The 231,109-nt window shown below is 44.5% G+C and overlaps 2 protein-coding genes across 5 annotated transcripts; one reads left to right on the top strand and one right to left on the bottom strand.

Moving 5' to 3' along the window:
* The first annotated feature begins 7,442 nt into the window (after positions 1-7,442).
* CWC15 (CWC15 spliceosome associated protein homolog) lies at positions 7,443-39,500 on the top strand. The gene is made up of 7 exons (XM_056561508.1): positions 7,443-7,593; positions 9,011-9,152; positions 12,398-12,510; positions 14,325-14,407; positions 20,183-20,290; positions 37,212-37,330; positions 39,156-39,500. Exons 2-7 carry the CDS (start codon positions 9,022-9,024, stop codon positions 39,283-39,285), a joined length of 684 nt encoding a protein of 227 aa, XP_056417483.1. The 5' UTR covers positions 7,443-7,593; positions 9,011-9,021; the 3' UTR covers positions 39,286-39,500.
* A 25,166-nt stretch (positions 39,501-64,666) lies between these two features.
* AMOTL1 (angiomotin like 1) lies at positions 64,667-228,828 on the bottom strand. Of its 4 annotated transcripts, XR_008889487.1 has the most exons (16): positions 228,598-228,826; positions 200,863-200,974; positions 181,602-181,652; positions 124,690-124,839; positions 123,225-124,119; positions 115,274-115,562; positions 96,297-96,441; positions 94,996-95,085; positions 83,837-83,982; positions 79,772-79,921; positions 75,459-75,649; positions 75,009-75,134; positions 73,816-74,054; positions 72,937-73,224; positions 70,568-70,923; positions 64,667-64,998 (listed from the first exon to the last, which is right to left on the bottom strand). XR_008889487.1 is itself a non-coding variant. In XM_056561506.1 (15 exons), exons 2-15 carry the CDS (start codon positions 200,939-200,941, stop codon positions 70,805-70,807), a joined length of 2,955 nt encoding a protein of 984 aa, XP_056417481.1. In that variant the 5' UTR covers positions 200,942-200,974; positions 228,598-228,828; the 3' UTR covers positions 70,362-70,804. The 4 variants fall into 4 exon arrangements, 3 of the variants coding, with proteins under 3 accessions (XP_056417481.1, XP_056417480.1, XP_056417482.1); XM_056561506.1 differs by lacking the exon at positions 64,667-64,998 and having other exon boundaries at positions 70,362-70,923; positions 123,225-124,116; positions 228,598-228,828; XM_056561505.1 differs by lacking the exon at positions 64,667-64,998 and having other exon boundaries at positions 70,362-70,923.
* Positions 228,829-231,109: the final 2,281 nt, after the last annotated feature.

Here is a 231,109-nt window from a genome sequence, read left to right as displayed (position 1 = left end):
CAGAATAAAGGTAAGGTGTTATTTTTACCGAAAAATGCACTGCGTAGAAACGGAAGCCCCAAAAGTTACAAAATGACATTTTTTCTTCAATTTTGTCGCACAATGAATTTTTTTTCCGTTTCGCCGTGGATTTTTGGGTAAAATGACAAATGTCACTGCAAAGTAGAATTGGTGGCGCAAAAAATAAGCCACAATATGGAATTTTATGTGCAAAATTTAAAGCGTTATGATTTTTAGAAGGTGATGAGGAAAAAATGAAAATGCAAAAACAAAAAAACTCTGAGTCCTTAAGGGGTTAAGACACATTAGGCAGGCAGTGTTCCCCCACACATTAGGCGCAGGCAGTGTTCCCCCACATTAGGCAGTCAGTGTTCCCCCACATTAGGCAGGCAGTGTTCCCCCACATTAGGCAGGCAGTGTTCCCTCACATTAGGCAGGCAGTGTTCCCTCACATTAGGCAGGCAGTGAGTGTTCCCCCACATTAGGCAGGCAGTGTTCCCCCACATTAGGCAGGCAGTGTTCCCCCACATTAGGCAGGCAGTGTTCCCCCACATTAGGCAGGCAGTGTTCCCCCCACATTAGGCAGGCAGTGTTCCTCCACATTAGGCAGGCAGTGTTCCCCCACATTAGGCAGGCAGTGTTCCCCCCACATTATGTAGGCAGTGTTCCCCCACAGACATACAGCCTCCAGCCATATACAGTGTATGGCTGGAGGCTGTATGCCTGTGTACTGCTCACTTCAGTGCTCCGACCACCGCTCCGGCTATAGTAGTAGATCCTGAGACCGGTGGTCGGAGCACCGAAGATGACGTGCCACTGGTCACTTACCAAGTCTTCCTCCTTCTCGGTCCTCCGGTCCTCGGCGCCTTAGTTTCTATGGGCGCACGCACGGGATGTCAGTGACGTCCCGGCGTGCGCTATCTCCCGGCAGCCCCTGCGTTTTTAAACTTAACGCGGGGCCGCAGGGAGTTAATAGTGATGGGGGGAATTGCCCCGTCACTACAGGACGGGCAAACACCGGCTCTGCTCGGGGCCCCAAGCAATTGCTTGGTTTACCTGTCCTGTTGAGAATGGAGTGAAAACCAGGCGCTCCCGTATACCAGCCGGACCCGGCCCCCCTCTCATTCATTGACCAGAGTCAAACAGTGAAATTCGTATCCGGTTTTCATGACAGACTGAAAACCGCAGCATACCATGGTTTTCAGCCCGGACAGAAAACCGGATATGGGGCAAAAATGAGCCGATCCTAGTCACTGTTTGACTCCGGTCAGCTCATTCAAATGAATGAGAGGGGGCCGGGTCCGGCAAGGATACATGAGTGCCTGGTTAAAACATGTTGTGAATGCACTCTTACTCTATGAGTCCAAATGGCAAGTCACAAGTAACAAATGGACTCTCTCCTTAATAGTAGCTTGGGTTCATGCGTATCACCCCTGAAGTGGGACCTGCTGTCCATCAGTGCTTGAACTGGTATCCACAGCGGGAACCTGAAGAAAGAAAATGCACTGGATATGGCGCTGGTTCGGCTGGAGTTCCCAAAAGAAAATTCTGAAGACTTGTATATTGGCAAAAGTATCAATTTGGTTAATTGGCACTAAACATAAATGCTTATGCTTAGTGTCAATAAACCAAATTGATACTTTTACCAATATCGTAAGTAACCCTTCTGTTTCTGGTTGCTATATGTGAAGGTAGCCATTTTTGCAGTTAGGAAATGAATACATACAATATAATATATTATACACAAATTTTACCTAAACAAAAAACCTAGGAAAGGATGTGCACACCCAAAATAATGAACATACAAATAATTTATTAAATAATTCTATAAACTGACAAAGTTAAAAACAAACACACAATCCTAGTATAATAAACTATGGGCAACACCATCCGTACCTATTCCCCTAATAGAATCGAATAATCTAATAATGAACATATAATGATGTCTCTTGAGCACTTTGTTAGTAGTACGGTACCAAATACATTCACAATACTGATAACAATAAAGTGCATCAATCCAAAACACAGATTATAAAAAAGTGCGGTTCCATCTAAACACTGAGGTTTAGTTTGGGAACGGAACAGGTGCCTTAGTTTGGAATGGAAGAGCTGATTCAGATTTATACAGGAGCAGAGACTCCTGTCAAACACGAGTTCCTGCTCCTGCATACTGAGTGGCGAGGCATATACTGTAGTGCAGTGTTCTCCAACCAGGGTGCCTCCAGCTGTGGCAAAACTACAACTCTAAGCATGCAGCAACACCAAATATCAAGGACCAGAGTATAGATTTGAAACAACATATTCATCTTTATTGAGAATATCATTTAAAAACAAGTAAAAACCATATAGAGGAAGGCAAGATGGTAGCAGAGAAAAAGATAGAAGGATGAGAGGAACTGATATAAACAATGAAGAGGCATATAAGTGCATACATAAGGTATACAGGGTGCATGTGTTACATACCGTGTTTCTCTGAAAATAAGACCGGGTCTTATATGAATTTTAGTCACAAAAAAACACACTAGGGCTTATTTTCAGGGTAGGGCTTATTTATTTACGGTATGTACATTGAACAACATTTAACGGTATTTACCCCCCAATATCATCATGTGATGGGCGCAGCGCTGCCCCCCAACGTCCCCCTCCCAACCGCCCCCCGCCGCCAGTTTATCAGCCCAGCACTGCACCCCACATCGGGAGACTAATCGTATGTCACCCACGTGCGCAGCTTCTCTCCCCCCCCCTGCAAAATAATTATCACTACTTGTACTTTGTATTCCTGTGCCCGGGCTGCAAATATTAAAAAATAAACTTTAACTTACCGTACCTTCGTCCTCCGTTCCCCCGTTGCTAAGGAACCGTCCTCATGGTCCCTGCGCTGTTCTTGCTGCTTCCTGGGGATGGGAACGTCACAGAGCCTTCAGCCTATCACCGGCCGCAGCGATGTCCCGCCTCGGCCAATAATAGGCTGAGCCCACTGTCATGTAAGAAGTCGGCCGGCTCCTCACATGACAATGCACTCAGCCTATCATCGGCCGAGGCGCGGCCGGTGATAGGCTGAAGGCTCTGAGACGTCCCAACACCAGGAAGCAGCAAGAACAGCGCAGGGACCATGAGGACGGTTCCTTAGCAACAGGGGAACAGAGGACGAAGGTACGGTAAGTTAAAGTTTGTTTTTTAATATTTGCAGCCCGGGCATTGCCTAGGTCAGTGGTCTTCAACCTGTGGACCTCCAGATGTCGCGAAACTACAACTCCCAGCATGCCCGGACAGCCAACGGCTGTCCGGGCATGCTGGGAGTTGTAGTTTTGCAACATCTGGAGGTCCGCAGGTTGAAGACCACCGGCCTAGGTCTTATTTTTGGGGTAGGACTTATATTGCAGCCCACCCCGATAATCCAGCTAGGGCTTATTTTCGGGGTAGGGTGTATTTTCGGGGAAACATGGTAGTTGTAAACACTGCCATTCAAAATACAGAATTAGATAATACAAAGTATAGGAGAGGCTCTATATCACCTAGTTCCCAATGACCCGAGCCGCCCAAATGGCACCTGATACCCACGGTGTCAATTGAAAATAAATAATGGAAATGAGAAATTGAGGCTCAGGGTCTTGAATATTTGGTTAAAATAATGTATTGAATATATATAGTGTATGCCAATCTCAGTATCTGTTTCTACAAAGGATACTTATTACCATTGTACTATCACCCTTTGGATTACAAAGTGCGGTCCTCTCATTCATTTATGACATTTGTCTGGATTACAGATGCGAAGTCACTGATTAAATGCACCTTATTTGAATGCAAAGTATATACCACTATTATATAATAACTATACTTATTTTATTTATTTTATTTGATCTTGTCTACTATTTTTTACCTTCTGCAATATTTATGCTATTACAGTGATCCCTCAACTTACAATGGCCTCAACATACAATAGTTTCAACATACAATGGTCTTTTCTGGACCATTGTAACTTGAAACCAGACTCAACATACAATACTACAGACAGTCCAGATCTGTGCAACATGTCACAACTGGAGGAACCGACTAATCAGAATGGGCATTCACTGGTAAATCAGCTCTATTACTGAAGTGCATGCACTGACAGGTGTCTGGTAGCGCCCCCTACAGTACAGGGAGGAACTACAAGTTCTGTACTTCTCCTTACCTGTGCCAGGGTTAGCTGCTCCTTTCGGACACCAAGTAAGGGCGGCTCCATTTGGGACACTGGGTGTACTGTATATGACCCTGAAGAAGCTCCTGTCCTCTATATAAACCATTGTTTCCCAACCAGGGTGCCTCCAGCTGTTGCAAAACTACAACTCCCAGCATGCCCGGACAGCCGTTGGCTGTCCGGGCATGCTGGGAGTTGTAGTTTTGCAACAGTTGGAGGCATCCTGGTTGGAAAACAATGACATAGACAGAGATTTACAGCTCCCAGCAGATCTTTATTACTTTTATATGGAAGGATTTGCTTTATCTATATTAGTTATCTACTTATTTTTCTTTAATCCTCACTTTTTCCTATTTTTGGATGACATTTTGGTAGCTTCAGAACCAATTACCAGGTTTCCATAGAGTTCTGGTCTCAACATACAATGGTCGTCCTGGAACCAATTAATATTGTAACTTGAGGGACCACTGTACCTTGATTTTATTGTATAATTGCTAACTCACAAGGGCCCTGTGAGATTGGCATACACTATATATATTTAATCAATTATTTTAACAAAATATTCAAGACCCTGAGCCTCAATATCTATTTCCAAAATACAGAATTATAAACCTAATGAGGGAATACGTGAACGCATGGCAGTTAGGTAAATATATACAAGTACATGTCATACACTAAAAAAAAGAGAGAAATCAATATAATGGCCATGCACCCTGCCTGGATATCTCTCACCTCCACCCCAAACGCGCATTTTCGCACACTGCTTCGTCAGGGTCTTCGGCTGTCCGGCCTTGCTGGGAGTTGTAGTTTTGCCACAGCTGGAGGCACCCTGGTTGGGAAATACTGCTGTAGATCATCATTTTCTGGGCCTGGTGGTCTATGACCAGCCAAGTGATTGTTAACAGATTCAGTGTATGACTTGCCACTCAGTATCTATCTACCGGAGCAGGGACTTCTGCCTTTGACAAAAGTCCCTGCTCCTATACTTCTATGATGGTCTATGCTACTGGGGTTGGGTGCTACATACACTATGTACAGGAACAGGGACTCATGTCAAAAGCAGGACTCCCAGCTCCAGAACACTGGGCGGGGAGTATACGTCACTATTCATGTGCTTGGACGTGTGCGGAGCACCCAGTTCAGGAAATGTGGTGATGGCATACAACATGGTCACTAACCTCTGGGGTCCCTAATGCATTTGCTGGGCCCAGCACCTCCGTAAAGCATATAGAAAAGCAGGGATTTCTGCCACTGACAGGAGTCCCTGCTCCTGTAGAATTTGCGATTTGTCCAAAATGAATCCCCCAAAAATACAACTTGTGCAAATCTGATTTTGTTTAAAAGAATTTTTAGTCAAACACGAGACCCTGCTCCTGCATACTGAGGCATACACTGTACTGCTGCAGTGTTTCCCCACCAGGGTGCCTCCAGCTGTGGCAAAACTACAACTCTTAGCATGCTGGGAGTTGTAGTATTGAAACAGCTGGAGGAACCCTTTTTGGGAAACACTGCTGTAGAGCATCACCACCTGCCTCCAGCCAACCCAACACATTAGGCTGGGTTCACACTACAATTTTACTATACAGGAATCGGATATGGCTGGGGGGAGAAAAAAACGGGCGCTCCTGTATCCCATCCAGACCCGGCCCGTCTCTAATTCATTTCAATGAGCTGACCGGAGTCAAATGGTGACTCTGGTTGGCTCATTTTTGCCCACGTATCCGGTTATCTGACCGGACCTAAAACCGTGGTAGGCTGGCTTCACACCACGTTTTCTTAAATACGGCTCCCGTATACGGTTGGGAGGAGGGGGGCGGGGCTTAATTGCGGCGCCCATACTCAGCCGTATTCGGGAACCGTATTTAATGTATGTCTATGAGCCGACCGGAGTGAACCGCAGCCTCCGGTCGGCTTCGTTTTCGGCCGTATGCGATTTCCCGACCGTAGGCAAAAACGTGATCGACCACGTTTTTGCCTACGGTCGGGAAACCGCATACGGCCGAAAACGAAGCCGACCGGAGGCTGCGGTTCACTCCGGTCGGCTCATAGACATAGATTAAATACGGTTCCCGAATACTGCTGAGTGCGGGCGCCGCGATTAAGCCCCGCCCCCCTCCTCCCAACCGTATACGGGAGCCGTATTTAAGAAAATGTGGTGTGAACCCAGCCGTATGCTGTGGTTTTACGTCCAGTCATAAAACCAGATACGGGACAAAAATGAGCCAACCAGAGTCACTGTTTGACACCAGTCGGATCATTGAAATGAATTAGATATGGGCCGGGATACGGGAGCGCCCGGTTTTTGCTCCTCCCAGACGTATCCGGTTCCCGTATTGTAAAATCGTAGTGTGAACCCAGCCAGTGGGTTGGTCTATCACTGGCCAAGTGAATGTTACAGCGTACGACTTACCAGAGCAGGGACTTCTGCTTTTGACAGAAGTCTCTGCTCATATACATATTTTCCATGGCAGTCTAAGATACTGGGGTAGTGTGCTACATAAACTATGTAAAGGAGCAGGGACACATATCAAAGGCAGGAGTCCCCGCTACTGTACATTGAGCAGTGAAGCATATACTGTATACTTTACTACTCATGTTCTCTTTCTGGTGCTGAGTGCCCAGCCTAGGGAATGTAGTGATGCACATAACATGCTCAATAACCTCTGGGGGCCCTAATGCATTTGCTGGGACCGGCACCTCCATACAGCATATAGAAAAGCAGGGACTTCTGCCACTGACAGGACTCCCTGCTCCTGTACAATTTGCAATTTGTCCAAAATGAATCGCCCAAAAATACGACTTGAGCGAATCTGATTTATTTATTTATTTTTTAATTCAGCGAAAATATTCTCCCCATAAGAATTGAATTGCTCCTAAAATCTGCAGCAGATCCCATTGAGATCAATGTAATCTGCGCCAAATTCCACTGCGGAACACCTGTGAAACTTGAAGGTAACCCGCATGTGTGAACGTATCCTTAGATGTTTTTTGTCTGTTTTTTTTTTTTTTTTTACTTTTTGTTTAGTGACAAAAAAAAGTACTTTGATAGGTTGCTATGGGCAATTTCAACAACTGTCTTTTGTCGCCCATAGCAACCAATGTCAACAACAGCTTTCATTTTGCATTCAGCTGAGCTGTGATTGGCTGCTATGCGCATCAAAGACAGTTGTTTTTCCTTTTATAAACCTGCCCTTGTATTAATAAATAGACCCCCCCCGTCTCCTGACGCGCTTCCGCACTGAGGGAACACTGCCAGCATTAAAGATGGCAGCGCGAACGGCCGGATGTGACGTCAACAACAAGCACCGGATGTGTTGATCTAAAGGTTTCTGGTCGCTCCTTATTGACGTGCCCAGGCGGATTGCGGTTGTTTTAGTGCGGTGTTCCGAGCCGGAGGGACGGGAGCCTGCGGGGTATGTATGTGTATGTGTATGTATATGTATGTATGTATATATGTATATATATATATATATATATATATATATATATATATATGTGTGTGTATGTCCTCTAGGTGGTTGTTGGGATCCTTACATGAGGCTGTCTGGGTGGGGAATACATTCCCAAGGCAAACTTGTGTATGGTCACCAATGAATACTATTAGGGGTGGTCTATAATAGCAGTAGGTTAGAGGGTGCCCCCTAGAATCTAGTCAGAGTCCTGCAGGTAAGTACATGTAGGTCAGTGGTTTCCAACCTGTGGCTATCCAGCTGATGCAAAACTACTACTACCAGCATGCTGGGGGGGGGGGGGGGTTATAGTTTTGCAACATCTGGAGGTCCACAGTTTAGAGACCACTGTTTCATGGAAAGCTTCAACTGCTGCCTGGGAATGCTGAGAGTTGTAGTTTTGCATCAGCTGGAGGGCCACAGGTTGGAAATCTAGGGTCCACAGCAAAGTTTCCCAACCTGGCTCCCTCCAGCCATTGTAAAACTACAACTCTCAGCATGCCCAGATAGCCAACGGCTGTCCGGGCATGCTGGGAGTTGTAGTTTTACAACAGCTGGAGGCGCCATGGTTAGGAAACGCTGATCTAGAGTGTAAGTGTCAAAACTGCGACCCTCCAGGTGTTGCAAAGCTACTACTCCCAACATGCCCGGACACCCAATGGCTGTCCATGCATGCTGAGAGTTGTAGTTTTGCATCAGCTGAAGGGCCACAGGCTGGGCATTTAGGGTCTAGAATAGTGTTTCCCAACCAGGGTGCCTCCAGCTGTTGCGAAACTACAATGCTGGAAGTTGTAGTTTTGCAACAGCTGGAGGCACTCTAATTATGAAACGCTACTCTAGAGCTCAGGTGTGAAACCTGCAACCCTCCGGCTAATGCAAAACTACAACTCCCGGCGTGCGCGGACAGCCAACAGTTGTCTGGGCATGTTTGGAGGCTGTCTGGGCATGCTGATAGTTGTAGTTTTGTAACAGCTGGAGGCACATTGGTTGTGAAACACTGCTTGAATGTGTCTGGGGAGCTGTTCCCCTTCCTATAAGGGTGCATTCACATCATGCTTGAGCCAGACGTGGCATACCACGGTTTTTAGTGTGACCACAAAATCGGATATGGTGGAAAAATATGCTGACAGTATCTGATGTCACTGTCTCCCGTCGGCACATTTTAAATGAATGAGATACAGCACGGGTCCGGCGGGGATACAGACGCGGCTGGTTTTGAAATTTCCCTGCCGAATCCGGCTACCGTCTAGCTGGTACATGGTGTCAATGCACCTACCACTTTAGATTCTGTACAGACAAGTCTTGCACATGGGTTGGTTTGAGGTTTGTCGGCACTGTAAATGCACATAATGACCACTGCTGTCTCCTGTTTATGGCACAGCCGCTTAGAGAATGACAACCGCAGCAAGGCCAACGTTTGAGCCAGCCAGAGGCGGCAGAGGCAAAGGAGAAGGAGACCTTAGTCAGCTTTCCAAACAGTATTCCAGTAGAGACCTTCCATCACACACAAAGATCAAATACAGGTAATTATATATACACTATGGAGTGGCACCCGGTGTGGTCTGCTGCTGTAGCCCATCTGCTTCACGATTGGACGTCTTGTGTGTTCAGTGATGGTATGCTGCAGACCTTTGTTGTAATTAGTGGTTATTTGAGTTCCTGTTGCCTTTCTGTCGTGGGTTGGAGCTGGTAGGTTGGCAGCACACATGGCAGGATGTCTTACAGAGTTTCAGTTGTTCTTTTGTGTAGCTCTCGCCTCTTTTATATGATTTTTCCGTTGTTCTATACACTTGTATACATGTCTCTATGCTGGTTGTTATAATACTTTGTCTTACAAGTGATTTCTCTGAATGAAGTTGTCAAGGATGGCTGCTGGTCAGGCTTTAAAATATGAGTGACTGCCGCTGTATATTGCTGAGTGTCGACACAAGAAATAAACACCAGACAAAATGTTGGTATATATCTTATTCTCAGCATACTGGCTAAGGAGCTGTTTATTATACCGAAGTACATTGGTTTTTACATTTGACATAAAGGGGAGGTTAGTTATCACATCAAAATCATCATGGTTTTTGATTGGTAATTTGAGTATTGCGTCTGTATATATTAGCATATTAAGAATTAATTTTTCTTGGCCATAGTTCACTTATGTTGTCATCCCCCTATTCTACCAGAAAATTCCGGATATATCTGTCCTCTGCACAGTCTATATTTCTTCAAATATTTTTGTCCTCCAACCTCTTCTTCTTATCTTGCTTCTTCTGGCCTCATCCCAAGGTCCTCATCTTCGTTACAAGCAAATAGCAAGCTGATATGTCTCATAAGGAAAATAATGTTTTTCTGCATAATATTAGCATATATATCTAATATATATATTAGGGATCGACTGATATCGTTTTTTTAGGGCCGATAATTGGTGGAGGTTAGGGCCGATAGTCGATAACTTATACCGATATTCCGGTATAAGTTATCGGCTATTTATCCCCCCTCGACACCGCTGCAGGTTATTGATTTAAAGCGGGCGCTTTAAATCAATGCACTGCAGTGGCTTTTGCGGTGCCATAGGCCGCCGCCACCACCCGCTTCTCTCCCCCTACCTGTCAGGGTGGTCCGGGCCATCCATCCTTCCTTCCTGTAGTGTCCGGCGGCATTCCGGGTGGAGGGTGAACCGGTCCGGGCTATCCTTCTTTTCCGGCGGTCATCTTCTCCACTCTCGGCAGGCTCCGGCCTAGTAGCGTAGCATAGACGCCACTGCACAGTGACACCCGTGCGCAGCGACGCACCTGATGTCACGGCGTAGCGGCGTCTATGCAGCGTACTAGGCCAGAGCCTGCCCGGAGTGGAGAAGAGGACCCCCGGAGAAGGACAGCCTGTACCGGTGCACCCTCCACCCGGAATGGCGCCGGACACTACAGGAAGGAAGGATGGATGGATGGATGGCCCGGACCACTCCCATTACGGGTAAGTTTATTTTCTTTTTTTTTTTTCTATTGACTCGGAGGGTGGGGGAGGGGCCCGACCGGTATAGCGGTATGGGCAAAAATCCATACCGGTATACCGCCCAGCACTACAGTGGGGGTGCGACGCGGTGGGTCGGGGGGGGGGGGTGGTGGCGGTGCGTGGGGCGGGGCATTATCTGCTTATCGTCAAGGTAATTGCCGATACCGATAATGCCCAAAATCTTTATTATCGGCCATACCGATAATCGGTCGATCCCTAATAAATATATATATATATATAATATAATTAATTATTTATTGATCAGTAATCAGAATCATAATGGTCTTCCTTATCAGTGATGTGCCTGCTGGGTTTCCTCCAAGATCTGTCTTTCCCTGTATTCCATGTGTGTGCGCTTATCCTGCTACCTCCACTTTTCTATATTGTCATGTCAGTGCCTTATTTTAAAAAAAAGTCATTCTTTATTTTAAATGTGTCTTTCAATTTTTGCAGCGGGACCGCAGCGATCTGACATCTTATCCGCTATCCTTTGGATAGGGGATAAGATGTCTAGGGGCGGAGTACCCCTTTAAGGTACGGCAAAGGTACCCTTTGGTTTCCCCATCCTGTTTTCGTGGTTGTGAGACTAGAGGTACGATGTACCATACATGGTTGAGCTGTCCTGTTGTTGTGACTCTTTGGCGGCAAGTACTGATTATACTGGTTAGCATTTTGCCCTGCACTGTCCCAGTGACGCCAGCGTTTTGTCTTTTGGGACATAGACCCAGTCAGATGCCATTTCGTATGTTCCGACCGGCCCATCAAATTCTACTAGCCACCCGCATTTATATTGCATCTCAATGGAAGCAACTACTCTCTCCCTGCCAACTGTCGTTACCCGTATTAATAAAATAATTCTTAACGAGGTCTGGGGTCCTTGGATCTCATCCCCTTTTTGCCCCCCGATGTCTCATTTTCTATCACTTTATTGATAAGGGGATGTGTCTCACCACTGAACCATTTTATTTATTGATTACAGCCTGTCATACCACTGCTGTTAAAGGGGTAATCCGTCCCTAGACATCTTATCCCCTATCCAAAGGATTAGGGGACCCCCGCGATATCTGTGCAGTACCTGACATTTGTTTAGAATGCTTGGAGCATGGCGGCGGGGGTTGTGAAGTCCCTGTCACGCCCCTTGTGACCTCACGCCACACCCCCTCAATGCAAGTCTATGGGAGGGGGCGTGGCACGCCCCCTCCCATAGACGTGATGTGAAGTCACGAGGGGCGTGACAGGGACTTCACAACCCCCCCCCCCCCCCCCCCCCCCCGCCGCCTGCTCCAAGCGTCCGGAACAAAATGTTCCGAATGCTGGGGCAGCGGAGTTCCCCTTTAAAATGTTCACCCTATGTACTCCTTATTGCAATTGTATTAATACTTCAGGTCCTGTGTGAACCCAGCCTGATGGTGATCTAATTTTAATAGAATCTCTAAACTTATAAAAACAGTTTTTTAATTCACTGACAGCAAGCAGAGCCCTTGAAAATTCTGAAAAGAGAAAAAAAATCTGTAACTTTTCATATACAGTTGACAAAAGCTTTCCTTATGTAGAAGGGGTACATCCCAATAAGCATATGCTTCCGTCTAGAGCAGTGGTGTCCAAACTGCGGCCCTCCAGATGTTGCAAAACTACAACTCCCAGCATGCCCGGACAGCCAACGGCTGTCCGGGAATGCTGAGAGTTGAAGTTTTGCAACATCTGGAGGGCCGCAGTTTGGACACCACTGATCTAGAGGGATACGTAATGTTGTGTGTGTGTTTTGTAGACAGACCACCCAGGATGCCCCCGAGGAGGTGAGAAGCCGCGACTTCAGGAGGGAACTTGAAGAAAGGGAACGCGTTGTGGTCAGAGAGAAGAGCCGAGACCGGCCGCCAAGAGGTACACACTCAATCTTTATATGGGTTTTTTCATACCTGTAAAAAAAAAAAAAATATGATTTTTTTTTTCTCCTTTAGGAAGTGTTCACACAACGAAATGTTCCGAATTTTCATTATCTGCGCGGAACAATTTCAATGGCGGAATTTTACCGCCACTGAAATTGCTCAGTGTGGACGTGTCTCGCGGAAACCCATTCACACTGATGTAAAAGTTCACCGCGAAAGGGGCGAAATTCCACGGGAATTGCATAGTGTGAACGCACCCTTAGGATGAGTAATATAAATATCCCTACATGCTCTGATGCAGTCTATAGGGGGCGCTAACACCTGGAATACATTGTCGGTGAATGAGTTTCTACACCTTTTAGAATATTCATAACTGCATGGAGAGTTTTGCTTTTAAAGGGGTACTCCATTGGAAAACATTTTTTCTTTTAAATCAACTTGTGCCAGAAAGTTAAACAGTTGTAAATTACTTCTGTTAAAAAAAATCCCAATCCTTCCAGTACTTATCAGCTGCTGTATGCTTCACATGAAGTTCTTTTCTTTTGGAATTTCCTTTCTGCCTGACCACAAGTGCTCTCTGCTGACACCTCTGTCCACGTCAGGAACTGTCCAGAGCAAGAGAGGATTTCTATGGGGATTTGCTCCTACTCTGGACAGTTCCTAAAATGGACAGAGGTGTCAGCAGAGAGCACTGTGGTCAGGCAGAAAGGAAATCCAAAAAGAAAAGAACTTCCTCTGTATTATACAGCAGCTGATAAGTACTAGAAGGATTGGGATTTTTTAATAGAAGTAATTTACAAATCTGTTTTAACTTTCTGGCACCAGTTGATTTAAAAGAAAATGTTTTCCAGTGGAGTACCCCTTTTATTCTGGGTGTATTTTTATTTTACCGTATTTTTCGCCCTATAGGATGCACCGGCATATAAGACGCACCCAATTTTAAAGGTGCAAAACCTAGAAAAAAAAGATTCTGAACCCAGCAGTGATCTTCAACCTGCGGACCTCCAGATGTTGCAAAACTACAACTCCCAGCATGCCCAGACAGCCGTTGGCTGTCCGGGCATGCTGGGAGTTGTAGTTTTGCAACATCTGGAGGTCCGCAGGTTGAAGACCACTGGATAGGAGGTAATACGTGTCCCCACCGCTCCAGACCCGTCACCGCTGCCCTGGATGTCGCTCCATCGCTGTCGCCGCGTCCCCGTGGTGTCCCCGTCGCTCCGGACGTCTTCTTCCCCGGGATCCACGCTCTCCGTCGCCGTCATCACGTCGCTACACACGCCGCTCCTATGGGATGTTGGGACGGCGTGCGCGACAACGTGATGACGTCGAAGGAGAGCGCCGCCATGCAGGGGATCCCGGCACGGAGCAGACACCGAGGGGGCAGGTAAGGTCCCTCCCTGTGTCCTGTAAGCTGTTCGGGACGCCGCGATTTCACCGCTCGGTCTTGAACAGCCGGGTTAGTGTCACTTTCGCTTCAGATGCGGCGGTCAGCTTTGATCGCCGCGTCTGAAGGGTTAATACAGGACATCACCGCGATCGGTGATGTCCTGTATTAGCTGCGGGTCCTGGCCGCAGGGACCGCTGCGATAGGTGTGTATTCGCCGTATAAGACGCAAAAACTTCCCCCCCCCCCCCCCCCCAGTGTGGGGAAGAAAAAGTGCGTCTTGTACGGCGAAAAATACGTTTTTTTTTTTTGTTTTTTTTTGTGTGTCAATGAGCATATATTTGGTTTTAGATGTCTCAATATTTTTGTATTAATCTCCAGTGTCTCTATTCTGTTATTAAACCTAATATTTTCCCACCTTTTAGAACACACATCATCTGTGTCCAAGAAGCCCCGTTTAGATCAGATTCCAGCAGCCAATCTGGATGCAGACGACCCGCTGACAGATGTATGTATTTCTCCTTTCCATCCTTACATTTAGTCTGGGGGGCTTCAAATCAACTTCAGGTTATTGACTGGTCCATATGAAATCACAGTTTAGGCCCCATTCACACTACAGGTATCCTCCTGTAAAAACCTCTGTTATTACTCCTGGCAAAAAAGTCCTGAAAATGGCCGTCAAAAAATCCCATTCATGTCAATGGGATTTTTTTTTTTTTTTTACCATCCTTTTTCATTAGGTATGTCCGTTTTTACTAATGGGAGTCACGTGACTATTTTGGGGGATTTGGCTGGATATATAAGACTGTTACAGTTTAACACTCATTGCCATGACTAAGACTTTCTGAAAGTCGAAACGCGTTGGTGCGTTTCGTTTGCGTGTTTTTACCTTTTTGTTGTGCACTATTTTGGATTTAAAAATGTTTCAATAAAGCCTGGATTTTTTTTTTTTACCTGACTGGGAGCCGGATCACCTTTCTCCCGTTTTTGTACTAATGTCCGTTATTTTTGCCGACACAAAAGATGGTGCATGCACAAATTTTTGGTCCGACAAAAATAATGGTCAAAAAACGGCCGTTAAATTTTAACATTGAAGTCTACAGTAAACGGATGTTATTGTCAGCTTTTTTTTTTTTTGTTGTTGTTGTTTTAATCCTTTTTTAACCTGATGTTGTTCATTCGTTATCATTAGAGATGAGCGAACTTACAGTAAAATTCGATTCGTCACAAACTTCTCGGCTCAGCAGTTGATGACTTTTCCTGCATAAATTAGTTCAGCTTTCCGGTGCTCCGGGGGCTGGAAAAGGTGGATACAGTCCTAGGAGACTGTTTCCTAGGACTGTATCCACCTTTTCCAGCCCACCGGAAAGCTGAACTAATTTATGCAGGAAAAGTCAGCAACCGCCGAGCCGAGAAGTTCGTGACGAATCGTACTTACTGTAAGTTCGCTCATCTCTAGTTATGTCACTTCATAAGGGGGTTCCCCTATCTCGTAATATGATGGAAGATATTAAGAGTGGAGCGGTGGAGGTTTGACATCTGGGACCCCCAATAAGTGATGTTGTAGGGCTGTTTCCCCTTCAGGTTACGTTCACACTTAACGCAGATTTGATGCGCAGGATTTTCTGCTGCAGATTTCAATGTAAACTAAAAGACTGAGCACAACTTCTAATCTGCAGTTGCAAATCCTGCGCATAAAATCTGCCCAGGATCCTGTACGTGTGAACTTACCCTTACTGTTGTTCCCTGTAAAGTTTCCCCCTGATCACCCACTGTGCAGGGAATTGTATCTATCTTGCACCTTTTTAGTCTCAGGATCTGGGGGTCTGTCCCCTGCGCAGCTTCAGGTGACCGCATCTGCAGGGATAAAACTTCTTAGTCAGCCCTCCACCTATTATCATGGGGCACAGGGCTGGTAACTCAGAACAAATAGAAAAATGCCCAGAACCCCCTTTTCTTTGGGAAAAAAAAAATATTTTTTATTAACCCCTTAACGACGAGCGCCGTAAATGTACGTCCTGGTGATGCGGTACTTAACGCACCAGGACGTATATTTATGTCCTAAGCATAACCGCGAGCATCGGAGCAATGCCCGGATCATGCGTGGCAGGTCCCGGCTGCTGATCGCAGCCAGGGACCCGCCCGTAATGGCGGACACCCGCGATCCCGCAGATGTCCGCCATTAACCCCTCAGATGCCGTGATCAATACAGATCACGGCATCTGCGGCATCGCGGTCACTAAAATGGATGATCGGATCGCCCGCAGTGCTGCCACGGCGATCCGATCATCCAGCACAGCAGACGGAGGTCCCCTCACCTGCTCCGCTTCCTTCCCGGCATCTTCTGCTCTGATCTGCCGTCCCGCAGACCAGAGCAGAAGATGACCGATAACCCTGATCAGTACTATGTCCTATACATAGCACTGAACAGGATTAGCAATCGAGTGATTGCTATAAATAGTCCCCTATGGAGACTATTAAAGTGTAAAAATAAGTTAAAAAATTAAGTAAAAAAAATGTGAAAAACCCCCTCCCCCAATAAAAACGTAAATTGCCCCATTTTCCCTATTTCACCCCCAAAAAGTGTTAAAAAAATATTTTATATACATATTTGGTATCGCCTCGTGCATAAATATCTGGACTATTAAAATAAAATGTTAATGATACCGCACGGTGAACGGCGTGAACGTAAAAATAAAGTCCAAAATAAATGCTTTTTTTATAACATTTTATTCCCCAAAAAATTTATAAAAAATGGATTATAAGTTCTATATAACCAAATATGGTATCAATAAAAAGTACAGGTCACGGCGCAAAAAATAAGCCCTCATACCGCCACTTATACTGAAAAATTAAAAAGTTATAGGTCTTCAAATTAGGGGGATTTTAAACAAACTAATTTGGTTAAAAAGTTTGCGATAATTTTTTTTATTTTTTTTTTTGCGCAACAGTAATAGAAAAGTATGTTATCATGGGTATCATTTTAATCGTATTGACCCAAAGAATAAATAACACATGTCATTTTTACCATAAATTGTACGGCGTGAAAACAAAACCTTCCAAAATTAGCAAAATTGCGGTTTTCTTTTTAATTTCACCACACAAATAGTATTGTTTTGGTTGCGCCATACATTTTATGGTAAAGTGAGTGATGGCATTACAACGGACAACTGGTCACACAAAAAACAAGCCCTCATACTAGTCTGTGGATGAAAATATAAAAGAGTTATGATTTGTTTTGAAGGCGAGGAGGAAAAAACGAAAACGTAAAAATAAAATTGTCTGCATCCTTAAGCCCCAAATGGGCTGAGTCCTTAAGGGGTTAAAGGGGTATTCCAGGAAAAAACTTTTAATTTTTTAATTTTTTTTTTTTTTTTTATCAACTGGCTCCAGAAAGTTAAACAGACTTGTAAATTACTTCTATAAAAAAATCTTAATCCTTTCAATAATTCTCAGCTGCTGAAGTTGAGTTGTTGTTGTTTTCTGTCTGGCAACAGTGCTCTCTGCTGACATCTCTGTCTCGGGAACTTGAGAGTAGAAGAGGTTTGCTATGGGAGTTTGCTTCTAAACTGGGCGGTTCCCGAGACACGTGTCATCAGAGAGCACTTAGACAGAAAAGAACAACTCAACTTCAGCAGCTCATAAGTACTGAAAGGATTAAGATTTTTTAATAGAAGTAACTTACAAATCTGTTTAATTTTCTGGAGCCGGTTGATATATAAAAAATATTTTTTTTCCTGGATAACCCCTTTAACATGTTGTGAACAATCACTGGACACAGCGTTGAAGCCCTTAGGCTGCTTTCACAATGTAAAGTTCTTCCGTGTTAAAGAGCCGTCCTAATATTCCGTTATGTAAAGCCTTAAAAACGGCCGTTACAAAATCCCATTAAAGTCTATGGGCTTTTTACATTATCCGTTTTTTAACCTGTCGTAGCCCGTGTGGGATTTTGTAACGGCCGTTTTTAAGGGTTTTCATAACGGAACAATATAACAGCTCTTTAAAACAGAAGTTTATAGTGTGAAAGCAGCCTTATACAGAGATTTTTATATTCTTATTTTAACAGCTCTGGAAGGGCCACAATGCTGCGTATTGTTCACGATATGTGAATAAAAGACCTTTAGAATGTGTCAGCTGATAAGAACCATTCGGCCCATCTAGTCTACCCAGTAATTAGAATACTTTGAATAGTCCCTGGCCCTATCTTATATGAAGGATAGCCTTATTCCTATTCCTATCCCTATCTTATATGAAGGATAGCCTTATACCTATCCCTATCTTATATGAAGGATATCCTTATCCCTATCCCTATCTTATATGAAGTATAGCCTTATGCCTATCCCTATCTTATATGAAGGATAGCCTAATACCTATCCCTATCTTATATGAAGGATAGCATTATACTTATCTCTATCTTATATGAAGGATAGCCTTATGCCTATCCCTATCTTATATGAAGGATTGCCTTATACCTATCCCTATCTTATATGAAGGATAGCCTTATACCTATCCCTATCTTATATGAAGGATAATCTTATGCTTATCCCTATTTTATATGAAGGATAGACTTATGCCTATACCTATCTTATATGAAGGATCGCCTTATGCCTATCCCTATCTTATATGAAGGATAGCCTTATGCCTATCCCTATCTTATATCAAGGATAGCCTTATGCCTATCCCTATCTTATATGAAGGATAGCCTTATGCTTATCCCTATCTTATATGAAGGATAACCTTATGCCTATCCCTATCTTATATGAAGGATAGCCTTATACCTATTCCCTATCTTATATGAAGGATAACCTTATGCTTATCCCTATCTTATATGAAGGATAGCCTTATGCTTATCCCTATTTTATATGAAGGATAGCCTTATAACTATCCCTATCTTATATGAAGGATAGCCTTATACCTATCCCTATCTTATATGAAGGATAGCCTTATACTTATCCCTATCTTATATGAAGGATAGTGTTATCCCTATCTTATATGAAGGATAGTGTTATCCCTATCTTATATGAAGGATAGCCTTATACCTATCCCTATCTTATATGAAGGATAGCCTTTTATCTGTCCCTATCTTATATGAAGGATAGCCTTTTATCTGTCCCTATCTTATATGAAGGATAGCCTTTTGCCTATCCCATGCATGCTTAAACTCCTTCACTGTATTTGCAGCGACCACTTCTGCAGGAAGACTATTCCATGCATCCACTACTCTCTCAGTAAAGTAATACTTCCTGATATTGCTCTAAAAACCTTTGACGCTGTAACTTGTATTATATTCGTTTCTTTAAAAAAAAAGGGAGTAGTGGACATTGATCAGAATGTACTGATGTTCAATTAGCAATGTACTATAGTAGAACATGGCGTTTGGCATTTACCATGTTTGCCTGCATTATATGGTAGCAGCTCCACCTCACAAAAAAACAAAAAAGGAGGCATAAAAAAAAAAAGTGTTTCTCTTCCAAAAGCTGCTGGTTTATGCCATTCCACTCAGTTCATTATATAGCGGTAGTAGGAAAAATAGGGAGAACTAAATGCATAATTAATCAGATTACCTATAATGTCAAATGGTAAATAGAATCTCAAGTTTTTTTTTTTTGTATTTAAATATTTATTTATTAAAAAAATTTTATTTAAATTTTTTTTTTATTTTGTGATACTTTGATCGTATCTAGAGATGAGCGAACTTACAGTAAATTCGATTCGTCACGAACTTCTCGGCTCGGCAGTTGATGTGTTATCCTGCGTAAATTAGTTCAGCTTTCCGGTGCTCCCGTGGGCTGGAAAAGGTGGATACAGTCCTAGGAGACTCTTTCCTAGGACTGTATCCACCTTTTCCAGCCCACTGGAACTCCGGAAAGCTGAACTAATTTATGCAGGAAAAGTCATCAACTGCCGAGCCGAGAAGTTCGTGACGAATGCGAATGTACTGTAAGTTCGCTCATCTCTAATCGTAACCTTCTGGTCCAGACTCTGCAGTTGTTATTTTGTCTCCCTGCAGACCTATGCCACTATGTAGAGCAGTGATTTCCAACCAGAGTACCTCCAGCTGCTGCAAAACTACAACTCCCAGCATGCCCGGACAGCCGAAGGCTGTCCGGGCATGCTGGGAGTTGTAGTTTTGCAGCAGCTGGAGGCACACTAGTTGGCAAACCCTGATGTAGAGAGCCGGGGATTGTGGAGGGTTTCTATAGGACTCCAGGGAAGGTCACATGTAGAGATTATTTTGCAGCGTCTTGAACTCTGTTGTTGGCTTTTTTTTCTCCCCTCTCAGGAAGATGAAGACAACGATTCAGATGAAGACAGTGACGATGACACCGCAGCCCTCCTGGCAGAACTGGAGAAGATTAAGAAGGAACGGGCAGAGGAGCAGGCCCGCAAGGTGAGACGCAGAAACTGCTATCTAATTCGGTTTCTCTCTTTTATTTATTTTTATTTTTTTAAATTTTTTTTTCAATTTTCAGAACATTTTAATTTTATTGGCTTCCAAAAGGCCCAAAAAATACAATATATATACAAGAATATTATACAAAAGAACGAGACAATCAGAAACCAAAAAAAAAATGCGAACTGGCAACAAGTATAGTGAATTTCCACACAAAAAATGATGACAGCGACAAGGGTGCAGAGGCTAAATGAATGTGCGTTGCGGCAAATTTGCATAGTCTGTGTAAACGGTGACTATTGTAGCTGATGGTTCTTATGGTAACAATTAGAGATGAGCAAACTTACAGTAAGTTTAATTCGTCACGAACTTCTCGGCTCGGCAGTTGATGACTTTTCCTGCATAAATTAGTTTAGCTTTCCGGTGCTCCTGTGGGCTGGAAAAGGTGGATACATTCCTAGGAAAGAGTCTCCTAGGACTGTATCCACCTTTTCCAGCCCACGTGAGCACCTGAAAGCTGAACTAATTTATGCAGGATAAGCCATCAACTGCCGAGCCGAGAAGTTCGTGACGAATCGAATTTACTGTGAGTTCGCTCATCTCTAGTCATGAACTTCTCGGCTCGGCAGTTGATGACTTTTCCTGCATAAATTAGTTTAGCTTTCCGGTGCTCCTGTGGGCTGGAAAAGGTGGATACATTCCTAGGAAAGAGTCTCCTAGGACTGTATCCACCTTTTCCAGCCCACGGGAGCACCTGAAAGCTGAACTAATTTATGCAGGATAAGTCATCAACTGCCGAGCCGAGAAGTTTGTGACGAATCGAACTTACTGTAAGTTCGCTCATTTCTAGTAACAATAAATGCGGCGGTACGGAAACGACTGTGTCACAGTCACTGTGGTTCGCGGTCATATTGTGTGGAAAAATAGTTACGCCTGTGACATCTTAAAGGGGTACTCGGGTGGAAAACTTTTTTTTTTTTTTTTTTTCTTTCTGGTGCTAGGTGTAAACTAGGGATCATCCAGCTGTTGCGAAACTACAACTTCCAGCATGTCCGGACAGCCAGAGGCTGTCCGGGCATGCTGGGAATTGTAGTTTTGCAACAGCTGGAGGCACCCTAGTTTGAAAACACTGCTGTACAGAAAGAAAGTGGGATATGGGATGCACATGATGAGTCAGGAGCGTAGTAGGGAATGGACTAGGAGTCGCACTACAGATACCAGGTGTAGTTTCGAGAGGTGAATTTGGGAATGTAAACGTGATCAGGAATAATGGCACGATAAGGGCCCATGCACTCTATGGAAATTTAGGGTGCGCTCACACGTGCAGATTTTCAGCGTATTTTATGCTGCGGATCCGCTGGTGAAGGCCCACACTATGCTGGCTTTACATGTGCTTGCTGGTAGTGGCAATACGCCGCGACGAGCAGACACACTGCGATGTGCGAGTCGCTGTATACTCGCACATCGCGGGAGCTCTCTGCCTAGCTCAGAGCAGGGAGAGCGGCCGCGATGTGAGAGTACGCCGTGCACATCGCTGCAGTGTGTCTGCTCGTCGCGGCGTTTTGCTGCTACCAGCAGGCACATGTAAAGCCACCATAGAGCGGGGCCTTCACCAGCGGATCCGCAGCTAAATACGCTGCGAAAATCCTCGCGTGTGAACGTACCCTCAGCAAGGAATTTCCTTGCTAACTCCATTCCGCCCCGGAATAGGGGTTTATTTTACACTGAATTTGCTGCGGAAATGAAAGGGTTACTCCGCTGGAAAACATTTTGGTTTTTTTTTAGATCAACTGGTGCCAGAAAGTTAAACAGATTTGTTATTCACTTCTATTTAAAAAAAAAAAAAAATCTTAATCCTTCCAGTACTTATCAGCTGTTTTATGCTCCACAGGAAGTTCTTTTCTTTTTGAATTTCTTTTATGTCTGAACACACTGCTCTCTGCTGACACTTCTGTCCATGTCAGGAACTGTTCAGAGCGGGAGAGGTTTGCTATGGGGATTTTCTCCTGGTCTGGACAATTCCTGACACGGACAGAGGTGTCAGCAGAGAGCACTGTGGTCAGACAGAAAAGAAATTAAAAAAAGAAAAGAATTTCCTCCTGTAGTATACAGCAGCTGATAAGTACTGGAAGGATTAAGATTTTTTAAATAGAAGTCATTTACAAATTTTATTAAAAATATATAAAATGTCAATTAATGTAACTTGGCCTCGTTGTACAGGGCCCTTGTGCCGAGGAAAAGAAATAGATTTACTTAATCATACACTTGTAATATATAATAAACACCGATATTTAGTATTTCTACAAAAATATAAAAAAGATATAGTAAAATATGTCACTTTCAATAGTCCAGTAACTGAAAACCGGACTATTGAAAGTGACATATTTTACTATATCTTTTTTATATTTTTGTAGAAATACTAAATATCGGTGTTTATTATATATTACAAGTGTATGGTTAAGTAAATCTATTTCTTCTCCTCAGCACAAGGGCCCTGTACAACGAAGCCAAGTTACATTAATTGACATTTTATATATTTTAATAAAATTGTATCCTATATTTGAAGCACGATCCAGCTATTTATTTATATTATTTCTCATCCATGTACAGTGATCCCTCAACTTACAATGGCCTCAACATACAATAGTTTCAACATACAATGGTCTTTTCTGGACCATTGTAAGTTGAAACCAGACTCAACATACAATGTACAGACAGTCCAGATCTGTGAAACGTGTCAATGGCTGGAAGAACCGACCAATCAGAATGGGTAATTTACCGGTAAAACACCTGTATTATTGAAGTGCATGCACTGATTGGTGTCTGGTAGCGCCCCCTACAGTACAGGGAGGTATTACATGTTCTGTACTACTCTTTACCTGTGCCAGGGTTATAGGACACTGCATGTCTGAAGAAGCGCCTGTCCTCTACATAGACCAGTGTTTCCCTCTTGTCCTGGTAAATTATTCAACCTTCTACATCATTGTTTCCCAATCAGGGTGCCCCCAACTGTTGCAAAACTACAACTTCCAGCATGCCCGAACAGCCTTTGGCTGTCTGGGCATGCTGGGAGTTGTAATTTTGCTACAGCTGGAGGCTCCCTGCTTGGGAAACACTGACCTAGACAGTAAGGATTTGCTTTATCTGTATTAGTTATCTACTTATTTTTCTTTAATCCTCACTTTTTTCCTAATTTTTGGATAACTTTTTGGTGCCTTTAGAACCGATTACCAGGTTTCCATAGAGTTCTGGTCTCAACATACAATGGTTTCAACATACAATGGTTGTCCTGGAGCCAATTAATACTGTAACTTGAGGGACCACTGTATCAGGTAACTGGTACTAGTCTTGAGGGGTTGGTTATTGTTTGAAAATATTGTTTTAAATTTCCAGCACCTGGTGTAGGTGCACAACCTCCTTACCTCGGCTAGTTAATTGTGAACTGCACAACCTCTTTGTTTTTTTTCTAATTTACAATTCTGTTTAACTTTCTGGCACCAGTTGATTTAAAAAAAAAAAATAAATAAATAAAAAATATGTTTTCCACCGGAGTACCCCTTTAACCTGAGGTCATCAGGAGGGACTGGTGGCCATGGCAGGCTGAAGCGGATGAAGTGGAGACCTGTGTCTGGGATGTGGTGCCCTCCTGTGATCGAGGCAGCCTGGAGCCAAAGGAAAGAAGTTTTTAGGTTAGGGCGCATTCACACCACGTTTTTGCAGTACAGTTCCCGTATACGTTTTCGATGTGAAAACCGTACGGAACTGTATTGAAAACCGTATGTATTGACTCTCCATTGAAAACCGTACGCCAAAAGATGCATCAGGTTGTCTGTTTTTTGCATCTTGTACGGTTTTGTAAAATATTTTTTTTATTTTTTTTTGTCCCCTGTACCCAAAACTGTAGCCTACGGTTGCCTGCACACCACATTTTTGCTATACAGTTCCCTTATACTGTTTCAAGCTAAAAACCGTATAGAAAACCGTATGCATTGACTTAATATTGTAAACCGTGTGTCAAACGCATCATCCGGTTTAGTCCGTTTTGCATACAGTCTTGCCCGTTTTTTTTTTTTTTTTCTCCCCATACCCAAAACCGTAGTCTACCACGTTTTTTGTTCCAGGTGAAAAACAGTATTCGTATTTTTTTATTTTTTTTTAACATGGGAGTCAATGGGAACCGTACAGAACTGTATGTGCGTACGGTTCCATCTGGTTTTCCCCATACGGTTTTTGACTTTGCTGTTTTTTTTTTTTATTGGAATTTCAATCAAACAAGTAAAACTTTATTCAAAATGGAGTGAAAAGTTAAAAACGTATACGTTTTTTTTTCCCTTAAAAAACAGATGCAACCGGACACCATTTTTCAAACCGTATCCGGATTAAAATTTGTTCACACGTCTTGATACAGTTTAGTCCGGTTTTGATAAATCAGTTTTTCATCAAAAACCTGATACGGGAACCGTATTGCAAAAACGTGGTGTGAACCCGGCCTTAGAATTAGTGATCTCACACAACCGATGACCAGTAGAGATCCAGCGCTGGATACTGTAAGTAACAAACTGTATAGGAAATGTCATCCGTTTATAACTCTGTACTGACAATACAACATCCATCATGTGGACTAGGAGTCGGGTTTTCTCAGTAGTTTCCCTGTAGAAAGTGACAATAGAAATGTGGATGACATGAATAAGTTCTGTATGTTGTGTGGTTACCTATATATGAGGGGGCTTGGTGTGATATTGGGAAAATACATAGGACCTCTAGTGATCATCGCAGAAGAGAATAGATCCCGACACTGTGCTACAAGCTCACAATATTTCTGCTATAGGTTCAATTTTATACAATACAGAATAGCAAGAAAGATGCAAGTAATTCTGCCCAAATGGTGTAGGCAATAGACATGTGCAGAACCAAAAATTTCGTTTTTTTTCGTTCGTTTTCGTTTTTTAAAAATGTTCGGTTCTGTGAATATTCGGAATGTCGTGCATTCGTCATATTCGGTTTTCGGATGCATAGGCTAAAATTTTGTTGCATTTGTTAATAACATTGAATGCATTTGTCAATTCGGATCTTTCGTTTATATCTGTAAAATTTGTTAAATTTAGCATTCGTTACTAAACGAAATGCACATTAGTTTCGCTTGCTGAGCCTCTTTTGTAATAAATAGCAGTTGTTACCTTAGGATTCTGGTTGTTTTCACCTTTTTTTGCAGTTTTCTCTGTGTAGGAAGGAAAGTTTTCCTCAGATAAACCCAATGAAAAGAATCTAATTCATTCCTTACATTCGGTTTACTGATAACGAGTGCATTCCTTATTCGTTAACATGCATTATTCGTTATACGTTATTGAACGAATGCATTAGTTAACTGTATATTCTTATTCTTTTTCGGAAATATTCAAAAAAATTTTTTTCGTGCATTTGGATTGTAACGAACACCCGAAAACGGGAAAATTCGTTAAGTTTAGTATTCGTTCCGAAACGAATTGCACATGTCTAGTAGGCAATAGAAAGCCAAATACTGTGAAAAAAAAACAGATCCTCCAATAAGTCAGTGACATTGTATTTTTATTTTTTGTTTATTTTTTTTATTATTATTTTTCCTTCCTTCCATCAGGGGGCACTGTTTTTTCCAGCTTAAAGGGGTTCTCCGGTGGAAAACATGTTGTGTTTTTTTTGTTTGTTTTTGTTTTTTTTTCTCCATCAACTGGTGCCAGAAAGTTAAACAGATTTGTAAATTACCTCTATTAAAAAATCCTAATCCTTCCAGTACTTATCAGCTGCTATATGCTCCACAGGAAGTTCTTTTTCTTTTTGAATTTCCTTTGTCTGACCACAGTGCTCTCTGCTGACACCTCTGTCCATTTTAGGAACTGTCCAGAGTAAGAGCAATTCCCCATAAAAAAACCTCTCCTGCTCTGGACAGTTCCTAAAATGGACAGAGGTGTAAGCAGAGAGCACTGTGGTCAGGCAGAAAGGGGAAAAAAAAAAAAAAAAAACTTCCTGTGGAGCATACAGCAGCTAAGTACTTGAAGGATTAATATTTTTTAACAGATCAGCTGCTGTATGCTCCACAGTAAGTAATTTTTTTTTTTTTTTCTCCCTTTCTGCCTGACCACAGTGCTCTCTGCTTACACCTCTGTCCATTTTAGGAACTGTCCAGAGCAGGAGAGGTTTTTTTTATGGGGATTTGCTCTTACTCTGGACAGTTCCTAAAATGGACAGAGGTGTCAGCAGAGAGCACTGTGGTCAGACAGAAAGGAAATTCAAAAAGAAAATAACTTCCTGTGGAGCATATAGCAGCTGATAAGTACTGGAAGGATTAGGATTGTTAATAGAAGTAATTTACAAATCTGTTTAACTTTCTGGCACCAATTTATTTAAAAAAAAAAAAAAAATTGTATCAAAAGTATTCTATACACCAGTGTTTCCCAACCAGGGTGCCTTCAGCTGTTGCAAAACTACAACTCCCAGCATGCCCGGACAGCCGAAAGCTGTCCGGGCATGCTGGGAGTTGTAGTTCTGCAACAGCTGTAGGCACCCTGGTTGGGAAACAACGCTATACACTGATAAGCCATAACAAAACCCGATGATGGGTGAAGAGGATTAGAGTGATTTTTCTGGAGACAATGGCGCCTGTCAGGGGTGGGATGTTTTAGGCAGGAAGTGACCTGTCAGTTCTTGAAGTTGATGTTGGAAGCAAAGAAATGGAGCATATGTAACGATATGGGTGACTGTGCATCTCCACAATGTCCTTTAAAGGGGTATTCCAGGGAAAAACTTTTTTTTATATATCAGCTGGCTCCAGAAAGTTAAACAGATTTGTAAATTACTTCTATTAAAAAAATCTTAATCCTTTCAGTACTTATGAGCTTCTGAAGTTAAGGTTGTTCTTTTCTGTCTAAGTGCTCTCTGATGACACGCGTCTCGGGAAACGCCCAGTTTAGAAGCAAATCCCCATAGCAAACCTCTTCTAAACTGGGCGTTTCCCGAGACACGTGTCATCAGAGAGCACTTAGACAGAAAAGAACAACCTTAACTTCAGAAGCTCATAAGTACTGAAAGGATTAAGATTTTTTAATAGAAGTAATTTACAAATCTGTTTAACTTTCTGGAGCCAGTTGATATATATATATATATATATATATATATATATATATATATAAGTTGTTCTCTGGAATACCCCTTTTATTTATCAGATTTTGGTAGTGGTAATGCCACTGTAAACTAACCCTTGGTGGCCTACTTACCCTAAACCCAGGGCCCTGGCATATGTAACCATTCACATTCTATTAGCCTTTATATTTACTATGGCATTGTTTCTCTGTATAATGTGTAATACCTGTAGACTTATTTGCACAAATAATAAGGTCCTCTACATGACCCGATATCAACTCCTCTTTGCTTAAATAATGAATATAACACCAGGTGACCAATATCAGTGTAAAGAGGTGCCTAAACTTTACCTTTTTATTGGTTATATAAAAAATATGAAGCAAACTCAGTGTTTCAAGTGCTGTATATACGGTACTGCTTACAATTATAAGAGCTGTTAAGAAAAAAGTAGTATTACTGCTCCGGGGTGCTGGTGTTAAATTAAAAGCACATCATAGTCTCATAAAGACGATCTCTAAAAATCACTCCATTTCCAGGTGACTGGTTCTCCCAACGCGTTTCTATAGCCTTTTTCTGCAACGTCATCAGGGGAGTTTTTTTGAGCATAAGGAGTGTCAAATGCGCTATCAGGGTCTGTTAAAGGGGTACTCCGGTGGAAAACTTTATTTATTTATTTATTTTTTATGAACTGGTGCCAGAAAGTTACAGATTTGTAAATGACTTCTATTAAAATAAAAAATCTTAATCCTTTTTAGTACTTTTTAGCAGCTGTATGCTACAGAGGAAATTCTTTACTTTTTGAATTTCTTTTGTCTTGTCCCCAGTGCTCTCTGCTGACACCTCTATCCGTGTCAGGAACTGTTCAGAGCAGGATAGGTTTGCTATGGGGATTTTCTCCTGCTCTGGACAGTTCCTGACATGGACAGAGGTGTCAGCAGAGAGCACTGTTGACAAGGCAAAAAATTTTTGTCTGAGCATACAGCTTCTAAAAGGTACTGAAAGGATTAAGATTTTTTAATAGAAGTCATTTACAAATCGGTTTAACTTTCTGGCACCAGTTCATAAAAAAAAAAAAATAATAATAAATAAATAAATAAATATATATATATATAATATTAAATATAATATATATTAAATATAATATATATATATATTAAATATAATATATATATATATATATATATATATATATATATAAATATAATATATATATATATATATTCCACCGGAGTACCCCTTTAAACCCCTAAAATGAAGATACACCAGACATGATAAATTACAGGGTATGCATTAATGTCCAGTTAGCTCTTAATCATGATATAGACAAAGTAAAGAGAAAATAAACCGTATGGGCATATTTCTTGAAGTCATCTGCCAGCGAGGGTCCGTCTCAAGCCCTCTAGCTGGTAACCAGTTCCGTGACTCCTATCTAGAGTAACCGGTGGGGCGCACTCTCGCAGTGGCGAAGAGACCGGCTGACTTCCAGCCCAGCGCTGTGGGGTTCATAGAAGAGAGACAGCTCCTTAGCAAATATCAGAATCGGCCACTGTTTCACAGTGTTTTCCAACCAAGGTGCCTCCAGCTGTTGCAACAATACCCCTCGCAGCATGCGCGGACAGTCTTCGGCTCTCCGGGTATGCAGGGAGTTGAAGTTTTGAAACAGCTGAAGGCACCCTGGTTGGGAAACACTGTCATAAACACTGTCCAGTGACTCTATAGTAAAGATCAAAAGGCCACTATGATGGGGGACGGGTTGGTCTCATTCCCTGTAGAGTCCTGCACAGGTTCTAGGCACTCAAGAAACGTGATGTGACCAACCTAGACCGGTCATCTTCTTTCCAAGGGTTCCATAGCGTCATGGTCTTCCCTTGTGGCACTGTTTTCTACCCTGTGGCCACTAAGCTGTCAGAGCACGATGGGAGTTGTAGTTCTGCAACAAGTTGTTCTCCAGTGCCTGGGTTAGGCTGGGTTGACATCACGTTTTTTCCCATACGGGAGCGCATACGGCAGGGGGGAGCTAAAACCTTGCGCTCCCGTATGCCTTTCTATGCGCTCCCGTATGTCATTCATTTCAATGAGCCGGCCGCAGTGAAACGTTCGGTCGGCTCATTTTTGCGCCGTATGCGCTTTTTCCCCGCAAAACTGTGGTCAACCACGGTTTTAGGTCCGGCTGTAAAAGCGCATACGGCGCAAAAATGAGCCGACCGGACCGAACGTTTCACTCCAGCCGGCTCATTGAAATGAATGACATACGGGAGCGCATAGAAAGGCATACGGGAGCGCAAGGTTTTAGCTCCCGCCTGCCGTATGGGAAATAACGTGATGTGAACCCAGCCTTACACAGTAACATGAGATCCATGATGGTGATCACCACTCACCCCCTGCACAGAATCTTAGGATTTCCTAATTAAATTCCTCGGTTTAGACCAGTGGTCTCTAATCTGTAGCCCTCCTAGATGTTGCAAAACTACAACTCCCAGCATGCCTGGAGTTTTGCTTTTGCAACATCTGGAGGGCTGCAGTTTGGAGACCACTGGTTTAGACCTTGATCGCTTGACGTTTGTTTCCTCTATTTATTTAACTCTGATGATTTCCACTTTCATTAACATTCCCATCACTTGACACAAGCAGATGGAAACACTTTCTCCTTCCAAGATAATCTAATCTCACAGCGACACATTCTGCACATTATGTGTGGATGACAGAAGTGGATGGCGCGGTAGCTGCGGCTCGGTCGACCGGTGTCCTGTAATTAGATAGGCCGTCTGAGTAATCAGCGCTAATGTGCAGGGTCTCCGGAGCAGCCCGGCAGGGCTCTGACTCTGAATACAAATGCTTGCTGAGGCTTTAATAACCTTCTTACAGTAATAGCGGGCACTGCCAAGTGTTCCCCAAACCTGTAGCTTTTCAGCCGAAGGGGCATGCTGGGAGTTGTAGTTTTGCAACAGCTGGAGGCACCATGGTTGGGAAACACTGGGTTGGTGTAACAACCAATCTTTAAGTTTTTCCAGTAATTTAAAAGCCATATGCCATATAAGATGTTCTGCAGCAGCCATCGAATGTATTGGCTTTTGATTATGCTTTTAGCGCCCCCTGTGGCAGAGTTGTGCCTGGAAAAGGAAAGTGAAACACTACAGTTATGCAAAACTTATCCTCTGTCCTCAGGATTAAGAATAAGTGTCTGATTTCTGGGACCCCCGCGATCTCCAGAATGGGGCCAGTCTCTTGCTTCTGAATGCTCCTGCCTTCACCGTTTCGAGTGAGGCAGGACATCACTGTGGCCGGTGACTGATGGGCCAGAGCCATAGCTCCCAAGACCAGACTTTAAAGGGGTATTCCAGGGAAAAACTTTTTTTTATATATCAACTTGCTCCAGAAAGATAAACAGATTTGTAAATTACTTCTATTAAAAAATCTTAATCCTTTCAGTACTTATGAGCTTCTGAAGTTAAGGTTGTTCTTTTCTGTCGCAGTGCTCTCTGATGACACCTGTCTCGGGAACCACCCAGTTTAGAAGCAAATCCCCATAGCAAACCTCTTCTAAACTGGGCGGTTCCCGAGACACGTGTCATCAGAGAGCACTTAGACAGAAAAGAACAACCTTAACTTCAGAAGCTCATAAGTACTGAAAGGATTAAGATTTTTTAATAGAAGTAATTTACAAATCTAAAAAATACAGTGTAGCCCGGACCTTCTAGGTGAGTATAAAATGGATATACGTGGATCGTGCTTCAATAATAATTATCATTTATTTATAAAAATAAGATTTCAACACTTCTCACAGGGCCCTTGTGAGAAGAACATACATATTAAAAGGCAACCTAACAATGTATTAGGCAATAGTATTAAAATTATACACTTGGCATAGAGTAATAGAATAAAATAGCAGAGTAAGTAATCTGTACCATGCAAATATATTAGAAAGTTGCTCTTCTAGATGTTTAGGGTAAATATGTCCCTTTTAGATACAGTAGCAAACACTCTGTGTTATTAGAAATTGTTACCGGTCTGTAAATTGTAGCTCAGGCGATGGATATTGCTCCCGCAATAGCTGAATGTCCGTGGTGTGTACAGTTCACTGTGCGGTGCTTCCAATTGTAAGCCTGGTCCAGTAGGGTCTGAGTGTGGTGGCAGTCGCTGTCGGATAAGGCGCTGGCAGGCACCGAAGATCGTAGTGGTGTCCGGGGACTGCTGGCGCTGGCGTGCGCTGGAGTTGGTATTCCTCACCGCTTTGTTAGTTGGTAGACAGGACCATATACTGGAGGGCTGGAAGTTCACCTCGTGGTGCCGGCGTCTGACGTCAGAGCCGGGATGGCTACACCAGGATAGTTGCACCGGGATGGATCTGAACTGCTGAACCGGGTAGGTAGCAGAGTGAGAGCGCTAATGATGGTACAGTTCATGAAGTGTAACTGGCCATAAAATTTGGGCACAGTTCAAGTACTACTATGCCAGTAGATAATGACTAGACGCGTTTCAGGGTTGTATAATATAACCCTTTCCTCAGTAGTCATGATAGTTGCCATAGATCATCAGTTGTTTTATATGGGCACAAATCCCACCCCTTAACACATTGATAGATAATAATAAAAAGCATAAATGGATTCAATGGATTATCAACCGATCCATTGAATCCATTTATGCTTTTTATTATTATCTATCAATGTGTTAAGGGGTGGGATTTGTGCCCATATAAAACAACTGATGATCTATGGCAACTATCATGACTACTGAGGAAAGGGTTATATTATACAACCCTGAAACGCGTCTAGTCGTTATCTACTGGCATAGTAGTACTTGAACTGTGCCCAAATTTTATGGCCAGTTACACTTCATGAACTGTACCATCATTAGCGCTCTCACTCTGCTACCTACCCGGTTCAGCAGTTCAGATCCATCCCGGTGCAACTATCCTGGTGTAGCCATCCCGGCTCTGACGTCAGACGCCGGCACCACGAGGTGAACTTCCAGCCCTCCAGTATATGGTCCTGTCTACCAACTAACAAAGCGGTGAGGAATACCAACTCCAGCGCACGCCAGCGCCAGCAGTCCCCGGACACCACCACGATCTTCGGTGCCTGCCAGCGCCTTATCCGACAGCGACTGCCACCACACTCAGACCCTACTGGACCAGGCTTACAATTGGAAGCACCGCACAGTGAACTGTACACACCACGGACACTCAGCTATTGCGGGAGCAATATCCATCGCCTGAGCTACAATTTACAGACCGGTAACAATTTCTAATAACACAGAGTGTTTGCTACTGTATCTAAAAGGGACATATTTACCCTAAACATCTAGAAGAGCAACTTTCTAATATATTTGTATGGTACAGATCTTACTCTGCTATTTTATTCTATTACTCTATGCCAAGTGTATAATTTTAATACTATTGCCTAATACATTGTTAGGTTGCCTTTTAATATGTATGTTCTTCTCACAAGGGCCCTGTGAGAAGTGTTGAAATCTTATTTTTATAAATAAATGATAATTATTATTGAAGCACGATCCACGTATATCCATTTTATACTCACCTAGAAGGTCCGGGCTACACTGTATTTTTTGGTTTTCCTTTTCTAGCAATTAAGGTATAGTTGCTTGTCCCGTTTGACCTCGGTGCGTAATAGTTGTGAGCTGCACACACCTACATAGTTTTTTAATTTACAAATCTGTTTAACTTTCTGAAGCCTGTTGATATTTATAAAAAAAAATATATATTTTTTTTCCTGGATAACCCCATTAATCCCCTATACCAATGGTCTTCAACCTGCGGACCTCCAGATGTTGCAAAACTACAACTCCCAGCATGCCCAGACAGCCGTTGGCTGTCCGGGCATGCTGGGAGTTGTAGTTTTGCAACATCAGGAGGTCCGCAGGTTGAAGACCACTGCCCTATACTCTAGATAGGGTATAAGTTTTTGCAGGTATGTATGTATGCCCTCCCCTTTTCCGGTGCTAGTTTAGCACTGTATGCTGTTTTTTTTTGCTAGTACAAAACTGCTGACAGAAGTGGATAGGGCTGAGCTGCAATACCAGACACAGCCACTGGATAAAAGTGGTGCAGTTTCTGGGGGGGTAAGAGCATTACTGCTCCTCAGCTCTGCTTCCTCTGCACAGCTATGATGTCCGTGTCTCTTTATAGCCATTAATACGTTGCTCTGCCGGCTGTTATGGCTCATCGAGCAGTAATTACATCTCCGCACAGCGTTGTCTTCCCGAAGGCACAGAATTTGGGTCAGGCCAAGCGACGTGCAGAGTGCCACCCTTTTCACTGAAGTCAGAAGAAAGCGTCTCCAACAAAAAGCCGGGGGGCCTTTTGTTTAATTATGTGCGGAGCGAAGAAACCACAGTCCAAGAATGTAACCTCTTTCCATTTCACGAATCTTCCAGGAAACTGAGACGTCCTTTTTTTTTTTTTTTTGGCCAGAGTTAGTTTACTTCTGACCGACATGAGCAGTGGTCGTATTGAGTTGTGTTTGGGGTCATTATTATGTGTGAATACTGTATCTCCCCAGTGCCAGCAGCATTCATAGAGGCTGAGACCATGACCACCATGGTGACTGTAGACACGCTTGTCTTTGTGCTCCTCACCTGGTTGTCACCACACGCTTGTCTTTGTACTCCTCACCTGGTTGTCACCACACACTTGTCTTTGTGCTCCTCACCTGGTTGTCACCACACACTTGTCTTTGTGCTCCTCACCTGGTTGTCACCACACACTTGTCTTTGTGCTCCTCACCTGGTTGTCACCAGACACTTGTCTTTGTGCTCCTCACCTGGTTGTCACCACACACTTGTCTTTGTGCTCCTCACCTGGTTGTCACCACACACTTGTCTATGTACTCCTCACCTGGTTGTCACCACACACTTGTCTTTGTGCTCCTCACCTGGTTGTCACCACACACTTGTCTTTGTGCTCCTCACCTGGTTGTCACCACACACTTGTCTTTGTGCTCCTCACCTGGTTGTCACCACACACTTGTCTTTGTGCTCCTCACCTGGTTGTCACCACACACTTGTCTTTGTGCTCCTCACCTGGTTGTCACCAGACACTTGTCTTTGTGCTCCTCACCTGGTTGTCACCACACACTTGTCTTTGTGCTCCTCACCTGGTTGTCACCACACACTTGTCTTTGTGCTCCTCACCTGGTTGTCACCAGACACTTGTCTTTGTGCTCCTCACCTGGTTGTCACCACACACTTGTCTTTGCTCCTCACCTGGTTGTCACCAGACACTTGTCTTTGTGCTCCTCACCTGGTTGTCACCACACACTTGTCTTTGCTCCTCACCTGGTTGTTGCCACACACTTGTCTTTGTGCTCCTCACCTGGTTGTCGCCACACACTTGACGCCATCTGAACCAAATAAGTTTATCTTGATCTCATCGGACCACAGGACATCATTCCAGTAATCCATGTCCTTAGTCTTCTTGTCTGTCTGTGGTCTTTCTTGGGCTTCATCTTTAGAACAGGCTTCGTTCTGGGACGACAGCCATGCAGACCAATTTGATGCAATGTGCGGCCTATGGTCTGAGCACTGACGGGCTGATTTGCCCCCCCCCCCCCCACCACCCGTTCAACCTCTGCAGCAATGTTAGAAGCACTCATACATCTATATTGCAAAGACAACCTCTGGATATGATGCTGAGCGCGTGCACTCAGCTCCGTTTGGTCGACCATGGCAAGGCCTGTTCTATGTGAAAGAGCTTTATGATCTTGCCCACCGTGCTGCAGCTCAGTTTCTTGTAGCCTAGGTCATCTTTATTTCAGCTCCTCACAGAGTTCTTAAGGAGCCATGTTGAGCTTCCGGTGACCTGTTTTAGAGTATGAGAGCAATAACACCAAATTTGACACCTGCTATACATTTACTTATTAGAAGAGTGGACTGGCTTATAGGAGATACTGTACATTGTTTACCCAACTTTTCACGGTTGTATATACATTCTAAAATGCAGTTCAGATCTGATATGCGCCATTAGGTGCCCTACAGCCTGCCATCCTGTTGGGGGTGTAAGGCACGCCTGTAAACTTAAATATACACTGCTTAAAAAATAAAGGGAACACTAAGATAACACATCCTAGATCTGAATGAACTAATCGTATGAAATACTTTCGTCTTTACATAGTTGAATGCGCGGACAACAAAATCACACAGAAATTATCAATGGAAATCAAATGTATCAACCCATGGAGGTCTGGATATGGAGTCACACTCAAAATCACAGTGGAAAACCCCACTACAGGCTGATCTAACTTTATGTAATGTCCTTAAAACAAGTCACAATGAGGCTCAGTAGTGTGTGTGGCCTCCACGTGCCCGTATGACCTCCTTACAATGCCTGGGCATGATCCTGATGAGGTGGTGGATGGTCTCCTGAGGGATGTCCTCCCAGACCTGGACTAAAGCATCTGCCACCAACATATGCACAGTCTGGGGTGGATGGAGCGAGACATAATGTCCCAGATGTGCTCAATCGGATTCAGGTCTGGGGAACGGGCGACCAGTCCATAGCATCAATGCCTTCCTCTTGCAGGAACTGCTGACACACTCCAGCCACATGAGGTCTAGCATTGTCTTGCATTAGGAGGAACCCAGGGCCAACTGCACCAGTATATGGTCTCACAAGGGGTCTGAGGATCTCATCTCTGTACCTAATGGCAGTCAGGCTACCTCTGGCAAGCACATGGAGGACTGTGCAGCCCCCAAAGAAATGCCACCCCACACCATTACTGACCCACCGCCAAACTGGTCATGCTGGAGGATGTTGCAGGCAGCAGAATGTTCTTCACGGCGTCTCCAGACTCTGTCATGTCTGTCACGTGCTCAGTGTGAACCTGCTTTCATCTGTGAGGAGCACAGGGCACCAGTGGCGAATTTGCCAATCTTGGTGTTCTCTGGCAAACACCTTCATGGAGTCTGTTTCTGACCGTTTGAGTGGACACATGCACATTCGTGGTCTGCTTGAGGTCATTTTGCAGGGCTCTGGCAGTGCTCCTCCTGATCCTCCTGATCCTCCTTGCACAAAGGTGGAGGTAGTGGCCCTGCTGCTGGGTTGTTGCCCTCCTACGGCCTCCTCCACGTCTCCTGATGTACTGGCCTGTCTCCTGGTAGCGCCTCCATGCTCTGGACACTACGCTGACAGACACAGCAAACCTTCTTGCCACAGCTCGCATTGATGTGCCATCCCAGATGTGCTGCACTACCTGAGCCACTTGTGTGGGTTTTAGACTCCATCTTATGCTACCACTAGAGTGAAAGCACCGCCAGCATTCAAAAGTGATCAAAGCATCAGCCAGGAAGCATAGGAACTGAGAAGTGGTCTGTGGTCACCACCTGCAGAACCACTCCTTTATTGGGGGGTGTCTTGCTAATTGCCTATAATTTCCACCTGTTGTCTGTTTCATTTGCACAACAGCATGTGAAATTGATTGTCAATCAGTGTTCTTCCTGAGTGGACAGTGGGATTTCACAGAAGTGTCATTGACTTGGAGGTACATTGTGTTGTTTGTGTTCCCTTTATTTTTTTGAGCAGTGTGTGGTTTTTAGAAAATGCTGGCTTTATTTTATAACCTTAAGTAATGTAGTAATTCTGTTTTTTGCTGATTAAAGAACCTGTTCTGCTATTTCATTGTAACCACCAGGTGGCGCTGTCATTGAAAGCACTGAATAGTCCATGACATTCCCCCTAATAGTAACATGCAGGAAATAGTTAATACTCCAGGCTATTTACCAATCTGTATTCTCTGATCTAAATATTTCCAACCCCCGAGGTGAACCCTAATGCATATATGTTTAATAAAAGGAACTAGAGCAGAAAGCCGAAGAGGAGAGGATTCGTATGGAGAACATTCTAAGCGGCAATCCCCTCCTGAACCTCACTACTCCCATCGTGGCTCAAGCAAGCTTTAAGGTGAAACGGAGGTAAGTTTCTGTACTGATCTACATTATTAACCACTTAATGCAGTATGGTTGGTTAACCCTGTAAATGCTGCAGTCAATAATGACAGTGTCACCATTTGGCTTCACAATCAGCAGTATATATATCAAGGTTTTCGCTGAGATTGAATTACCCCCCCCCCCCCCCCGGGGCGCCCCAATGATTGTGCCTTTTGGTAACATCATCATCATTTCACAATTATACTATGCTCAGCACTAGAGTCGAGCAGATCTACCGTAAGATTTGGTAAGATTTCCACAACTTCCTGTGGAGTATACAGCAGCTGATAAGTACTGGAAGGATTAAGATTTTTAAATAGGAGTAATTTACAAATCTGTTTTAGGCTGGGTTCACACCACGTTTTTGCAATACAGTTCCCATATACGTTTTCAATTTGAAAACCGTATGGAACCATATTAAAAACCGTATGCATTGACTCTCCATTAAAACCGTACGCCAAAAGATGCATCAGGTTGTGTTCGTTTTGCATCCTGGACAGTTTTATCAGTTTTTTTTTCCCGTACCCCAAACCGCAGCCTGCCACTGCTTTTGGTCCGGGTGAAAAACTGTATTGAAACCGTATACGGTTTCTTTAACATGGGAGTCAATGGAACCGTAGAGAACCGTATGAGCGAACGGTTCCATTCGGTTTGTGCCATACGGTTTTTGACTTTGCATAGTTTTTTTTCAAAGAAGTGAAACTTTATTCATAATGTATGCGTTTTTTCTTTAATAAAAAAATGCAACCGGACATCATTTTTCAAACGGTATACGGGTAAAATTTGGACACTTGTTTTGATACAGTTTAGTCCGGTTTTAAGGAATCCGTCCATCAAAAACCTGATACGGGAACTGTATTGCAAAAATGTGGTGTGAATGCAACCTAACTTTCTGGCACCAGTTGATATGAAAAAAATTAATTTTCCACTGGAATATATATATATATATATATCAACTGGCTCCAGAAAGTTAAACAGATTTGTAAATTACTTCTATTAAAAAATCTTAATCCTTTCAATAATTATCAGCTGCTGAAGTTGAGTTGTTGTTTTCTGTCTGGCAACAGTGCTCTCTGCTGACATCTCTGCTTGTCTCGGGAACTGCACAGAGTAGAAGAGGTTTGCTATGGGGATTTACTTCTAAACTGGGCGGTTCCCGAGACAGGTGTCATCAGAGAGCACTTAGACAGGAAAGAACAACTCAACTTCATCAGCTCATAAGTACTGAAAGGATTAAGATTTTTTTTTTAATTGAAGTAATTTACAAATCTGTTTTAACCTTCTAGCACCAGTTGAGAGATAGAAAAAAAAAAAATAATAATAATAATATAATATAATCAAGTTTTTTTTTTTTCCTGGATAACCCCTTTTTAAGCCTAAAGATCTATGTGCAGGTGAAAGCTGGCAGCATTGACTCGATTTGTTAGCACAGTTCCTTGGGTGTTGTATTAAGTACCCGTAGACATCCTATGGCAGTGTTTTCCAATCAGGGTGCCTCCAGCTGTTGCAAAACTACAGCTACCAGCATGCCCGGACAGCCTTCGGCTGTCCGGGCATGCTGGAAGTTGTAGTTTTGCAACAGCTGGAGGCACCCTGGTTGGAAAACACTGCCGCATGCCTCAGTGTTGCTTCCATATGACACGTAATTCTCCCTTTTAGGGGAAAATACCTTTTTTGCCATATTGTGACATATGTTGGAATATAATAGTTTGTCCCAAAGTAACTACGGACACGATTACTGTAATATGAGCAGAACATATTGATCCTGTATTCATCATTTACCCCCCCATATTGTGTCTTTCCACTCCAGGTGGGACGACGACGTGGTGTTCAAGAACTGCGCCAAGGGAGTGGACGAGATGAAAAAGGAGAAGAGATTCGTGAACGACACGCTGCGCTCCGAGTTCCACAAGAAATTCATGGAGAAGTATATCAAGTAGTACAGTTTTATGTGCTCCGGGAAGAAGACGAGGAGATTTTCATTTTAACCTGGAATACTTGCGGACATCATTCAGTAGTCATCACATCATCAATACCATGTGATGGAGAACTTGTCATGTGTCGCCCCCTGTCTTGTATCTGCACGTTCTATGTGAATAAAAGGCTTGTTTTTTTTTTCTCTTTTTAATAATTTTTTTGTGTTTTTTTTTTTTATTTTTTTTTTTTTTTTTTTTTGCGAATCCCGCACACGTGTGTGTCTGATATTAAACCAATGGTCCCGCTGTCATCTAGTGTACTAGAGTGTTATTTAGTGCCGTAAAGGGAACAGGTCACATCCCAAAAAAATGTTATCTGCCAGCAGCTTGTTATAGAGCAGGAGGAGCTGAGCAGATTTTGCATTAAGTTTCAGGATAATTTGTCAATAGGTAATATAATAAAGTTCCTCAGTCCTCAATTTACATATTGGGACAGATGGTAAATTGAGGACTGAGGAACTTTATTATATTACTTTTTTTTCTACCACTCTCTGGGTGTAAGGGTACGTTGACACGCGCGGATTTTTTTAGCGGATTTTCCCGCTGCGTATTTGAAAGTGGGCGGGCTCTTCTCGGCTGTCCGCAGCAGATTTTTCGCGGCAGAATTTACGCTGCGTAAAATCTGCCACAGTCCCTACTGACTTCAATGGGGCTTGCGGCGGATTTTCCGCAGTGTACATTCCGCCGCGGAAAATCTGCGGACAGCCGAGAAGAGCCCGCCCACTTTCAAATACGCAGCGGAAAACACGCTAAAAAATCCGCGCGTGTGAGTGTACCCTTAGAGTATCTCAGTTGAAGCGCAACTGTCATGACCTTGGGGCTATATAACCTCCACACAGCCTTTGTACTGTCTGCAGATTGTGTCTACATTAGTGTTTTTACCTTAGTTTTCTCTGCTTTTATCACCCCCAAAAAAAGTTTTTGATAGCAGCCACACACAGTTGGATAGGCGTGGCGCAAGGTTCACCATGCCCCGCCGCCGACACTCCTATCCCCTGTACGTCAGTGCGCTCTCTGCTCTAGCACTGCGCACAAACAACAACAAATCCCCCAGGGATTCCAGGGCAAAACTAGGGAGCAACAACTTTTAGGGGTGTTCCCCCAAAGGGGTTAGCTCTAAAACTAGAAATCCCCCCCCCCCCCTTTATAGTTTTAAAAACTTTAATGCTTTATTATATCACTTAAAACAAAACAAAATAGGACAAAGTGGGGGTTTGGTGCTTTAAAAACACGACCTCTGCTCAGCTAAACTAATATGTGCATCAGACTTTTGTTATGTTTATATAGCTATTAGCTGTGGATTCACGGTCGCTATTTAATATTTATATGCTAGCCATCTGCCCCCCAACGTTTCGTCAGACCGGCCGGCCGGACTCCCTTGATAAAGTCAGCGTGGTCTGACTTCCCTGTATATTGTTGTGCAGGGACATCTATCAATCATGAAGAGGGACCGCCCTGTGGACTTCTAAATGGAATGGAGTACATTAGCCCAAATAATTATAAAAAAAGTGGAGTTTTTTAGTTGAGTAAATTGGCTGGACTCCTTTTGATAAAGTCAGCGTGGTCTGACGAAACATTGGGGGGCGGATGGCTAGCATATAATTTTAAATAGCGACTGTGAATCCACACAAATCCACAGCTAATAGCTATATAAACATAACAAAAGTCTGATGCACATATTAGTTTAGCTGAGCAGAGGTCGTGTTTTTAAAGCACCAAACACCCACTTTGTCCTATTTTGTTTTAAGTGATATAATAAAGCATTAAAGTTTTTAAAACTCTAAGGGGGGATTTCTAGTTTTAGGGCTAACCCCTTTGGGGGGGAACACCCCTAAAAGTTGTTGCTCTCTATCACTGAGGAGGTAGGTGGCGGGAGCCAGCGCTTGCCAGGATAACACGCTGCGGGGCGCAGGGGGGGGATAAGTGAAGATGAGCATGCGCTGGGACCTGTGTGTCAATCACACAGCGGTTCCAGCGCTGACGTACAGGCGTGTCAGCGGCGAGGCATAGCGAACCTTGGGCCACGCCTATCTGACTGTGTGCGGCTGCTTTTTTGGGGTGATAAAAGCAGAGAAAACTAAGGTAAAACACTACTATAGACCTGTAGACACAATCTGCACAGTACAAAGGCTGGGTGTAGCTTATATAGCCCCAAGTTCATGGCAGCTGCGCTTTAACCTCATTTATTTTATTGTGAGCTGCACATACACATTTTTTTATAATTTGTCAATTTTTTTATCCTCTGCTTATTGTGAACTTGGGAGTCTAGTGGGCGGTCCTACTGGGTGATTGGCAGCCTTCCCTGTATATTGTTGTGCAGGGACATCTATCAATCATGAAGAGGGACCTCCCTGTGGACTTCTAAATGGAATGGATGGAGTACATTAGCCCAAATAACTATAAAAAAAAAATTGGAGTTTTTTTAGTTGAGTAAATTGTCAGCTGTTCAGGGGGCAGTACAGAGATCACCTGGGACTGTGTGTATGTATATGTGCATATTGATTGAGACACAGATAAATGATTGATATATATATATATATATATATATATTAAATAATATATAAGTACATTTAAATTGAATAAAATAATATATGTATATGCATTTTCTATAGATAAAGAAAAGAGGCTTTCCTCACCATCATTGGAGGAGATTCTTTACTGTAAGAGCAGTGTCACTGTGGCCCTCTGTGTAGTGTAATCATATTATTGGTTAAAGTTACTAGGTTTTGGAGAATTGTCCTTGGATTTATTGGTTTTCTCTCATTCCTATCCATTAACCAAACAGCTTTTCAGCGGTGCTCGGCTTATAAACACACTGGGGGAGATTTCACAAAACGTGTTTAAAAGGAAAAGTTGCCCATAGCAACCAATCAGATTGCTGCTTTCATTTTACAGAGGCCTTTTCAGAAACAAAACAAGTGATCTGATTGGTTGCTATGGGCGACTTTTCCTTTGGACAGGTTTTGATAACTTTCCTCCACAGTGGGCGAGATTTATCAAAACCAGAGGAAAAGTTACTGAGTTGCCCATAGCAACCAATCAGATCGCTTGTTTTGTTTCTGAAAAGGCCTCTGTAAAATGAAAGCAGCGATCTGATTGGTTGCTATGGGCAACTCGGCAACGTTTCCTCTGGTTTTGATAACTCTCCCCCTACATGTACAGTTTGCAGTGTAGCCCAATCCACATTAGGAAGAGTCACTCATCATCTTGCTGAACATCTTTCTTTTATTAATAGGTACAAAGTGGAGGGTGTAAAAACACAGCAGGGGGCGTCAGAGGTAACGGCCATTTTATATGTGTGTTGTTAAAGGGGTACTCCGCCCCCCAGACATCTCATCGTGGGGGTCCTGCCGCTGGGACCCCCGCAATCTCTGTAGCACCCGACGTTCCTTTAGGACGCTGGGTACAGGCGGCCGGGGTCGTGATGCCATAACCACGCCCCCTCAATGCAAGTCTATGGGAGGGGGTGTGACATCACAAGGGGGCGTGGTCGTGACGTCACGACCCTGCTGTTCCGCTTCCAGCGTTCAGTACAAAATGTTGGGGCAGCAGAGTACCCCTTTAAGCACGTGGGCAGAAGTTTACAGCTGTGATATGGAGTCTACACGGTCTTGTGTCTGTGCACCGTCTTGGAAATGTATTTGTTTCCTTGTTTTTTTTTTTTTTTTTCTGTTGTTTTATGTGTTTATGTTTGTTTTGTTTTGTTTGTTTTTTTTTTTTTTTGCATCATAACTTGGAATTAAAATGGAATTTTTGGGGGTTTTGCACAATTTTGAATATTCTAATTTTTTATAAAAAAAATTTATTTAAATGTTTTACTCTGAAGCAAACAAAAATAAGACAAAATTACTTTAATGTCCACAAGTATTTCCCCCCCTTGAAACATTGAGTACATTGTGGAGCCACATTTTACTACAGATTCCAGTCTTTTTTTTTTTCGGGGGGTGTCTCTATTGACAGCACTACACACTGGGCCATTTTTGCCCATTACGGGTCTATTCACACGTACAGGATCGTGCGCAGATTTGATGCGCAGGATTTGTAGCTGCCGATTAGAGGCTGTGTTCAGTCATTTAGTTTACATTGAAATCTGCAGCATCAAATCTGCTCAGGATCCTGTACGTGTGAATAGCCCTTAAATCCGGCAACTACTCTGTGTCATACACAGCCCAATCCCTGCCCTATTTGACTACCAGTGATTGATGGGCGCTTGTTTACCAAGTCGATCACATGGCTTGGTATGGGCCAGTGCGGCACAATTCATTGTTCATGTGGGCATTTACTTTTATCATTTGAACAATGATTTTTGAACCGGTTAAACCCATTTGAGCAGCTGAATGAGTGATTTCTTGTTTGTTGGCTGAGCGGTGGCCATTATTATAAAGGGGAATTATCAGTCTAATCAGACAATATTTGCTCTGTAATCGGGCCCTTAGGGTTACGTTGTTGCAACCTCTACTATAAAAATGTTAAACCCTGCATGCTCCTGTTAGAACAACCCTTCAGAGTGGTGTAAGGGTGCGTTCCCACAGGGCGTATACGCAGCGTATTTGACGCTGCGCAAATTTTCACGGCAGCAGCGGGAAATACGCTGCGTATTCCTTGCTCACTATACACAGGGCTTTCCGGTGGCAGTCCTATCCGTGTAGTGAGTTTTGGAGGTGGAGCCGCGCGTCACAGTCACGCCGGCACATGGCCCCGCCTCCAAAACTCACTGCACACATAGGGCTGCCGCCGGAAAGCCCTGTGTGTATAGTGAGCAAGGAATACGCAGCGCATTTCCCACTGCTGCCGTAAAATTTGCGCAGCGTCAAATACGCTGCGTATACGCCCTGTGGGAACGCACCCTCAAGGTGAGTTTAGTGCCCTTACTGCTGTTACTGAGCCCCTGAGAGTCCCCTTCATTGTGTACAGCTATTTCATATTCTCTCCATTCCTGAAAGGGTTATCCAGGAAAAAAAACTTTTTTTCTTATATCAACTGGCTCCAGAAAGTAAAACAGATTTGTTAATTATTTCTATTAAAAAATCTTAATCCTTTCAATAATTCATCAGCTGCTGAAGTTGAGTTGTTGTTTTCTGTCTGCAAACAGTGCTCTCTGCTGACATCTCTGCTTGTCTCGGGAACTGCACAGAGAAGAAGAGGTTTGCTATGGGGATAATTTGCTTCTAAATTGGGCAGTTCCCGAGACACGTGTCATCAGAGAGCACTTAGACAGAAAAGAACAACTCAACTTCAGCAGCTCATAGGTATTGAAAGGATTAAGATTTTCTAATAGAAGTAATTTACTAATCTGTTTAACTTTCTGGAGCCAGTTGATAGGGGATAAGTTGTCTAGGGGCGGAGTACCTCTTTAATCTTTACCTCCCTAAAGGGGTACTCCGCTGATAAACATTTTTTTTTTTTATCAACTGGTGCCAGAAAGTTAAACAGATTTGTAAATTACTTCTTTTAAAAAAAATATTAATTCTTCCCGTACTTATCAGCTGCTATAATGATCCACAGGAAGTTTTTCTTATTTTGAATTTCCTTTCTGTCTGACCACAGTGCTCTCTGATGACATCTCTGTCCATTTTAGGAACTGTCCAGAGCAGGATAGGTTTTCTATGGGGATTTGCCCCTACTCTGGACAGTTCCTGACATGGACAGAGGTGTCAGCAGAGAGCACTGTGGTCAGGCAGAAAGGAAATTCAAAATGAAAATAACTTCCTGTGGATCAACCAGCATCTGATAAGTACTGGAAGGATTAAGATTTTTTTTATAGAAGTAATTTACAAATCTGTTTAACTTTCTGGCACCAGTTGATTTGGAAAAATAAAAAAAATGTTTCCAGTGGAGTACCCCTTTAGGGAGGTGAAGATTAAAGAGGTACACCGCTCCTAGAGAACTTATCCCCTATCCTATCCCCATCCGAAAACCAGCTTTATAAATGTTCAGAATGCAGGGGTGCCGACCCAGAGAACACAAGGGATCCCAGCAGTGAGACCCCCCGCCATCAGACATTTTATCCTCTATGCTTAGGATAGGGGGATAATATGTCTAGGAGCAGAGTACCCCTTTAAGATCAAGCATAATTAGCAGCAAAAGTACTTTCACAAAGAGAAGCTGCCCAGAACTTTATGTGTGGTCTGATATCAGTGGAAAGCCTCGATTTTTACCTTCTGGAGGAGGCAGACAGGCTCAGGATGTATAAAAACATTACAGGTATTCTCAACTCCGTAGCCAAGATTTAATGGATTTTTCCTGGAGGTAACAATCTTTTTTTTGGTAGATGCAGTGATTTACAAATATTTTATATATTTAATTATCTATTCAAGGGAGTAAGGTTGTGTGAAAGTACAGTGACCATTTAGGCGATGGTTTGGTGGGCGGTCTTCGCTTTGAGGTTTGGTGGGCAGTCTTCACTTTGAGGTTTGGTGGACGGTCTTCACTTTGAGGTTTGGTGGGTGGTTTTCACTTTGAGGTTTGGTGGGCGGCCTTCACTTTGAGGTTTGGTGGGCGGTTTTCACTTTGAGGTTTGGTGGGCGGCCTTCACTTTGAGGTTTGGTGGGTGGTTTTCACTTTGAGGTTTGGTGGGCGGTCTTCACTTTGAGGTTTGGGTGGTGGCCTTCACTTTGAGGTTTGGTGGGCGGTCTTCACTTTGAGGTTTTGTGGGCGGCCTTTACTTTGAGGTTTGGTGGGCGGTCTTCACTTTGAGGTTTGGTGGGCGGTCTTCACTTTGAGGTTTGGTTGGCGGTCTTCACTTTGAGGTTTGGTGGGCGGCCTTCACTTTGAGGTTTGGTGGGCGGTCTTCACTTTGAGGTTTGGTGAGCTGTCTTCACTTTGAGGTTTGGTGGGCGGTCTTCACTTTGAGGTTTGGTGAGCTGTCTTCACTTTGAGGTTTGGTGGGCGGCCTTCACTTTGAGGTTTGGTGGGCGGCCTTCACTTTGAGGTTTGGTGAGCTGTCTTCACTTTGAGGTTTGGTGGGGCGGTCTTCACTTTGAGGTTTGGTGGGCGGTCTTCACTTTGAGGTTTGGTGGGGCGGTCTTCACTTTGAGGTTTGGTGGGCGGTCTTCACTTTGAGGTTTGGTGGGGCGGTCTTCACTTTGAGGCTTGGTGGGCGGTCTTCACTTTAAGGTTTGGTGGGTAGTCTTCACTTTTGAGGTTTGGTGGGCGGTCTTCACTTTGAGGTTTGGGTGGTGGCCTTCACTTTGAGGTTTATAGCTATGCTGTATGTATTCTAGGGCTGCAGCTAACGATTATTTTAATAATCGATTAGTTGGCGATTATTTCATTGATTAATCAGGGGAAAAAAACAATTAAAATGCCAAAATAAAAGGGGTTTAGCTGATTCTACTTAAAAAATTATGTACAATGGCCATATTAAAAGTTTTTAGCATGTGATGTGACCAAACAACAGCAATTTTGGATTTTTTTTAATTTTAACTTTACACTTTTTATATAGCACTCCTATATACATGGCGGTATGTGCAGACTGCAGAGCATTGCACCCGACATATGTCTGTAGTACAGACTCTAGTACTACAATTGCTAGGTTGCAAATGCTCTGCACACACCCCCATGTGTATAGCAGTGTATATGTACTACATACACACTGCTATACCTATGGGGGCATGTGCAGAGCACTGCACCCTTGTGTCTGTAGTACAGAAACTAGGATGCAATGCTCTGCACATACTACCATGTGTATAGTAGTGGGCATGTCAGTGTTTCCCAACCTGGGGGCCTCCAGCCGTTGCAAAACTACAACTCCCAGCATGCGCGGACAGCCTGCATAAATTAGTTCAGCTTTCCGGTGCTCCGGTGGGCTGGAAAAGGTGGATACAGTCCTAGGAGACACTTTCCTAGGACTGTATCCACCTTTTCCTGCCCACCGGAGCACCTGAAGGCTGAACTAATTTACGCAGGAAAAGTCATCAACTGCCGAGCCGAGAACTTCGTGACGAATCGAATTTACTGTGAGTTCGCTCATCTCTAGTCTGTACCACAGACACAAGGGTGCAATGCTCTGCATATACCCCTAGATGTATAGCGGTATGTTCAGAGCATTGCACCCTATTCTCTAGATGACACTAGGGTGCAATGCTCTGCAGATACCCCACATGTGTGTGCCAATATGCAATGCAGCAGGGCACATCAAACAGCAGGAAACCTGTCTACCGGCGGCAGTAGTACATCCACAAGCGGCGGGGGAGGAGAGCAGAGCAGCAGCACGCGTGTTTGGTGAGCAGTGGGACAGGGACTTAACGTGCTGCGGCGGTTCGGCCTATCGCCTGACACACAGTGCTCTCTCCTGACACCTCTGTCCATGTCAGGAACTGTTCGGAACAGCATAGGTTTGTTATGGGGGATTTGCTCCTACTCTGGACAATTTCTGACATGGACAGAGGTGTCAGCAGAGAGCACTGTGGTCAGACTGGAAAGAACTACACAACTTCCTCTGTAGTATACAGCAGCTGATAAGTACTGGAAGGATTAACATTTTTTTTTTAAATAGAAGTAATTTACAAATCAGTGTAACTTTCTGGCACCAGTTGATTTGAAATATTTTTTTCCACCTGAGTACTCTTTTAAGAGGTCAATGTATAAATTTCATTTTAAATTTTTTTTATATGTATTTTATTTATTCATTCATATTTCATTATATTTATTTATTATATATTATTCATTATTTCTATTTTTTCCCCCAAAACAACATATGCTTACATTCTACTGTACGAACCTCGCGGCTCGGCGGTGGCTGACTTTAACCTGCGTACATTATAGTTCGGCTTTCAGGTGCTCTGTCGGGCTGGAAAAGGTGGATACAGTCCTAGAAGACTCTCGCCTAGGACTGTATCCAGCTTTTCCAGCCCGACGGAGCACCTGAAAGCGAACTATAATTTATGCAGACTAAAGTCAGCCACCGCCGAGCCGCGAGGTTCGTGACGAATCGAATCACTGTAACTTCGCTCATCTCTATTCCACTACAACAATGTTGGACTATTTTGTCAGCAGCTCCGTTACATGAAATCTAAATTAAAATCCATTTTATTTCTACAATGTAATGCAAAAAAATAAAAATAAATTAAATTAAAAACAAAAAACTACACACTGGGGGAGGTTTATCAAAACCTGTGCAAAGGAAAAGTTGTCCAGTTGCCCATAGCAACCAATCAGATCGCTTCTTTCATTTTGCAGAGGCCTTGTTGAAAGTGAAAGCAGTGAGCTGATTGGTTGCTATGGGCAACTGGGCAACGTTTTCTCTAAACGGGTTTTGATAACTCTCCCTCAATCGTCTTATTCCTGTCTTGTGCTGTGTTCCAACTCTCTCCTTAATGTGCTTTGTGCAGCAAGTGGCCCAGGACCATTCCTTAGGAGCGAAGAGTCACAGCCTGCTCCTCCTGTGGTTTCTGTATTTTTTGGCCTTCCACCTGTCACCCAGGAAGCTGTGAAGTTCCAGGAGGGTCACCAGCTGGTCTGACCGTCTTATGTGGGAAGATTTTTCGGCTAGAGTGGAAGCCGCGCTGGTCTGCGGGATTCTTCAGCCCTACATGGCAGTCCTGAAGAAACGCCTAGTCATGGGGGAATGTGGATGTGTTCCGGGATGAGGGGGTCTTCCGCCTCGTTGACTGATCCGAATGTTCCTCAAGGGTTTTTTGGCCATGGCTTCGCTTCTCAACTGCAACAAAGCTTGTAAGGAAAGAGTTAATAAAATAACATCTATGACCAAGAGTGTTTGCTTTAAAGGGGTTCCCCACTGAAAAAAAAAAATATGTTTGTGTGTATATATATATATATATATATATATGTATATATATATATATAAAATACAGTAAATTAGATTCGTCACGAACTTCTCGGCTCGGCAGTTGATGACTTTTCCTGCATAAATTAGTTCAGCTTTCCGGTGCTCAGGTGGGCTGGAAAAGGTGGATACAGTCCTAGGAGACTCTTTCCTAGGAATGTATCCACCTTTTCCAGCCCACCGGAGCACCTGAAGGCTGATCTAATTTACGCAGGAAAAGTCATCAACTGCCGAGCCGAGAAGTTTGTGACGAATCAAATTTACTGTAAGTTCGCTCATCTCTAATATATATATATTAAATCAACTGGTGCTAGAAAGTTAAATAGATTTGTAAATTACTTCTATTAAAAAAAAAATCTTAATCCTTCCAGTACTTATCAGCTGCTGTTATGATCCACAGGAAGTTGTTTTCTTTTTTTTAATTTCCTTTCTGCCTGACCACAGTGCGCTCTCTGCTGACACCTCTGTCCATGTCAGGAACTGTCCAGAGCAGGAGCAAATCCCAATAGAAAACCTCTCCTACTCTGGACAGTTACTGACCTGGACAGAGGAGTCAGCAGAGAGCACTGTGGTTGGGCAGAAAGGAAATTCAAAAAGAAAAGAGCTTCCTGTGGATCATAACAGCAGCTGATAAGTACTGGAAGGATTAAGATTTTTTTTTTTTTTTTTTATATAGAAGTAATTAACAAATCTGTCTAACTCTCTGTCACCAGTTGATTTAAAAAAAATAAAAAAAATGTTTTCCAGTGGAGTACCCCTTTAATATATCAAACTCCCATAACATTGGGGAACTTGCTTATATTAGCTGTATTAGCATGTATTAATATACCTTATATATTCAGTGAGAAATTTTATATATATATATATATATATATATATATATATATATATATATATATATATATATACACACACATATACATACTTTATCATGTACCCCAGTGTTTCTCAACCAGCGTGCCTCCAGCTGTTGCAAAACTACAACTCTCAGCATGCCCGGACAGCCTTCGGCTGTCCGGGCATGCTGAGAGTTGTAGTTTTGCAACAGCTGGAGGCACGCTGGTTGGAAAAACGCTGATATACCCACTGATAAATCTTCACCATCTATTGTAACTTTCTTCAATTGTTGACATCAAATGTATGTTATTGCCTTGTTAAACAGTGCAGTACCTCCATTCAGCCATCAGGTGTCACTGTTGTTATTGGAAACAGTGACACCTGCAGGTCATGTGTGGAATTACTTTGCAGATACCGATACTGTACTATGAAGCTATATAACACATTTGCACGTGGGGCGCTTGCTCGGATATATTGTGAACTTTGAAGAGCTGCATCTTTACGCACCTTAATGTGCACATAATATTATCTGCCATATGTGATATGTATATATATATATGTTAGTGTTAATGGCATAAATAAAAAATGGTATAGACACTGCCTCTAAGATTTTTTTTATTTTATTAATAAGTGGGGGACGGGGTAGGTAGATGAGTGCAGGTAAGTATACATATATATATATATATATATTAGTATACATATACATATATATGTATATGAGAGAGAGAAATTTAAATATATATATATATAAAAAAAATAAAAATATATATATATATATAGTCATGGCCGTAAATGTTGGCACCCCTGAAATTTGAAGAAAATGAAGTATTCCTCACAGAAAAGGATTGCAGTAACACATGTTTTGCTATACACATGTTTATTCACTTTGTGTGTATTGGAACTAAACCAAAAAAGGAGGAAAAAAAAGCTAATTGTACATAATGTCACCAAACTCCAAAAATGGGCTGGACAAAATTATTGGCACCCTTAATTTAATATTTGGTTGCACACCCTTTGGAAAAAAAATAACTGAAATCAGTCGCTTCCTATAACCATCAATAAGCTTCTTACACCTCTCAGCCGGAATGTTGGACCACTCTTCCTTTGCAAACTGCTCCAGGTCTCTCTTATCGGAAGGCGCCTTTTCCCAACAGCAATTTTAAGATCTCTCCACAGGTGTTTAATGGGATTTAGATCTGGACTCATTGCTGCCACATCAGAACTCTCCAGCGCTTTCCTGCCATCCATTTCTGGGGGCTTTTTGATGTATAGAGAAAAATATATGGAGTGGCTCTTGTTCAAATCACGACCAAAGTAGACCTGGGCTCCCCAAAAGATACACCTATACCTACGGTGTATCAGGTGAATGTTAAATTGAAAGAAAAGAAAATTGGGGCTCAAGGTCAAGGATTTATGGACACATATAGAGTGATAATAAATTAAATGTATTAATAATATGCACACACAATGATCCCAATGACCTACAGGGCCCTTGTAAAGTCACGGTAATCACTGGATAAAATAAAATAATATTCACTAGATAAAAGTATTATAAGTAATAAATAAATAAATAAATTGATCATACCGTTGAGACCACCATATAGCTTCTAGTAATATTGCAGATATGCATAAAAACAGTTAAAACCGCTCCGTAGTACAGGATAGGACACGCTCACCGCTCCGTAGTACAGGATAGGACGCGCTCACCGCTCCGTAGTACAGGATAGGACACGCTCACCGCTCCGTAGTACAGGATAGGACGCGCTCACCGCTCCGTAGTACAGGATAGGACACGCTCACCGCTCCGTAGTACAGGATAGGACACACTCACCGCTCCGTAGTACAGGATAGGACACCCTCACCGCTCCGTAGTACAGGATAGGACACGCTCACCGCTCCGTAGTACAGGATAGGACACGCTCACCGCTCCGTAGTACAGGATAGGACACGCTCACCGCTCCGTAGTACAGGATAGGACACGCTCACCGCTCCGTAGTACAGGATAGGACACGCTCACCGCTCCATAGTACAGGATAGGACACGCTCACCGCTCCGTAGTACAGGATAGGACACGCTCACTGCTCCGTAATATAGGATAGGACACGCTCACCGCTCCGTAGTACAGGATAGGACACGCTCACCGCTCCGTAGTACAGGATAGGACACGCTCACCGCTCCGTAGTACAGGATAGGACAGGCTCACCGCTCCGTAGTACAGGATAGGACGCGCTCACCGCTCCGTAGTACAGGATAGGACACGCTCACCGCTCCATAGTACAGAATAGGACACGCTCACCGCTCCATAGTACAGGATAGGACACGCTCACCGCTCCGTAGTACAGGATAGGACACGCTCACCGCTCCGTAGTACAGGATAGGACGCGCTCACCGCTCCGTAGTACAGGATAGGACGCGCTCACCGCTCCGTAGTACAGGATAGGACACGCTCACCGCTCCGTAGTACAGGATAGGACACGCTCACCGCTCCGTAGTACAGGATAGGACACGCTCACCGCTCCGTAGTACAGGATAGGACACGCTCACTGCTCCGTAGTACAGGATAGGACACGCTCACCGCTCGGGCATCAGTCTGTATAATGCAGGAACTGTAATCTTTACGAGATGCTGCGATCTCTCCGTTCCTGCATTTATATAAATGCTGCTGAGGAAGATACTGAGAAAGTATTGAAACGCGTCCAGCTACCCTTATTTGATCTCTGAAACCACCATCATTCATATTCTCTTAAGCATAGACATTGTGACTGACCGTACACATCGCTAGTCCCGTGCGCACGCCCATTAGCCACGAGGACGCGACCAGCATCTCTAGTGGAAGCGCTGGAGCAACCTTGCCCAGGACCCACCGATACCTGGCGCCGCCAACTTAGGAGACGGCCGTGTCTTCGGTGACGCACTCTCCTGCTGTGAGAGACACCTGTATCACAGACACATCACCGGAGCTCACAAGGGAATGCAGGAGAGATTGCAGCATCTCGTAAAGATTACAGTTCCTGCATTATACAGACTAATGCCCGAGCGGTGAGTGTGTCCTATCCTGTACTACGGAGCGGTGAGCGTGTCCTATCCTTTCCTACGGAGCGGTGAGTGTGTCCTATCCTGTACTACGGAGCGGTGAGCGCGTCCTATCCTGTACTACGGAGCGGTGAGCGTGTCCTATCCTGTACTACGGAGCGGTGAGCATGTGCTATCCTGTACTACGGAGCGGTGAGCATGTCCTATTCTGTACTACGGAGCGGTGAGCGTGTCCTATCCTGTACTACGGAGCGGTGAGTGTTTCCTATCCTGTACTACGGAGCGGTGAGTGTGTCCTATCCTGTACTACGGAGCGGTGAGCGCGTCCTATCCTGTACTACGGAGCGGTGAGCGCGTCCTATCCTGTACTACGGAGCGGTGAGCGTGTCCTATCCTGTACTACGGAGCGGTGAGCGTGTCCTATCCTGTACTACGGAGCGGTGAGCGCGTCCTATCCTGTACTACGGAGCGGTGAGCGCGTCCTATCCTGTACTACGGAGCGGTGAGGGTGTCCTATCCTGTACTACGGAGCGGTGAGCGTGTCCTATCCTGTACTATGGAGCGGTGAGCGTGTCCTATCCTGTACTACGGAGCGGTGAGCATGTCCTATCCTGTACTACGGAGTGGTGAGCGTGTCCTATCCTGTACTACGGAGCAGTGAGCATACATGTATCTCCTGCTGCCTTCTTCTATCTTGCTTCCTTTAACTAACTGCGAATAGCGATACAATTCGTATTTTATGCCGGCTACATCTTTTATTATTGTTACAAAGTGATAGTCATTCGTATTTGAAGCTAACAAGCATAAGAGATTTTCATTACTGTACTTTATCCTATAGACTGTTGCCAGCAAATCCATCCAATTGTTGCCATAGGATACAACAGTCTGACTGTCATTCAGTGATATTAACTTACCAGCGGAGTCTATGCAATTATTCTACAGGTTATGAACATTTTGGATGGCTCTATTAACCCACTAACTGTTTTTATGCATATCTGCAATATTACTAGAAGCCATATGGTGGTCTCAACAGTATGATCAATTTATTTATTTATTACTTATAATACTTTTATCTAGTTAATATTATTTTATTTTATCCAGTGATTACCGTGACTTTACAAGGGCCCTGTAGATCATTGGGATCATTGTGTATGCATATTATTAATACATTTAATTTATTATCGCTCTATATGTGTCCATAAATCCTTGACCTTGAGCCCCAATTTTCTTTTCTTTCAATTTTTGATGTATGTTTGGGGTCATTGTCCTGCTGGAAGACCCAAGATCTCGGATGCAAACCCAGCTTTCTGACACTGGGCTGTACAGTGCGACCCAAAATCCATTGGTAATCCTCAGATTTCATGATGTCTTGTACACATTCAAGGCACCCAGTGCCAGAGGCAGCAAAACAACCCCAAAACATCATAGACCTCTACCATATTTCACTGTAGGTACTGTGTTCTTATCTTTGTAGGCATCATTCCGTTTTCGGTAAACAGTAGAATGATGTGTTTTACCAAAAAGCTCTATCTTGGTCTCATCTGTCCACAAGACGTTTTCCCAGAAGGATTTTGTCTTACTCAAGTTCATTTTGGCAAAATGTAGTCTTGCTTTTTTATGTCCCTGTGTCAGCAGTGGGGTCCTCCTGGGTCTCCTGCCATAGTGATTCATTTCATTTAAATGTTGACGGATAGTTCGTGTTGACACTGATGCTCCCTGAGCCTGCTGGACAGCTTGAATATCTTTGTAACTTGTTTGGGGCTGCTTATCCACCATCTGGACTATCCTGTGTTGACACCTTTCATCAATTTTTCTCTATCGTCCACGCCGAGGGAGATTAGCTACAGTGCCATAGGTTGCAAACTTCTTGATAATGTTGAGCACTGTGGACAAAGGCAAATCTAGATTTCTGGAGATGGACTTGTAACCTTGAGATTGTTGATATTTTTCCACAATTTTGGTTCTCAAGTCCTCAGACAGTTCTCTTCTCCTCTTTTTGTTGTCCATGCTTAGTGTGGCACACACAGACACACAATGCAAAGACTAAGTGAACTTCTCTCCTTTTTTATCTGCTTTCAGGTGAGGTTTTTATGTTGCCCACACCTGTTACTTGCCCCAGGTGATTTAAAGGAGCATCACATGCTTGAAACAATCTTATTTTTCCACAATTTTGAAAGGGTGCCAATAATTTTGTCCAGCCAATTTTTGGAGTTTGGTGACATTATGTCCAATTTTCTTTTTTTTTCCTCCTTTTTTGGTTTAGTTCCAATACACACAAAGGGAATAAACATGTGTATAGCAAAACGTGTGTTACTGTAATCCTTTTCTGTGAGAAATACTTCATTTTCTTGAAAAATTTCAGGCGTGCCAACATTTACGACCATGACTGTATATATTTATATTAAGCTTGTTGTATGTGTGTTTGTATGTTCCAGCATAACTAACAGCTGGAGATATTTCTTCCATGTCAAATAAAAATATAATAGAGTTTTGGGCTGTCCCTATACAGAAAATCTTCGCAGCCCAAAGGAGAGGAGCCCGGACCATTAAAACATACTTTAACATCACGGTGCCAGAATTTCCATGCAAGTCTATTGGACATTTTCTGATCACATTACTTTCTAGCTGCAGAGATTGCCCAGGAGTTTTAGGGTATGTTCACACTGAGCGGATCCACGACGTATTTTACACTGGGGATCCGACAGCAAAGGATCCCTACAGTGTGCCACAGATGTACCTGCTCGGAGCGGCAATCCGCCTCTACGAGCAGACACACTGCTGCGATGTGCAAGTCACCGTGCACATGCGCGGTGTACTCACGCACATCGCGGTCGCCCCCCCTGCTCCCTGAGCTAGGCTGAGAGCAGCCGCGATGTGTGCAAGTATACTACGCTTGGCGACTCGCACATCGCAGTGTGTCTGCTCATAGCGGCAGATTGCCGCTCCGAGCAGGCACATCTGAGGCACATTGTAGGGATCCTTTGCCGATGGATCCACAGCATAAAATCCGCAGTGGATCTGCCCATGTAAACGTACCCGTAAACATCCCGCTGCCTGACCAACGTCATGATAAAGTATGATTTAACTGTCCGGCAGGCATGTGCCGAGAATAGTTAGTGTAGGGGCAGGGAGTGGAGATGGTATCGGTGGGCGAGAGAAGAGTGAGAGAGGAGAGAAGACATAAGTGCGTGGGACAGGGAGAGGCCATTGAGGCATGCAGAGAGGAAGAGCAGCCTATTATTGCTGGGGTTTCAGAAGCATGGGAAAGCTGGGTGTCACGCAGAATGCTTTTCCAGTCATCTGAGGAGCTCCAATATGGCTGCTCCACAGACAGATTTTCTATTTAAGACTGGCAAAGCTGGGTGGCAGGCAGTACACAGTACAGAGCTCATAATAATCCTCCAATTAGAATACATTCATATTTTTATTAGTATTTTTAATAAATAAATGTAATGAATAAAATATAGTGTTATTTATAGATGATGGTTGTTGTTTTTTTTCCTCTTCCACATGGTTTAGGCAGGAACACCGGGCATCCCCGGGTACTTAGCTTGTAGCAAATAAAGTATCTTATTAGAAGTCTTTAAATGCTTCACATAGCAGAAATAAATCTGTTTATGTCACTTAGATTTGCAGCAACCTGGGAGCCACAGGCCGGGCACACGGCACGTGCACAGCAGCTCACGTTGTTAGGATATTTTGCCTTCCCCAGACTATAGTGTCAGGCGGAGGGCATCATGCCGGTGCTGCAGGACCCGATCACCCGATATATGCTAATGACATTTTTGTGATGGGGGGGGGGGGGGGGGGAGGGGGGGCAGGTGCTCTCTGAGGTCAGGCTCGTCGTCTTCATAGACAACATCCACGTCTCCGCTTCAAAGCCAAGCTGGGAATTTTCTGATGAACTTATACAAAGTAATCTCTATTTTGTAGTAGGGATTTGGCATTTGGTTACCTCCACCTGTTGCAAAACTACAACTCCCAGCTGGGAATTGTAGTTTTTGTATATTTTTTTTGTAGTGTTGATATTTCTGCAGGGACACAAAGGAGAGTGTGAGCTTAGAAGACAACTGGGGACTTGCATCTGCAGTAGACTTGGCCTTGTGGTGGGCAACAGCCCTGTCAGGGGTCTTACAGGACCGTTCCCAGGCTTCATGACCCCCGCACCGGGGGTGGGGGGGGGCACAAGTGTTTGTGGTTGTATTCCCCCAGTAAGGTGTCACAGCTGATGGTGGTTGTAGTGCCCTGGATGCTGTGAGGTGCGGGACTAAAGGAGTTCAGTGCAAATAGTTTTTTTTAAAGGGGTACTCCGGTGGAAAACTTTTTTTTTTTTAAATCAACTGGTGCCAGAAAGTTAAACGGATTTGTAAATTAGGCAAAAAAAAAAGAAAAATCGGATAGCGCTCATCTCCTCCGTTCAAGTGCAGTCAGTCCTCCTTCACTGTCTCCAAAGTAAACGTCCAAAGATTCATAGCACTGGTAAAACCATTTCTTTATTGGAAATCCATTTAAAATCCATAAGGTACAAACAATGTGCACACCGGCAAGTACGAGGTAAAAAACCTCATCAGAGGGTGGGGGGGGGGGGGGGGGGGGGTACCTCGTACTTGCCGGTGTGCACCTTGTTTGTACCTTATGGATTTTAAATGGATTTCCCATTAAGAAATGGTTTTACCAGTGCTGTGAATCTTTGGACTTTTAGATTTGTAAATTACTTCTATTAAAAAAAAAATGGACCTCTGCCGTCCATTTTAGGAACTGTCCAGAGCAGCATATGTTTGCTATGGGGATTTTCTCCTGCTCTGGACAGTTACTAAAATGGACAGCGGAGGTCAGCAGAGAGCACTGTGGTTGTGACAGAAGAGAAATCCAAAAAAGAAAAGCATTTCCTCTGTAGTATACAGCCGCTAAGAAGTACTGGAAGGATTAAGATTTTTTTTTGATAGAAGCTTCAGCCTATCACCAGCCGAGGCGGGACATCGCTGCGGCCGGTGATAGGCTGAAGCTCGGTGTGACGTGCCGGGCTAACAGGAAGTAAGAAGAATACAGCCCGGGGACCGAACACCTGTACCGGAGTGTACCGGAGCTCCGGGAGCTCATTGGCAGGTAAGAGAAAGTTTGTTTTCTTTTATTTTGCAGCCCGGACGGGATAAAATGAGAAAAGTGCGCACCGTACATGTCCTTTAACCCCTTAAGGACACATGACCTTCTCATACGTCTCCATTTCCGAGTCCTTAAGGACACATGACGTATGAGAACGTCATGTGTTTTACCGGCCCCCCGCAACCATCTGGAGCGGAGCCGGTCCCCGATGCCTGCTGAAATCGTTCAGCAGGCATCGGGGCATATCGCCCAGGGGGGTCATTATGACCCCCCATGTCGGCGATGGCCGCAGATCGCTGGACAATTCAGTCCAGCGATCTGCGGCGGATTCCGGGTCAATCGGGTCTCCAGTGACCCGGTGACTCGGAATTATTGGCTGATCGGGGCCGTCAGAGACGGCCCCGAACAGCCAGAGGCAGCAGGGGTGAGGTGGCACTGGTGCCACCTCACGATCGCCCTGATTCGTCGGCCGGATTACCGGCCGACCAATCAGGGCGCCTGCTGCGGGTGTCACTCCTGCAACCCGCTCCGCCCCTCTTCCGGAGGACGTGAGCGGGTGCGGGACGTGCACCCCGGGTGCTGGGGACCCCGATCCCCGGCGCCCCTGTTGGGATCGGGGCCCCAGGAGCAGCGGCGGCGGCGGAGACGACGAGGGACTGACCTGTGCGGCGAGGATCGTTGGAGGTGAGTGACAGCCTCCTGCTGTTGCTTAGCAACAGCTCCCAGCATGCAAAAGGGCATGCTGGGAGCTGTAGTTATGCAACAGCAGGAGGCAGACCACCACAACTCCCAGCATGCCCTTATGGGCATGCTGGGACTTGTAGTTTTGCAACAGCTGGAGGCACATTCTTTCTATGGAAAAGTGTACCTTCAGCTGTTGTGTAACTACAACTCCCAGCTTGCACAATCAGCTAAAGTGCATGCTGGGAGTTGTAGTGGTGCATCTGGTGGTTGCATAACTACAACTCCCAGCATGCCCGTTGGCTGTCGGTGACTGCTGAGAGTTGTAGTTTTGCAACAGCTGAAGGCACACTGAGTTAAGTAGCAAACCAGTGTGTCTCCAGCTGTTGCATAACTACAATCCCCAGCATCCCCAGCCAAAGTAGTATGCCTCCAGCTGTTGCATAACTACAACACCCAGCATGCCCTTCCGCTGTCCGTACATGCTGGGGGTTGTAGCTTTTGCAACAGCTGAAGGCACACTGGTTGCAAAACACTGAGTTTGTTACCAAACTCGGTGTTTCACAACCTGTGTGTCTCCAGCTGTTGCAAAACTACAACTCCCAGCATCCACTGATAGACCGTACATGCTGGGAGTTGTAGTTTTGCAACAGCTGGATGTCCCCCCCCCCCAATGTGAACGTACAGGGTACACTCACATGGGCGGAGGATTACAGTAAGTATCCGGCCGCAAGTTTGAGGCGCGGCAAAATTTCTGCCGCAGCTCAAACTGCCAGCGAGAAACGACTGTGAACCCCCCGCCCGTGTGACTGTACCCTAAAAACACTACACTAACACACAATAAAATAAAAAGTAAAAAACACTACATATACACATACCCCTACACAGCCCCCCTCCCCTCCCCAATAAAAATGAAAAAACGTCTGGTACGCCACTGTTTCCAAAACGGAGCCTCCAGCGGTTGCAAAACTACAACTCCCAGCATGCACTGATAGACCGTACATGCTGGGAGTTGTAGTTTTGCAACAGCTGGATGTCCCCCCAATGTGAACGTACAGGGTACACTCACATGGGCGGAGGATTACAGTAAGTATCCGGCTGCAAGTTTGAGCTGCGTCAAATTTTCTGCCGTAGCTCAAACTGCCAGCGAGAAACTACTGTGAACCCCCGCCCAGCTGGAGGCACCCTGTTTGGGAATCACTGGCGTAGAATTCCCCTATGTCCACCCCTATGCAATCCCTAATTTAGGCCTCAAATGCGTATGGCGCTCTCACTTTGGAGCGCTGTCGTATTTCAAGGCAACAGTTTAGGGCCACATATGGGGTATCGCCGTACTCGGGAGAAATTGGGCTTCAAATTTTGGGGGGTATTTTCTGCTATTACCCTTTTAAAAAATGTAAAATTTTTGGGAAAACAAGCATTTTAGGTAAAAAAAAATATATATTTTTTTACATATGCAAAAGTCGTGAAACACCTGTAGGGTATTAAGGTTCACATTACCCCTTGTTACGTTCCCCGAGGGGTCTAGTTTCCAAAATGGTATGCCATGTGTTTTTTTTTTGCTGTTCTGGCACCATAGGGGCTTCCTAAATGCGCCATGCCCCCAGAGCAAAATTTGCTTTCAAAAAGCCAAATGTTACTCCTTCTCTTCTGAGACCTGTAGTGCGCCAGCAGAGCACTTTTCACCCCCATATGGGGTGTTTTCTGAATCGGGAGAAATTGGGCTTCAAATTTTGGGGGGTATTTTCCGCTATTACCCTTTTTAAAAATGTAAACATTTTGGGAAAACAAGCATTTTAGGTAAAAAAAAATTTTTTTTTTTTACATATGCAAAAGTCGTGAAACACCTGTAGGGCATTAAGGTTCACGTTACCCCTTGTTACGTTCCCCGAGGGGTCTAGTTTCCAAAATGGTATGCCATGTGGTTTTTTTTTGCTGTTCTGGCACCATAGGGGCTTCCTAAATGCGGCATGCCCCCAGAGCAAAATTTGCTTTCAAAAAGCCAAATGTGACTCCTTCTCTTCTGAGACCTGTAGTGCACCAGCAGAGCACTTTTCACCCCCATGCGAGGTGTTTTCTGTATCGGGAGAAATTGGGCTTCAAATTTTGGGGGGTATTTTCTGCTATTACCCTTTTTAAAAATGTAAAATTTTTGGGAAACCAAGCATTTTAGGTAAAAAAAATATATATTTTTTTTACATATGCAAAAGTCGTGAATCACCTGTAGGATATTAAGGTTCACTTTACCCCTTGTTACGTTCCCTGAGGGGTCTAGTTTCCAAAATGGTATGCCATGTGTCTTTTTTTGCTGTCCTGGCACCATAGGGGCTTCCTAAATGCGGCATGCCCCCCAAAAACCATTTGTCGCTCCTTCCCTTCTGAGCCCTCTACTGCGCCCGCCGAACAATTAACATAGACATATGAGGTATGTGCTTACTCGAGAGAAATTGGGTTTCAAATACAAGTAAAAATTTTCTCCTTTTTACCCCTTACAAAAATTCAAAAATTGGGTCTACAAGAACATGCGAGTGTAAAAAATGAAGATTTTGAATTTTCTCCTTCACTTTGCTGCTATTCCTGTGAAACACCTAAAGGGTTAATACACTTACTGAATGTTTTATTGAATACTTTAGGGGGTGTAGTTTTTATAATGGGGTCTTTTATGGGGTATTTCTAATATGAAGACCCTTCAAATCCACTTCAAAACTGAACTGGTCCCTGAAAAATTGTGAGTTTGAAAATTTTGTGAAAAATTTCAAAATTGCTACTGAACTTTGAAGCCCTATGGTGTCTTCCAAAAGTAAAAACTCATAAATTTTATGATGCAAACATAAAGTAGACATATTGTATATGTGAACCCCAAAAAAATATATTTTGAATATCCATTTTCCTTACAAGCAGAGAGCTTCAAAGTTAGAAAAATGCAAAATTTTCATTTTTTTCATCAAATTTTGGGATTTTTCACCAAGAAAGGATGCAAGTTACCATAAAATTTTCCCACTAAGTTAAAGTAGAATATGTCACGAAAAAACAATCTCGGAATCAGAATGATAACTAAAAGCATTCCAGAGTTATTAATTAATTATTTTAAAGTGACAGTGGTCAGAATTGCAAAAAACGCTCCGGTCCTTAAGGTATAAAATGGCCTGGTCCTTAAGGGGTTAACCTAAATTCTGATCTGCCTCCAGTAACCTATATTCTCACCTGTATCTGTTTGTCAGTACTCTGTATATCTGTCATTTTATCTTCCTTGTTCCCTGTATGTCAGACCCTTGGTTAACCCTTCATGTCCTGACCTTTTTCCCTTTCACTGTTTTGTTTGTTATTTTGACTTCTGAGACTCTTGCACTTTAGTTCAGCACAGGGAACGTCACCCAGTTGAAACTCCACTACCTAGACGGATTGTCAAGTAGTCAGGGACATTCAGCTGTCCGGGCATGCTAGGAGTTGTAGTTTTTCAACAGCTGGAGGCACCCTGGTTGGAGAACATTGATCTAGGAGTAAGAAAGTGACAACCTCCTATAAAGTGGGCCATACACATTCTATGTGTATGTTGACCTCCTGATTGTTCCCACAATGTTCAAATTCGGGCAGTCTGCCAGAGGAGTCTTGCATTAGTTTACTCTCCCCTCTCTCAATTGAAATAACATGCTTGCTCAGCTGAGTCAGGCATGCATGTGTATGATGCTTTCAGGAAAGATAGCTGTTGTCCAAATGAACATTATTGTATTATTGGTGTTGGAACCACAAAGCGATCTCAGAACATTTCCCTTCTGAAGCCCCTCGGCTTGTCATTGATAGTTTTTGTTTTAACTGAGGTAAAACAACATTTTAAGCGTCCCAGGCGCAGCCAAGCCAGCTGGCCATTTCGCAGAAATTCTATCCCTCACGTGTCTAGTGTACACTTCCTCTTATCTTTCACACTGACAGATGTCCTAATCCTTATGCCTCGCCTGGCACCACAGCCATTCAGACCTGCCAAAAGCCTCATTTATAGCAAGGAAACCTTGTGCATCCCTTGTGTATACAGGGAGATTTATCAAAACCTGCCCAGAGGAAAAGTTGACCAGTTGCCCATAGCAACCAATCAGATCGCTTCTTTACATTTTTGAATAGGCCTCTGGAAAGTAATCTGATTGGTTGCTATGGGCAACTGGTCAACTTTTCCTCTGCACAGTTTGTGATAAATCTCCCCAATAGTCTCTACCTATACACATGTACTATAGTCACTTTGGACCAATGGGCCCTTCATGGAGCTGCTTGGGGGGGGATGTCAGGAGTTACAAAGGATGTCCGGGCATTCTGGGAGTTATTGTTTTGCAACAGCAGTAGGCACCCCAGTTAGGAAACACTGGGTTAAAATCTTCTCTCAGTTCAGTCATGTCCCTCTTGACTGTCCTGTATACAACTATGATACAACTGTCTGCAGCAGGAGCCTCCCCCCTGTTCTGTCTGCAGCAGGAGCCTCCTCCTTTTCTGTCTATAGCAAGATCCTACCCCCTGTTCTGTCTGCAGCAGGAGCCCCCCCCCTGTTCTGTCTGCAGCAGGAGCTTCCCCCTTTTCTTTCTGCAGCAGGAGCCTACCCCTGTTGTGTCTGTAGCAGAAGCCTCCCCCTGCTGTGTCTGTAGCAAGATCACCCCCCCTGTTATGTCTATAGTTAGATCCTCCCCCCTGTTCTGTCTGCAGCAGGAGCTTCCCCCCCTGTTCTGTCTGCAGCAGGAGCCTCCCCCTGTTCTGTCTGCAGCAGGAGCTTCCTCCCCTGTTCTGTCTGCAGCAGGAGCCTCTCCCTGTTCTGTCTGCAGCAGGAGCCTCCCTCCTGTTCTACATGCAGAAGGAGCTTCCCCCTGTTCTGTCTATAGTTAGATCCTCCCCCCTTTTCTGTCTGCAGCAGGAGCTTTCTCCCCTGTTCTGTCTGCAGCAGGAGCCTCCCTCCTGTTCTACCTGCAGAAGGAGCTTCCCCCTGTTCTGTCTTTAGTTAGATCCTCCCCCCTGTTCTTTCTGCAGCAGGAGCTTCCCACCCTGTTCTGTCTGCAGCAGGAGCCTCCCCCTGTTCTGTCTGCAGTGGGAGCCTCCCCCCATGTTCAGTCTGCAGTAGGACAAAAAGATGTAGCACAAACCCTGCATATCATCTGTTCCTCAGCAGATAAAGGAACAGATCATCAGGTTAACGCCTGTGTTATACTAAGGCTGGGTTCACATCACAATTTGACCTTCCAATGCACAGATACGATTTCGGAAGCTCAAATTTTTGACAAGGACTGAAAATCGTGGCAGACCTCGATTTTCAGTCCTTGTCAAAAATGGGATCCCCTGAGAAAATGACCAGATCGTAGTCACTAGCTGAGTGCGATCGGGTCTGTAGCCCCATATAAGATAATGGCTCCATACCAGATACGATTTCAGGCGATTTGAGCTTCCGAAATCGTATCTGTGCATTGGAAGGTCAAATCGTGATCCCAGCCTTAGAAAACGCAAAAAAATCCTGCAGACTGAAAGTGAACCTGCCATCACCTTCGTGTTTCCTGTAGCCAAGAGTCATCAGAGTGGTCCCTGGTGGCTTCTCCCTGCCCTGCCAAGTTTGACTGATAGATCATTTGCTATACCCATAGTGGAAGACATGAATCAAGGCTGGTGGGGCAGGAAGAAGCCACCGGGAACCACCCTGATGACTCTTTGTTTGGACAGTATAAAAGTGATGACTGGTTCCCTGTGACGTTGTGACCAAATGGTGGCAGATACATTGACAGACAAGGTTGTTCACACGCAGCTAATCGGCAGCTGTTCATTCCCACCGGAGATATTGCCTGGACTTCCTGCTGTGAGAGAGGCAGAGAGAGCTGCTCCATTCCCTTATAAGAAACACCATGAACATGAATATTTTGTTTAAATAAGAATTTTATTTTATTTTTATTTTTTTACAAAAAAGAAAAAGCTTTTATTATAAAAATATATTCCAAGAAAAGACAAGGGGAAGAGAATGTGCACATTAAGTAGAAGCTTCAAGCTGCTGAGCAATTTACACAGAAGAAAATACCGCAGAGATGACCCCACAACTACAGGCAGCAGAGAACGATTGCCTATCACAAGAGGGTCACGTGCACTAGAAGGATTCATATCTCTAGTATACACTTCAGCCATAGGTTTGACATCAGAGAATGACTGACCGGATCGGACCTCTCCATCCACGCATGGAAGCGGCACCGCACGCTTGTAGAATCTTTGAAGACTCTTTATAGCTAATAAGCAAGATGAGAGAATTTATTCAGAGATTGATTACAATTCATGGAACCAGGATACATTAGGTTAATTGAGTTGGTCTGTTTGTAGTTACATAAAGAAGCACTCTGGGTTTAGTTTTTTGCCCATATCGTGCACATTAGCTGTGACTTGTCATACAGTACTATCTGTTTTATTTCCATTACAGTAATTGGGTCATGTGATCACCAAACTGACTCTCCAAGAATCTTCCAGTGTTCAATAGTCAGACCAGGATGTCAGTTCTGGGTCTGACTTCCAGTAAACTACAAGATGACATCATCACCTACCAGATCCCTCCTGCAAGATCTCAGATCCCTACCCTTCCAGCTTCATCTACTATCTCTATTTGATCAGGATATACAGTATTTATACACCCCCCTCCTGCTCTACCTGTATACTGCTGCTATCTCCAAGTGATCAGGACATATAGTAGTTATACACCCCGCCTTTAGCTCTATCTGTATACTGCGTCTTTCTCTATAGGATCAGGATATAGAGTAGTTATACACCTCCCCTCACCTCTATCTTTATACTGCTGCTACTATCTCTACTCAGGATAGTCAGGATATACAGTAGCATTGCAGATAAGATGTCTGATCATGGGGCAGCAACGGCTTCCGGAACACAGAAGCTTGGACCTTACGTGTTTGTGACGTCATGCCACGCCCACTGCATTCATGTCTATGGGAGGGGGCGTGGAGGCTGTAGTCGCCAGTCTTTCGGCACAGAGCGGCATTCGCTCTGTGCACTGGATGACTGGGGTGCCGAATCGGTGATCACGGGGGTCCCCAGAGCCTTCAGCTGTCCGGGCATGATGGGAGTTGTAGTTTTCCAACAGGCGGAGGCACCCTGGTTGGGAAACAGCGCCTTAAAGCCTTGTTCACATCTCTTGCGATGAATATATTTTGGTATATGTCAAAAATACCTGCCTAGTCTGCATTATACTTGTCAGTCGGCCTTATGGTGTACACCACATTAGCCTTAGGCTCCAATCACACGGCGAAATTTCTGTGTATTCAAGCTGCCAGTGGATATTTAGCAGTTTTTCGGATTTATGCAGAATTACTTGCACTCAGAGTCCTATTGACTTCAGACCCGCGGAAAGAATTGACATGTTCATTCTTGTAGCGCAAAATCTGCAGTGTGAATGGGATAGCGGACCACAATTTTAAGTTGAAGTAGCAGAATTTCCGAGCTGAATTCCGCACAAAAAATTCTGCAATGTGAACACATCTTTATACAGACACTACCCCCTCACACTTGGCTATGACTGCTATGTATATTGAATTTCACACAGGCCCGGATGAGAGTATTTACTATGAGATGATGAGAGTCATACTTCTACAGGTCCCTGTACACTACAAGCACCTAAGGGATTACAAATCAAACCCATAGTAGTTTAAATAGATAACAAGAATTTATTATGGAAAATTATATTGCCGCCAGTACGGATAAGATAGATATATAGAAATGTATATTGTGCACAAGGATATTCTGCCTCCTTACAAAGCACCTTAAGATGGTGTCAATGATCTTATACAACAAGTAATTGGACCATAATGTAGGTGCCCGGGAACCTTATATATATATATATATATATATATATATAAATATATATATATATATATATTTATAGGATATCACTATATAAACACCTATATTCAAGTCTGTGGGAAACAGCTGCCATTATGATGGGAACAGTTTTGTTCATTAGTGAACATTTGTCTTGTACAATAAAGTTTTGCTGTTGTTTCTCAGTTTTGTGAATTTTGATTCTCTGTCGTTGCCTAGCAACAGGTGGCCACTGCACATTTCATAGATACCTGTTTTCTGATCTTTATAGCAATGTTTTAGTACAGCAAAAATATAATAATAAAAAGCTTCCGGAGCCCGGACCCCAGCAGTGTTGACTTACGGTTCTTGAGGTGTCTGACATTAGGATAAATTATGGGACCCAATGCGAAATCTGAAGCACCACCTACCATGTGCCACGTGTAGTAGAGGAACAAAAAGGGGCTCTTTATGAGCACTACTGTATTGTATTGCACATGGCTACTCCATTTTGTTGATGTGCGACAATGAGACAACGGATTTCAGTGCCAACTTATGCCTTCCTCAGGCCCAATGTGAAAACACCTTCTGGCGTCCTGACTTACTGACGTGCATCTGTGGTGTATTGTATTGTAGTACAAAATATGTCTTCACCAAAACAGATGGGCAAGACTGCTTGATTTTATTGATGTGCGTTTCGGCACCTACTTGCGCCTTCCTCAGGTCCAACATGAAAACACCTCCTGATGTCCTGGCTGGTTGACACATGCATCAGTGGTGCATGTGTTAGCCAGCCAGGATGCCAGAAGTTGGTGCCTAAACACACCGTCTGATTGTCTTACAACAATAAAATCAAGCAGTCTTGTGCATCTGTTTTGGTGAAGATGTCTTTGTACTACAATACTGCAGTGCTTATAAATACCCTATTTTTGTACCTCTTCTTTATTTGCCCAATTATCTGCATCCCAAGGGTAATCCGATTAGGTCTTCTGAGCCGCATACTGTTTCATCTATTTCATCTACGTCTTCCATGGAGTTGTGCGTATTCCCTAGCAAAACTCTTTAAAGGGGTACTCCACCTCTAGACACCCCCAAAGGATAGGGGATAAGATGTCTGATCCTGGGCGTCTTGCCGCTGGGGACCCCCGCAATCTCCCTGCTGCACCCGGCGTTCATTTAGAGCTTTGGATGCAGCGCCAGAGGCTTGTGATGTAACGGCCATGCCCCCTCAATGCAAGTCTATGGGAGGGACTATTCTGCTGGTGGGGTCACTGTGTACATACATTACATTACTTATCCTGTACTGATCCTGAGTTATATCCTGTATTATACTCCAGAGCTGTACTCACTATTCTGCTGGTGGGGTCACTGTGTACATACATTACTTATCCTGTACTGATCCTGAGTTATATCCTATATTAAACTCCAGAGCTGTACTCACTATTCTGCTGGTGTGGTCACTGTGTACATACATTACATTACTTATCCTGTACTGATCCTGAGTTATATCCTGTATTATACCACAGAGCTGTACTCACTATTCTGCTGGTGAGGTCATTGTGTACATACATTACATTACTTATCCTGTACTCATCCTGAGTTATATCCTGTATTATACTCCAGAGCTGTACTCACTGCTCTGCTGGTGAGGTCACTGTGTACATACATTACATTACTTATCCTGTACTGATCTTGAGTTATATCCTGTATTATACTCTAGAGCTGTACTCACTATTCTGCTGGTGAGGTCACTGTGTACATACATTACATTACTTATCCTGTACTGATCCCGAGTTATATCCTGAATTATACTCCAGAGCTGTACTCACTATTCTGCTGGTGAGGTTACTGTGTACATACATTACATTACTTATCCTGTACTGATCCTGAGTTATATCCTGTATTATACTCCAGAGCTGCACTCACTATTCTGCTGTTGAGGTTACTGTGTACACACACCAGAGCAATCACTGGACAGACATTTATCCAGTAAAGAATGCTTGGAGATTCCAGGTCTCACATCTGAAGAATTATGAATTTCACTCTGGAGTATAATAGTACAGAATATGCAATGTAATGTATTCATAGTATTACTCAACTTTGCAGATAGATCAATTTTATGTGTAAGCTGCAACATGGTGCCCTAAGGTGGATATACCCTTTAAGGTTATTACCAAATAAAATTAGTAGTGAACCCGCTCATGATTACCTGCCCATTAACAACCTTATGAAGAAAGAAACACCACATCCCTCAATACCAAAATCTGTATTTAACATTTCAACATGGCGGTCTACTTGTGCTGTTTTCTAGTGGATCCAATTGTGCACCACATTTCACTCTTAAAGGGGTACTCCGGTGGATTTTTTTTTTTATAAATCAACTGGCGCCAGAAAGTTATACAGATTTTTAAATTACTTCTATTTAAAATCTTAAACCTTTCAGTACTTATCAGCTGCTGTATGCTCTACAGGAAGTTTTATTCTTTTCAGATTTATTTTCTGTCTGACCACAGTGCTCTCTGTTAACACCTCTGTCCATGTCAGGAACTGTCCAGAGCAGTAACAAATCCCCATAGCAAACCTCTCTTGCTCTGGACAGTTCCTGACATGGACAGAGGTGTCAGCAGAGAGCACTGTGGTCAGACAGAAAAGAAATGTAAAAATTAAAGAACTTCCTCTAGGCAATACAGCAGCTGATAAGTACTGGAAGGTTTAAGATTTTTAAATAGAAGTAATTAAAAAATCTGTATAACTTTCTGGCACCAGTTGATTTATAAAAAAAAAATTTCCACCGGAGTACCCCTTTAAAGGGGTTATCCAGGAAAAAACTTTTTTTTAATATATCAACTGGCTCCAGAAAGTTAAAGGGGTACTCCTCCCCTATCCAAAGGATAGGGGATAAGATGTCAGATCGACAGGATCCCGCTGCTGCGGCACCGCGCTATCATTACTGCACAGAGCAAGTTCGCTCTGTGCGTAATGACGGGCAATACAGGGGCCGGAGCATTGTTACGTCACGGCTCCGCCCCTTGTGATGTCACGGCCCGCCCCCTCAATAAAAGTCTATGGGAGGTTCGTGGCCGTCGTCACGCCCCTGCCATAGACTTGCATTAAGGGGGCGGGCCTTGATATCACAAGGGGCGGAGCCGTGACGTAACAATGCTCCGTCCCCTGTATCGCCCATGATTACGCACAGAGAAACTCGCTCTGTGCAGTAATGGGACCCCGGCAGCGGGACCCCGGCGATCTGACATCTTATCCCCTATCCTTTGGATAGGGGATAAGATGTCTAGGGGCGGAGTACCCCTTTAAACAGATTTTAAAAAAAATCTTAATCCTTTCAGTACTGAGCTGCTGAAGTTGAGTTGTTTTTTCCTGTCTAAGTGCTCTCTGATGACACATGTCTCGGGAACTGTCCAGAGTAGAAACAAATCCCCATAGCGAACCTCTTCTACTCTGTGCAGTTCCTGAGACAAGCAGAGATGTCAGCAGAGAGCACTATGGCCAGACAGAAAGCAACAACTCAACTTCAGCAGCTGATAATTATTGGAGGGATTAAGATTTTTAAAATTAAAGTCATTTACAAATCTGTTTAACTTTTTGGCACCAGTTGATTTAAAAAAATAAATAAATAAATGTTTTCCACCAGAGTACCCCTTTAAGTCTGTGTTTTTTTTATGTATCTGCCTATACCATTGTTTCCCAACCAGGGTGCTTCCAGTGGTTGCAAAACTACAACTCCCAGCATGCCCGGACAGCCGAAGGCTGTCCGGGCATGCTGGGAGTTGTAGTTTTGCAACAGCTGGAGGCACCCTGGTTGGGAACCACTGGCCTATACAATATAAATTAATAAAAAAAAAAAAAAAAGTACAATATGTGCATATTATAAATAAAGTGACCTACGACAAGACATTAGGAAATATTGCATCGTAGCCACAAACTCTTAAGACTAAGGGATCATGACTCCTCTAGGTATTAGGGAAGAATAGAAAATACCATGCAGTTATGTATACGGCAGGAGAGTCGGTCCTCATCTCGGTCGGTCTTCAAAGTATAGACATCATTTTACAGTAATCCAAAGTTATTAATAATCCGCCTGTTCCAGCTGGAAAAGTAACTTGTCCGAGTTGAGTTTCTACTCAATTGTCTAATATTTTCTTAGCAATGTCTTACAATGTTGTAGTCCACGTGGATATATAGAGCCACGAGAAGCAGCGGAGTCTGAACAAGCCCTCAGATAAGCACCTCCATTGTGTTGTCAGCCTCCGAAAGATCAGTCTGGAGTTTGGAGTGGTTTGGAGTGCCAGCTCTAAGTTTAGAGTCTAGAGTCTTGCCGAGGACAGGGGAATGTTCTGTAAGACAAAAGAAAACCATTAACCCCTTAAAGGAGTAGTCCAGTGGTGAACCCAGTGGTGAACAACTTATCCCCTATCCTAAGGATAGGGGATAAGTTTGAGATCGCGGGGGGTCCGACCGCTGGGGCCCCCTGCAATCTCCTGTACGGGGCCCCGACAGCCCGCGGGAAGGGGGCGTGTCGACCTCCGCAGGAAGTGGCGGCCGACACGCCCCCTCAATACAACTCTATGGCAGAGCCGAAGCGCTGCCTTCAGCAATCTCCGGCTCTGCCATAGAGATGTATTGAGGGGGCCTGTCGGCCGCCGCTTCATGCGGAGGTCGACACCCGCTATCTGGCCGGAGAGCCTGGCCCCTGTACAGAGAGATCGTAGGGGGCATAAGCGGTCGGACCCCCCGCGATCTCAAACTTATCCCCTATCCTTAGGATAGGGGATAAGTTTTTCACCATTGGACTACCCCTTTAAGGACTCTGCGTTTTTCCGTTTTTGCATTTTCATTTTTTCCTCATCACCTTCTAAAAATCATAACGCTTTAAATTTTGCAAAAAAATAATTGTGCGACAAAATTGAAGAAAAAATGTCATTTTGTAAATTTTGGGGGCTTCCGTTTCTACGCAGTGCATTTTTTGGTAAAAATGACACCTTATCATTATTCTGTAGGTCCATACGGTTAAAATGATCCCCTACTTATATAGGTTTGATTTTGTCGTACCTCTTCGGGCCGGTATGAGGACTCATTTTTTGCGCCGTGTTCTGAAGTTTTTATCGGTATCATTTTTGTATTGCTCGGACTTTTTGATCACCTTTTATTCATTTTTGTATTATCTAAAAACTGACCAAAAATACGCTATTTTGGACTTTGGAATTTTTTGGTGCGTACGCTATTGACCGTGCGCTTTAATTAACGATAAATATTTATATTTCGGACATTTCCGCACGCCGCGATACCACATATGTTTATTTTTATTTACACAGTTTTTTTTTTCATGGGAAAAGGGGGGTGATTCAAACTTTTATTAGGGAAGGGGTTAAATGACCTTGGTAAACTTTTTTTAAAAACTTTTTTTTGCAGTGTTATAGGTCCCATAGGGGGTTATAACACTGCACCCACTGATCTTTTACCCTGATCCCTGCAAAGCCATAGCTTTGCATGGATCAGCGTAATAGGGGCTTGATTGCTCAAGCCTGTAGCTCAGAATTGGAGCAATCAAACGCCGATCGGACGCGACAGAGCAAGGTAAGGAGACCTCCGCTCGCGTCCTAGCTGATCGGGACATCGCGATTTTATCGCGATAGTCCCGATCAGCCTGACTGAGCTACCGGGAAGCGTTTACTTTCATTTTTAGCGTGGCGATCAACTTTGATCGCCACGTCTGAAGGGTTAATAGCGCGCGCTGTTAGCCCAGAGTCCCAGCTATGAATAGCAGCCGGGACCGACGCGGTGTGATGCGGGGTCACTGCATCCTTAAGAGGTTAAAGGAGTATTCCAGGAAAAAAAAAAATTATTTAAAATATTTTTATATCAACTGGCTACAGAAAGTCAAACAGATTTGTAAATTACTTCTATGAAAAAAATGTAATCCTTCCAATAATTATCAGCTGCTGAAGTTGAGTTGTTCTTATCTGTCTGGCAACAGTGCTCTCTGCTGACATCTCTGCTTGTCTTGGGAACTGCACAGAGTAGAAGAGGTTTGCTATGGGGATTTGTTTCTACTCTGGACAGTTCCCGAGACAGGTGTCATCAGAGAGCACTTAGATAGAAAAGAACAACTCAACTTCAGCAGCTCATAAGTACTGAAAGGATTAAGACTTTTTAACAGAAGTAATTTACAAATCTGTTTAACTTTCTGGAGCCAGTTGAGATATATATATATATATATATATATATATATATATATATATATATAAAAAAAGTTTTTTCCTGGACAACCCCTTTAATTTGATAGATTGGTGTAGAGGTTATAACATTTGGAACATCCACCATGAAAATGAAGAAGACCCTAAGCATACCTGACTTCTCCTTGTTGGTGTTGGGATGACGTAGAAGAGGACTACTGGATGGGGTCATATTTATTCTCCCCCGACCTGGTAACGAAGAGCAGTTTGGCCAAAAGAGATCAGAGCTCTTGTCTGTCTGGGTGCTGTTGTCTTTACTCCCGGTTTTGGTATGTGACACAGTCATGGTGGGTTGAACTGAAGGAGGTGGTGGCGGTAGCATGAATGAAGGTAGAGGAAGTGCTAAGGAAGGTGAAGGGCTTGTCTCATGATTGTATTTGCCTTCTTTATTTTGGAGAAGCCCTGGAAAAAAAACGCAAGTGTAAGTAAACTGTAGTTAAAGGGGTTTTTCGGCTTTATACAACTTATCCCTATCCAAAGGATAGGGAATAAGATGTATGATTGCAGGGGTCCCGCGATCTCAGTGCAGCCCCTGGCATTCTGTGCCAGGCACTGCCTCCGAGACGTGACGGCCACACCCCTCGTGACGCCACGCCCCGTCCATTCATGTCTATGGGAGGGGGTGCCACGGGGATGTGACGTCACGACCATGCCCCCTCCATTCAAGTCTATGGGAGGGGGTGTGACAGCCGTCACTCCCTCTCCCATAGACATGAATGGAGGGGGCATGGCATGAAGTCACTAGGGGGCATGGTCGTGACATCATGTCCCTATCTCGGTGGCAGCGACGGGCACAGAATGCCTGGGGCTGCACTGAGATCGCGGGGGTCCTGCGATCATACATCTTATCCCCTATTCTTTGGATAGGGGATAAGATGTATAAACCCAGAATACCCCCTGCACCCTCAGTAACCCCCACTAACAAGGACTGAAAAATAAAAGAAATGTTATCAAATTCCAAAATGCAAGAATCAGTATTGAAAAAGTTCCCACCGAAACTTCCTTTACGATTCTTTTCCTCCTTCTTCTCTTCTGCTGCCTGATTGGTGGTCAGAGACGTCTGCCGTGAGTGGGACCCCGAGGTGACAGCAGCCACAGCGGCTATAGACGGCACAGACCGCGCGGGGCGTAAGCTGGAGTTGTCATTCTTGCCCTGATCTTTTCGAGAACGTTGATGGAGAACTTTTATCATGGCGTCTTGCTCTATGATTTTGGCATGAAGATTCTTTATCCTGATGGTACAAATGACATGTTCTAACTACAAGTAAGAAGAAAAAACTAAATATGTCTGCAACTTGCTTCGCCATGACCTTCTTGGGATTAGGCCTTCATCTTTATGACAAAAATTTATGGGTGGGCTTGTGGGAAGCATTGGACACAATGAAGCAGATTTACTATTGCGAGATTGTGACGTGACAGCCCCGCCCCCTCATTATGTCATGCCACGCCCCATCAATGCAAGTCTATGGGAGGGCGCGTGACAGCCGTCACGCCCCCTCCCATAGACTTGCATTGAGGGTACGGGGCGTGACATCATGAGGGGGCGTGGCTATGACGTCACAAGCTCCCGGCGCCGGCTCCAGCTTTCAGAACAGTTTGTTCCAAATGCTGAGCAGTGGAGTACCCCTTTAAGTCTTAGGTTTGCACTGTCTAAGAGTTAGAAGGTTTGGTACTCTAGTAGGGTCCTATGGGCACTTTAGCTGAGCTAGAGTCACCAGTGATGAATCTGCCCTAAAATAGCCTGGTGTTAGATCAACGTTAATATAGTCAGTTAAAGAGGGTTATCCCAAGATTAAATGCTATCCCCTATGCACAAGATCAGCTCACTGGGACACACACCAGTCATGGAGGTCAAATGTCCCCTGAGTGAATGAAGCATGCTGGGATTTCTGAACATAGCTCAGTTTAGCATTCAGTGTAGCCGCAGTATTGGTTTACTATTTTTTATTTTTTTCCAACGCAGCAATGGCCTGGCCACCCGGCAGTGCAGAGCCCTACAACATAATTCCATTTAAGTGAATAGAGAGACCTAAAGTGCCAAACCACTGCTTCCTCCATTCTCAGGATTGATGGCGGTCCCAGAGGTCAAACCCCCACCGATCATAAAATGATGACATATACTAGAATATCCCTTTAACAAAAGGTAGTCCCTTATTCCTAACTTCCATTAAGTTAAGAAAACTTACGTGTGTTCCATGTCCTGGAACTTTCTATTGGCCTGAACGATCTCTTCCTCTTCGTGCCACATTCGTACATCGTATGAGCTATCGTTGTGACTTCCATTCCTCGAATGACTCATGATTGTCGAATCCCTATCACAATAAACACAGCATAGATCAGTACACACCAACATAACCAGGAATGGTGGGCATATTACATTGGCAGAGCTCTCAGTAGGACCCGTGCTAGTCTGGCTGTGAGCCCCTTATGATTTTATCTAGTGCCCCTGCCCAACATAGGCTATAATGGAGAGTGCCTAGGCATAAAGGCCGGGTTCCCCACCAACCATTCCCAGGAATAAGGATCTCTCTCTAGTCCCTGTCGATATACTATTGGAACCATTCAAGGTAAAGCCCGTTTTATTATAACCATCATGCTTTAGTGAAATGAGATTTAATAAGAAGTCGAGATCTTACGTCTGGGATATGGCTGTGCTGGCAGCGTCCATGGCAAAATGCCGCTTTGCGCTTTCCTCTAAGTATTTCTGTTCCCATTTGGTCGTATCTGCTTCCAGAGCCAAGATGGTCTCTTCCTTCTTCCTCAGCAGATCCATCAGGGCTGGAGCACTATAATCTGAGTTGTTAGATGCCTGATGGTTTGCTTGTCTCTGTATGGAGAAACATTTTAAGTTTGGTTATTACCTGTCCGGATCTTTCTACCCGAAACATTCCAGTACAAATATTTTTGTAGTGATGTTGTAGAGTCATATCAAAAGTTTTGATCAGTAGGGTCTAAGTATTTAGATTCCAACCAATCACTAGACATAGTTGGAAGACATGTGCCTTAGCATGTTCTCTCCCAGCTCTGTACCATGTGACCGAGATGGTTACAGATTACAAGTTTATGGAACTGTCTCAGTCCCATAGCTTCTCAACACACTTGTTCTAGTGAGTGATCGGTCAATATACAGGACAAGAGGCGAGTGTGTGTATTCAATTTTTTTCTTTTTTTCAACATGCCACAAAGGGAGGGGGGCAGGGCAGTACAGGACAGGGGCTACCTACTACCTACTTACATACCTGGCTACCTATCTACCTACATACCTGGCTACCTAATTATCTACCTACATACCTGGCTACCTAACTATCTACCTACATACCTGGCTACCTAATTATGTACTTACATACCGGGCTACCTAATTATCTACCTACATACCTGGCTACCTAACTATCTACCTACATACCTGGCTACCTAATTATCTACTTACATACCTGGCTACCTAATTATCTATCTACATACCTGGCTACCTAACTATCTACCTACATACCTGGCTACCTAATTATGTACTTACATACCTGGCTACCTAATTATCTACCTACATACCTGGCTACCTAACTATCTACCTACATACCTGGCTACCTAATTACCTACTTACATACCTGGCTACCATATAGGGTCATAACATTTAAAACAATGCAAATGCTTCTATATTGTAAACATTGAAAACATGTGGAGTGCTCTTCATTTTTCAGGATGTGTTACATGCCAAATTTAGTGGCGGAAAGCTCAGTTGTACAATGTCCTTAGTCACTTTTCATACCCGACAAAACTCCTAGGACCAATCATGCAGTAAAATTGAAATGCTTTAAAATTAAGATAGCTGACACCTACTGTAGCACCGCATATGAATAAAAAAAGATTCCAAGGGTGTTCCAGGATGTTCAGTCGATGGCCTATCCCTAGAATAGGACATCAGTAAGACTTAGGGGGTCCCAACCTAGGATATCCTATTGATCAGCAGAACGAAGGAACAAAAGTGCAAAAGCAGCAGCTTTACTACAGTACTAAACCTGGCACAGTGACATCTATACGACGATGGCTGTGCCCAGTACTGCAGCTCAGTTGCTGACCCTTTGTTCCGGTGATTGGTGCCTTGAGGTTGGCTTCTCACCGATCCTATATTGATTCTATAAATAGGCCATCAATTAATAGTCCTGGAAAAGCCCTTTAAGCCTCGTCTATATCCCTGTGATATAACAAGTTCATGTCATGTTCTGTGGAGGAGACCGCGCCAATTCTATTACTGAAGATGGAAATCACAACCGGGGCTTCTTTCCCCCACTTCATTCTGTGGAAATCGAAAAGCAATCTGCATGAATCAGCTCATCTGAGAAGTTCTTCAAAGCGAGCGCACAGATTATACCCTCACATGTATAGTCATTAGCCTCATTTCTGAGGAACCGGGAGGCAACTGAGCGAGCACTTCATCTATACAAATTAAATAACCATTCCGCATGACATCCATTCACTGCGCAGACCTGCTGATGTCGGGCCCCCGGGGGGAATGCATTTATAATGGGGATCATCTGTTACTGCACCAACATGACAGCACCTCTGAGCAGTGAACAGAAAGCTGTGTGACTGGTGACCCTGAGAGTCAGAGGGGTACAGGTCCCTGTCCCTGGGATCAGCACATCGACCAATAAACCAGTGGCTTATCCCAGAGACCAATACACACTACGGAACGTCCGCATGGAGGACATTCTGGAGACTGCGGGACCGCATGGGAATGTGCTGTATCACAGATGGCTATGCATTCCGCGCAGACAGGTTCATTCTTTCTACGGACATGGAATTCAGAATTTCCATGCCGTAAACATCTGGCACAGAAATTCCGCCATGTGCACAGTGCAGCAGAATCCCATTGAATTCAACAGGACCCTGCTGCAGCAGAATTTCTGTGCTGAAAGGCTACACTTAGGCTAGGTTCACACTATAGAATTTCCGAGTATAATTCTGCTTTGAAATTACACTAGGAATTTCCGGTGTACCAGAATCCAGTTGCTGGCAATAGGATTCCACAGCACAGTGCACACTATGGAATTTCAGCAGCAGATGTTTTGCCTCTGAAATTCTGCCGCCGAGAGAATGATCTTGCCCATTCTTTCGGCGGAATCAGTCTGAAAAACATTAGCGTCTATTGGGACAGAAGTGCACCTAGCCATACACTATGGAATTTCCAAGCAGAATTCTGCTCCGAAATTCCACTGCAGCAGCCTCCTATTGTTTTCATGGGATTCTGCTGCACTGCTCACACTGAGGAATTTCCGCAGAAGAGAATTCCCCTGCAGAAATTCCCGACTCTGGACCTGTTGAAAGAATGAATATGCTCGTTCTCTCGGCGGAAATCCGCACGGACTCCACTGCCATCAATAGTGACTGCGCATGCTCGCGTAGTCCTAATCCCGAAGGATTTTATCGGTGGCCGCGCAAGATGGAATCTCCGCCCCGGAATACCTCTGAGCAGAGATTCCGTACTGTGAATTTAGCATCAGGGTATGTTCAGATGTATAAAATCTGCTACAGATTTTCTGTTGCAAATTTGGCAGCGGAATTTCTACAGCAGGCTTTGTTGCTACCTGTTGACTTTAATGGGTCCACAGCAAATCTGTCGCGTGTAAATCCGCTGCAGAAATCCCAAAGCGGAATTTCCATAGAGCCTTATGGACTTCTGAACGTACCTTTAGGCCGTGATCTCACTGTGTAAATTTTGCAGAATGTTCCTTCCGCGCCAAGTGCCGACTCTAAAATGTGCCGTCTCCATAGACGGCAACGCATTTCCGAGCGGATTCCTCCGAAAAAATTGGCGTGTCAGGTCTGTCTGTCGAGGTTTGGGACTTGAATTTCCGCGGCAGGTGTTTCCAGCGCGAAAACGGAAATTCCGATGTGTAAACGAGGCCTTACTGTCGTTTTTAACTTTAAAGGGGTACTCCCGTGGAAACCATTTTTTTTTAAATCAACTGGAGCCAGAAAGTTAAACAGATTTGTAAAGATTTGTAAATCACTTCTATAAAAAAAAAATCTTAATCCTTCCAGTACTTTTTAGGGGCTGTATACTAAAGAGAAATCCAAAAAAGAAATGCATTTCCTCTGATGTCCTGACCACAGTGCTCTCTGCTGACCTCTGCTGTCCATTTTAGGAACTGTCCAGAGCAGCATATGTTTGCTATGGGGATTTGGACATTTCCTGAAATGGACAGCAGAGGTCAGCAGAGAGCACTGTTGTCATGACATCAGAGGAAATGCATTTCTTTTTGGGATTTCTCTTTAGCATACAGCCCCTAAAAAGTACTGGAAGGATTAAGATTTTTTAATAGAAGTGATTTACAAATCTGTTTAACTTTCTGGAACCAGTTGTTTTTAAAAAAAAAAGTTTTCCACGTGAGTACCCCTTTAATGTGTCCCCTGAACCTAGAATGTCTCTATGTCATAATAAGGACGCTCAAAAAGTTTCCGCACTTTTTTTTTTTTTTAGTTTTGTAGGAAATGGTGGAAATGTAATTTGTTTTTTTAAAATTTATATATATATATATATATATATATATATATATTTTACATTGACTCTCTTTACCAGTGTTTCCACCAGTGGTCCTCCAGCTGTTGCAAAACTACAACTCCCAGCATGCCCGGACAGCCTACGGCTGTCCGGGCATGCTGGGAGTTGTAGTTTTGCAACAGCTGGAGGCACAATGGTTGGGTAAGATTGATTCCAGTAACAGTAATATGAAGAGAATGGTCGGTAATGCAATTCCCTTATATGTTCCTTACAGTGGCTCTTCCCGCCAAGGGTTAACATTTGCGGTCATGCGCCGGCGGGCGTTTTGCATACTCATTAGTGCGGAGCTTTCTTCACAATTCCTTGATATAAGCCGCTTTGTCTTTCTGAGATAATCTTTCCCTTCTGCTGCAATGTCACCTAAAGGTGACACTCCACCCAGACTGCGGTTACCTGCTGCATCCTCAGACACTCCAGCTCTCTCTCCAGTCGCGTACGCAGCCGCCGCTCCAGCTGCTCCCTCTTCTCTCCCGCCGCCTGCAGCTGCGTCAGGGCCTGCTGCAGCTTCTCCACCTCCTCCACGTAGACTTGTTTCTTGCGCAGCTGAGAGATAGGAGGAAAGTGTTAAGCTGAGTATGTCGCCATACCCGGTGAAGAACTTTCTTATGAACAGCATACAGTAGCTCAAATACCGATTTTTGATGCATTTTGCTCCAAAATAGTATCTAACCTCCAATGAGACTTAAAGAAACACTCCAGGATACCCCTCTAGCATCACCAGCCTCATTAAATGAGCAGGTGCAGTGATCAAACTCCCCACCCTCTCTCTGCAAAGCCATAGGGTTAAAGGGGTATTACAGCTTTATACATCTTATCCCCTCTCCAAAGTATGATTGCAGGGGTCCTAGTGCTGGGCATTCTGTGCCAGGATCTGCCTCCGAGCCTGTGATGTGTTATCACTACCACGCCCCCTTGTGACATCACACCACGCCCCCTCCATTCATATCTATGGGAGGGGGCATGACGGCCGTCATAGACATAAATGGAAGGGGCAAGGCGTGACATCTCTAGGGTGTGTGGCCACGCCCCCTCATGATGTCACGTCTCGGAGACAGCGCCCAGCACAGAATGCTGAGAGCTGCACCAAGATTGCAGGGGGTCCCAGCAGCAGGACCCCTGCAATCATACATCTTTTCCCCTCCCTCTCCTTTGGATAGGGGATAAGATGTATAAAGCCGTAATACCCCTTTAACCCTATGGCTTTGCAGAGAGAGGGTGTGGAGTTTGATCACTGCACCTGGTCATTTAAAGGGGTACCCCCGTGGAAAACTTTATTATTTTTTTTTAAATCAACTGGTGCCAGAAAGTTAAACAGATTAGTAAATCACTTCTATTAAAAAATCTTAATCCTTCCAGTACTTTTTAGGGGCTGTATACTAAAGAGAAATCCAAAAAAGAAATGCATTTCCTCTGATGTCATGACCACAGTGCTCTCTGCTGACCTCTGCTGTCCATTTTAGGAACTGTCCAGAGCAGCATATGATTGCTATGGGGATTTTCTCCTGTTCTGGACAGTTCCGAAAATGGACAGCAGAGGTCAGCAGAGAGCACTGTGGTCATGACATCAGAGGAAATGCATTTCTTTTTTGGATTTCTCTTTAGTATACATCCCCTAAAAAGTACTGGAAGGATTAAGATTTTTTAATAGAAGTGATTTACAAATCTGTTTAACTTTCTGGCACCAGTCGATTTAAAATTTTTTTTTCCACGGGAGTACCCCTTTAATGAGGCTGGTGGTGCTAGACATCACCCATAAGGACTGATCAGAACGTGGGTTGAGGTCAGTTCATGTTATGCACAGTATTGATGCATTTTCTTATTCGGGGCGTATTCACAAGTACCGTATCCTGCGCATATTTGATGCTGCAGATTTCAATGTAAATAAATCCACAGCATCAAAAATGGGCAGGATACTGTACATGTGAATACACCCTCAGGGTCTGCGCATAGTGCCGTATTTAGAAACAAAGGGGGAGATTTATCAAAACCTGTCCACAGGAAAAGTTGCCCAGTTGCCCATAGCAACCAATCAGATGGCTTCTTTCATTTTTAACAAGGCCTCTGCAAAATGAAAGCAGCGATCTGATTGGTTGCTATGGGCAACTGGACAACTTTTCCTTTGCACAGGTTTTGATAAATCTCCCCCAAAATAACTATTTCGGTCACACACTCTTATGGGGGAGATTTATCAAAACCTGTGCAAAGGAAAAGTAACTGAGTTGCCCATAGCAACCAATCAGATCGCTTCTTTCACTTTTCAGAGGCCTTTTCAAAAGTGAAAGAAGCGCTTTGATTGGTTGCTATGGGCAACTCAGCAACTTTTCCTCTGGACAGGTTTTGATAAATATCCCCCATACAGTCTATAGCAGTGTTTACCATCCAGTTTTCCCCCAGCTGTTGCAAAACTACAACTCCCAGCATGCCCGGACAGCCGAAGGCTGTCCGGGCATGCTGGGAGTTGTAGTTTTGCAACAGCTGGAGGCACACTGGTTGGGAAAAACTAGCCTATAGAAAAGTACCAGTAGTATAGTGCCACCTTTCTCCGGCATGCATCTTTTCTTGCTTAATATTGATTTGGTCTGACTGAGAATTAGTTTCATAGCGGGGGACAGATGAACGGGTTACACAGGCACCACGGGGGTCATCGAAAAGACAGCGCCCACCTGCTTCTTCACCCGATGGAATACGTCTTATACTGCTCAATATGTCTGCATGACTTTTTTGCTGTTCCTATTGTTTTATCGATTTAGGGGGGGGGGGAAACAACAAACAAAAAAAAAATTATATTCCCCGCATAAGTGAATGCGGGAAATCTACCCACACTGTGAGACTCAATAACCAAAAAAACAAAACGAAAAGTTTAGTATTTTTTATTTGCCTGATTTCTAAATGTTACTTTTTATTTTATTTAGCTTTGAGGCTATTTATTTAAAAAATCAGATCTGGATATATCCTAAAACTTTGGAAGTTAAACTAAGCTAAATGTGCAAAAATCACAAAATAAATGAAGGAATAAATAAATAAATAAATAAATTAATGAATCAATATATAAATAAATAAATAATTTTATTATCTGCTTTTGGCACTTTGCATGCTGTTCCAAAGGGTTAAAGGGGTACTCCAGAGAAAAAAAATCTTAAAAATCAACTGGTTCCCAAAGGTTATACAGATCTGTAAATTACGTCTCCTTAAAAATCTTAATCCTACCAGTACTTATCAGCTGCTGTATGCTCCAGAGGAAGTTGTGTAGTTCTTTCCAGTCTGACCACAGTGCTCTCTGCTGCCACCTCTGTCCATGTCAGCAACTGTCCAGAGCAAACCTCTCCTGCTCTGGACAGTTCCTGACATGGACAGAGGTGTCAGCAGAGAGCACTGTGGTCAGACCGGAAAGAACTACACAACTTCCTCTGGAGCATAAAGCAGCTAATAAGTACTGGAAGGGTTAAGATTTTTATATAGAAGTAATTTACAAATCTGTAAAACTTTCTGGCACCAGTTGATTAGAAAACATTTTATTTTCCCTCCGGAGTACAACTTTAAGAAAAAAATAGCATGGCTAAAATAAGAAGTATAGTTTAACAAAATATATCAAATGGTTATTGTCATCTTGTAAAGCAGTATTTCCCAACCAGTGTGCCTCCAGCTGTTGCAAAACTACAACTCCCAGCATGCCCGGACAGCCAGAGGCTGTCTGGACATGAAGGGAGTTGTGGTTTTGCAACAGCTGCAGGCATGCTGGTTGGGAAACCTGTTGTAAAAGGGATGGCATGTCACTAGAAAATATAATTATTTGAACATACCATGTCTTCAATCCCACCAATTCTGAGAATGAAAGGGCAACTGCCTTGCTTTAGTGCAGTGGTCTCCAAACTGCGTCCCTCCAGATGTTGCTAAACTACAACTCCCAGCATGCCCGGACAACCTTTAAAGGGGTACTCCACTGGAAGAAAAAAAAAATGAAACTGGTGGCAGAAAGTTAAACAGATTTGTAAATCACTTCTATTTAAAAATCTTAATCCTTCCAGTACTTATCAGCTGCTGTATGCTCCACAGGAAGTTCTTTTCTTTTTGAATTTCCTTTCTGTCTGACCACAGTGCTCTCTGCTGACACCTCTGCCCATTTTAGGAACTGTCCTCCTCTGGACAGTTGCTGACAGAGAGTGGTCAGGCAGAAAATAAATTCAAAAAGAAAAGAAATTCCTGTGTATCATAGAGCTGCTGATAAGTACTGGAAGGATTAAGATTTTTAAATAGAAGTAATTTACAAATCTGTTTAACTTTCTGGCATCAGTTGATTTAAAAAAAAAAATGTTTTCCAGTGGAGTAGCCCTTTAACATAGGCTACCATATTGATAGTTTGTCTGAGCATGCTGGGAGTTGGTGATTCCTACCAATGTTGCAGTCTGGACCTAGTTTGAACTCTCTCTCTGGATGGACCGGTGTCTGCCCCAATCTTACCTCTTCTTCTAGTTTGACCACTTTGGCCTGGGCATTATTCAAAGCTTGGTCTAGGATGTCGATATGCCTCCTCTGCTCTTCGTTGGTCGTACGCAAAGCCGCCAGTTCCCGCTGCAGCCCCTCCATCTCCTTCAACTGTTCTTTGTCTGTAGAATGGATTAAAGAACAGAACAGTTACTATCAGAATCCTTCATGGAATCTGGGCCTGGTGCCAGCTTACCTCTGGCACTGACATAAGTAACCCGCTCTCCTCCAGACACCTGTGTGGCTCCTTTAAGATTTGTCAGAAGTTATCAAAAGGCCATAACCAAGTTGCACACTAACACTAAAACCTGATGTTTCATCCACACGCGGGAAATGACTGATATTGGCCAACAGTTGGGTGTCCATGTTAAAGGGGTATTCCAGGAATAAAAAAAAACAGGCATTTTTTCTTTCAAAAATAGCGCCCTCTTTGTCTCCACTTTGGGTGTGGTATTACAACTTGGCTCCATTCACTTCAATGGAACTGAGCTGCAGAACCACACCCAACCTGGAGACAAACAGGGAGAGGTCTTTGAAAGGAAAAGGGCCTGTTTTTTGATTCATGGAATACCCCTTTACAGGGGTACTCCGCCCCCAGACATCTTAATCCCTTTCCAAAGGATAGGGGATAAGATTTCTGATTGCGGGGGTCCCGCCGCAATATAGCATGCAGCACCCACCTGTATCTGCTTCCGGCAGCGCTGGAGGTTCTGGCTCCCGACCACGGGAACGGAAGATCGTGATGTCACGACTCCGCCCCCGTGTGAGGTTACGCCCCGTCCCCTCAATGCAAGTCTATGGGAGGGGGCATGGCGGCAAAAACTGACTTATCCCCTATGGACAGGATAGGGGATAAGTAGCTGATCGTAAGAGGTTCAACCGCTGGGACCCTGCGATCTCCTGAACGGGACCCCGGCTCTCATTGAGGCGCATGTGTGGTAGGCGGCACGCGCTCCATTCATTTATATGGGAGTGCTGTACATGGGTCTCTTCATCGCTCCCATAGAAATGATTTGAGCGCGTACTGTCTACCACACGCGCTCCTCATTGAGAGCTGGCGTCCCATTCCAGAGATTGCAAGGGGGTCTCAGCGGTCGGACCCTACGTGATCAGCTATGAATAGGGGATAAGTTAGTTTTGGCTAGACAACATTTTAATAACCCCAAATACCCTGCTTATTGTCTTCTTCCCACTGCCACAAGGCCGCAGGCAAAGAGAATTTTATCTTTTCACTGTATGGCCATTCAAGGGATTAGAAGCGGTGTTTTGGAAGAACTACAAGCACAGATTGCTATAGGAATATATTATAAAAATGATTTCACTTTGTGTCCATCTTATCTACACGCACTGTTCAGCTGAATGCCATCCATTGTTCTCTCTTATCAAAGAAAAGCTGACAGCCGCTTCTGACAATGATATGTCTACCCATCAAGTCCAGAAGAATTCCTGAACCCCCCCCCCCATGACCACCGCTTCACATCCCATATTTCTTCTTCTCCGAACCCCCAGATCCAATTGTGTGAATGACGTCCATAGCTAGGGGTTTAGAGCTAAGCTGGAAATGGTATCTTTATAGCCGCCCGTGTGATTTGGAGGTGGCAGCGTGGAGCGGACGCCTCTGTCCCCCGTCGATGAGGGACGCACATCCCTGCGGTAGAAGAAGCTTGGCCTCTGATCCCCATATTCAAATGAAGCAAACAAGGCAGAAGTATTTTGGCTGCACATGAGAGACGCCGGCTTCCATGGCCTGAACTCTTGTTTTGTCAGGTTTAATTACGTGCCAACATTTCATATTGTTTCCCGGTCTATTCTGTCCGGTTCGACGCGGCGAAATCTGAAGTAATTAACTGCGCTAGAGGCGGCTCCATTGTGAGCGGACTAAGACTTAATAAAGCTCTTAATGAAAACCTCTTCAGGCCTATTCATTCTTGCTACATACGGAATATAAATGAAGGGGGGAAAATGTTTACATGTATACGTACACAGGTTTCTAAGGTGGTGCTGAGTCTGGGATGGGGGGGGGGGGGGGGGCTAGCCCCTTATATGGGCCTAGTGTGGGGATATGTTGGCTCTAGCTTAAAAAAAATGGCCAATCAGACACCAGGCCAGTGTTCCTCAACCTAAGACTCTCCACAGGAGCAAAACTACAATTCCCACCATGCCCTGACAGCCGAGAATTTTGAAGGTTGATTTAGGTTAGGTTGCCTGCCGACAACTTGAATTCATATCTAGGTGACCACTATTTGCATATGTGTGGTTACCCGTTATTGCACGTGTAATGTCCCAGTACAGAACATAGTCCTGCACTACACTTAGACCCTGTCAAGTTGAGTCCCTCAGTGTCCTGGGGGCTCTCCTGAAGTGTCTCCCCCATAATGAAGTTAGTGTTACTATGTCTAGCCAGTACAAGGTTATGTATTATGTGTATATAAAGTATAAAGGACCTTTGGAGGACCAATGTAAATGTCTAAAGGACCTTTGGAGTTATCTCATGTTATGTTATCACATGTTACCCAGAGAGCACCAGTTAAACACATGACCTGCAGCTTGACCTATTGGCTTCTTGCTCAGCCCCCCTTTATAAGAGGGGCGGCCATTACAATCTCTTTCTTTGGCTCTTACACCAGACCTTTGCTGAGGCACAGACCTCAGATCCAGCATCCAGTACACCTGGAGGCCTCAAACCTGCATATGTCAGTAAGTCCAGCCATCTATATCTACTGTCTCTACCTAAAACCAAGTCAAGTTACCAGTCAAGTCAATTATAGTCAAAGGGGCTGCATGGAAGTCTGATCTAAAAGGCCCTTTCCCTGCTAATGGCTGACTCTCTGGGATTCTGGCCTAGCTGTAAAGACTGTAACAACTGTCTGACCTCAGTAAAGCCTTCATTAACCATAACCTGGTCGTGGACTCTTCTTGCCTTGCCTAACCTTGGGATAATGGGGATATCGTTTGGGTGGTTACCGTTCCCCAAAAACCACTCTGGTGTCAAAAACATTAGGGGTTAATAACATCTTGTCCCTGGGGTTAATGCCATCTGCCCCATCCACCTACACCCTTCACGCCCTGTGGTCACCCCACAACTCGGGGTCACCACACACGCTCTGTCCACTTTACAACTGGCTGCCACTGTACAGTATACAGTTTTGTGTTGTATCAAGCATGAGCCAGCACCCAGATAAGTGAGTATATTGCCTAAAGGGGTATTCCGGGAATTCTTTTTCTATTTGACCATGCTACAAAGCTGTAAAGTTAGTGTAGTTCATTATATAGTGTCAGTACCTGTGTTTGATGGTGGTCTCAACAATTCACTGTGATCTTTGCCCGGATGTTCGTTTTTAGCAGCATACAAAATGATTGTTGTCTCAGGTTTCCCCAGGTTGCATTGCAGCCCAAGACAATGCATCACTAGTTAGGTGTTGAAAGGGAGCCTGTCTGCGCTTCAATGGGTGGAACGACCCATTAGCAATAATTAGCAAAGTAATTTTATGTTGGATAACCCCTTTAAGAAACCCTGTGGCTCTATGGCAAATGCAGAAACAATATGAATGTAATCTTCAAGATGTGCACTGACTTAAGAGAAAGGGGGTTGTTTACTAATATTCCCCAAAGTGGGGGAAAATTAATCAACGTTCTTAACCGCCTATTGTAAGTGAAGTATCACAGCCTGAAAATTTGCCAAAAACAGGGTGAAGAATTTTATGAAATGGGTCCTCCAGGGACTGAATACTGAACTTTTTAGACACTTATCCCCTATTTACAGGGGTCGGGGTCTAACTGCTGGCCCCTCTTGCGATCACCTGTATGCGGCCCTGGCTATTTATGTGTCCTCAGGGCACTTCAGCCCCCACCTTCCTGGAGAAACTCATGTGACGGCCCGCTCAGCCAATCACTGGTTCAGTCAGGACATCATTGCAGCCTGTGATTGGCCGAGCGGGCCATCACTTGCATTTGTCAAGGAAGGTGAGGGCCGCTTTGCTCTGTGGATGTGTAAGTAGCCAGGGCCCCGTTCAGGGGTCCAACCCACCACGATCAGACACTTATACCCTATCCTGTGGATTGGGGATACATGTCTAAACAGTTTAGCTCAGGTTGTGAAAAATTTTAAAAGCATGGCCACTTTTTGAAAAAACAAACAAAAAAAAAAAAACACTGAAAGTAACGTTATGGTCAGAAATATAGACAAACTTTGGTATGTTTGACGCATGCCATAAATACCGTATTTTTCGCCATATAAGACGCTCCGGCATATAAGACGCACCCAATTTTAAAGGAGGAAAATCTAGAAAAAAAAGATTCTGAACCAAATACAATATAAAGTATAGGACAGTGATCTTCAACCTACGGACCTCCAGATGTTGCAAAACTACAACTCCCAGCATGCCCGGACAGCCGTTGGCTGTCCGGGCATGCCAGGAGTTGTAGTTTTGCAACATCTGGAGGTCCGCAGGATGAAAACCACTGGTATAGGAGGTAATACTCACGTGTCCCTGCTGCTCCGGACCAGTCACCGCTGCCCTGGATGTCGCCCTCCATCGCTGTCGCCGCGTCCCCGGGGTGTCCCCGTCGCTCCGGAACGTCTCTGCTGCCCGGTATCCTTGCTCTCCGTCGCCGCCATGATGTCGCTACGCACGCCGCTCCTATTGGATGACGAGATGCCGTGCGCGACGATGTGATGACGACGAAGGAGAGCGCCGGCCATGCAAGGGATCCAGGCACGGAGCAGTCATTCGCCGATCGGATGCCGAGGAGGCAGGTAAGGTCCCTCCCGGTGTGCTGAAAGCTGCTCGGGATGCCGCGATTTCACCACGGCGGTCCCGAACAGCCCGACTGAGCAGCCGGGTTAGTGTCACTTTCGTTTCAGACGCGGTGGTCAGCTTTGATCGCCGCGTCTGAAGGGTTAATACAGGGCATCACCGCGATCGGTCATGTCCTGTATTAGCCGCGGGTCCCGGCCGTTAATGGCTGCAGGGACCGCCGCGATAGGACAGGGTTTTAATGTGTATTTGCCGTATAAGACGCACCAACTTTTCCCCTCCCAGTTTTGGGGAAGAAAAAGTGCGTCTTATACGGCGAAAAGTACGGTAAATATAGTGAAATACATTCCCCTGACTTTTTTCTCCTAAATTTACATATAAATCCAAATAGTAAATGACAACCAATGTGTCAAAAATTGCAAAGGCCTTATCTGTGATTAGGAAAAATACAAAAGTTTTTTTGTTTTTTTACCAGACATAGTGAAAAGAAGATCTATTTTTCTAAACTTCAACAACCCCTATTAGATGGTGATAAGAGGCCTTTGATAATGAAACCCTTCTAGTGAAATTTAGGTATTTAGTGGTTATGATCATCGCAGCCATAATTGCGCCTTCCTTCCGACTTGGTCTAAGTCATTCCTTCCCGCTGATTCTTTGTTAATTGTTGTAAAGTGATGTCGCTCCTCAGTTATGAGTCAGAGGAGTTTTCTCCTCCAGGCAGACAACGCAGAGCTTGTTCATATAATGATTTCACGCATCAGATGAGTGGTCACATGACCTTCATGACTACGTGCACTTTTCAGGACCATGTGACCTACATCCATTCATGACATTCCGTCAGCTAATTCCATTCGTTGGGGAATAAACAAAGTCTTGGATAAATAGAGTTGTCTGAATGTGGTGGCTGCTGCTACAGTTGACTATTTATTATGGACGGTCATAGTAATTCTATGTATTCATACCTTGCCTGACTATTAGCTAGAGAGCTGCTAAAAAAAAAAAAAAAAAATAAAAAGGCTGGCCATACACATTAGATAGCTATTAGGGTCTATTCACAAGGAAAAATTTCTGTTTGCGGAATTCCGCCTCAAATTAATGTCTATAGACCTCTATGGGATTCCGCACTCCCATTCAAGTGTGAATGGACTCTGCGTTATCTCTCCCAAACTCCCTATACAGATGCATGCTCTTTCGAGTGTGTATATATTCTAAATATGGAGAAAGCCGCTGCCAGACACCTCTGCCATAGGTGGAGAGTTAGGAGGCCCTATACACATTAAATAGTGAACTGGTGCCAATATTCATTTAATCCCAATGTGTTGGGGAAACTTAAAGGGGTACTCCGCCCCTGGCATCTTATAAGATGTTAGATCGCCGCGGTCACGCTGCTGGGGACCCCGGGGATCGCCGCTGCGGCACCCCACCATCATTACTGCGCAGAGCGAGTTCGCTCTGTGTGTAATGACGGGCGATACAGGGGCCGGAGCAGCGTGAAGTCATGCCTCCGCCCCTCATGACATCACGGCCCGTCCCCTTAATGCAAGTCTATGGCAGGGGGCGTGACGACCACCACACCCCCTCACATAGACTTTTATTGACAGGGGCGGGCCGTGACGTCACGAGGGGCGGAGCCGTGACGTAACGATGCTCCGGCCCCTGTATTGCCCGTCATTACGTGCAGAGCGATCTCGCTCTGCGAAATAATGATAGCGGGGTGCTGCAGCAGCAATCTGACATCTTATCCCCTATCCTTTGGATAGGGGATAAGATGTCTAGGGGCGGAGTACCCCTTTAAGTCTCCTAGTCTAAAAGAGACAATGCAACTGGTGGAAAACTTTTTTTTTTTAAATCAACTGGCGCCAGAAAGTTAAACAGATTTGTAAATTACTTATATACCTTCCAGTACTTATTAGCGGCTGAATACTACAGAGGAAATTCTTTTCTTTTGGGATTTCTTTTCTGTCATGAACACAGTGCTCTCTGTTGACACCTCTGTCCATTTTAGGAACTGTCCAGAGCAGCGTATGTTTACTATGGGAATTTTCTCCTGCTCTGGACAGTTCCTGACATGGACAGAGGTGTCAGCAGAGAGCAGTGTCGTTGTGACAGAAAAGAAAATAAAAAAAGAAAAGAATTTCCTCTGCAGTATACAGCCACTAATAAGTACTGGAAGGACTAAGATTTGTTAATAGAAGTAATTTGCAAATCTGTTTAACTTTCTGGCATCAGTTGATTAAAAAAAAAAAAAAGTTTTCCACTGGAGTCCACATGTGTAACAGTTGAAAAAATGCAGCACTCACCATTTAGCTTAAGTAAACACTGCTTTAGGCTGGGTTCCCATTACGTTTCCCCCCATACGGGAGCGCATACGGCAGGGGGGAGCTCAAATCTTGCGCTCCCGTATGCCTTTCTATGCACTCCCGTATGTAATTCATTTCAATGAGCCGATCGGAGTGAAACGCTCGGTCCAGTCAGCTCATTTTTGCCCCGTATGCGCTTTTACAACCAGACCTAAAATCGTGGTCGACTACGATTTTAGGTGCCATGGGAAAACTGCATACGGGGCAAAAATAAGCCGACCGGAGTAAGCGTCTCACTCCGATCGGCTCATTGAAATGAATTGCATACGGCAGGGATATGGGAGCGCAAGGTTTTAGGTCCCCCCAGCCATATGCGGTCCCATATTGGTAAAAACTTGATGTGAACCCAGCCTTATTCAGCAACTTCTCTGAACAACATGGATGTTTTTACATTTAGCAAGTGCGTTCGAACGGCAACGGCTGTGAAGAAACATTAGGTTGTGAAACAGCCGTTGCCATTGGAACACACTTCCTGAATGTAAAAAAAAACCCATGTTGTTAAGAGAAGCTGCTGAATAAAGCTTATTTAAAAAAAAAAAAAAAAAAAAAGCCGAAAGGTGAGTGCCTTACTATTTTCAAACTATTAAAAGTGTCACAGAGACATGTCAAAAGTTTTGATCAGTTGGGGTCTCAGGGCTGAGACACCCACTGATTTCTAGATATAGCTTGGAGAAGCATGTGGATGTCCCCTTTACTCCCTGGCTAGCCGCTGGTCTGACTCCTGATTGCAGAAGATGGGCTCTGAACACTTATAATGGAGTCTGTCTCCTGCAATAACTTAGAGCAAGCAGCTGCCACTCGCCTCTCCCAGCTATATCTAAAGATTGGTGGGGGTCTGATTGCTGAGACCCCAAACAATCAAAACTTTTGACATGTCTGTGTGACATTGGGACTTTTGGCGAGTATGCTTTGTGAAGCTGAGGGCAATGTGGCCAAAAATTCCGGCAGAACCAGTGATACATTGTTTGTACTGGTTTCAGTGAACGTTACCCATAAAATAATGGCGAGCCCCTTGACATATTGTCATTGATTGCCTATCCTCAGGATATCCGATTGGTGGGGGTCCGCTACCTGGCACCCGCTGACAATCATTTGTTGGCCAGAGCCGTGGCGCCTGCATGCACAGTGAACAGAGCCAGTGATGTGCCATATTATGTGTTTTGCCACAGAAGCAGACAGCGCTGTATATTGTTTAGTGGCTGTGCTGGGTTACTGCAGCTCAGCTCTCATACACTTTAATTAAAGGGGTAATTTTAAGATCAACTGGTGCCAGAAAGTTAAACAGATTTGTAAATTACTTCTATTTAAAAATCTTAATCCTTCCAGTACTTTTTAGGGGCTGTATACTACAGAGAAAATGTTTTTCTTTTTTGATTTCTCTTATGTCATGGCCACGGTGCTCTCTGCTGACCTCTGCTGTCCATTTTAGGAACTGTCCAGAGCAGGAGAAAACCCCCATAGCAAACATATGCTGCTCTGTGCACTGTGGTCGTGACATAAGAGAAATCCAAAAAAAAAAACATTTCCTCTGTAGTATACAGCCCCTAAAAAGCACTGGAAGGATTAAGATTTTTTTAATAGAAGTAATTTACAAATCTAACAAGCAAAGACACTGGTCTTAGCACCTTCCCCTCAACTGTTCGGTAATTCGGAATTCCACACTCTAGCTTCACACAGTCCTTAAAGAGCCATACCTGACACTTCCTAGGTGCTATGCACATAAAGACATCAGAACATCCAATAGGAAGGAAAAGCCAGTGGAGCACTCACCAGGTAATCTTCAGTCAGAGGCCTTTATTGTAAAAGATCTTACAGGTGCATGCAGGGAAAGAACATGGTAAGGACGCGGGGGTACACTGATCGGCGACAAACCATTTGCACACCGAAGCGCTTCGTCACGCAAACGGTCTGTCGACGATCAGTGTACCCCCACATCCTTACAGGTACATGCAGGGAAAGAAGATGGTAAGGATGTGGGGGTACACTGATCGGCGACGGACCGTTTGCGCGCCCAAGCGCTTCGTCAGGCCGGTGTACACCGGCCTGACGAAGCGCTTCGGCGCGCAAACGGTCCGTCGCCGATCAGTGTACCCCCACATCCTTACAGGTACATGCAGGGAAAGAAGATGGTAAGGATGTGGGGGTACACTGATCGGCGACGGACTGTTTGCGCGCCCAAGCGCTTCGTCAGGCCGGTGTACACCGGCCTGACGAAGCGCTTCGGCGCGCAAACGGTCCGTCGCCGATCAGTGTACCCCCACGTCCTTACCATCTTCTTTCCCTGCATGTACCTGTAAGATCTTTTACAACAAAGGCCTCTGACTGAAGATTACCTGGTGAGTGCTCCACTGGCTTTTCCTTCATAATTTACAAAATCTGTTTAACTTTCTGGCACCAGTTGATTAAAAAAAAAAAGTTTTCCACGCGAGTACCCCTTTAATGGCCTGACTACTACACAATACACAGAGCCGTCTGGTACCAGCTCGGCTCACTGGGTATGCAGGCCCTAGCAAATGGTTGATCGGTAGGGTGCCGGGTGACGACACACACCACCGATCAGTTATTAATAGCCTATCTAGGGAGAAATCATCAATGATAAAGTCCTGGAAAACCTCTTTAATGCTAATTCTATTCATATAATGAATTGTAAATTGAATGAGATGACAGGCTTCCTGTAATTGTTATGTACAATGGCCTTTCATAGTGCGTAATTTATTACTGGAGATATTTTATTTGATGGCCTTTATAACACAAAGAACATTTTATATAGAAATGTGTTCACTGGTTTAACCTATCCCCATAGCTCCCGGCTGTCACTCCTGTCTGATGTCCCTCTGCGGTTACTATGAAGCGTTTAGCATAGCAACTACTCCCAATGGTAAATATTGGCAGACTGATCCTGCTGCGCGGTGATAGAGAGCGGCAGATCTCAGCAGTGTGGCCGATCCGGTATAAGAGCCGGGGATTAATATTCAACTATATTTCAGAATTCAGACAATCACAACATGTCTAGCGGGGAAGGCTTTGAAGATAAGAAGCTTCTACGAATAAATGGAGAGTCGCGTTACATGGACGGCTTCGAATATGCAACAAAGTCAAAGCGATACTCTGCGTATTTTAGAAGATAATGTATTTTGGCCAGATGTTACATTGTAATGATAGGGATTGAATGGACATAGTGGTAAATTTTGTATGCCTGTGGCCACCACTAGGGGGTGCTGACTGCATACTGATATACACTTAAAGGGGTACTCCGGTGGAAAACATTATTATTATTATTTTTTAAATCAGAAAAAATTAAACAGAATTGCAAATGACTTCTATAAAAAAATCTTTACCCTTCCAGTACTTATTAGCAGCTGTGTGTGCTACAGAGGAAATTCTTTACTTTTTGAATTTATTTTTTTGTCTTGTCCACATTGCTCTCTGCTGATACCTCTGTCCGTGTCAGGAACTGTCCAGATGAGGATTTTCTCCTGCTCTGGACAGTTCCTGACACGGACAGAGGTGTCAGCAGAGAGCACTGTGAACAAGACAAAAAATTTATTAAAAAAGAAAAGCATTTCCTCTGTAGCATACAGCTGCTAAAAAGTACTAGAAAGGTAAAGATTTTTTTTAAATAGAAGTCAATTACAAATCTGTTTAACTTTCTGGCACCAGTTAATAAAATAAAAAAATAAAAAACGTTTTCCACAGGAGTACCCCCTAAAGGATAACTCTGTTTTTATGACAAATGACAACACAAATTTGTATTTTCTAATATATAGTTCCATATGCACAACATTGGGTATAAATTGTAACATTTTGTATGCCTGCAGCCACAACTAGGGGGAGCTAACTGCATACTGTTCTCCATTTCTGTGCCATTTATAACAGTAGTTCTTCCTATGTGGCAGAGAGGTCTTTCCCCCCTATCAGGTTCCCAATGCACTGTATGCATCTTCCTCTGTATTCGCTGGCGATTTAGGAGAAAGTTTTTCAGTTCGGAAATCAGAAAATCTAAAAATACAGGACTCACTTTTCAAGGCGTAGTGCCCCTCTTCCGCTGCGTCCTCGTGCCCATTATACTCCCTGTTGGCCAGCTGCCTGTTGGCTGTTTCAAGCCGATCTGCACAAAGACAGGAAACAAAGATGAAAGATTAGGGGCTGGAAAGAGGATTCCCTGACCCGACGGACTCATGAGAGGAACTCCGCTCTGTGCTGAACGTGTTATTATGGATGGAACATATGCTTCACTTTCAGGCCTGTAGGGAAGGGTAACTTTAAAGGGGTACTCCACCCCTAGACATCTTATCCCCTATCCAATTATAGGGGATAAGATGTCTGATTGCGTGGGTCCCGCCGCTGGGGACCCCCGCAATATAGCAAGCAGCACCCACCCGTAACTGCTTCCGGAAGCGCTGGAGGCTCTCAGGCTAATTCCTCCCGACTATGGGGACGGAAGATCGTGACGTCACAACTCCGCCCCCGTGTGACGTCACGACTCGCCCCCTCAATGCAAGTCTATGGGAGGGGGCGAGACTGCGTCACGCCCCCTCCCATAGACTTGCATTGACTTGCATTGAGGGGGTGGGGCGTGACATCACAACCCCGCCCCCATGTGCCGTCACACCCCACCCCCTCAGTGCAAGTCTATGGGAGGGGGCGTGACGGCTGTCACGCCCCCTCCCATAGACTTGCATTGAGGGGGTGGGGCGTGACATCACAACTCCGCCCCCGTGTGCCGTCACACCCCGCCCCCTCAATGCAAGTCTATGGGAGGGGACGTGATGTGGTCGGGAGGAATTAGCCTGAGAGCCTCCAGCGCTTCCGGAAGCAGTTACAGGAGGGTGCTGCATGCTATATTGCGGGGGTCCCCGGTGATCTGACATCTTATCCCCTATCCTGTGGATAGGGGATAAGATGTCTAGGGGCGGAGTACCCCTTTAAAAGGTGCATACATTATTGCTCCAATACATGTAAAATACAGGGGTTATCCCAAGAATAAAACTTATCACCTGTACACAGGAAAAATAATAAGTATCCGATTTGTGGGGTCCAACCACAGGGGTCACCACCAATTGCAAGAAAGTGGGTCCTTGTCTCCTTGTCGAATAAAGGAACAGAGAACATGCCCAGCTGACGAAATGCCATATTACTCACTAGTGGTGGCCAACACGCTGGAACCCCCACAAATCCTTAGACCAGTGTTTCCCAAGCAGGGTGCCTCCAGTCGTTGCAGGAATTCTCATGCATATGTCTTATCTGGGTACATAGAGAGGGGTTCCCCAACCGCTTTAAATCAGAGACATGGAGATTAGGAGATCAGGACCCCATTACCTCTCAGATCCAGGTTGAAGTCGTGCAGCCTCCGGATTTCCCCCTCCAGCTTATTTTTCATGGCCTTATCTAACGTTTCCCTCTTTGTGGACGACTTCACCAGGCTCTCGTAAGCCTCCGAAATCTTCTGGATTTCAGCTTCAAACTACATTAAAATAAAAAAAGTAAATGCATGAATAACTGGTGAGGAAATAAAGATGTCCGGGAGGTGATGAGATTACACTGGAAAATTAAGCGCTCTGGCAGACGTCCTAGTAATTAACGCTCAGATGTGCAGCGGAGGCCAAGAGAAATCGCTCAGCGGGAAATATACTGCACTACTGCGGATGGTAAAGGGATCCTCCACCTTCCACCCACATGGACTATACATTTCATGGTTTTCCCTGGAAGAATTAAAGGGGTATTCCAGGAAATTTTATATATATACATACATACACACATATATATACAGTGATCCCTCAACTTACAATGGCCTCAACATACAATAGTTTCAACATACAATGGTCTTTTCTGGACCATTGTAAGTTGAAACAAGACTCAACATACAATGTACAGACAGTCCAGATCTGCGAAACGTTTCACAACTGGAGGAACTGACCAATCAGAATGGGCATTTTACTGGTAAATCACCTGTATTACTGAAGTGTATGCACTGACTGGTGTCTGGTAGCACCCCCTACAGTACAGGGAGGAACTACAAGTTCTGTAATACTCCTTACCGGTGATAGGGTTAGCTGCTCCTTTGGACACCAGGTGAGGGCAGCTCCATTTGGGACACTGTGTGTACTGTATAGGACCCTGAAGAAGCTCCTGTCCTCTACATAAACCATTGTTTCCCAAACAGGGTGCCTCCAGCTGTTGCAAAACTACAACTTCCAGCATGCCCGGACAGCCAACGGCTGTCCGGGCATGCTGGGAGTTGTAGTTTTGCAACAGCTGGAGGCACCCTGGTTGGAAAACACTGACATAGACAGTGATTTACAGCTCCCAGCAGATCTTTATTACTTTTATATGTAAGGATTTGCTTTATCTGGTTATCTACTTATTATTCTTTAATCCTCACCTTTTCCTATTTTCGGATGACATTTTGGTGGTTCCAAAACCAATTACCAGGTTTCCATAGAGTTCTGGTCTCAACATACAATGGTCTCAACATACAATGGTCGTCCCAGAACCAATTAATATTGTAACTTGAGGGACCACTGTATATATATATATATATATATATATATATATATATATATTTTATATACATATATATATATATCTATATATATATATATATATATATATATATATATATATATATATATATCTCAACTGGCTCCAGAAAGTTAACCAGATTTGTAAATTACTTCAATTAAAAAATCTTAATCCTTTAAATAATTATCAGCTGCTGAAGTTGAGTTGTTGTTTTCTGTCTGGCAACAGTGCTCTCTGCTGACATCTCTGCTTGTCTCGGGAACTGCACAGAGTAGAAGAGGTTTGCTATGGGGATTTGCTTCTAAACTGGGCTGTTCCCGAGACACGTGTCATCAGAGAGCACTTAGACAGAAAAGAACAACTCAACTTCCTCAGCTCATAAGTACTGAAAGGATTAAGATTTTTTTAATAGACGTAATTTACAAATCTGTTTAACTTTCTGGAGCCAGTTAATGTATATAAAAAAGTTTTTTTTCCTGGATAAGCCCTTTGATATGCAGGGGGGAATGCAGTGCTATAATCCACTATGCAGACTTATGTGGCAACTTTGCAAATCGCCTATCGTTATGTGTCTACAGCACCCTTGCAGACATGTGCAGACTAACCCTGTGTAGTCTGATTCTGCAGTCATACTGTCACCCATCTGTGTCTTTCTATCAAACTATCATGAAAGCAAGATGTAGACGGAAGGCAGTGTGATTGCAGGACCGGACTACACGGGTTTTGTTTGTAGTATGTTACCATGGAAACACATAAGTCTGCATAGGTGCAGTAGACAAATATTTGGAAATTACAGTGGTCCCTCAAGTTACAATATTAATTGGTTCCAGGACGACCATTGTATGTGGAGACCATTGTATGGTGAGAAAAGAACTCTATGGAAACCTGGTCATTGGTTCTGAAGCCGGTCTTCCAACCCGAATCTTGTAGGTGAGGAAAAGCCACGCTCTTCAGGAGACTGGGAAAGCTTGGTGGCAGGCATACTGCTTGCCACCCAGCTTTCCCAGTTTCCTGAAGCCTCAGTAGTAATAGGCTGCTCGTCCACCATCTCACAGAGCTTCAACCTACTACAGTGTTCCCTCAAGTTACAATATTCATTGGTTCCAGGATGACCATTGTATGTGGAAACCATTGTATGTTGAGACCATAACTCTATGGAAACCTGGTAATTGGTTCTGAAGCCACCAAAATGTCATCCAAAAATAGGAAAAAGTGAGGATTAAAGAAAAATAAGTAGATAACTAATATAGATAATACAAGTCCTTATATATAAAAGTAATAAAGATCTGCTGGGAGCTGTAATCACTGTCTATGTAGAGGACAGGAGCTTCTTCAGGGTCCTGTACAGTACACAATGTACTAAAAAAGTAACATGGAGCCGCCCTCACCTGATGTCCAAAGGAGCAGCTATCCCTGGTACAGGTAAAGAGTACAGAACATGTAATACCTCCCTGTACTGTAGGGGGCGCTACCAGACACCAGTCAGTGCATACGATTCAGTAATACAGGAGTTTTACCAGTGAATGTCCATTCTGATTGGTCGGTTCTTCCAGCCATTGACAGGTATCACAGATCTGGACTGTCTGTACATTGTATGTTGAGTCTGGTTTCAAGTTGCAATGGTCCAGAAAAGACCATTGTATGTTGAAACTATTGTATGTTGAGGCCATTGTAAGTAAACTTGTGAGGAAACTTATAATGAAGACTATATGCAAATGTCTTTAATTTTATCATTCCTAGGGGGCAAGGAAAAGTTGTTTGTGGAGGTGGACATAGCCTTGATGTGAACACAGGCGAAGCTCTAGAGTAGTGGTCTTCAACCAGCGGACCTCCAGATGTTGCAAAACTACAACTCCCCGCATGCCCGGACAGCCGTTGGCTGTCCGGGCATGCTGGGGGTTGTAGTTTTGCAACATCTGGAGGTTTGCAGGTTGGAGACTACTGGTCTAGAGTTCTTCATGAATGGTGGACTTTTTGCAATGGCTTCTACTTGGGCGACAAGATCAGGGTTCGAGAAGTGCTCTTCTTTGTCTACTTGAGGATTTACATGATGTCGCAGAGCAGATAATATCAGCAAACCCTCCGTTCTACAAACAAAAAAAAAACAAAACATATTTTACACTCACCAGGAATCTGACATTTGATGGACTGTTTACCGGGGTCCCCACAACATGCCCAATGCCTGATTGTGCCATGGGGGAAGACACTAAGGCCACTGCTGCTTTCCTGACTAGCACAATAGCAGTGATGCAGGGTCAACATTCTTTTATTTTATTTGTTAAAGGGGTACTCCGGTGGAAAACTTTTTTTTTTTTTTAAATCAACTGGTGTCAGAAAGTTAAACAGATTTGTGAATTACTTCTATTAAAAAAATGTAATCCTTCCAGTACGTATTAGCTGCTGAATTCTACAGAGGAAATTATTTTCTTTTTTGGAACCCAGAGCTCTCTGCTGAATCACGAGCACAGTGCTCTCTGCTGACATCTCTGTCCATTTTAGGAACTGTCCAGAGCAGCATATGTTTTCTATGGGGATTTTCTCCTGCTCTGGATAGTTCTTAATATGGACAGAGATGTCAGCAGAGAGCACTGTGGTCATGATGTCAGCAGAGAGCTCTGTGTTCCAAAAAGAAAAGAATTTCCTCTGTAGTATACAGCCACTAATAATTACTGGAAGGATGAAGATTTTTTAATAGAAGTAATTTACAAATCTGTTTAACTTTCTGGCATCAGTTGATTTAAAAAAATAAAAAAAAGTTTCCCACCGGAGTACCCCTTTAAAGGGGCGCACATTGTGAATTTTTTAATTTTGTGTATAAATTTTTTTTTCCAGACTCCATTCACTTCAATCTAACTCAGCTTCACTTCAAAATACCCCACGTAAACTGAGGACAAGAGTGGAGCTTTTTTTTTTTTTTAATTCTGGATAACCCCTTTAAAGGGGTACTCCAGTGAAAAACAATTTGTTTCATATCATCTTGCTCCAGAAAGTTAAAACAGATTTGTAAATCTGGGGGGCAGAACTGGTCAGCTGAATTTTGGATTTACACAATATGGGATATGCCCTATTGCTAACTGGGAAGCTGTCCCTCCTTTTGCAAAATTGTAATGTCATTTAAAACTGATAGATTTCTTCAATATCCCTATGACAACACTGAACCAACAGATCATTAAAGAGGTATTCCAGTTAAAAACTGGTGCCAGAAAGTTAAACAGATTTGTAAATTACTTCTATTAAAAAAAAAAATCTTAATCCTACCAGTACTTATCAGCTGCTGAAGTTGAGTTGTTCTATTCTGTCTGACCACAGTGCTCTCTGCTGACACCTCTGTCCGTCTCAGGAACTGTCCAGTGTAGGAGAAAATCCCCATAGAAAACGTCTCCTGCTCTGGACAGTTCCTGACACGGACAGAGGTGTCAGTAGAGAACACTGTGGTCAGACGGAAAATAACAACTCAACTTCAGCAGTTGATAAGTACTGGTAGGATTAAGATTTTTTAATAGAAATAATTTACAAATCTGTTTAAATTTCTGGCACCAGTTGATTTAAAAAAAATAAAAAAATAAAAAATGTTTTCCACCGGAGTACCCCTTTAATAATCTGTTGGTTCAGTGTTGTCATAGGGATATTGAAGAAATCTATCAGTTTTAAATGACATTACAATTTTGCAAAAGGAGGGACAGCTTCCCAGTTAGGAATAGGGAATATCCCATATTGTGTAAATCCAAAATTCGGCTGACCAGCTCTGGCCCCCCATTTATGCAGCACTAAGTAGTATAAATATATATATATATATATATATATATATATATTGTATAAACTGTATATATATGTACCATATAAACTGTATATACATTCAACCAGAGGCCGCGGTGAGATCTGCAGCTGTCAGGGACCCTCCACATAACAGCTTCACAGTTTACAACTCCATTAGTCTGGAGCAGTGTTTCCCAACCAGGGTGCCTCCAGCTGTTGCCAAACTACAACTCCCAGCATACTGGGAGTTGTAGTTTTGCAATAGTGATGAGCAACCAGGGCCATATTCGAATTTGCGATATTTAGTGAATATTTGGCCGAATATTCGTCTTATGCTCGCGAAATTCGCATATTCACTTTGTTCGTTTTCTTTTTTTTTCATACGAAAATTCATAATAAAATTTGCATAGTGCGCATGCGCAATTATATCTCCCACCTGGGAGTTGTAGTTTTGCAATAGTGATGAGCAACAGGGGCCATATTCAAATTCGCCATATTTCGTGATTATATGGCCGAATATTTGTCCTACGTTCGCGAAATTCGCATATTCGCTATGTTCGTTTTTTTTTTTTTTTCATGCGAAAATTCTTAATAAAATTTGCATAGTGCGCATGCGCAATTATATCTTCCACCTAAAAGAAGGGAGGGATAAGTATCCAGTCTGGATGTTCTGATATTTTCATAAATATTTGCATAAATTTGCATAATATTTTTCATAAAAAACATGAATATTCGTCATTACGAATATATATATATATCACTATATTCTAAGAATTCGCGGAATTGCGAAATGCCGATATTCGCGGTAATTATTCGCATTTTGAATATTCGCACTCAACACTGTTTTGCAACAGCTGGAGGCACCCTGGTTGAAAAACATTAGTCTGGAGGTACGCCGTTCATTACAGGTTCGGTGGAGATTTGTAAAAAAAAAAAAAAAAACACAGCGGAGAGCCAAGTCCTGCCCGAAAGTGACTGGCGCAGTAATCATATAAACAACGGGAGGAGAGGAAATCTATACCAGAACAGCCTTCTGGGGGAAGAGGTTAACCCCGTACTCACTGAATACCAATTCGAATACTGCAGGGGTCATATGGTACAGGAAAAACTAACATCAGTGTAAAATGCTAAAAGTGCATCTGGATGCTGGTTTAGGCTGTACTCGGAACACTACGGCACCAATTATAGGGGGCACTAATTATAGGGGCACCAATTATAGGGGGCACCAATTAAAGGGGGCACCCTGGAGGCAATTATAATGGCTCACTATACATTTTTTTTTATATATAAACTGGCACCAGAAAGTTAAACAGATTTATAAATTACTTCTATTAAAAAATCTTAATCCTTCCAATAATTATGAGATGCTGAAGTTGAGTTGTTCTTTTCTGTCTGGCAACAGTGCTCTCTGCTGACATCTCTGCTTGTCTAGGGAACTGCACAGAATAGAAGAGGTATGCTATGGGGATTTGCTTCTAAACTGGGCGTTTCCCGAGACACGTGTCATCAGAGAGCACTTAGACAGAAAAGAACAACTCAACTTTATCAGCTCATAAGTACTGAAAGGATTAAGATTGCCAGTCAATATATATAAAAACATTTTTTTTCCTGGAATACCCCTTTAAGGTTCACAACAGCATTTTTAGGGGCACTCTGGCACTATAAGGGTCAGTTTACGGGCTCATCCAGCACTGTTTATAGGAAACATCTAGAATTGTTGAAAGGGACACTTAAAGGGGTACGCCAGTGGAAAACATTTTATTTTAAATCAACTGGTGCCAGAAAGGTAAACAGATTTGTAAATGACTTCTATTAAAAAATCTTTACCCTTCCAGTACCTTTTAGCAGCTGTATGCTATAGATGAAATGTTTTCTTTTTGAATTTCTTTTTTGTCTTGTCCACAGTGCTCCCTGCTGACACCTGATGCCCGTATCAGGAACTGTCCAGAGCAGGAGAAAATCCTCATAGCAAACCTATGCTGTTCTGGACAGTTCCTGATACGGGCAGAGGTGTCAGCAGAGAGCACTGTGGGCAAGACAAAAAAGAAATTCAAAAATAAAAGAATTTCCTCTGTAGCATACAGTTGCTAATAAGTACTGGAAGGGTAAAGATTTTTTTAATAGAAGTAATTTACAAATCTTTTTAACTTTCTGGCACCAGTTGATAAATAAAAAATGTTTTCCACTGGAGTACCCCTTTAAGGGGCACTTACATGGCATACAGGTATCATTTATGGGTGCACACTGCTACTCTTGAGGATACCATATGATTATTTTGGGGGTCACTCTGGTATTGTTTGTAAGGGCACACATGTGGTGTCCTAGCACCAATAGCTGTCCTGTGGCTTTGGTCTGTCTCGGGCAGCACAAGGTGTTGGGCCCTCTCAAGGACTCACTGTTGAATTGATTCTATTACAGAGTAATATATTTTCTTAATTAATTAAGATATCATTATATGTACATATGTTTTATATGTTATTGTGCCTTTAATTGAGAGCAGTAAACCCCATGTGACCCTGCTTGCCAATGGGAACCCCAAAAGTCTCCCCTGTATAGCGTAGTGCAGGGGAGGAGTTAGTCAGTCTAGTTCGTGCTGAGCCACAGTGTGGTTCAGGTGTGCTGTGTGTCGTGTGCTCTGAGGAGAGGCCTACTTCAAATCTAATCTCTCAACTGGTCATCCTGCATGGATTACTCGCAAGGAGGAAATTCATGCCCCTGCGGAAAAAGGCTTCACTACCTTGACAGGACCTTAGCTACCAGGATTAAATCTTTCATCTAATTCCAGTATAATTCTATTTGGTGTGAGCAGCACAAGTCCCAGCAAGGCAACAGAGCTTCCAAGTGGTTAGGCCGCACTCTCACATTAAAGGCTAGCTGTGTGTGTATTACCATCTGCGCCAGCTCAGTAAAGACAGTTATCCGTAACCTGATGTCTGTGTGTTAATTTACTCCCCATGTCTGGCCCAGGAGACGCTGTCTCCGACCTCGGACCGTGTATAGGATAACAGTGTCCTGGCGTCACAAAGTGATCAGACTTTGGATCACGAACAGGATAATTCCTCATCGTGCGCCGACGCCACACACATATCTTATTTATGGGGGCACACTGTCACTGTTGAGGAAATCATATAGCTGTTTTGGGGGTCACTCTAGTATAGTTTATAAGGGCACACAGGTACAATATTTGAGTGCACACTGCCACTTTTGAGAATATTATATGACTGTTTTTGGATCACTCTAGTATAGTTTGCACGGACACACAGGTACAGTTTATGGGGGCACATTGATACTGTTGAGGATCTCATATAGTTGTTTTGGGGGTCACTCTGGTTTAGTTTGCAAGGGTTTTCAGGTGCAATTTTTCACTGCCACTCTTGAGAAGATCATATAGCGGTTTTGGAGGTCATTTTGGAATAGTTTGAAATGGCACACGTACAAAGTATGGGGACACTCTGCTACTGTTAAGAATAACATAAAGCTGTTTTGGGGTTCCCTCAGGTATGGTTTACAAGGGCACACAGGTGTAGATGGGTGCATACTGCCACTGTTGAGCATATTATATAGATGGTAATGTAAAAGTATACATTTTCTTAATTCAAACAAAACTAAACACATTGCGATACATAAAATAACAATAGAACAACAACAGCAACTGAAGAAAGGTGCTCTAGTGGTAATCTCGGGCAGTGAAAATACAATGATCAGAAAGATAAATGACTAAAGCAACCGAGTGCATAAGGCATAACCATGCAAATAATACTTTTTACTATTATAATAATAATGATAATAATACTTATAGAAGGAGCATAAGCACACAGCTGCAAACACCCCCAGAAGAAGGTTATCTTACCAAAACCTATGTAGGGTCTGGCGTACCAATGGCTCCCGGGCAGATCCTCCCTGTCGGTATGCATTGCGCTTTATGGCTGTATATTTAACTATTTGCACTTGCACTTTCTACCTATAGAGATTGCTCTTTGCAACAGTGTGCTACGTACACATACACCCCCTAAACTTTTGGGCTCTCTGGCTATTGCGCAATAGGTTGTACAAATATTCACCATATACGTGACAGATATCCGAGGAATGCACTTGGATTTCTGCTGCATCTTTTATTCTTTATTCTGTTGTTTTGGACACGTGTTATCTCCATTCATTAGGGCTCATTCACCACCATGTCACTTATACGCACATATTGCAGTGCGTATGCAGTGTAAACATTGTGCACCATAGTTCAGTGCATATTCACATTAAAAACAATAGGATGCACATCACACATGGGGGAAAAACACGCAACATACTCCTTAATGGGGTCATCCTGGCTTCTTGGGGGGTGGGGGGGGGATATCAGGGGCTGTTCATAAGGGAATTTATGGGTTTATTTGGTGGTATTTAAAAGGATACTCTTGTGAGAACTGCTTATGGGAACCTCATGATGCTGTTTTGGGGGACCCTGTTTGTAGTGGGGGTGTGATGTGGGTAGATGGAATTACCCTAGGGGAAGATGGTTTATCCTCTACACCACCCAAAGGTATACAGCTGGATCCTGGGCTGCCACATAAGTGCAGGGGGGGCCCAGGGGTCAATGTATGGAGTCTGCCGGACAGTGTAGCTAGGGTACAGGGGTGCAACTCCTGTACTGGGCCACCACATGTTCATTACATAAATACATTTGAAAGTATCCCTGAAAACTGTTCCACAAAGAGTGCATCTATAAGTGTCATGTGCCCTTGGACACTGACGGAGGCAGCAGAGGTCACAAGGACAAATTTCTAGAGAGACAAATGTTCACAGATTGCTCCGAAAATCTCTGTACCCATTAGCTACAGCAGGTGGCCGGCAGATGGATGGAGCTCTGGGTTCTGCTACCAAATGTCTGTAACTTTAATGCAGTGTTTCCTAACCAGGGTGCAAAATCACAACTCCCATCATGTTGTCCAAAGGCTGTCCGGGCATGTTGGAAGTTGTAGTTTTGCAACAGCTGGAGGCACCCTAGTTGGGATACACTAGATCTGAATAATTTGGTCCAATACAGTGGTATTCAAATGTGACGGAGACCGACTTTAAAGGATTCTCCATTTTAGGATATAACATTGCTGTCAGTACATGGAAACATTCATAGTTTGGGCAGGTGACAGGATATGAGGACGGGATATGAGGACGGGATATGAGGAAGGGATCTGAGAATTGGATATGAGGATGAGATATGAGGTTTGGATTGAGGATGGGATATGAGGTCGGGATATGAGGTCGGGATATGAGGACGGGATATGAGGACAGGATATGAGGACGGGATATGAGGTCGGTATATAAGGACGAGATAGGAGGTCGGGACATGAGGACGGGATATGAGGTCGGGATATGAGGATGGGATATGAGGACGGGATATGAGGTCGGGATATGAGGATGGGATATGAGGACGGGATATGAGGTCGGGATATGAGGCTAGGATCTGAGAACTGGATATGAGGATGGGATATGAGGTTTGGATTGAGGATGGGATACAAGGACGGGATACGAGGACAGGATATGAGGTCAGGATGTGAGGAATGATTATGAAAACGGGATACGAGGTTGGAATATGAGGAATGGAAATGAGGATAGATACGACGATGGGATATAAGGAAGGGATACGAGGTTTGGATATCAGAATGGGATATGAGGTTTAGTTATGAAGTTGGGATACAAGGACGGGATAATAAGGTTGGGATTTGAGGATGGGATACGAGGACGGGATATGAGGACAGGATACAAGGAAGGGATAATGACGTCGGGATATGGGGACAGGATATGAGGTTGGGATATGAGAATAGGATACGAGGTTTGGATATAAGGATGGGATACAAGGACGGGATTCAAGGAAGGGATAATGAGGTTGGGATATGGGGACGGGATATTAAGACGGGATACAAGGTTGGGATATGGGGATGGTATACGAGGTTGGGATACGAGAATAGGATACGAGGTTTGGGATACGAGGATGGGATACAAGGACAGGATAATGAGGTTGAGGGATATGATATGAGGAGGGGATATGAGTACGAGAGCGCCATTGTTGCTTTTTCTTTCTCACAAGGTTTAGAAAGGAAGACCGGGCAATTCCAGGACTCAGCTAGTACAAAATACATGCATGATCACCAGCTTAGTAGATATTAGAACAGTATAGCAAGTAAGGGGTATATATCTATGCAAAATGTAAACTGTATAGTATCTATACTGATAAAGATTTAAGGTGCCACAGGTTCAGAGTAACAAAGAAACATGCAAAACTGAGCTATAAAGTAAACATACCACACACAGTGTAAGAGTAACCGGTAATAGACCTGGGATGATACCACTCCAACTTGGGTTTCGGCATGCACCCCTTCACCTGGGAGTTTGTTTATTTTTAAAATGATGGATGTCATGTTGTATCTATAATGTATATGAGATGTAGATGGGACAGCTTGGTGGCTAAGGAATGGCAATGTTGCCAGTACCCATGGGTGCACTCAATGATGGCAATGTTGCCAAGCTCAATGGGGCTACGAGGCAGTACTTCTTTAAGTGATCCACAAGAGTAACGGGCATAAATGCTGCAAGGGCAGGAAATTGTTTTGAAGCGCCTTGTGTCTTGGCATTAAATCAACCATTAAGTGTGGCTGGAAATCTACAGAACTGTGGTATATGTAAAAATAACCAGTATTTTACTTGCAGAAAAAATTGGTTACCGGTAAGTAAAATAAAAACATAAAAAATTTTGACTTTTCGATTTTTGTAAATCTTAGAGATTTATGGAACCCCAAGGGAACCGTACTCCAGCAGTGGAACTGTTAACTTGCAGTAACCATGGTAGCGGATATAATAAGATTGGCTTTTGTAGAATTCCTGTGGTTTCCTCAATCCTGCAAAAGGTAAATACAGCGGCCCCCATAATATAACCCTGATCCAGCACAGAGCCAGCCTTTCATGTCTGGGTTATAAACAGCCTGGCACGTGAGCGCATCCAGAATATCTCTGAGTGCGGCTTTTGTCTGCAGCGGCATGTGAGGGGAGGTCGGACACGGCAAGAACATGTTCATGTTTCTCTGAAGCTCGGCAATTTCCTTTTAAACTCCCTCTGTTCATTGATGGATCCTGGGGCCAACCCTCCACCACCGCCCACACTGTAAACCGGGCCAACGTGATCATTAACCACACGGAGGAAAGTCAGCCAGCGGGCACAAGAAGGTGCTCCCCGTAACACTGTGCACTGCAATTACCATGCCCCATACTACTATACAAATCTAGTCATACAGGGAGGTTACCATGAGGTGCACCCAGGTTCTCCTTTGCCAAACCGATATTATAAATGGCACATGGTAGGTGGGGGCCATTTTACAGATTTAGCATTGGGGCACATGACCTTCAAAATCAACTACTCTAAGAGGGGCATATATTGTAGAAAATGGATGGAAACGCACTCACCTAGAGCTTCTGTGGAACATTTCAAGCTTTATTCGGCATATAGAGAATCCAAAAACACAGGTACCCAGGGAGCTGGTGCTGGAACAGGTGAGGCTGGGGGCGTTCACAGGGGCGGCAACATGTTTCACGCACTACGGAGCTTCGTCTGGCCAGACAAAGCGCTGAAGTGCGTGAAACATGTTGCCGCCCCGTGAACGCCCCCAGTCTGACCTGTTCCAGCACCAGCTCCCTGTGTACTTCGTATGGGCCAGATGAAGCGCCGAAGTGCGTGAAACATGTTGCCGCCCCTGTGAACGCCCCCAACCTCACCTGTTCCCTCACCAGCTCCCTGTGTAGTTCGTACGGGCCAGAGGAAGCGCCGAAGTGCGTGAACATGTTGCCGCCCCTGTGAACGCCCCCAACCTCACCTGTTCCCTCACCAGTTCAATGTGTACTTTGTATGGGCCAGACAAAGCGCCAAAAGTGAGTGAAACATGTTGCAACCCTTGTGATCGCCCCCAGCCTCACCTTTTCCAGCACCAGCTCGCTGTATACTTCGTATGGGCCAGATGAAGCGCCGAAGTGCGTGAAACATGTTGCCGCCCTTGTGAACACCCCCAGCCTCACCTGTTCCAGCACCAGCTCCCTGTGTACCTCGTATGGGCCAGATGAAGCGCCGAAGTGCGTGAAACATGTTGCCGCCCCTGTGAACGCCCCCAACTTCACCTGTTCCCTCACCAGCTCCCTGTGTACTTCGCACGGGCCAGACGAAGGGGATAGGGGATAAAATATTTTTGCCCGGAATACCCCTTTAAGCAGAACAATTGGGCACACCACCACATCCATACCTTAGCACTACTGTTTCATACTATTTATTTCATTTACAAATCTGTTTAACATTCTGGCACACGTTGATAAAAAAAAATAGTTTTTCACCTGAGTACCCCTTTAAGTTACAAGGAGAACTGATGTGCTGGAGGCCTGGGCTTCGGGGTGTTCTAGGGATTCCTGACGAGGACAGGGCACCATGTAAGATACACTCCCCCGTGCTCTGGCTCTGCCCTGCCTGGTGTCTGACTGCCTGCCCTTCTGCCTGCAGTGCAGTCTTATAACATGTCAACAGGAGGAGTGTCTCCTCGAGCGTATGCTCATGCGTCTCTAGCGTATGCTCACAGGCCGGGTATGATATATATATATATATATATATATATATATATATATATATTTTTTTTTTTTTTTTATGTTAAAGGGGTACTCCCATGGAAAACTTTTTTTTTTTAAATCAACTGGTGCCAGAAAGTTAAACAGATTTGTAAATTACTTCTATTAAAAAAAATCTTAATCCTTCCAGTACTTTTTAGGGGCTGTACACTACAAAGGAAATGCTTTTCTTTTTGGATTTCTCTTCTGTCACGACCACAGTGCTCTCTGCTGACCTTGGCTGTCCATTTTAGGAACTGTCCAGAGCAGGAGAAAATCCCCATAGCAAACATATGCTGCTCTGGACAGTTCCTAAAATGGACAGCAGAGGTCAGCAGAGAGCACTGTGGTCGTGACAGAAGAGAAATCCAAAAAGAAAAGCATTTCCTCTGTAGCATATAGCCCCTAAAAAGTACTGGAAGGATTAAGATTTTTTTTAATAGAAGTAATTTACAAATCTGTTTAACTTCCTGGCACCAGTTGATTTAAAAAAAAAAAATTCTACGGGAGTACCCCTTTAAGGGGGACTAGATATGTGGCAATTTCACAGGAATCCAGTGTTTAGCACAGCATGTAAAATCTTCAAAAACTGATAAGAACCATAACAAAGGCAGCGGGCAGATCATCATTATTGAAACTCTGCCTGAAACGCGTTTACCACACCTGCCTGTTGTCTTTGTTACAGGTCTTAATGATTGAAATGAAGTTTTGGACGGTGCCTACAGGATGTACCGCAATGATTACAGAGAGTCACGCTCCCGAAATACAATTAAGGGCTGGCGGCGATTCAAGCAGCGCAGCGCGCCTCTCACTATCGGAAAATAAACTTAGTTTGGAAGCCTTCTTCAAGCAGTAAACAGCAAGCAGGGATTTCAACACTTCTGTAAGCTTCTGCCTATAAACTATACTGACTGCAGCCAAGAGACAGGATCTGGTCGATGTAAGTCAGTGTTTCTCAACCAGGGTGCCTCCCGCTGTTGCAAAACTACAACTCCCAGCATGCCCGGACAGCCAACGGCTGTCCGGGCATGCTGGGAGTTGTAGTTTTGCAACAGCAGGAGGCACCTTGGTTGGGAAACACTGGGGGGAGATTTAGCTAAATCTGTCCGGAGGAAAAGTAGCTGAGTTGCCCATAGCAACCAATCAGATCGCTTCTTTCATTTTTCAGAGGCCTTTTCAAAAATGAAAGCAGCCATCTGATTGGTTGCTATGGGCAACTCAGCAACTTTTACTCTGGACAGGTTTTGATAAATCTCCCCCACTGATCTAAATAAATGTAGGCAGATTTACCCTTCAGGAATCTGGGACAGCTGGGTTCCAATCCCTGCGGGCGCTGCAGTGTGTTCACGCAGGTTCAAAAATACACTTGTTCTACAACAAAATGGGGAAGATTTATCAAAACCAGTGCAAAGGAAAAGTTGCCCAGTTGCCCATAGCAACCAATCAGATTGCTTCTTTCATTTTGTAGAGGCCTTGTTAAAAAGGAAAGAAGCAATCTGATTGGTTGCTATGGGCAACTGGGCAACTTTTCCTCTGCACAGGTTTTGATAAATCTCCCCCTATGAGCATTGAATTTTCAAATTTTTTTTTTTTTTTGCTTTTTGGGGTGTTTTTATGCAGGTTTTTGTTTTTTTTTACGGAGAAATTTAATGAGAAATTTTCTTTCAGGAGCATTTGAAGCACTTCATGCAAATTAGGTATTTTATTGTGTTTGGCTGGGTTCACATGTAATAGTTTGGTCTGTATTTTAATTAATTTTTTTTACCCAAAATCAGTAGTGGATCTAACATAGAGATAAACTATAAGAGCTCGTCCCCACTGCCGCCCAAATTTACGCCTGAATATGTCTGCCGCGTATTTCCGCATGCAGCAGAGTCCCGTTGTTTTCAATGGGATCCTTCAGCACCGTTCACACGGTGCAATTTCTGCGGCGGAGAAAGAATGAACATGTTCACTGTTTAGGTGGAATTCCGCCCGGACTGCATTGCCGTCAATGGTGATGGTGCATGCCCGTGCGGATAATGCGGGGCCGGGGCCGTGGCGGATAATGGTGGTGCCCACTGTAGACAGAATCAAACGGACGGGCCCTAATAGAAAGATTTGCATGTTTTTCTCTGTTTTAGGGTGTGTTCCCATCTGGCGTATACGCAGCGTATCTCACGCAGCGCAAAATTTGCGGCAGCAGCGGGAAATACGCTGTGTATTCCTCGCTCACTATACACACATGGGCTTTGCGTCAGCAGCCCTATGAGTGTAGTGAGTTTTGGAGGCGGAGCCGCATCACAATCAGGCACAAGGCCCCGCCTCTAAAACTCACTACACGCATAGGGCCGCCGCCGCAAAGCCCTGTGTGTATAGTGAGCGAGGAATACGCAGCGTATTTCCCGCTGCTGCCGCAAATTTTACGCTGTGTGAAATACGCTGCGTATACGCCAGGTGGGAACGCACCCTTAGACCCACTCCTGGTAGTGGTTAAAAATACTGACCAAATTACTATGTGTAAACCTGGGCCAAAAAATGCACGAAAAAGTTACAACCATAAAATGAAATATATGTGAACTGTCAGGTGTTTTTCCCAATCAAATTCAATGCAATTCATGAGAAAAAAATATGAACCCCATTGATCTGCTGCTCAGCGTACATCCTTGCTTTATTTTGTCATCGGATCCGCATTGTCTGGAACAGAGTTTCATATATTTTGGAATTTGTCGTGGAAATAAATCCCTGCCATTCAGAGTCCCATTGACAATGGGCTTTTCTGGGCACAATTGGTTCATTCTTTCAGTAAAATCCTGATGGGAGATGTAGTTTTGCAACAGCTGGAGGCACCCTGGTTGGGAAATACTGCTCTAGCTGGTGGTGTAACATACCTGTTTTGTCTGGAGTGTTCCTTAAAGGGAATCTGTCATGAGTTTTATGCTGCCCAAACCGCGGGCAGCATAAAACTGGTGCTGGAAGTGCAATGAATTATGCGGTTTGGGTAGCATAAAACTGATGACAGGTTTCCTTTAAAGGGAAGGACCCGCCCCAAAGACTACCTACCTGGGTCCCGGACACAACAGATACAATATGTTACACCTAATGCAGGGCTTGAGGAGGGCAGAGCAGGCTTAAGTAAATTAGGGAGTTCGGGGCACTGACTGTGACTTTACCCCTAGGTGCACCAATCTGGTCACCCATAGCTGTGCCTCCTCATGAATATTCATCCGGCCCTATGCAGTGAAGAGTGGATTTAAAGGGGTACTCTGGCCCTAGACATCTTATCCCCTATCTAAAGCATAGGGGATAAGATGTCTGATCTTGGGGGTCCCGACGCTGGGGACCTCCGTGATCTCTGTGGCACCCGGTGCTGGATGACTGGCTATTCAGGGGTCGGAGGCTCGTGATGTCATGACCATGCCCCTTGTGACATCACAGCCACGCCCCCTCAATGCAAGTCTATGGGAGGGGCGTGACACCCCTCCCATAGACTTGCATTGAGGGGGCGTGACGTCACGATGGGCGAGGCAGTGACGTCACAAGCCTCCGGCCCTGCACCCAATGCTCTTAACGAACGCCAGGTGCAGCAGGGAGACCGCTTGGGTCCCCAGAAGCAGGACCCCCCATGATCAGACATCTTATCCCCTAACCTTTGGACAGGAGATAAGATGTCTAGGGGCAGAGTACCCCTTTAAGTTCAGTTCAGATGAATATCCATGAGGAGGTGCTGTTACAGCAGCGGGCGGGCAAATCAGTGCACCTAGAGGTAATGTAACACCCCCAGTTGTTACACGAAAACGGCGCAACAGAGAGAGATAATAAAGGTGCGTTGTTAATCAGTGTCCCTGCCCTATAAGTCCACATCAGCAGGAAACATTCCCTTTATAATACATTCATTTTAAATGATTTATGCTCTTTATCTAAAGCCAATCTGTCCCCAGAATGGGCCCCTATACAAGCAATGTATCTAAGCAGCCCCTCTCCGCTATTAGGGCAAATGGAGAAATGTTTTATTTCCATCTCTGCAATGACGGTCTCATAATACAGGAGCAGCTCAAGGTCCTGAATGTAAAAAAACAAACCCGGATAAGAGCAGCCTTAAAGGGGGGGGAAAAACTCCAGGAAAAAACTTTTTATTTATTTATCAACTGGCTCCAGAAAGTTAAACAGATTTGTAAATTACTTCTATTAAAAAAAAATCTTAATCCTTTCAGTACTTATGAGCTTCTGAAGTTAAGGTTGTTCTTTTCTGTCTAAATGCTCTCTGATGACACCTGTCTCGGGAACCGCCCAGTTTAGAAGCAAATCCCCATAGCAAACCTCTTCTAAACTGGGCGGTTCCCGAGACACGTGTCATCAGAGAGCACTTAGACAGAAAAGAACAACTTTAACTTCAGAAGCTCATAAGTACTGAAAGGATTAAGATTTTTTAATAGAAGTAATTAACAAATCTGTTTAACTTTCTGGAGCCAGTTCATATATATATATAAAAAAAGTTTTTTCCTGAATAACCCCTTTAAAGGGATTATGACTGGAAGACATAAAAATGTACGTGAAACATGATCTGGACATGGTCCCCCATTCATGACACAACATACAATGGTGTCAATGTAATCTCAAAGAAAGCAGCAACCAAAGCCAGCACCGCCGTTACTACTGGAAACCAGCATAAGGAAAGACCCAGTATCCAGGTCCATGAAGCATACTGAGACAGGTATAGGTGTTCCCACAGCGCTACATGCTAGAAACAGCAGAGTCCAATGCACATTCACATAAAAGAAAATTAGCGGAGCACTCACCGTGTAGATGTAGGCACTTCAACCGAACCTGTGCAACCACATACTCCGATCAATCCTGGTAGGGAGGCGGCAGATAGATACGGGGCCCCTTGGAGTCTGTGGTTCCACACGTCCGGTTGAAGTGCTTACATCTACACGGTGAACGCTCCGCTAAATTTCTTTTATGTCACTGTACAATGGTGTCACATTAGTGAGTCTACGACACAACGAAGAATCTGTGTATTTTATGTTATAAATTGTGATGTTCAGAATGGCATCCCGTACCGAAGAGGACGCCAAGACAGCGTGTCCCTAGCCCTAAGTCAGAGTTAGGGGTAGCAGGGTTAGAGTATCATTATGTGTGACCTTGCCCTAAGGGTACTTTTACACTACGGCATTTCCAAGCATAGAAAAGGGATCCCGCTGCACCATGTGTACTGCTCAATTTCTGCGGCGGAAAATTCTCCCATGGAAACTCTAATTCCGGATAATTTGCAAATTACGTAGTGTGAATTCACACTTAGGGCACCGCTAGTCCTGACCCGGAAGGTCAGAATTTTTTGTTACATCTGGATACATCACTGAGAATGGTACAAGCATAGTCAGATCTCACCGTACAGCCGATACAGAACATACCTTATGGAGCTTGTCCGCTTTGTCATAGCAGCTTTCAAGGTGCTGCTTCAAGTTGCTGTTCTCCTTGGTTAACATCTCCACCATCTGGTGAGCCCGTTCCACAATGGCGAAGGCTTCGGGGGGAAGTTGTTGGCCCGGGGAAGGAGATGGGGACGGGGTGGGGTGGGAAGCCATAGACATTGGAAACATTGGGAGGGAGGCAGAGTGCAAGGAGCTGCTGACTGAGGACACTTGAGAGGACATAGGACTGTGAGGGTGCAATGGGAACGGGACCGGAGGCTGCTGCCGGCTGCAAACAAAAGCAAACGTAAAAGGTTAGTATGCCCTAAGTTCTGCGAGTGACAAAATATAGATATAGACAAGTGAACAGGTTTTAGATGAGCGCAGAGCAGTTTTAATTGGTCACGTGATGCAGGGATGCGGAGCGCCAATCTGTCCCAGCAATTAACTCTCTGCTTCACTTCTGTGCACCACAGATAAGGCTGCGTTCACACTTGCTGGCACACATGATGCAGTTTCCCATGTACAATCATTCATTTCAGCACATTAAACTATGGAATGGAAGGCACCATGTAAAAATAGTAACCGTATAGGATCATGGCATACGGGCAGATTTTAAGTAAAGGGCCACACCACTACTGAACCCAGGGGCCACACCACTACTGAACCCAGGGGCCACACCACTACTGAACCCAGGGGCCACACCACTACTGAACCCAGGGGCCACACCACTATTGAACCCAGGGGCCACACCACTATTGAACCCAGGGGCCACACCACTATTGAACCCAGGGGCCACACCACTACTGAACCCAGGGGCCACACCACTACTGAACCCAGGGGCCACACCACTACTGAACCCAGGGGCCACACCACTACTGAACCCAGGGGCCACACCACTATTGAACCCAGGGGCCACACCACTATTGAACCCAGGGGCCACACCACTATTGAACCCAGGGGCCACACCACTACTGAACCCAGGGGCCACACCACTACTGAACCCAGGGGCCACACCACTACTGAGACGAGGGGTCACACCACTACTGAACCCAGGGGCCACACCACTACTGAACCCAGGGGACACACCACTATTATACCCAGGGGCCACACCACTACTGAACCCAGGGGCCACACCACTATTGAACCCAGGGGCCACACCACTACTGAACCCAGGGGCCACACCACTACTGAACCCAGGGGCCACACCACTACTGAGACCAGGGGCCACACCACTACTGAACCCAGGGGCCACACCACTACTGAACCCAGGGGCCACACCACTATTGAACCCAGGGGCCACACCACTATTGAACCCAGGGCCCACACCACTATTGAACCCAGGGGCCACACCACTACTGAGACCAGGGGTCACACCACTACTGAACCCAGGGGCCACACCACTACTGAACCCAGGGGCCACACCACTACTGAACCCAGGGGCCACACTACTACTGAACCCAGGGGCCACACTACTACTGAACCCAGGGGCCACACCACTACTGAACCCAGGGGACACACCACTACTGAACCCAGGGACCACACCACTACTGAACCCAGGGGACACACCACTACTGATCCCAGGGGCCACACCACTACTGAACCCAGGGACCACACCACTACTGATCCCATGGGCCACACCACTACTGATCCCAGGGGCCACACCACTACTGATCCCATGGGCCACACCACTACTGATCCCATGGGCCACACCACTACTGATCCCAGGGGCCACACCACTACTGATCCCATGGGCCACACCACTACTGATCCCAGGGGCCACACCACTACTGAACTAGGTCTATAGGCCCCGATGATCTTCTGACATCTTATACTGCATGCAGAGGTCCCCACCAAGTCCATGAGGCCCACCAACAGTCCTGGATTTTATTTTTTCCCTGTTCTATTCCAATAGAGTTACTGAAAAATTCTGGAATTTTTGTGGGCCTTGAGGACTGGGTTGGGGACCACTGATCTATAGTTTCAATAGCACGTCAGTGTACATACTAGACTGCCGCTCCATTCAAACAGGGGAACACGTGACCTCCATTCTCAACAGCTGGACCCCCACAGATCATACACTTATCACCTATTCTGTGGATAGGCAAAAAGTTACCCTTATGGCAACATCGCTTTAAAGGGAAAGACTTTGCCATGACAACTTTTCCACCAGGCATCCTCTTTCCATGGCAGTGTTTCCCAACCTGGGTGCCTGCAGCTGTTGCAAAACTACAACTTCCAGCAAAAATGCTACATGACCACACCAGGTAAACCCTGCATCAGGATTGGGTTTAAAAAACGGGATTTAAAAACTTGAAGGTGGTCACAAAACATACAGCAGGTCCCACAAAATCCTGGTAAGTCCCACAAACCTCTGACATGCCACAGGGGGTAATGAAATGGCACAAGGGGGAAATTAAATGGCACAAGGGGGTAATGAAATGGCACATGGGGGTAATGAAATGGCACAAGATGGTGATGAAATGCCACAGGGGGTAATGAAATGGCACAAGGGGGTGATGAAATGGCACAAAAAGGGTGATGAAATGGCACAAGGGGGTGATGAAATTGCACAAGGGGGTGATGAAATGGCATAAAAAGGGTAATGAAATGGCACAATGGGTAATGAAATGGCACAAGGTGGTGATGAAATGCCACAGGAGGTAATGAAATGGCACATGGGGGTAATGAAATGGCACAATGGGTAATGAAATGGCACAAGGTGGTGATGAAATGCCACAGGAGGTAATGAAATGGCACATGGGGGTAATGAAATGGCACAAGGGGGTGATGAAATGGCACAAAAAGGGTGATGAAATACCACAGGGGGTAATGAAATGGCACAAGGGGGTAATGAAATGGCACAAAAAGGGTGATGAAATGGCACAAGGGGGTGATGAAATGGCACAAGGGGCTGATGAAATGGCCCAAGAGGGTGCTATCTCTAAAAGCTGAGACAAAATGTTTGCAGGAGCGGGTTGGATTGGACGCAGAAGTGGGCATGAGTGGAACACACACGTTGCGGGAGCGGGCGGTCAGAAATCCAGAGGGAGCGGGCAGGGACGGGATTAGGAAAACAGTCCCGTGCAGGGCTCTAACACAAGGTTCCTTCTTCAGGAGGCACCAAGCAAGTTGATATATAGTTAAGCGAAAAAAATATTTAGTATAAATTGTATTCTATGAATAAATATTTTGTCTCATTCATGAGTCCAATGGGTGGTCCTAAACAGTGACTGACAAAGTAGGACCTCCCACAGGACTCCTACACGCATGAGCAGGGATTTACATGGATAAATAACTAGTTCTGAATCTTTTCCCATAAAACTATATATCAATCTGCTCAGCTCCTCCTGCTCTGAAGCATCTACATGAAGATCCCACTGTATGATCAATGTGACAGGTTCCCTTTAAAATTTGTTCCTGATAGTAACAATATAACAGGGGATTAAAAAAAAAAAATTTGTATAAATTCAGATCTCCATTCCATTCCAGAGTATGTGCACTTATTAATCTCTGTAGAACAGCTCCCACGTTCTGGCTGATCCCAGTTGGATGTAGGAACATTCTTTTTTATGACTTTTTGTTTCTTATATTACATTCTGGGCTGGTTATGTTCTGGGCCATAGAGCATGAGAAAGAGGACGACACATTTTTCACTTATATAGTAGAGAAATAGGAGAGAATACACTTGCACTCACCGGACTAGTGATGGTTTATATTCCGGATTATCCGTTGTGCTGGGAGACGTGTGGATGAAGGTGCTCAGAGGCTAACAGCCGTTTTCGCGCACGGCTGTGCGCGAAAACGGCTGTTAGCCTCTGAGCACCTTCATTCACACGTCTCCCAGCACAACGGATAATCCTAGATATACCGTATTTTTCGCCGTATAAGACGCACTTTTTGTTCCCCAAAACTGGGGGGGGGGGGAAAGTTGGTGCGTCTTATACGGCGAATATACGCCTATGGCGGCGGTCCATGCGGCTATCAACGGCCGGGACCCGCGGCTAATACAGGACATCTCCGATCGCGGTGATGCCCTGTATTAACCCTTCAGACGCGGCGATCAAAGCTGACCGCCGCGTCTGAAGGGAAAGCGACACTAACCCGGCTGCTCAGTCGGGCTGTTCGGGACCGCCGCGGCGTCCCGAACAGCTTACAGGACCTTACCTGCCTCCTCGGTGTCTGCTCCATTCCGGGATCCCCTGCTTAGCCGGCGCTCTCCTTCAACGTCATCACGTCGTCGCGCACAGCACACCGTCCCGGCATGCGTAGCGACGTGATGACGGCGACGGAGAGCGTGGATCCCAGGGAATAAGACATCCGGAAAGTCGGGGACGCGGCGAGAGCGATGGAGCGACATCCAGGGCAGCGGTGACGGGTCCGGAGCGGCGGGGACACGTGAGTATTACCTCCTATACCAGTGGTCTTCAACCTGCGGACCTCCAGATGTTGCAAAACTACAACTCCCAGCATGCCCGGACAGCCATCGGCTGTCCGGGCATGCTGGGAGTTGTAGTTTTGCAACATCTGGAGGTCCGCAGGTTGAAGACCACTGTTGAGTTCAGAATCTTAATTTTTTTAGATTTTGCACCTATAAATTGGGTGCGTCTTATACGCCGGTGCGTCCTATAGGGCGAAAAATACGGTAAACCATCACTATTCCGGTGAGTGCAAGTGTATTCTCTCCTACCATTATATATGCATACTAGTACTTTTTTACACTTAGCACCACGGCAGTGAAATGTAATAATGAAAGGCAGCTACGGCCATTGAACCCGCATTTACTACACCATTATCCAACTATACTAGAATAATACGGAATGGAGCTGTGTCCTCCAAATATTCTCCAATTACAACATTTTTCACTGATAAGAGACAGTTGTCATTTTACAGAACCAGCGTGTGACCATGAATGGTGACAGAGAGGGAAGCAGTTTCATAAAAAGTGTCCGTCAAAGTATAAGCGGCCATAACACTGCTTGATATCAACCCGAACCTCTAGGTACCTGACATTTCTGCAATATCCACTGTAAAGTGACCCCCAGGATGTTATTAGAACTTTCCTTGGTACAAACTACATCAGAGAATCTGAAGGACCTCTGTAAACTCTACTTTTAGGTTGGGGGACTCTATGACACCAACATTTGGTTGCCTAGGAGTTATATTAAAGGGGTACTCCACTGCCCCAGGGTCCGGAACATTTAGTTCTGAATGCTGGGTACGGGCTGCGGGGGTCGTGACTTCACACCACGTCCCCTCAATGCAAGTCTATGGGAGGGGGCGTGACGTACGTCACGCCCCCTCCCATAGACTTGCATTGAGGGGGTGTGACGTCACGAGGGGGCGTGGCCGTGACGTCATGACCCCAACACCCAGCGTTCTGAACTAAACGTTCTTGACGCTGGGGCAGTGGAGTACCCCTTTAAAGGGGTACTACCGTGGAAAACTTTTTTTTTTAAATCAACTGGTGCCAGAAAGTTAAACAGATTTGTAAATTACTTCTATTTAAAAATCTTAATCCTTCCAGGACTTTTTAGGGGCTGTATACTACAGAGGAAATGCTTATCTTTTTAGATTTCTCTGATGTCATGACCACAGTGCTCTATGCTGACCTCTGCTGTCCATTTTAAGAACTGTCCGGGACAGGAGAAAATCCCCATAGCAAACATATGCTGCTCTGGACAGTTCCTAAAATGGACAGAAGAGGTCAGCAGAGAGCACTGTGGTCATGACATCAGAGAAATCTAAAAAGTAAAGCATTTCCTCTGTAGTATATAGCCCCTAAAAAGTACTGGAAGGATTAAGATTTTTAAATAGAAGTAGTTTACAAATCTGTTTAACTTTCTGGCACCAGCTGATTTAAAAAAAAAAAAGTTTTCCTCGGTAGTAGTCCTTTAAGACCAAGGTATTACCACTTTCTCAATGGTTCCATATAGCAGAAAAGTAATGTGATAACTTTAAGAATTCCAACATGGCACCAAAGTTGCTTGCAACTTTTTTCGTAAACATTCAGCAGCACGCGACATGTAGTCATCCTACAATTTCCCAGTAGCTCTCAGCAACCAGATGCGGCCATGTAATCTTAGCAACTAGGACTACACAGGACTACACGTCACATGATACAAACATAGGAATGCATTTAGTCGCACCATTTATTCTGTATCAGAAGATATATTAAAACCCTGTTTACACTACGAATCTGCCACGGACAGTAAGCGCCGTCCCGTTCACTACAGCGTAGCGCATCAACTTCTACAATGGACATGTTCACTCTTTCGGTGGAATCCAATTCCGCTAAAGAACTTCTGTACTGTGCACTGAGCAACAGAATCCCAATGAGATCAATGGGAGTCTTCTGTGAGCGGAAATCGAAATTCCATAGTGTGAACGGGCTCGAAATGAATCACTGCAGAATTCTAATCCTATTAAAGGGGTACTCCCGTGGAAACCTTTTTTTTTTTTTAAATAAACTGGTGCCAGAAAGTTAAACAGATTTGTAAATTACTTCTATAAAAAATTCTTAATCCTTCCAGTATCCTTTAGGGGCTGTATACTAAAGAGAAATCCAAAAAAGAAATGCATTTCCTCTGATGTCATGACCACAGTGCTCTCTGCTGATCTCTGCTGTCCATTTCAGGAACTGTCCAGAGAAGGAGAAAATCCCCATAGCAAACATATGCTGCTCTGGACAGTTCCTAAAATGGACAGCAGAGGTCAGCAGAGAGCACTGTGGTCATGACATCAGAGGAAATGCATTTCTTTTTTGGATTTCTCTTTAGTGTACAGCCCCTAAAAATTACTGGAAAGATTAAGATTTTTTAATAGAAGTGATTTACAAGTCTGTTTAACTTTCTGGCACCAGTTGATTTTAAAAAAACAAGTTTTCCACGGTAGTACCCCTTTAAGTTGACATTATCAAAAAGGTGCTCAATGGTGGATAACACTTAAAAAGACAAAAGACTGCACCGGAGATGCGACTGACAACATGTTTGGTGCAAACAACTCTCTTAAAGGGGTACTCTAAAGGATAGGGGATAACATGTCTCATAATGGGGGTCCCACCGCTGGGGACCCCCGCAATCTCCTTGCTGCACCCAGCATTCGCTTAGTGCGTCGGGTGCAGCACCGGAGGCTTGTGATGTCACGCCCCCTCAATGCAAGTCTATTGGAGGGGGCGTGACGTCCAAAGTTCGCTCCGTGCACTGGATGCCTGGGGTGCCGCAGCTGAGACCACCGCCTTTTGACATCCTATCTTTAGGATAGGGGATAAGATGTCTAGGTTCAGAGTACCCCTTTAAGCTCTAGACACATACATCCCTGACAACCTTTGTCCAGTAAGATCAAACTAGATACAAGCAAGGTCATGTGTATAGGGACTAATGGCTCTTACCTTAGAAAGTCAAAGGGCACTTTAAGGCTACATGGCAGAACAGAAATATTGGTAAATTTAAGTTGACTAAAACGGCCTCATAAGAAAAAACATATATACAGATCCTACGCAGACCTATGAGTCTCCAAGGTTACATAATACAAACAAACCCTTGGTGTAGTTGGATCCTGCAGTTATATGTTACCCCCTTCCATTTTTTGTCTGTAGGTTAGCAAGAAGATGGAGTGGAATAACAGAACTGCCAGATCAGACTACACAGGCCTTGTTTGTAGTCTGTAACCATGGAGACACATAGGTCTCAATAGGAGCTGCATACATAAAACTGTAGGAATGTTTAATTAGCAAAGTTGGAAAGTTGCTTACATTTTTTAAGCATTCGAGCAATATAAAATGGTTCCGAAAGTGGACATAGCCTAAAACTGTTAGCACAGTTCATATAATGCAGTAGGTTTATCTGAGGTCACATATAAGACTAAACATACATTTTCTGTGCACATTGCATGTAATGCAACATTTTAGGCACTTTCCAATAAATGAAGTAGAAAGCGAATGGCATATTACCTGGTGACATTATATTCTGGAGGATGCTGGTACCGGAGAGCAGACACCTCGGTTCGGTTCGGTTGTGATGTGGGGTAAGGTTTCATCATTTCGTGTACCATGAGATGTTGCTGATCGTTGTAAAAGTGCCCCTGTTCTTGCATTTTATTCACAGGAGTTGGAGCTTGTTTGATCTTGTGGGGATAGTCCGGTGGGGGTCCTCTTTGTTCCCCTCCTTTCCCTAAGCTTGGAGCTGGAGATGGAGCCCCATTTTTAAGTCCTTTAATGCTGCCCGAAGAGTGCTGTTTAACTCCATTCCTCTCAAGTGACAGCATTATTCTCTCGCTCATAGAGCGAACATGACCCTGCTTGAGTTCCTTAAGTGCCTCGTCTTGGTGAGCCTGTCCACTGTTGGCCCGGCTGACTGTCGGCCTTCCTTCAGTTTTGGATTTATGGTTGGCTACAATGCCGGCAACATAAAAACCAGGACCCATAGGACCAGGAGGTTGAACTCTAAAAAACTGGGACTGAGCCTTGGCTTCCTCGTAGGTTGGCAGCTCCTCGTTGTTTTGTTGAGGCTGAGATGTCCTCAGGGTTTTCTCCATCACAGTATTGTCCACCTGATGTTCTTGCCCCTGTGGTTCTTGCCTCGCTGACTGGCCGACCATTTGTGGGTCTTCTTGGGTGAGGTTTTCAGTAGATGAAATGGAATTTGCGATGATATTGCTTGGTCCTGCACTTCCTGTGGCTTGCTGTATAGCCAGAAGGTTCATATTCTCATTGGGATTTCCATATCTCAGCTGCTCTTGGATCAGTCGCTGAAGAACAGTTCCTGTTGAGACATCTTCAGAACCTCGCATTTCCACCTCTGGTATCCTGTGAAAATCTTGAGGTATGAAGTTGGACCTTTGTTCTTCTTAAATACATAAAAAGAAACAAAAACATCAGCAAAAGATATAACAGTACGGAAGACTGCTTACTTTAGAGAAAGGTCACGACTACATAGAGATGAGTTGAGTAAGTTGAGTAATATCAATGTTTTACTGTCGAAACGGCAAATCCCAAGTGATGGGTACTAATTGTGATTACTAGGGTAAAATCACTATCACTTATTCATGGGCATCATTGGTTAATTGTTGCCCGTAGCATTCTAGAAAAATATGATTGATGGCCTATTCATGGGAAAGTCCATCAATAGCTGATCGGCAGGGTGCCAACACCCGACACCCCTATTGTCTCTACTGCTTTGAGTATGGAGCACACTGCTTCTGGCCCCATTGTATGTGTAGTGCAGGCACCGTATACCAGTCAGGTGATCAATGGGGGTACCAGGCGTCAGAACCCTGATGATCAGCTACTGATGGCCTATCCCCTTACTCACACAAATACATCATGTTTTTTTTTTTGTCTCCTAAACGGGATGTCTAGTTTGGACAACCTCTACACCTACATGATAGGTCTTGTGCAGATATAAAGAAGAACTTACCACCAGCCTGTTCTTTTAGGGTGTTTGGTGACTCAGCGACTACTGATGATTGCTCATTGCTGGTTATGTAGAGTGGACAGTCCTGGTAAACACAGCCATTGTCATCACAAGGTATAGGGACACAGAGGTTGTAGTATCCTGCGGAGGCACCTGAAACAAGACAATAGGGAATTATTGCCCTTTATACCCTTGGCTATACATGGCATAGCACTGCATGGAATTAAAGTGTTCCTGTCATTAACAAAAACTTTTTATATAATGTAGATAATACCATTATATGTATATTTGTAATATACATTGGTTAAAAAATATGTATATTTTTGTCCCTGCAGCTATTGCCTGTGTGTCTCTATAAGGAGTCCAAATACAGGAAGTGAGGGTGGACAAGCAGGGCTCTGTACACTGAGGACAAGCAGGGTTCTGTACACTGAGGACAAGCAGGGCCCTGTGCAGTTAGGCTTTATAACATGCTCCCGGATCACACTTGAGGATGATTGACAAGCCAGAAGCCTGAACAGAGCCCTACTTGTCCTACCCTCACTTCCTGTATTTCGACTTCTCATAGAGAAACACAGGCAATAGCTGCAGGGACAGCATTTTTTCACCCAAAAATCTACACATTTTTTAACCAATGTATATTGCAAATATACATATAATGGTATTATCTACATTATATAAAAAAATTTTGTTGAGGACAGGTCCACTTTAAGAATTTATAAAACAAAAAGAAAATGCTATGGCACAATTGGTAAATGAGCCAGCACTAGGCAATGATGACATATTTCAGGGTCCATATCACAGCTGGAATACCTACTCCTTTGGTTTAACTAAAGTAAGATTGCCAAATTGTTCTGGTGGGACTGTGAGGATATTTGCTATAAATAGGAAAAAATAAAGTGAAAATGGCCTAGAGTACATAGATGCTTCCAATGGGTGGCAGGAATTTGAGCAGCGCTGAACAGGATCAGGAGAAAGACACGGTGCTAAATACGGACTTCTTTATTTGGATAATGCAACGCGTTTTGCTGCTTGCAACGCAATGCGTTGCAAGCAGCAAAACACGTAGCATTATCCAATTAAAGAAGTCCGTATTTAGCACCGTGTCTTTCTCCTGATCAAGTTCAGCGCCGCTCAAATTCCTGCCACCCATTGGAAGCATCTACGTACTCTGTCTATTACTAGGAAGGCTGCAGACGGGCCTACACTACACGTTCAACATTGTTGAGCATATTGGTACACAACTATACTTGGTAAGAGGCTCCTAACCATTCCTTGAGCCACTGTGATTCTCCACATGGAACGCCTCTCCCCTTTGTTTTAGGTTGGGCAGATTTAAGGATCTACAGGGTGAAATTGACCTGAAACAAATCTAATGTTGCTATGTAGTCCAAGCCAGAAAAATGAAGTTCTACTTACTGAGACCAACACTGGGAAAGAATACCAGGACCGTAGAGGAACCCAACAATACCATGGGGGGATTATCAATAGGCAATGTGACCTGAGGATGATTCAGATCCTCCTCGAGGAGGTAGGATAACTAATAAAATAACTTTTAATTGTACTTCCTATAGACTTGAGGGCCTAAGGTTGCGTTCCCATAGTCAATCATGTAGACATGACCTTTCAGAAGTTTGTCTGCTAGTCACACAGGGTTTTCCTGATTTAAATCCGCCGTCCGTCTACTTTCAATCAAAGCCTCATAAAAGATGTATGGTGTTTGGCTGCTCACATACAGATACAGCTTACAGAAGGCTTCATGTTTGATTCTTGCAAGAAAATCTCTCTGGAGAGGATTAATACGCGGATGCATGGTCCTGACTGCCAAGCTGATTAGAAGGGATCAGTAATAGACGGTACAAGTAATAACTATCTCTGTTACGTACCAGAGAGACTGTAACCACCCAGAATACATATTGAAGGTAATCCTTGCTCATATGCCTTGCTAGGGCATAGGGGACTCTAGAGGATGGGTCCCGTGCTCTGGACCCGCATCTATGAGCCAGAAGAGAGAAATGTTCTATAGCAGCAGCCCCCTGCTCTGGCAGACCCAAGTGTCCTTATATGACATGTGTCCTTATATGACATGGAAGACACCATGTTACGGTACAATTCAACAGGGGAAATGGCTAGCTGTTTTTATTTCAGTCACGTGATCAGAACGGACCCACTGCTGCCTTATCTGAGAAAGGCTTCCTGCTACCTTACAATATGATAATAATGAGCAGTATACCAAGTAAAGAAATGAGTAGATCACCTCACCAGCTGTGCGTCCCATCCACGACACGGCAGGTGCACGGCAACACCAAGACTTGTAGAGGAGAAGGAGTAGCCAGCGTGGAAATTGCAGAAAGTCCCAATTTATTAAGTAAAATCACAAACACAGGTCAGGAGAAGGCATAATATTAATATTCTGCATTCTCCTGACCTGTGTTTGTGATTTTACACAATAAATTGGGACTTTCTGCAATTTCCATGCTGCCTACTCCTTCTTCTCTAATAATGAGCAGTAATATGAGCACCTCTTTTCACATCAATGGTCTGGTCCTAAGCAGACAAAAGGGGAGGGGGGAAGCAGGGACAAAGCAGACTGCATTCATGAAGTTGGATGTGATGTCACAACTACAAGCCAGACAGCACAGCTGATATATAGAAATCTGTGCACTATGGCTAATAATATATTATCTTAGTAAGTTTCTTTATTATGGTTTTTGACACCATACACAGGTTGTTTCTTTCACTGGTCAACCCTTTTAAGTTATCATAACAGGTAGGCATCACCTACACAGGTAAACATCCGTAATAATAAACATATGGGCTTCGTTAATTGCGTTATGTTGCTGTCAGATATCTCGGGTGCTACATATTTCCAAGAGGAACAGATTTATCCAGAATATAACACATTCCTATAATGCATCAATAGGGGGTGGAAAATTGTTCAGGTGCTCCATTCCAATTCAATCAATTGGTAGTAAACTTTAAAGGGGTACTACACTGCTCAGTGTTTGGAACAAACTGTTCCGAATGCTGGAGCCGGCGTCCGGAACTCATAACGTCATGGCCCCGCCCCCTCATGACGTCACACCCGCCCCCTCAATGCAAGTCTATGGGAGGGGGCGTGACAGCCATCACGCCCCCTCCTATAGACTTGCATTGAGGGGGAGGGGTGTGAAGTCATGAGGGCGGGGCTATGACATCACAAGCTCACGGCTCCAGCGTTCGGAACAGTTTGTTCCAAACACTGAGCAGTGGAGTACCCCTTTAAGTCCTGGCCTTGGTGAGGCAAAAGATTTTTAGCACCAAAGTCCTTACCAAGTACATATTTACATCTTCTTCTGTGCTCTTTCCATTAACAGATCACAGAAGCCGAAAACAGTACTGGTACATGGCTGGAGGAGGTCTATTCTTTCAAAGAGTATCCAAAGCAGAAAAAAGGGACATCGGGGGTTATTTATCAATAATGGTCTTGGCTAGATCATTTTTGTTTGTCTAGATGCGTTTTTTTTTTTTTTTTGCAGTGGTGCTCCAAATTTATCATATTGTCGCAGTGACCATGATAAATTTCGCCAAGATTTGCACCGCATTACTTTGTCAGGTATTTTTTTTTAACTTGGGTACATGAAATTGTGAGATGTGGGCCATTGCTAACAATCTTATTGTTTCTTACATCTTTACCATTCCTTTTTTGTACCTTAAAAAATATATCTGATTGTTTCATATGGACAACTGCTTTACTTTTCCTTTGCACGTTTTTCAATTTTTTACTTTTTATGTCTTCAAACATTCTTATTCTCTACCTTATTCTCTCTCTCTTTCACTCTGGCTGATGATTTTTTAATTTATGGCAAACAGACAGGAGTAGTAATCTTTTTTTAGACCTGGTCGGAAGTTAGTCTAGATTTGTGGGGGGGGGTTTTGTGCCAGTTGCGGCAAAATTTGCGCAAAAATAAAAAACACGCAGATAATAAATTTGTGACCACTGCATCCGTCACTTCAAAAAATGGTCTAGCAACACCAAAAGGTCAAAATGATGGATTTTAGAACTTTGAAAAAAATTTAAAATAAAATAATAATAAAAGAAATTCGCAAAATGTAGACCAAGAAAAGCAATAGAACACAATGATAAATAACCCCCATAGGACTCAGCTCCTGGGTTTTCCATGTAAAATACATCGCAGTATAGAGGATCGGCCAACATAATAGATGGGTGTGAGAGCACCTCTAAAAAAAAGTGTTTCCAGAGGCTGGAAATGCACTAGGGATGATTTAAAGGGATACTCGACCCCCAGACATCTTATTCCCTATCTAAAGGATAGGGGAAAAGATGTCTGATCGCGATGTCCCCCGCGGTCTCGGCTGCGGCACCCCAGACATCCGGTGCACGGAGCGAACTTTGCTCCGTGCCTGATGACTTGCGATGTGGGGCGGAGGTTCGAGATGTCACGGTCACGTCCTGCTCGTGATGTAATGGCCACGCCCCCTCAATGCAAGTCTATGGGAGGACTTGCATTGAGGGGGCATGGCTGTGACATCACGAGTGGAGCCGGGCGTGATGTCACGAGCCTCCGATGCTGCACCCGAAAAATGCCGGGTGCAGCAGGAAAATCACGGGGGTCCCCAGCGACGGGACCCCCGTGATTAGACATCTTATCCCCTATCCTTTGGACAGGTGATAAGATGTCTAGGGGCAGAGTACCCCTTTAAGTCTGGACATGTATAAATGATCCACAAATCCAGCGACAAGACTGCTCGAGAATATACAAGCCTTCCAAGGATAGACGTGAGTTCACATTTTCCCATTAGATGAAGAAGGTCACGGCAGGCGAGCCATTATTCTAGAAGACTTGTCATCACAAAGACCTTACATATAATCTACGGAGGTGTGGAATGGACGAACTGTCTGAGTTACTGTGCTATAGAAATGAAAGATGTGCAGTTTATTGTCATATGAGAAGTATAGAACTAGTATAATGTCCTGTACTTTATCAGCACAATATCACTCCCGGCCCCGTACACCTACACTTACTGTTCACCTGATATACTGAGACTACAGCTGACTGGGAACCTGCAGAGAGACCGCATCAACAATGTCTTCACAGCTAAACAGAGAGACTGTAGACCGCATCAACAATGTCTTCACAACTAAACAGAGAGACTTTAGACCGCATCAACAATGTCTTCCCAGCTAAACAGAGAGACTTTAGACCGCATCAACAATGTCTTCACAGCTAAACAGAGAGACTTTAGACCGCATCAACAATGTCTTCACAGCTAAACAGAGAGACTGTAGACCGCATCAACAATGTCTTCACAGCTAAACAGAGAGACTTTAGACCGCATCAACAATGTCTTCACAGCTAAACAGAGAGACTGTAGACCGCATCAACAATGTCTTCACAGCTAAACAGAGAGACTGTAGACCGCATCAACAATGTCTTCACAGCTAAACAGAGAGACTGTAGACCGCATCAATAATGTCTTCACAGCTAAACAGAGAGACTGTAGACCGCATCAACAATGTCTTCACAGCTAAACAGAGAGACTTTAGACCTCATCAACAATGTCTTCACAGCTAAACAGAGAGACTTTAGACCGCATCAACAATGTCTTCACAGCTAAACAGAGAGACTGTAGACCGCATCAACAATGTCTTCACAGCTAAACAGAGAGACTGTAGACCGCATCAACAATGTCTTCACAGCTAAACAGAGAGACTTTAGACCGCATCAACAATGTCTTCACAGCTAAACAGAGAGACTTTAGACCTCATCAACAATGTCTTCACAGCTAAACAGAGACTTTAGACCGCATCAACAATGTCTTCACAGCTAAACAGAGAGACTTTAGACCGCATCAACAATGTCTTCACAGCTAAACAGAGAGACTTTAGACCGCATCAACAATGTCTTCACAGCTAAACAGAGAGACTTTAGACCGCATCAACAATGTCTTCACAGCTAAACAGAGAGACTTTAGACCGCATCAACAATGTCTTCACAGCTAAACAGAGAGACTTTAGACCACATCAACAATGTCTTCACAGCTAAACAGAGAGACTTTAGACCGCATCAACAATGTCTTCCCAGCTAAACAGAGACTTTAGACCGCACCAACAATGTCTTCACAGCTAAACAGAGAGACTTTAGACCGCATCAACAATGTCTTCACAGCTAAACAGAGAGACTTTAGACCGCATCAACAATGTCTTCACAGCTAAACAGAGAGACTTTAGACCGCATCAACAATGTCTTCACAGCTAAACAGAGAGACTTTAGACCGCATCAACAATGTCTTCCCAGCTAAACAGAGACTTTAGACCGCACCAACAATGTCTTCACAGCTAAACAGAGAGACTTTAGACCGCATCAACAATGTCTTCACAGCTAAACAGAGAGACTTTAGACCGCATCAACAATGTCTTCCCAGCTAAACAGAGAGACTTTAGACCGCATCAACAATGTCTTCCCAGCTAAACAGAGAGACTTTAGACCGCATCAACAATGTCTTCACAGCTAAACAGAGAGACTTTAGACCGCATCAACAATGTCTTCACAGCTAAACAGAGAGACTTTAGACCGCACCAACAATGTCTTCACAGCTAAACAGAGAGACTTTAGACCGCACCAACAATGTCTTCACAGCTAAACAGAGAGACTTTAGACCGCATCAACAATGTCTTCACAGCTAAACAGAGAGACTTTAGACCGCATCAACAATGTCTTCACAGCTAAACAGAGAGACTTTAGACCGCATCAACAATGTCTTCACAGCTAAACCGAGAGACTTTAGACCGCATCAACAATGTCTTCACAGCTAAACAGAGAGACTTTAGACCGCATCAACAATGTCTTCACAGCTAAACAGAGAGACTTTAGACCTCATCAACAATGTCTTCACAGCTAAACAGAGAGACTTTAGACCGCATCAACAATGTCTTCACAACTAAACAGAGAGACTTTAGACCGCATCAACAATGTCTTCACAACTAAACAGAGAGACTGTAGACCGCATCAACAATGTCTTCACAGCTAAACAGAAAGACTTTAGACCGCATCAACAATGTCTTCACAGCTAAACAGAGAGACTTTAGACCTCATCAACAATGTCTTCACAGATAAAAAGAGAGACTTTAGACCGCATCAACAATGTCTTCACAGCTAAACAGAGAGACTTTAGACCGCATCAACAATGTCTTCACAGCTAAACAGAGAGACTTTAGACCGCATCAACAATGTCTTCACAGCTAAAAAGAGAGACTATAGACCGCTTCAACAATGTCTTCACAGCTAAACAGAGAGACTTTAGACCGCATCAACAATGTCTTCACAACTAAACAGAGAGACTTTAGACCGCATCAACAATGTCTTCACAGCTAAACAGAGAGACTTTAGACCGCACCAACAATGTCTTCACAGCTAAACAGAGAGACTTTAGACCGCATCAACAATGTCTTCACAGCTAAACAGAGAGACTTTAGACCGCATCAACAATGTCTTCACAACTAAACAGAGAGACTTTAGACCGCATCAACAATGTCTTCACAGCTAAACAGAGACTTTAGACCGCATCAACAATGTCTTCACAGCTAAAAAGAGAGACTATAGACCGCTTCAACAATGTCTTCACAGCTAAACAGAGAGACTTTAGACCGCATCAACAATGTCTTCACAACTAAACAGAGAGACTTTAGACCGCACCAACAATGTCTTCACAGCTAAACAGAGAGACTTTAGACCGCATCAACAATGTCTTCACAGCTAAACAGAGAGACTTTAGACCGCACCAACAATGTCTTCACAGCTAAACAGAGAGACTTTAGACCGCACCAACAATGTCTTCACAGCTAAACAGAGAGACTTTAGACCGCATCAACAATGTCTTCACAGCTAAACAGAGAGACTTTAGACCGCATCAACAATGTCTTCACAGCTAAACAGAGAGACTTTAGACCGCATCAACAATGTCTTCACAGCTAAACAGAGAGACTTTAGACCGCATCAACAATGTCTTCACAGCTAAACAGAGAGACTTTAGACCGGATCAACAATGTCTTCACAACTAAACAGAGAGACTTTAGACCGCATCAACAATGTCTTCACAGCTAAACAGAGAGACTTTAGACCGCATCAACAATGTCTTCACAGCTAAACCGAGAGACTTTAGACCTCATCAACAATGTCTTCACAGCTAAACAGAGAGACTTTAGACCTCATCAACAATGTCTTCACAGCTAAAAAGAGAGACTATAGACCGCATCAACAATGTCTTCACAGCTAAACAGAGAGACTTTAGACCGCATCAACAATGTCTTCACAGCTAAACAGAGAGACTGTAGACCGCATCAACAATGTCTTCACAGCTAAACAGAGAGACTTTAGACCGCATCAACAATGTCTTCACAGCTAAACAGAGAGACTTTAGACCGCACCAACAATGTCTTCACAGCTAAACAGAGAGACTTTAGACCGCACCAACAATGTCTTCACAGCTAAACAGAGAGACTTTAGACCGCATCAACAATGTCTTCACAGCTAAACAGAGAGACTTTAGACCGCATCAACAATGTCTTCACAGCTAAACAGAGAGACTTTAGACCGCATCAACAATGTCTTCACAGCTAAACAGAGAGACTTTAGACCACATCAACAATGTCTTCACAGCTAAACAGAGAGACTTTAGACCGGATCAACAATGTCTTCACAACTAAACAGAGAGACTTTAGACCGCATCAACAATGTCTTCACAGCTAAACAGAGAGACTTTAGACCGCACCAACAATGTCTTCACAGCTAAACAGAGAGACTTTAGACCTCATCAACAATGTCTTCACAGCTAAACAGAGAGACTTTAGACCGCTTCAACAATGTCTTCACAGCTAAACAGAGAGACTTTAGACCGCATCAACAATGTCTTCACAGCTAAACCGAGAGACTTTAGACCTCATCAACAATGTCTTCACAGCTAAACAGAGAGACTTTAGACCGCTTCAACAATGTCTTCACAGCTAAACAGAGAGACTTTCTTCTTTGAAGATATTAAATATAAAAGCGCCTGAGAATACTGTGAAAAATATTTTATCAAAAAAGTGTAATAACTGATGTAAAGGAAATATATCACCTAGTTTTTTAATAATTAAAACCAGATATTGATACATGAAATTTTCCTTTTTCTCTCTGCTTTTATTTTCTGATTGTAGATTTTTGGAATACATTTTCTATACATGTTTATAGGGGCAGCCATCTTGTCTGAGGAGATCTGAACAGCATTAAAGGGGTACTCCGGTGGAAGACGTTTTTTTTTAAATGAACTGGTGCCAGAAAGTTAAACAGATTTGTAAATTACTTCTATTTAAAAATCTTAACCCTTTCAGTACTTATTAGCAGAGAGGACATTTTAACTTATTAACTAGAGAGGACATTTTTTATTTGTTATTTCATTTTTTGTCTTGTCCACAGTGCTCCCTGCTGACACCTGTGTGTGTCAGGAACTGTCCAGAGCAGCACAGGTTTGCTATGAGGACAGTTCCTGATACGAGCATCAGGTGTCAGCAGAGAGCACTGTGGACAGGTCAAAAAATAAATTAAAAAAGAAAAGAATTTATTCTGTAGCATACAGCTGCTAATAAGTACTGGAAGCACACATATTTTTTAATAGAAACTTTCTGGCACCAGTTGATTTAAAAAAAAAAAAATATGTTTTCCACCGGAGTACCCCTTTAAGTGATATGCTTTATAGCAGCCGCATAGATCATTGGAACCTGTAGTCTGGAGGTGACTTTCTAGGCACGCTTTATGACCTGTGCAAAGGTCATTGTGCAGAAGGAGGGACGTGACTATCACCTATTGTGAATGGCCCTAAACTATCACTGGTATTATCTGTGATAATAAGGAGATGGAGGAAAAGTTATCTCTATAAAACAGCAAGTGTCAGCTTATTAGTTGATTTAGGGCTCGTTTACAATCCCAGCATGCTCCACTAAAGGGAGCTCCATCAGTCAGTCCGTCAGGAGGAAATAAAATACTGACACCCGACGGACCCTATTTGTGTCCATTCAGCACAATCAGAACAAAAAAAAGACCCTGAATGGGTCGAAGCACAGCAGTGTGAACTTAGCCCTAGCGGTCAGTGCGATGCAAGATTTAGGATTTAACAAGTGCTCGGTCTGTCTCATTGCAGTTGGTGCGCTCCATTGTCTAGAGTCTATACGGTGTATTTGGGGGCTCCAATTTTTTTTGTTTTTAAAATGGCTTTATGCATGTTTTTGTTTTACTGGATGTTTTTATTGTTTTGTGTATTTTTATTGTTTTAATGCATTGCTTTTTATTGTTTTCATCTATTTATAGAATAAGAAAAACACACCAAAAACTGCTGGTTTTTGGACATAAAAGGGCCCAAAACAAGTACCCCCAACTCCCCCAATTTAATTATTTTTACCTATGGCTGACATAGAGGCCTTGTTTGTTGGGTTCCCAGGTGCACCAAGGGGTTAACAATCTAACTGTATTGAGAAATCTAGTCTAGATGATAGAGATTTTACTATTCTACAGTATAAGTTCTCTTCCGTTTACAAATACAATAATATCGGAGAAGCCGATGATAGGTTTACAACCTATTTTTCCGAGAACCTCGGCGTTCCATGTTCCAGGGCACAGAGCTGCGAGAGATTATGGAGCACTGTTTGTTATTACAATTAATGCCAATTACAGCTAAGCCTCCGCACATACAGACTAAGCGTTCTCAGAGCGCAACAATTTTTATTTTGTCATTACCCCAAGGTCTTTTTGATACAAGTCTGCCAGACTGCATGGTGCCAGGCCTGTGATATTAGCTTCCAATGCAAGATAACAATTTGTGCTCATACTTGGTTGTCTGGAAGATCTGCCCAGTCTCAAAGTTTGGCTTTCCCTGCTGTAACACTATTCTGGGAAGATGTTTTTTTACATAATTTTGGAAATTGGCTTTAGGCACTTACTCAACCACACGAGCAGTATTAATGCTGAACAATGAGGCTGGATGATACTGGGCTCCCAGTCAACATTCCAGTTAGCTAGAAAGGTGTTTGGTGGGGTTGAGGTTAGGACCCTGGACTCGATTTCTTTCACACCAGAATATTTTTATGGACCTGAGTTTATACTTTAGGCACAGTCATGGTGAAACACCAAATGTTCTTCTCCAAATTGCCACCACAAAGGTAGAATCTCATAGTTTGCATAGATTACGATGACATATTGTTCCACTTCACGTGAACTAAGAAAATGAAGGTTCCAATGGTAACACGATATATACAAAAATATGGATCAGCTCACCATAAACTCTATGCGTCCATATATCCATCACGACCTCTCCTCGTGGAAGCCCGGATGCAAACACTGAGGCCGGGTCCCCAGGTGGATCAATCAATGGAAAAGAAGGTAGACTTCCGGCTCCCAATACGAATAAAACCCAATTTTATTCCAAAGGTAATTAAAATCCAAGTGTAGCATAACAAAAGATAAAAACACACAAACGAAACGCGTTTTATCTTTTGTTATGCTACACTTGGATTTTAATTACCTTTGGAATAAAATTGGATTTTATCCGTGTTGGGAGCCGGAAGTTTACCTTCTTTTCCAATTGTAACAATCATTTGTGGTTTGGCCCCCTGGACCTCCATATTCCACAGCCAGTGCCAATCGTCAATGGAGAAGCTATCTGAGATTTCAATAAATACTATAGCGTCTTCTCCATTGGTAATCAGCACCAACATATTCTGGTGATCCCTTGTATAATGATTTCAATTGCAACTTTATCTTCACCTTAAACCTAATGGTGCAGATGCAGCAAGTGGCTCCTCCAAACATTAGGTAGAAATGCCGTGGTGACATCTAATACACCGTATGGATGACTGCTTCCCATACACCATTAGCTCGGGACATTCTATTCTAAAACTTGTAACATTACAAATTTTGGTCTTCTGAAGGCACATTTTGCAATTTACATGGTTTGGCAGTCGATGACCCTACTTCTAGATGCTTTGGCTTCATAACAACATCACTTTAAGGGGTACTCCGCTGCTCAGCGTCTGGAACAAACTGTTCCGAACGCTGGAACTGCCGCTGGGGTCTTGTGATGTCATAGCCCCGCCCCCTCATGCTGTCACAACCCGCCCCCTCAATGCAAGTCTATGGGAGGGGGCTGACAGCTCCAGCATTCGGAACAGTTTATTCCAAACGCTGAGCAGCGGAGTACCCTTTAAATCATCACCTGGATGATGTTAGGGGGGTACCCTTATAATTCTTTATGATTGTGCCTTTGTATCATTCATATGAAGTCTGGGCAGGTGTGAGAGATTTATATGTCTTATTGCTGTTCAATCCTGCCGAGGCCCAGGAAGATGCTCCTTTACTGTAGATAGTTAGCCAGGACAGAGTTTTACAAGAGAAGAGCCTGGGCTGCCCACAAGCTGTGAAGGCAGACAGAATGCTCCTTCTGGTCTTCCTAGACCATCAGATCCAACAAAAAAACATTTTTTTCAATATATCACTCAGTACCTAATCCCGACCATGTACATCTAATTTTTATGCGTCTAGCACCTTTATTTATTTTTTTATTACACTTTTAATTTAGCTCACGTCTGAATTCCTCTCAAAGGGAGGGGGCGTGGCCTCACTGTGCAGGTCTCCGCCCCCTCCCTCAGTATGCTGTCTTCTCACTTCTCCCCTAGCATTAGCAAAACTACAACTCCCAGCTTGTCCTCACTGCGGATTTTTTCTCCAGCTGTGAGCCCTGCGCTCACAGCTGTCAATCAAGGAAGTGTGTCCATGACATAGGTGATGACTCATGGACACAGCAGGACTAGTATGTGTACAAGCAGGCAGGGGGGCAGTTGTTTGACTGGATTTTTCAGTATGAAATACAGAAAATTTTCTAATGAAAGCAATTGCAAAACCTATTGGTTATATATGCTTTACAACATATCAATTTTTGGGAAGATCCTAAGCCTGTTTGCTGTTCAAACCTGAAAAAAAAAAACATAACCTGCGTCTCTGTCTCTGGTCGTAGGTTCTAAAAGGTAAACTGCCCCGCCTATACCCTGCGCCTCCGCGCAGCACTCTAACTGTCCCGTACAGGGGGACAAATTTTTGGTGAAGTTTAGAGCCACCATGTTCAATCCTACAACACCATCTTTTTATAATTCTGTTGTCTGCAGAAGACTTGGTTGCTGAGTCCTGCCCAAACGCAGTCTGTCCCAAGATGGTGGGTTCAAGGATGACATGGACACCTTATATTTTGCACCTGTTTTTATAGGACTGTCTCAGGAATTTAGCAGACTATTATGGTTTTTTTCCGTCAAATTGTAGAATTTTAACTCTAAAAAACGAATTTTTAGGTTAACTGCCACTTTAAATTTCCAGGTTCCAATCCATTAACACCTTCCATAGGAGGCAGTAGACGAGGAGGCCCAGCTAGCGGACTGAATCATTGCTGTGTTACATTATCGCAGCGCCTTTCTGGTTGGAACAACAATTTCCACTGAGACTTCCTGTGCCGTATGACTTCTCGGGCAGAATGTAATCTGAGCCGTGAACATTTCACTGGACTAAACATAAACATGTTCCATTCATCTCCTGTTTCCTGCAGGTATCACTTCTGCTGAGCCGTGATAACATCCAGCGCCAAGTATTAAGCTGGGGACCCTTGCGCCAGGGGAGGAGGGGAGGACATTACCCTGCAGTGAATGTCTCCATGCTTGCAATTTATTTTCTTCCCAGCAACTCCCAAAATACTAAAAATAAACCCGGATAAATATTTTCCCATGATCTTCAGAGATCACCCCTCGAAATGTCTAAGAAAGAGTCTCGTAAAATGTATGGATTTATCAAGAGCCGACTGCCATACAGCGTGAGAAAGTCTTTTACAAAAAGACATAAATTGTGCATGTTTTTAAAGGGGTACTCCATTGCCCCAGCAACTGGAACATTAAGTTCCGAATGCTGGGTACGGGGGTCATGACGTCACACCACGCCCCCTCCCATAGACTTGCATTGAGGGGGTGTGATGTCACGAGGGCCGGCCGTGACATCATGACCCTTGCACCCAGCAGTCTGAACTAAACATTCCGGACGCTGGGGCAGTGGAGTACCCCTTTAAAGGGGTACTCCTGTGTAAACCTTTTTTTTTTTTTTTAATCAACTGGTGCCAGAAAGTTAAACAGATTTGTAAATCACTTCTATTAAAAAAAATCTTAATCCTTCCAGTACTTTTTAGGGGCTGTATACTAAAGAGAATTCCAAAAAAAGAAATGCATTTCCTGTGATGTCCTCTCTGTTGACCTCTGCTGTCCATTTTAGGAACTGTCCAGAACAGGAGAAAATCCCCATAGTAAAACATAGGCTGCTCTGGACAATTCCTAAAATGGACAGCAGAGGTCAGCAGAGAGCACTGTGGTCATGACATCAGAGGAAATGCATTTCTTTTTTGGATTTCTCTTTAGTATACAGCCCCTAAAAAGTACTGGAAGGATTAAGATTTTTTTAATAGAAGTGATTTACAAATCTGTTTAACTTTCTGGCACCAGTTGATTAAAAAATAAAAAATAAAGTTTTCCACGGGAGTACCCCTTTAAGCTGTGCTTTATTTGTATGCACAAAAATTCTAAGAAAATGTCGCGTAAAACTAAGATCTAAATGGGCATGTCTATAATCTGGACATTTTTCATACAGATCCGGTGATCCATAGAGATCTATTATTATGAGACCGCACTGTCCAGTCGCTATAGACACAGTAACATTTCATCTATAGTGCCGCAGTCATGTGACCTTTTGTGATGATGAAATGGGAGGTCACTATGGTCTATTAAACACTCCATAATTAATTTTACAAAGTTTCTTTTACACGTTACAAGTAATTCATGAAGAAAGTTCAGATCTCAGACATCTACCAAAGTAGAGTCGATTTCCTAGGCTAGGCTCTCATTATGTCACATGTATCCGTTGGCATTGCGCCAAAAACGGGATGCCCACATGAACTGTACTCAATGGCATTCAATTCAGTGGCCTGAACTGAGTCAATGTTCAGGCCGTGTACGCAATTTTCAGTAGACTGGATAACGCAGCGTCGGAGTGCGCTTAAAATAGCGCATACAGAGCAACCGTCGACTACATTGCAGCCATTGAAATGAACGGCACCTGTTGACCTCAATAAGGCCATGTTCACACGTCTGGAATTTTTCCGTGTGGAATTCCGCATTGGATTTCTGCCGGAGATTCCGGAGCAGCAGAGTCCCATTGTGTTCAATGGAATTCTTCTGCGCTGTGCACACGGCGGATGTTTCTGGCACAGAAATTCAGTTTTTCCTGTTCGCAGAAAGAATGTACCTGCCCATTCTTTCTGTGAACTCTGAATGGAATGTATAGCTGTCAATGAGACGGCGCCTTCCTGTGCAGAGCGCAGTCTCCGAAACGTCCGCACGGAGATTTTCCTTGCAGACATATCGGACGTGTGAACATAGCCTTGGAGTTAAAGGGGTATTTCAGGAAAAAACCTTTTTTTATATGTCAACTGGCTCCAGAAAGTTAAACAGATTTGTAAATTACTTCTATAAAAAAATATTAATCCTTTCAGTACTTATGAGCTTCTGAAGTTAAGGTTGTTCTTTTCTGTCTAAATCCTCTCTGATGACACCTGTCTCGGGAAACGCCCAGTTTAGAAGAGGTTGCTATGGGGATTTACTTCTAAACTGGGCGTTTCCCGAGACAGGTGTCATCAGAGAGGATTTAGACAGAAAAGAACAACCTTAACTTCAGAAGCTCATAAGTACTGAAAGGATTAAGATTTTTTTTAATAGAAGTAATTTACAAATCTGTTTAACTTTCTGGAGCCAGTTGATATATAAAAAAAAGTTTTTTCCTGGAATACCCCTTTAACATTGACATCCTGTTTTCGGTGGGATGCCGACGAATAGGTCTGATGGAAGCACTAGTGTAGTGTGAACCAAGCTTAAAGGGGTACGCCGCTGCTCAGCGTTTGGAACAAACTGTTCCCAACGCTGGAGCCGGCAGCTCGTGACGTCGTAGCCCCGCCCCCTCATGACATCACGCCCCTCCCCCTCAATGCAAGTCTATGGGAAGGGGCGTGGCGGATGTCACGCCCCCTCCCATAGACTTGCATCGAGGGGGAGGGCGTGATGTCATGAGGGGGCGGGGCTATGACGTCCCGAGCTGGTGGTGTGAGGTGAGATCTTCAAACCCATGCAAAAGTGTGTACGTCCTCTCTCTCCCCCTGCTGTGTCTTCTTGTGTAATGTAGAGCTGCGTCCTCCGTCCATCCTCCGGGAGGGGGAGATAAGGGGGCGTGGCTTGATTATGTCATGTAAATGTGCAACCTCGGGCTCTGCCCTCGCTCCTCCCCACTCTAGCTTTGGAAAGCTTCGGAAAACTTCAGAGAGCGGAGCGGTCCGACTTTTACATGGGTTTGAAAATCTCACCTCACACCAGCTCCAGCATTGGGAACAGTTTGTTCCAAACACTGAGCAGTGGAGTACCCCTTTAAGGCTCTGTTTACACCTGCATCATGGCTTCCGTCATACTACAGATCCTTACATCACTCTACAGATCACTACCCATATATATAAGATGGTTCTGTCTAGGTTTCTACACTTGCACAGGTGTAAACATATGTTCAATCTCATTTCCAGAGTCGTTCTTTCAACTTCGAGGCTACTACATCTGTAACAATACATTTAGGCAAGGGGGTTGGCAATACACACAAGATAGCTTTCGACTGCTCTCGCATGCGTGCTTGGACTGGCTGGGCATCCATGTTTATTTGAAAGGGGAACTGCTCTGGAAAACTTTTTTTTTGTTTAAATCAACTGGCGCCAGAAAGGTAAACAGATTTGTAAATTACTTCTATTAAAAAATCTTAATCCTTCCAGTACTTTTTAGGGGTTGTACACTACAGAGGAAATGCTTTTCTTTTTGGATTTCTCTTCTGTCACGACCACAGTGCTCTCTGCTGACCTCTGATGTCCATTTTAGGAACTGTCCAGAGCAGCATATGTTTGCTATGGGGATTTTCTCCTGCTCTGGACAGTTACTAAAATGGACAGCAGAGGTCAGCAGAGAGCACTGTGGTAGTGACAGAAGAGAAATCCAAAAAGAAAAGCATTTCCTCTGTAGTATACAGCCGCTAATAAGTACTGGAAGGATTAAGATTTTTTTTTTAATAGAAGTCAATTACAAATCTGTTTAACTTTCTGGCACCAGTTGATTTAAAAAAAAAAAAAAAAAAAATTCCACCAGAGTACCCCTTTATGGGAGGAATAGGGAGGACATGCTCTTTTCCCAGAAGAAAAAAGCTTCAGGCATGTTAAAACTAAAGGACGGGCCATAAATGTGATCAGTGGTAAGGGATCAGACTGGTCATGGCTCCATTCTCTGCAGTATTCAACACTGACAGCCGATCTTAAAGGGGTACTCCGCTGCTCAGCGTTTGGAACAAAATGTTCTGAACGCTTAGAGCCAGCGCCGGGAGCTTGTGATGTTATAGCCCCGCCTCTCATGATGTCCCGCCCCCTCAATTCAATTCTATGGGAGGGGCGTGACAGCTGTCACGCCCCTCCCATAGACTTGCATTGAGGGGGCAGGGCGTGATGTAATGAGGGGGCGGGGCTATGATGCCACAAGCTCCCGGCACCGACTCTAAGCGTTCAGAACATTTTGTTCCAAACGCTGAGCAGCGGAGTACCCCTTTAAGAATAAGCCTTTATTGTTATATCCTAGTAAATCCCTTTGGGCACATCATAGGATGTAATAAAGCCATATTTCTGTAATGGAAAGGTTCTTTAAATCAAGCTCTACTGATCAAAGCCTTCATCCAGAAAATATATATACTAAGGATCTGACCTATTATAAATGATCTATGACTGGGCTGGAGGCCACTTGTACTTCTGCCAGCGCGGTGCGCGGTGCATGAATCAATTGTTCTAAATCTGAAATCCGAATCTTCACAAGCAATCTCTATAGTCTAGTATGGAATTTACAGCCCTTATTAATACACAAGTGTAATTAAAGAAGAAATGGGTCGCTACCATGGACACCCCATTATATGCCCTATGCCAGGCTGTGTTATTAAAGGGGGGTCCTTTAAGGGCATCTTTTGCCATGAAGAACGACAGGGCTTCTACTGAAAATGACTGACTAAAGTGGATGCCGATTGGTCCTTCAGATAGAACAGGCGGCCATATAGATTGCGCTCTTATTAGAAGGGCAGTGGGAACACACAGTTGTTGATTTTCATACATTTCCAGGAGGAATAACAGAGGAGTAGATAAAAGATGCTCCAACATTCCTATTAGATTGGGAATGTAAGTATTTACTAAAACTACCCATTCACATGCAATAGGTGTTGGTCAAACGTTCGTTCGGGTCTCTCCCAATCCCTCCATATCTATGAACGTTTCGACTCTGAACGCAATGAGGAGAGATAAGCTCATGTCTGATGGAACAGTTGAAATCCTACAAGCCCGATCCTTCTCTCCTCTGACATCTTCATGAATCATGAGGCCACCATTCACATTGGAATAGTTAACCATCTTCGATTTGGCGAACTTTTTTTATTAATCCGTATGGAGGCCTTAAAGGGGTACTCCCCCCCCTAGACATCATTTCCCCTATCCAAACGCCAGGTGCTGTGCAGAGAACCCACGGGACCCCCACATTCTGTGCACAACACCTGGCGTTCGTTTAGAACACTGGGTGCAGGGGGTAGTGATGTCACGGCCACGCCCCCTTGTGACGTCACACCACGCCCCCTCAATGCAAGTCTATGGGAGGGGGCGTGACGTCAGTCACGCCCCCTCCCATAGACTTGCATTGAGGGGGCGTGGTGTGACATCACAAGGGGGCATGGCTGTGACATCCCAATCCCCCTCCCTCCCCCCCCCCGAATGCTGAGGCAGCAGAGAACCCCTTTAAGACCAGGTCCTCCTTAAAGGGGTTCTCCACTGGAAAACATTTTTTTTCCAGAGCAGGAGAAAATCCCCATAGCAAACCTCTCCTGTTCCGGACAGTTCCTAAAATGGACAGAGGTTTCAGCAGAAAGCACTGTGGTCAGACAGAAAGGAAATTCAAAAAGAAAAGAACTTCCTGCGAAGCATACAGCAGCTGATAAGTACTGGAAGGATTAAGATTTTAAATAGAAGTAATTTACAAATCTGTTTAACTTTCTGGCACCAATTGATTTAAAAAACATGTTTTCCAGCAGAGTACCCCTTTAAATATGCTAGAAAGAACATCTAAATTAGGACACCAAAGCACCAAAAGGCTGGAGAAGAAATGTTTTGACTTTTTTGCGTGATATCTACATATGAGTTTGTCCAACATTGTTCTTTTTGGATGATATTCCATGAAGTCTATAGCTCTTAGCTTGGTTTAATTTGGTGGGTGGATGATGGGTTTTGTAGATATGGTGTCCAGCATAAAGGAAGCTGAAACACATACAACTGAGGAGACAGCGGCGTCTGCCGCCTGTGACACACAATTCTGATCACTGTCTTGGTCATCTGATATCCTTGTTTTATGCCCAAAATGAAAATGTACACAACAAAAATCAATGTTCCCCTAAGGAGCTGACTCTTTTAGACTACATGGCTGCCTTACGTAGGGCGCATTCACACCACGTTTTTGCAATACAGTTCCTGTATCAGGTTTTTGATGAAAAACTGATTCCTCAAAACCTGACTAAACTGTATCAAAATGTGTATACAAATTTCAACCCAAATACAGTTAAAAACCGTATACGATTTGAAAAATGATGTCCGGTTGCATCCGTTAAACATATAGGTTTTTTAACTTTTCACTCCATTTTGAATAAAGTTTCACTTGTTTGATTGAAATTCCAAGAAAAAAAAACTGTGCAAAGTCAAAAAACGTATGGTGAAAACCTGATGGAACCGTACGCACATACGGTTCTGTACGGTTCCCATTGACTCCCCAAGTTTAAAAAAAAGTATACAGTTTAATACAGTTTTTCATCCGGACCAAAAAACGTGGTAGACTACGGTTTTGGGTACGGGGAAAAAAAACTGACAAACCGTACAGGATGCAAAACGGACACAACCTGATGCATCTTTTGGCGTACGGTTCTCAATGGAGAGTCAATGCGTACAGTTTTCAATACGGTTCCGTACGGTTTTCACATTGAAAATGTATACGGGAACTGTATTGCAAAAATGTGGTGTGAATGCAGCCTTATCCACTGAGAGGTGTCTCACGAATCCTGGTGCTATGGTATCCGGCCAATGAAATCTGTTGTATCAAATTTAACAAAACTGCTGACAACTTTTTATTTTTGCTGCTCATTCTCAATGACTACTTTACATATATATATATATATATATATATATATATATATATATATATGGCAGTACTACAATTGCTTTTAAAAGAAGTACAAGCAGGTCCCTACACTTTTGCCATATGTCCCACTATGAATGCAGGATGCAAATGGCCGACGCCTGGTGAAATCTTGATGTTCTGCTTGATCAGACATGTCCCAGACTTGTGACACAAACAAAAAACAAATGGACAAAACCTTACAAGAGGTTGGTCATTCACATATCAATGAAGGCTCTTTTACATTTGCTGAGCCTTCACAAGGCCTGATCAATCATGCGGCCCACTAAATTAGGCTGATCACTGGCCTATTATCGGAGACGAGCATTCCTAGTTATGCCCATTTGCCTGACAATTGGTCCATGTAAAAGGGCCTTTAGGATTAGATCGTGGAGTACAAGTCTCTGGGAGCTTTGTTATAGACGTTATAACAGCAGGGTAGCCTCTGTCCATAGATCATGTCAGGACATATGGTTGACACTTGGGACACCACCCTATGAAGGCCCCAATATATATTAGGCCCCTTTAACACTGCCGTTGTGACCTGGCAGGAAGCGGATGTCAGGAAAAGAGGGGAGAATAGCGGGAGAAAAATTTGTGCTTGCTACGTCTTTTTTTCCCGCTACTCCCGCTACAAAAACAACAGCGCCCGACGGACCCCATTATAGTCAATAGAATCCATCTGGACCCGTTGTTGCCTGTTGTGCCCGTCCCGGTAGCGGATGATAAAGGCAAAAAAAAAGGAGAGCCTAATGGCCGTTTTTGGAGGGCGCTCAGGGGCAGTGTGAAAGAGTACCCTTAGAGAAATGTTAACCGAACCTTTTGAGGATTGGGCAAGTTGGATTTCAGTGTGCCTGCTAGTATCGGCGGATTGCCGCTATTAGCAGGCACATAGAGGGCAGCACTTTAGGGGCCTTTGAATGCACCCTAAGGGTGCATGCACACTACATTTTAGCAATACAGTTCCTGTATCAGGTTTTTGATGAAAAACGGATTCCTCAAAACCTGACTAGACTGTATCAAAACATGTGTACAATTTTTAACCCATATACGGTTTGAAAAATGGTGTCCGATTGCATCCATTTTTATAAGAAAAAAATGTATACGGTTTTAACTTTTCACTCCATTTTGAATAAAGTTTCATTTGTTTATTTGAAATTCCAAGAAAACAAAAACAAAGGCAAAGGCAAAAACCGTACGCACATACAGTTCTGTACAGTTCCCATTGACTCCCATGTTTTAAAAAAAAACATATACAGTTTTTCACCCGGACCAAAAAACGTGGTAGACTACAGTTTTGGGTACAGGTAAAAAAAAACGGACAAAACCGTATAAGGTGCAAAACGGACAGGCTGAGTTCACATCACGTTTTTGCCATACTGTTTTCAATCTGTTTTTCTAAAGAAAACCGTATGGCAAAAAAACGGATGGAACAGTATGGGAAAAAGTAAACCGTATGAGTTTTTAAACTGTATACTGTTTTTAAAAATGCATACAGTTCCGTCCGTTTTTATAAAAAAAAAAAAAAAAACACACGTTTTTGATAATTTTGTCCATTTTTAATGGAAGGGGTGTTGGGTGGGGACTTTAGGATGCAAATGCGCAAAGTAAAAACCGTATACGGTTTCCCGTATGGAACTGTTTACATGTGCGTTTCCCATTGACGTCCATGTTAAAAAAAAAATGTATGCGTTTGCAGTACGGTTTTAAACCAGAGTCAAAACCATGGTTGACCACGTTTTTGTCTCCGGTTTAAAAATCGTACTGCAACCGCATACGTTTTTTTTTAACATGGACGTCAATGGGAAACGCACATGTATACGGGAAACCGTATACAGTTTTTACTTTGCACATGCGCATTTGCATCCTAAAGTCCCCACCCAACACCCCTCCCATTAAAAATGGACAAAATTATCAAAAACTTATGTTTTTTTTTTTTTTATAAAAACGGACGGAACTGTATGCCCTTTGAAAAACAGTATACAGTTTAAAAACTCATACGGTTTACTTTTTCCCATACTGTTCCATCCGTTTTTTTTTTTTTTGTTTTTTTTTGCCATACGGTTTTCTTTAGAAAAACGGATTGAAAACAGTATGGCAAAAACGTGATGTGAACCCAGCCTAAACCGGATGATGCGCTTGACATACGGCTTACAATGTTAAGTCAATGCATACAGTTTTCTATACAGTTCCATACGGTTTTTAACTTGAAACCGTATACGGTAACTGTATATCAAAAACGTGGTGTCCAGGCACCCTAAATCTGGCCAAAATCTAACCACGTGTTCTTCCCAGTAATTCTAAGCAATGAGGCCATCAAAAGAAACATCATCCTCAAGACCAAGTTCCACACTCCACACTCAGGAGACCATCGTCGTGTTCATTCTTCTCTGTGTCCCGGTTCATAAAAGAACCCATGTATCCAAACTGAGGGGGAAAAAATGGCCGTGCCACCCATAGCAACCAATGGGAGCTCAGCTTTAGACAAGTTAAGACATGGTTACTACGGGCAACAAGACCATTTTTTCCCCCTCCGCTTTGACATAAGACCCCATCAGGGTTATTATTATCGTTATGGCTTTTTCCTTTTTGGGCAGTGATGTCAAGGTAGCTGTATGAGGCCTTGTTTTTTGCGAGACAGGTTATGGTTCTCATTGACACCATGCTGAGCATCGGACGGTGGGATATCAGAGGGGGCTTCTCATCATGGCTGTCAGAGCGTTTAGGTATAACAGTAGCGCCAGGGTCGTAACTTCTTGGCCCCAATGTAAAATCTGTATCAGGGCCCCATGTTTACCATGTGCCATTTACAATAATGGTGTCTTCATTTGGGGCAAAAGTGCCCATTGAGCACCAGGGTCTACATGAGACAGGTAGCTCTGCTATAGCAGTGGTCTCCAAACTGTAGACCTCCAGATGTTGCAAAACTACAACTTCCAGCATGCCCGGACAGCCAACGGCTGTCCGGGCATGCTGGAAGTTGTAGTTTTGCAACATCTAGAGGTCCAGTTTATAGACCACTGCTAGAGATGAGCGAACTTACAGTAAATTCAATTCGTCACGAACTTCTCGGCTCGGCAGTTGATGACTTTTCCGGCATAAATTAGTTCAGCTTTCAGGTGCTCCCGTGGGCTGGAAAAGGTGGATACAGACCTAGGAGACTCTTTCCTAGGACTGTATCCACCTTTTCCAGCCCACTGGAACTCCGGAAAGCTGAACTCATTTATGCAGGAAAAGTCAGCAACCGCTGAGCCGAGAAGTTCGTGACGAATCGAATTTACTGTAAGTTCGCTCATCCCTAACCACTGCCCTATAGTTGTGCCTCAAGTACTTCCTGATCACGCTGTCAATATATAGTGTCATGTAAATGTAAATTCTATCTATTGTTATCTGTTATCAGCCTATTGACACCCAGAAAACATGTTTTCCACCGAGATGACAAAACAATCCCTTCTCCCATAATCCCTACTATTGCTTCACTGCTTTACCCACCGCTGGGATTACCCAGGAATAGAAAAACAGACCAGATAACGTCCCCAAACAGCACCACCTGCTGTCCTCAGGTTGTATGTGGTATTGCACCTCATTTCTATTAAAGCGAATGGAGCCAAGTTGTAATACCACACACAACCTGCGGATACGGGGGGTGGTGCTGCGGCTGTTTTTAGAAAAAAATTAGCTCTCTTTTTTTTAAAAACCCTGGTAAACCTCTTTATCCGCTGGCCACCTAAAGCTACGTGGTTACTGCCCAGCAAACAAAATCTTTGCAAAAACACGGGAATCATGATCTCCACGGCAGACTGCCGTGTGCACAGAGGATGAAATCAAAGGGATTCTGCAGCGGCGGAATTTCAGAGCGGAATATTTCTGCGGAATTGCGCTCGGAAATTCTGCCTTGTGAACCTAGCCTTAGAAGTCTATGGGGTAAAAAATAAATAAATTTAAAAATATATATAAAAAAATAAATAAAAAATGGCAAAATTACCTTAAAAAAAAAACGCCTTAGGTAGTCCAGTGTTTCTGCGATTTTTGCAAATTAAGCCAAAAAAAATAAATAAAAATCATGTAAAAGAAAAAAAAATGCCAAAAGGGTATGGCGTTTCATATTTCACTATTGACTACCAGCAGACCTCTTAGCCCAAAAAAACAAAATGTGGCGAATTTACAACTTTTGCAAAAAAACGAAAAATAAACAACTCAAAATAAAAATAAAAACGTAAACACAGCCTTAAAGCAACAAAAGTTAACCGAGATCTATGTGAATAAGTAATTGCCCCCCCCCCCCTCTCCCCAATGACTTTATAATGTGATATAGTCTATAGTCTTTGGCCCGCTCTTATTTTCAGAACTTATGGGAGAACCGAACCATGAGTTATGTTTGAAGACGAGAACAATACTACAAGTCTTTGTTCCTACCACGAAGAGTTAAAGCTGGAGCGTTGCCTTTTTTTTCGTCTGCGAAATCCCATCCAGATGTTTACTGTAAAAAAAAAAAAGGTCTCTCCGGTAACAAAAGTGAACGTGTGAAGCGGGGACTAGAACCCGGCCATCCCCAACAATACGGTCATAAAATACGTTCTAGATCCGGAAAATTCTACTCACCGCCGTAGAACGTTTCGTCGCTGATGAATCCAGAGCTGTAGATGGGGTTGAGTCCAACATGTTATTATGTGCTCCGTCTACTTCCCATATCCTGTCCTCCTTCTCCGTACCCCTCCTGCCTCTCTCTTCCTTCCGTCTATCTCCAGGACACAGATACGGTATATTGTCCTTACTGAAACACTGGACTACCTACTCTAAGGCAGAGGGGCTGCAAGACACAGTCCAGGCAGAGTTTTCCAACCAGGGTACCTCCAGCTGTTGCAAAACTACAACTCCCAGCATGCCCGGACAGCCGTTGGCTGTCCGGGCATGCTGGGAGTTGTAGTTTTGCAACAGCTGGAGGCACCCTGGTTGAAAAACTCTGTCTAAACTGCGGACAAAACAAATCCTGCAGGTGACAAAACAAATCCTGCCTTCAGTCTAGGTTTACTTTTGTTATGCAGCCATTGCAGCCCATAGGAATACAGTGGTCCCTCAACATACGATGGTAATCTGTTCCAAATGAACCATCGTTTGTTGAAACCATCGTATGTTGAGGGATCCGTGCAATGTAAAGTATAGGACAGTGGTCTACAACTTGCGGACCTCCAGATGTTGCAAAACTACAACACCCGGCATGCCTGGACAGCCGTTGGCTGTCCGGGCATGCTGGGAGTTGTAGTTTTGCAACATCTGGAGGTCCGCAGGTTGAAGACCACTGGTATTGGAGGTTATACTCACGTGTCCCCGCTGCTCCGGACCGTCACCGCTCGTCACCACTGCCCTGGATGTCGCCCTCCATCTCTGTCGCCGCGTCCCTGGGGTGTCCCCGACGCTCCGGCAAGGCCTCTGCTTCCCCGGCATCCTCGCTCTCCGTCACCGCCATCATGTCGCTACGCAAGCCGCTCCTATTGGATGACGGGACGGCGTGCGCAGCGACATGATGATGACGATGGAGAGCGCCGATGATGCAGGGGATCCTGAAGAGGACGCGCCGGAGCCCCGAGGACAGGTAAGTGATTGTCAGCGGACCACACGGGGCACCGTAAACGGCTATCTGGTGGCAGCTGAAGCCGTCTGCGCTGCCGGATAGCCGTTTATGCGATGGCGCCGACATACAAAAGCATGGTATGTTGATGCTGCCTTCAACATGCGATGGCCTCTGAAAGGCCATCGTATGTTGAAATGATTGTATGTCGGGGCCATCGTACGTTGGGGGGGGTCACTGTACACATGCAATTTTTTTTCTTCTTTCTTTTTTTTTTACGCATTTCTTTTTTCACATGAACTTAAAGGGGTAATACAGTGGAAAACTTTATTTATTTATTAATTTTTAAAAAAAGTGCCAAAAAGTTAAACAGTTTTGTAAATGACTTATATTAACAAAATCTTTACCCTTCCAGTACTTATTAGCAGCTGTATACTACAGAGGAAATTATTTTCTTTTTGAATTTCTTTTTTGTCTTGTCCACAGTGCTCTCTGCTGACACCTCTTTCAGTGTCAGGAACTGTCCAGAGTAGCATAGGTTTGCTATGGGGATTTTCTCCTGCTCTGGACAGTTCTTGATACGGGCATCAGGTGTCAGCAGAGAGCACTGAAATGGAAAAAAAAAAAAAGGATTTCTTCCGTAGCATACAGATGCTAATAAGAACTGGAAGGGTAAAGATTTTTTTTAATAGAAGTCATTTACAAATCTGTTTAAACTTTCTGGCTCCAGTGGATTTTAAAAAAAAGGTTTCCACCGGAGTACCCCTTTAAACCCCTAAATGAGTTCTCCGGCGAAAAACATCTTATCCCCTATCCGATCTCCGAGCCGGCAGCGGCGGCGTACGGAACACAGAAGTTTGTAGCTTCCGGATGACTGGCAACTACACACGCCACGCCTCCTCCATTCATGTCTACGGGAGGGGGCGTGACGTCTAGTACGTAGCTATCACGCCTCCACCCATAAACATGAATGGAGGGGGCGTGGCGGCTGTAGTTTCCAGTCATACAGCATGGAGCGGAGTTCGCTCCGTGCACAGATGACTGGGGCCAGAGATCACGGGGGGTCCCCAGTGGCGGGACCCTCGCGATCAGACATCTTATCCCCTATGCTTTGGATAGGGGAGAAGATGTTTTTTGCCGGAGTACCCCCGAGTGCTGTACCCAGGTCTTTTCGGCGCTACCATAGAAAATGGATGGCGTGCCATCTGCAGCATGCGCTCCTCACTGAGCACGGATCCCGTCCAGGATTTCGCGCGACACCATGGTGATCAGACCCCCGCGATAAGCTACTCATCCCCTATCCTGTGGATAGAGAATAAGTTCATTTTGCCATAGTTCTCCTTCAGGGACGTAGCGTTTTTTTTATGTTCATGTCTTTGTTTTTTTCCTCATCCCCTTTTAATACCTATAAGGCTTCATTCACACGACGGAATTACCACCTGTCTGCTTGGAATCATTTCCTGTTTTAGTGGTCCAGGCTGAATGTTTGCATTTCAGTGTAATCCGCACGGTTTCCGTCCGGAAATGTTATAGTGGGAACCTAGCCTATTTCAATTTTCCACTTAAAGGGCCCTTAAAAGGCTTGTTTTATGCAGGACCAATTGTGATTTGTAATGATATCACTCATTTTGACACAAAATCTGAAAGAAAATAATTATTTGGGGGGGGGGGGGTTCGAAAAAAAATCTAAACGCTATTTTGTGGCGGACTCATTTTTATACAGCACAATTTACAGTTAGAATTACATGTTATCTTTATTCTGTAGGTCAACACGATTACAGCCATACCCGATATTTAAAGGTTTTGTTTTATTTTACTACTGAAAAAATGAAGGAGTAGATTTATCAAAACCTGTGCAGAGGACAGAAGAAAAGTTGTCCAGTTGCCCATAGCAACCAATCAGATTGGTTCTTTCACTTTTCAGAGGCCTTTTCAAAAATGAAAGGAGCGATCTGATTGGTTGCTATGGGCAACTGCTCTACTTTTTTGATCAATCTCCCCCTAAAACATTTTGTATGCTTTACATTATCCTCTTCTGACCCCTATAAGACTTTTTTGTTTCATATTGTACGGGGATGTATGAGGGCTTATTTTTGGCTCTGTGATCTGTCGTTTTTTATCCGTACCATTTTTGTTTTGGCTTTCTATTGGTCCATATGGAGTGTCCAAAAATGTATTTTGTAGTATTTTGTTTTACGTTTAGGCCAATCACCGTACGATTTCATTAACGTTACACTCTAATAGTTTGGACATTTTCAGACACGGCGATATTGAATATGTTTATTTTTTGTTTATATTATTTTATTATTTTTTTTAAATAGGAAAAAAAAGGGGGAGGTTGATTTAAAATATTATCAAGGGCGGGGCTTATAGACTTTTATTCACATAGGAGACTATTACATGCAATCTTTCGATGTTATGTCATAGTACAGCACTGATCAGTGTTATCGGCGCTCTGCTTCTCCAGCCTGCATTGGCAGAGCCCTGATCAGATGGCACAGAGGCAAGTAAGGGACCTCTATCTGTCATCTCAGCTGATCCAGTAACTACCCAGTAAGCCCCGCTGAACCCAATGGCACAATTTTCGGCTACTTTCATGCTGCCATTTGACTCCAGCAGTGTGAAGCCCGTTATTTTAGGATCGTGAATAGCAGGAGAAAAAATTTGTGCTCGCCACATAAAAATAACAGGTCCGTCGGGACCCCATCATAGTGAATGGGGTCCATCGGGAACCCGTTTGTTAAAAAAAATAAAAAATAGAGCCTGATGTACCCGTTAGTGACGGGTCCCGACAGCAGAGTGAAAGGAGCCTTACACTTTTAGATACCACATCTAAAGGGTTAATGCCTGAAATCAGCAATCACTCTGATGTCCGGCATTAGCAATGAGTCCCAGCTGCTGATTGCAGCTGTTACACACCAGGTATAAAGCGCGCTCAGCTTATGAGCACGCTTTATACACCTGGACCAAGTCCAGGATGTACATGCAGCCCTGTGTTATTAAAGGGGTACTCTGGTGGAAAACTTTTTTTTTTTAATCAACTGATTTGCCAGAAAGTTTAACAGATTTGTAAATTATTTCTATTTAAAAATCTTAATCCTTCCAGTACTTATCAGCTGCTGCATGCTCCATAGGAAGTTGTGTAGTTATTTTCTCTCTGACCACAGTGCTCAGACAGAAAGGAACTTCCTGTGGAGCATAAAGCAGCAGATTAGTACTGGAAGGGCAAATCTGTATAACTCTCCTGCCCCAGTTGATTTAAAAAAAAATAGTTTTCCACTGGAGTACACCTTCCACTAGGGTACTATTCACACGTACAGTATTCTGCGCAGATTTGATGCGCAGGATTTGAAGCTGTGTTCAGTCATTAAGTTTACAATGAAATCTGCAGCAGAAAATCCAGCGCATCAAATCTGCACAGAATATTGTACGTGAGAATAGACCATTAAGGTGTTGAAGGAAGTGTCTTGGCGGCTGTCAGGGCCTGATGGGAGTTGTAGTTTTGCAACAGCTGGAGACACACTGGTTTGGGAAACACTGCTCCAGAGGAACTGTATTGTTGTTAGCAAACACTGGTACCATAAGGGAATGCCCAGGCCAATGGGGCCCTCTCTCTTCTGCATTGTCATACAATTCTAATAATGCAGAATACCAAATATCGCTTACTCTCCCTATTCTTCTGGAGGCTCCAGTAATTTTGCAGATAGGATCCTGAGATATTCCCAACACTGGAGCCTGACAGGTCTATTAAACTCCCATTGTGGGTTATGAAGGACAGTGATTCATACATCAGATATGCCATTCACAAGCATTACAGCAGCAACCCATGTATTCTATATTGTAGTATAGTTCAGCACTGCCCGTCATCTAATTATACTCAGTAAAAAGATGCCCACGGGCACTGAGTAAATGAAGATTCAGATCTATGACACATCACATTACTGGAGAAATAGGCGCCTACACCTATGAGTAAGTTCAGCATCACAATGTCTAGGTCCTGATACATCTGAATAGGAACACAGGGGGAAGAATACAACACTGTTTTCCAATCAGTGTGCCTCCAGCTGTTGCAAAACTACAACTTCCAGCATGCCCAGACAGCCAAAGGCTGTAATTCTGCAACAGCTGGAGGCACACTGGTTAGGAAACACTGGACTCGGGTGTTCAGATATAAGGTAGCTGTCTGGGCATGCTGGGAGTTGTAGTTTTGTAACAACTGGAGGCACACTTGTTGGGAAACACCAGGCTAGGGTGTTCAGATATAGGGTAGCTGTCTGGGCATGCTGGGAGTTGTAGTTTTGTAACAGCTGGAGGCACAATGGTTGGGAAGCACTGGACCAGGGTGTTCTGATATATGGTAATGGATTTTCCAATACCTATAAATGAGGGTGCAGGTCATACACTTGTATTATGGTGAGTTCCTGGGAGTTGTGGATACATGTGCACACTGCTATGGACAAAGCAAGTCCATACAAGTGGTTGCATCGACGTGTGTAGAAGGGGTTAACTTCTTAACACAAGTCTATTACATGCGGAACTAGAGGACCCCTTTAACCATTTTTGCACGTCCATTTTTTCTTCTTAGCCTTTTCAATTTTCCAATAAAATTTTCCATCTACAGACCCATATGAGGGCATCAGGAGTAATAGTACTTCATAATTAATGACCTCACTTATTTTACTACAAAAATAACTTGTGGGGCAAGATGGAGATCAAAAGCGAAGTTTAGCAACTTCGGGGCAATTTTGTTTTTACACAGTGCACTTTTTGGTAAAAATGACATGTTCTCTTTATTCTGTAGGTCCATACGATTACGGCGACACCCAATTTTTATATATATTTTTTTGTTTTAATTTATGATTACCGTATATACTCAAGTATAAGCCAACCCGAATATAAGTCGAGGACCCTGATTTCACCCCAAAAACCCAGGAAAAGTTATTGACTCGACTATAAGCCTAGGGTGGGAAATACATCATCCCCCCATGTCATCATCCCCCCCTGTCATCATCCAGACCCCCGTCATTAACACCCCCATCATATCATCACCCTGTCATCATCCCCCTCGCCATCATCCCCCCCCCCCCCTATCATCACCGCCTGTCAATCCCTTCATCAGTGGTCTTCAACCTGCGGACCTCCTGATGTTGCAAAACTACAAGTCCCAGCATGCCCGGACAGCCATCGGCTGTCCGGGCATGCTGGGAGTTGTAGTTTTGAAACATCTGGAGGTCCGCAGTTTGAAGACCACTGCGGCCTTCGTCATCATCCAGACCCCCCTTTAGTTTTCTACTCACCTCCCCTCGGTGGGAAGGAAGGGTGAGCTGGTCTGGGCTATCTATGCTGCAGGGACCGTCCGGTGGGGAGGGTTAGTCGTTCCAGGCTGTCCATCTTCCGGGCCTGCCCCGGACTAGTGACGTTGCCTTGACGACGACGCACAGGGACGTTCATGCGCAGGGACGTCACGGACCAGCTCACCCTTCCTTCCCACTGAAAACTAAAGGGGGTTTGGATGATGACGAAGGCCGCAGTGGTCTTCAACCTGCGGACCTCCAGATGTTTCAAAACTACAACTCCCAGCATGCCCGCACAGCCGATGGCTGTCCGGGCATTCTGGGAGTTGTAGTTTTGCAACATCTGGAGGTCCACAGGTTGAAGACCACTGAAAAGGGATTGATAGGCGCAGAGTTCACTCGAGTATAAGCCGAGGGGGGCGTTTTCAGCACGAAAAATCGTGCCGAAAAATTCGGCTTATACTCGAGTATATACGGTACTATTTTACTAAAATTTTAGAAAACTAGTATGCTTAAAAGTGTCCTCTTCTGACCCCTATAACTTTTTGTTTCTGTAAACATTTTTTTTGCGTTGTGATCGATAGTTTTTATCGGTACCATTCTTTGTTTAGATGGGGCTATACGATTATTTTTTATTCTATTTTTTTCTGGTATATCAAGTGACCAAAAAATCGGCAATTCTGGACTTTGGTATTTTTTATGTTTACACCATTCACCTTGCAGTTTCATTGATATTATGTTTAATTTTTCGCACACGGCAATAATACCAAATATGTTTATTTTTCTTTACAGTATTTAGCAAAGGAAAACGGGAGGGGGGGGGGGTCAAACTTTTGTTAGGGAATTGTCCCCCATACTGCCGGCAGTAAAAAAATAAAGATGTACATACCTTCCTCCGCTCCCCCAAGGCCTCCGGTAACCGGCTCCGGTCTCCGCCGCAATCCACTTCCTGATTGCCGGTGGTTGGACGAGTCATACTGTGCTCAGCCAATCACCAGTCGCAGTGAAGTCAGACTCGGCCGGCGATAGGCTGAGCGGCAGTGTGAGAACGCTTCAGGACACAAAATTCTTCACTACACCGGCACCTGCGGCCGGGGCCGAAAACGTCACACTGCCGCTCAGCCTATCGCCGGCCGAGTCGGACTTCACTGCAGCTGGTGATTGGCTGTGCGCAGTATGACTCTCCGACCATCGGCAACCAGGAAGTGGATCGCAGCGGAGACCGGAGCCGATTACCGGAGGCGATTACCGGAGGGGAGCGGAGGAAGGTATGTACATCTTTATTTTTTTTTACTGCCGGCAGTATGGGGGACAATTTTTATGTTCTGGAGTTCTCCTTTAAGGTGTTCCCCACAGGGACGTAACTATAAGGCTAAGTTTCGACTTTCGAAACTTCGTTTTTTTTTTTTTCTGGCAGTTTTTGGAAAACTGCCACTGCAGTTTTTGAGCCAAAGTCAGAAGTGGATCCATAAGGGAGGAGAAGTGTAAGTCCTTCCTTTTGAATACACTTCTGGCTTTGGCTCAAAAACAGCCAGAGGAAAAAAACAAGCGTAAACTTAAGCCTAAGGGGAGGTATTTGCACCCGGGCCCAGGAGCCTGAGGGGCCCATTATACCATAAATAGAGCCTTGTAGTTGGGGGCCCTGTTACGGGTTTTGCACTGGGGCCCCACAAGTTACACATCTGGTTCCCAATATGGGCTACTTTCAAGCCGCCAGCAAGGATGGCCAACCTGAATCCCCATAGGGTTGTGACAAATAGTTGGGAGTATGACTGAGGGATCAGACTACCTATGAGTTCTTTGTAGTCTGTTACCATGGAGACATATAGCTTTGCATAGCAGCTGCAGATGCAAAATATTTTTCCTCAAAACTATTAGCAAAATTGCTTAAAGGGGTACTCCGGTGGAAAACATTATTTTTTAATCAACTGGTGCCAGAAAGCTAAACAGATTTGTAAATGACTTCTATTAAAAAATATTTACCCTTCCTGTACTTTTTAGCAGCTGTATGCTACAGAGGAAATTATTTTCTTTTTGAATTTCTTTTTTGTCTTGTCCACAGTGCTCTCTGCTGACACCTCTGTCCGTGTCAGGAACTCTCCAGAGCAGCATAGGTTTGCTATGGGGATTTTTTCCTGCTCTGGACAGTTCCTGATACGGGCATCAGGTGTCAGCAGAGATCACTGTGAACAAGACAAAAAAGAAATTCAAAAAGAAAATAATTTCCTCTGTAGTATACAGCTGCTAAAAAGTACTGGAAGGGTAAAGATTTTTTAATAGAAGTAATTTACAAATCTGTTTAACTTTCTGGCGCCAGTTGATTTAAAAAAAAAAAAAAAATGTTTTCCACCGGAGTACCCCTTTAAAGGGGTTATCCAGGAAAAAAATGTTTTTATACATATCAACTGGGCTCCAGAAAGTTAAACAGATTTGTAAATTAATTCTATTAAAAAATCTTAATCCTTTCAGTACTTATGAGCTGCTGAAGTTGAGTTGCTCTTTTCTGCCTAAGTGCTCTCTGATGACACCTGTCTCGGGAACTGTCCAGAGTAGAAGCAAATCCCCATAGCAAACCTCTTCTACTCTGTGCAGTTCCCGAGACAAGCAGAGATGTCAGCAGAGAGCACTGTTGCCAGACAGAAAAGAACAACTCAACTTCAGCAGCTGATAATTATTGAAAGGATTAAGATTTTTTAATAGAAGTAATTTACAAATCTGGAGCCAGGTGATAAAAAAAAATAAAGTTTTTTTCCTGGAATACCCCTTTAATTTTTCTATTTGAGCTGCACACGAGCAATGACAGAGCATCTTCACCTTTATGGCACATAGACTAGCGCCGAGTGGAACAAAAGGTGTGAAACTCATCAGGACTACGACACCTCAGGCCGCGCCAAAAGGTGGCGGCCAATCATCACATTGCCACTTACTCCTATCTGGTGAAGACATTTGTACGACCTTAAAAATATGAAAGTTAAGACGCCCTGGCCCGGGAGCGCAACTCTGGAGCCAAACACCTACACATATGAATCAACATCCTACTTGACGCGCACATCTGCAGACTCTCACCGGTGCATCCCACCACCTGAACCTGACACCAAGGTGCGAACATCTGCAGCGGCACGTGCCGGCCATACAGTGGTGTGAACCAAAATAGTGCCACCTCTATAGTGGACGGATCAAAGCATAGAAGAAATGGAAAGTAATACAGATGTAGCAGAGCCGGCTGTGTCATGTGACACTACTGTGGACACTTTTCATGATCTTTTAGTAGAAAAGTGGTCTAAAAAGCTGCAGACCTCCAGCTGTTGCAAAACTACAACTCCCAGCATGTCCGGACAGCCGTTGGCTGTCCGGACATGCTGGGAGTTGTAGTTTTGCAGTATATGGAGGCACCCAGACAGCTGATACAGGACAGCCACAGGATGGAGAACACTAATGGGGGGTCAAGACAACCCCTTAAAGTCTGCCACCCTATAAATACCTGTTGGCACCCACTGGCATCAAAGTGTCCCAACCAGCTCCATACATCTATGATGGTAACGATCAGAGGTGCCAGGGCATAGGAGCCCCATTATAGTCAGGGCAAGAAAGAGAAAAGAATAATAATGATTCTATTGATATATAGATGCTGAATAGTGACTGGTAACAGATGGCACGTGCCAGTATGGGGTTACTCCATGCCAAGTAGAGCCGCAATCATCATCATAATAACAATGATAGGAAGAGGTCTATTCTGTGGTGGCAGAGAGAAGACATGCCAGGGCATCTGAGTGGCAAGGAATAAAGATGGTGATGCCCGGGAGGAGATAAGAGGAGCTAATGCTTATAATAATATTACTTCTACTACAAGACCCATAGATATGAGATAGATAGATAGATATGAAATAGATAGATAGATATGAGATAGATAGATAGATAGATAGATAGATATGAGATAGATAGATAGATATGAGATAGATAGATAGATATGAAATAGATAGATAGATATGAGATAGATAGATAGATAGATATGAGATAGATAGATAGATATGAGATAGATATGAGATAGATAGATAGATATGAGATAGATAGATAGATATATAGATAGATATGAGAGAGATAGATAGATATGAGAGAGATAGATAGATAGATAGATATGAGATAGATAGATAGATAGATAGATAGATATGAGATAGATAGATAGATATGAGATAGATAGATAGACAGATATGAGATAGATAGATATGAGATAGATAGATAGATGGATGAGATAGATATATATGAGATAGATAGATAGATATAATAGATAGATATGAGATAGATATGAGATAGATATGAGATAGATAGATAGATATGAGATAGATAGATGATAGATATGATATAGATAGATATGAGATATATAGATATGAGATAGATAGATATGAGATAGATATGAGATAGATAGATAGATATGAGATAGATAGATATGAGATAGATAGATATGAGATAGATAGATAGATATGAGATAGATAGATATGAGATAGATAGATATGAGATAGATAGATGATAGATATGATATAGATAGATATGAGATAGATATGAGAGAGATAGATAGATTTGATATAGATAGATAGATATGAGATAGATAGATATGATATAGATAGATATATAGATAGATAGATATGAGACAGATAGATAGATAGATATACACTGGTCCCTCAAGTTACAATATTAATTGGTTCCCGGACAGATATTGTAGATATTAATCCATTGTATCTTGAGTTGGTCAGATCTTCCGGCCATTGACACATATCACAGATGTGGACTGTCTGTAGTATTATATGTTGTGTACACTTTATGTTACAATGGTCCAGGATAGATCACTGTATGTGGGAAATATTGTAACCTGTGGGATTATTGGACTAGAGATACTGATAATAATAATACTACAAATATTAGAGATACTGCAGATAAAATATACTGCAGAGAATAATACTGCAAATAATATATATATTACAGATAGTAATAACACTGCAGATATTATATATATCTCTATATATCTATATAATATTACATATACTAGAGACACTACATATAGTGATAATAATATACTAGAGATACTATAAGCCCAGTAATAATATTATTATACCTGGGTCACTATAAGTACAGTAATAATATTAATATACCCGGGTCACTATAAGTCCAGTAATAATATACCCGGGTCACTATAAGCCCAGTAATAATATACCCGGGTCACTATAAGCCCAGTAATAATATACCCGGGTCACTATAAGTACAGTAATAATATACCCGGGTCACTATAAGTACAGTAATAATATACCCGGGTCACTATAAGCCCAGTAATAATACTAATATACCCGGGTAACTATAAGTCCAGTAATAATATACCCGGGTCACTATAAGTCCAGTAATAATATACCCGGGTCACTATAAGCCCAGTAATAATATTATTATACCTGGGTCACTATAAGCCCAGTAATAATATACCCGGGTCACTATAAGTCCAGTAATAATATTAATATACCCGGGTCACTATAAGTCCAGTAATAATATTAATATACCCGGGTCACTATAAGTCCAGTAATAATATTATTATACCCGGGTCACTATAAGCCCAGTAATAATACTAATATACCCGGGTCACTATAAGTACAGTAATAATATTAATATATCCGGGTCACTATAAGTCCAGTAATAATAATAATATACCCGGGTCACTATAAGTCCAGTAATAATATACCCGGGTCACTATAAGTCCAGTAATAATATACCCGGGTCACTATAAGTACAGTAATAATATTAATATACCCGGGTCACTATAAGTCCAGTAATAATATACCCGGGTCACTATAAGTACAGTAATAATATACCCGGGTCACTATAAGTACAGTAATAATATTAATATACCCGGGTCACTATAAGTCCAGTAATAATATACCCGGGTCACTATAAGTCCAGTAATAATATACCCGGGTCACTATAAGTCCAGTAATAATATTAATATACCCGGGTCACTATAAGTCCAGTAATAATATACCCGGGTCACTATAAGTACAGTAATAATATACCCGGGTCACTATAAGTACAGTAATAATATTAATATACCCGGGTCACTATAAGTCCAGTAATAATATACCCGGGTCACTATAAGTCCAGTAATAATATACCCGGGTCACTATAAGTCCAGTAATAATATACCCGGGTCACTATAAGTCCAGTAATAATATACCCGGGTCACTATAAGTCCAGTAATAATATACCCGGGTCACTATAAGTCCAGTAATAATATACCCGGGTCACTATAAGTCCAGTAATAATATACCCGGGTCACTATAAGTCCAGTAATAATTAATAATATACCCGGGTCACTATAAGTCCAGTAATAATATACCCGGGTCACTATAAGTCCAGTAATAATATACCCGGGTCACTATAAGTCCAGTAATAATATACCCGGGTCACTATAAGTCCAGTAATAATATACCCGGGTCACTATAAGTCCAGTAATAATATACCCGGGTCACTATAAGTACAGTAATAATATTAATATACCCGGGTCACTATAAGTCCAGTAATAATATACCCGGGTCACTATAAGTACAGTAATAATATACCCGGGTCACTATAAGTACAGTAATAATATTAATATACCCGGGTCACTATAAGTCCAGTAATAATATACCCGGGTCACTATAAGTCCAGTAATAATATACCCGGGTCACTATAAGTCCAGTAATAATATTAATATACCCGGGTCACTATAAGTCCAGTAATAATATACCCGGGTCACTATAAGTACAGTAATAATATACCCGGGTCACTATAAGTACAGTAATAATATTAATATACCCGGGTCACTATAAGTCCAGTAATAATATACCCGGGTCACTATAAGTCCAGTAATAATATACCCGGGTCACTATAAGTCCAGTAATAATATACCCGGGTCACTATAAGTCCAGTAATAATATACCCGGGTCACTATAAGTCCAGTAATAATATACCCGGGTCACTATAAGTCCAGTAATAATAATAATATACCGGGTCACTATAAGTCCAGTAATAATATACCCGGGTCACTATAAGTCCAGTAATAATATACCCGGGTCACTATAAGTCCAGTAATAATATACCCGGGTCACTATAAGTCCAGTAATAATATACCCGGGTCACTATAAGTCCAGTAATAATAATAATATACCCGGGTCACTATAAGTCCAGTAATAATAATAATATACCCGGGTCACTATAAGTCCAGTAATAATATACCCGGGTCACTATAAGTCCAGTAATAATATACCCGGGTCACTATAAGTCCAGTAATAATATACCCGGGTCACTATAAGTCCAGTAATAATATACCCGGGTCACTATAAGTCCAGTAATAATATACCCGGGTCACTATAAGTCCAGTAATAATAATAATATACCCGGGTCACTATAAGTCCAGTAATAATAATAATATACCCGGGTCACTATAAGTCCAGTAATAATATACCCGGGTCACTATAAGTCCAGTAATAATATACCCGGGTCACTATAAGTCCAGTAATAATATACCCGGGTCACTATAAGTCCAGTAATAATATACCCGGGTCACTATAAGTCCAGTAATAATATACCCGGGTCACTATAAGCCCAGTAATAATAATAATATACCCGGGTCACTATAAGTCCAGTAATAATATACCCGGGTCACTATAAGTCCAGTAATAATATACCCGGGTCACTATAAGCCCAGTAATAATAATAATATACCCGGGTCACTATAAGTCCAGTAATAATATACCCGGGTCACTATAAGTCCAGTAATAATATACCCGGGTCACTATAAGCCCAGTAATAATATACCCGGGTCACTATAAGCCCAGTAATAATATACCCGGGTCACTATAAGTACAGTAATAATACACATTAGAGACCTTGCAGGGGTTGTAGTGTCGGTACAATGTATCAGTGCCCAGCAGGCAGGCAGCAGTATGATTGTGACGTGCCGTCTGCCCCTCTCTGCCCCCTGGCACCGCACACATACACTTTCCCTGCACACTTACCTCTCACACCAGTCCCATGGATAAAGTTTGGGTGCGGGGCAGGCGGGGGTCGGCCGGGGGGCTCAGCATGGTCCCGTCACAGCGGGCACTGGGTGCTGCACTCCGGAGCTCTGCACCAACAATCAGCCCCATTCACTGGAATGAGAGGAATGTGCCAGCCGCGCCGGGTCCTAGTGCCGACTGCTCATCCAGCTGCTTGTCTCCCCGGGTCCTAGTGCCGGCTACAACACTGAACGAGGTTTAAGTGACTGATGCTGAACTGCGGCCGCGGTGTCCTAGTGCCTGACAGCGACATCAGCCTCAGACTGAGGACTCTAATGTGTGATACTGAGCACTCCGGGTCCTAGAGCCGCCTGCAACTTACACAGCTGCCCCGGTCCTAGTGCCGGACTCTAATACAGACGATTGTACTAAGTAATACTCATTACTGTTATATTTTAAAGGACTGTAAATGGGAAAGGGAATATCTATCTATCTATCCATCCATCTATCTCATATCTATGTATGTATGAATCCATCCATCTATCTCATATTTATCTATCTATCCATCCACCAATCTATCTCATATCTATCTATCTCATATCTATCTATCTATCTCATATCTATCTATCTATCTATCTATCTATCTATCTCATATCTATCTATCTATCTCATATCTATCTCATATCTATCTATCTATCTATCTCATATCTATCTATCTCATATCTATCTATCTATCTCATATCTATCTATCTATCTCATATCTATCTATCTATCTCATATCTATATATCTCATATCTATCTCATATCTATCTATCTATCTATCTCATATCTATCTATCTCATATCTTTCTTTCTATCTATCTATCTATCTCATAGCTATCTATCTCATATCTATCTATCTATCTATCTTATATCTATCTATCTCATATCTATCTATCTCATATCTATCTCATATCTATCTATCTAGCTCATATCTATCTATCTCATATCTATCTATCTCATATCTATCTCATATCTATCTATCTAGCTCATATATATCTGTGGTAGCCCTTGGGGGGTGTATAGTAGTGGGGATGTGGTATCGGTATATGAGGGGTTAATGTTAACCCTATAGTTTGTGATGCCAGGCTGAGGGCTGGTATGCTGAGGTAATTCTCCAGCCTATCGCCGCCCTTCCCAGTAACGATAGGTGCATGAAATGACTGAAGGTCCACAAGGAGATTTAACTTGAACTTGAACAACTTTACTTAAGTGCTTACGGTACATCCAAGGCACAGTAACAGTCTAATATAACAGTCCTTATATTGCTCAGTGACTCACAGTTGTTGCGGACCTTGAGGTATTTAGAAAGTCTCTGAATTTAGGGTAGATATTGCAGATCCGTCCGGATTTAGGGTTTAGATTAGGTCCGGTGATGCTGCAGAGTGTCTGGGGATTGATACACTCTCGATTTAGCATTGATCAGCCGTCGCCGCAAGGCTCAGGCCTAACTCACTGCGAGAATAGCTGCGCAGGTCCTTCTCGGTTGACAGCCCAGGAATAAGAGAGATGCTTACTGCTTGGCTGTGCAGGAACAAGAGAGAGAATCATGGCCGCTGCTCCCTTATATGGGCAGGGGCGGGGTGAATCTGATTGGTCCGAATACCTGTCATTCACCAGTACACAGAATGATGGGATTGCATATGTCATAGGGACCTCCACAGGTCCTCAAGCAGAAATACCATAGAGTTCACCTAGTCACATAACCCGCAGGTCCTGGTACGCCACACGCAGGTAATTAACTATTCATTTACATTTATATAACTATATTTACATAAACCTTGCATAAGTTACTGGTTTACTAGACGGAATAGAGGTGACAAGGGGTGGACTATACAACATGGACCCCTACGTCCTAGGGACTCTGGCTATGGGGACCCATACACATAAAGGGACCGCATAGAATGCGGTACCGGGACACCACATATCTCATATCTATCTATCTATCTCATATCTATCTCATATCTATCTATCTCATATCTATCTATCTATCTATCTCATATCTATCTATCTCATATCTATCTATCTATCTATCTATCTATCTCATATCTATCTCATATCTATCTATCTCATATCTATCTATCTCATATCTATCTATCTCATATCTATCTATCTATCTCATATCTATCTATCCAATGCAAATAAAAACGGCACAACCAAAATCCAGAGTGAAAAAGAAATTCGGGGTGCCCGCATATCTGGAACCTGGGTCCTCCGGTTCCTTAATCCAGATAAAGCAAATACGATGCAGAACTCCACAGGTAGCAAAGAAGGTGGTTTTATTCCATCATGTGCATAGACAACGTTTCACCAGTCTCACAATGGCTTTTTCAAGTGAAAAAGCCAGTGTGAGACTGGTGAAACGTTGTCTATGCACATGATGGAATAAAACCACCTTCTTTGCTACCTGTGGAGTTCTGCATCGTATTTGCTTTATCTATCTATCTCATATCTATCTATCTCATATCTATCTATCTATCTATCTATCTATCTATCTCATATCTATCTATCTATCTATCTATCTATCTCACATCTATCTATCTCATATCTATCTATCTATCTATCTCATATCTATCTATCTCATATCTATCTATCTCATATCTATCTATCTATCTCATATCTATCTATCTCATATCTATCAATCTACCTATCTTTGATGTACATTGTATAGGCATATACAGTATGATATCTGACCCCAACACTCACTGCAACACCCGTGGCCCTTCCACTACTCACTATAGTGGCACACCACATATTTTGGCATCCCACGAACAGGATACAGATGTGTACCTTAACCATTCAGTCACCAAGTCAAGTCCGGCCACCTTTCTACAGTATGCAGGTGTAAGCCTAAGGCAAGTTGCTGCAAGTCCTACCCCCCCCCCCCCAAGCCTGAACTGTGTCTTATTGAAAGTTTCATGTCTGTGGAAAAAAGTGTGCGCCAGCAAAATGTACGGGACTGTGTTATTGAAATAAGTTTATTTGCTGGCACTGAAGAAATAGTGGGAGAGGTGAAGTTTACAGTATTGCCGGTGACGGGAAAGTTCACAAAAAGTGGATTTACAATGTGCAAGATAAGAACGGAAATGATGTTGCGTGCCAAAATGTCTGTTGTACCTAAAAGAGTTAAAGTACCAAGATAGCACCGGAGCCTGCCCCTGAGGAGTCTAAAGCTGGAAGATCCCCAGGAGAAGTTGTGCCACGAGTACCGGTGACGGCGCCCAGCTCCGGAGGTTCGGTCAAGGACCCGCTGCTGTGCAAACTCTGCCGATACTTCTAGTAAGCCGATATGATCAAGTAAGTCGCTGCTAACAGAGGGCCCTTGTATTCACCCTTTTGTGCCCAGCAGTGCCCTGAAAGACTTATACCCTAGGGGGGAAGCACTCGAAGGGGGGTCCCATTTAGTCCAGCTCAGGCTGCTGCAGCTTCAACGATCCCGGCCGCTGCAGACCTACGCTAGGCCTCTTAAAGGGCCAGTAGCCCACAAGTTATCAAGAGGCCCAGCCATAAAAAGAAAACGGTGGGCCAAAATTGAAGTACATGCTGCCGCGTCGAAGGCGGATGGCTACACCCTCTGTCTCAGTTGTGTCGCAACTTTAAAAAATTACACTGCCCAAGGCAAAAAGACTGTCCCCGCCTCTCCTCAACCAGTCTGTCGGGTCCGCCACAAGATGGTGGAGGCTCTGACCTGAGAGGTGCAAACAAGGGACCTAAAGGAGCTGGTTCACAAGCTGATTCTAGGCAGCATTGGCCAAAATGTCGAGAGGGCCTGCCACAACATATGCCCCCTACAGACTGTCCACTTCAAAAGAATTAAACTAATCACACAAGTCCCTGGGGGCCTGACCTGGCCCACTCCTGCAGGCCTCCGGGGGCGCTTAGAAGGGGCCAACTATGGCCCCACTACACCTGTCCAAGTCAACAGGACCCGTTGGCCTCCTCCCTCCAAGTATTAAAGGAGCCATAACCAAGGAGCAGCACCCTGATCCCTCAGCAGTGAATCCCAAGCATCAAAGTCGTTCCAGTCAAGGTTCCTATACAGATGTGCCCAGGCCTACTCCTAGGAGCGAGGAGGTTTGGCCTGATCATCGGGCACCAACTTATGTACCCAGGCCTACTCCAGCTGTCAAAGAGATGTGGCCTAACCGACGGGTACTGATGACAGTGCCTAGGCCCCCTCCAGTTGTCAAGGAGGTTTGGCCTGAAGAGCAGGCACCAACAAGTAATCCTTCTGTGGCGCAAGCCGCAGCAGTGCAAGTGGTGGTTACAGTCAGTCCCACCATCACTAATTTCAGTCTGTCCCACATTGACCCCATGCAAGGGGCCCAGTCTCGCAACCCTAGGTTCATCTCACAGCCTAGGACCCCACCTGGTAGGCGAGACTGGGAAGAGAAATTTCCAGAAAGAAAGAAAGCTGCACCCAGTCTTCTCAGGATGGGGACCCTGAGTTGACTGAAAAAAACTCCTTATGTACATGAACTACTGAGCAGTACATGAACTATAAAGTAATATGTTTTGGTTCAGAAAAAATGGGTACGGAGGTACACTGAGTTGTTGTGGTTTAAATGTGACCTGTCTGTCTTGTATTGTTAATGTCAGTAATAAGTAAAGATGTATAAAGTTGTTGTACACCAAAAGTCATTGTGCACAGTCATGTATGATGTTTGGTTGTCTTCTTACAGGGGTTTATCCTGACACAGTCGGGAGGAGCACATATTGCCCCCATCAACAGCATCAAGTACAAAACAAATGTAAATAAAATGTGTAAATAAACTACAGTACACATAGTCTAGTATACACAAGTCATGTATACTTCAGTCACATAAAGGAGCGCTGTATCACTCACATTACACAGTCTACTAACAGTAACTTATGTATCAAATGTCAAATATCATCCTGGCCAGTAAGTATTCCTGAAACTAACCTTAAGCATGTAAACAGAAAAGGTAATATGAATGTCTAAGTGTTATCTGTATCAAATGTCTAGCATAAAAATGTCTAGCATAAAATAAAAATAGAGTTCTGGGGAGAAGTGTTTTATACCAAGGGACCCCAGTAGCCAAAGCATTGGGCAGAAAGCCTCCGGCAACCCAATCCGCAACTACAAGTCTACAGTCATAAGTCTAGTCATATATACAAAGTCATGTATCTAATGTCTAGTCATGTACAGTAATAGAATTTCTAGTAAATGATGTCTAGTCGTGTACAGTATATCATATGCATAGTCAGAAATGTCATGTCATATCTAGTAAACAGTTATGCAAGTCAGTAAATGCATAGTTGAGAGCATCAGTTGTATATAGTCAGCTATAAGATACTTAGTTAAACATATCAAGTTATGTATAGTGTATTATATGCATAGTCCAGTTATAAAGTGCATAGGAAAGGTCCTTATATCTATAGTCAATATATATATATATATATATATATATATATATATATATATATATGTACAGGTTATAAAGATAGAAAAGAAAAGAAGAAAAAAATCCTATCCAAAATATCCTATTCACAAATTCTGTTCGTAAATCCAATTCATAAAATCCTGTTCGCAATCTTGTCCTAACCAACAATACTGCTCCACATAAATCTGAGCACGTATGGACTGTTATACAAAGACTCTAATGTTATTTGTTATTTAATCAGCCTGAAATGGACGTTTGTGCATAAAATGCCTCAGGACTGCATATGGCCCCACGGCCACTTCGTTCCTCAAACCTGACAGAACCTTTCGTCGAGGATGACTTTTGTTAAGTGGAGGGGTTTGTGGTGTCCCACTACAGGTACATAGTTCTGTATTTCGTTTAGACCCTGTCAGGTTGAGTCCCTCAGTGACCTGGGGGCTCCCCTGCAGGGACTCCCTGTGTTATCTTGCTAATTTGTTAAATGTGGTGTATGTTACCTTAAATGGGCACTGTCATGAAGTAAAAAAAATTGATATGTTGTAGTTCTTAAGTACAACAACATATCTCTAATATACTTTAATAAAAAAAAAAGTGATTTTAAACCAGTTTAAAATCACTTTTTAATTCGGCCACTAGGGGTCGCCCTCCTAGTGGCCGAATGCATTCGGCAGTGACGTCACTACTGAATTTCGACTGGCAATGAGTCGAAATTTAGGCACTTCGGTGCTCGCTCCCGCCTGCCAATCAAACAGGCGAGAGCGAGCACGCTGATAGCTGGGGCTGCGCGCATTGGCCAGCTCCACTGGCCTCGCGCGCGGCCCCACCCGCTCCGCCCCCGTTACCCTGTCCGGAGGCAGCGCACGCACTGATTTCTGCGCTGACCCTCCGGATGGGTAAATCTGCTCTCTGCACAAGAGGAATGGGGTGGGGGGGACGGGGTTCGGGAGAGCGCCGCCGCTGCTCAGCACTAGAGACTGGGGGGGGGGGAGCGGAGTAGCACTTCTGCACTAACAAAGTTATTGTTTTCACCACAGGGTGCCTCCAGCTGTTTCACCACTACTACTCCCAGAATGCCCTGACAGCCAGTAGATGTCAGGGCAAGCTGGGAGTTGTAGTGGTGAAACAGCTGGAGGCACCGTGTATAGTGAACTAAGGGCGGAAGTGTCGGCCCCAGCAAGCATCAGTGACGTCACGCCTGCTGGGGAAGTCTGCCTGGTAATGAGCACACTACCAGGCAGACAAAAAGCCATTTTAATATAGTAAAAAAAAAAAAAATGTAAAGGCAGGGAGGGGGTTAGGGATAGATGGGCAATAGGCAGGGACAGAAAGAAAAATGGATGGTGGGAGCTACCCTTTAAGACCATAAATAGGATTCTAATGTATAGATAGTATATAGGACCTTTGGAGGACTCAAAGGACCTGTGTGAGTAAGCCTGTCATATGTTATGTTATGCAGTTATATGATTTGTTGCGACATGTACTCCCAGAGAACACCAGCTTTAACCTATGACCCACAGCTTGACCAATGGGCTTTAGTCCAGCCCCCTCACTATATAAAGGGGTGGCCATCTTAATTCGCTCTCTTAGCTACCAGCTCTCTTAGCTTTACTACCTGCTGCGGAGAACAAGTCTTTGCTGAAGCAGCTACCAGAGGTCTTAGAGACAAGTGTTCAGCATCTGGAGTTCCACAAAGCTACAACTCTCCAGTAAGTCTTCAAGTCTATGTCTGCTGTCACTGCATCTAGTCAAGTCCTGCACATAGTCAAGTCCAGTCAAATAAGAGTCAAGTCTAAATTACAAGTCCATGTCAAGTGTATTACAAGTATTGGTCCAGCAAGCTGAGAGGTCCTCTGGGTACTGGTCACCTCTCTGGGACAATCTGGCCACAGCAGTGAAGATAATTACAACTGTCTTCTATTCAGTAAAGCCTCCGTTTACCCTCAACTGGTTGTGGACTCTTTATTCACTACTAGCCCGTAAGATAGCGGAGAATCCGGGCGTGTGGTGTTCCGGAACCCGAAGACCACACTGGCGTCACGAACACATAGGGGTTTATACCATCCGACCCCCTGGGTTAATAACATCTGATCCCACCACTCACTGCAACACCCGTGGCCCTGCCACTACTCACTGTAGTGGCACACCATATATATATATATATATATATATATGTTACACAGTACTTTATTTTAACCATCAAATGGTTCCAAATGTCTCCCTTCATACAGCCACCTCAATGATAAAAATTAAAAAAAAGTTCCGGTTGCTGAAATGTGAAGAGGTTCCAACGTGTTTTCATGTTTTTATACTTCTTCATCTAAATATGGATCATGAAGTAACATGGGGGGGGGGGACTTTTTAGTTTTCTTGTTAGTGAAGCGTCTATGAAATGTTTTCATCCTCATATAAGGTCACATTGTGATTGTGCTGAGGCTGTAGATGTCTTCATTACGCTGGGCCTATGTGTCATTCTCAGCAAGTTCTGCGCAGACGATAGAAAGGATCCAGATGTCTGCTCAACCTGTGATTCTTCTTCACCCTGACCCGTCTTTTGTTGCTGTCTGTTGTTCTATTACCATTAGGTCAGCATTTACATTGCATTGGCCAGACGTTTTCTGTCTGAATCCGTGAGAATATACAGTTTTAGTTATAGAATCCTTATAGTCTTTAACATTCACACCCAGAGCTGCATTCATAATTCTGCTGCAGATAAGGGTTTATCTCCACTGTTGATGTTAAAGGGGCAGGGCTGGTGCAAGGATTTTTGCCACCCTAGGCAAAAGCTAATTTTGCTGCCTCTTGACCCTGCCCATTGGCTTTACCCTTTGACGTGCGGTGTCCCAGTATGGGATGGTGTTTCCCCGTACCTTTCCTGCCCTGTCAGGCAGTGTCCCTCAGTGTCCCCAGGGTCCCCTGCAGTTGTTTCCCACATGCAAATATGTGTTGTATCTTTAATAAATGTACCATGTGATTGTTACCCAGGAGGTACTAGTGACCAGATGATCCCAAAGGTGACCTATGGGCTCCCTGCTAGTCTCCCCCGTATAAACCCTGGGTGGAGCTAACTTCTCCCTCTTGTTCCTGAGGTGCAGTCAAGTCTTCTTAGTGTGTGTGTCCAGAATATCGGAGGCATCAACTCCTGCAGCTACAAGTCAAGTCCTGCAGCCTCAAGGGTCCATGAAAAGAGGCATATTTATAGTTTATGGTCCATCCCAATGAGGAGAAGCATATGTAAAGTGTAGGGTCCGTCCCAAAGGGTAGAAGCATATCTATAGTTTAGGGTCTCTCCTGATGAGGAGAGGCATATCTATAGTGAAGGGTCCATCCCGATGAGGAGAGACATATCTATAGTGTAGGGTCCATCCCGATGAGGAGAGACATATCTATAGTGTAGGGTCCATCCCGATGAGGAGAGACATATCTATAGTTTAGGGTCCATCACGAAGAAGAGAGGCATATCTATAGTTTAGGGTCCATTCCGAAGAGGAGAGGCATATCTTTAGTTTAGGGTCTGTTCCAATCAGGAGAGGCGTATCTATACTCTATGGTCTGCTCCGATGAGGAGAGGCATACTGTATCTATAGTATGGGGTCCATCCCAATGAGGAGAAGCATATCTATAGTGTAGGGTCCGCCCCAAAGGGTAGAAGCATATCTATAGTGTAGGGTCTCTCCTGATGAGGAGAGACATATCTATAGTGTAGGGTCCATCACGAAGAGGAGAGGCATATCTATAGTTTAGGGTCCATTCCGAAGAGGAGAGGCATATCTTTAGTTTAGGGTCTGTTCCAATCAGGAGAGGCGTATCTATACTCTAAGGTCTGCTCCGATTAGGAGAGGCATACTGTATCTATAGTATGGGGTCCATCCCGATGAGGTCACCTTTCCATGGTGGGATGGTATATACAATTTAATCAAATGGTATGTTAAAAAACTCAATTTTGTTTCATGGCACTGCTGACCTTCTGGGGAAGCCTTGGACAGTGGTTGTATGGACACAGAGCACAAATAAACTGCATTACAGTTTGTCAGGGAGATCACAATTTCTTTCTGGACAACCCGTTTAAACTTTTTGGGTGTCCATTGTAGATGCAGCTCCTGTGCAGAAGTAACCAGATATACCAGACCATATTTCTGTGACACGTAAACACCTTTCCTAGCAAAGGTCAGACCCTTGGATTCTGCAACGTGTTGACTACAAAGCTTTTCTATGTATTGTAGGACTCTGTCCAATACTAGTAGTTCATCCATGAATCAGAAGAATAATCAAAGCCCCAGATGAGATTTACCGTCACTAGAAAAGTCCAGGGGTTTATAGCTGGAAAGGTTGCGTCCAGTTCACGATTTTCCATAGAGACAAGTGTAAATTTCTTCCCCTTCCCCCCCCCCCCCCCCCGCCCTCCGAGAAAGTAAAGTGGAAAAAAAAAAGTCTCGGCTTCGGCGGCACATCTGTTTTTTATATCTGGCTTTTCCAGAAAGTTGGTTGGATTGAAATAATGCGACCTGGTTCTGTACAGAATGATGACTGTATACTGTACGATTATTAGTTCTCTGGTGCTTGTCCAGCTGAAGATTAAATTTCGAAGAGGGAAAAAAAACAGCTGTCCGCGTATTACCGGGGAGAGAGCAGCGGATCCGAAGGCATTTCATGCCACTTGCTGGATTACACCGTCTCAAAGTGCAGCTTGGCAGATGGAGAGCAAATAAGCATTAGATCTAAGATGCTTAAAGAGCGATAGTAATCCCGGATTGATCTATTCACTGCTCCATCATGTGACCCGAGCATTAGGGGTAACCTTTTACAGTCAAACGGGTCCATTTCATGTTTCATTATTCTTAAAGAGTGATCCCAGTCAGGTATAAACTTTCCACTACTTGTGTAAGTCAGTGGTCTTCAAACTGTGGCCCTCCAGCTGTTGCAGAACTACAACTTCCAGCATGCCCGGACAGCCGGCATGCTAGGAGTTGTAGTTTTGCAACAGCTGGAGGGTCGTAGTTTGGAAACCACTGGTTTAGATCAACAAACTTATCCATAGGGGGCAGTACGGTAGGAATTTGTGGTAGTGTAGTCAAGATATTCACCTTCGTTATTAACACACTGTGTGAAATGTGATAACCAGGCCATGAAAGAGTTAACTTTTCCAATTCACCAGAAGAGAGCAAGGGGAGCATTACATCATTACGTAGAAAATTATTAAAATTTTAAAGTCTATGTAAACTTTTTAAACCAATTTTACAAGCCTGCCTTCACAGAAAAAACACACGTTATTGAAAGATCAGACTACAAAAAGGCCTTGCTTGTAGTCTGTAACCATGGAGACAAAAAGGTCTACATAGTATAGCTAGATACACGAAAAAGGGAGAATATTTTAGCCAGCACTATTTACAAGATGCCTTTATTTTTATTGAGAGACTAAATAAATGGTTGTAAGTGAGCTTGTCCATTAAAATAATACATCTAAGGGTTTATTGCCCTTGTGCTCCAGTAATGGGTGCTCCATCGGCCAGTTTGTTCAAGGAACAGGAGTTGAGCGTGGGAAAAAAATAGTGCAAGTCCTATTTCTTTTCACTACTCAACTACGGTAAAAAATTTTATCCCTGAAGGCCTCCATTCAACTCAATGGGATCCGAACTGTTCCGGCAGGTACGTGCACAGGTTGACTAGAAAGGGGGCTTGAGCCCCTGCCCTTTTGATGTTACTCCTAAAAATGCCCTGGGCAGTGCTGGGCAGTCATCATTATATGGACATTTATTTAAATAATAAATAACTGCCCTTTTTTTCAGTCCAGCCCCTGCCCCCGAAAATGTCTGTGCACATCCCTGCATCCCAGGTCTGTTGGGCACACAAAAAAAGAGCCCAACAGACAATAAATGGGTCAGAGCACAACGACTGTGTGAACTTAGCCTAATTTGGTCATGACAAATCTACAAGTCCAAACAAGCCTGTCTGGTCTTTGTATCCCACAGAAGGGCTACTGTAAAGCAAACTGGTGAAAATATAACTGCTGACTATGATGGAAAGGAGACAGAAAGGACACAACAGCTTGCAATAAGTGGGGCTGTGTACCTGAGCGCCCATACTGGCCCTTGTTCACTGCCGAAAGTGTGTCAAATGCTCATGAGCATCAGAGGATCATGGCGCAATAGAAGAAGTTGTCACTGGTAAGCTCTGTGTTCATCACTTATCTGGGGAAGAGATGGCACCAGGACGCTCTGTGGTTAAAAGACAAGCTGGTGGAGGCAGTGTTCAATGTTCAATGGACAATGTTCTGCTCTGAAACCTTGGGTCCTGGCATCATGTGAATGTTGCTGTGACACATACCACCTACCCATACATTGTACAGACCAGTTCCCCCACCACTCAAGGCAGTAGAATCCCCTAACTGTAGAGGCCTCTCTCAGCAGGATTGTAATGTGTAGGATCTGATTCGGAGTTCAGGGTTAATTTTCCTGTGTTCATTGTAGCATCATGCGTTGCTGTGACGATGTCCAGTTCTTTCAACGGGCTTGGACCTAGATCCTATAACATCTGCTCGCAGCATCCCAGGTACACATACTGTAAATACTTGCTAGTCTGCTCAGGCCTTGCTTGTGTTCAGTTTATCTGCACTAGCTATCACACTGGCCTGGTTTGTTCTATTCTGTGTATTCTGACCTCAGCTTCCTATACGTTTATTCTCTGCTTGGTACCCTACGTTGCTGTCTCATTTTTGACCTGGGTTGTTAGACTACTCTATTTCTGTTTGTCTGTTGATCCCCTGTATTTTGTTCTGTGCTTATTAACCTTTAGTGTCTTGACCTGTTTCCCTGACCTCCATACAGTGTCTGTTATTGATCTGTTATTCTTTATTCTAGTGCGTCGTCCACTTGAGGATCTGCTTTCTAGAGCTGATAAGCAAGTTGGCAGGGATAGTGGTTCTGGGTGAGAGCAGGGTTGCCCTTCTCCCTACCCCAACTTGACAAGGATATTGCATCTAGCCACACAAAATATATATATATATCTCAGGAATTGTTTGAGAAACATGGCAAGAGATCAGGATGTAGACTTGGCCTCCAGATGCTCCATATCTCAATCTGATCAATCATTTGTAGGATGCACCAATCCACGGAGGCCGCACCTCACAACTTACAACAACACAGACAGATATCACAGGAACCTTTTGGGGTCTTCAGGAGTCCATCAGATCAGTCTTTTTGGTATGTAGGGACCCACACAGATGGCGTTAATGGTGTGGCTCATTGGCATATAAAAAATTGTGTAATTGTATTAGTTGTTCCCATTTTACTTCACAGATAGGATAAAGAAGTACATTATATATGTATTTAGTAAATGATTGAGTAAATTACAGGAAAATAAATCTTTGGGGATAATAAATGACATACAGGTGCAAAGAAAGCCATGCCTTCTCCCCTAGAACCTGTACTAGAAATAACCAAGGGCATCAGTGTTTGTGTTTGTGTGTTTCTATGTCATCTGTGTCATCCGGCGCCATATGTTGTGGTGGCCCAGTACAGGAGGTGTTACCCCGTGCTCTTGCTGTCCTGTCAGGCAGCCTCCTTCAGTGTCCCCAAGGCCTCCTGCACTTGTAATTATGTTTTACCATGTAAAGTGTTATAAAATGTAATGTTGCTTTAAGCGCTATACCTTGTGATATGTCATGTGATTGTTACCCAGGAGGTACCAGTGACCAGGTGATCCCAGGAGTGACCTATGGGCTCCCTGCTAGTCTCCCCATATAAGCCCTGGGTGGAGCTTCTCTCTCTTGCTCCCTGCTAGTCTCCCCCATATAAGCCCTGCGTGGAGCTTCTCTCTCTTGCTCCCTGCTAGTCTCCCCATATAAGCCCTGGGTGGAGCTTCTCTCTCTTGCTCCCTGCTAGTCTCCCCCATATAAGCCCTGGGTGGAGCTTCTCTCTCTTGCTCCCTGCTAGTCTCCCCCATATAAGCCCTGGGTGGAGCTTCTCTCTCTTGCTCCCTGCTAGTCTCCCCCATATAAGCCCTGGGTGGAGCTTCTCTCTCTTGCTCCCTGCTAGTCTCCCCATATAAGCCCTGGGTGGAGCTTCTCTCTCTTGCTCCCTGCTAGTCTCCCCATATAAGCCCTGGGTGGAGCTTCTCTCTCTTGCTCCCTGCTAGTCTCCCCCATATAAGCCCTGGGTGGAGCTTCTCTCTCTTGCTCCCTGCTAGTCTCCCCCATATAAGCCCTGGGTGGAGCTTCTCTCTCTTGCTCCCTGCTAGTCTCCCCCATATAAGCCCTGGGTGGAGCTTCTCTCTCTTGCTCCCTGCTAGTCTCCCCCATATAAGCCCTGGGTGGAGCTTCTCTCTCTTGCTTCCTGCTAGTCTCCCCCATATAAGCCCTGGGTGGAGCTTCTCTCTCTTGCTCCCTGCTAGTCTGCCCCATATAAGCCCTGGGTGGAGCTTCTCTCTCTTGCTTCCTGCTAGTCTCCCCATATAAGCCCTGGGTGGAGCTTCTCTCTCTTGCTCCCTGCTAGTCTCCCCCATATAAGCCCTGGGTGGAGCTTCTCTCTCTTGCTTCCTGCTAGTCTCCCCATATAAGCCCTGGGTGGAGCTTCTCTCTCTTGCTCCCTGCTAGTCTCCCCCATATAAGCCCTGGGTGGAGCTTCTCTCTCTTGCTTCCTGCTAGTCTCCCCATATAAGCCCTGGGTGGAGCTTCTCTCTCTTGCTCCCTGCTAGTCTCCCTATATAAGCCCTGGGTGGAGCTTCTCTCTCTTTGATCTCTGCTCTTCTGCTGAGGTCCAGTGTAGTCTTGTCTAGTGTGTGTGTCCAGAGTGTTGGAGACCTCAAAGTCCTGCAGCCGCCATCAAGTCAAGTAAGATAAAGTCACAGCTTTATGAGTCAAGTCAAGTCAGTCCCTGTCATCTGTCAAGTCAGCGTGGTCTGCATTCAATTGTCTCCAAGTCCCAGCAAGCCCTTAAGGTCTCTGAGTCACTGGTCACCTCTCTGGGTCCTGGCTGAACTGTATAGACTTTACCATCTGTCTACCCTCAGTAAAGCTACCGCTGTCCGTAACTTGGCGTTGGAGTCATTATTGCCCCCCCCGTGCCTAGCCCAGGATCCAGCGGTATACCTTCGGGTGGTTATAGGATAAACCACGCCCTGGCGTCACGAATACAACGGGTTAATGCCATCTGCCCCTAGGGTAACAACATCTGCCCTGCACCACACACCCTGCCGCCACAATATCATACTTTATGTATGAACAGCCAAAAGGGAACACAGACAATGCATTAGGAAATATGCTGCAGGTAGAGAATACAAAACTAAAGATACATCCTCTAAGTAAAATGGCTGCAAATTATTGATAAGGGAAAAGATGATTGTTCAAAGAAGTGACAGGTCTGCTACAAAACGGATTAAAACTTTCATGGTCTGTACTCAGGATGATGAAAACCGCCTGTATGAAGGGCTTTCTGCAAATGATATTTTGCTTTCCAAGGTCAGAAACAACTTGAGAGACCATCTCTGCACCGCCGGGAGCTTCACTAACAAGCATGGACCATGATCAATGCGGAGTAACAGGACCAAAAGAGCGGAAGATGCAGAAGGTTTAGAATGGTCCCAGTTGTACCTCGGGGGTGGAGGTAGGGTGTCTTTATCAGACATATCTAACCTAACAATGGAGATTATATATATATATATATATATATATATATATATATATATAGTATACAGTAAGTTATAGTAAGCTATGGCATATTTTTAGGATCGTGGATTTCTTCAGAATGACCCTTTAGACCAGTGGTCTCCAACCTGCGGACCTCCAGATGTTGCAAAACTACAACTCCCAGCATGCCCGGACAGCCGTTGGCTGTCCGGGCATGCTGGGAGTTGTAGTTTTGCAACATCTGGAGGTCCGCAGGTTGGAGACCACTGCTTTAGACCTTTACGCTTGATTGAGACTCTATAGTAGTGGATGGTGATGTGCAGATAAAATGTCAGAAGGGCAGTCATGGTGTAGGAGCTTCATTTGTACTAGTATAACTATACTAGTAATATGCGTAAACTTGCTCTAATCGAAACCCCTCTTTAACCCTTTGTGGACTTGGGTAATTTAGGTCTTAAAGGGGCACTCCCGTGGAAACCTTTTTTTTTTTTTTTTTTTTTTTTAAACCAACTGGTGCCAGAAAGTTAAACAGATTTTAAATCACTTCTATTAAAAAATCTTAATCCTTCCAGTACTTTTTAGAGGCTGTATACTAAAGAGAAATCCAAAAATGAAATGCATTTCCTCTGATGTAATGACCACAGTGCTCTCTGCTGACCTCTGCTGTCCATTTTAGGAACTGTTTGTGGGGGTCCTACCGCTGGATCTCCGCTGCAGCACCCTGGTCATCCGGTACACGGAGCGAACGCCGCTCTGTGCTGGGTGACTGACAACTACAGCCACCACACCCCCTCCATTCATGTCTATGGGAGAGAGCATGATGGCACGCCCCCTCCCATAGACATGAATGGAAGGGGCATGGCGTGACGTCACGAACACGGAAGCTCCAAGCTTCCGTTTCCGGACTTTAGATCGCGTGGGTCCCCAGCAGCAGGACTCCTGTGAGCAGACATCTTATCCCCTATCCTATGGAAAGGGGATAAGATGTTTTCCAGTGGAGTACCCCTTTAAAGGAGTGCTCCTCTATGGACAATCCCTAATTGTTACAGTTGTGGTGTTCCGGTACCGTATTGCATACTGTACCTTGGTTGGGGGTCCCCAAAGTCAGAGTTCCTAGGAACTGTGGGGGTCCGCTTCCCTAGCCATCCCCTAGTCACTCCTCATCTAGCTAATATAGTGTTAATTTAAGTATGTAAATGCTATATATAATATGTATGCTTACCTGCATAGCGTCGCAGGGCCTTAGGTCATGTGACTCGGGTTAGTACTCTGTGGTAGGTAAAAGCACCTTTGGAGGTTCATGGGTCATGTGAATACCCATAACACTTTGTGAAGTTCATTGACAGTTGTCTGGACCAATCCTAAAACGGCCAGCCCCTGCCCATATAAGGGAGCTGCAGCCAATAGTCTTTCTCTTGGGTTCGGGATCATTGAAGAGTCAAGATCTGCGCAACTTACAACGACAATTACTGGGCCAAAGCCTGCCGGCCTCGGCCTGAAACTAAACAGTGAGTTCTTACAACTTCCCCGCGAATGCTAGCAGGATAACTGGACTTAAACATACCCCTAAATCCAGCGGATCTGAGCTTACAAAATCCTACTAAGCCAAAGAACTTACAAAAGTCCCACCCACATGTCAATCTTCGCTTGCTAAGCTGTATATAGACTTTGTTATAAGGACTGTTCCTGTTACCCCATGTCACAGAAAATCTTCAGTAAAGTTTCCGAAAGTTTACAGCAAAGCTCTGGTTGTGGACATTCCGTTATTCTACATCTCCCTATCGCTTTTGGGAAGGGTGGCAATAGGCCAAGCATCAACGCATTAACCCGCACCCTGGCGTCACGACTGACAAGAGTTAATTACACCCTTGATATACCGCATAGCAACACCGCAACTGCCATACACCCCCCCCCCCAAAGGCACCACAGTGTTTCCCCTGGTTGGGGCCTCCAGAGATCAGCTGTAATCTGTTGGGAAACCTGGCAGTATGTGTAGGGTTACCTGCAGCACTCCCACAGCCGAAATTAAGTATTACACAGTCCCCATTGACATCAATAGATTTGTTTTTATATAATGCAACTTTGGACAGGTCCTTAAGAGATAGACATGCTATGTGTAACCATTTTTCACTCTGGCCAAGAAATTAGGTACAGTGACCCCCCCCCCATCTATTAATTCAGAATATCTCAATAGGTTATATGAAGAGGGTTTTCACAAGTAGAGAACTTCATAGGAAGTTCTTCACAGAATATGCATTAAATACTTCTTAAAGGGGTGTTCTTTCCATAGGCACCTTATCCCCTATCCAAAGGATAGGGGAATAGATGTATGATCGCGGGGGTCCTGCTGCTGCTCCAGTCTCGGGAACCACTGGAGTTTCCCGACTGGAGGCGTGACGTCAAGCCATGCCCCCTCCATTCATGTCTATGCGAGGGGGCGTGACGGCCTTCCATAGACATGAATGAAGAGGGTGTGACGTCACGAGGGGGAGTGGCGTCATGTCAAGTCCCCAGTCCAGGAAAGTCAATACATCCAATATATTATGGCAGCCTTGGGTGGGTGGGTAATGTGGAAGGTAGAGGTGAATTATATCATTGCCTTACCTGGCTGATCTGACCAGAACTCCGGTGCCATGCCATTGGATTTGATGCTTCCTGAAATAAAAGCAAAAAAGAATGTAAATTGTAATATACTTAGTGAATGTAGCTACATACAAGTATAGATAAAAGACACAGTGAGGCTGGGTTCACGCCACGTTTTCTTAAATACGGTTCCCGTATACGGTTTGGAGGAGGGGGGCGGGGCTTAATCGCGGCGCCCGCACTCAGCCGTATTCGGGAACCGTATTTAAGGCAAGTCTATGAGCCGACCGGAGTGAACCGCAGCCTCCGGTCGGCTCATAGACTTGCATTAAATACGGTTCCCGAATACGGCTGAGTGCGGGCGCCGCGATTAAGTCCCGCCCCCCTCCTCCAAACCGTATACGGGAACCGTATTTAAGAAATCGTGGTGTGAACCCAGCCTAATAGGGTCAGCAGAAGGGTCAAAGGATGAAAGGAAGTTTGTGCCAACTGATTATATAAATTCAATGTTAAAGGGGTATTCCAGGCCAAAACTTTTTTTTGTATATCAACTGGCTCCGGAAAGTTAAACAGATTTGTAAATTACTTCTATTAAAAACATCTTAATCCTTCCAATAGTTATTAGCTTCTGAAGTTGAGTTGTTGTTTTCTGTCTAACTGCTCTCTGATGACTCACGTCCCGGGAGCTGTGCAGTTCCTATGGGGTTATTCTCCCATCATGCACAGCAGTTAGACAGAAAACTTCAGACGCTAATAACTATTGGAAGGATTAAGATTTTTTAATAGAAGTAATTTACAAATCTGTTTAACTTTCTGGAGCCAGTTGATATATATAAAAAAAGGTTTTGCCTGGAATACCCCTTTAAGGCCATGCCCCTTAGCCCAAATTCCCGAATTTATAGGTTGTCTGTCACCCCCTTCCTACTGACACCAAGTTAACATTAGAAATGATCCAATGGAAAACTGGTCCATTTTATACAACCAACTGTTATCATTTTTGGAATTCAGACAGAGCTAAGTCCAGGACTGGTGTAAGGATTTTTTCCACCCTAGGTGAAAGCTAATTTTGCCACCACTTGACCCCGCGCATTGGCTCCACCCTTTGACATACCCCACCTTACTACTGGGGTGACACACTGTAACAAACCTCCTCCTCATGTAATCACCTTACTACTGGGGTGACACACTGTAACAAACCTCCTCCTCATGTAATCTCCTTACTACTGGGGTAACACACTGTAACAAACCTCCTCCTCATGTAATCTCCTTACTACTGGGGTGACACACTGTAACAAACCTCCTCCTCATATAATCTCCTTACTACTGGGGTGACACACTGTAACAAACCTCCTCTTTATGTAATCACCTTACTACTGGGGTGACACACTGTAACAAACCTCCTCCTCATGTAATCACCTTACTACTGGGGTGACACACTGTAACAAACCTCCTCCTCATGTAATCACCTTACTACTGGGGTGACACACTGTAACAAACCTCCTCCTCATGTAATCTCCTTACTACTGGGGTGACACACTATAACAAACCTCCTCCTCATGGAATCTCCTTACTACTGGGGTAACACACTGTAACAAACCTCCTCCTCATGTAATCTCCTTACTACTGGGGTGACACACTGTAACAAACCTCCTCCTCATATAATCTCCTTACTACTGGGGTGACACACTGTAACAAACCTCCTCTTTATGTAATCACCTTACTACTGGGGTGACACACTGTAACAAACCTCCTCCTCATGTAATCACCTTACTACTGGGGTGACACACTGTAACAAACCTCCTCCTCATGTAATCACCTTACTACTGGGGTGACACACTGTAACAAACCTCCTCCTCATGTAATCTCCTTACTACTGGGGTGACACACTATAACAAACCTCCTCCTCATGGAATCTCCTTACTACTGGGGTGACACACTGTAACTAACCTCCTCCTCATGTAATCACCTTACTACTGGGGTGACACACTGTAACAAACCTCCTCCTCATATAATCACCTTACTACTGGGGTGACACACTGTAACAAACCTCCTCCTCATGTAATCTCCTTACTACTGGGGTGACACACTGTAACAAACCTGCTCCTCATGTAATCTCCTTACTACTGGGGTGACACACTGTAACAAACCTCCTCCTCATGTAATCTCCTTACTACTGGGGTGACACACTGTAACAAACCTCCTCCTCATGTAATCTCCTTACTACTGGGATGACACACTGTAACAAACCTCCTCCTCATGTAATTACCTTACTACTGGGATGACACACTGTAACAAACCTCCTCCTCATGTAATTACCTTACTACTGGGGTGACACACTGTAACAAACCTCCTCCTCATGTAATCTCCTTACTAATGGGGTGACAGACTGTAACAAATCCCCACCTCACACGATGGTGGTTCTGGCTGGTAGGGTGCTTCGGATGAGCGGTAGGTGCTTCAGATGCTGGCTTGTTACTAACTTTCTAGCAGCTGGCAGAGCGGCGCCCCCATCAAGAGGGTGCTCTAGGCGGCTGCCTATTTAGCCTATAGGCAGAACCGTCCCCAGGCTAAGCCACACCCAGATCTGGTCACTACCACCCATATTTATATGAGGCCACACCCCTTTTAATATCTAATATAAGAAATTAGACATATATATATCTTGTTATGTATTTCTACTTTAGGGAGAAGAAAAGACAACAACAATCTAACATGGTGCAAACTGAGTCCTTTATATTTTTCAATATCTTCAAAAAATTCAGCTTTCCAACCATCTACCCACACACGTCAGTGAGGAAAGATTTGAGTTAGACACATTTGCACTTTTTTCTTCCACTTTTACCATTGGTTGCTAAGCAACAGCCGCACCAGATAAATCCGGCAATAACTCCACATCCTTTCATTATCTTAAATTATTAAAACATGAAAAGAAAAAATCTGTAGAAAAAAACATTGTTTTGTCTCTGTGCAAGTTTGATAGAAAAAGCGACCTAAGATAGTGGATTACGGGAAATTAAGCCAATTCACAGCCAACGGAAGCCCAAGTACTGAATGCCTGTGTGGGTGGGGATCTACAATGGTCGCACCTGGGGGGTCTGTCTAGTGTTAGGTCGTAGGCGGATTGACTTTTCAGCAAATTTAATCAATTTTATAGTCCTCACAAATGGTTGGGAATGTTCAACATAGATTTCTAGGGCTACGTCATCAGATATGGAAGGTTAGAGCTTATGACCCATGTTTGTGGCGTTCTTGTTAGGGCAGACACTAAGCGTGAAGGACTCCTGAGCAAGAATGTCTGGGCCGTCTCCATTCACAGGTACATACTTCACAAAGTACGCATACCCTGTATACATCACTTACCATATGAATTGGGCATCTGTTATGCACATTAGACACACATGCTGCACACACGCAACTCACATATCAGTAATGTCACACACATATTACTCACATGCTGCACACGCGCAACTCACATATCAGTAATGTCACACATATTACTCACATGCTGCACACACGCAACTCACATATCAGTAATGTCACACACATATTACTCACATGCTGCACACACACTACTCACATATCAGCAAACACCACACATATTAGACACATGCTGCACACACACCATTAATATATCAGTAATGTCACGCACATATTAGACACAAGCTGCACACACACTACTCACATATCAGCAAATGTCACACACATATTACATGCTGCACACACACTACTCACATATCAGCAAACACCACACATATTACTCACATGCTGCACACACACTACTCACATATCAGCAAACACCACACATATTAGACACATGCTGCACACACACACCATTCACATATCAGCAAACACCACACATATTAGACACATGCTGCACACACACCATTAATATATCAGTAATGTCACGCACATATTAGACACAAGCTGCACACACACTACTCACATATCAGCAAATGTCACACACATATTACATGCTGCACACACACTACTCACATATCAGCAAACATCACACATATTAGACACATGCTGCACACACACTACTCACATATCAGCAAACACCACACATATTAGACACATGCTGCACACACACCATTAATATATCAGTAATGTCACGCACATATTAGACACAAGCTGCACACACGCAACTCACATATCAGTAATGTCACACACATATTACTCACATGCTGCACACACACTACTCACATATCAGCAAACACCACACATATTAGACACATGCTGCACACACACCATTAATATATCAGTAATGTCACGCACATATTAGACACAAGCTGCACACACACTACTCACATATCAGCAAATGTCACACACATATTACATGCTGCACACACACTACTCACATATCAGCAAACATCACACATTACTCACATGCTGCACACACACTACTCACATATCAGCAAACATCACACATAATAGACACATGCTGCACACACACACCATTCACATATCAGCAAACGTCACTCACATATTAGACACATGCTGCGCACACGCTACTCACATATCAGCAATATTACACACATATTAGACACATGCTGCACACACCACTCACACTCTATATAAATTGCCATGAACAAAAGACACTGTACACAAACATTTTTGTACAAACACATTATATACATTTTATTACAGCACACCATAAACATTATAGTACACTAACATGTGCATTCACTTGTGTAAAAATAAAAACGGAAATATACTACTCTGACAGTATATACATGTTTTTCTAGTACTGCTCCATAGTTCTGGTATGTTCTGAGTTCTCCGTAAAGAATCACGGCAAAAAGCCGGGCCCATGCTTACGTGTATGGTTACAAATAAATTTCTTGACAAGTTCGTCAGGCACTTCTCCTTGAAGGTTGCATAACCTGTAACAACAAAAGTACTTCACAAAGCAAAGCTAGTAACAGATAGCAGAATTATCACTGGTAGACTTCTTCAGCCTGTATATTTGCCATCCCAACCTCGCCTGTCGGACTGTTTCCAAGGCTGGGACATGTAACAGGGTCCAAGGGACTGTGCCCCCTCTAATGGACTCACTTGGGTGTTCCAGTTCACCCTGGACAAGGTAGACTCGGTAATGGAGGGGGTTGATAATGACCACCATTTGCACCGGAGAAGCTTGCGCCACTGGGGGAACAGCAGTTAGTGCCCGCTGGTTAGGCCAAACCTCCTCAACCACAAGAGTGGGCCTGGTCACATTCACAGATGACTGTGGTAGATACTTTGGTGCCATGACAGGTACTTTGGGCATGTAGATCTCTTCCTTCTGGACAGTACCTCTGACTTTAGGTGGCAGCAAACCAAAGAGATCTGCATCCCAGTCGTCCGATGGGAAGTAGGCAATCGGAACTTGAGTTGGATTCTTTGGATGGGTCACCGCAGCGTCCCACTCTCCTCTCATGCTCTGTACAGGAGGGAACTCCACGATCTCCCCGCTCTCTAGAGAATGCAATAATGGGGAGAGAAAGTCTCTCTGCACTGCCCGACGATTGACCAAGATGGTCCCACCATGACGACAGTCCATGAGAGTGCCAAACCCCCGAATTTCACGACCGTGGCTCTGCGGCGTTTCAGAGGTGGCTCTCCCTCTCAGGGATGTTCTAGCTTTCTAATGTACAGGGTCTCTAATGCTTTAGTGTCCTGTTGCTGCGCCTGTCGCACCTCATATGGCAGCAGCTTCGGCCCATATCTTTCCACTCTTTGGGCCCTCAGCCCTTCTGCAATCTCTGCCACCTGGGTTTCTCTTCTGGCCCTCTCGGACTGGGCCGTCGGAACTGGGGGGGATGGGACTTCCCTGCCAGGGGAAGAGGGTGCTCCCTCATATATTGTTTAAGTCCAAGCTCATTGCCAAACAACCACTTAAGTAATGGTGGTGACCGGGGACTTACAGAAGACTTCTGGACCTGGGGGGTTTGCTCTGGGCTAGGGGTAGAAGGAGGGGTAGAGAAAGTGGCCTCAGCCAGGTTACTTACTTCTGACTACTCGGTGTGGATTTCGGCCCGGGACCCCCAGGTCCTGTGGTGAGGGGAAAGCCTCACAGGTGACGATCCTCTTGAAGATCTCGGTGTACCCTCCGCCAGAGTTGCTGGCCAGTCTCCATCGTCCTTGGGCAGTGGGACTTGGAAGCAGGCCTCCTCGGCCCCCATGGAGATCCTCTAAAGACAGTCAGCTAACTCTTGAAACATTTGCGCCGGGCCTCCGGCACCATCTTGGGACTCTCCGACCTCATGCTTGCCTGTTCCGCCATGTTGCTCCACTTGCAGACTTTCTGCAAACTGAGAGGATCTGGCAGCATTGCTCCTTTTATACAGGGCTCCGGGAAAATGGCTGCCAGTGCATCGCTGACTTCCGCTCTCTGGCAACAAGGGGCAGATTTTTACAGTTCCACTTCGGCATCGATACAGCAACATGATTTCCACGCCCAGGGGCGGGAAGCTGTCCAGCGTGGCACATTTTCGCATGTTTCTCCAGCACATCTTTAACCCTTGCAGGTACAGGCAACACTTTGTAAAGCAACATAGCCTCGGACCTGATCTTGCACATGGTTGACACAATACGTGAACACTTCACAATGGCGGATAATAGTCTTTTCTTCACCTCCTCCTCTATTTCACAAGTGCCTCGGGTAAAACACTTTTCACTGACAAAGTCCCGTACACTTTCTGGGGCAAATTTCATTTGCATCGGCATGCGATTTTCTGACAATACTGGACACAGTTCAGACTGGGGGGTACTTTAGGCATAAGGTGCACAACCGTATCCTGTTCATAGAATGCCAAAAGTTGTGGTATGGACTTTTTAATAGCTTTTTATTCTTTTTTTCATGATATAAAAAGTGACCAAAAATACGATATTTTGGACTTTGTAATTTTTTGCGTGCACGCCATTGACCGTGCGGTTTAATTAACAATATATTTTTATAATTCGGATATTTCTGCACGCGGCGATACCACATATGTTTATTTTTATTTACACAGGTTTTTTTATGGGAAAAGGGGGATGATTCAAACTTTTATTAGGGAAGGGGATAAATAATCTTTATTCACTTTTTTTTCCACTTTTTTTTTTTTTTGCAGTGTTATAGCTCCCATAGGGAGCTATAACACTGCACACACTAATCTTTTACATTGATTAACGGTTTCTCATAGGAAACCATTGATCAATGATTCTGCCCCTTGACTGCTCATGCCTGGATCTCAGACACTGAGCAGTCATTTGGCGATCGGACATCGAGGAGGCAGGTAGGGATCCTCCGGCTGACCTAGAGCTGTTCGGGATGCCTCGATTTCACCGCGGCTATCCCGAATAGCCCCCTGTAGTAACCGGCAACGTTTTACTTTCACTTAGATGCGGCGTTCAACTTTGAATGCCGCGTCTAAAGGGTTAATAGCGCTAATAGCCACGGGTCCTGGCTGTTGTTAGGTGCCAAGCCTGACACGCTATGACGTGGGCCCCGCGTTATAGAAAGGGAGTGGGCGGAGGGCGTACAGGTACGTCCCCAACAGGTTAAACTAGAGGGGCAAAGATTTAATAGTAATATGAGGAAGTATTACTTTACTGAGAGAGTAGTGAATGCATGGAGTAGTCTTCCTGCAAAAGTTCATATAAGATAGGAATTGGCAAAAGGCTATCCTTCATATAAGATAAGGATAGGCATAAGGGTAGCCTTCATTTAAGATAGGGATAGGCATAAGGCTATCCTTCATATAAGATAGGGATATGTATAAGGCTATCCTTCATATAAGATAGGGATAGGCATATGGCTATCCTTCATATAAGATAGGGATAGGTATAAGGCTATCCTTCATATAAGATAGGGATAGGCATATGGCTATCCTTCATATAAGATAGGGATAGGTATAAGGCTATCCTTCATATAAGATAGGGATAGGCATATGGCTATCCTTCATATAAGATAGGGATAGGTATAAGACTATCCTTTATATAAAATAGGAATAGGTATAAAGCTATCCTTCATATAAGATAGTGATATGTATAAGTCTATCCTTCATATAAGATAGTGATAGGTATAAGTCTATCCTTCATATAAGATAGGGATATGTATAAGTCTATCCTTCATATAAGATAGTGATATGTATAAGTCTATCCTTCATATAAGATAGGGATAGGTATAAGGCTATCCTTCATATAAGATAGGGATAAGCATAAGGCTATCCTTCATATAAGATAGGGATAGGTATAAGGCTATCCTTCATATAAGATAGGGATAGGCATAAGGCTATCCTTCATATAAGATAGTGATAAGTATAAGTCTATCCTTCATATAAGATAGGGATAGGTATAAGTCTATCCTTCATATAAGATAGTGATAGATATAAGTCTATCCTTCATATAAGATAGTGATAGGTATAAGTCTATCCTTCATATAAAATAGGGCCAGGGACTATTGATAATATTCAGGATATTGGGCAGACTAGATGGGCCGAATGGTTCTTACCTGCCGACACCTTTTATATTTCTAGAAGGTTGGCCATAGCTCTACAAGGAAGAAACTACCACTAGGTGTCACCACAGAGACAGCTTTTCTTTCCTTCTGGAGGAGAGCTACTTTGCATATATTTCTCCCAGACAGCATTGCATGGTCTATAAGACACCCTGTGTCCGCATGGCTGTCTTGTGGCTACATAGTATACTGTACATCCAGGCTCACACCGCAGATACATGTCACACATCACCGGGAGCTCGGGATGTCATAGCCATGCCCCTCATGACGTCACGCCCCGCCCCCTCAATGCAAGTCTATGGGAGGGGGCGTGACGTCATGAGGGGGCAGGGCTCTGACATCCCGAGCTTCCAGCGTTCGGAACAGTTTGTTCCAAACGCTGAGCAGCGGAGTATCCCTTTAAAAGAAACCTTTGTTCAGAGAATCATACAGAGAGCCATCTGGATTTTGTATTCCCGTCCACTATTTTCTAGTTTAAACTTTCTTCAAGTGTGAAAAGCTTATTTAGTTTTTTCCTTTGCCTCAGGCATCAGGGTGAGAAGTCATTACTGTTTGTACAGTTGTGTGTACCTTACATCTGCCCACATATAAGGGATGTTTGGAGGACGACGTGGCTCAGTCCTTATGTTACAGGTTTCAGATACTGTGCTCTTTAATTTGGGGGCAAAAAAGATGGCGGTGGTGGGAAAAAAATGGGGATTTTAAAGCCTCTCCAAATAGGGCAGATAGATGTCAAGGAATGATGTTCTTCGCTTAGAATTTTTCCTAATGAACCACTTGCTGGTTTATCCATGTATTTTATGATCATCTGTCCATTTTTGATGTAATACCACATTTCTCCTGTTGTGGGAGCTGCAGGGAAAATGAGCCAAGGTAGGCAACTTCCTTAAAGGGGTACTCCGGTGAAAACCTTTTTTCTTTTAATTCAACTGGTGGCAGAAAGTTAAACATATTTGTAAATTACTTCTATTAAAAAATCTTAATCCTTCCTGTACTTATTAGCTGCTGAATACTACAGAAGAAATTATTTTCTTTTTGGAATGCTCTCTGATGATATCACGACCACAGTTCTCTCTGCTGACGTTATTATAATAATAATAATAATGCTTTATTTATTTATTGTTGACCTTAGTGGGACTTGAACCCAAGTCCCCAGCACTGCAGGGCAGCAGTGCTAACCACTGAGCCACCATGCTGCCCTTAGCATACATCTGCTATGCATGGTTGCTAAAATGGACAGAGATGTCAGCAGAGAGCACTGTGCTCGTGATGTCATCAGTGTTCCAAAAAGAAAGGAATTTCCTCTGTAGCATTCAGCAGCTAATAAGTACTGGAAGGATTAAGATTTTTTTTTATAGAAGTAATTTACAAATATGTTTAACTTTCTGCCACCAGTTAATTTAAAAGAAAAAAGGTTTTTACCGGAGTACTCCTTTAAGGAAAAGGAGTAATTTGTTTTCTGCCTATTATGTGGGATCAGGAAGGAGGTGTGTGTGTTTGTTTGTGTGCTTGTGTATGTGTCGCGCATGCGTGTGTCGCGCATGCGTGTGCGCGTTGCTACAATCAGGTGCTTCACAGTGGTTGAGAGAAGAAGGAATGAGGAAAAAAGACTGATGTTGTAGGGCGCATTGAGAAGATTTCTGTATATATTTAATAAAGGTTTTATTGCACTATGGAGGTAATGGAAATAAAGTGAACCAGTTCTCAAGGGTTCATTGGGAGAAGGAAAAGATAAGAGGAAGTAGGATCCAGATAAAGACAATTTATGATATGATGCATAAAATTGAATTAAAATTAAGTGAACCTCCTGTCATCTTAGCAGGGCCCTTGCATCAGGCGGAGGGGTTACAATGGTAAATACACAATAGTATAATAATACACGGAGGAGTCCGGCACTTATAGTTCATACCTGTCTGCGTGGTGCTGCAGGGTCTCGGTCTCCAAGTGTGTTCAGCGGTGCACGGCTGGCACGGGACAGCGTCCGGCCTTAGGGTAGGTGATCGCCGTGGTGAATGGTTTGGAGATAAGGATGAGTCCTGAGCTGGTACGGGAGTGGATACCGGTGTCCTCGTGTAGGTGATGCGCTAGTAGCGTGCGTGCAGCGGTGGTCCCGAAATGAGGGGCATCCAGCTGTTGCAAGTGTGCAAAAGGGGTTCTCCAGTTGGTACAAAGGTAAGGGTGATTAGGTAATGATGCTAGACGCGTTTCAAGGCCGTGGGCCTTTTCTTCAGTAGCAGGATAATAATGGTGGATGAATGGGGATAGTGTGCTTTATATAGTCCCAAGGTGATGATGCGTTCTATGGTGATTTGGAAAAAATTGAAGGAAACATGGGAATGGGATGTAACATAATGGCTGGATCCAGAGAGAAAAGGAGAAAAGGAAAGAATGTAAAAGGATGTGGGGATGGATGTGAAAAGGATATGTGTGATAAAATGAAGAGAAATTGAGAAAAAAATTATAAATAGAAATAAAATGTAAAAATAAAATAAAGATAGGTAGAAAAAAATTTGTGAAAATGTAAAAATAAAATAAGGATGGGTAAAAAAAAAATAATAATAATTGTTGTTGGGGGAGGGTTGGAAATTATAATAGGACATATATGAGTAACTAGAACAATGGATTCCTGAGATGTCCATAGATTGTACTTGGTTGGGCTAGGTCCCAGGGACCGTCACTACATCGATACGCGACCAGCTAGTGACGGGCCATGGAAAGGAGCCAAACCACAAGGAGGAATTATTAGAGAAATCCGAAGATCTCGAGTTCTGTGTTGAGTCCTCTTGGTACTAATGAATCGAACTCGAGTGATGTAATCACCGCCTCTCCAACATTTTTTGGACGCTTTGGATGGCTACGAAAAAGAAATCTGATGGATTTTGATTATGGTGTTCACTGAAGTGTAAAGATAGGGGGGGTGTTTTTAATCCTTTTTTTATGTTGTAAATTTATTCCACTATGAAAAAGGTTAGGGTTAACCCCTTAAAGGGGTACTCCGCCCATAGACATCTTATTCCCTATCCAAAGGATAGGGGATAAGATGTCTGATCGTGGGGGTCCTACTGTTGGGTTCCCACCACGATCTCCATGCCGCACCTGGCTTTCTGAAAATTATTTTCAGAACGCTGGGTTTGGGCAGCCTTTGACGTGACGTCACACCATGTCCCCTCCATTCATGTCTTTGGGAGGGGGCGTGACGGCCACCACGCCCTCCATAGACATGAATAGAGGGGCGTGGAATGACATTAGACATCTTATCCCCTATCCTTATCCCCTAACTAGGGATGGAAAACCCCTTTAAAGGGGTCAAATATATTTATGCTTATTTTTTTTGTTTACACTTATTTATTTGAAAAATGGGAATGGGGAGGGGGTGATTTCAAATTTTATTATGGAAGTGGTTAAAGAGAATCTGACAGCTATTTTGCTCACACTAAACCCAATATACCCCCAGGGATTCTTTGCAGCATGAGATGGTGCATTGTCAGGCATGAAGATGATTTTATTAGGGAAAGTATAGTTCTTCCTTCTGTACCAGGGAAGAAAGTGGTCAGTTAGAAACTCCACATACTTTGCAGAGGTCATCTTTACACCTTCGGGGACTCTAAAGGGGCCGACCAGCTCTCTTCCCATGATTCTGGCCCAAAACATGACTCCACCACGTGACTCCACCACTGCCTTGCTGACATTGCAGCCTTGTTGGAACAGGGTGGCTGTCCCCCAACCATTCACTACTCCATCCATTTGGACCATCCAGGGTTGCATTCATCAGTGAACAGGACTGTTTGAAAATTAGTCTTCATGTATTTTTCTGCCCAATGCAGCCATTTCTGCTTGTGTGCATTGGTTAGTGGTGACCGAATAGAAGGTTTATGCTCAGTTGCAAGACTCTGGAGGACTTTACACCTTGATGTCCGTGGGACTCCAGAGGCACCAGCAGCTTCAAATATCTGTTTGCTGCTATGTAATGGTATTTTAGCAGCAGCAGCTGATCCGATGCATGGATCTGGCAGAAATCTTCCTCAATGTGTCTTTATCTGCACAAACTCGTCTGTGCTCTGAATCAGCCCCAAATCTCTTAATAGTGCGATGACCATGCTTAAGTTTTCATGAAATATCTAATTTATTCATACCTAATCCTAGGCATTGAACTATTTCCCTCTTTTCAGCAGCAGAGAGATCCTTTTTTCTTCCCCAAATTGCTTGAAAATGGTGTCTGCTTAATAATGTGGAACACCCACCTTTAGTAGTTTTTCCTTAAATTGGGCTCACCTGGCAATCTAATTATCACAGGTGTCTGAGATTGTTTTCAGTGATCAAAAGAGCCTGAGACACAATGTATCCATGATTTACAATGAAAAACTAAATATTTAATCTAATAATAATTTGGAACAGGGTGTAGAAATAGTATGGTTGAAAAAAACAAACATGTCCATTAAGTTCAACAAAGGAGGGGAGAAAATGTATGAAGGGAAAAGATATTGCACAAGAGCGCCAGGGTGTGGTTTATCCTCAATACCACCCGAAGGTATACCGCTGGATCCTGGGCTAGGTACAGGGGCAATAATGACTCCGACGCCAAGTTACGGATAACGGTAGCTTTACTGAGGTTAGATAGGTAGAATAGACTATACAGTTCAGCCAGGCCCACGTAGGTGACCAGTGACTTCAGAGACCTTAAGGGCTTGCTGGGACTTGTAGTAGAGGTGGACAATTTAGTGCAGGCCACGTTGACTAGACAGATGACTGTGACTTGACTGACTTGTGACTGACAGGACTGTGGTTACTTGCAGGTTTGTAGCATGTGGCTGCAGACAGGACTTGAGGCTCCTATGACTCTGGACACACACTTAGGCTCGACTAGACTGGACCTCAGCAAAGACTAAGAGAGAGCAGAGACTCCACCCAGGGCTTATATGGGGGAGGCTCGGGGGGATCCCATTGGTCACCCCTAGGTCACCTGGTCACTGATACCTCCCGGGTAACAATCACATGACAAATCACATGGTAAACAGTCTTAAAGATATAACACTCTTACATATATAACATAGGGATTATATATAATTACAATAAACAGATGCGGGGGGGGGGGGGGGCGGGGGCAGGTGACACTGCAGGAGGCTGCCTGACAGGGCAGTAAGGGTACGGGGTAACACCTCCCGCACTGGGCCACCACACTTAGCGAAAGAACCCGTTCAGTAGCTCTGCCTTCTCTTGTTGGGACTATAAACTTCTGTAGTACAGATAACCCGGCATATTGCTGATAACATTGCACTTTATTTATGTATAAGTGAAATGTGTCTCTAATGCTTTAAATTGTGATAAGAATAGGAAGTTGGCATTTTTTTCCAGTTTATATTAGCAATGATTGATGTAATTGGAAGCGCTGGAGGGAAGGCCTGAGGCCATGTCTAGCTGCAGTTTGTGAATAGAAACCTCAGGCTTATCTCACACCCTTCAGCAAAGTCAAACACACCACAAGCATTTCAGGTTTATCACAGTTCATTAGATAGAGAGAAAAGAAGCGTCCTGTCTCCGCAACCCACAAATAGAACAAGACCGCTGGACCTCATTGGTTCTTCACTTCAGAAAAATAAATAGATAAAGGAGAGTAGTCTCAGATCACATTATGGCTGTATAAAGCAGGCCTTAAAGGGGTACTCTGGACTGGAGAACTAAAACCATAGCACATCCTTTCCCTCTCGCCAACCTATTTATTTGTCTTAATATCATTCATTAGCTATATAGAGAAGTTTCCCTCTTTCAGATGTTACTTACATGCAGGGAGTGAGAGAAAGATGTCATATGTATTCAGATCCTGCTTGTCTTTGTGTAAACCTCTCACTGGGACTAGCCCCCACCCTCCTGGAAGACAAACACCACATGATGTCTGTCTTGTCTAGGGGTCTGGCTTCACAGCCACACCTCCCCTTCCTGTATGAGGATTCTGCCAGTGTCTCCTTTAAAGATTTTCAGTCACGACTTAACACATAATGCTGCTCTTTGCCTGCTGTAGATCTAATCACTGACTGCTGCTGTTCAGAGCATAGCATAATTTATTGCTTGGGGAAGGATATTTGAAAGAAAAGACATGTACAGGGTGTGCTGCTCACTGTGTTTACAACAACACAGCATGCACACAGATAGTAAGAGCAATTGGCTATCAGCCATTACACAGAGCCGCATTGACTGCTGGGAGTTATAGTATGGGTTGCAAATAAGGAAAAAGAATATTTAGGAGACAACAGGGGCCACAGGAGCTGGCAGAATCACAAGGATACCTACAGGGGACACAGAATAGGTATTGTGGTGGTTTTGTAGCATTTTTATTTTTCTTAACTTCCCCGGAGCACCCCTTTAAACAGTACCACTAGATTTGTACACTTTAATAGAGATCTTCACAAGTTGGGAGGTACCACCAGATCTTCACACTCTTCTGGACGCACCACCAAATCTGCACACACCTATGGAAACCGCACAATGGCACACTCTAATGTGATACCACCAGGTCATCATACTCTTATGAAGGTACTAACAAATCACCACCAAATCTTCACACTCTGAAAGGGAATCTGTCATCTGTATCACCCACACTAACCTATTGGTACAGGCTTGTAGTACAGGTGACCCTGATGAAAATGATAATAACCGTTCCTCGTTCCATGCCTCCGTTCTTTGATAATCCCTTTTCTTCAGTATATGCAAAAAATAGAGTTTAGTACACATGGGTCATTCCCAAGCCCCGGTTGCATGGTGACATCTGGCCAGCATCTTCATACTGTATTAACACCTTCTTCCCTGTTTGGAGCCTCCTATGCTGCAGAATGGAGCTCCACTCTTCATCGTAACACCTGTGGTCATGCGAATGCGGAGGAAAGGCGTTATGATGTAGAGCGAGGAACAATAAGTATTATTTTCATCAGTGTAACCCACACTACAAGCCTGTACTAGCAGGTTAGTGTGGGTGATGCTGAAGACAGATTCCCTTTAAGAAGGCACCACCAGATCTTCATGCTCTTATAAACGTTTAACCAAACCCTTGTATTCTTGTGGAGCCATCACCAGATCTTTATACTTTTAAGAAGACTCTACCAGGACTTCACACTCTATTGGAGATACCAACATATCTTCATGTGCTTATGAAGACACCACTAGATCTTTGTACCCTTATAAAGGCACTACAAAATCTTCAAGCTGTTGTGGATACACGACTATATCTTAAAGGGGTACTCCGCCCCTGGACATCTTATCCTCTATCCAAAGGTAAGGGGATAAGGTGTCTAATCGCCTGCAATCTCGGCTGCAGCACCCCAGACATCCAGTGCCCATAGCTGTTACGCCGAGCGCTCCGGGTCCCCGTTCCTCCCCGGAGCGCTCGCCTCATCTTCGTTGTTGCAGCGCCCCGGTCAGATCCACTGACCGGGTGCGCTGCGGTCCCGCCTTCAGCCGGGGTGCGATTCGCGATGCGGGTAGCGCCCGCTCGCGATGCGCACCCCGGTCCCCGTACCTGACTCGCTCTCCCTCGGTCCTGTCCCGGCGCGCGCGGCCCCGCTCCCTAGGGCGCGCGCGCGCCGGGTCTCTGCGATTTAAAGGGCCAGTGCACCAATGATGGTGCCTGGCCCAATCTTCCCAATTAGCTTAATTGGCTCCCTCCTGTGCACTTCCCTATATCTAGTCACTTCCCCTGCACTCCCTGGCCGGATCTTGTTGCCTTAGTGCCTAGTGAAAGCGTTCCCTTGTCTGTTCCTAGCCCGTGTTCCTGACCTCCTGCCGTTGCCCCTGACTACGATCCTTGCTGCCTGCCTCGACCTTCTGCTACGTCCGACCTTGCTTCTGCCTACTCCCTTGTACCGCGCCTATATTCAGCATCTTCAGCAGCCAGAGAGGTAAGCCGTTGCTAGTGGATACGACCTGGTCACTACCGCCGCAGCAAGACCATCCCGCTTTGCGGCGGGCTCTGGTGAAAACCTGTAGTGGCTTAGAACCGGTCCACTAGCACGGTCCTCTCCATCCCTCTCTGGCACAGAGGATCCACTACCTGCCAGCCGGCATCGTGACAGTAGATCCGGCCATGGATCCCGCTGAAGTTCCTCTGTCAGTTGTCGCTGACCTCACCACGGTGGCCGCCCAGCAAGCCCGACTGATCGCCCTTCTAACCCGTCAGCTGTCGGAAATGTCCACCATTTCGCACCAACTTCAGTCGCAACTTCTCCAGCAATCTTCTCCTCCGCCAGCTCCTGCACCTCCTCCGCAGCGAGTGGCCACTCCTAGCCTCTGCCTGTCCTTGCCGGACAAATTTAATGGGGACTCTAAGTATTGCCGTGGCTTTCTTTCGCAATGTTCCCAGCACTTGGAGATGATGTCGGACCAGTTTCCTACTGAAAGGTCTAAGGTGGCTTTCGTAGTCAGCCTTCTGTCTGGAAAAGCCCTGTCATGGGCCGCACCGCTCTGGGACCGCAATGACCCCGTCACTGCCTCTGTACACTCCTTCTTCTCGGAAATTCGAAGTGTCTTTGAGGAACCTGCCCGAGCTTCTTCAGCCGAGATTGCCCTGCTGAACCTGGCCCAGGGTGTTTCTTCCGTTGGCGAGTACGCCATTCAGTTCCGTACTCTTGCTTACGAGTTGTCTTGGAATAGTGAGGTTCTCTGCGCGACCTTTAAAAAAGGCCTATCCAGCAACATTAAAGATGTTCTGGCCGCACGAGAGACTCCTGCTGACCTACATGAACTCATTCACCTTGCCACTCGCATTGACATGCGTTCTTCCGGATGGCGTCTGGAGCTCCGCCTGGATATGGACTTTGTTCGCACGAAGCGTTTTTTCTCTCCGGCTCCTCTCCCCTCTGGTCCTCTGCAATCTGTTCCTGTGCTTCCCGCCGCGGAGGCTATGCAAGTTGACCGGTCTTGCTTGACACCTCAAGAGAGGACACTACGCCGCATGGAGAATCTTTGCCTGTACTATGCCGGTACCGAACTCTTCCTGAAGGATTGTCCTATCCGTCCTCCCCGCCTGGAAAGACGTACGCTGACTCCGCACAAAGGTGACACAGTTCTTGATGTCAACTCTGCTTCTCCACGCCTTACTGTGCCTGTGCGGATATCTGCCTCTACCTTCTCCTTCTCTACTATGCTCTTCTTGGATTCCGGATCTGCAGGAAAATTTTTTTTGGCCTCTCTCATCAACAGGTTCTACGTTCCTGTGACCAGTCTCGCCAGACCCCTCTACATCTATTGTTTTTACAATAAAAGATTGGACTGTCTCGTACGTTTCCACACAGAACCCCTCCTAATTTGCATCGGACCTCATCACGAAAAAATTGAGTTTTTCTTTCTCAGGTTCTTTGGCCCCAAGAAGAGGGGGAGACCCAAGGGGGGGGGGTACTGTTACGCCGAGCGCTCCGGGTCCCCGTTCCTCCCCGGAGCGCTCGCCTCATCTTCGTTGTTGCAGCGCCCCGGTCAGATCCACTGACCGGGTGCGCTGCGGTCCCGCCTTCAGCCGGGGTGTGATTCGCGATGCGGGTAGCGCCCGCTCGCGATGCGCACCCCGGTCCCCGTACCTGACTCGCTCTCCCTCGGTCCTGTCCCGGCGCGCGCGGCCCCGCTCCCTAGGGCGCGCGCGCGCCGGGTCTCTGCGATTTAAAGGGCCAGTGCACCAATGATGGTGCCTGGCCCAATCTTCCCAATTAGCTTAATTGGCTCCCTCCTGTGCACTTCCCTATATCTAGTCACTTCCCCTGCACTCCCTGGCCGGATCTTGTTGCCTTAGTGCCTAGTGAAAGCGTTCCCTTGTCTGTTCCTAGCCCGTGTTCCTGACCTCCTGCCGTTGCCCCTGACTACGATCCTTGCTGCCTGCCTCGACCTTCTGCTACGTCCGACCTTGCTTCTGCCTACTCCCTTGTACCGCGCCTATATTCAGCATCTTCAGCAGCCAGAGAGGTAAGCCGTTGCTAGTGGATACGACCTGGTCACTACCGCCGCAGCAAGACCATCCCGCTTTGCGGCGGGCTCTGGTGAAAACCTGTAGTGGCTTAGAACCGGTCCACTAGCACGGTCCTCTCCATCCCTCTCTGGCACAGAGGATCCACTACCTGCCAGCCGGCATCGTGACAATAGCGAACTTCGCTCCATGCCGGTTGACTGGCAATGCGGGGCGGATGCTCGTGACGTCACGGCCATGCCCCACTCGTGACGTCTCGACCACACCCCCTGAATGCAAGTCTATGGGAGGGGGCGTGACGCCCCCTCCCATAGACTTGCATTCAGGGGGTGTGGTCGTGGCATCACGAGCCTCCTGCATTGCTCCCGTGGCTTTAAATGAAGGCCGGATGCAGCAGGGAGACCCTTGCTAGGGGAGGAGTACCCCTTATGGAGACCAGACCGGACATTTATACTTTTATGGAGACTCCACCAGATCTTCACAGTCTTACATGGACACCACCAGATCCTCACAGTTTTGTGGAGATGCACCCAAAACTCTTCTGGTTTCTAGCAACCGGAGGGGGGAGAAAATGCCTCAGACCAGGGTTGGACTGGCCCAGCAGAGTATTCTTGGTGGTCATGGGCACTACAAAACCCATAAGGATTAAAAGTTACATCAAACATTAGATGATATTTCACAAATATCTCATTGAACTGAGTTTCCTGGAGTCCTCCACCTGAGGAACCATAAAAATCCCATTGAAAACTCCAACGAGGAGGCTAACACGTAGTTCCCACTGTTGTATATCAGCATATAAATGATCATATCTAAAATGTATGTGAATGCAACACAATTCTTATGGGTAATTCCAGAAGCCATACCTCGTCTTGATCCCATACGGTGAACCATTCCCATGTGCTGTGTTCTGCCCATTTCATCCTGTAGCCATCTCTCATCCATGTTCCCACAAAAACACGATTGTTGTTATGGCACCTAAAGAAATGAAAGAAATTACCTTAACTTATTGAGTGCCCAAAATCTCCTTGGCATCGTATGGGTTGTTTTGTATTGGAACGGCTTCCTACAGGGTTTTATTGCAGTACAGGGGAGGGAGAAGAGGCTGGAGGCCCATATATATGTGAGCACTTACTGAAATGGGAATCGCCTGCAAACACATATTGTTCATATGTTCAAGGATATATTAAGCAATTACCTTAATGTTATTTCCCAAATATAATGTTATTGCCCCTCTGGAATATGAAGAGGCAGTGCTAAAATGAAAGTAAATGGCATAGGAAATGGGTGCAGTGTGAATGACAATGAAACTGCGGGATCCAAATCACCGTACAGATGGCGCATTGTGATTAGCAATCTAGGTGGATCTTATCCTAAAAGAAGTTACAAAAACAAATACAACCCATATGTTTGATAAGGTTCTATACGAGTTATGGGGGGGGGGGGGGATGAATTATAAATTACGTTTATTGCTACCTGGAGTGTTTTGATGTGGTGAGAAGGTGCGGAGGCCGCAGTAGAACTTTTAAGGGTCTCAAATGTCCTTCTGCAACAATGTGATGGCAGGAATACAAACTGTACATGATTATTGGGGAGGGGGTCCTATTATAGATTTTGTATTTGTATGATGAGAAATGGAGGAGGGCTGTACACCAGACCGGGCGTACTGCCCCTGCCCTGCAGCCTGTTCCTGCCCAGTTGACACATGTAGTAACTCTGCTGCCACCTACAGTGCTGAGCCTCTCGCTGCACCTTCTGTCACCCTCCTCCTGCAGCACCTCAGGTTACTCTCCCTCTTATTGTTCCTCCTGTCACCCTCCCTCATCACCTTCCCTCCTGCTGCACCTCCTGTCACTGTCCTCCTGCTCCATCTAGTGTTCCTCCCTCCTGCTGCTTCTCCGATCACCCTCCATACTGCTGCTCCTCCTTTCACCATCCCTACTGTTTACCCTCCTGCTGCTTTTCCTGTCACCCTCCCTCCTGCTGCCCCTCCTGTCACCCTCCTTCTGCTCCTCCTGTCACCCTACTGTTGTACCTCCTGCTGCTTTTCCTGTCACCCTCCTTCTGCTCCTCCTGTCACCCTCCTTCACTGCAGTTGCTCCCCCCCTCCACAAATGTGAAAAAAGTTTTTAAAAAAGTATTCACTCTAATAAAAATTCAAATCACCCCCTTTTCCCATTTTCCAAATTAAAAAAATAAATAAAATAAAACTCATTTGACCAAACTATATAAATCATCACATAAACATTAATGAAAAAAAATTCTAAACACCAAAATGATTTTTGTTCACATCCCAGGAACAAACAAAAAAGTGACCAAAAAGTCAATACTACGCAAAAGTGGTATTGATAAAACTACAGCTTACAGCACAAAAACTGAAAGGAAAAAGGAAAAAAAAAAAAGTTCATATATTTTTTTTTTAAACTGGCTCCTTGATTCAAAGCTAATTTGTCAAGCCCTGCATAAGGGATCCAAGGCCTGCGTCTACACCCACAGATACCAGCGATGTGAATAATAAAACCAAGACACAAAGTAACCACAAAATAAACAATCCGCAATGTATTTCTCAACCACGTCTGTATAAAAGAAAAAATAAATAAATAAAAAGCTATTTTTTGCTGTGGCTGCAGGATGTTCTCCTTCCTTCTATAGCTCATTACCTGAATTTAATTGCCCAGGAAGCAGCTCGTCCTGTTCACTAAAGGTCAAAAAGCCAACTAGTCGGAGGTCGTGTCCCCCCTGACAATAGACGCCTTTGATTTCAAGTACAGAGCACAGGAATGGAGTGAAATATGAGCAGAGCTATAGGATAGTCACCATGAGGGGGCTCACAACTATGGTGGAGCAGAGCTATAGTGTGGTCACTATGAGGGGGACTCAAACCTATGGTGGAGGAGAGCTATGGCATAATCACTATGAGGGTAGCTCAAAACTATGGTGGAGGAGAGCTATAGGATGGTCACTATGAGGGGGATTCAAACCTATGGTGGAGGAGAGCTATGGGATGGTCACTATGAGGAGGACTCACAACTATGGTGGAGCAGAGCTATAGGATGGTCACTATGAGGGGGAACTCACAACTATGGTGGAGCAGAGCTATGGGATGGTCACTATGAGGGGGAACTCACAACTATGGTGGAGTAGAGCTATAGGATGGTCACTATGAAGGGGGGGGCTCACAACTATGGTGGAGGAGAGCTATAGGATGGTCTCTATGAGGGGGACTCACAACTGTAGTGGAGCAGAGCTATAGGATGGTCACTATGAGGGGGACTCACAACTATACTGGAGCAGAGCTATGGGATGGTCACTATGAAGGGGGGACTCACAACTATGGTGAAGCAGAGCTATGGGATGTTCTCTATGAGGGGGACTCACAACTATGGTGGAGCAGAGCTATGGGATGGTCACTATGAGGAGGACTCACAACTATGGTGGAGCAGAGCTATGGGATGGTCACTATGAGGGGGACTCAAAACTATACTGGAGCAGAGCTATGGGATGGTCACTATGAGGCGGACTCACAACTATACTGGAGCAGAGCTATGGGATGATAACTATGAGGGGGACTCACAACTATGGCGGAGCAGAGCTATAGGTTGGGCACTATGAAGGGGACTCAAAACTATGGTGGAGCAGAGCTATGGGATGGTTACTATGAGGAGGACTCACAACTATGGTGGAGCAGAGCTACGGGATGGTCACTATGAGGCGGGCTCACAACTTTACTGGAGCAGAGCTATGGGATGGTCACTATGAGGGGGACTCACAACTATACTGGAGCAGAGATATGGGATGGTCACTATGAGGCGGACTCACAACTATACTGGAGCAGAGCTATGGGATGGTAACTATGAGGGGGACTCACAAATATGGTGGAGCAGAGCTGTAGGATGGTCACTATGATGGGGACTCCGAACTATGGTGGTGCTTATGCACTGCTCAAAAAAATAAAGGGAACACTAAGATAACATATCCTAATCGTATGAAATCCTTTCGTCTTTACATAGTTGAATCTGCTCTCACCAAAAAAACACACAACAATTATCAATGGAAATCAAATTTATCAACCCATGGAGGTCTGGATATGGAGTCACACTCAAAATCAAAGTGGAAAACCCCACTACAGGCTGATCCAACTTTATGTAATGTCCTTAAAACAAGTCAAAATGAGGCCCAGTAGTGTGTGTGGCCTCCACGTGCCTGTATGACCTCCCTACAACGCCTGGGCATGCTCCTGATGAGGTGGCGGTCTCCTGAGGGATGTCCTCCCAGACCTGGACTAAAGCATCTGCCAACTCCTGGACAATCTGTGGTGCAACGTGGCGTTGGTGGATGGAGCGAGACATGATGTCCCAGATGTGCTCAATCGGATTCAGGTCTGGGGAAGGGGCGGGCCAGTCCATAACATCAATGCCTTCCTCTTGCAGAAACTGGTGACACACTTCAGCCAAATAAGATCTAGCATTGTCATATGGTCTCACAAGGGGTCTGAGGATCTCATCTCGGTACCTAATGGCAGTCAGGCTACCTCTGGCAAGCACATGGAGGGCTGTGCGGCCCCCCAAAGAAATGCCACCCCACACCATTACTGACCCACCGCCAAACCGGTCATGCTGGAGGATGTTGCAAGCAGCAGAACTTTCTCCACGGCGTCTCCAGACTCTGTCACGTCTGTCACATGTGTGCAGTGTGAACCTACTTTCATCTGTGAAGAGCACAGGGCGCTAGTGGCAAATTTGCCAGTCTTGGTGTTCTCTGGCAAATGCCAAACGTCCTGCACGGTGTTGGGCTGTAAGCACAACCCCCACCTGTCGACGTCGGGCCCTTATACCACCCTCATGGAGTCTGTTTCTGACCGTTTGAGTGGACACATGCACATTCGTGGTCTGCTGGAGGTCATTTTGCAGGGCTCTGGCAGTGCTCTTCCTGCTTCTCCTTGCACAAAGGTGGAGGTAGCAGTCCTGCTGCTGTGTTGTTGCCCTTCTACGGTCTCCTCCACGTCTCCTGATGTACTGGCCTGTCTTCTGGTAGCGCCTCCATGCTCTGGACACTATGCTGACAGACACAGGAAACCTACTTTCCACAGCTCCCACTGATTTGCCATCCAGGATGAGCTGCACTACTTGAGCCAGTTGTGTGGGTTGTAGACTCAATTTCATGCTACCACTAGAGTGAAAGCTCCGCCAGCATTCGAAAGTGACCAAAACATCAGCCATGAAGCATAGGAACTGAGAAGTGGTCTGTGGTCACCACCTGTAGAAACGTTCCTTTATTGGGGGTTGTCTTGCTAATTGCCTATGATTTCCAACAGTTTTCTGTTCCATTTGCACAACAGCATGTGACATTTATTGTCAATCAGTGTTGCTTCCTGAGTGGATAGTGGGATTTCACAGAAGTGTCATTGACTTGGAGTTACATTGTGTTGGTTAAGTGTTCCCTTTATTTTTTTGAGCAGTGTATTAATATTGGATCAGCCTCTCCCTCCTGCTGCTCCTTCAGTCACCCTCCATCCTGCTGCTTATCCTGTCACCCTCTCTCATTCCACACCTCTGGTCACTCTCCCTTCTGCTGCACCTCCTGGCACCCTTCATCCCGCTGCACCTTCTGTCACCTTCCCTCCTGCTGCACCTTCTGTCACCTTCCCACCTGCTGCACCTTCTGTCACCTTCCCTCCTGCTGCACCTTCTGCCACCCTCCCTCCTGCTGCACCTTCTGTCACCTTCCCTCCTGCTGCACCTTCTGTCACATTCCCACCTGCAGCACCTTCTGTCACCTTACCTCCTGCTGCACCTTCTGTCACCTTCCCACCTGCTGCACCTTCTGTCACCTTCCCTCCTGCTGCACCTTCTGTCACCTTCCCTACTGCTGCACCTTCTGTCACCTTCCCACCTGCTGCACCTTCTGTCACCTTCCCACCTGCTGCACCTTCTGTCACCTTCCCTCCTGCTGCACCTTCTGTCACCTTCCCACCTGCTGCACCTTCTGTCACCTTCCCTCCTGCTGCACCTTCTGTCACCTTCCCTCCTGCTGCACCTTCTGTCACCTTCCCACCTGCAGCACCTTCTGTCACCTTCCCTCCTGCTGCACCTTCTGTCACCTTCCCACCTGCAGAACCTTCTGTCACCTTTCTTCCTGCTGCACCTTCTGTCAGCTTCCCTCCTGCTGCACCTTCCTTCCTGCTGCACCTTCTGTCACCTTCCCTCCTGTTGCACCTCCTGTCACCTTCCCTCCTGCTACACCTCCTGTCACCTTCCCTCCTGCTGCACCTTCTGTCACCCTCCCTCCTGCTGCACATCCTGTCACCTTCCCTCCTGCTGTACCTTCTGTCACCCTCCCTCCTGCTGCACCTTCTATCACCCTCCCTCTTGCTCCACCTTCCTTCCTGCTGTACCTTCTGTCACCCTCCCTCCTGCTGCACCTTCTGTCACCTTCCCTCCTGCTGCACCTTCTGTCACCCTCCCTCCTGCTGCACCTTCTGTCACCCTCCCTCCTGCTGCACATTCTGTCACCTTCCCTCCTGCTGTACCTTCTCTCTCTCTCCCTCCTGCTGCACCTTCTGTCACCTTCCTTCCTGCTGCACCTTCTGTCACCCTCCCTCCTGCTGCACCTTCTGTCACCTTCCCTCCTGCTGCACCTTCTGTCACCTTCCCTCCTGCTGCACCTTCTGTCACCCTCCCTCCTGCTGCACCTTCTGTCACCTTCCTTCCTGCTGCACCTTCTGTCAACTTCCCTCCTGCACCACCTTGCTTCCTACTGCACCTTCTGTCATCCTCCCTCCTGCGGCACCTTCTGTCATACTCCCTCCCGCTGCACCTTCTGTCACTTTCCCTCCTGCTGCACCTTCTGTCACCTTCCCTCCTGCTCCCCCTTCTGCCACCATTTGTCCTGGTGTACATCCTATTGCTCCGCCAGTCACCCCCTGACCTGCTGCACCTTCAGTCACCCTCTCTTCTGCTGCACATCCTGCTGCACCTCATATCAGAAGGTTTTTGTCACCTAAGAACAGTTTTGTGATATTTGGGTCTAATGTTACAGAAGCTATACTACAGCTGACGCCCGCATTAGGTCCACCTGATGAAGAGGATAGTTCTTTTTCGAAATGCGTGGTCCTATCTGTTCCCAATAAATCTTTTACTGTTTTATATGTCTGTTTATATTTAGTACACCTATAATGCAGTTAGGTCTTTGAGTATTAGAAGATTACACTGTGCAACTCCAGAGTCACATACCCCTTCTCACAATCACTGGGGGGGGGGGGGGGGTCCATGAGCTCAAAACCTCAACAATCATAGCAAAATGCCACCAAAGAATACCCCTTGTATGCATAGAACACTATTTTAGTTATACTGGCTTACTTCACTGTAATAGACTCATCCGTTACCCACAGGATCCTACAGGATATCCCTGTGAACACTTCTAACAGTATTAGGTTACACAACAAGAACCTGTGCACACCCTCCATTAGCACCTGGGCACAGGCAGGGGCACGTCTCCCTGTAAGCTAAGCCCTGAATGCTGGCGAGGCACCGCCGGATAAACAAAGGGAGCACAAAATGTGTGGCTGTGCGCTTTGTGCACACAATGTGATGCTTTCATACCACATTCCAATCCTAATGCAAACATCTACTGAATCACGTTCTTTATTGTGGAAAAAAGCAACAACTGATATAAAGATAGCAAAACTGCATCACATATAGAGGTCAAAAATACTACACATAGCGCTTAGAATCAAAAAGCATTATATGTATTTCTTCATAACATCTGTATAGTGAACAGGATTTTCTCAGGTATATCCATAAAGTTGAATGGCTAGATGGTGTTTTCCAACCAGGATGCCTCCAGCTGTTGCAAAACTACACCTTCCAGCATGGCCAGACAGCACAAGACGTACTATATTGGTACATTGGTTATGGGTACAGTATGGCAGCTTAAAGGGGTAGTCCAGTGGTGAAAACTTATCCCCTATCCTAAGGATAGGGGATAAGTTTGAGATCGCGGGGGGGTCCGACCGCTGGGGCCCCCTGCGATCTCTCTGTACGGGGGCCAGGCTCTCCGGCCAGATAGCGGGTGTCGACCTCCGCACGAAGCGGCGGCTGACACGCCCCCTCAATACATCTCTATGGCAGAGCCGGAGATTGCCGAAGGCAGCGCTTCGGCTTTGCCATAGAGTTGTATTGAGGGGGCGTGTCGGCCGTCGCTTCGTGCGGAGGTCGACACGCCCCCTTCCCGCGGGCTGTCGGGGCTCCGTACAGGAGATCGCAGGGGGCCCCAGTGGTCGGACCCCCCCGCGATCTGCAACTTATCCCCTATCCTGAGGATAGGGGATAAGTTGTTCACCACTGGGTCACCACTGGACTACTCCTTTAATTTCTATATACTGCAGGCTGACATTAGCACATGTGCATCTATGCAAGTGTGTACACTATGTAAGGTGGAGCACCACACGAGCCCTGTTTTTACCTAATCCTGCTTCCGATGAATTTCTGACCACTGCCCTCCGCTTCCGCAACGTGTGTTTCGCTCCCGCCTGCTCCTTCAGTGTGTTGTGTCCAAGCCTGCCTGTCCACTCCCACAAACAATGTCACAGCTTTTAGAGAGAGCCCCCCTTGTGCCATTTCATCATTCACAGTGACATTTCATCTACCCCTTGTGCCATTTTATCGCCCCCTTGGACCATTTCATTATTCTTTGTGCCATTTCCTCACCCCTTGAGCCATTTAATCCACCCTTTGAGCTGCCATTTCCACACCCCTTCAGCGGTTTTATCACCCCCTTGAACCATTTACTCCAGGGCTCAGAGCCTCAGTGGGCCAGGTCTATCTCTCTCGGACTCTCGCGGCTGTGATGTGTTGCTGGGAGGAAGTGATAGGATGTGATGATGTCTTCCTCCCAGAGTCATACACAACTCCGCTGGCCTGGGCGGGAGCATGATCACAACCCCGAGCCAGTCTGCCGATGCACTGAGGTTTGCGGGTCTGTGCAGGATGTAGTGGGACCAGCTGTATGTTCTGTGACCGCCCACTCTTACCCACTTAAAGGGGTACGCCGGTGGAAACATTATAAGGGGCTGTATACTACAGAGGAAATGCTTTTCTTTTTGGATTTCTCTTCTGTCACGACCACAGTGCTCTCTGCTGACCTCTGCTGTCCATTTTAGGAACTGTCCAGAGCAGCATATGTTTGCTATGGAGATTTTCTCCTACTCTGGACAGTTCCTAAAATGGACAGAGATGTCAGCAGAGAGCACTGTGCTCGTGATGTCAGCAGAGAGCTCTGTGTTTCCAAAAAGAATAGAATTTCCTCTGTAGTATTCAGCAGCTAATAAGTACTGGAAGGATTAGGATTTTTTAATAGAAGCCATTTACAAATCTGTTTAACTTTCTGGCACCAGCTGATAAAAAAAAAAAAAAGAAAAAGAAAAAAGTTTTCCACCAGAGTACCCCTTTAACCGGATCGGCTGGGGACCAGGACTGCAGAGATGCGTGGGCACTCAGAGGCGAACACCGGGAGTTTTCGCGCAAGGTGCGCTTCTTCCGGCCTTGAGGCTGGAAGAAGCGCACCTTGCGCGAAAACTGCCTCTGTTCGCCTCTGAGTGCCCAAACATCACTGCAGTCCTGGTCTCTGGTCGATCCATTTAGGAGCTTCGAGTCTGACGCCTGAGGGTGAGTGTAGGATATTCCCGTATACTTCACTTGTTTATTTCATACTAGTATTCAGTATTGCTGTAAAACCCTTTAACACCTGCACTGGAGAAGGCAATGAAAAGAGTGGTATAAAATCCAGCGCACTGTGACAACTCAATACGCCATGATCTGGACTTGCTGGATTACTAGATTTTCCAGGTCATGAAACACCAGAATGTGGGACCTTTTTCATTGCTTTGCTTTTGGCATGAAGCAGCATTTGCACTTTTTGTTCAGTGTTGTATAGAGTCAGGATTTGCATTACAGAGACTGGAATATCTGATGGAAAACCTTACACAGAGCCACACGTTTCACGCTCGCTGTTTATTTGGCCATGTTTAGCCAGCGCTGAAAGCTTACGGCATGAACATGTCTCTGCCTGCGCCCAGGTGTTAAGTGAGGGCGTCCACCGTTGCTTGTGTAACGTAAAACTGTCAGGACAGCTAAGGTGAATAAGGTGACATAGAAAATGTCTGAAAAATGGAGCAATAGGGATAATTTACACATTTTGATTTAAAGGGGCCCTCCACTGAAAAACAATTTTTTTTAAATCAACTGGTGCCAGAAAGTTAAACAGATTTGTAAATGACTTCTATTAAAAAATCTTAATCCTTCTAGTGCTTATAAGCTTCTGCATGCTCCACAGGAAGTTCTTTTCTTTTTGGACTTCCTTTCTGTCTGACCACAGAGTTCTCTGCTGACACCTCTGTCCATTTTAGGAACTGTCCAGAGTAGGAGCAAATCCTCATAGCAAACCTCTCCTGCTCTGGACAGTTCCTGACATGGACAGAGGTGTCAGCAGAGAGCACTGTGGTCAGACAGAAAGGAAATTAAAAAAGAAAAGAACTTCCCGTAGAGCATACAGAAGCTGATAAGTACTGGGAGGATTAAGATTTTTTAATAGAAGTAATTTACAATTCTGTTTAACTTTCTGTCATCAGTTGATTTAATACAAAATGTTTTCCAGTGGAGTACCCCTTTAAAAAAGCTTCCCCACCTTGAGGGAAACACACGTCTCTGAGACATTGGGTGTAGAGATGGTCATACAATTTGAATGTCTCTCTCTCTCTCTCTCTCCGATTTCCTATACACATGAACTTTCGGCCCGGTCAAACGTTCATGTGTCCTCTATAGAGAGGTGAGGGGTGAGCCATAGTCAGACAGCTTTGGCAGCAGCTTAGCTCTGTGAGAACAAAAGGGTCAGGTAGTTGAAATCCAACATGCCCAACCATTCTCTTCCCAACATCATCTGTCAAATCTTGATATTCTACCGGGTCTCACTCCTAAGACCCACTGCGATCACAAGTTACAGCCGGGAGAAATGCACAACAGTACACCTCACTCCTCGACTGTCAATCAAATCTAACCTTTTCTCTGCATAAGTCTATACATTGAAAACGTCAGATTTTCTTGGTCAACATATCGAAAGCTGTTATAAATGACACGAACACCTCATTAACCTAGAGACAGTTTGATGGCTTCATTTTATGAACCTTGGGTTGGTTTCTCATCTTCTTTCCATGACCCTTGGGGTTGATTCCTCCTTCTCTTTCTGTGAAAATTGAGTTGATTCCCAACCTCCTTTTATGACCCTTGGGTTGGTTCCCAATTTTCTTTCCATGAGTTTTGGTTCCTGATATAGGTTTACACAACCCCTTTAAGTTACAGAAGCATCCAACCTAGCCTGGGCCACCCTTCACTAGAATCTACATACAAGCTTCATGGTATGTGCGGCCTTGTTTAAAGAGTACCTCTCATGATCCTGATAAATGTTATAATCCTCCCAGTTCACTACGCCCTCTTGATAAACCACCCCCTGTCTTTATTTTTATAATTTTTTTTTAGTTTTCTACTTTGATATTGCTCTGTATTTTTTGCTCAGTCCAAGTCAGATTCACAGACTGGGAAGGGACGTTCCCCAGCAGGCGTGACATCATCTGAAGCCATACAGGGGAGAACTTCCTCCCTCACATTGCTACATACAGCCGAGAGCAGCTCAGTATGAGATGGGCTGTGATTGGCTAAGGCCGCTAACACCCCCACGATCTCTCTGAACTCTACTATACACTCAATACACTGTGCTGAGTTGAGCTCCCACCTACATTTCCTGACTTTTGTCTCTTCCAGGTTGCTACAGGAGACAATTTTGCATGCTGGACTGCCGGCAGGACCAGAAGGAGGACCCCTGGTGGCCAAACTTTTGGGGATTAATTTAACACATAAAGTGACTAAATTGCATTAAGAAGTATATTAGAAAGGTAATTCAAATAGACATAATAAATGTAATTACTAATGACAGACACACTATAAACTCTGTTTCTCTTTACTGTGTGTCTTCCCCATTATATTGATATTTTGTCCAGATTTTGGCTTTCTAGTTTTAAACTCAAGGTTGTCCTTTCAGCTTTCCATCTGTAATCTCTGATACGTCCTTGGACTGTGACTACTATCATGTCTGCCAACTATAGATTCTCACAACCTGCTTCTTTACTCAGGCCACGTTAACGATCATCTTGCAAGCGTCAACCGCTAAAGATGATGGGAAACTTCAATCTGGGACTTCCTTTGTAGGAACGACTTCACGTCCTAGCAAAGTTGAGGGTAAAAATTAAAGATTCTACAGGCTAAGTATCAATAACATACTCTTAGACTGGATCCCATTCATTTTATCATCTCCTTGGAGTGGCAAAGTTGATTGGACACTTAGGCCTTCAAGTACTGGCTAAGAAGACTGTAGAACTGTGTAAGTGAATTTTGAGAGTAGAGAAATCTATCCTTCATAGAATCTGTTCTTCCACACAGCTCTATTAATTCTTTTGGTGCCCTATTGTATGATAGGTAGACCATGTATTTCCAACAAAGTTTGGCAAGTTTCAGTGAACCTGGGCAGTGATTGTATGTGGCATTCTCTGACCCATTTGGGAGCCCTCTGGCTGAGAGGCTATGGTAACAAAGTATAAGTTATACGAGGGGCCGAGATAACAGGGGCATCCCCACGGTGAAGATTGAGTGGGCCCAATCATCTAAAGTATACATTGTGCCCACCGTGGAGACTAAGTAGGCCCAATCATCTTAAGTATACATCGTGCCCACAGTGGAGATTGAGTGGGCCTAATCATCTAAAGTATACATCATGCCCACCGTGGAGATTGAGTGGGCCCAATCATCTAAAGTATACATTGTAACCACCGTGGAGACTGAGTAGGCCCAATCATCTAAAGCATACATTGTGACCACCGTGGAGACTGAGTAGGCCCAATCATCTAAAGTATACATTGTGACCACCGTGGAGACTGAGTGGGCCTAATCATCTAAAGTATACATTGTGACCACCGTGGAGACTGAGTAGGCCCAATCATCTAAAGCATACATTGTGACCACCGTGGAGACTGAGTAGGCCCAATCTTCTAAAGTATACATTTTAACCACCGTGGAGACTGAGTAGGCCCAATCATCTAAAGTATACATTGTGACCACCGTGGAGACTGAGTGGGCCCAATCTTCTAAAGTATACATTTTAACCACCGTGGAGACTGAGTAGGCCCAATCATCTAAAGCATACATTGTGACCACCGTGGAGACTGAGTGGGACCAATCATCTAAAGTATACATTGTGACCACCGTGGAGACTGAGTAGGCCCAATCATCTAAAGCATACATTGTGACCACCGTGGAGACTGAGTAGGCCCAATCATCTAAAGTATACATTGTGACCACCGTGGAGACTGAGTGGGCCTAATCATCTAAAGTATACATTGTGACCACCGTGGAGACTGAGTAGGCCCAATCATCTAAAGCATACATTGTGACCACCGTGGAGACTGAGTAGGCCCAATCATCTAAAGTATACATTGTGACCACCGTGGAGACTGAGTGGGCCCAATCTTCTAAAGTATACATTTTAACCACCGTGGAGACTGAGTAGGCCCAATCATCTAAAGCATACATTGTGACCACCGTGGAGACTGAGTAGGCCCAATCATCTAAAGTATACATTGTGACCACCGTGGAGACTGAGTGGGCCCAATCTTCTAAAGTATACATTTTAACCACCTTGGAGACTGAGTAGGCCCAATCATCTAAAGCATACATTGTGACCACCGTGGAGACTGAGTGGGACCAATCATCTAAAGTATACATTTTAACCACCGTGGAGACTGAGTAGGCCCAATCATCTAAAGCATACATTGTGACCACCGTGGAGACTGAGTGGGCCCAATCTTCTAAAGTATACATTTTAACCACCGTGGAGACTGAGTAGGCCCAATCATCTAAAGTATACATTGTGACCACCGTGGAGACTGAGTGGGACCAATCATCTAAAGTATACATTGTGCCCATCGTGGAGACTGAGTGGGCCTAATCATCTAAAGTATACATCGTGCCCACCGTGGACACTGAGTGGGCCCAATCATCTAAAGTATACATCGTGCCCACCGTGGACACTGAGTGGGCCCAATCATCTAAAGTATACATCGTGCCCACCGTGGACACTGAGTGGGCCCAATCATCTAAAGTATACATCGTGCCCACCGTGGAGACTGAGTAGGCCCAATCATCTAAAGCATACATCGTGCCCACCGTGGAGACTGAGTAGGCCCAATCATCTAAAGTATACATTGTGCCCATCGTGGAGACTGAGTAGGCCTAATCATCTAAAGTATACATTGTGCCCATCGTGGAGACTGAGTGGGCCTAATCATCTAAAGTATACATCGTGCCCACCGTGGACACTGAGTGGGCCCAATCATCTAAAGTATACATCGTGCCCACCGTGGACACTGAGTGGGCCCAATCATCTAAAGTATACATCGTGCCCACCGTGGACACTGAGTGGGCCCAATCATCTAAAGTATACATCGTGCCCACCGTGGAGACTGAGTAGGCCCAATCATCTAAAGCATACATCGTGCCCACCGTGGAGACTGAGTAGGCCCAATCATCTAAAGTATACATTGTGCCCATCGTGGAGACTGAGTGGGCCTAATCATCTAAAGTATACATTGTGCCCATCGTGGAGACTGAGTGGGCCCAATCATCTAAAGTATACATCGTGCCCACCGTGGACACTGAGTGGGCCCAATCATCTAAAGTATACATCGTGCCCACCGTGGACACTGAGTGGGCCCAATCATCTAAAGTATACATCGTGCCCACCGTGGAGACTGAGTAGGCCCAATCATCTAAAGCATACATTGTGCCCTATTTTGCAAACTAGCCATTAGGAGTTAGGAGTGTTAGGCTGCAGAAGGAAAACGTTATAAATAGGTCTTTGTATATGTTCCTTTGTATATGTTCCTTTGTATATGTTCCTATAGGTCTCCCTTGATAGATGTGTTTTAGTTCGACCCCGACGTACAGTACAACCTCTTCTTAACCTTTGCCTGGAGCAGTAACACAGTCATTATCATTAAGACTACAGAGGTCAACTACTCAATTGTAGCAGTAAGTTCTCATTTGCCTGATTTCAGAGTTTAACCCCTTAAGGACCGGAGGTTTTTCCGTTTTTGCATTTTCGTTTTTTGCTCCTTGCCTTTAAAAAATCATAACTCTTTCAAATTTACACCTAAAAATCCATATGATGGCTTATTTTTTGCGCCACCAATTCTACTTTGTAATGACGTCAGTCATTTTGCCCAAAAATCTATGGTGAAGCGGGAAAAAAAATCATTGTGCGACAAAATTGAAAAAAAAAACGCTGTTTTGTAACTTTTGGGGGCTTCCGTTTCTACGTAGTACATTTTTCGGTAAAAATGACACCTGATATGTATTCTGTAGGTCCATACGATTAAAATGATACCCTACTTATATAGGTTTGATTTTGTCGGACTTCTGGAAAAAATCATAACTACATGCAGGAAAATTAATACGTTTAAAATTGTCATCTTCTGACCCCTATAACTTTTTTATTTTTCCGTGTATGGGGCGGTATGAGGGCTCATTTTTTGCGCCGTGATCTGAAGTTTTTAACGGTACCATTTTTGCATTGATAGGACTTATTGATCACTTTTTATTCATTTTTAAATGATATAAAAAGTGACCAAAAATGCACTATTTTGGACTTTGGAATTTTTTTGCGCGCACGCCATTGACCGAGCGGTTTAATTAATGATATATTTTTATAATTCGGACATTTCCGCACGCGGTGATACCACATATGTTTATTTTTATTTTTATTTACACTGTGTTTTTTTTTTTATTGGAAAAGGGGGGTGATTCAAACTTTTAATAGGGGAGGAGTTAAATGATCTTTATTCACTTTTTTTTTTCACTTTTTTTTTGCAGTGTTATAGGTCCCATAGGGACCTATAACACTGCACACACTGATCTTCTATGTTGATCACTGGTTTCTCATAAGAAACCAGTGATCAACGATTCTGCCGCATGACTGCTCATGCCTGGATCTCAGGCACTGAGCAGTCATTCGGCGATCGGACAGCGAGGAGGCAGGTAGGGGCCCTCCCGCTGTCCTGTCAGCTGTTCGGGATGCCGCGATTTCACCGCGGCTATCCCGAACAGCCCACTGAGCTAGCCGGGATGCTTTCGGTTTCACTTTAGACGCGGCGTTCAACTTTGAACGCCGCGTCTAAAGGGTTAATAGCGCGCGGCACAGCGATCAATGCCGCGCGCTATTAGCCACGGGTCCCGGCCGTTGTTAGAGGCCGGGCCCGACCCGCTATGACGCGGGGCCACGCCGTGGCCCCGCGTTATAGATCGGGAGTGGACACATGACGTTCCAGTACGTCATGTGTCCTTAAGGGGTTAAGGTATACGGTTACTCTTCTCCCATATCCTAGAAGCCAAAACTGGGAAATTCACTGTTGTAAATGGAAAGGCTAAGATTAAAGGGGTATTCCAGGGAAATTTCTATATCAACTGGCTCCAGAAAGTTAAACAGATTTAAAAAAAAAAAATCTTACTCCTTCCAGTAGTTATCAGCTTCTGAAGCTGAGTTGTTCTTTTCTGTCTGACCACAGTGCTCTCTGCAGACACCTCTGCTTGTCTCAGGAACTGTCCAGAGTAGGAGCAAATCCCCATAGCTAAGTTCCTGAGACAGACAGAGATGTCAGCAGAGAGCACTGTGGTCAGAAAGAAAAGAACAACTCAACTTCAACAGCTGATAACTACTGGAAGGATTAAGATTTTTTTTTAATAGAAGTAATTTACAAATCTGTTTAACTGCAGCCAGTTGATATAAAAAAGTTTTTCCTGGAAGATCCCTTTAACCATGGAAGACAGAGGCCAATGTTAACACTGAAATTCACATTTTACCGAATGTCGATTGGACTTTGTCCATTAGTGAGGTCACATAATGTCACTTAGATTTGCTATCACTGATCAATGGGGGTTAAGGGGGTGCTACAATCCCTAACACGGCCCATTCAACTCCTGTATAGAACTGGACACATCTGCTGTAGACCCATTGGTTCCAGGGGTTCGTGAGGGGCCTTATTGGTTGGACCCACTCCGATCAGATAGGGAGAGCATTTGACTAGGACTGTAGACCTAAGATTTGTAGTGTAAATAAAACATATGATAACCTGTAACCCTATTCAAGTATTTGTATGTTCCCACATGGACCCACTGTGGTTCCTACAGGATATGTAGTGTCCACTATACAGTGATTTACACTACATGTAACCAAGTTCTTGGTAAACCATTGCTAAAAGGGATCTCCTCTCACAAAATTACCATAATAAACCATTGTGAAACACGTGTCACATTTACCTAGCAATAAAAAGTAACCTGTGCAAGCTCTGACATGGGATGTGCGAGGTTTATAGAGTGTGACCACTGCTGCCAAATATTTATCGCTTTTAAATTGTCTAATATTTCTTTCTAATGGCGGATGAAATGTACAACCCTATAAAAGCTGATGATACCGGATCAATAGGGACATGTCCAACATTAAGATGGTAATGAGAGAAGAGAATTATTCAATAAAAAGGACTTCTTTATATCCAAGTCCCATAAGAAACAAAAATCTAATCTAATCTATCTATCTATCTCATATCTATCTATCTATCTCATATCTATCTCATATCTATCTATCTATCTAATATCTATCTATCTATCTCCTATCTATCTCATATCTATCTATCTATCTCATATCTATCTCATATCTATCTATCTATCTAATATCTATCTATCTATCTCATATCTATCTCATATCTATCTATCTATCTATCTATCTCATATCTATCTATCTATCTCATATCTTTCTCATATCTATCTATCTCATATCTATCTCATATCTATCTATCTATCTATCTATCTATCTATCTATCTCATATCTATCTATCTATCTATCTATCTATCTATCTATCTATCTCATATCTATCTATCTATCTCATATCTATCTATCTATCTACAGACAAAGAATAAGTCTGCCAGCACTTTAGTTGATACCAAACTATTATATGGACCTGGCCTACAGGTGCACGCTACTAGGCTAAATATACAGCAACAGAAGAATGCAGCAGCACACTGCCAGCACAAGGATATAGTTTGGTATCAACTAAAGTGCTGGCTGACTTATTCTTTGTCTGTATTGCACATACGGTGGAGTGGCTACCTCCATGTTGGCCTTGCACCCCACCCACCTCTATCAGGTGTGTATATAAGGTGTCTTGGATGTTCCAGATCCTGCCATGCTTACTGAACTGTTCACACAGAGGCATATTCACAGTGTAGGGTCCGTCCCAATGAGGCCACCTTATCGCAGTGGGACGGTCCCAGCTATTTGACCGCCGGCGGAGACAAATTTGCGAGCTAAGTGCCTCACTATTTCATAGTTTCACATTTGCATCTATTACACCATAGCTGTATAGCTCTCCATGTTTTATCTGCATATTCATGTTTCACCTATATCCTTGTGCTGGCAGTGTGCTGCTGCAGATTCCCAACCGCGGTGCCGCGGCACACGTGTGTGCTGTTCAGCACTGCCCGTGGTGCCGCAGGATTTTGCCGTGATTTTTTTTATTTTTTATTATTATTATTTTTTTAAATGTCCCGCCCCGGCCTGACGGCGCAGGGGGGGAAGGGAAGTCTGCGTGCGCACTGCGCGCACAGCGTCCCCCTGCATCTCCTGCGTCTCCTGTGTTCCCCCTCCTTCCTCCTCTGTTCCCTGTGTCCCCCGTGTCCCCCTCCTTCACCCTCCGTCTCCTGCGTCTCCCTCCGTCCCCCTCTCCCTTATGGCGCAGTGAGCCGAAAATGGGTCCCTGCCTGGGGCGGAACGAGCTGCACCTGCGCCGGACTCGCGTGCCTGCTGTGGAACTGCAAGCTGCACGGGCCGGCTTGCTTAAGGTACCGTACCCTTTCCACCCCTCTGTTCACCTTCTCAACCCTGTCTAAACCCCCCACCGTCACCCAGGTCCACCCGCTACCCCCCCCCCCCGTCACTCATATCCACACCCCCCCGTCAGCCATGTCCGCCTTGTCCACCTCCCTGTCCATCTCTATCACCCATGTCCACCCCCCCTGTCACCCATGTAATCCCTCCCTTTCACCCATGTCCACCCCCCTGTCACCCATGTCTACCCCCCCTGTCACCCATGTAATCCCTCCCTTTCACCCATGTCCACCCCCGTCACCCATGTCTACCCCCCCCGTCACCCATGTCCACCCCCCCCTGTCACCCATGTCCACCCCCCCCTGTCACCCATGTCCACCCCCCCCCTGTCACCCATGTCCACCCCCCCCTGTCACCCATGTCCACCCCCCCGTCACCAATGTCCACCCCGCCTGTCACCCATGTCCACCCCCCCCTGTCACCCATGTCCACCCCCCCTGTCACCCATGTCCACCCTCCCCTGTCACCCATGTCCACCCTCCCCCTGTCACCCATGTCCACCCTCCCCCTGTCACCCATGTCCACCCCCCCTGTCACCCATGTCCACCCTCCCCTGTCACCCATGTCCACCCTCCCCTGTCACCCATGTCCACCCCCCTGTCACCCATGTCCACCCCCCCTGTCACCCATGTCCACCCTTCCCTGTCACCCATGTATACCCTCCCTGTCACTCATGTCCACACCCCCCTGTCACCCATGTCACCTTCCTGTCACCCATGTCCACCCCCCCCGTCACTCATGTCCACCCCCTCTCACACATGTCCCCCCACCTATCATCCACGTCACACATGTCCACCCTCCTGTCATCCATGTCTGCCTTGTCCACTCCCCACTCTACCCTGTCACCCATGTCCACCCCCCCAGTCACCCATGTCCACCCCCCCAGCCACCCAGGTCCACCCCCCCAGTCACCCATGTCCACCCTCCCTGTCACCCATGTTCACCTTCATGTCACCCATGTCCACCCCCTCTCACACATGTCCCCCCAACTATCATCCATGTCTGCCTTGTCCACCCCCCTGTCCATCCCTGTCACTCATGTTTACCCCCCTGTTTACCCCCGTAGTCTACCCTGTCACCCATGTCCACCCTCCTGTTCACCCATCTGTCCCTTTGTCACCCCAGTCCACCCCTCTCTGTCACTCCTGTCCCTCTTTTACTCCCTTGTCCACCCCTCTGACCCCCTGTCACCCATGTCCACCCCCCCCTGTCACCCATGTCCACCCCCCCTGTCACCCATGTCCACCCCCCTGTCACCCATGTCCACCCCCCCTGTCACCCATGTCCACCCCCCCTGTCACCCATGTCCACCCCCCCCTGTCACACATGTCCCCCCACCTATCATCCCCGTCACCCATGTCCACCTCCCCTCTCACCAATGTCCACCCTCCTGTCATCCACGTCTGCCTTGTCCACTCCCCTGTCCATCCCTGTCACTCATGTTTACCCCTCTGTCTACCCCCGTAGTCTACCCTGTCACCCATGTCCACCCTCCTGTTCACCCATCTGTCCCTTTGTCACCCTTGTCCACCCCTCTGACCCCCTGTCTCCCATGTCCACTCTCCTGTCATCCATGTCCACCCCCATCCAACCCTCTGTCACCCCTGCCCATCCCTGTCACCCACGTTCACCCTCCATTGTCCACCCCTCTGACCACATCCTTGTCACCCATGTCCACCCCCTATTCACCCCCCTGTCACCCATGTCCACCCTCCCTGTCACCCATGTCCACCCTTCCCTGTCACCCATGTCCACCCCCCCCAGTCACCCATGTCACCCATGTTCACCTTCCTGTCACCCATGTCCACCCCCCCATCACTGATGTCCACCCGCACTAACACATGTCCCCCCACCTATCATCCCCGTCACCCATGTCCACCCCCCCTCTCACCAATGTCCACCCTCCTGTCATCCACGTCTGCCTTGTCCACTCCCCTGTCCAGCCCTGTCACTCATGCTTACCCCTCTGTCTACCCCCGTAGTCTACTCTGTCACCCATGTCCACCCTCCTGTTCACCCATCTGTCCCTTTGTTACCCCAGTCCCCCCCTCTGTCACTCCTGTCCCTCTTTTACCCCCTTGTCCACCCCTCTGACCCCCTGTCTCCCCTGTCCACCCTCCTGTCACCCATGTCCTCCCCCTGTCCACCCCTCTGTCACCCCTATGCCCCCGTCACCCATGTTCACTCTTCTACACCCATCTATCACCCTTGTACACCTCATTACACCCCTCTGTACACTCCTCTACACCCCTCTGTCACCCATGTACACTTCTCTACACCCCTCTGTCACCCATGTACACTTCTCTACAACCCTCTGTCACCCATGTACACTTATCTACACCCCTCTGTCACCCATGTACACTCCTCTACACCCCTCTGTCACCCATGTACACCCATCTGTCACCCATGTACACTCCTCTATACCCCTCTGTCACCCATGTACACTTCTCAACACCCCTCTGTCACCCATGTACACTCAACTACACCCCTCTGTCACCCATGTTCACTCCTCTACACCCCTCTGTCACCCTTGTACACCCATCTGTCACCCATGTACACTACTCTACACCTCTCTGTCCACTCCTCTACACCCCTGTCACCCATGTACACTCCTCTACACCCCTTTGTACACTCCTCAACACCACTCTGTACACTCCTCTACACCCCTGTCAGCCATGTACGCTCCTCTACACCCCTTTCACCCATGTATGCTCCTCTACACCCCTGTCACCCATGTACACTCCTCTACACCCCTCTGTCACCCATGTACACCCATCTGTCACCCATGTACACTCCTCTATACCCCTCTGTCACCCATGTACACTTCTCAACACCCCTCTGTCACCCATGTACACTCAACTACACCCCTCTGTCACCCATGTTCACTCCTCTACACCCCTCTGTCACCCTTGTACACCCATCTGTCACCCATGTACACTACTCTACACCTCTCTGTCCACTCCTCTACACCCCTGTCACCCATGTACACTCCTTTACACCCCTTTGTACACTCCTCAACACCACTCTGTACACTCCTCTACACCCCTGTCAGCCATGTACGCTCCTCTACACCCCTTTCACCCATGTATGCTCCTCTACACCCCTGTCACCCATGTACACTCTTCTGCACCCCTCTGTCACCCATGTACACTCTTCTGCACCCCTCTGTCACCCATGTACACTCCTCTCTACCCCTCTGTCACCCATGTACACTCCTCTATACCCCTTTGTCACCCATGTACACTCCTCTACACCCCTCTGTCACCCATGTACACCCATCTGTAACCCATGTACACTCCTCTATACCCGTCACCCATGTACGCTCCTCTACACCCATCTGTCACACATGTACACTCCTCTACACCCATCTGTCACCCATGTACACTCCTCTACACCCCTCTGTCACCCATGTACACTCCTCTACACCCCTCTGTCACCCATGTACACTCCTCTACACCCCTCTGTCACCCATGTACACTCCTCTACACCCATCTGTCACCCATGTACACTCCTCTACACCCATCTGTCACCCATGTACACTCCTCTATACCCCTCTGTCACCCATGTACACTCCTCTATACCCCTTTGTCACCCATGTACACTCCTCTACACCCCTTTGTCACCCATGTACACTCCTCTATACCCGCCACCCATGTACACTCCTCTATACCCCTCTGTCACCCATGTACGCTCCTCTACACCCATGTACACTCCTCTATACTCCTCTGTCACACATGTACACTCCTCTACACCCCTCTGTCACCCATGTACACCCCTCTATACCCCTCTGTCACCCATGTACACTCCTCTACACCCCTCTGTCACCCATGTACACTCCTCTACACCCCTCTGTCACCCATGTATACCCATCTGTCACCCATGTACACTCCTCTATACCCCTCTGTCACACATGTACACTCCTCTGTACCCCTCTGTCACCCATGTACACTCCTCTACACCCCTGTCACCCATGTACACTCCTCTACACCCCTCTGTCACCCATGTACACTCCTCTACACCCCTGTCACCCATGTACACTCCTCTACACCCCTCTGTCACCCATGTACACTCCTCTATACCCCTCTGTCACCTATGTCCACCCCTCTACACCCCTGTGTCACCCATGTACACTCCTCTATACCCCTCTGTCACTCATGTACACTCCTCTACGTCCTCTACACCCATCTGTCCACACATCTACACCCCTGTCACCCATGTACGCTCCTATACACCCCTTTGTACATTCCTCTACACCCCTTTCACCCATGTATGCTCCTCTACACCCCTGTCACCCATGTACGCTCCTCTACACCCCTGTCTCCCATGTACACTCTTCTGCACCCCTCTGTTACCCATGTACACTGCTCTACACCCCTCTGTCACCCATGTACACCCATCTGTCACCCATGTACACTCCTCTACACCCCTCTGTCACCCATGTACACCCAACTGTCACCCATGTACACTCCTCTACACCCCTCTTTCACCCATGTACACCCATCTGTCACCCATGTACACTCCTCTACACCCCTCTGTCACCCATGTACACCCATCTGTCACCCATGTACACTCCTCTATACCCCTCTGTCACTCATTTACACTCCTCTGTACACCCCTGTCACCCATGTACGCTCCTCTACACCCCTGTCTCCCATGTACACTCTTCTGCACCCCTCTGTCACCCATGTACACTCCTCTACACCCCTCTGTCACCCATGTACACCCATCTGTCACCCATGTACACTCCTCTACACCCCTCTGTCACCCATGTACACCCATCTGTCACCCATGTACACTCCTCTACACCCCTCTTTCATCCATGTACACCCATCTGTCACCCATGTACACTCCTCTACACCCCTCTGTCACCCATGTACACCCCTCTGTCACTCATGTACACTCCTCTACACCCATCTGTCCACACCTCTACACCCCTGTCACCCATGTACGCTCCTATACACCCCTTTGTACATTCCTTTACACCCCTTTCACCCATGTATGCTCCTCTACACCCCTCTGTCACCCATGTACACTCCTCTACACCCCTCTGTCACCCATGTACACTCCTCTACACCCCTCTGTCACCCATGTACACTCCTCTACACCCCTCTGTCACCCATGTACACCCATCTGTCACCCATGTACACTCCTCTACACCCCTCTGTCACCCATGTACACTCCTCTACACCCCTCTGTCACCCATGTACACCCATCTGTCACCCATGTACACTCCTCTATACCCCTCTGTCACTCATGTACAGTCCTCTATACCCCTCTGTCACCCATGTACACTCCTCTACACCCACCTGTCACCCATGTACACCCATCTGTCATCCATGTACACTCCTCTACACCCCTCTGTCACCCATGTACACCCATCTGTCACCCATGTACACTCCTCTACACCCCTCTGTCACCCATGTACACCCATCTGTCACCCATGCACACTCCTCTACACCCCTGTCACTCATGTACACTCCTCTATACCCCCCTGTCACCCATGTACACTCCTCTACACCCATCTGTCACCCATGTATGCTCCTCTACACCCCTGTCACCCATGTACGCTCCTCTATGCCCCTGTCACCCATGTATGCTCCTCCACACCCCTCTGAACGCTCCTCTACACCCCTCTGTCACCCATGTACGCTCCTCTATACCCCTGTCACCCATGTACGCTCCTCTACACCCCTCTGAACGCTCCTCTACACCCCTCTGTCACTCATGTACGCTCCTCTACACCCCTGTCACCCATGTACACTCCTCTACACCCCTCTGTACACTCCTCTACACCCCTCTAAACCCCTCTGTCACCCATGTCCACCCCTCTGTCACCCATGTCCACTCTTCTACACCCCTCTGTCACCCATGTAAAAAAAAGAAAAAAAGTTTGGCGCCTAATAGATTTGTTTTGCAGGTTTAAAGGTGAAGAATTGTGTGTGGAAGAAATCGTGTTGATGGCCCAGACCAGATGGAGAAGAGAAGGCAACGATGCAAATTAGAGAAGACGTCATTGGTGAGTTGCTGTATAAAGCAGCACTTTAAACTACATAAATAGATATAGTGCATTGCGTTTTTTACCGTTTTTCCTTTTTTTTTCTCTTGCTTGTCAACCTCGGTAGCGGTGCCCCGAGAAAAAAAAATTTCCGAGGTGTGCCCCGACTCGAAAAAGATTGGGAAACACTGATCTAACTCATATCTACCTATCTCATATCTATCTATCTATGTATCTCATATCTATCTATCTATCTATCTAACTCATATCTATCTATCTATCTATCTCATATCTATCTATCTCATATCTATCTATCTATGTATCTCATATCTATCTATCTCATATCTATCTATCTATGTATCTCATATCTATCTATCTCATATCTAACTCATATCTATCTATCTCATATCTATCTATCTATGTATCTCATATCTATCTATCTATCTATCTATCTACCCATCTATAGGAAAGTATCGCAGCACACAAAAGGATTTCAATAAAGTGCAGTGTTTATTCAATCCTCAGCAAACAAAGTGCGATGTTTCTATGGCCTCATGCCGCCTTTATCAATCATGCGTGAGGCCACAGAAACATCGCACTTTGTTTGCTGAGGATGGAATAAACACTGCACTTTATTGGAATCCTTTTGTGTTCTGCGATACTTTCCTATGGATAGATGTTGGATTCCCTGACCAGGACCCATATGATGGCGCGCACCTTATTCTATTGATACATGGGTGAATGTGCTGTTCTTCTGGACTATTGTATCTATCTATCTATCTATCTATCTCAGTCTCATCCAAAAGAGCTGCACACCTGAGCAAAGGTGCCTGCTGTGTCCAGTCCGGGTCAGGACCCCCGTAGTAGAAAAATCCAAAAAACAGCGGCACTCCAATAACGTGAAAAAGCTGTGTTTATTACACTCAAACGTGAGGCTTTTTTTAAATATCTATCTATCTCATCTATCTATCTCATATCTATCTCATATCTATCTATCTATCTCATATCTATCTATCTATCTATCTCATATCCATCTCATATCTATCTATCTATCTATCATCTCATATCTATCTATCTCATATCTATCTATCTATCTATCTATCTATCTCATATCTACCTATCTATCTATCTATCTCATATCTATCTATCTATCTATCTATCCATCTATCTCATATCTATCTATCTATCTATCTATCTATCTATCTCATATCTATCTATCTATCTAGCTATCCATCTATCTCATATCTATCTATCTATCTATCTATCTATCTCATATCTATCTATCTATCTATCTCAAATCTATCTATGTCATATCTACCTATCTATCACATATCTATCTATCTTCTATCTATCTATCTATCTTATATCTATCTACTTGGAATAGTCTGTTAATCTAAAAGAAATGTTGGGCTAATGTTTCTCCTTTAGGAGAGTGCCAAAAGGAATGTGGAAACATATATGACTTGCAATGATCCACTGGGAAAGAAATATGTAAAGTAGCCCTCCTCCAGAAGGAAGAGAGCCACCTATTGGAGGAAGCATCACTACAAGTCAATGCTTGACTCCTTTAAGGGCCTTGGAACATGCATGGGGAATATTATCCAATTCAGAATCTCCTCCTAAAACAAGAACTATCCATCTGAGGTTGTTTTTAGGGTTCTTAGCCATTGTCCACAGAACTAGCAGAAAAACCTGTTGACACCCCTTTTGGCATTTTTAAATGGAAACATTATCCTGTTGGAGTCCTTGTTTGTAAGTGTGAGGTCACTTTTCTTCCTCCCACACATCAGCCACCTTACCCACTGCAGCACAGCTGAGCTCACTTCCATGTGTGCTGTGATTGAAACTACAATTCCCTGCAGCCCTGAGGAGAATAATCTCCCTAGGACAGGGTGTGATGCATGCTCAACTCATATAGTCCCAGAGGTCTGGGAAGCTACTGTATAGCACTGAATAGAAACATCCCATTGGGTACTACCGGCCACTTAGTGGCTCTCATTAGTAGCGATGAGCGGCATTGGCCATATTCAAATTCGCGATATTTTGGGAATATATGGATGAATATTCCTCCTAAATTCGTGAAAATCGCATATTCGCTATGTTCATTTTTTTCCCGTGAGAAAAATCGTAATGAAAATTTGCATAGTGCGCATGCGCGATTATATCTTTCACCCAAAAGAAGAGACGGGTCAGTGTCATCTGACTGGAAGTGCCGATATTCGGGAATATTTGCATATTCGTAAAAAAATATGAAAATTCATCATTACGGATATATATATCACTGTATTCTAAATATTCGCAAAATCACAAAGTGCCGATATTCGCGGTAAAAATTCGCATTTCGAATCTTCGCGCTCAGCACTACTCATTAGCCCATGTAGGATCCTTTCCTATCAGAGGACTAGGTGGCATAGTCTGCCTGATTGCGCCAATTAGTTACATATCTTTGTCTCAGAAACAGCACCACTTTGGTTTTCAGTTCCTGCGTGGTATTGCGGCTCAGTTCTATTGAAGTGAATGCAGCCCTGTGATCTTCTTTTCGGAAGAGAGATGTTTTCCTAATCGTGGATGTACACACCACCCCGACTGACACCTTCTTAAGGGAAGACTCTGGTGAAAACCTTTTTTTTTTTTTTTTTTATCAACTGGTGCCAGAAAGTTAACCAGATTTGTAAATTACTTCTATTAAAAAAAATCTGAATCCTTCCAGTACTTATTAGCTGCTGAATACAACAGAGGAAATTATTTTCTTTTTGGAACACAGAGCTCTCTGCTGAATCATGACCACAGTGCTCTCTGCTGACATCTCTGTCCATTTTAAGAACTGTCCAGAGTAGGAGAAAATCCCCATAGCAAACATATGCTGCTCTGGACAGTTCCTAAAATGGACAGAGATGTCAGCAGAGAGCACTGTGCTCATGATATCAGCAGAGAGCTCTGTGTTTCAAAAAGAAAATAATTTCCTCTGTAGTATTCAGCAGCTAATAAGTACTGGAAGGATTCAGATTTTTTTAATAGAAGTAATTTACAAATCTGTTTAACTTTCTGGCATGAGTTAATTAAAAAAAAGAAAAAAAAAGAAAAGAAAAAAGGTTTTTCACCAGAGTACCCCTTTAACACCAACCAAAATTCACAACAACTAATAATATCCAACAAGTAATATACAAGCTTACTAACTCATCACCATAGTAAGATTAGGAATTGATCTTCCATAAAATCCATATAAATGCATCGTAGCCACGTTATTATGTGACATTAGTGAGACACGAGGTATTTCATAAATGGCGCCTTGCTGCTTTTAATGCATTGTTTAACAGTCTGTGTTACTCTAGTTTGGTGTTTTCCAACCAGTGTGTCTCCAGCTGTTGCAAAACTACAACTCCCAGCATGCCCGGACAGCCTTCGGCTGTCCGGGCATGCTGGAAGTTGTAGTTTTGCAACAGCAGGAGGCACAATGGTTGGGAAACACTGCTTTAGCTTGTAATGTTTACAGTATAAGAAGAAGCATTGCACTGTACAATTTCCTATCAAGAATAAAATTCACATAAAAGTAAAGTTTCTTTTTTACCTTTGTAGTTCTGTCTTCTAGAAAAACGTGGAGGCAGAGGAGGAGGCTGGTGTGGAGTGCGGCGCTGGGCTGGGAGTGCGGTGTGGATGATGATCTCTCTCATTCTCTGGGAAATATGCAGCCATTGCCCAGACTTGCTTAGTTTTCACAACGTAAGGCCTGGAAACCGCTGATCGCTCTGAAATTCAAAAGAGGCGACCGTGCTGTGACATGCTACGAGCTCCACCGGCTGCCAGACATACCCCAGCCTTCCCTGTGCCAGACTATCCCCGAGCATCGTGTACAGTGACGCAGTACAGCTACATGATAGCAATGGTGCATTCATCTATATACATTAAATGGGTTATTCACCCGCAAAAAAACATATCCCCTACAGCAATCGGGTATCTACGGTGTATTCCCTACAGCACTCGGGTATCTACGGTGTATTCCCTACAGCACTCGGGTATCTACGGTGTATTCCCTACAGCACTCGGGTATCTACGGTGTATTCCCTACAGCAATCGGGTATCTACGGGTATTCCCTACAGCACTCGGGTATCTACTGTGTATTCCCTACAGCACTCGGGTATCTACAGTGTATTCCCTACAACACTCGGGTATCTCCGGTGTATTCCCTACAGCACTTGGGTATCTACAGTGTATTCCCTACAACACTCGGGTATCTACGGTGTATTCCCTACAGCACTTGGGTATCTCTGGTGTATTCCCTACAACACTCGGGTATCTCCGGTGTATTCCCTACAGCACTTGGGTATCTCCGGTGTATTCCCTACAGCACTCGGGTATCTACAGTGTAATCCCTACAACACTCGGGTATCTATGGTGTATTCCCTACAGCACTCGGGTATCTATGGTGTATTCCCTACAAAACTCGGGTATCTACGGTGTATTCCCTACAGCACTTGGGTATCTCTTGTGTATTCCCTACAGCACTCGGGTATCTATGGTGTATTCCCTACAGCACTCAGGTATCTATGGTGTATTCCCTACAACACTCGGGTATCTACGGTGTATTCCCTACAGCACTTGGGTATCTCTTGTGTATTCCCTACAGCACTCGGGTATCTATGGTGTATTCCCTACAGCACTTGGGTATCTCTTGTGTATTCCCTACAGCACTCGGGTATCTATGGTGTATTCCCTACAGCACTCAGGTATCTACAGTGTATTCCCTACAACACTCGGGTATCTATCGTGTATTCCCTACAGCACTCGGGTATCTACAGTGTATTCCCTACAACACTCGGGTATCTATCGTGTATTCTCTACAGCACTTGGGTATCTCTGGTGTATTCCCTACAGCACTCGGGTATCTATGGTGTATTCCCTACAGCACTCGGGTATCTACAGTGTATTCCCTACAACACTCGGGTATCTCTGGTGTATTCCCTACAACACTCGGGTATCTATGGTGTATTCCCTACAGCACTCGGGTATCTACTGTGTATTCCCTACAGCACTCGGGTATCTACAGTGTATTCCCTACAACACTCGGGTATCTCCGGTGTATTCCCTACAGCACTCGGGTATCTACAGTGTATTCCCTACAACACTCGGGTATCTCCGGTGTATTCCCTACAGCACTCGGGTATCTATGGTGTATTCCCTACAGCACTCGGGTATCTATGGTGTATTCCCTACAGCACTCGGGTATCTACTGTGTATTCCCTACAGAACTCGGGTATCTACAGTGTATTCCCTACAACACTCGGGTATCTCCGGTGTATTCCCTACAGCACTCGGGTATCTACAGTGTATTTCCTACAACACTTGTGTACCTCCGGTGTATTCCCTACAACACTCGGGTATCTCCGGTGTATTCCCTACAGCACTTGGGTATCTCCGGTGTATTCCCTACAGCACTTGGGTATCTCCGGTGTATTCCCTACAGCACTCGGGTATCTATGGTGTATTCCCTACAGCACTCGGGTATCTACAGTGTATTCCCTACAACACTCGGGTATCTACGGTGTATTCCCTACAGCACTTGGGTATCTACGGTGTATTCCCTACAGCACTCGGGTATCTACGGTGTATTCCCCACAGCACTTGGGTATCTCTGGTGTATTCCCTACAGCACTCGGGTATCTACGGTGTATTCCCTACAGCACTCTGGTATCTACAGTGTATTTCCCACAGCACTTGGGTATCTACGGTGTATTCCCTACAACACTCGGGTATCTGCGATGTATTCCTTACAGCACTCGGGTATCTACGGTGTATTCCCCCCAGCAAGCACTTGGGTATCTCTGGTGTATTCCCTACAGCACTTGGGTATCTACGGTGTATTCCCTACAGCACTCGGGTATCTACGGTGTATTCCCTACAGCACTTGGGTATCTACGGTGTATTCCCTACAGCACTCGGGTATCTACAGTGTTTTCCCTACAGCACTCGGGTATCTACGGTGTATTCCCTAGAGCACTCTGGTATCTACAGTGTATTCCCTACAGCACTTGGGTATCTACGATGTATTCCCTACAGCACTCGGGTATCTACGGTGTATTCC

This window comes from Hyla sarda, chromosome 2 (assembly GCF_029499605.1).
Source record: "Hyla sarda isolate aHylSar1 chromosome 2, aHylSar1.hap1, whole genome shotgun sequence".
NCBI classification, from domain to species: Eukaryota; Metazoa; Chordata; class Amphibia; order Anura; family Hylidae; genus Hyla; species Hyla sarda.
This window is presented reverse-complemented; position numbering and strand designations above follow the sequence as displayed.

Bases quoted from the DNA above. Each gene is read 5' to 3' on its own strand.
- CWC15 (XM_056561508.1), top strand. From the start codon at position 9,022: ATGACAACCGCAGCAAGGCCAACGTTTGAGCCAGCCAGAGGCGGCAGA. The intron at 9,153-12,397 runs GTAATTATATAT...TGTGTTTTGTAG, and splicing joins CACACAAAGATCAAATACAG to ACAGACCACCCAGGATGCCC. The intron at 37,331-39,155 runs GTAAGTTTCTGT...TTTCCACTCCAG, and splicing joins AGCTTTAAGGTGAAACGGAG to GTGGGACGACGACGTGGTGT.
- AMOTL1 (XM_056561505.1), bottom strand. From the start codon at position 200,941: ATGGATGAGAGATGGCTACAGGATGAAATGGGCAGAACACAGCACATG. The intron at 124,120-124,689 runs GTAAGTTCTTCT...TATGTATTTAAG, and splicing joins CCTAAAAGAACAGGCTGGTG to AAGAACAAAGGTCCAACTTC. The intron at 75,650-79,771 runs GTAACCGCAGTC...TTCTCCATACAG, and splicing joins AGTGTCTGAGGATGCAGCAG to AGACAAGCAAACCATCAGGC.